The 288,358-nt window shown below is 42.1% G+C and overlaps 4 protein-coding genes and 1 non-coding gene across 21 annotated transcripts in view; 3 read left to right on the top strand and 2 right to left on the bottom strand.

The window, feature by feature from the left end:
* The window catches only part of TNRC6B (trinucleotide repeat containing adaptor 6B), a 115,964-nt gene extending 15,246 nt beyond the window's left edge, over positions 1-100,718 (top strand). The window contains exons 2-25 of one of the 12 annotated variants that reach the window (XM_086611045.1): positions 4,681-4,748; positions 51,507-51,594; positions 55,445-55,466; positions 57,127-57,471; positions 63,627-65,957; positions 67,239-67,397; positions 70,734-70,912; positions 72,159-72,233; positions 73,396-73,441; positions 80,571-80,719; positions 81,888-82,058; positions 84,310-84,435; positions 85,490-85,621; positions 85,979-86,077; positions 86,337-86,511; positions 86,991-87,125; positions 87,325-87,501; positions 89,677-89,760; positions 93,139-93,285; positions 93,545-93,640; positions 96,135-96,359; positions 96,843-96,913; positions 98,782-98,921; positions 99,875-100,718. In XM_086611045.1, the coding sequence (XP_086467171.1) occupies positions 4,681-4,748; positions 51,507-51,594; positions 55,445-55,466; positions 57,127-57,471; positions 63,627-65,957; positions 67,239-67,397; positions 70,734-70,912; positions 72,159-72,233; positions 73,396-73,441; positions 80,571-80,719; positions 81,888-82,058; positions 84,310-84,435; positions 85,490-85,621; positions 85,979-86,077; positions 86,337-86,511; positions 86,991-87,125; positions 87,325-87,501; positions 89,677-89,760; positions 93,139-93,285; positions 93,545-93,640; positions 96,135-96,359; positions 96,843-96,913; positions 98,782-98,921; positions 99,875-100,265 (5,631 nt within the window). In that variant the 3' untranslated portion in view covers positions 100,266-100,718. Of the gene's footprint in view, positions 1-4,680; positions 4,749-20,124; positions 20,330-27,540; positions 27,588-43,344; positions 43,552-47,887; positions 48,538-51,506; positions 51,595-55,444; positions 55,467-57,126; positions 57,472-63,626; positions 65,958-67,238; positions 67,398-70,733; positions 70,913-72,158; positions 72,234-73,395; positions 73,442-80,570; positions 80,720-81,887; positions 82,059-84,309; positions 84,436-85,489; positions 85,622-85,978; positions 86,078-86,336; positions 86,512-86,990; positions 87,126-87,324; positions 87,502-89,676; positions 89,761-93,138; positions 93,286-93,544; positions 93,641-96,134; positions 96,456-96,842; positions 96,914-98,781; positions 98,922-99,874 lie in introns of those variants that run through there. The other 11 variants (XM_086611048.1, XM_086611046.1, XM_086611052.1 and 8 more) reach the window with 11 other exon arrangements.
* Positions 100,719-114,106: 13,388 nt separating this feature from the next.
* ADSL (adenylosuccinate lyase) lies at positions 114,107-131,870 on the top strand. 4 transcript variants are annotated; one of them, XM_086610179.1, is made up of 13 exons: positions 114,107-114,265; positions 118,663-118,866; positions 120,002-120,046; positions 120,833-120,912; positions 123,471-123,642; positions 123,946-123,992; positions 124,401-124,491; positions 125,283-125,352; positions 126,354-126,501; positions 128,438-128,528; positions 129,100-129,189; positions 131,275-131,451; positions 131,747-131,870. In XM_086610179.1, exons 1-13 carry the CDS (start codon positions 114,110-114,112, stop codon positions 131,831-131,833), a joined length of 1,458 nt encoding a protein of 485 aa, XP_086466305.1. In that variant the 5' UTR covers positions 114,107-114,109; the 3' UTR covers positions 131,834-131,870. The 4 variants fall into 4 exon arrangements, with proteins under 4 accessions (XP_086466305.1, XP_086466306.1, XP_086466307.1 ...); XM_086610180.1 differs by lacking the exon at positions 120,002-120,046 and having other exon boundaries at positions 114,146-114,265; XM_086610181.1 differs by lacking the exon at positions 131,275-131,451 and having other exon boundaries at positions 114,146-114,265.
* Positions 131,871-146,953: 15,083 nt separating this feature from the next.
* SGSM3 (small G protein signaling modulator 3) lies at positions 146,954-163,448 on the top strand. Of its 3 annotated transcripts, none has more exons than XM_086610177.1 (19): positions 146,954-146,983; positions 148,418-148,564; positions 148,711-148,818; positions 149,801-149,944; positions 150,334-150,529; positions 150,757-150,902; positions 151,852-152,079; positions 153,012-153,066; positions 156,739-156,866; positions 157,175-157,330; positions 157,880-157,934; positions 158,381-158,430; positions 159,805-159,879; positions 159,979-160,049; positions 160,401-160,449; positions 160,782-160,867; positions 161,238-161,360; positions 162,893-162,953; positions 163,371-163,448. In XM_086610177.1, the coding sequence occupies exons 1-19, from the start codon at positions 146,954-146,956 to the stop codon at positions 163,446-163,448; spliced, it is 1,986 nt and encodes a 661-aa protein (XP_086466303.1). The 3 variants fall into 3 exon arrangements, with proteins under 3 accessions (XP_086466303.1, XP_086466302.1, XP_086466301.1); XM_086610176.1 differs by having other exon boundaries at positions 159,727-159,879; XM_086610175.1 differs by having other exon boundaries at positions 159,727-159,879; positions 161,205-161,360.
* Positions 163,449-168,291: 4,843 nt separating this feature from the next.
* Positions 168,292-256,581, bottom strand: MRTFA (myocardin related transcription factor A). The gene is given in 23 exon segments (XM_086610174.1): positions 168,292-169,279; positions 169,722-169,782; positions 170,204-170,377; positions 173,907-174,315; positions 174,354-174,955; positions 174,957-175,022; positions 175,307-175,335; positions 175,338-175,477; positions 175,832-175,883; positions 175,886-176,034; positions 176,036-176,082; positions 176,585-176,653; positions 176,655-176,741; positions 177,202-177,335; positions 177,338-177,376; positions 178,821-178,982; positions 179,641-179,691; positions 179,694-179,715; positions 181,298-181,314; positions 181,317-181,352; positions 196,418-196,483; positions 245,340-245,601; positions 256,558-256,581. Coding segments are annotated over 21 exon segments (2,853 nt in total). The 5' UTR covers positions 196,425-196,483; positions 245,340-245,601; positions 256,558-256,581; the 3' UTR covers positions 168,292-168,779.
* On the bottom strand, positions 252,974-253,046 carry TRNAK-CUU (transfer RNA lysine (anticodon CUU)). The gene has a single exon. It is a non-coding gene; the product is annotated as a tRNA-Lys (tRNA).
* Positions 256,582-288,358: the final 31,777 nt, after the last annotated feature.

Here is a 288,358-nt window from a genome sequence, read left to right as displayed (position 1 = left end):
ACACTAAATAAACTGTGTTGTATTTTCCAGCAAAAATTCTAAAACCTGCAAATTTCAAAATGAAAAACACAGATCATTGATAATGTAATTGTTTAACATATGCAGGCAAGCAAAAGAAAATTAAAGGCAAGGTTCTGCAAAAAAGAGGAGTGCAAAAATTGCTGCACTGGATCAGGCCTACGTAATGATCTTATATATATAGCTTCCCCTTTCACTTTGTACAAGTTATCTCATTGCCAGAAATGGAAAAGCTTGTATTGCTATTGTTTTGTTTTCCTCTAATACACAAATAAATCTTCATACATACAGATACATAAAACATAAAATCCACAAGGCCTTGTAAAATTCAGTGTTGCAATTCATGTTTGTACAACTACTAATTTTTTGTCTGCTTAATAGTATATTGTCCAAATAATTGTATACCCTCTTACATTGTTTTTTTTTGTGAGTGGGTTAGGTTTTATTTATATTGTGGTAGCAGAGGAGTGATATTTGTTACAACACTGTCAAACTGTGCTTTTTTTTGTGTATGCCTCAGTCATATTTCGTCTTGCATTGAGGGAGATCTGCAGCCCAAACATTCATGTAAAATCTTCCCCTGCCTCAGACCTTTCCTTATTCTGCGCTCTCACGTTTTTAGAGTGTTGTGGGGGGATTTTGAGCCTTCAGTGTCTGTACTCACGGACAGTACTCTAAAAGAGGACATAACCATGGTTCTGCTGCAGTCATTTCAGTATTTCTTTCTGTATTACTGTTTGGCATAGTTTAGGTTTTTTTGGTGGATGTTTTATTTTTGATTATGTAACTTTCAAAGATGTTTTTCTTAGACCTTTTCACACTGAAGTGCATGTTCTTGGTGGGTTGGGAATGTGATAGGGCTTGGTTTTTTTTCTCCTATGTATTACCTCTCAACATTAAATATGTTCTTGTGTTCATAGGATTGCTTGGAAATTCAGGTTGGAAGGGACCTCGCGAGGTCTCTAGGCTGACCTCCTGCTCAAAGCAGGGTCAGCTATGAGGTCAGACCAGGTTATGAGGGATTTTATCTGGCCTTGAAAACCTTGAGGCAAGGAGACTATGGAACTTCCCGAGGCTATGTGTTCCAGTGCTTGACTGTCCTCATGGTGAAAATGAGTCATCTTCTATCCAGTCTGGACTTTTCTATCCAGTCTGGACTTTTCTCGTTTCAACTTACGCTCATTGCTTCTTGTCCTGTCACAGTGCACTGCTGTCATGAGCTTGAGACCTCGCTGATTTCCTTGTAGATACAGGCAGGCTGCTGTTAGGTCTTCCCAAAGCCGCCATCTCTCCAGGCCGAACAAGCCCAGCTCCCTCGCCTCTCCTCACAGGACAAGTGCTCTGGCTCCTTGAGTATCTTGGTGGCCTACTGCATCTGCTTTATGGATTTATTTCTTGTATCAGAGGGCCCAAAGCAAGATGCGTTAGGCTGTATCTGGAACAATAAGTACTGAGTAGAGGTGATAATCAGTTCCCTCATCTACTGGCAATGCTGCTCTTAATAAAGCCTGGGATACTGTTGACCTTTTCTGCCAGGGCACACTGCTGGCACAGGATCAGCTTGCGCTCTGCCAAGACCTTTTCCACAGAACTGCTCCCCAGTCAGTCCCCAGTGTGTATCGTTGCCAGAGCCTCTCAGGTGCAGGGCTTTGTTTGTCCCGTCTGAATTTGTTAAGTTCCTGTAAGGTCCATTGCTCTAGCCTGTCTAGGTCCATCTGAATGGCTGCCCTGCCCTTGGACATACTGACTGAACCTCTTCACCCCAGTTAAGTATGATCTCAAAAATCTGACCAGAGTACACCCTGCTGGCCCTTCAAGTCATTGGTACAGTTGTTTAATGGGCATGTCCTCGGATAGACCCCTGCAGCACCCCACTTCATACCAGCCTCCAGGTAGTATACAGTGCAGTAACTGTTGTCCTCTGAGCCTGGCCAGCTGACTGTTGCCTACCTTTCATCCATTCTAAAAAGAGGTTTGGTTTTTTTCTAGTTCATTAATACCCAATTTCTTAAAGTTCTCATATCCTCTTTTACTGTCTTGATGCGTTTTATTGCTAGCTTTTTTTATCAGTGAAAACCTACTAGTTTTCCTTATTTGTATGTTGAAGTTTCCATGTTTATGAGTTCTTTCTCACTCTGTGACTAATTTTCTTAGTGAGCTTCTTGTGAGAGACTTTGGCATTGCCTTTCTCTAAGTTACAAGAGGCCTAGCTCTCTCTCTTTTTTTTTTTTTTTTCAGTGCTCATATAAATCGTACCATATCGTCTTCAGTTTTTTATAATGGAGATTTTAGTCGTTTCAGATACTTCTGCCTACTGTCTGAAGTAGAGCAAACTGGTTAACATTTTTAAAAGTAGATGGTGTTTCCTTGTTGCTTTAAAACAGGCTGTGCCTGGACCTACAATGTTCTCTCTAGCTCAGGTGATTTGCTGTTCTAAATTATTTGCCCACTTCTCTTTGAAATGGTGATTTTGATAGATGTGCACACTAGATGATAATGTGTCTGGCACAGCTATGTCACTAGCATTCTTCATATAAAATTCATATTAAAGCAACGGTTTTATTGGCAGTGCTTCAGCTACTGCCTTGTCCTGATGGTGGTCGTCTATCAGAGATTCCAGTTCTCATTCAAATTTCTTGCTTATGATCTAATAAAATAATTTCCTGTTCCTTTCTAAGTTTTTGTTGGTTTTAAAATCACTCCCATTTTATACCTCAGTTTTTATGATATCTCCTTTTCTACAGCTTCACTGAATTGAATTTTTATTTTATATGGGAGTCTTGTTAGTTTAGCACTATATGTACTATATGTTGTGCTTCTTTACTCCCAAATGCTGTATTTCATCTTTCTTCCCAGTGCTGGCCACAAACTGTTCCCTTGCTTATCATTCTTATGAATTGTACTTGTCTCATAGCAGCAAGAGGTTACAATACCTCCTGATTTCAGGGTGTGTAAGAGTAATTCTTAAAACGTTTAGCCTCACTGACAGAACTATGCTGGTTTGCTCTGTGGCCATAAGTCTGTGGCTATTCTACCAGTTGTCACTCTGGTCTTTTAACATCCACAGCAACAGAATGAGTGGAATAAGTACCTTTCTCTTCAGCTAGACAGTTTTAAGTCCAGATGTTAGAGCTCTTGAGAATCGGATATGGACTGAGGTACAAATAGATTTCAATGTGTCTGGTATGGTGGGAATACATGGATAAAAGTCCAAGTTATTTACAAAACTGTAATACAAAATTTTCTTGCTTTCAAACTTTGCGTTTAAATAAAAATACTGGTTTGACGGGGTCACATGGGTACCTGTTTACAAATGACAAATTACCTTACATGCATTTAATTGACTCTCTGTCTTCTGGATGTCTTTACCACCTTATAGTTCATCAGTTTCTCACTTCATTTGTGGTTTTGCTTAGGGCTGTGTCTGTGCAGGCAAATAATGTAATTTCTGTTATCCTTGTTAGATGTTAACATGCAGTTAATGGTTTTTTTTGTCAGTATTTTTGACCTGTCAACCAGATCAAGGTACAAACGAGTAAAGTTGACTCTTCTTGGGGGAGGGTAGGGGCACAAGGGAAAGCGTCTGCTGGATTTTGGTTTGGTTTGGTTTTTGGATTTTTTTGCTCCTTCAAAGACTGACTAAACCACGTTATCTTTGCTGACTGCATAGTGCTTCTCTCCTATTTCTGGTTTAATGTAGTTGATCACAGACTTGTGTGTGATTATGATTTAGTTGCTTTGTTGTATGGCTCATTGAGTTCTGTGGTGTGGCCTGTTTGCTGGCTTCACATGAAGTAGAGCATTGTTAACTGTATATCTGGATGTTTATATAAAATACTATGTGCATGTGTTGAAGTTTTGTATAAAGAGAAGAGTATTTTGCTACCTGTGCAAGAAATTCTGGCCGAATGAAGTAATTAAATGAGGAGTTCGTAATTAATCATCACATATAACGTAATTCTTCTTTCTGGCCAAAGAAATTACTGAAGATTTATGCTAAAACTGTATTTGAAAAGCAAACAATTAAACAGAAAACTTCCTTAGTGCCCTTGGAATCTTTTTACCATGTGAGCCAAAGGAAATGCCTACCTTATGTTGTCATTGGAACAGCATCTATTTGAAGTTCCCTTAGGCCTCTTTTTTACTCTGCTAACTAAGCTATGCATGTGCAGTTAAAGTCTCTTTTTCATATAAAAGTTATTTTTCACAAGTACTCCTCTGCTTTCACAGTAGTTTCTGTCTGTGGTTAATAAGTTTCTTTGAAAATTCTGATTATTCTCCAGAGATGTTGATAGATGTAACTACTTTTAATTCCTACTTTATATATAAGGAAGAAGTAGTAGAGGCTGTACTTATTGAGAATGACAAAAGTCCACAATAGAGCAAAACTTAGAACATGGATACCCTGACTAATAGTCTTCTGCCATAGCCATTAAATCATTCTTCTTCCCTTGTAAGATTTTCTGAAAATTGTACTTTAAAACGATACCATAGCAATGGGGTTGGAGATGTACGTATGTTGCTGAGAAACTACACGGTCTGTTCTGGACCAGCCACTGTGATAAAGTGGCTGTCTTAAGTTGTTGCGTATGGAAAAAGGCCACTTTAGGTGATGTGCGTTTTGCTCCACCAATTTCTGACCTGCAATGCTTGCCTTTGCAGATGGAACATGAGGATTTTGTAATGGAGGGGCATGGCAAGACTCCACCTCCTGGTGAAGAAAACAAACAGTGAGTCACACGTTTATTTAAAAAGGGCCTTACCGTAGTAAATGGTGTGAAGCACTCTTGTTTAAATGTGCTGGGAGCATTGGTTGTTCGTTTGGTGCTCGCCCTTTTGGTTCCTCAAATATCCATATATAATAGTGGATGGTGGCTGGGAAAAAAAAAAAAAAAAAAAAAAAAATCAGGATGTTGACTTGCCGTAAATTTAAAAGCATGGAAATATGCATTGCAATTTCAGAAGGTAAAGCAGAAGTGGTTGTAAAAGGGATAATCATTCTGGAAGCTTGGCAGTGAGGTATTGGGTTTGTACATTAAGTTTTTATACAGCTCATCATTGGAATAATATGAAATATGATAGAACCAGGGCCTTCCTTTTGGTGTGCTTATGGTAGATTTGTCCTCATCGAAATACGGGCATTACTTCTTTAGAATGTGTTTCAATAAAGGAACAGAAATTGTAAACAAAATGCTCTTTCAAGGATGAACAATTTAAGATGATGGTGCATAGTGCTTTAGGGAAAGAAGCTTGATCAGAGAAGAAAATGACACATTTCCGTTAGCAAAAGGCACATAGAAAATGGCTTTTTCATAGGACTTCAAACTGAAATCCAGTAATGTTTGAGCTTTTTCCTGGGTTTTTGTTTGAATGGGAAGAACAGAGCCTTATTCTAGAAGCATTGCAGTGATGTTTGTCTTCTGTGTTCTTTTCTTTAGTTAATGCAATGGTAATTCAATTTTGTTATCATAATGATTTTTTTTTTTCCTGAACTGCCTTTTGGAGCAAGCAAGAAGTTGGTCTTGGGGAAATCCATAAATCCATAGCATAGAACTCTTCCCCCTTCCTCACCGCACCCCCCACCCCGTGCTGGATTTAATGTCTCCTCATGAGATGGAGGAAGTTCTCACTGATCAGCAGTACACTTGTTGCAGACAGGCTGGGATTTGACTTGGGATGAAGGTCTTCCGTACCTTTTAGATGAGCTAGCAACTGTAAGTCTACTGCCTTTGCAACAGTGAGAAACCATTTCTGAGGTAGCCAAGACGAGTTTGGGGAAGTTCTAGTGCTGAATGTGCGTATTCTCTCCGTTATGGAAAGGAGCCAAACTTCTCAAAGTAATTGCTGCTATTTCTTTCTATTCCAACTGCCCAACTTACTGTGGTACCAAGAGATACAAAGCTTGTTGAAGTAGAAACTTTCAGAAAGTTCCAGAAGAAAAATCAGTGCAGAAATAAAAAGTAGGAGTTAGATTTTTTTGCTCTTCTGAATTATTTTTTTTTTAGGTATCTAGTAGTATCATGAAACACGTTATTGTAGTGAATAATACGAGAGATGTTATATTGGATGCTCACAGCTTCGTGTTTGCTGTCTTATTTTAGGTGCAAGTGGAAGCTGGAATTGTTTTACAGTTGACCTAATTTCTAATTAGAGCTTTTCAAGTGCTTTACAACATCATCTCACTCTTCTCCAAAACTGTGGTTGTTAGAATATGAGATTAGTGATAGACAGGAGAGATGAAGGTACTTGTTTTGTGCAACTCTAGCATAATGCCAGGAATATTCTATTGTGGGTGTTGCTCTTAAATTTAAATTGATCACTTGAATCTTTTTCTACCCACAGTCTCAAATTTTCAACTACCTAACAAAATCGTCTGCCTTGATAGAATTTACCTCTTGTTGTAAGTGATATTGATCTGGCATCTGAGATGAACTAATGATACTTACACAAAGGATCAGTAATTTGTATTGTTAAGTGGCTCCAAAAAAACTGCATTGATCCTAAATATTTTGCTGTAGATCACCAAAAAAAACCCCAACCACACAACAAAAACCAACCAAAAAACCCCAACAAAATTCTGAAATTGCCTCTTTGTATTATTACTTACTTGCATTAGGGATTAGTTGGACATTTTGGAGTGGATCAAGTGAAGGGCCAGAGAGGGACTGGAGCATCTTACATAGGAGGAGAAGCTGAGAGAGCTGGGACTGTTTAGTTTTGAGATGAGAAGACGTGGGGGATAATCTGTGTATAGATACCTGATGAAGGGACTAAGGAAGACTGAGCCAAACCCTTCACAGTGGTGTCTCGTGAAGAGGCAAGAGGTGATGGGCATAAACTGAAATATGGGAAACTCCACTCAAACATAAGGAAATTTTTTTTTTTTTTTAATCGTGAAATGTGGTCAGACCTTTTGAACAGGTTTCCCAGAAAGGTTGTGTCTTCCTCTCCCTTTAAGATATTCAAAACCCAGCTGGACACAACCCTGAGCAATCTGCTGTAGTTAACCGTACTTTGAGCAAAGGAGTGGGACTGACGATCTCAGAGATCCCTTCCATCCACAATGATTCTGCATACCTGTGTTTACTGTTGTCATCCTAGTTGGTTTGAAATAAAATTGGAGCTTGTTAATGAAAAGTAGATGGTAAGTTTCAATGTAGAATTCACTACAGAAATAGCTGCACTAGCTGAAGATGCTTCCTTCCCTTTCCAGCTGTTCATCAGGCTTCCTGGAGTTTACTACCTCTACAGCTATGCAGATGGAATTTTTATATTTTTTGAATGCTTCTAATTTGCTTTCCTGAAAAGTTTGCCATGTTAATTTAATTGACTTTCATAGGTAGCCTCTTCTGGGTAAGTCTGAACTGAGGTTGTTGAGGAAGTGTTCAGAAGATACGGTTTCAGGAACTGACCTGTGAGGGAGCTAACTTGCACCAGTGTTGGAGCAGTCTGCAAGTGTTAACCTCCTAGGCAAGCCCAGCAATTTCTTAATATTTAACTGCATTCTGAGGGACTCAAATAAAATGAAAAAAAGGGAACAAAAATGTACTTCTGAGAAACTTTCAGTGGAAGCAGTAGTTCTTACCTAGCCTCAGTTTCATGTGAAATTTCCTTTGCTAAAGTACAGCTTCATAAAGGATTACAAGGAGCCAGCATCCATGGGTGACTTTTGGCACTTCATTTCTAAAACACAACAGAATATTTCAACTCAGTTTGACTCAGAGATGAACATTTGGCATTTCAAGAGTACCTTCTAGTATTAAAAAAAACCCAAAACCTGCTTCAATCTCACAAACCTTTCTTTTGCTGTGTTGAACAGTTCTTTTGGGCAAACTTACTGTACTGAAGTTGCAGCATTTTAAGATTTTTGTGATTGAACTGTAGATGATAACTGAGAACTACTGTCTGCTGATATCTGTCAGCTTTGTGGGGAGGAGTTATCCTGTTAGACTATATACAAGGTCTTCAGAAATCTTCAACTGTTCACTTACAACATGAATAAAAATTATTTCAATTGAAGCTAATTATGAATAAGAGAAGTTACCCATTCAAAATCCTTAGTACGAGTGAAATCTGGAATGGGCATACTCATCTCAAGTTCTGTGAAAGATTTGCAGTTCATGCATGGTGCCTGTGTCGTAAGAGTGTGATGGTTGTTGCACCGGTGAGGGCTGCCACTTCCTCTAAAACCTACGCTTCAAAAGAAGTGAATCTGCCTGAACTACTGGATCTGATAATGACCATCTTGGACAGTGCTTCTACTCCAGCAGAGAACAAATGTACTGGTTCAGAAGTTGTTACTTTCTAGTTTTTAAGTACTTCTTAAATTCCTCCCTTCTCTCAGCTCTCTGGTATGTGATACAACTTTGTTACACTTGGCCACATTATTTTGTTATGTGGCTGACATGTTTGGTAAGAAACCCCTTTCCCTCCTTCCCAAAGGAAAAGTTTGGAGAAAGATCAGTATCATTATGTTTAATTCCAGGTGAACATTTTGTTAGAGGTGTTCATTATGAAGAGGTTGACCTGAACTGCCATGCTTAGGGAATAAATATTATCTCCCCCAAAAAGACTTACTTTTTACATGTCAGTAGCTTCCTGCTGCCTGACCAATTGTAATAGGGCTTTTACTTTTTCACTGCTAGAGCAAAGATTAATAGGTGACTTTGATCCAGAAACATCTTTCCAAAACAGTCGAACTTCTGTTGATGAGCAGAGGGCAGTTTCTCTTTGTGCCTTTTTTGGGGTAGGAAAAAAAATTTTACTCAAGTCCTTAAATTGAGGTTGTGCTCCTAGTTCTAGCAGTATTAATTAGCTACTCTGCCTGTGCTAATAAATCATCCCCCACTGTCACCACAAGAAACTTACGCACCTTGATATATTAGTGAAAGGGATTGTGTAATGAAGAACTACTCCTTTTTGTAAGAAAAATGTAAATGTTGTACTGTTTCTGACAGACACAGAGAGAACTCTGTTTGACAGTAGCTATTCAGACAAAAAGTGAGCCAAGTTCATGCTCGTGTTTACTAGCAAGGTAAGCCACGCTAGTGCTGCTGACTGAAGTAACTCAGGTGGCTGTTCCCCCGTTCCCAACTTGCTGTTTAGTAGGGATGGGAGAGAAGAATCTTCCAACTCTCTTGTCAGTTGGTACATCTGGAAGTGATTCACATTGTAAGAAAGATAGCAAAATAACGTCATTTCCATAATTTACAAAGTGTCATTGATTAGACCTACTGGAGGGCCTTTTCCCTGGCTTGGTAGTTTAGCGTATAGATTCCTAGGCAAGAGTCTGCAATGAGACTCTCCAGAATTGCAGTAATGCCAGGAAGAGATTGCAACCAGTGAGGATCACAAAATTATTGTTTTAAATTTGGTAATATTATCTTACATTATTGTTTGACATTTCAGCGGAATTATTCAATGTCTTCCTGGATTTGTGTGACACTACAATTAAAAGAAAGCGGTAGCTAAAATAGTCTAAGCTGAAAACAGGAATCATAGACTAATAAAATAATGTAGGTTGGAAAGGACCTCTGAAAGTTATCTTGTCCAACCTCATGCTCAAAGGAGGGCCAGATTTGAAGGTTAGATCTAATTTCTAAATTGTATCAGGCTTCTCAGGATTTATCTAGGTCCATTCTTGGCAATCTGTTGCAACGTTTGATCACACAGTGAAGAAAACTTCCTAATATTCAATAAGAGTTTTCCTTGTTGTTATTTATGTCCATTGCCTTTCATCTTCTACTGTGCATGTTTGAAAGTCTGTCTCAGTCTTCACTGAAACTTCTATGTTTGCTTACATGGCAGAATTATTCCCTCCCTTCCCCCCTCAGCTTAGTTTTGTTATTTTAAAACTAAGTGAAGCAAGCTCTGTCAGCCTTTCCTTGTACTTCAAATGAAGGAGCCAGTTAATAGGCTGCTCTTTCCTTTGTTTTCAAAAGCCTGCTAGTATGGGTGCACATGTAAATATCACTACCACAGTGGCATAAAACAACCAATCTTACTCTTTTAGTGTTGCTGAAAACTATAAAAAGGCTGCAGCGGTGTATCCTGAAGATGTCTACTTTGATTGGTGAGAGTGCCAGACGTTGTTACAAAGTACTACAGTGTTCTTTTGAGGGGTTTCTTTAATGTTAAAATCCCATGAAGGACCCTAGCCATAGATTCTGTCCTTGTAGCATAAAACACTGTTCTTAGCAAATTTAAACAGTTAGCTAAATGCTTGTGTCACTGGGGTTTCATTTGATGTTTTAAGGGCACTCCATATTACAGAAGGTATTGAGGTTTGTCTTGAGTATCATTGAACCTCTTTAATTTACTAACAGTACCAACCTAAGCAGATCTTTTTTTTTTTTCTAGAAGATTCATGCTGGAATTTTCAAAGTAGCCTCCAAATTCTAATTCAGATTATCAACTCAGATTTGGGGTACTTAAATTTGAGTGTCACCCCAAATTCTGTTGAAATTCATGGCAAGTTATGTCTTTCCTTGAAAACTTCAACAATTACGTCCAAAACTAAGGGCATAGCTGATTTTTCATTGCTAATTTTTCTATGTGTGCGTAGAATAAGTAGCCCATTAGAGAAGCGTCCCCAAACATTGAAGTCCTCTGTCCAGCATCCCAACAAGAGGCATGTGCTATGTCTGCAGTGGCCATACCAGACACTTTTGTCACAGGGTATTGCAGCTCTGTTAGTGTGTCAGAATGCACCTCAGTCCCAGTGATAATTCAGGCTAACTCTGGTATTGGCATCTGAGTAGGAGAGGTGAATTTTTTTTTTCTTTTATGTCCTTAGAGATTTAAAGGGACGTTTGAGGGCACAAGACCATGAGACTAAAAAGAAGAAAGCTGGTCCAACTACGGTTTAAGGAATAATTCCATCACCTTTATATTGTAGAAGTCCTTTTACTGCCTGCAGTGGAGTGAGTGGCAGGACAAGCATGCATTTCAAGGCAGCTCTTACCTGTGTTTATAAGAGAGGCCTGAGGCATCGAGAAAAGAATTGCCCTTTGTTGTGCAATTCAGTGGGTAGAAATGGATGAGACAGCAGTGAATTCTGTATCTGTAGAGGCAGCTGTGTTTTAGCCAGAAGACTGGTAAGTCAATAATGTTGCAAAAGCTGGCTTGCACCCTTTGCAATACGGTACTTCTGAACGATGTAACAAATATGCAGAATTTATACTTAAGCACTTCAAAATGCCTAAAGTTCCATCACTTGTCTTCCACGTTTTACTAGTTTAATGTTGCACTTAAATCTTTTGAAATTTCTGCATTTAAGATTAGAGGTATTACCCACAGGAAAACTCCAGTCTGAGTATTCTAAGCAAAAATAATTTAAAATTAGGCGTTCACTTCTGCAAGTTAGTCTTGAAAATATTTTCAATTGTCATTTCATGGTTTTTAAGATTCTACATTTCACTTCCTCAGTGATTTTTTTTTTTCCTTTCAAACCATAAATTAGGAGGTAGCAAAGCATATAGCACTACATGTTTTGTTTTGTCATGAACAGACACAGGCTTTCCATGTACCTCAGCTAACCTTCACCACTACTGTACTGTTATTTTGCAAGTATTTTATCAATATATGGAAAAACAGAAACCAGATGACTGTTGAGGGGGAAAAAAAAAACTGCTGTGGAAGATCACGCAGAAAAAAGGTCAACTTTGGAAGTTAAGTTCCCACTTATATCTCAACAGGATAAACAGCCTACACTGCTGCTGAATATTGAGAGAGGAAAAGATTTGTGAACAGTGTACATGCTAAGTGTGAACAATTTGGTGCTTCTTTTCCCTAGGATTTTATAGTGCTCTCTTCCAGATGTCTTGTGGTAAGAACAGACTAGTTAGTTTGGGTCTGTTTGCTGCTGCCCCCGCATCTGTATTTTGTCCTGTGTAGGAAGTGCACAAAGCCTGCTTCTGAATTTGCAGTCTCATCTGATCGAGAGACTTCATTACATTTTTTTGTCTCTCCAAGACAAGAAAAAAGTGTGTTTTCCATTCCAGCTTGCTTGATTTATAAACACAATATTGCAAAATACTCAGAGTAAATAGCATCACATACTATCCTTGATACCATTGGTTTCTCTAGTCATTGCAGTTAGTAGTAATTCTGATTTCTAGCAAAAATAAGGGTATTCTGATTTACCACTCTCTTAAAGAGCTTACTGTGCTTTGCGGGGGAGAACATTTGCATACTGACCAAATTACTAAACTCCCAGAGCCTCTTTATTTCAGACACTGCCACCTCTGCAGTCCCCTGTCCTCTAGTCCCTTTCCGGGAAGCAAGCTGTCTACTAAGTGCTCTATTGACATCTCAAGTTCGTTGTCGAATAAGGTGGGTTTTTTAGGTCTGGTTGATTAGTGGCTGTTCCCCTCCCCTCTCCCAGGTTAACACTTCCTCAGGGGCTGCCTGAGGTAACTGCCCTCTGATGAATCATTTATATGGATGGCTGGACATTGCTCTCTTTTCAACATGTCATTGCTATTTAGATGGTAACTGTTGGATTGCAGTCCTAAAACTTACCTTTTTTTCCTTTTGCATCCAATTTAACTTGTTCGGTGCTTTTTTCCATGCCTCATTCTCTCCAAAGAATAATACATTCATCAAGCCTTTGGTATTTTTTGTATGTTTACCTAAGTGAATGGTTGAATCTTCCTTTCAAGGAGATGGAGAGGAAAGGGAAAAAGTCTAATGGTTGTACGTGATATTAGAGTCTGTGCTCTCTTGTTTCCTGTGTCCAGAAAATAGAAATTTTGATGACTGTCCACTATGGCTTAGAGATACCAGGGGTTAAAAGATAAAAAAGGGAAGTGGTCTTAAAGGCCAAGAACTTGGTTCTAAGTTGCAGATTCCATCTAAACCCTTCAGAGAGTGACCATTATTGGTTAAAGAAGGGAAGGGAAGAAAAATAAGCAAGCTCTTTATTCCATGTAGAAGATATGACTTACTTTGTATGACTAAAAATACTGTGCTCTGTGGTCAATGTGGTATGAATTAAAAACTTGTTTACAGAGATATTTTGGAGCTTTTAAGCTGCATTGCTCTTCTGGCATTCTGGCATGCTGTGATCTGGAGAGCTGGTATGATTTATTTATTTATTTTTTCACTTCTACCTAGATAGGTGGAATTTGCTAACTCTTTGCCCTTCATCGAAGTTGATCATATTTGGGGATCATACTATTTTTAGGTCAGTGCGTGCATTCAAATATTTGTGACAGCTACGGCTTGTAGAATTTTCTGCATGGATAGCTAGCTGTTCCTTTCCTGACATTTCAAACTGAAGGACTGCACATGAAGGCAAATTACTTAGGAAGGATGTTCAAGTCACTTGGAAAGATCAGTTTACAGATTTTTGCAGCAATAAATAGTGCTTTTATTAGAAAAATAACTCAAATTAGGGAAACCTTCTCTTACAGTAATCCACTGAATATGCATTCCTTTTCTATTCTGCTTTTACTTTGGGGTTTTGTTTTTGGATTTTTTTTTTTGTTTAACTTAACATATTATGGTTGCTTTAATGAGAACAAAGGAAAATGGGTTGATGCCAGCTCCAACCAAGATGCCAGAAATTCCTTTGCTCAGAGGTTTCCGGGCCAGTGATTGAACTCCCCATACTAAAACTAAAGGCAAGTTAGAACAATCTGTAGAGAGGTACTGATCTATCTTGCCATAAATAAATAAAAAAAATAATTAAAAAACCCCAAACAAACAAAAAAATCTATGTAAGTGCAGTATAGCTCCCTTTTATTTGGGACAGATGGGAGAAAGATTGGACTAGAATAAGACTAACTCTTTCAGTCCAAAAATCTTCCTTGTCTTTTATGAGAAATCTGCCTTGCGTGAGCAGACTAAACCAAAGTGAGTGGAGTTAGAATTCAGAATTACTGAATTTAAATAGAAGCATGTCTAAAGGCTCTATATAAAGAAGGGGTCTGGTGGTCCTAAAGTGTTTATAGACATGAAATATAAGTTTGTCATTAAATATTTCAACCTGGTCAAATGAAAATGCTTGATGCTATTTGTTTTAAAATGTTTAAAACTTCAAGGCTTTAACAGGGGTGAAGGAAAGATTTAATCAATGAGGTTATTGCTCCTTTTGAAATGCATAGTAACAGCTATTGTTGATGAAAGGCCAGTTGAATCAATCATCTAACTGGCATGGTAATTCACATGCTGTAAATAACAATTAGAAAGTAGCTCCTTACTGTATATATGGATGGAGTGATATCCTATACCATATCCCTGAACATCTCTTTATTTGAAAGAAGTATTATCTTTTCACTGGCATAGATAGGAATGCACAGAACAGATAAACTTTTCCTATTTCATTGATGTTTTGGCAGTTTATGGGATTTTAGAAACTGAAGAGGGAGATCTGTTAGGATAGAATTACAGTCTCCGAAATCAAGAAGCTTCTGAGATGACATTAAGGAGCAGGTTAACCAAAATCTAAGAATACTAATTTGCACAAGTTCCCTTGCATATTATGTTACTGGAAAGTACTCACTTAATTTCCCAGGATATGGGTGTAAAAACTTATTCAGCATTTAGAGGGGAACTTGATTGAATGGGAGATGATGTTTGGGGTCTATTCTTTCAGTTCCTAGAGTAAAGTCTCATGCAATTACTTTCCATGTCTGTATCTTTCCTGAGTAAGTTTGGAGCCTCTTGTCTGGTTTTGGTCAAGTGAAGCAGAGGAGTAAGAAATCATAATATATTTATAATTACCAATATGTTAAACTTCAATAACTACCTGGAGGTGAGACAAAAATTAATTTCCCTACTCAAAGAAGGGCTTTGGGATAAAACAAAACATTATCTGTTCTGGTTATGTCTGTTAATAGCTAATCGTCATGTGCGTTTTGGAATTAGCTGCAGCACATGATATTTTTTGCCTAGGTACTGAAAGAGGTGAAAAAAAGTTACAGAATGAGATCTGCACAGGGCTCAATATACTGGTAGAGCCTTGGCATCAAAGGAGAACTCCCTGTGCAGGTCAGGAAGCTGGGATTAGTGCAGTAAAGTAGAGGTTTGGTGATGTGTGATGGAGATTTGTTGGAAATGAGCTTTCAGTTCCGTTGTTCATGGAACAACTTTGTTAAAAGGCAGCTAGAAAGCTTCATCTTTCTCCAGTTTGGAAAGGGCATTTGAGGAGATTGAAGAAGTGGAGGCATAGTGATGGATTCTTTATTTATTTATTTATTTATTATACTCTGAACAGCTAGGGAAAGTATTGCGGCAGATTGAGGAAAAATTAGGTGGAAGAGTGGGTGTTGGCAAAATTTGGTGAATGAAGTTTTCCTTTTGACTCGTTATCTTTCTGTAAGCACTTTAATGTATAGGGTCAGAACTTAGGCTTGGCCTTGAAGTCACATATAGTTCCTAAACTTCATATGCTGTAAAGTTTTTGGGCCTTGTATTCTTTCTTTTGTCCCTGGTAAGATATGAATGAGGTCAGAGTTTTAGTGTGGCTCCAAAGCACTGTTGAAATATAAGTTTTGAATAATGATGGTATGCTCCATTCCTAAAATGTGGTGATAGGTGCCTTTGTGTAAGGGATGCAAAAGCTGTTGTAAACTTTTCAGAAACCAAGCAAGCTTTTCCTTTGTCAGATGCTTTTCATCATGGTATTTTTCTCTGAAGAATAATTTACATTGTATTTTTGGTTACTATAGTTAAAAAACTATAGTTTTCCCAATTCCGCGGCATAAAACGTCTCATTGCTCACTAAATGCGAAGGGGGAGGAACCTCAAAACAAAACTCCAGTTTTCCTTAGGAATGAGTGTTTTGTCCTTGAAGAATCCTTGAACATTTTAAAGTTTTGCACACCTGTAGAGAGGTCGTCTCTTTTGCACAATGACTTACATGCAATTGCAGTGAAGACTTAAAAAAAATTAGTATGTTCGTACAGCCAGATTTAGCTATCATCTTCACTTTTGAGAAGTGTTGGGCATTCAGCATCTCTGTCTGATCAGAGAAAATAATTTAAATGACCTGTTCCTTATTCAGGACTGAGATGCCTGTGTCAAATTCCTGGTTGTTACCATGTCTAGGAAGCAAGGTGCTTTGAACTCCTGATTTTAACCTCAATGTTTTTTAATTGTTCCCTTGAAATAAATCCGGTGACAGTTGTGAGAGCACACATGGAATAGTTAAGACTCTTACTTCTGTTCCCTAATTTAAGGGCTTCTCTGCTGGCTTTTTCATTATTAGATGTTGTGCAACTATGTAACCTAATCCCTCACATAGATGTCCCTACCCTAAGAGTTACGCTTTTAACTTCATTTTGGGAAAGGCAAAGTGACCTTTCTGATCCCTGTTAGCTTGAAGAAGTATGCTTGCTAGGATTGTAATCCAGGTCAGTTGGTCTGCTGGTGACTGGTTGGGGAGCTGGGGATGAATTGGCCTGCAGTTATTATATCTCTTACTACACCCCCCTTCTGGGGTTGGAGGAGGGAGGTCTAGGGAAATCTAAGTGATGAGCTGCAGTACGGTAGAGGGCATGTGGGCTTCAGGTCGCTTTGGCAAAAAAATCTGCCTTTTTTGCCTCTGACGCTTCAGGAAGCAAATTCTTCACCAGTAAGAGAAAAGACAGTTGGTGAGAAGACATTCATGCTATGAGAAACTTGTTAATATTTGAGGTTTCTGCTGAAGAATTGTGTCAGGAGGAGCTGAATTGACTTTTTCACTTTCATAGTTTCAGCTATGAAGAACTTTGCGGGGGGGGGGGGGGGGGGGGGTTGGAGCGGGAAATGTGTCTTACATTTATTGCCACATATGTATGGGCAATGTAGAAAGCCCAGTGGGTGGAGTCCAGTGTTGCAGGATGGTGAGGGCGCAGCCTTCAAAATAAGTAAGATATGGCATCAAACTGTAGGACTTTGAGCTCAAACAAAATGCCAGCTCATAAGACAGGGAGCTTTGCATAAGGACTGGATGAACTCGAATCCTTTTAAAATTGAGTAAAGATCTTCAAATCAGACAGATTAGGTCTCGTTTTTGAGATGACGACTGGAGAGTACAGTTGATACCTCAGTTTGTCTAGCGGACACTGGAGTATGCCTGTGAACGTGTTGTTGAAGCCTAATTTATTGATTCTTATCAGAAAGTCATCAGAAAAGGCTAGAACCACAGTGCAGCTTAATAGGAATTAAAAAAAAAAAAATTCCTCTCCTGTCTCAGTTGAGATACAAGCGCAGAGAATGCCTGAGTGTAAGCATCTCTCTTAATATGCATGTGTGTGCATGCATATGTCTGCTCACACTGGATACTGTCCTCACAGGAGCACTGTGAAGCTTCATTACAGTTTTTAAAGCACTTTATGATCCTCAGGTGTAAGGTGCTTAGAAATGAAGTGTTTGTAATCAGATAAGTTAGTAGCATCTAACAAGGATATAACGTATTAACACTAGCTATTAACAGCGCTGTTAGCATCAGAAAGCTTAATGGTTAGGGTTTTGAAGTGCAATTGCCCTCTGAAAAGGAATGTGCAGATTTTGTGGATTTTTATGCTCTACTCCATTGTTTCCTGAACTACTGTGCTGCTGCTTTTTCCACAATTTTGGTTGGGGAAAAGCCGCATTAAAAAACAAACACACTCCCAAAAAACAACAACAACAAACCGATCAAACAAAAAAATCCAACAAACAAACAAACCAAAGCATAAAACCCCAAAACTTTTTGTGAGCCATCTTAACCAGTATGCCAACAGGAATAGATAAAGAATGAGGTATGTTTTGGTTGTTGGCTTAGTTGAAAAAAAATCAGTTAAAGTATTTATTTCATTTATTTTTATATTTAAATAAGAATTTTGAAGTTGCTTCTAAATAACATTTTAAAGGAGACAAAACATGGGTAATGTTCACGTTGTCAAGTGGAGTCCGTGGTTCTTTATGGGAGGCAAACCCTAGGCCCATAGCCCGTACGTTTTTAGCAGAATGCCAAATAACCCAAGATATTTTATCCATACTACAGTTGTTTAAGAATTGCACATACTGGCCTCTCAATGTTTTTGCTTCACTGATTATGTGCTTGTCCCAAAAAAAGTTTTCTGATCAAAAAGCTTTGTCAATAGAACGTTGACAAGGTGAAATTTTATAGCAGTGATTTACACTTGACGCACAGCAACTCACTCGAGTGCTGTTCACTTAAAAGTCATCACAGTATTATCAACTCCTTGTAGTAAAAGCTTCCAGAACTTCAGGATGGAGAGCTGGCAAGCTCTACTGAAGCTAAAAGGATTTATAAGTCTGAGTAAAGCAATTTGGCTTTTAAGGAGTAAAATTATCTGTAGCTGAGTGCATACTGTCATACTGAGTGTGAACATGTATAGAACATGCAGCTGCAATACTTACAATATAATTTTTCAGAACGGGGACAGCTGTTTCCTGAGTATGGGTATATATTTGCTCTTATGAAACTTTGTGTAAATCAGATGCCTAGCAGTTGGCTTGGTTTTGTCTTTAGATATTCAGAACAATTGTGTTCTTCTCTTCGGGTCTTGCCACAAATAAGAATGTGCTCCCTGAGACTTCACCACTTTTCTTAAATTGCTGTTTGGATTAGCCCTGCCACAAAGCACCGCAAGCTGTTATATCCAGCAGGCCAGTTCTCTCTTCTGGGTTTAGAGAGAGCAACCTGAATAGGTAGCATCTCACTGCTTTTATTTCATTAAGTGCCTGTGAATGCAACACACATTAGCTATTTCCAGAGTTTCAGGAGCCTGCAGAGATAGACGCAGGGGAGGTCAGGGTGCAGGCTGTAGTCCTGTTGAAGAAATACCCTCACTGGGGAGTCCCAATTGGAGAGTTTCTGTTTACTACTACCCTCACGTAAGGGTAGTAGTAGGAGCAAAGCGTGTCAAAACCTGAGCTGTATTAGTCATTCGTGTCCTCCTGATGATTTTTTGGAACATAATGTTTATCCAGTGACTTTTGTAGTATGATAATATGCAGTAATGAGTTTTATTGTTTTATTCTCATTCATAAGATGTGAAGCTTCTGCCGGCCCTCCCCCTCCTCCTCCCCCCGTTCATTCTTATGGCAGGCCCCTCCATGGCTTTTCAAGTTAGTTTCATTCTGTGGTGTTTTTCCATTGCTAGTGTAGTCTTTTTTTACTGTCTACATAGTTATAGTATAAACTGTACAGAATTAAAAACTTGTGTATTTTAAGGGTTCAATTCCAAGGGAGCCGCTGTCAGCAAAAGGGACCCAGGAGCAAGTCTCCTCACAGCAGAATCATGCTTGCATTACTATATGCTTTTTCTGAACTATCTTCTTTACTGTTTCTGCACACATTCAAGGTAACATCTGGAAGCATCTTGCAGATTTTTTTATAGTGCAGTGTACTGGGATTCTCTTTCAACTGTTGGAGTATTTATCTATGGAAATTGTTGGAAGAGACTATTGAGTGTCTGCATAATGATTGAGTTGCAGCCTGAGGCTTGAAACAGTCGAGGCAGTAGGAGAGACCGAGTTTGCTCTGCTGTTCTGTAGGTCTTCATGCCTCTGAACCTGGATCTTCAGCTTTATGTGTGCATGTCATGGAGACAATCCGCTTACAGTCTGGATTCGTTGTGGACTGAATACATGAACCTTTTCGCGCCTTTGAGTCAGGATGGGGTGGTACTTAAGATGTGATTTCCTGTCAAGGTTAGTGCCAGGGCCCTGTGTCCCCCGGTACGCTGCAGAAGAGTACGTGTGGCTGGTGGGACTGACACACTTGGCCATTTGCCGTTTGTCGGTTCTGCGGGCTTAATGTAGAATTAGCGTACCTGGCTGCTTTCTTTTTAGCTAGTTTTAAAGGGACGAGCACCAGCCGAGTTGTGCTCTCCAGATTCTCCCGGCTCACCTGTTTTTTCTGTGTGCTGCCTTTGCCTGGTGAGCGGAGAAGAATGAAGCGGGCGGAGAGAAGAGCGTTCGAGCGGCGTCACTTGGCCGGGAGAAGGTATCCCCCGCTGCAGGCAGGGCGCTGGCCCTTTAAGACTGGAAAGAGGCCGGCCCCGTCTCGTGATTGACAGCCTATCTGGGATCACGTGACCTGCCTCTATTTGAAGGTCACAAAAAAGCTGCTTCCTTTAGAGAGAGCAAGAGGGAGAGAGAGAGGGAGGGAGAGAGAGTGAGGGAGGGAGTGAGTTCAAGCCAAAATGGCCGACAGAGTCTCTGCTGGTTTCTGAACATTTGAAATAATAAAAAAAAACACAAACAAAAAACAAACACAAAAACATTTTTTGGATCTTTTTTCATTTCCATTTCTACCTTGTATGCCTCAACTCGCTGGATTTAAGCACTGCTGCACTTTATGAGGTTAGTGGTACGTTTATATTTTATTATTATTAATGTTTTTACCTATCAGTAGATTTTTAAGAGCCTGAGCTGACCGTTTTCATCTGTGCTTTTGCAGAGGTGTTTTTCATACTTGCTTCAGATGTCGGCTGGTTTTACGTGTAAAGCACTTTTAGTGGATTTTTAGGGCTTTTTAGAAGGTCTCTGTAGAAGTGTGTTCTGGATTTTTGAAGAGATTTGTAATTTAAAACACTCAGTCAAATTACAGAAGATCGTTTGTATTTTCCAAGCTGGAAAGTACAAGATAGTACTGAAAATCTTGTTTTATTTAAGTAGAGGCTTCTTAAACAGTGATTTCTTCCCTACAGAACCCTAAGCTCTTAAATTTGCTGCAAAAATTTGCATATATAAAAATGGGTTTGCATTCTTTCTGCTGCTGGGTCCGACAAGGGACAGATGGGGAAGTGTTCTAACCGTGCCATCCTTCCCAGGGAGAAAGAAAAAAAAGCCCTAAAATCACGCACCCAAACATTTACAATGCCGGGTTTGGGCAGGGAGCGCGGGGAGGCTCGGGGGCTGGAGGATTCCTGCGCTGGCAGAGCCTTCCCGAGCGGAGCGCACGCAGCAGCCGCCGGGCTCCTGCGCGGGCTCGGGCTGCTGCTCCCCTCCCCCTCCCCGGTTTGGGGTCTGTCGTTGGGACCAAACGGTGCCGGCCCCGTAAACACGGCACCGGGAGTTAAAGCGAGCTGGGCGTGATCGGTGGTGCCGGCTTTGAAATGGTCTTGCCGCGTCCAGTTGCCCAGCGGTAAGGGGGGGACCCTTCTCTGCTGAACGAGTCCGGGGACTGACAAAATGCGGGGCAGGTATTTAGGAATGCACGCTTGCAAGTGCAAGGTGCTGGGTACTACTGGTGTTTCGTAGTCTTTTTCGTCTGTGTTCTTTAGAAAACAGGTATGCATCTGTATGTTAGTAAATGTAGGTTAAAAGCGGCGTTTTCTCACTTTTTCAATCTTCTATGTCACAAAAAAATTTAAATCCAAGCTATTTTTGCATCACCCTCCAGAACTAAGAAGAAAATTAAAGGGAAATAGCTGAAGCTTGCTTTCTGAGAACAGGCCCCTCCTCCTGCATTGTAAGAGTGTGATGTAATGCTCCTTTTTGTGAGGTTAAATGAAAAAAAATTCTCTGTGGTGGTACACGTTATTCTTCACTCCTTCCTGAGAGGCCTTGTACTGTCATGTTTCCTGTAGCTGGATACTTAAGCAGCAGATAATTATGCAAATAATCATATTAATGTACTTTCACATTGCAGTGTATATGTGCATTGATTATGGTTAGCAGGTCCACTTTGTAAACCTACAAGATGGGTCATATTTTATATTTCTTTGTGGCCTTATTATGTCCATACAGTTAAATACAACTGGAGGCGACAGATTTGCATACATTCACTGAAAATGTATCTGGCTGTCCTCTTTATAGTCTTGTAGTAATATAAATCAGGACTTTTTTTTTCTCCACTGGCTAGCAAATATTTGAAATAATTCTACAGTATATTAAGTTTCTCTTCAAAATTAAAGGTGGGTTTTTATTTTAAAACTCCACTCAAATTTGATACAGTATATTGTGCTAATAGTTTTGTTATTTCAAAGTTTAGTAGTAATAGATAGCCCAGTTTGTGTATGAAGTTTAGGGTTAATGAACTCATTAGATTCCCCCTTTGTGTTATTGGCATGTATCTGTGTGAGGGGACGTTATAAAAACTTTCTGTGTCTTCAGCCTGATGGCTTTCGTTATTCAAAGACTTCTTGGGCTTAGTGGAGACCCTGATATAGCCCGAATATGTTGAATATACCTGTTGTTTGTCAAACTTAATTAGACATTAGAACTGTTTTCAAATACAATATAAAGTAGTAGTAATCTCCAATTTGGTACTTATTGGACCAAAATATCAAGTACGTAGTTTATGTGGTAATTGCTGTAGCACAGAGTGGCTGGACTGAGGAAGTAATGAAAACCTAAATTTTGTCCTGGGTTGTCAATACTGTAGGACGTACCCTTCTCAGAATCTACACTTGATGAAAGTACTTGCCTTTCCTGCCTGTTTTTCAACTTCATGCGTTACTGTCTATGTTGTACACTTCCAAACTGTGTAAATGTTAGTATAGCTTGATTGTTAGGAAGATGGGATACAGGATATTTTCTAATAACCACAACTGCTCATAGCTATAGAAGCTGTCACGGATCAGAAAAAAAAAAAAGCAATTATTGAGAATATTAGAAGTGATTCCAGTGTGGAGTCTGGCAAACATTAAAGTAGGTTTTTGAGGAGTACACTGTGAATAGGAAGGACCAATTAAAATAATTCCTCATATAAATGTGTCTTTGACCCATCAAATCTTAGTGCAGGGTGCGTAGAGGACTCTGCAGCCTGTGAAATCGTAGGATTTTAAAAGTGTGAGTCTGGGCAATTCTTAATACTGTTTGCATTCACTGTGTTCCTGCAGCACAAACGGAACAAAATACTTAAAATTATTCTGAAAGACTTGGCTTGAGTTGTAGTTTCTAGATCAGTTTGAAGCTTGCAGAAGTGTTGGAGCCTTTTTTGCTTCGTTCAGTTTACAGGGATGGCAGTGGGCTTGGAAGCTTATTTCATGTTTCTCTTTGCATTTGTATGTCAGTTGTTATTGGTACCTGCAGGAATCAGTCCCTTTCCAAAGCAGCCTATTTTAGCAGCTTGAAAACTGCAATGAAGTCTGTAGTCAGCAGAGCCCCTGGAGTTTTTTCACTACATCTAAGAGATTCTTGAGAAATAATTGACAAGAAAAGCCTTATTACCATTAAGCTTCAGTATACAGGAGTCTGCAGTTCTAATGGGGAAAAAAATCCAGGGAAAACAAGTGACTGAAAAATCAGTATGCTTACTTTCAGCAGCTTTTTTTAGCCTCTTTCTCTCCTGCTGGGAAGGAAAAAAAAAGAAACTTCATAAGATCATACAGTCTATGCCGGCTGGTTTCAGCTAAACTTAACCTTTGGAGACTTTTGTTTCTTACTTATTAATAGATGGCTGAATAGCAGACCAAGCATCCAAATCTATAAATGAAGAAAAATCTATAGAATTAACACATCGCTGGAATAGAATTTTTATTCATACCTTTCCTAGCATTCCTGCAGAAACTTGGTGTGCTTGCACCTTGAAGCAGAATTCTTTAACTCTGGTCATTATAAATCTATTTTCCTTTTGGTGACCAGGATGGAAGGTGAAAAGCTTAATTTACAATTTATTTTGAACAATATTTGTTGGAATCTGCACATTTAGTGTTGTCTTCAGCTGACAGTTGTTTTATAACTGAAAAATTTGAGGATTTTGATTGTTTGGGGTTTTTTTTTTTTGCTTTAATTGATTAAGAAGAAACTTAACCTCCTTCTGAAGAGCTGTTTCAGCTTGTCAAGTATCAATTTCCTATTTAAACGGGTCAAGATTTGAGGCAGGAAGAGAAGATGTATAGGATATTTAGCTCTAAAAAGCTATACTTTGCACCCTATCAAGGGGATGAGGTAGGGGTGTCTGGGTTCTAGTTTTTTAACCTTCCTGGAACCCTTGTAAAGGGTAGTGTGTAATGTCAGGGCAAAAGTAAAATGTTTTTCACTTAGAAGAATCCTGTGAGGAAGCTGGTTAAATTTTAAGGGATTAAACTTCAAATATTTAGCTATAATTATTGCTGCAGAATTAATTTGATAAACAGATGTAAAATTCTGTTTAAGTGAATACAGAGATTTATAGCTTCTCAAAGCAAGACAAGTTCACTATTTATTTCTAGAAACAGCAGCTTTAGTTGCTAATGTATCACTGCAATTTAGTTGGTATGATTATGTGCCATATTTTAAATATTGATCAAACAATATATCTAAAGTTGGGTGTCAAGATAACACTTTTTAGCCATTTCAGCATTGAGAGCAAATGTGGAGGCATCATGGAAATGGAAAATACTATATTCTGAAAATACTTCTGTTTTGTTTTAGTCATGGTGCTATAATTGTTTTGAAGGGCACAAGAGAAATAGTGCCTTTCCATATCTGTAGTGAATTCCAGCTGCAGAGCTGTACATTTAGCACTTTTCACTGCTTAAATTCTTGTTCTCCTTTGTACATAGGCTTCCAACCCAAGGAGACAACAGTTTTTTTTTTTTTTTTTTTTTTTTTTTTTGTAGAGACAGAGCATATATTTTGGCGGCAGCATAAATATATCCAAACCCTGGTATTTTTTTATACGTAGTGCCGTCAACACACTTCTGAAAGGAGTTCCTAAGGCTTTATAGATGTTGTCATTTCAAAGAATTTCGTGTCTGTATATGATATGCTGCATTATAGTTCAGGACTGAAGTTTTCTGATGCTGCTACTAGAGTTATATATTTATAATTGTTTCTGAAAAGTCATGTCTTAAGAACTGGTTGATGTGACATTTGGTTATTATAGTGTGGGCAAACTGAAAGACAAACCTCGTTCCTCTTTCAAAATATTGTAGTTCAGACTACTTTTGATTAGCCTGTTTAGTCATGTGGGAAAACATAAAACAAGATAGAGACTCTGGAGTAATTTCAGGTACCCAAGAGAAGATACATTAATAAAACACGAGGTAATCTTTAAAGGCAGAACAAATCAAACCGAGAGTTAGACAGTATGGAAAATGTGTGCTGATAGACCTGGAGAGAAACTACTGAGGGCAGTCCTGTTACAAACCACAGGTAGTAAGCATGAGAGCTGAGTACTGTTCCTTTCAGTGCTACAGTTTGTGTCTGGATTTAATTGAATGGATGCTTGTATATGTAAGGCAGAGAAAATTACCTAAAAGTACTTTAATACCAATAGGTGGAAAAACGCTTTAAATTACAAAGCATATGTATTAATAAAAACTTATGTTAAACTGAGACTTTTAGAAGTGAAATGTAGCCTTGGAATTCACTACTACAACAACAAAACCAAAACAGAGCATCAAGATACAACTGTGCTTTATTTCATGCCAGCAGGGGAGTGCTTATCTTTTTAGGATGGTACTTTTGAGGCCTTAACTTCAGAGAATTTTGAATAGTAGGAGAGGTCAACAAATTTTGAGGTAGCTCAGATAAGAACAGTGAAACATAATCGAGGGAAGTAGTCTAGCAAAAAAAACACTTCAGCTTTTTTGCATTTATTTTTGTAGATACATTCTCCACAAATAAATAAGCAGTTGTTGAATTTGTGTTGGAAAAACATTATTTTGACACTGAGGTCCATCATAGTTGAATGTGCTTTGAACAGGATAGCTACTTCAGCAACTAAGTGGCAGAAAGTCATGAATATTTTTAAATGAAGGTGGCCATTCTTTTAACTTCTTAAAGAGTATAGAAGACTCCACTGTGCATGTTTAAATTATGAAATAAGGGGAGGTGCTCATCTTTCCCAGTGTTCTTATTAGATGCAGAGTTAGGGTTTGCTGAAGTACAGATGCGGGTATAACAGCTGAAGCCAAAAACTGATTTGAACTTGAGCTGAATGTTGTCTCATTTTCTGAATCAGAGAACAAGTATTTTATTTTTTTTTAGAAAAATAAAACAATGGAAAATTACTTCTAGTATTCTTAGTATTTTTTTTCCTTTTTTAAACACAGCATTTGTTAAACAGCACAATCATAAGCTACTGTCCATCTATACTTTCATAGTGGCTGTTGGGCCCAGCCACCATATACATGAGAACATGCAAAACTTCAGCTGCAGTGAGACTGTTGGAATCTACTATTTTTTTTTTTTAAGCATGTACATGCTGTAGCCTTTTTAGATTTTGAACTTTTGGGGCTAGTTGACCTATATGAAAACAGGAAAGGTTAAATAGATGTTTCTGTTAATGCTACTTAACCATTAATTAGAGTTGAGCTCAATTGTTGAGCACATGTGCGCTCGGTGGTAAATTTACACAGATGTGTTGTCATCATGGTTCAGTCTACATTTGTGAAGTTGGTTATACCTGAGCCATCCAGTTCTCTTCTTAGTGTCCTGTGTCACTTAAACCTTCCTTAAAATAAGTCTTCTGTGTTTCTTCCACTTTTTCCCCCCTGCTTTAAATTTTACCATTTGTAGTAGAAGACACTGTAACTTAATGTTAGAGTTGTAATGTAGCAGCATTCGTGTTCTTGTTGCTGCTTCTGTATTAGCATTTATATTTTTAATTGTATATAATTTCAGTTAAGCTATCATACTAGATTCAGAGTCTGATTTAAAACACATGGTTCTAATTCTGTGTTGATACTCTAGTTATACTTGTCTACTAAACAGCTTTCTTTGGCACAAGGGTGACTACTACTGAGAACTTCATCAGCAAAAGTGAGACTGATATATTTTGATACATCACTTTGCCAGCTAAATATACAGCATGTTTATGCTCAGCCTTTTGCTGAACAATTCATAAGGAGGATGATTTGATCACAACATACAAGTGAATTTTGGTATTTTAATACTTGGAAATTCTAATCTGGTAACTCTTGCTGGATTTTTTCCAGGCTATTTTGCCTTTTACTGGAGAGAGTTTGAGGACAATAAAAATGAAAATGGATGCCTTCTATATACAGGGGAGGGTGGAAGGAACCACAGCTTAGCTAACATCCTTTTGTAGCTTATTCGTATGTGCATGAAAACCTGGTTGTCCTGCAAAACAGAAACCAGTAATTAGATAGCTTGATCTCTGTGTGAATTTAAAAAAAAAAAAGTTTTCTTTTATTTCTAGTCAGGACTATATAAATAAACCTTTGATATTCTATTAGGCTTTACTTGGGTACTATTAGTGTTATTACCCCACTGTTTTATTCAAGGAAGCTTCTATGGTAAAGACTTAAAAAAAAAAAAAATCTTTAAAAAAAAAGTAAAAAAATTTAAAGCTGGTTAAAAAAAAGAGTGCATGGAAATAGAGGATATCCTATTTAGGTTATGCATATGTCATTCTATATCTAGCTCTGTTCTTCTTTGTGGCTGTGATTACAAGTTCATGTGCACTGGTTGGAATTTAAATGTTGACTAGGTTCAAATTACCTGTAAAAATACTTGGTTAACCTGAAATAAAACCCCCAAAGCTTTTTCTCTGTAAAAGGCTGCTCCAGCTGATGCTACAGAAGTCAGATATAGCAATATTAATGGAAATTTTAAGCCTTGTGTTACAGAGTCAAATTTTTTTTCCTTTGCAGACAGTGTTCAGATTATCTGCTTGATACATCTCAACCAGACCGCACAATGCTGCAAGAGAAAGTGGACAAGGCATTAGGGTTATTTTTGTTTTATTTTGTCTTTACCTGTGTCTTGTAATCTTATTCAGAGCACATCTAGATTAGCCTGGCAGGAATGCTTGCTAACCAATATACTCGCGTTGCTGTAACATTCATGACTATTTCATCTGATGGAAACACACTGGTGGTAGTTTGATGCAGGAAGCTAGAAACAAAATCTCACTGGGTAAAGATTTAATCTTATTAAGTTGTTTAGATGTACTAGTGATGATACTTCTCTAACTTTCTAGGGTGCAATCAGCAAATATGTTTTGAAAACCACTGAATGACAGTGGTAATTAAGTTTTAGTAAGTGACCTGGGATGGGAGAATCCTTGCATGTAGGTAATTTTTCAGCAGTTTGAACCAGTTTAGTCCTCCTTGTGTGAAAGCTATCTGAATTTGCATTTAACCGCCTCGTGTTTGCATGGTAGCTATTCTGGAACGGCTGTTTCTGATGAAGTCCTTGAGTGACTGTTTTTATCACAAAATAACACAGTATTCTGAATTAATTTACTCTGCTGTGTTGTTAATTTGGAGACAGTTTTGCTTTACATTTACCACTTTCTACAAATAAATTCTATGTCCTGATACAGAAAAACTGTAAGAAGTGTGTTGTTCACAGATTTTAGGTAAAACAAAATGAAAAAGGTAAAAGCAGCTGGAGGCTAAATTTTGAGAGTCTAGGATTTACACCGGCAGCTTAGCGTACTGTAAAGCTACAGTTGCTTAGTTCTTTAAGCTAGCTCTCTGTGGTTAGGCTGCGAATAACGAAACAGGTTAAGTTTTGGAAAGTCAGACTGTCTTGATAAAGTTTTGGGGACAAGGTTTTTCCCTAAGAGTGGATTTAAAAGCAGCATATACTGTTTTAAAGGTGATGAGCTGTATTTGCATGATGGGATCATTGGAGTTCAGGACAAGCTGAGGTTAGCTAGTGTCAGTCTCCATTACATTCTGCTTCAGTCTAGATAATGTGAAGTGAAACTCTTCTACAATAGACTTGCAAGTATATGTTCAGCTTAAGTTTATGTGACTTCCCTTGATCTTTTTCTTAAGAAAAATTTATCTTTTACATGTTTCCGTTAGTGCTAAGTAACTTGGTTTAGCTGAAATCCTTTTTCACCTTGATGTTCCTAGGTCATTTTTCTATTGTTAAAGTAGTATTCTGAAGTATTAGTTTTTGTAATCGTTTGAGCTTGAGCTGAAGGCCACACAGAAAGTCCGTGGCAGAGCCATACTTGAACTCAGAAGTTCCTGGCTTGTGGCCTGGAGCTGAAGCCAGTCATACACAGCTGTATTGAATTGTGAATAGAATGATGCTTTCTTTCTTCTTTATGGGAACAAAGCTGATTTAACAAAAATTATAATGTGGGTAAGAAGATGGAATTGTGTATTTCACCTTTCTCAAAATTTCAAATGCTAAAAGTTCTGTTCTGTGTTACAGCCTGCATTCAGCGGTTGTGGATTTCCACTTACCAAGAGTATGGTTAATGTAGCTGGATCATAAATCGTAACAAATTGTAGTGCAGTGTCTTGAGGTCAGTCTAAGGGCTTTTGCTGAGGGTAGAGGAATTCAGGGTTTAAAAGCTGCTCTGCATACTACCTTGAGAAATATTAACATTATGGAGGGGGAAAAAATCCCTGAAAAGTTACATGATTTTCTTTGATATTTTAAAATAGAAGTGAAAGCCTAGTTCAAAGGCAATCTTCCTGAAGTAACTGTTTATTAAACTGAAATTCACATTCTATATTTAACACTTGTGGGGTTTTAATGAGGCTTTAAACATTGCTACCCTTCAGTGTAGTATGAAAGAAGAGAAAACCTGCTGTAAATTCGCTGACTAGTATTTTCTTCCTTCCTGTAGTAAAATCTCAGCTTTGAGTAGCTTTTATTGAAAGTATGGATAGTTTTGATTATTTTAGGAGTTTCTTATAGGGAGGAGGTTTTGATCTAAAATATTATTATAGAATAAACATCACCATTGCGGGTTATTTTTCTGTACTGTTAAAAATCTTGGCAGGGATTAGTAAATCCGTTTTCACTGTAAAAGAGACTTTCTTTTCCAGGCAAAATGTCATTAGTTCTAAGCCCTAGCAGCAAAGTAGGGTTTGGGTTTTTTCCCTCAGGTATGTTTTCTTTATTTGTGTGCCATTTCTTGCTAACTGAGGCCCTATGCAAGTGTATAGTAAGGATATTTTCCAAAATTACTAACATGGAAGGTAGCTAAAGAAAACACTAAAAAAACACAAACCAACCAAACAAAAAACACCTCAGTGTTTTGCCAGGAAGTAATTTTCATTTTGTCTGTTGAGAAAAACAACAATGTTAAATAGTTCCAAAAATAAATCCAAATATTGAAAGCTTATAAAATATTTCACTTCTGAGGGGTTAAAGCACTTGAGCCCTCCTTTGTCTTCTCCCTCCATCTGCAACAGTTCCACACACCACCCCCCCCCCCCCCCCCCGTATCTCCTGGTGTGTGCAGTGTGACACTATCTCACTATTCAGAAAGAATTGTTACTGAGTGGTGGTGTGCACTTTGAGGCTGCATCTAAAACTTCATTGATAGTTACTGAAAATCAGAAGAATTTTGAGCATTACATTGGTCTACTTTTTAACTCACTCTCCTTTTTTATGAACCCTGCTAACTGAGCCAGACAGAAAATGCTTTCTGCATTTCCCTTTCGGTTTCAGCTGTTTGAGTGTTTATAAGTCCTGGTTCCCTTTAGCTGTGGCCTCAGATGATGTTTAAACCGACCGGATGTCTGTCAGGTTTGTTGCACAAGCTTGCACCACTAGGGAGATTGACATTGTTGTGGCATGTATGGTTTTTTCATATGCTTTTAGAAAGAGCATAAGAAAAAGTTGGTGACTCTTACTTGGTTCACTTCCCCATTTAAGTCATCCACATACAAATTACACTTAACTGAGTACCATAAGTCTGGCTGGCACTTCCAGCGTTAGAGGATGGATTTGATGAAAGCTAAAGGTCTGGTCCTTCACCTGAAATTTTGAATTCTAAATGCTTATGTGATTGAATTCTGTATCACTTTTTGCCATAAGGTCATGCTAATGTTTTCGCTAGGTAGCGTTGACCACTTTTTCAGTGCAGAGGCCTCGTAGAAAGATAGATGCTTTTCACTGGCTGTGCACGGAAGCATCAATAAGCTGACAAATTAGATTTGAGGTTCTAGTGTTTAAAGGGCTTTTCTTTCAGCAGGAAATAGTCTCGCACATCAGCTTATGCATTTTAACCTTCAACTTTTTATAGCAGTGGAGAGGTGACCTGTCTTTGTGCAGAGCTACCTTCCTTAAAGAGGATAGAGAGGTTTAACTGAATAGATTAGAAGTGCAGTTTTTTGTGGAACAGTGAATATCTTGCGTTTCTGGCATATATTATACCCTATTTTTGCATAGTGTCTAAAAAATTAAACTGCTCTGTTCCACACTTTTACAAAATTCATTGGTGGTAAATAGGAAGAGGTAGGTGTTAATTAAAGGTAGGAGGAGTCTTCAGATCCACTGTCAGCAGTGGGAAAAATTATTTTTATCTCTGGAAACATGCAGAACTTAGTGTGAATCTATATGCCGAATGCTTTAAATGGTCTTGATGTGTCTATTTTCTCTGTTAGGACTGGTGTTGAAAAAGTGCATATTTTTGACCACTTAGAAGTAAAAAAAAAAATCTGTTACTCTTATTATAATCTGTCAGGTTTGTGTGGGTTTTTTTGTGTTTTATGACATCATTGCTGAACATGAGAAATGTGTTGTTTTCATTAAAAGTAAGCTATTAATCTTACATAATGCAACAAGGCAAAAATTACCTGAAAGTAGCAAACTTGGGTTGAGAATTTAACACGACAAATCAGCTTAGTCTTAGAACTTTAGAAGGGACATAAATGGCAAATTTCACTTTACATCACTATCGTTTTCACCTCAGTTTTTTCCTTTCTGAGTTTTCATTTTTGTTTTCAGTGTACCATTGTGGTGATGCTGTTTTGTAACCTCTTAGGTGGCAGTTGAGTGGTTTCCTCCTTTTAGATTCTTTTCTGGATTACCTCTTGCTTTACAATTTATTTCACTCTTCCATAGCAGATATGTTGAAGCAACTTTCTGGTGTGAATGTCCATGTTGTGAAGGAATCTAAGCTTTCTGGAATACGTATATTACAGAGCTGACTTAGTTTACCAGAGACAATTCTTCTTTGACAGTAATATATAGTTAATTTAAAAATATTTCTGTCTTTTTGAGTATGAATGGACTCGATCTTGAGTAGATTTTTCAAGTGAGACATGTATCTGATCTTTAGATATTTTATTTACTATTTTTAAAATTTTCTAAGTTTTCTTGAGCCACTCTATTAAAAAGCAAGAAATATTAAGTGAGATTGCAGTTAGAAATTGATCTAGTACTGCATCTGTGAATGACATAAGCAGCAAGTAGAATTCATCACTTAAGCTGTAAATTACCATTCCTGGAAAGAGACAAGGAATGATAACCCTCAATCAAGGTTTCAAAAATCTTGTCTCCTGCACTCAGTACAAATAGGAAAAGCTCTCAGATGAGTGACTGCTGAGATTGGGCAGACATCAATTCCACAGAAATAGCAGCATAGTTGAAAGAAATTCTTTCCTTGGTGGGCGACTATCCTTAGTTTACACAAATGCCTGAGGATACAGCGAACGCTTTTCACTTAAACTTTCTAATGTCTTTGCTGAAGAAATAAGGAAATGATTGTTTACGTAGCAATTAGTAATTTCATGTCTAGACTAGGTGGTTTAATCTATGCTTTGTTTCCAGAAGGCATGAAATAAAGTTACTTTTTTTTTTTTAAATGCAGCTAGGGAATGGTGCACAGTATCAGAATTATAAAAATGGATTAATTAAAATTTGATGGCCGGGCCCGAAGAGTGGTGGTAAATGGGACTAAATCTGACTGGAGGTCAGTCACCAGTGGGGTTTCCCAGGGCTCAGTGCTGGGTCCAGTTCTGTTTAACGTTAATCTTTATCAATGACCTGGATGAGGGGATCGAATGTACCCTCAGTAAATTTGCTGACGACACCAAGCTGGGAGGCTGTGTCGATCCGCTTGAAGGTAGGGAGGCCCTTCAGAGGGATTTGAACAGACTGGATCGTTGGGCTGAGGCCAATGGCATGAGCTTTAATAAGGCCAAGTGCAGAGTCCTTCACTTGGGGTATAAAAACCCCAAGCATCGCTATAGGCTCGGGGAAGAGTGGCTGGAGAGCTGCCTGGCGGAGAAGGACCTGGGGGTGTTGGTTGGCTACCGGCTTGATATGAGCCAGCAGTGTGCCCAGGTGGCCAAAAAGGCCAATGGGATACTGGCGTGTATCAAGAATAGTGTGACCAACAGGAATAGGGAAGTGATCCTGCCCCTGTACTCGGCACTGGTGAGGCTGCACCTGGAATATTGTGTCCAGTTTTGGGTCCCTCGCTTTAAGAGAGATATTGAGCTCCTGGAGCGGGTCCAAAGAAGGGTGACTAAACTGGTCAAGGGGCTGGAAAATAAAACTTGTGGGGAGCGGCTGAGGGAGTTGGGGCTGTTTAGCCTAGAGAAGAGGAGACTGAGGGGAGACCTGATTACAGCCTACAAATACTTGAGAAGGGATGGTGGGGAGGTAGGGGAAGGGCTCTTTACATTAGTGATGGGTGACAGAACAAGAGGAAATGGGTGTAAGCTTAGTCAGGGGAGGTACAGGTTGGATGTTAGGAAGTATTTCTTCTCTGAAAGGGTTGTCAGCCACTGGAATAGGCTGCCCAGGGAGGTGGTTGAGTCCCCATCCCTGAATGTGTTTAAGAAAAGGGTGGATGAACTACTTAGGGATATGGTTTAATGGGGGATTAGGGACGGTTGGACTGGATGATCTCTAAGGTCTTTTCCAACCTAGAAATCTGTGAAATCTATGAAATGAAAAACAGTTTATCAGATTATTAAATGTGAGACGTGGCAATCATCACTGCCTATGAATGGGCTATTTTCTAGAGCTTCTTTTGTTTCTACCTCTTAACTATTGTAACTAGTTAATTTTAAATAGGCTGTTAAACCAATATTGTATGGCCTGCAGAATGCTGTTCTCTATGCCTTTACATTCATTTTGGAAAAAAGAAAAGACGTTTCTACGTTTTTGAAGTTACCACTGTATGGATGTCTCGGGTCATCTGCACAGATTACAGGTAAAATGCACTACTGTGTTTAGTGAAGGCTTGTGTTTTCTCATTTAAATCAGTGTGATTTAGGGTTGATGGTACTTTATTGTAATTCAGTGTCCACTACTAGTGATGGTTTTGTTCCATAGGTTCTAGTAACTTTCTGCTTTGGTTCTTATTTTTATCAAAAACATACAAATAAGCTAGTATTTCTAGTGTTAACCATGCATTAACCTAATTTATCCTCAGTGTGGTCTCATTTTAAATGTGTTTATCGTTAGGCAGTTGCAGTTTTCAGTGACCTTACAAAGCTCTTGACTGAACTTCTAATATTATTCCTGATAATGCTTCCTACGAAGAACTGACAACTGTCTCTACCTTTCCAAACATAGCTTGCCAAAAACGAAGTTAAAAATATTAAAAACCAAATGATACCACCCCATGTCTTAAAAAAAAAAAACACAACCAAAAAAAACCAAACCAAAACCACAACAAGAACCCCACCATACAAACAAAAAGTAGTATTGAGATATTTGCGTAGAAATTCTTGGTTTTCTCTGTCACATCAGTTAATGGAAGGAAGTAATTAAAAACAGGAGGAGAAGCTAGAAATTAGAGTTTGAGATGTCGCAAACTTTCAAATAGTGAGGTGCTTTTACTGTTCTGAATAAGCATTATGTGCCAATACATGACATGAAATGTAGACATGTGCTTGTAGATATGAAAAAAAGAGGGTGAGGTTTTTTCTCTGCTATACGTGGAAACTGATTTTTATTTGCTTTCTGAAGAACGTTGTACATGTTTTCCTAGGAGATTCCTAAAACAGAGGGAATTTTCCTTGACACATATTCAGTCATGTCATAAAGCATAGACCTGTGATATAATATGCTTAGAAATTTAATGTTGGCCTTTGGAATTATTGTTTAAGAATTTGTTCTTCATGAGGGAAGAAGGGTGCATAGCTGACGTCAAATCACGTATTCCGCAATTAATTATTCTTCAAAAACACAGCAGCAATTTTAAGTCTTTGAAATTTAGGGAAGTGTATAGCAATGCATCTTCTACTTACTATTATGTGTTGACTGTCTGTGTTTTCCCGCTGCTGTGTTTGACAGTATCTTGGGCAAATAGCAAACCACTGGGTTCCAGAGAATGCTGGTGTGATACTGTTAATTGAGAACAGTGGTCAGCATTCCATATGAATGAAGAATTCACAATTGCAGGTAGGCAAAAATAATGTTCAAGATAATGTTTGTAGATGCTACATGCCTTGGTGAGAGTATTCGGTTCTTTCTGCCATTTTGAGATCTTAAGTAATAATTTTCTTGGAATGCCAGATCAAAATGATCTTTATGACCTCAAATGATTATATGAGGAGACAAGTTTGGAGAGGCTTTGAATTTTTTGGCTGCTTAAGTAACTTCATGAGAAAGGATTATTAGTTTCTTGTAGTTCAAAACAAGTTATGTCTTGCACTTGTACTGTGGTGGTGTTTTTGTTTTTCCTGTTTTCCGCGCACAGTTTCTTTACAATTCTCTAGTTTTCATTCTGTGTGCCAATGAATAATTTCAGCCTACATCTTAATTAGTCGCATGAGTCATGACATAAGTATTGAATAGTGATGTTTTGAATAATAATTTATCGATCTCACTTTTGAATGGAAAATGACTAATGAAAGAGATGGCCAGGTGGTTGCAGTAAGAAGGGTGAGAAGCACGCGTCTGGCAAATGAACACTTTAGTACCAGGCTCTGCAAAGAATCTGTGTGCTTAACACATGCAAAGGTTCCCTAAGAGTCAAACAGTCGTTTTTCAATGCCTCTAAGATCTTGCTGCTTTAAAAGTAGGTATCTGGTCTAGCACATCTCTTTATTTTGAGCAAAATGCACTAGAATAGAGTTCACTTTTATTGATTGAGAGCATATCTAATTCCATAGTAAAACACATGCCTTTTATTTATTCACTTGTATTTTATGACCGTAAGTGTCATCTTTTGGCCTTCAGAATGTCTGTAGCAATGCAGCAAGGAGAGGACTTAATGCACTTGTGATTTACCTAGTTTCTAGAGGGTCTGTGGTCTCTCATCCTCATTGAGGCTTTAATGAGACTTGATCCCTGCCTGTCAGCCTTAACAGCAGGTGCAAGCCACAGAACAAGAGGGCATGCATGGTTGGTTAACAAAATTGCTCACTTTAGTGTCATGTATACATCTTAACAAGTATCGCCCCATCACATGAATGATGATGTGCATCTGATCCTAAAAGCTGCTTAAAGGGGACAGCTGATTTGATTTAATTTACCAAGGTAACTTTTATCAGTGTTTAAATCTTCATGCAAAAGTAGGAAGGGAGGAAGTTTGTGTTAGTTTGTGTATTGTAAAAGTATATCTTTTATATATAATATAAAACATATATGCCAAACAACATGCCAAAGTTGATGTGTGACAGGACAGTCTGTTTTAATTATACACTTAAAGTGTAAATGTATCAAGCTTTTTTGTTGTGAAACAGCTGGCTTGAAATTTAGCACTGCTGTCTCACCAGCCTTTAGTTTTTCATCACCTGTAATTACCCTGTAAGCAACAAGTATTGAACAGTATCCTTATAAAATAGTATTTACTGTATCTCTGTAATACTGGCACAAGAAGTCCTAACTGTTGCCATCTACAGTGGAATCTTGTCTACAGTGGAATCTTGATTACCTTAAGTACAACCATGATCTGTAACAGTATAGTTTTAATTCCTTTCTTTGTATACCTGTGGTCCTACATGACTTCTGGAGTGTCTCTTCAAAGTGTGAGAATATGCTGCAACACAGTTACATGTTTTGCATGGGATATCCATTTTACATAATACTAGATAAAAGCTAGGGATCAGGAGCTTTGTGTATATGATAAAACTCTATTGAGAACTGGCTAAGTGCACTGAAAAATTTTTTTGACTGATCATTAGAACCAAAGCATAAATTTGAAAATACTGTGTTGTAACAAAAGGGTCACATATCTGTGCTTTTCCAGACTTGGCAAATTACTTGCTTAATGGTTGCATCTGTAGTAGGCCTCTCTGGCTGCAGAGCATACAGTGCTACTGCTGTTCAGATAAAGCTTCTGTGGCTGCAGACTAAAAAGTTGCTTTCTCTTTGGTTCCAAGTACATTTGGATACATCTTGGCAGTATGTGATCTTGAGCTGGGTCAGACTTCTAAGAGGCAATGAGTTGATTAGGATCTTCAAGACCTTTTTGTTGAAGGTTGGGTGACTAGTTTAGCCCGGGAAAACTCAGCAACTTTTGGGCTTTTAAATTTAAAGACTGGGAATGAGGGGTGGAACACCATTTATTGAAGCCTAGCTTTTAAACCTCATTGGTCCTTCATTGAAGACATAATGCCTGAATGATAACATAAACTATGTTAGCTAGCTGTTGTCCCATGTAAGAGGGAAGAAAAATTGCTTCATGTGATGAAAGTCGTATATCAAATATAATACTGAATTGTTCCCTGGTTTTGTGCTGGAAGAGAAATTGAGATAAAATTATAGTGATACACACTTTCATTGCCTAGAGAATAAGTTTGTACTGCCAGATTATGTCCTTTTAAAAGGGTAGGCAAAAAAACCTCACAACACCAGCAACAGCAAGAAACCAACCAACCTAGATCTGAGCATTCATTCCGTAGTCAGAAGAAAAGCATACTTTGTAATTTAAAACACAAAACAAAAACCTGTTTTTTCATTCAACCACCTCTTTCTCAGCCTTCCCTGAATCTTATTATTTTGGTGGGAAGTAAAACTTGTCCTTCAGCTGTTTGTTTTTTTAAAAAACAAACAAACAAAATCCAACCAACAAAAAAAAAAAAAACAAACAACCACCCAAAACTAACAAAACTCCAAGAAGCTGCTGGGCTGAAATATGAGTTATACATTTTTTGATTTAATTTCTTTATCAATGTTGTAGCAACAAAGTCCCCTTTTCTAACACAGCATTCACTGTGAAGTGAATCTGCAGATGTTTTTGGTGCAACTTGATTTGTTTTGTGTTATGTAGAAAACAGTATTCTTTCTCCAAAACAAAAGTGTTTTTAGCAGGCATTAATATCAAATTCTCAAACTGAATTTAAAAGGAAGTTTTTGCAGGAGTTCAGAGCTTGTCACCTATGGGTTCTTTTTGGTTGGTTAACAGGAATTGAAAAAAAATAATCTCACTCCTTAAAGTCTGCGAATGTGACAGCACAAAAGCAAATAAACTTCAATATGTTTTAGCATGGTTGGCATTCACCCTAGCATTATGAGTGTTACAGATTGGTGTCTCATGGTAGTTATGGTCATTGGAAAGAGTAAATAATGGTAAAGGAGTAATGTTTGTAGCGGATCAAGTGTGGACATGTTATGTTGTGAGATGACTGAGGTACTTGATTGTGATGACTACAGTATAGTTTGCTGAAAAGGTTCATTTTGGACTCATAAGGGTTATTTCTTTTGGGAATGGATATTGAGTTCTTAAAAGAAATTGATGTTTTGTTTCCTTAATTACTGGAGTACATGATTGAATGTGAATTAGTAGCTTACTTTTGTTTGTGGTATCTGAATTCATATTTAAATTGTGCCTCAGCTTGGTATTACTTGCTAATTTTGTAAAAGTACCAAAGAATATCGCATCATACCTGTCTTCTCTAAGGAAACTTACCAGATAAGAAAAACAGAATGCTACTAAAAATGTTGTGAGAACTGTTTTCTGTGTTTGGAGGAAGCCAAACTTAGTGACTTCATGAGAATGCTGCCTGTAATGTAGCATGATCTTTGCAGGATTAAGCATGACCGAGACTTTATAGTAATGTGTTGGTGATGAAGGGATATTCACAACATGTTTGGAGTATTAATTAGGTCCTCATTTCTAATGGAGACCTCCTTAATGGCAAGAGCCATTTATTCTTCCTACTGCTGACTTGTCTTATGACTTTGAACATAGGTTATTTATTCTTTGCTTGGGTTTACTCATGTGCAGAATTAAGTTTCATGTACTTCTTAGTGTTGTTGCAATGCTTAATTAATATTTATAAAGACCTTTGACATCCTTTGATGAAAGGAGCTGTGCAAGTGTTCAGTAGTGGTATTATTTTATTAGTGAAAATACAGGAGGAGTCAAGAGGATACCAGTTTTTAATTCAGAGTGAGCAATGGAGTCGTTCTGTAACCTTGAGCAGGTCATGCAGTCTCTTGTTTTGTAACATATCCTGGGAAAGCTCTGTGTTGTGTGGCATGTGTTATTAAATGTCATCCTTCCCTCCCCCAAGTCAATTCTAAATGGAAAAAAAAAAAGTATACAACTTCACTGAGCTGCTAAACATAGCTGGTGTTTCTTAAGGAGGTAGATCATTAAAAGTAGCAGAGTGAGAAGGTAGTGGAGGCAATAGTTGCATTTTAGAGTCAGCATGAGAACTTGAACTTGTTATCTAGTCATAGAGCAGACTGAATTTTGCCTGTTCAGATCTCTTTCTTGTTCAAGTTCAGTGCACACTGTGATTAACTGCACCTTCACTGTGAAGTGAGTGTATATAATCTTCATTGCATTCTAAGAACTCACTAATCCCTGGTGTTTAGCTGGTAAACAAGTTCTTACTTCAGACTGAGTGCTGTCTGTATTTGAGCTTTGTGATTGCCAAGATTGATAACCAGCTCTTACAGCATCTAGTATTTGGCTATTACATAACAATATATTATATATATCACTCTTGTGTGTTCTTTCCCTCATCTGACAGAGGAAGGTTATGATTATACACTATCACTAAAATTACAAGATACCGATGAACTTTTGAAAAGTATACGTATGTTTAAGACTTAGCCAGCTAAACATTTGTCCAATTAGATAAGGTGCAATTGCATTAAATTATTTGCCATGCTGCGTGCATGCGAATACAGGGTTTCAGTTTTTCATTTCATGTAAGATGCTACATCTGCATTTTACTCATTCCACAAAACACGTAAATATGTTTTAAAACAAGGGAGTTGAAAACCGTTATTTAAAATACTTTAGGAAGGAACCAACTTGCCGAGTGAACTGTGAGGAATAAATAGCTGAATGCAAGTGCTGCTTTGTGCATGTGCATTATGGTGAATTCGAACTGAAAGCACCTGGATCTTTGTCCTCTTTATTGCAGTCTGGTTGTACAGCTTGTTCCCGAGGGCTTTTTACTTGCCTTTACTCTTACACAGCTGAGCTGAGAGCTGAAGTAAGGACAAAGTAGAATAGTATTTGTCTCTACTGAGGACTTGTAGTCTTTGAGAACAGCAATTACGACGAAAAAAAAAATTCTTTGTATAACCTTGGGTATAAGCTTTAACTTATGGAGCATTCTTAGTAGAAATGGAGTATCAAGAACTTACCTGCCCAATTCCAGCTGAATATACTGAACATACACAGATAAATTTGTTTGAAGAGACAGTAATTTGGCAAGATTTATACAGCGTTTCCCAGACTTGCAAAATATGTCACTTACTTTTCCTTCTGCCTTTAATTTAGACTTCTTGATATGGATCATGACAGTCCTGAAACTTTGTAGCTGAAGTAGCTGAATGAATTTTCTTACCTGTTAAAAATAAATATTGCCTCAGGCAGTAACTGGAGTAGAAGATAGAAACCTGAAATACCTTTGCCAAGAAAATCTGAGCAAGCTGTAAGAGTTGTTTTTTTAATGTATTAGAAGCTCAAGCAACCTTAACTTGCTGGTTCTTCCAGCTCGGCCTACAGCAGATGGATAATAGCTTTGTATTTAATTTTATCAGTGGGAAGTTAAGAACAAGGTTTTCCACACATTCTTGCTTTAGTATTTTGATTTAGTATAATTAAAATAATGACTTACAGTTTGATAAATGTTATTTTCATTACTCCAGTGCCCTGAAGCACTGTATATGGAAAAATTTACAATATTACAGAGATCTGAAGGTATGTAATGTGCTTGTCAGGCTATTAATTAACTTGCATAAAGTGTTTTGGTTTTTATAGCAAGGGAATTTAGAGTGTTTCTTTGGAAACTGAATAAAAGTAAACAATCAAATCACTTATAAAACGAAGTATAAACTATACCATTCTGATGCTGTGAGAGTATCCTTATAATATCCCCAGGCAGGTAGAATTCCAAGCATCTCATCATTCATTAGAAGCTGCTTTTAAGCAGCATGCTTCTGTCGGGGTTAGGTGTTTTGTTTTTTTCTCAGTACTTTAACTGTCACTAAATAGGAACTGCTTCACTCGTGTATATTTCATTTTTTTTTCTTGATGCCTCCTGAAGTGCCATACCACGGAAGTTGAGAAAGCCTCCAATATTTCGAAGTGTGTTAAACTACAGCAATAACACTGTAATGTGGCATTACCTAATGTTTTCTTTATTTCCACCTTCCCCTAAAATTATGTCCTGTATCTCTAGATAGTTTGGATCTTTACCAGGCTGTTTGTTTTAAATATTACTACTTCTGTTGTCAAAGATTCTGTATGATCTAGTTTCCTACTGTCTGCATGGGCAGTCCTACTGCCACAAATGATGCTCTGACAGAAAATGTTTCATTTAATTAAGCTGTATTATACTTTTCCGGTATTCTTTCTGAAATGTCACATTGTGACATTAAAACAAATGTCATAATTGTTGTGTGTACTGTGGCATAGTTACCATAGCAAATAGATTAGTTTCTTGGGACTTTTTTTTAGTGTTAAAAAATAGTTCTATTCTTGGCATTTAAGACAGAAGCTTGTAATTTAAGAAGATACAGAGCTGCTTTTGTTAAAATTAAGTTTACAGTGTAGTTTGCTTTTTAACTGCAGTCAGAAGATTAACAGTAAACATGTTTGTTATACCACTTCTCATACATACCTACAAGAAAAATGTTGTTAAGGTGGCTGTAACGCTCATCAACTTCACTTGCATCACAATTTGTAACCAGTTCAAAGCCCTAGTGAGGCATTGGTAAAGCTGCCAGTAGAGCCTGACTTACAGAGTTGACCTGAGCTGCAAAATGCAGTGGTGTACTGATACAGACACCTGAAGTGGAGGGTAGCTCATTTAAGGGTTTCTGCTGCAGTTCTTCTGCACAAGACACATCTGTCATTAGTTCCCTGTTCACTGAAGCGCTAAGTACAGAAACTCTTGTTCACTCTACTATAAGGCAGTACATTGTTTTTGAAAAAGGATTCTGGAGCTGTATTGCCAGAGTCAGGGATATAGAGTTGGCTATGGTCAGTGATACAAAGTCCACTGGCAGCTGGGCAGTATTGTGTCCTGTGAGAGTCAATGCTGGGGCTGATAATGTTCAAGATCTGTATTAATGACCTGGATGTACTGTCCCCTCAGCATGTTTGCAGATGATCCTAAACTGGGCTGAGTGGTTGACACCTCTGGAGGGCAAGATTGCTGTTCAGAGGGAACTAACTCAGTAGGCTGGAGAAAATGGTCTGACAGAAATGTCTTGAAATTCAACAAATATAAATAGAAAATACTGCACCTGTAGCAAAATAACCCTGTGCTATAGCTTAGGTTAGGCATCCACTGACTAGAAAGAAGCTCTGCAGAAAAAACACCTGAAGATCCTGTCAAAGAAAAAGTAGAATGTGAGTCAGCATGAGTGTCCTTGCTGTTAAGAAAACAGCCACTTGCTGGGCTGTATTAGCCAGACTATGGCCTGTGGGTCAAGAGAAGCAATTCTTCCCTTTTCAACACTTAAAAGTCCACCTTTGACATATGAGTTTTGGCTCTCATAGAGGAGACACTGAAATATTAAAAGCCACTAAGACGATCAGTGTTCTGGAGCACATCTTGCACAAGGAGCAACTGAGAGCGCTGGATTTTTCAGCTTTAGTGATAGAAGGCTAAAAGGGTAACGTTACTGCTGCCTTCAGCTGCCTAATGACAGGGTATAGAGAGAGCCAGACTCTTCCTGGAGGTGGTACGCAGTGAGAAACCAAGAGGCAGCGAATACAAGTTGCAGAAAAGAAATTCTGATTAGATTTTAAGGGAGGCAAATGCAATGGGTATAGTAAAAAAAAAAAAAATGGAATAAGCACTGCACTGTGGTGGTAGTGTCTCTATCCTTGGAGATAGTCAGAATGTGACTAGGTCCTGAGCAACCTGCTTGATGATGGCTATGCTTTGAATATGGGGTTAGGCCAGACTCCAGGTGACTTCCAGAGAGGTCCCTTCAAACAGAATTATTTGTGATTCTGATGGTTAGACCAGTGAAGAATATCATGTATCTGGCACAAAAAGTGCCACTTAGTTCCAAAAGATGAATTGGTTTCAAAAATCAAAATAATTAAAAACCCAAACTGGAAAGGACTGTTCAAGGAAGAGGTTCAGTGTAACCTTTCTTCTGTTAGTTTTCAAGTGAAAAGATTTTTTTCTCCGGACATGCAAACCATTTGAGATTATAAAACTGGTAGTGTTTACATCTCTTAATCTTTTCATACAAGGCAATACTGGCAAATACTTTTGTGCACTACACTTGCAGACTAATAAGCAATCCTTTAACTGACATCTGGCAATTTTCCAAGATAGCCTGCATTCATTTGAAACCTCGTGTTGTATGGCAGAGGGGAACTCGTGAAGTATTTCTATATGCACACGGAGGGAGGTAGAATGTTCTTTTTGGATGGTGTAGTGAAAAGAAGTGTCACACATGCAAATGAAGGTTCAGCAGCAGCTTCCTCAGAGCGGTCATCTGTCTAGAGCTTTGATATCCTTCCCCACCCATCCACGTCCCCCCAATTGCAGAAATGAAAGGACTCCTCTTGATGGAAGATACAGAGAAATATTTTGCCAGGTAGTCTGTTGTCTTACCTGCTGAAATTACGGTTTTAGCGAGAGTTACAGTTTGAATGAGTAGATATTACCAGGATAGATAATTTGTACTGTAACAGAGATCTCAGTTGTACTTCTTGAGGATTGCTGGCTTTTCCATTGTCAACTGATTTGTTTCTCTCTAAGCCTGTAGCAGAGACAAGTTCTTTGTTGAGATTTTGTGGTAGCTATTATCTATTTACTGTTCCATATTGTTTGTTGTGCATTCATTTCTTTGCTTATTTTTTGTGGCTTTCAGAACCACAAAGATATTTTTCTTGGTAAACAGTTGTACATAACAGAGCTTTCTACATGTGTGAATAGTTTTTAGAGGAAAATAAAGTTATTTGATAATCACAGAAAACCATGAAGTCCTGAATAGAACTATGTCTTGCTGAGTGAATGTTCTGATATGATAAATTACTGGACATCTTAATTACAGGCAGATTTCTAACTGAATGTTTTGCCATTCTTTAGCTATTTTTACCACATTTCACAATTCTCTAAACACACTTTATCTGTGTCCTTGGTATGCATGAGTGTGCATGCTATGAAATAATAATTACTGAATGCGAAAGAGCTCTAAAGCATTGGAAGGCTGAACTAGGGGAGAAAACTTGCTCAGGTTTTTATGTTCTAGAACTTTGGCTATAGCTCTCTATTTTCTTAAAGCTTTCCATTTTTCAGCTGTGGCTAACCTTTGGAAACTTTAGATCGTACCTGGAAGTCATTCTTTTAATGTATGTAAATGATTTCAGTTCATTTTTTTACACAATTGAAGATTTTCTTATTAACAGGTGACTCTTAAAACAGAAATGGAACCCCTCCCCTCAAACCAGTTGTTGAAGTGTTGAGAACAAACCTCCTTGTTTGTGAGCATTTGTTGTTGTATTGTAGGGCTTACACTGTCCAGTTCTTTAAAGTAGACAGCCCTTTATGGTCAGAGTTGTTTTCTTTCTGTTACGTAAATCAGTGTGTGTGTGTGTATATATATATATACAAAAAAAAATACTCCACAAAGAATTAATCTTAGTCTATTAATAAGTCAAATAGCAGTCTATAAGGAGTCTTTCTTTAGAAAAATGTACTTCTAGTGAAGTCAGTATGCAGTTTTAAAGGTGGTTATTTTCGACAGCAGCTTCAAATTACTGATGTTTTGCTGTGATAAAGGCGTATCACTTGTTCCAGATATGCTGTTTAAAGTAAGCAAACTTTTTTGCTGTGACGTTGTTTTGGTTTTCAGCCAAAGAGAAGAAAAAAGCAGCTTACTCTAACTCCTTGATGAGCAATAATCATTTGCCTATTGAAAACACTACTAGAGCACTTCTGAAAACACACTTTCTAAAGTATTTTCATTTAATACATGGCAAAGTATGTATTGTGTGTATAAAATCCACAGCTTGCCCTGGGTAGGGGGATGTGTGACACACTTTTGTTATTGTCTTACATGCAATGTACTAGCCACATATGTTACAAACATGAAATTTCAATTTCATACTCTACTGAAGGGCTGAAATCTGTTATCTTAATTTCACTGTCATTCAACAAATGTGGGACAATTGTCATTCTACTAACTGGTCGATTTTATTCTTCATAGTTTGTTACTTCAGTGTTGCAGTTGTTCAGTGATGCAGGAAATGTAACTTATTTCAAACAAACAAGTAATTTTCTTTTTTTTTCCTCCTTGAAATTTTTATACGCTGACTCTTCAAGGGTGCTATTCTGAAGGATCAAGTTTTTCCTTATAAACATCAGCATTCATTTGGCCTAAAATAATTTCTTATTCCATTTTTGTCAATTCAGCCTGAAGACCGACTTTCTAAATGGCTATCTCCTGTTTAATGAGCTTCGGAATGGCTTATATCTGTCTAGTTTATGCATGTGATCATTGCTTAACAAGAAAGGTGGCTGTGATGTTGTCCATTTTAACGTTTTTTTATAAAATTATTTAATCCCATTTTGAGTCTTTTGATCAGCAAGATCATAACTCTGTACATGGCTTAGTCTAGTAGAAGTAATTTTACCTTTAGGAATTTAGGGTCTGTCAACCCTGGGGTTTATCCCATGCTGTGTTACGTCTGGCTTCTGTTTGATGTTCTGTTTAAATGTACTGGAGCACACTTGTGTGTTTGGACAAGCCATACTCTTCTCATGCTGTTGAAATAATGGAGCAGGTCTGTTAAATGGGGTGTACTGAATGAAAGTAAAACAAAATATTTCTATACTCCAGTAGTAAGGCATTTAATTTTGCTTCATTTTTAGTCTCTGACATCCACTTCCTGGTATGATTTAAAATCTTTCATCCACCTTGAGCATTTGAAGCAGTAAACTGGCAGTATTTTTTTGCAACAAGAAGGGCTTGCACCTCAAGGTGCAAGAACTCATTTGAGAGTTTGTAGTATGCTTTGTCTTTATTGTTCATGACCCTTAGTTATAATCAGCTTATACTTTTTAATGTATTTATATAAAAATACTTTTATGCTAGAGTACCAATATTTATTGTACCAATAAAATCCTTGTTACAGTGTTGCACAGATGCAGGTGACAATGCAAGGGTCACATATGCAGAGTATGGGATAGAGGACTAAATACAGTCCAGAAGAAAAACTCTCTTTAATATATTAGAACAAAGTAGGAGATGATTTCAAAAGGAAATACACTCACTTTCACTAGTTGATCTTTCTGTGATACAATATATAGAGTTTTAACTGGGTGCTGTGTGGAGAGGTGTTGCGATACAATAAGGTGCAGTTTCATTCAAATGCAATCAGTTTAACATGTTACTTTGAAAGGAGAAGTTTCCTTGGTGCTTGTGTGTCCTACTTCTGGTGTTCATCTGATAATACTCTAGGCTAATTCCATTTACAAAATGGGGGGAATAGTCCAGGTGAGTTTTTGTAAGTTGAATTTGCTTGCCATGCAATCAGCTGAGTTCCAGGGAAGGCTCAAGCAAGGGAAGGACAGGGACAGAGCTTGATGAAGAGGAGTAAAGTGGAAGAAAAAGAAACCTATTTCTCCAGTGGCAGCTGCAAAGCTGTTCATGAAATAGCATTGTTGAGAACAGCTTCCTTTTCTTTAAGGGATTTTGTCCCTGCATAGATTGAGGAGCTTTTGCCTTGGAAGCGTACCTGGACTTGAGCTTGTTATAAAGATGTATTACAAGGTGTTTGAGACACCAATATGCGATGCCTTGTTCAGCTGGTATCCAGGCTGTAACTTATCAGAAATTTACGATACTGAGGAAACTTTCAGAAATGCTGAGAAGCTAAATCCTTGTAGTTAGAGTTCACTGGAAATTCTTCTTGCTTCGGATCTTAACCGAAGTTGGATAGCTTGCTGTAGAATAAGTTCCTGGTGTAGTCCCTCAAGTTTTGAGTCTTTTCATCTATTTCTAAACAATTAGTAATATATTTGTGGTCTGATATTTTGAGTCACTAGAGGTCTGTCTGTAAGAAAGAGTTAGTTAATAACTCAGGTGTTGCCTCTTAAGTGATACTGATCTATGCATGCAAATAATCATCTCACATAAGGTGATGGCCATTAACTCTGGCTAGTTATGGCTAAAGCCTTTAGGGAAAATTTAAGTTATGTGACCTTGTAGCTATAAAGATAATAGCTTGTTCTGTTAAAGTGCTGTAGTTTTGGAATCCGCTGTATTCTGGAAGAAAATACAGAAGTTGGCTCACAAGTTGGAAGCATATTTGTAAATCATCCTATTCTTATTACCATGCAGAAAACAGGATGCACCTACAGAATTTCACTGTTACTTCTGTTTTGTGTTGTTAGTGTATAGCTAAACCAAGTTAACTGTACAGAAAGAAAGTAAAGCGTGGGGATCAGGAGGAGGAAGATGACTCACAGTACTGGTATCTGCTCCACATCTTTATACGTATGAGGAACTTCCAGACAGTTACACTGGTGTCCTGTAACACTGTGGAAGGAACTGTGAGTTGCATATACTAAAGTGCCACACCTGAGTTTCTAGGAATTTTCGTTTCTTACATTTTACTCTTTTTTTTTGTGCAATTTTAGTTTGAGGATGACTTTACAGGGTTGTGGGTTTTTTGTGTAGACTCATACTCTGCGTGGCGCTTTATCTCTACTTATCAAAGCGTGTTGCCAGCAGATAATATGTACTATATAGTACGTCATCTTGTTTCACAGTTCAGTTTGTGATAGCAAGAACTCTGAAGACAGCGTCTGTTGTGTACCCGTGCCTCAAGCCCATACGTTGCAAGAATAAGTCTTTATTTAGAGTTTTCTGGGGAAAAAAAAAAAAGGATTTTGCAGGAAATGAACATTTTCCAAAACTGGTAAATTGTTTTGGGGGAGGACACACTTCTTGAATACCTTTTTTTTTTTTTTTTTTTTTTTTTTTTTTTTTAAATGACTGTTTTAATTACTTGGACTTCACAAGTATTCTCTGTTACTTCTCTAGTTAATTAGCTGAAAAACCTTCTTTTCTCTGAAATGACTGCTTTTGTCTTAGCCGAAAGAGGCTGTTATAAGAACTTAGAAACTTAGATAAGATATTAAGTGTACTGCATCATAGCTGCTGGGTTTGCTTGGTTTGGTTTGGTTTTTTTGTAAATAAAATTTTTGTATTACAACCTACAGTTTCTTTTCATTTGTAAGCTGTTAATATTCCTTACTTTAAATACTTGAAATTAAAGTCTGTTTTAGGCTTTTAAAATACTTTTCAATAATGTTGATTCTAAGATTTTGTGGGAAATATTATAAGTGCAATTAGGTTGTATTTTTAAGATCCACACATGCTTTCTTGAAGAAAAGTAGAGTAAAAAGCTGTCTGCTCATTGCTACTTTGCAAACTTCCTCTTTAGGGTTGTGGTGTGTCCATGTTCCCATTACTATACGCTAGTAACAAAAACTGGAACCACACCCCATTGTATTACTCTAAATTCACTCGTTTGGAGTTGATGGATTTTCTCCCCATCTTAATCTTGTCAATGTAAGCAGCTGGTTGCTGGAATGTACATGATGGACACCCCAGTATCCTTGATCAGGCCAAGAAGAATTATCTTTTAGCTAATGAGAGGTTAATAGGCAGTGTTGTCTTCTGAATGAATTAATGAGGTACTTGAAAGCTTTGTTTACATTAAATTTATCAGAAGACTTAATGCAGCAAGCTAAGTTTTGTGTTTAACAAGCTTCTCACATGCAACTGAAAAGGGAAACCATTGATCATAGAACTTCAAATACTAGTGAAATGCATCAGAGAGTGAAAGTGGGAAGGTGGCAGGTGTGATACCCAAATTGGCAATAAGCTATTTCCCCCCCCACCTAATTCAGTGAACTTTCAACATAATGGTACATTGTTAGCATATGTATAGCATCAATTCTTGTTCTGTCATTTGGAGAATATAACTTCATACTTGTTTATGAGGTTTCAGTTGTCCAGCATTTTGTCAGGAACTTTATGGTCCTGTACATGTGATGTGGCCCAAGTGTTCAGATAAATCCTTTTCCACCTCAGCAGAACTTAGGTGTGTGTTTGCATGAATTGAAGCCTAAATTACTCAGTATTGATTATTGCTGTATTGTCGTTGATGATGTGCCAAATGGATATTAAATGCACATCTCTTTTAGTGGAGCAGAAAAAGGGGAGGTTGTCATGCAAAACAAAGGGCATCTCTACAGTCTTAGTACCACATGTACTTGTCCGTGTACGTCTGAAAACAAGGCAGCAGCAGTAGCAATCTCCTTGTCCTGAACTTAGCACAAAGACAGATGACCATAACTAGGTGTTTACTTCCAGGCTATGGATGTTTTCTCCTTGGCTCTTTTTATTGTTAGAGCTACATGTCATTTTAAGCCATAGCTTCAGCTTTGATTGTGAATATGACCTTTTTCTTATTCTTTTCCGTTCCGTGCTCTTCTGCTCACAAAACTAAGGAAGGTGCTTTTAAGTAGGAGGCTGTCTGTGTGCCAGGCAGTTACTGGAAGTCATTTTGTATTTTGATCCTACCCTTTTCAGCAGCTCTTTTAAGACAGCTGTTAAACTTTTGCCTGCTGCAAGGAGATTTTTAGAAATAGTATACTTGTAACTGGCACTACAGCCCAAAAGGCACACATAGTTTGACAGTACGAAAGTAGTAAACATAATTTGAGATTCTAGTAACTTTGAAAGATGAGGGTGTCTCTGGAGAGCTTTTTCATATTGCTTACAATCTGTGGCTTAAGGAAAATGCAAAGATTCTTCTTAGTAGCATGACAGACATGAGAAGTATAGTAACCTCCCCAATGCTTCATGTCTTGTGCTGTTAGTAAAACTGAAAAACCTGTGGGGCTTTTCCTTGCCAGAGTTTAGGGCTGGGAGGTGTGCTTTTGATGTTTTATTGAGAACAGAAAAGAGCAATAACTAACCTGGCTTAAGCCATACCAGACAGTGCATGAAACACTGTTCTGTGTGATGTGGAATGCTTGCCTCAAACTTACTTTTGTGTATGGATTGCATTTGGTAATAGCCTCAGGTTGTTGCTACCAAGGACTCATCTTGCTGTCATCTGTTTTCTCTATCCATGAAGGAGAGCCTACCTCTAGGAAACCAGGAAGACATTTTATTACGGTCCACAGAACCTTTTCTCCTTCAGAGACTTCTTTGAAGTCCTCAGTCAGGAAGCTGTTGGCATATAACATCTGAAAATATTTTTGTAGGGATTGAGTAGTTATGTAGATGTCTCTCTGTACACTGGCTTGGCAGTATATAGTGAAAATGCAAACAAAAACATTACCTGTACCATATAAATGCAATGGAAGGAAAAGTCTGAATGATGTGACAGCAAAGCCACCTCAACTCTCATCTCTTCAAACTGTGGTCAAAAAAAGAGTTTTGATTTATGCATAAATAGAAGTAGTTCAGTACTGTTATAAACTCCAGTTGTGTTTATAAACCTGTTCTTTTTTTTATAAAATCTTGTTCTGTGAAAGATCATGGGTTATACTTTTTAGTTGTTTCCTCTTTGTGAAGAGCACATCTAGTCTCTGATCCTACCACTTATCTGTCAGATCATCTTTAAATTAACTGTCTTTGTCTTCATCTTTCCCTGTAAAACAAAATTACTCCAAGTGAGCTGAAAACTTGGTGTTAAATTTACTTTTAAGGAAGTGAAGAGAATTGGTTAATGAAAATGTGATTCACCATAGAAACAGCTCAGCCAATAGCATATATGCAGTGAATTAACCATTTTTTTGGTACTTTCGTATTTGATATGAAACATAGCAACAAGATGATAGCTTGACAACAACAGCAGCTTCATGTATTTTTCTTCCTTTTTTTGAAAGAATGTTCTTGTGGAGAAAATAGATTCCCTGGAAGGTAATTTATATTACAAGTTTCAACACAAAAATTCTGTGGGTGGATACAATAGGCTAGAAATTAAATTAGTGATTTGTATAATAAATGATGGTTTTGATTTTATATGACACTTCTAGTCTCTTACAAGTGACATAGCTACAGGCAATAGAATAATCTCTTCCCCTTGAGAAGATAAATGTCGTATCAGACTAAACCATCTTATATTAAATTACAACTTCCCTTTTTTACCATATGAAAAGATTCATGATACTGTTCATTAAATAATAGCACAACCCAATTAAAAGGGTACTTTGGCCAAAACGTCTTGAAGATATTTTCTAGTATCAGGCATGTAGTTAATTTATATGGGGTACTACCATAAGAGGCCTGATTTGATAAAGGAATTTTCCTTTATTCAGCAAGTGGCATGATTGTGGCCACGCTGAGCTAGAAGGTGCTTTTCTCATCTCAGTTAGACTGAAACCCTCAAATGCAAATGATGTAATGATAAGAGGAATGTAGTATCTCAATTTCTGTTCTGGGGGAAGAGAGGAATGCAGTATGTGTGACTCTTCTTATACAACTTGATTGTGCTCATACTGTTGTTTTTCATGTTTTGGCAGAGAGAAGGAGCAAGAAAGGGAAGAACAGTTAATGGAAGACAAGAAAAGGAAGAAAGAAGATAAGAAAAAGAAGGAATCTGCTCAGAAGGTAGGTTTTAATATTTGAATACTTTTATCCAGCAGGAACATAAATAGTATTGAAGATGGTAAGATGTCGAATTGTTTCTATTTGAGCTTAAAAACTTGATGTTTTTAGAGTGATGCTTCATTAAAGTCTGGTTTTTGCATTGTTTTTCTGGAACTTAAGTGTTTAAACTTAAACATTTTCTCCTTGGTGTGTCATGTGAAGTAAAAGAAGTGTTTTGATACAGAGTATTAAACTTAAGTTACTGAATATGGGCTTTCTTGGTCTATGCAACTCCTGCTGCTTTGAGGTGTTCGGGGATGGAAATGCTGGTGGGCTTTTGCAATTCTTGCAGTAATATTGACTACATATCTTCTAGAGCAAGAAGATGCCTTTTTTTTTTAAGTCCTTAAGAAAATTTGTATGACATATTTACTACTGAAGGTTCCCTTTGTTACTTGCTAAGTATCACTTAGGTTTTACATTTTCTGTAGCTAATAGCACTTTCGCTGAAGTGTATCAATTCAAGTCTTGAGCGGTGGAGAATTGATAAGTCACTGAAAATTGGTTTTGCTCAGAAAATGTGTTTGAACACTGGATGTATTAGAAGCTCTCTGTGTTGCTGAAAATCTAGTAGATTGTTTTAGGTGTTAACTAGACGTACAAACTTGAGTCTCTTGCAGCTTTTTCTGTGCTTTTTACTGGTAAAATAATTTCTGTCTATTTCTGGTCTTACCAGTACAATACAGAGGTAACCATCATGGAACAGGTCCAGCAAAAGGCCCCTAAGATGATTAAGGGACTGGAGTATCTGACAAATGAGGAGAGGCTGAGCTAGGAGACTGTTCAGCCTGGTGAAGAGAAGGCTCAGAAGGATCTTACCAATGTACATAAATACCTTGTGGGAGGGGGTAAAGATGGAGGCAGGTTCTTCTCAGTGGTGCCCAGTGACACGGCAGAAGGCATTGTGAATAAATTGAAATACAGGAAATTCCACTTAATCATAAAAAGACAGTTTTGTGCAGGTGTGTGACTGAGCAGCCACTGGAACAGATTTCCCTGAGAGGTTGTGCCTCTGTCTTTGAAGATGGTAGAAAACAAGTTGGACGTGGTCCCGTGCAGTCTAGTTTTGATGACTTTGCTTTGAGTTGGGGAGATTCCTGGAGGTGGGTGAGGATTAGGGGTGGGAACTGTGGACTAGATCTCCGGAGGCTGTCTCTTTCAACCTCAATGATTATGCAAAATTGAGAGCAGAAGGCTTTACTTTCTTTCACTAGTCTGTTTTTCAGTTGCTTGAGTAACAACTGGTCCTACAAAAGATCAGACATTACTTTATGTTAGATTCTGTAGGTTTCTGCTGACAACAGCCAGCACTGATTTCAGTTAAATTTTGGCTTATCCATCATCTTCTCAAATCTGGCTTTTTCACCAATTTGAGTCTATCAGTCTATTAGATGCAGATAGACTGGTGTATTTCTGTTGTCTTTATCCAGCCGTTGTATTGATATGTACCCAGTACTGCTGCAGAAGATCAGTAGTTACAGATTAAGTAACTCCTTCAGTGTTTTTGCCTCAGTGTTGCTGCTGTTTAATGTTCGAGTACAAAAAGTATGTGTAGGAACCGGGAGGAGACTCTGGTAAATAAAGGCTAGTGACTTGAGGATTACATGTTGATAGTCAGTGATGCAAGAGAAACTTGGAAAGATTGTCCTGATCATCTTGGTAACAGTGCTGTCTGTGAGTATTTACTGAGGAATTGGTGCTTTGAACACAAAGGAGATTTGCCAGCTTTCATGTGTGGTCTCTCACCTACTAAGTTCAATATGATTGAATGTTACAATATTTTGCCAAAATCTTGGGAGAGGTGAGCACTAAGTAAGTTAACCTCCTAGAGACCAAACTTAATAGTAATACTTGGAGATATCTAGGAATAGCAAAGCAGGCAACCGAACGGACAGAACATAGTATGTGTTTGTTCTTCGTGATTGTGATGATGTTCCCACAAATAAGCAGTAATGATTCGGGGGTACCTTTTTCAGACAGAGTTTATACAACATGAAACAGTTGTTTCTATCTGGATCTTCTGAAACTTAAAAAAGTAAAATAAAAAATCACTTCAACAGAAGTTATGCAAGCAAATTCACAGAGTAGATTCCTGTGGTTGGCATCCCAGGGGCTGTTTGGTAGCTTGTCGGAAGGCTGAGTTTGACTCCACCTGCCCATTCACTATAGCTGCTCCTGCCCTGCTGATGTCTATAGGTTCCCCACAGAGAAAAGACAGCTGTAAATCTGAGACAGTGCTATGTTTTCTCAGCTTTTGTATTCTAGATGTGAAAAAAAAAAAAAAAAAAAATCACAAACCAGATCGTTTTGACTAGGAGAGAGATGCAGTGTTGGCAGAAGTAATTTTTTTTTTTTTTCCCTAAAGCAAACTATTGTTATCATGTAGAATTCTTTAAGGTTTGGTAAAATGGGGTTCTTTTAAGTAGACAAGTTACTAATTTTACTGAACATATTTACTGTTGACTCAGGAAACCTGTCAGTATTACCAGATTGTATTAATGAATGTTTTTTTCCCCCCTCTTCCTTTAGTAGTGCAACATCAGAGTCACTTAAGCGCTTAACAGAATTTTTAACTGTTAGAGAAGAAGACGTAGTTTGATGCATATGGGATTTTTCATAAGTGAAGTAAAAATTGATGTGTGGATTGGTAGAGATGCAGTTTTGGTACAGGTGTATTTTTAGTGTCTTGGAGACTTTTGAATTACATAATTCTGTGAAGTTATGACACTTAAGATTTTGGATTATAGTGAATGTTCCGCTTTGCATATTGCAGAGTTGGTCTTTGCAGAGTAAATGATGCCATAGCAATTCAGTGCCGTTTGTCTTTTTATCCTTTACCATACAAAGGAGTTCTGGTTTGATTGGTTTAAATAATAAACTGCTTTTTACATGTGCTTTCCTTATTCTATACTGTCACTGTGTGCTTTCCAGAATTATGGACTAGTTCAGCAATTTCATTTAAGAATAGGTGTCATAGAGCCTGACACATGATGATCTTTAGGGTTTTTCCATTATTGTGTAGTGGAACTCGATTGACAGGTTCAAAACATGCTACAATACACATGATTCCAGAGAATATGCCAGTGGTATGTTTATCTCTACTGTAGCTTGAAATCTGTGTTGCTGAAAAAATGTGGAGCACAGCAAAACCACATGGAGTACATTGGCCAGCAAGATGGCTTACTTCAGTAATCAACTTCTTATTGCGTTCAAGAGATTTTGAAGTTTCGTGCTTTATATAGGTATCACTGGTACTTTTTGTAATTGTGACAATGAATCCAGTAACGTTTAGGAATTTTTCTCCTTGGAGGAGATGTCTTGGGAAAGGTGAAATGAGAAGATGGCAGAGACACAGACTGCTACTCGCCTGCAGTTACTCCTGTGGGAATTCCATTGCTAGCCCCAGCAGTCTGCTATAAGGATACTCTCACAGAAGGCAGTTTTTGTTGCACTTTAACTGTAATACTTCACCTCCAAAATCTGAAAAAACTGTAGTGCTATAGCACATGTTTATTTGTACTTTGGAAGTCCATGTTTGGGATGAGGAGGGAGGTGAATAATAAAAATCATCATGAGTAGAAGTAATTACTGTTTCTGCCAGGGACTTTTGCATCAGGCAAAGGTATTGGAGGAAGGGTAGTATTTTTGAAAACTTCATCTATATGACTAGGAATACTGTTTAGACTTGTAGTTCATCAGCTGATTATTTTCATGCAACAAATACTGATCTTGTTGCTCATAAAGTAAGGTGGTTCAATGTTTGTTTTGAGGTCCTTAAAACTCTATTTACATTCTTGCTCTTCATTTGCAGGTCACAGATCAAAAAACCAAAGGTAAGAACCTTTGATCCTAAAGAGTACTTTTTATAGACTTGAGCCAGAACTTGGATCTTAATCAAAACTGTTGGAAAGGAAGGGGGATTATGAGTCAAGATGAAATACTGAAGATTTGTATTCAGAAGAAGTAAAAGCTGAGGTGATTAAAATGGAGACCCTAAAACTCCATGTTGTCAGCATCAGAATACTTGAAGAGGGAGTGAGAATTGTGGATAAAATAGGTTAGCTGAAATATTTAGCCTTTGTTTTGCAAAGGTTTTAGACAAGTAAGTAAAAACTGAAGCCACCTGTATAAATGGAATGAAAGACAGTGAAAGTACTGCTTATGGTGAGGTACAAAAATGAGTGAAAATGACTTGTTTATTGAAACTTAAGAGAAGTTCAGGCACCTAAAAGTCCAACAGATAAGGCAAGAGTGATGAGTGAGCGTCTTGAAAGTTAAGTTTATTTAGCTGATCTAAAAATATATTTAATCTTGATTTGTGTGTCTGTTTTCTAAAAATTGTGTAGGGAAAATGCCATTATTGGCAGACAAGAACTAAGATAGTAACTTGATATTACAGTTAACAATACCTTTTTGAGGGTTTGGGACAATGAAGCCTGTATAAAGAAATCAGAAAACCCTTATCAAAATAAAATGTGGGGAATAATGTGTTCATGTTGCCAAAGAGAGACTCACTTGTTTTGATCTCACATTCGTAGGAGGAAGAGTTTTACTGATAATGTTCACTTTGCTGGTGAGGGGTTTCTGGACGTCCCTTTCTTGAATTAATCTTCATCAAAGGCTAGAGTAGATGTATTGAATTTTCCTTGCTTTTAGAGTCTGATGGCTTAGCAATTACATGTTCTAGGTGCCTGGCTGGGAATTTCTTTTACTCTGTTTCATAAAAAGCACATGGAGAATGTAAGTAAGGGGTCACAAGGCTAGGGCCTCTTAAGCAAATTTTGTGGTGGCATTAGTTCCTCAAGGATTTGTTTGTGATTTTCCTCTTCTCCAATGCGTAATAGCCCTCAAAGGCAGTTTGTCCTTGCTTATAGGGGCACTTGGTGACCAGCTGGGGAAACTTTATGCAAGCCTAAACACTGTATGTGGACTGCCTTATTGAAGAGTAGTACAGAGTACTCAAATTTGTTAACTCTGAGTCCAAGAGAGGGGTTGTTTGGGTTTTTTTTCGCCCTTTTTCTTTGATTTAACAGTGGCCATGTAGTTTAGTAAGCAGGTGAAAACTTTGGATCTGATTTCAGATCTCCTATAAGGGTGATGTTTTATGGATCTTCAATCCAAAAAAACAATTGAAGATCAGGGAACAGAGCTGGAGGGAAGACAGTTGTATTTGACTCCTCATGTTTTAAAATGACTCATTGCCAAGGGTGGTATTCTTTGCCAACTTTGTTTTCAATAAGTTTGGAGCTGAGAGTGAAATACTTGCTGAGCTTAGAGTTTCATCCTGGGGTACAAAGTTGCACATGGAAGTAAGAGGTTTGCTACTACTGCTTATTTCTGCTTCTTTAAGTCAATTGTTCTATGATACGGTTAAAGTTGCACAGTATTTCAGAGAAGGATGAAATTATTAAGGAAAGAGTCGCAGTGAGTTCTGGTGACTGACACTGGTTTTAAGTCAAAAAATTTCTGATTTTCATTCTTCCTGTTTTTCAGTGCCCGAAGTGACGAAACCAAGTTTAAGCCAACCAGTGGCTGCCAGCCCAATTGGCAACTCTCCATCGCCACCAGTCAATGGTGGCAACAATGCCAAAAGGGTGGCAGTGCCGAACGGACAACCGCCAAGCGCCGCCCGCTACATGCCTCGGGAGGTGCCGCCGCGATTCCGTTGCCAGCAGGACCACAAAGTGTTACTGAAACGCGGGCAGCCCCCTCCGCCATCCTGTATGCTCCTTGGGGGTGGAGCAGGGCCTCCTCCTCCAACAGCACCAGGAGCAAACCCAAACAACGCACAACCAGTGACAGGAGCACTGCTGCAGAGCGACAGTGGGACTGCAACAGGCAAGTAAATAATATTAAGTGAACGTGTGTGTGTGGCAGAAAGGGATCACTGAAATTGTGCATAAGCATATCATTATAGAATGTAACTCCTCAGATTGCTTTAGGAGAACTTCTACTATTTTAGGGTATAGACTTGACTTTGCTGTTAGAGGCAATGGATGCAATTTTTACTACTAGATGGAACAAGAAGAGGGTTAACTTTTAAAAAATATGTTTTGGGTGATTTAAATCAGATCTGTAATGCTCTCAAGACTGCAGCAAGGTAAAGACAATGCAGGGATAAACAGATGGCATTTTATGGTTTTAATGGAGTAGTTCTTAATAGCTCTTTTGGTGACATGAGTTCCCTATCTTGTCACATTTTTAATATGATCTGGTAAAACAGACATGTAGATATCAGGTCTGAAAATGACAGGTGTCTGTCATATCTCATCCGATGAAATAGCAGGATGATCCTTTCGCTCCTGATTTTTTTAGTAGTAATCTTTTTTTTTCTTCCTTACATAAGCCTTTTTATAAAAAACTAGTGATTGTCTTGGTTTTGCTCTTCTGTTCACTTCGAATATCAGAAAATAAATGGATTTTAAGATTAATTGTTTTATGAGCATGGGGAAATTGACTGCTCCTGGTTTATGTTTAGACCCTTGGGTAATTGTAGTAATTGTAATATTTTCTTCTGAAGTTACGATATAGAACAAACAAAATTCCACTCAAGACATCTGTCTTCTAAAGAAAAACCTAAGTGATCTGAGGAATCAAAGACAACTTCAGTTCTAACCAAAAAAGTGTTTAAAAAAGAAATAATAAATGCTTGAATGTTAGTACAAGGAAATGATACCACTATGTATGAGTTTGCCTTTGAAAACCATGCCAGATTAATGGGATGAGGTTTTTACCACAGTCTTGGAGAGCTGAACTTCATAGTTCTGTATGGTTCAGAAGAAAAAGCTCAGAGGTGATTTGGAACTCCAGAATCAAGTAAGCTAGATGAGATGGCTGTTTTCTTAAAAAAGATTCTATGAAAATGAATAATTTTGGTTATTCTGTGGTTTTAGTACTTGAATTCCTTTGTAGTAAATCTCTGTTTGACAAATCACTTATCTTGTTGTCTTGATGTTCCCTATTTAATAAGGGAGTGAATTTCAAGTTACAATGGCAAGATTTTAGCTAATCAGTTTAAAAACAAATCTCTTGGAGATGGCTGATTTTGATAAAACACCTGAAAGATGAAGAGGGGGGAAAAAAAGCCACCCCAAAGTCTTTTGACTATATAAAATCATAGTATTGTGTCAGCATTGGTATACCTTCACAGTGATTGTAGTAGACTGACAAAGGAGCCTTTATGGTAGTGAACATTCTAAAAGTTTTCAGAATTTCTCGTGAAGAGCATTTTCTTTTGCTGTTAGATGTACTCTGAGGACCGTTTTGAAGTACTTCAGAGGCTTCTGTCGTGGTTTAGCCCAGTGGTTTAGCCCAACCAGCAGCTCCCCCTCAGTGAGGTGGAGAGGATTAAAAGTGTAACAGAAGGCCTGAGGGTTGAGATAAGAACAGGGAGGGAGCACCCACCAACCACAGCCTGGCCCCTGGCCAGGCAAACGGACATTGTTCTCTCCCTACCCCCCACCCCTGGCTTGGGGACAAATCGATTTAATTCATTAGCAGTTCATTCAGAGAGGACTAGGAGAAACAAAGCCAGATCTTAAAAACACCTTCCCTCCACTCCTTCCTCTTCTGGGCTCTACCTCCTTCCCCAGCAGTGCAGGGGGACGACAGGGAATGGGGGAGCTGCCAGTCTAGTTCATCACATGCTATTTTTGCTGCTCCTTCTTAAAGAGGGAGGACTTCTTACACTCTTTCCCCTGCTTCACTGAGTCCCCTCCTTATGCTGAAATAGTCCACAGGCTTCTCCAATGTGAGGTCCTTCCCACAGGATGCAGTCCTTACCTATCAGATTAATCCCTGGCACAGGGTCCTCCACGGACTTCAAATGCATCTCTTCTTTGTCATCAGTCTCCAACAGCATGGTGTCCTTCCCACGGAGACAATCTACGACCTCCCTTAGGCGCAGGCATCTCTGCTCCATCTTGGGGTTCTCTGCAGGCTACAGGTGGATCTCTGCTCCACCATTAATCTCCATGGTCTGCAGAGAGGCAGCCTGTTGTCTCACCATGGGCTGCAGGGGAATCTCAGCTCTGGCACACCTCCTCCTGCTCCATCTTCACTGACGTTGGTGTCTGCGTAGCCGTTTCTCTAAGATCTCAGTCCTCTCTCCGCTACAGCTGTGCTGGGCCCCATGAAACTTGGCAGTCCCGGCAGGACAAACTCCCCACAGCGGGCACCCCGGGAGCTTTGGAGCTCTTCAAGTCACACCAGCACGGCCATGTCCAGTTCAGTGGCACTGGCCCAGCACAGGCAGCCACCTGCCTGGGAGGCTGGGGGCCAGCCCCTTGCCTCCCCCTCTCTTCACAGTAGGTCCAGCCTAGTTCGGGCTTCTTTGTCCCCTTCTTAAATAGGGAATTTGCAGAGGTGCTGATTGTCTCAGCCCTGGCCTGAAGAGAGCAGGGGTCCGACCTGGCCAGAGGCCAGTCAGACTGGTTTTGTAGCCAGGAAACCTTTTCTTGCAGCTTCTTACAGAGGCTATCTCTGCAGCCCCTCCTCTGCTACCAAAACCCCATCGTATGGGTCCTTCAGACCTGCCTCATCCCATCCAAGTTTCTGTACCATAACACAGTTAACTGGGCTGGGGAGCTGACTTGGATTAAAATTAACCCATGCTAATTTCAGTCTGGGTGATTTACCAGTTCAACTCACTGAATATCAGCGGGAACATACGTGCTAGCATGTAGGAGTAGGTGTGCCAGAGGAGTGGGAGAGAGAAAGTGGACGAGAGAAAGGCCAGGGCTGTCACTTTAGGGTGCTCCATCAAAGTGCTTACGGAAGTCTGGTGTTGCTATCAGTCTTGCACATCGTTAATCCTATCTGAGATCCTGTCTGTTTCCAAATTTGATTTCAGATTGGGCCCGATTCTATCAGGCACTTTGCACTGATACTGTGATTAATTTTTCACACATGAAACGAAAGCAGGTTCCTGAAGGGGAAAATCATGTAGCCTACTTACTCCTTTGCATTGTTACATTTGTTACAGACAGTTACAGTTGGTGCTGGTGAGGCTTTATTACAAAAAGTCCATATGTAATCCTTCTTTACATGGATCTTTTTCCACATGAATTTAAATGCTTCTGTAAGACAGCAGAACTCTAGTTGCCTGAAAGATTACCCCGAATTTACTATTGCCTCATAGAATACAGACAGGGGGTTAGGGTGGAGGATGGTGTATATAATTCTTTCACTACCAATGATATTCAGGATGCACAAGGCAATTTTGGAAAACAAGATTACATTTTGTTGGTGAAAGTCTTTCAATAGTTATAATACCCTTCAAGAATCACCACCACCTCTCACAGCAAAACCGCATCTTCATTTTGGGACTCCGTTTCAGTACTTTGACTTATTTCAGTTCCATACTTTCATCCTTAAAAGTGGTCATTTGCTGGTGACTTTTTTTATTTCTGTCAGATCAGAAAATTGTGTTATTATCTTTAGCATGTACGTTATTAAGGAATAACGTTTAATAAGGTTTAAGAATTATTAAATGAACCTTATTTAGTAATAAAAGGTTTAAGAACCAGGAGCTCTTACTCATTATCTTAAGACAAACCCATAAATAGTGAAGATTTTGTTGCCACTGTCAAATATAGCAATGGGAGGCTGGTTTTACAAAGCAGTCTATTAAATTGTGTCCTAGTAGACTACGTTAGGAAGCATCCCAATCTTAATACTTTCAGAATGTCTTCACAGAAATGAAATGTGGTCTGTTAAAATCACCCATGTGAAGATCTCGCTAAGTGCATAGCTGCCTATGCATCCTTCATTTGCTGAATCATTGCTAAGTTCAAAAGACAGCCACCTTGCAGTCTTTTGAACTTGTCATTGGCTGTCCTTCTTAACCTATTCCTGTGATCGGTCTGATCAGAAAGTTTTTAAACTGGGGGGAAAGAAAAAAGATTCCTTAGTGTACTAAAAGGATAGCCAGATATAAATATCGGTAGAGTGTCACGATTCCTTGTTTTTATTAAGTTTGCACTTGAGGTTAAGGCAACAGAAGGAGCAGAATGTGCATGGGAACTGCTTGGTCTTTTGGATCTTGATGGCTAGGGTTTAGTGGATGAAGACGAACTTTGTTCATCAGTATTCAAAGCTTACAAGACAGTTCTAACCTTGCTTTGAAGTCTTGATCTTTACTGGTGGCCTGCAATGAAGGGGAATCTGAAAGGCATTCAGTGGATGTTCCTTGGTTAAGCTAATGAACTGAAAGCCTGAGACAGGCACTGAAAGCTGATCCCTTCATCTTTTATTAAAAGTATTAGCAACCAGAACTTGTGGTCTTCACTTTTGAATGTATAACATAGGTACTTGGAGGGGAGGGGGAATCTTTTTTTTTGGGGGGTCATTATGCCTTATTTTCATGGAAGCTGTCATTGGAGCTGGTGTTGGTAGTAACAATGTATATTCAGGTATTGAGCACAGATGCAGATGTTACTATGAACTTTACGCTCTGCAACATAAGTTAAACTGCTTGAGTGGGATAACTGAATAGGACTAATGTATTAGGGTTCAGTGTATGGTTTTGTAGAAGGGACAGTGTTTAGTCTTCATCGCTGGGAATTTGTGGTGAGGGTACTTTAGGGTCCCTTGGTATTAAGAATACATAGAAAAATGAGTGAAACCATATATGGAGAACAACCCTGAAGTACTAATGGACTTTAAATAATTTAGAGGATCAGAAGTAATTATGTCGACGGCAAGGGAATCTTGGCTGATGTTTTAAAATGATGATGATAACATGTCTGCATATATGTAAACATCATGCTACCAGCGCTGACATAGGCTTCATTCATTGTGGCACTGTGTTAATTTGTCTTCTTTAAAACAATACACAAATATCTTGTCCATGTGAAGTCATACTACATAGGACGTAATAAGTTCACCACAGATAAAAGAAAGGGGCCCTATTCATTGTCATTCATCCTGCTAATTTCCTTATAGTGACTGCAAAGCTCCCTGAGCTTGCAGCTTACCCTGTACGATGTGAGAAGCCAGCAAAAAACTAACCCATCAAAAAGTGGACAGTTTGGTGTTCAGTTAGTGACTATAATTGACTTAAAAGTGCTTAGCTGGCACCAGAACTGTCACAAATGAGAGGTGAAACTTGGGGAACTTGAAGTAGTAGAGCTGGTGAGAGAGAGAGAGAGAAGGAAAAATGATATCTCATACTAGCCTCCATCCAGTGGCAGAGAGTTCAGCTTAGCTGCTCGCAAAACCACAGACTGTGGTTTCTAGGGTCAATATAGCAGTGACACGAATGTGGGGTAATTACATAGTGAACACAGCTTGCACATTACTACATAGATATTGTCATTTATGTAGCTTTGGACTCTTCCTATTTACAGTAACTTTTGGAAATAATTTTGTTTTGTAAAGGATTGAAAGAAATTCCTAGTAGCAAAATCAACTTGAAAAAGCTATTCGAAGCTGAAGGATAGACTTCTTCAGCTTTATATATTCATTAGTTTTTGTCTTCAGTGTTTTGTCTTTTGATCTGTAAGAAATTGTAGTTCCTTTGAGTCAACTGAGTAGCAGGCCAGCAGCTGACTGTGTACACACATATGCATGTGAATGTGTGCACATACGCATTCTTGTTCTATATATAGTGTGATTTTTAAATGTGTATTTGGAAAGTCTACAACTAGTATCAGTAATGACCCTGCAGGTTCATTAACTGGGTTATAATTATTGTGTTGAACATGAGCTGGACTGTTAGCAGAAGTAGTGAGTCAACAGTGAATTCAAATCCCTACAAAATGATTGTGGCCTTTTTGTTGAAAGAAGTTTTTATCATTATTTTTCAACAGTGTTTTTCCAGCCTGATGTTCTTTCAAAGCAACTTTGTTACACATTTGAGGGAAAGGATCTTATTCATGAAAACAGTAATCAGTGGTATCAAAAATGTGATGTTCAGTGCTTGTGAATAATACAGATTATTAATAACCTTTTTGGGTGTGGGGTTTTTTGTTCCTTTTTTTTTTTTATTTTAGATTCAGCAATTGGAGGTGCTGCTGCTTCAAATTATGCAAATTCCACTTGGGGTCCTGGAGCCTCCTCCAACAGCGGCACCAACGCCAACCCAACTCACATCTGGGACAAGGTGATTGTAGACGGGTCTGACATGGAAGAGTGGCCTTGTATTGCCAGCAAAGATGCTGAGTCTTCTTCCGAAAACACCACCGATAACAACAGTGCCTCGAACCCTGGCTTGGAGAAGAACACTCTGCCAGGAAGCACCACTAGTAACAAAGGAAAAGGAAGCCAGTGCCAGTCTGGAAGCACTGGAAACGAATGTAATCTTGGGGCCTGGAAATCTGATCCCAAGGCTAAATCTGTTCAATCTTCCAACCCTGCTGCCGAGAGTAACAATGGACTAGGTAATTGGAGGAACTTGAGTGGACAAGATAGAATCGGTCCCGGTTCTGGCTTCAGCAACTTTAACCCAAATAGCAACCCATCTGCTTGGCCGGCACTGGTTCAAGAGGGTAATTCTAGGAAAGGGACTTTGGAATCTGATAGTGGTAGCTCCAATGCACAGATTAGCACAGTAGGTCAGACCTCTAGGGAACAGCAGTCAAAGATGGAAAATGCGGGTGTTAACTTTGTCTCTGGCAGAGAACAGGCTCAAATTCATAACACTGATGGACCAAAAAATGGAAACACTAACTCCTTGAACTTAAGTTCACCAAACCCTATGGAGAATAAGGGAATGCCCTTTGAAATGGGCTTGGGGAACCCTTCCAGGAGCACTGACACCCCTTCACAAAGCACTGGAGAAAGAAAGACTGGGAGTGTTGGATCTTGGGGTACAGCTAGGGGGTCTTCTGGAACTGACACAGTCTCTGGACAGAGCAATTCTGGAAACCATGGGAACAATGGAAAGGATAGAGAGGACTCCTGGAAAGGAGCTTCTGTTCAAAAACCTAATGGGTCAAGAAGTGATTCTTGGGATAACAATAACCGGTCTACGGGTGGTGGGTCTTGGAACTTTGGCCCTCAGCATGCAAATGAAAGCAAATGGGGTGAAGGGAACAAATTAACATCTGGGGTCTCTCAGGGAGAATGGAAACAGCTGTCTGGGTCTGATGAACTGAAGATTGGAGAATGGAGTGGGCCAAACCAACCAAATTCTAGCACTGGAGCATGGGACAATCAAAAAGGCCACCCTCTTCCTGAAAACCAAGGCAATTCCCAGGCTCCCTGTTGGGGAAGATCTTCCAGCTCTGCGGGAAGTGAAGTTGGAGGTCAAAGCACTGGAAGCAACCATAAGGCAGGAAGTAGTGACAGTCATAATTCTGGACGCCGATCGTATAGGCCTACGCATCCTGATTGCCAGGCAGTCTTGCAGACTTTGCTGAGCAGGACTGATTTGGACCCCCGAGTGCTTTCAAACACTGGCTGGGGCCAAACTCAAATTAAGCAAGATACCGTATGGGATATTGAAGAGATGCCACGGCCCGAGGGGAAGTCTGATAAAGGAACTGAGGGGTGGGAGAGCTCTGCCACACAGACAAAGAACTCAGGGGGCTGGGGCGATGTACCCAGCCAAAGCAATCAAATCAAGTCTGGATGGGGTGAGCTCTCAACCCCAACGGAGTGGAAGGACCCCAAAAATACTGGAGGATGGAATGACTATAAGAACCCCAATTCTTCTAATTGGGGAGGAGGAAGACCAGAAGAGAAATCATCTTCCTCTTGGAATGACAGCTCTAGTAAGGATCAGGGGTGGGGTGGACGGCAGCCTAATCAAGGATGGTCTTCTGGAAAGAACGGTTGGGGAGAGGAAGCTGACCAAACGAAAAACAGCAACTGGGAAAGTGCAGGAAACAAGCCAGTGTCTGGTTGGAGTGAAGGTGGGCAAAATGAGATTGGAACTTGGGGTAATGGTGCAAATACAAGCGCTGCTTCAAAGGGTGGATGGGATGATTGTAAAAGAACTTCAACATGGAATGAGACGGGTCGACAACCCAACTCCTGGAACAAGCAGCAGCAGCAGCAGCACCAGCAGCAACAGCAGGAGGCTTCTGGTTCCTGGGGTCCACCACCCCAAACTCCAAGTAATGGGCGACCTCCAAACCCAAACTGGAACAGTGGACCACAGCCAGCTGCCCCTAAAGAGGAGGAGCCTAGTGGCTGGGAAGAACCTTCTCCGCAGTCAATCAGTCGAAAAATGGATATTGATGATGGCACTTCGGCATGGGGAGATCCTAGCAGTTATAACTACAAGAATGTGAACCTGTGGGACAAGAACTCACAAGGAGGACAGGCCCCACGGGAGCAGAGCCTGCCTACTCCAATGACTAGCAAATCACAAGCATCAGGTACTAGTCCCATTCCTTTCTTCAACAAGCTCGTATATATGAATGTAACCTAAATGCACAAGAGATACTCATGTAGCCTCCGATTTCTAATAGTTTTGTTCCATAAAGAAATCCAATTTCTTATTTGACTATTTGGTTCTGTATTTAAAGTTTGAATCAATCAGTCTTCTGCTTGTTGTGCATCAGTAACTGTGATCTGAATACTGGTCAGCTTGCCGGTAAAATGAAATGTTTGTTAGCTGACAAATCTGCATATTCAATCTGAGTTCTGAAGAAGAGTTTGAATTATAGAATCATAGAATCATGTAGGTTGGGAAAAAAGGTCATTGAGTCCAACTGTAAAGGCAACACTGCCAAGTCCACCACTAAACCATGTCTCTAAGTGCCACATCTCGTGTCTTTTAAATATTTCTAGAGATAGTGACTTAATCACTTCCCTGGGCAGCCTGTTCCAATGCTTGACAACCCTTTCAGTGAAGAATTTTTTCCTAATACCCAATCTAAACCTCCCCTGGCTCAACTTGAGGCCATTTCCTATTACTTCTTACTTGGGAGAAGCGACCAGCACGCACATTGCTACAACGTCCTTTCAGGTGGTTGTTTGTAGAGCGTAATAAGGTCTCCCCTGAGCCTCCTTTTCTCCAGACTAAATCACATTTTTTATGTTTAATTATTAGAGAAACGCGGAGAGATTCTTGCTTATTTTTAGTCAAAAACTTTTTGCTGTGAAACACTCAGTTAACACTTGAAATTGAGCAAATCTATGATTTAGGTTTTTTATCTCAATTTGGCTCTGCTGTATGATAAAGAATACTTAGCAAAATATTTTCTTCTTTGAAATAAAGACAAGAGAAAAAATTACATAGCCTGGAAATATATTAAGATGTTACTGTTATGTAATCTCTTCTCTGGCTCAGAAATACCTTAATGAATACTATTTTGTTTTAATACGTACTTCAAATATGTCCTTATTCTTTCTTCAGTATATGAAAACCCAGAGTTAGTTAGGGTAGGAGGACAGCATTAGATCTGGGGTTCATGTTTAACCTGGCAGAAGAATATTGTTCATCATAGCATTCTCTTCCTTTTCATCCCTGGAGGTCAGTGCCTGCTCCTAAGTTTGATGTGAACAGTTGTCAATTCTTTTGCACCCATGCTATTGAGAACCTAAAGTCTTCAACTGAAAGAAGGAAGCAGTAGATTAATGACGTGGTGCTGCACTGCAGTAGGTAGCTTGTTGTCTAAATGGTCTGTAATGAAAACTCTTTCTCCTTTGTGCAGTCTGGAGCAAAAGCACTCCACCTGCTCCAGATAACGGTACGTCCGCCTGGGGTGAGCCAAATGAAACCAGTCCCGGGTGGGGTGAAGTAGATGATACAGGAGCATCGACAACAGGCTGGGGGAATGCACCTTCCAACGCCCCGAATGCCATGAAATCTAGTGAGTATAGGCCAGATACTGGTTTCTTTGCAGTGGTCCTGAAAATTTTTAGCGTTTCACCATTTCATAAAGATCACCCATGGAGGAATTGTTATCTGAGGCCTAGAAGCAATGTTGAATGTCATGTAAGGTTTTGAGGGATGAGTGATTAAGTGCTTACAAATGACTGCAGCTTTGTCTTTTAAGGTAACGAAAATTTTCTTAACTAAGCAATTAGATGGTCAGCTCCAATTTGTGGAAGGGTTGAAACATTAGAGCATCTAAGTGAGGAAATGTGTCTTTTTCTCAAAAAATTTTCTTCTTCAACTGTCCACTTGTTACTTAGCATATAAACTTATTACATCATAAATCACTTTTTCTGATCAAATCAGAAAAATGAATGCACAGTACAGACAAATTTCACCATGCAGGCCATTACATGGTAATCTATGCTTTGGTGTAATGCAGCTTGCCTTCGAATGCATTTTTTTTTTTTTATTGTATGAGTGTGGAAAATTATAACTCTTAAGAACTGAACTTTCTTTTGTGGTTGAACCTAAATCGATAACTGTTTTCTGGATATTACCTACCTACAGCTGTGTTCCTCATGAATGAGATGTTGTTGAAATCTATTTAAAAATGTACTTTGAAGTTACAATTTTGCTGTATTAAGAGTTTTATTTTTGTGGAAATTATTCCTGCTGATGTAAGCTGTTTGTAGAATTTTCATTACGCTTTTTTTTTTAATGAAAATACAACAAACAAAAGCAATCACCTGCTGATACAGCATAGCGACGTTAAAGCCAAAGTTAATAATGTTTGGATAGGAAGTTTTCAGTAGGAAATACTGATTATACATGACTGTAACTGAACTTGACTGATACCCACTGTAAAACTATTTCTGGTTACAAGTTGCTTTTGCAACATGTAATTGTTTGGAATGAAATGCTCTATACAGATTCTATACTGTTGGGTCATTCTCCTTCCCTTCCTAATTAAATAGTTTGGCCATTTATGAAACAAAACTGGGAAAAAAGCATTGCTTCCTTAATGTTAACATTATAGCAACCTTTCATGGATGGCTGTAGTGCTTTCTGTACCTACCACACAAACTTGACACCTTTCAGGATGCTAGACTTTTTTTTAGATGGATCTCTTCTTTCATCTGTAAAAAGCCACCTAAATATGACCAAACTAAGACCCTCTGACCCATTGCAAATTCTATGGATATGTTAATACTTGAGATAGTCTTCAAAGACCACGCATGGTCACTTGCTTGTCCTAGCTGACCTGCATGTGTGACGTAACCAAATAGCTGCAGCATATGTGTACAACTTTGCATGTAAGCTGTCCGCAGCTCTAGAGAAGCAAAATATAGGGAGTTCCCTGTGACAATTATATCACGTTGGAGTGTAGTAGATCACCAGTGTTTAGAGCTGAGATCTTCATTCTCCTGTGTTCTGTGACTGCTCTCTCAACTCCTTTCTAATGGGCACCCAGAAGGAATGAAGAAGAAAGCTATATAATTCAGTGGAGTAAGGGGAAGTATTTAATGTCTTGGATAAGTTGGAAGAAGAAATTGGGACCAAGACCTTGCAAAGGCATAATTTATGGTTGAAGGTAAGGACAGGAAACAGAGACTAGCAGTGATTGGAAAAGAAAACAAGAGCTTAGACCCTTAGAAAGAAAGGAAACATAGCTCATTGCCTACCTGTTTAAAAAAAAAATTTTTTTTTTTGTAGTTTTACCAGCATTGCATAGGAATTCTCTGGCAGAAGTAGGAATACATTTAGTTTTCTGTAACGTCATTATTTTATCTTCATCTTGAAAGTTCCCTTTGCTTACTGTAGCTATTTGTGCCTTCTTGCTCAACAAATGCAGAAAATGAAGCGGGAATCTTACCAACAATTTGTCTTTACATCACTGTCCAGATTCATGTTCAAGAATCTCAGACCTGAGAGCTGTCAATGCAGAAAAATAATCTGTGGTCATGTAGTTAAAACCAGGATCATAGTTTATCTATATTTAAAACTGTGACCGGAAATAAATTAAAGCTGCAGGAACTACCCCATCTGTTACATATCCAGATTAAGTTTTTGACTCTGCAGTCATAATCCTGAAATGTAGCCTTTTACACGTAAGTAGCATGATTAAAGGGTGAAGAGGTAGATTTTTACACTTGGACCAATACGTTTCCTAAGCAGCCATCAGTTTTGGTACACAAATAAATATGCTTTTCAAAGTTTTGTTTCCTGTGAAGTTGTTCTTTATGGTTAATTTTAAGGTAGTTCTTAAACTGCCATGAAATGCTGCTGTACCTATTTTTGGTATGATCCAGGTAGAGGTCCCCTTGATAGACTAATAACAGTTCCTGACCTTTTATATGCAGATTGTGTGCTGTATGTGTTAATATCCTTATCTCTGATTTCCATACTCAAAACCCAGACAATTGAAGAATTAGTTATGAAAGAGGTGATGATATGGAAATCCTTTTTAAAGGAGATAAGTGCTTGAAGAAGAAATACGCAGAATGAAGAGTTAGAACAGGAAGGAGAGCAGTTGAACAGTGGACAAGATGAAGATTTGGGCTCTTGTTGGCTTGTCAGTAGAGGTTAGAATTCTGAGTTGCCTGACAGCTGGTGCTAGAGTAACAGCAAGAAAAGATGCCAACAGGGAAAAGTCCTTAGTCTGAATTGATATGATGAAATGGTTGTAGCTTTCTGGTGACGGCATCTCTCCTTACACAGTTTCTATTAAGTCTTTTTAGTGACATTGTTAAGAACAGAATTCAAGTAGAGGGTTTTTTCCACATTAAACTACTTTTTTTGTTACACATACCAGAGTACAATGTCAGATCCTCTCCTTCAGGTTCTACTTAGTTGTTATTCCTTAAAGTTCTTTGTTTCTGTAATTTTGTGAAAGAGTATAATGCAAGGGAAGTGTTAAGGTTTTGAAGGAAGAGAGGAAAGAATTGATAAACCACCTGAACCATAGTCCTCAGCACCCTTGGTTTTTAAGTGTTCTTGAAGTCTTTCATTTACATGAGAAAATAATAGGTTGCCTTTTAAAGGAACCCAAATGCAGCTGTATCTGTGTAAGAGAAGAGGTCCTTGTGGCTATTATATCTTTAAGGGTTTGACATTGCTTTAAAATAGTTGCAAAACATGACATGCCTACATGCCACCCAATCTCTTGGGTTTTGGGATTCATGTGCAAGTTTTTACAGCTGTTAGAATGAAGACGCGTTCCCCCTCCCCCTTCCTTTGAGGTTCTGATGATCTCGGCTAATCTTGCAGTATCAAGTCACCAGCTGCATGGTATTGTAGACTGCTTTTGAGCTTTTTTCTTTTTCTAAAGGTTCTAAATCTATGCAAGATGGCTGGGGAGAGAGTGATGGGCCAGTGACAGGAACACGTCATTCCAGCTGGGAAGAGGAGGAGGAGGGAGGAGTCTGGAACACAGCAGGCTCTCAGGGAAGCAGTTCCTCCCACAACTCAACAAGCTGGGGGCAAGGAGGAAAGAAAACACAAATGAAGGTAAAATGCTTGAATGATTCATAACTACTGTGTTGTCTGAAAGCGGTATAACTGATATGTTAGAGCATTATAACAGTTCTTCTTTTAAAAAGATATTACAGAATTCAGCTAGAAAGGTGCCTGATACAACAGTGTAAAAAATGTGAGGTTTCTGGATTTGTTTTAATGTATTACACCTGTTGTGACTAATATATCTGCCAGTAGGTGTCAAATTCTTTGGGTAGGTAGGCTGCAGAGCCATTACTAAATGAAACTGAGCAATAAGTATCTCAAGGCTATTCTCCTCTTGTTGACACTTCTTTCTGCTAGGCTGCTGCTGGTCTTCTTGCATAGCCTGCTGAAGTTTGGATTCCACAGTCCCTTTGGCAGATGCACTTCTTATTCCTACTGACTGTTGGATTTAAGTCTGACTTGTGTTTGTTGTGACTGACCTTTGGCCTTAAACAGGAGCAGGAGCTTGGCTGTAGTCCCGAGTGAATTTCTTTCTAAGGCTTGTTTGTGTTAAAGTTCTCTAGTACAGTAACACTTGGTACTGTATTAATATTAGAAGGACTATGCTTTGTCTACTTCTAATCAAATAGGTAGGGTAGAGTCAAAAGGGAAGTGCAGAGCAGCTTCCTAGAACATGGAAATACTGTTGTGAAATGGTATGGAGTTTTAAGATTCCTATTTTGCAGCAATGATTCTCATGAACTTTTTTCTTGCTTAAAGCTTTTTTAAGCACCAAAGCAGCTGTCAAAAATTTTTTCTTACCAGTATCTCTTCTGTTGAACTATGTTCAGTTTTGCTTTTGATCACCTGTAGATTACAGTAAGGTCAAATTGAGAGCCAGGTCAGCACGGTGCTAGTGTAAGAGCAACCATACTAAAGGGAAGAAAGCCAAGGAAGAAATCCACCTCTGTATGTGGGGGATTAAAGAATGTTTTAAACTGTAACAGAGGAAAGAAAAACAGTAACATTCACAGAGCTTTCCAGATTCCAGGAAACTGGAGGTGTGATAAACATTCGACATGGAAAGTGTTCATCCAGTTTGGTATACCTAATAACGAACAATTTTGAGAGAGGAAAGAAAAAAAGTATCTCATAATTGTTTCCAACCATGTAAAAACTTAAAGTAATTTGTTCAGGAGATTAATTTCTCAGATACCAGGATTTTCATTCAACACTTGTGCACCTCAAAGATAAAACAGGATTTAAGAAATCAAGAAGCTGCTTAAAATTATTTTTGTCTCTTTTTTCTCTTCAGTGCTCATTAAAAGGAGGAAATAGTGATGCGTGGATGAACCCTTTATCCAAACAGTTTTCAAATATGGGCTTGCTAGTAAGTAAATTTTTTAAAATATAAAATCCAACTTTGTAAAAAAAGCAGTAAGCTTCAAACAAGTCAAAAGATCAGCTGTTTCACAGTGCGTAACTACTTATTTATCTGCACTTGCTATGCTGACATGTTGATTATAATACCTGTAACAACTGGGTGTTCAGCACTTCTTTGCTAGTCAGAACAGCTTCTCAGAAAAACTCAAGATGTACTTTGACTCTTCAAACCTACTTTATGACAGCTGTTGTTCTGAGATTGCAGTTTCCTTGCAAGTAATAAGATTTAAGTTTTTTGCTTTTTTTTTTTATGTTCATAACTTACTGTTTAGCACGCTCAAGGTAGAGGCCTCAGCTCCCGGCTGTAGTGTCAGATATTTGTGATTAGTCCAAGACAATTCATTCTGAATCTCAGCCACATAACAGAAAAGGAGATTTACAGTCCTGTGTCTGTCTTGGCTATTTATATTTTAAATACTGTGCAGCAGAGCCTTTTTAATACAAAAAGGGCTTATTATACATCAGTACTTAAAGACTGATTGATAAAGTGAATAAATAAAATAGCACATAATGGAGAGAAAAGACAGATCTGCAGGAAAGTACCTTTCAAAAAAAAAAAAAAAGTTCTGTGAGAAGTCCAGGGCTGCAGAGACTGTCACTGACATGACTAGGATTAGTTTGCAATGTCCATTGGCTCCTAAGCTCAAATTCAGTGTGCTAGACTGTAGATGCTTCTGAAAGCTATGGGAACACCCTGTTCCAGTCTGCCAACTAATGAATAACTTGGCAGCACATTTCAAGATTTGATGTCTTGACAGGTCCTGAGGATGAGCTATCGTTTTGGCCACCATTTTCAGTGTTTCGTCTCTTGACCACTGAAACATGAGGACAGAGGTTCATTTCACAGAGCAACTGTCTATCTGTCTTTCTCCGTCCATTGCGTGCGTTCATGTGTCTGGTTTCATATGGAACACTTGCCACGCACAGCATTAGGGGGTTGAGATGAAGTGTGTCCAGAGTGATACCAGGAATCCCTATATTTGATTTTAGTTTAACATAAAGCTTTTATTGGTACAAGCGTGTCCTTCTTTCATTCCACCTTTACCCATCAAGGGCTGCTTTCTGAAACAGTCAGAACTGATACAGTTTGGTTTTTTTTCCCCCCCCAGAGTCAAACTGAGGACATTCCAGGCAGTAAGATGGACTTGTCTGTAGGTGCGTATAATTTTATTTAAATGCATTTGGAAGATGACATCATGTGCAGTATTTTTATGTGAATGACATGCTGTGCTTCAAAAAGGTGTGATCCTTACTTTTAGCACTGCACGTAATAGGAGGACAGAGTTACAATATCCGGTATCTTGGCTGTAGTCTTTGAATAGTTACATAGCTAAAGCTGATATGCAGTATTGCGATGTACACCCATACAGAACAGAGCTATAACTTGTGGAAGGGACGTCCTATAAGACTGTTTTGATCCTTGTAGTTTATATTCATTGTTACTGTTAAAGAAAGTAAAAGTTGCTTTTCATTTGGTGGAATACTGTTTTAGCTCTTGACAGTAGGACATCCCAATTACCACAGCTCCCTAGAGATGATGTGAAGGAAGAGAATATCTTCTTTTGTTGATTTCTTCAGTTGCTTGCCTCAGGCTATTACAAGTTACTGCTCAGTAGAACTAGATTTTTCACTCTTGATCACCTCACCACAAATATTACACAGCTGAAGTGGGATGGGCTGTGTGGAAAACACTATCCTAAATGAGAGTTGGAATTGACCAGTTGGATTAATCCCATTTAATCATGTTTGAATTTGTCATTACTTTCTTCTTTGGCAAACTAAGTAGTGAACTGGGACAGAATTTTGATCTCAAAATCCGATACAGTTTTGTGTTCTGTTCTTCTCCAAATTGTCTCTGAATATTCATTATCATGGTATTGCAATAGAAATACCACAGGTTTCTGAGATCTGCCATTTGAGATGGTTTCTCTACAAAGTTCCTAAGGTATATGTTAAAAAAGAGATGATCCAAATCTGCTGTTCCGGTTGTTTATTTTATTTGTTATCCAGTCTTTGAGGGCTTAGTAAGGGTAGAAACTTGTACAGGATAGTCTTTGATACTTACAAAGGAGAAGAGTGTTTCATTCCTGTTTTAGAGACTACTTTTGTTCAGTTTTTAATTCTTCAAAATCTACAGAAGCAGAAAGGTCATCTCATGTCTGTGGCTACAAAGACAGATCTTTTAATCCACTTAAAGGACATTGCTGCTACAAACCCAACAGTAATCATAGAATCATAGAATGGCATAGGCTGGAAGGGACCTTAGAGATCATCTAATCCAACCTCCCTGTCATGGGCAGGGATGCCTCTCAACTAGACCAGGCTACTCAAAGGTCCGTCCAACCTGGCCTTGAACACTTCCAGGGAGGGGGCATCTGCAACCTCTCTGGGCAATCGATTCCAAAGTCTCACCACCCTTGTACTGAAGAGTTTCTTCCTTAAATCTAATCTAATCGAAATCTAATCTAATCTTAGAATGAGATGTTCATCCTGTTTCTATAACTGTCAGGAATGTCAGAGGCCTCAGATTCCTCCTAGTTATAATGTGAAAAGCCAGAGTTCTGGAATTCTTGTTCCAAAGAGTGATATATCGAAGTGGTAGTTGTATTCTCTGCTGTCATCTAAAACAGTGAATTTCCTGTGTACGTGAGGTATTCCCTGTTGGCTCCAGAGAAGTATGTGTAGTGCTTCTCTGTCTAGAAGAGGTCCCTGTATCGTGCAAGTCAAGTTTGTTATGATGGTGTTGACGCCATTGATTCTTAATCTCATGTGAGTAGTACTGAGAATCTCAGTACTGCAGTTGAACAATAACTGTTTTACCTGTTTTCGTGTTTAAAAACATCCTGCCACCAAGCTGCTTGTTTCCAGCTACTTCTGCGTAATAGCAGAAGTTCCTACCTCAACTGAAACACGGATGCGCACAGGCACAGCATGCTGCTGAAAGGACACAAAGGGCTTGCGAAGAAGGGAGAGCTGGCAGGAAGAGGTGACTGACTGGAATCAATCCTTATTCTGCTGGTGGTTCTAAATTTCCTGTGGGAGACTTCTGTATTTCCTGTCAGTTGAATTAATTACTGATGATCCTGTGGTGGTATCGCTGAAGAACCACCTGCAAAGTAGTTCTGTGTCAGGTCACAAGTCTGTGGAGACTCTGGATCAATTAAAATGGATGTTTACAAGTCAAGTACAGTTAATTTCAAAATAAGATCTGAAATTCATTGCTGTGAGTTAGAATAGTGTGGGTCTAATAGAAGTTGGCTGTATCCCACATCAAGGATAGAATCTATTTACTTCTGAGATATTACCTGCCAAAGAACTTACGATGTTCCAGTCTATGACTGACTGTGTACTAAGCATCAAGTAATCTCACTTTCCAGCATCATATACATCTACAGTTTGGTGCATTGGATCCTGTCTTTGTGGCAACTTTTGACTGATTTCATTGTCTGATTTTTTTTTTTTTTTCTTGCATCTCAACATCTAATAGTGACAGTAGGGAAGGACGTAGTAGCAAGAGCTTTTTGTTCAACTCTGGGATAAATAGCACCTTCAGTTTTATGTTTTTACAGATGTCAAGACAGTTGACTAGTCTGATGTGTTGCCCCCACCCCAGAAACTAATCCAGTAGTAGATACCGCTGTCCTCTAATGTGTCCTCTGTCCTAGTGATAGAATGGCCATTTGATTGAAACTGAATCTATACTGTGGGGGCTTCTGGTGGCAGTGGAAAACTAGATAGCATGAGTTCAAGCCCTGCAAATGCAAGCAGTGTAAATAATTGTTCTTGATTTGAATAGTAGATTTTAGGGACTACAGGAGGCAGTTCTAGTGAAACTGTCCATTGTGTATGATTGCCGTTTTTGTGCTGTTCTGACTCTGCCATACGTTTTCCATGCCTTTCTAGTATTGTTGACCAAATTATTTCAATATTATGCCTTGCAAGATGTCTGCGCTGATGTTGACCCTCATTGCACCAGTGCTGTCACCAGCTTTAGTACTTCCTCATCTACCACTGTTGTAGCATCACGTGTGATGCTGTAGTTGGAATTTTCTCAACCAAAAAAACTTCTTTTATCAGGAATATCCATCAATCTTTGTTGGTACCAAAGGCAGAGTTATGGTAGTCAAGACTTAATTGCATCTAATACTAACTCCAGATTTGATAGTCTAATGCAAGTCTAAATAGCTGCAGTGTGTCTCAGCTTAGAATTCACTACGTTCTTAAAACATGTATTACACTTTGTAGAGGATTAAGTAGAAATTAATTTTTTTCAAAATTGCTTTCTTCGTCTAAATACTTAGGGATCCCAGTAAGAGATGTTAAAGCATGCATTTGTATAGTACAACGCAGTTTGGGAGAAGGTGATAGAATTTTTTAATCTCTCCACTTTGGCCTCATACAGCCTCTGTAGAATTCAGGCTCTGATTATATCATGCTTCTCTACAGATCGGCTAGTCAGAGATTAGTCCTCTTCTTGGATGTTCAGTTCTCATCTGCCTTCAGATGCTGCTGTTCAAGAACAGATCTAAGAATATACAAACTAAAAGAATGGTAGCTTGGATTATGCTAATTATAGCTCTCTTACTACAAATTAAGCTTTTGGATCCTTTAGAACTTTAGGCCCTTAGGGCTATCAGATCTTCTGAGGAGAGATGGCTGACACTCAGAATAACCTGTGAAAATGGTGCAGAAAGGTTGCACACTTAGTTCTGATATGTTGCACTTCTTTAATTTTAATATGTCCATTAATGGTGGCATCCTTGGTCCTAGGTGGAGGCATTTATTATAGCTTGTGTTCTGTTTCAAAGACTAAGAATGTAGCAGATCTTCCTGAGGCTTTTCTGTTACTTCTCTGCTTAACAGTTTTGCCCTTGTTGCTTATGGCAGTTGCTTGTGGAAAACTATAAGCTGTTTTGCTCAGCCTGTATCTACTTGTAAACCTTAAAAGTTGGACTTACTTATGTGGTAGGCTTGTCCAACTGGTTGTCAGTCAGGACTACAACATACCAGGTTTTACTAACTAGATAATTCCCAGCATGATATTTTTCCAGTTTATGGATAAACGTACATCGATCTCAGAGTTAAATTTGTGCTTGGAGACCACACATACCAAAGAAAACTTTGGCTTTGGTGTGCACAGAGCACCTTGGGTTGGATCATCACCCATCGTAAAACAGGTACAGTTGTCAGCAAGTAATGTTAGTATATTGGTCTCAATCTCCTTGTTGGAAAAATGTGTTCTTTTTTTTGCAAGGTGCTGGAGTGACACTTTTATTTACTGACCAAGAGACAGAAGAGATGGATCAATAGCGTGCCTGAGGCAGATATACTTCCTCTTTTTTTTTTTTTAATTCTATCAAATCCTTTTAATGGATAGCTTGTTTTACTTTGAAAATGATACAACTTTTTTTCTATTAAAATATCTCCTAGTATGTAAGTCCTGAGGCATGAAGTCTGCTACAGTAGCTTGTCAGAACCACGTAATATTTTCTTTTCCTTCCCTTTGGTTGACAACCACCTTTGTCTTTTTATTTTTTAAGGTATTAATTGCAGCCTCTGCAGATCACTGAATTCTCAGATCTCCTGTAAAGACTGGGGAATTAATTTCCGATTTCTATTGATTCAAATGCAATTCGTGCAGCTGTCTATTGTAAATATGTTACAAAGCCATAACCTAATTTAGCATTCCTGTGCAACACCTCAATAACTAAGGGCGTGTGCTTGCTCAGTAGGGTTGAATGATGTAAATTTATGTCAAAGGTATAAAATTAGTATATTTTAAATGTTTTTGGGTTTGTGGTCAAACAGGAAACATGTTTCAAACGATATTTTTCCTGTTTGGGTTACACCTGGATGTGTGTATTTTCACCACATTGAGCCTCTTGTTTGCAAATGTTTTAGGTAGCTACTCAACAGCAGTTTGTCTCCTATCTCCCAGAACAGGATCACATTATATAATTTTATTTGTATGAAATGCTCTCTTTTCCTTTTTTTTTTTCCTCTTGAACTGTGTACATGTGATGGGGGAGATCTACTTAATAGATTTTTTTCTCACTAGAGCATGAATGTCATTTTCCAAGGTCTTGTTTCATTTTGCATTTTTCAGTGTTTCTCACAGCTGTTAATAGTGGGGAAAAATTCAAGTACTGATGGAGTCTCTTATTTTATGAAGATGATTGGACTTTTAACCTGTTCTACATTTCTGCATGTAGAGGATTCAGGGCTTCATATTTATTCATGCACAAGTGTTCTTGCCTACTGAAGAGGGTAAAATCCAAACTTTTCAGATTTTAACAGTTGTCTTGTACTGTGCAAGGTAAAGCTAGTCTTCATCTACCTGCATCATTTTGTAGCTTTTGTTGGCAAGTGCAAAAGATAAACTCACACAACATTTTTCAAGGTTGCACTGGAATTTTCTGTGAACAGGATAAATGAATGCTATCATCTCTCTTAGCAAGGCCTTGTTTATACTGATGTTTAAGCAGCTGCCTCAGCACTAAGTGGCATGCTTATCTATGCTGGAAGCCTTTAAAGGTGCTATTTAATGCTCTACATGTTATTTAACAAGCTATTTTACAAGACATCATTCACTAATGTTTGAAGAGTTGATTGGATCATCAGAATAACTGGAGACAAAAGGGTGTTTCTGTGGCTTAGTCATCATATGTTGGCATTGACCCAGTTTCATTTCAGATAGTGATGCAACTCTGTCTCGCTTTCAGTTTCTTTTCAAGCAACTAATGGACAGGGCTTCCTGTCTAGAATTAAAGCACACAAGCTTTTTTGGTCGCACGTTGCTGGCATTGTGCATAGTGGTTAGATGTATTGACAGGATTGACATGTACCTGACATTTTGTGTGACTGCTTTTGCAGATCCAGTTCTAGCTTTTTAGGATATGTTAGAAAGGAGTGAGCTCCTCCAGGTCAGTACAACTCCAGTTACAAACCAAGATATGTAGGTGGTTTGTCAAGTGTTTTTTTAGTAAATGATATTTAAAGCAGCTGAGAGGATGAAACTAGTTCGATTTTGAAAGCAAGAAAAAACAATGTAATTGTTTGTAGTTGTAGTAGTTGAATTCATAGGTTCTTGGCAATAATATACCTATGAATATTAATAGGTTGTGATTGGACATTAACAAGAGATGCTGACTTTGAGAAGCTTTTTTTGAGGAACAGATAAGTATTTTGAAGATATAAGAGTGATAAGAAATCTACTCTGTTTGATAAAGACTTAAGTGTTTTGTCTGTGGTAGGCTATCTGTCACCAACTTCCTTTGGAAGAGTCATAGATTTGGTTAACTGCAGTGACAGGTTTTTTAAACTGTTCTTGGAAAGGCCATCTGTACTGCTAAATGAAATTATTTAAAACTAAAAATACCAATAAAGCTCATTTCTATCACGTCCATATTTTAAAACGAAGATGTTTTCCATCTACTTCAGCGTAACGATACATGTCTGATACCTTACATGTGCCAAATATGAACAAAAAAAGTTCCTTGGCAGCAGTTCGGTGTGCAAGGTAAAAAAACTTTTCCTTCAGTCAGCACTTGGCTGACGATAAGGTTGTAGAGAAAGATGATGTCTTGTTCACTGTGTATGTTACAGTTTAATCATCTGTTGTTAAGATCTCTTCCTCGTGTTCCACCAAATTACTCGCTAAAAACAATGGCAGGAGACTGTAGGGGATGTTTGAAAAGTATGTTACTGATGGTGTAATGGTTGTGTACAGGCTGAGGGAGATTGGTTGTCTGTCTGGAAGTTACGCTATGCCGGGTGATCTGTGGTGTTCGAAGTTAAGTTCACGTCACTGTAGGAGAGCTGTGATCAAATTAGGTGCGTGGTTTTGCAGTTTGAGAAATTCTTCCTCAATGCCAAACCCAGTAAAGGCTAAGTAGAATATGTGGAGAACTTTAGTGTTGTCTGTAGATACTGAATACCAATAAATAACAATGCGAGTTTTGGTAGACATTGAGAATTATGTATAAACTAATATCATGACTTGAACTAGGCTGCTGTAGAAATGCATATGTTTATATCTGTACAGAAATTGTGAGAAATACTTCACATTAAACTCTGAACAAGATTGGCTTGTTCAGTCTTAAAAATGAAACTTCCTACTTTATTTTTTCAACACCTTTAATAGCAGCTCTAGCTATGCTAAATTGTAGGACAGATGTAATTTATACCCTGATCTTAATTACATTCTTTGTCTGCGAACCTGCTGTCAGGAAATGTGGTAGAGATTATTTGCACTAATTTCGTCTTCTTTCCTCTTTTTTTACAGGTGGTCTCCCAGATAAGAAGTTTGAGGTAGATAAACGAGCCATGAATCTCGGGGATTTTAATGACATGATGAGAAAGGATCGATCTGGGTTCCGTCCACCTAATTCCAAAGACATGGGAACCACAGATAGTGGGCCTTATTTTGAGAAGGTGAGGAAAATATCTTTAGATAAATTAGTATCAACCTCTATGTTTGAGATCCCATTTTTTGCCCTACTCCTCTGGAAGTGCTAAAAATTAAGTAACCTTGGACAAACTCAGTAAAAGGGGAGGGGGGGGAGTTGTGCTGTGTATATAAAACAGAGGTGTCAGATATGCATAGACAAACTAAATTACCTGAGGAGAATGAGGCTTTTTATTCTAGAACAGACTGCTCTTAATATGGACAGAAAGAAATTCCTTTAGTTTTTTTTGTAAGCGTAAACTACTGGTAGCAATGAAATTTATTATAGGCTTCATCACAATGATTCTTTTGGCTACTGACTACAGTCATCTACTGTAACAAATTGGTTTAGTTCTAAGTAAACATAAGTAATCACAGTCTACCAAATTTTTTTCTGCTTTCATGTCTGTCGTTTATTGGAAACACCCTTCCTAAATTCTGCAATCCCTTATGCTGTATGTCCGTGTACTGTAAGCTTCTGTATGACATCTGTTTCTCTGTGACATCTGTTGTATGTTATGATAGCGTTTCTTTCATATTCTTGCCTATTTTAAATAGAAGCTTTCACTGTTATTATCAAGCATTAATTGCTTTACATGATGAATTGGAGAGTGTCCAATAGATTCAGAATGCTTTAGGGTTTTTTTAATACAGTTTTAAGTTTATCACATGTAAAATGGAAAATAAATTTGGCTTAAAAATTCTGAAGGCGTGTTACTGTCAATGGATTTTTTAAACTCCTCCATTTTGGTATAACAAGTCAAAAGAGAGTTTTGTCAGCTCCCTCTGGTGGCCTAATTGATAAATAACACTAGCAGAGCTAATGCGTTCCTAACAAATGATGTTCATAGGTGTGTGCTAGCATTAGGAATTCATTCAAGATTTGTTTGTTGCTATAGCGATAATTGCCGCTGTCAGAAACGAACTTCATGGTAGTTCAAGAAATATTTTTAAAAAGAAAATTTAGGAATTTATTTATTATCTCCTTGGACCAAAATCTTAATTGTCAAGTGATCATTTGAGTCAGAAGTTTTGTCCTTGTAATTGCTATTACAAATTAACTTTGCTTCTTCCTAGTCACTCACCGTCCCTCTTTCTCTCCTCTTGCGTTCTGTTGCTTCACTAACTCCTGCTGTTGGCTAACTGCTGCTTCAGCTGACTTTGCCTTTCTCCAATCAAGATGGGTGCCTTGGGGATGAGGCTCCCTGCTCTCCCTTCTCCCCTTCTCCCAGCTACAAGCTGTCTCCCTCTGGTTCCACTCTATCCAACGTCGGCCTTGGGGCAATCGGCTCAGGGCTCAGTCCCCAAAACTTCGCTGCTAGACAAGTAAGCAGGCCACCTTATAAGATGCATTGTTATAAGGCTGCAACCTGGGCTTAATCCTGGTTAGTTGGTTGCTTGCATTTGTTTTCCTACTAAAATAAAATTAATATTGTTAATGTAAATTTCAGCTATATCAGGCCATTGAGAATCAACCCACTTTGGTTCCTATCATCAAAATATATTCCATCTGGTTTTGTTGGCCTCTTACTTCCTGCATCACAGTGCAGCAGCAGGTAGATGTGCTTTTTCAGAAGTTATGAAGTTAGTGGCAACCTTTATATTTTAATTGCTGTTTTAAAACCCAGTTAGAGGATGTTGATTTGCCCACCACCTCTTGACATGATTTTTCCAGACTCCACCCGATGGCCTTGTGTGTAGAAGTGTGCCTTTAAAAAATTGCAGTCGTTTTGCGTTGTCCCTGTTCCCTTCTCCCTTCCTCACAGCCCAAAGAAAGGATTGATTTAGCAGCCTTTAAAAAGTCTTGAAGTAGCAATTTTTTGTTCTGTATACAGGGGAATGGTGGGGAAGAAATGAAGTGGTTAACTGCAGTTTGGAAGAATTTCTGCCTATTGTGTTTTGCATTATGCTAGAAGAAAACGTTGTGGGAATACTAGGAAATGAAAGAACAGAACCTAAGTATTGCAGCTAGACTAGGTTATGTAGTCACATGCCTAATGTGATGGTGTTTCTTTGTGTTGTCTTTATGTTTCTATGTGACACAATCAGTGTTTGAACATCAAAGAAGTACAGAATTTGCAGGCATGTTCTTGGATGTGGCGTGTAGAACTCTATTGAGCTTTAGGAAGGAGTGAAAGTGTAGCTGCAGCTTCAAGTCTCAAAAATTTTAATGGGTAGTTGACCCCAGTCAGTTCTTTACAGAATAAAAACTCTTTTTTCTCTTGGGGTTTTTTGTTTATCCTCCTACATCCTTAGTATGACATCTTGAGTTGCTTCTGAAAGAGAAGATACATTAAAGAGGTGAAATGTGATGCAGGTGAATGAGGAGGCAATCCCTAGTGTGCCAGTGTAGAAACAGGATGAGACACTTCTGTTTCAGCAAAGGGATAGTGGAGGATGCACAGTATTATGGTAGAAGGGAGTCAAAGTTCATGAAATCCCGGTATATAAGGGAAGGAAGGGTTTTGGAGAAAGCCTGCACAATCTCGGTTTGGAAGATGAATGAGTTTGTGTTGGGTGCAGCAATGCTGGCATGGAGAGGGAGAACAGAGAATGATGGCTGAGGGATGGAAAATGTGGTGTTTAGAACCCCAGGTAGCTGAGGATCATAGACATTCTGATATACAAGAGAAGGTGGGAATTTCTGAGGATCTTGAAAATGAAAGGATAGAATCATAAGGACCTTTTGGAGTATGAGCTTCAGCTTTTAGAAGCAACATGTGACTGTTAGTGTAGGAGGCTGTCCATAACATTTCCTGTGGCTTTTGTTGAAAGATGTTACAAATAAAGACAGTCTGCTCAGAGGCTGAAGTAGTGAAACATAATAAGGAGTTTTCTTTGGTCTTTTTTGTGCAGTAGGGCTTATTATTACAGAAGTTTGCTTATAAAACAGTAAATACTTCTTGTTACAAAAAAAAAAAGAAACAGCAAGTATTCTCACCTTAGAAAACAAATCACTGAGGGGGGAAAAAAAAACCCAAACATTTTTTCTCACTTGAAAATTTTCCTGCTCTCCAATTTAGTGGAAAAAAAGGAAAGAAAAACATCCTAATCCAGAATGTTGAAGTTTTCACATCAGAAGGAATGTTTTTAATAAAATTTTAGAATTCTAATTTCAGTTAGTTAAAGGCCTGCAGAGGAAGTATCTCAACAACCTACTCAGGAAAAGTACCTGACTTTTCTAAAATGATGGCCCAAAATTCTTGTTGACACAATCTTGCCGTACTTTTAAGCCAATAGAATGTGGGGTGGTTTTTTTGAGCATGTTGTTTGTACTCCAGGTTTCCATTTCCCAAAAGTAAAGTGCAAAATAGAAAACATTAGTTTTGTCATGTGCTTTGAGATAAGTGAATAAACATGACTCTTCAACGCAGAGGTGAAAGAGCCTGCATCTTGAAAACGTAGTACAGCAGTTTTAACCCAGGTAGAATATTACTGATTTAGGGCAAACATCTCAGTATTTCTAAGGATACTGTTTAAGTCAGTGCTTGCCTCGTTGTTATTGATATGTAGTTAGTAGCATAGAAATCCATTATCCTGAAAGATTCATCTTCTCACTACTGCTTTAATTTTATAGGGTGGCAATCATGGTTTGTTTGGAAACAGCACAGCACAATCGAGGGGCATGCACACACCAGTGCAGCCACTAAATCCTTCCCCAAATATCCGGGCGCAAGTGCCTCCCCAATTTCTTTCTCCCCAGGTAAGGAATTTCTAGTAACTGGTTACTTGTAAAAAGTGGAGCTACAGACTTCAGAGCACATATTTGAGGTTACTTATACATCTTATCTTAGTCTTGACTTGATATTAAGAAATCAAAAACTTGGATAAGTTAAAAAAATTAAAATTAGTAGTTGAAGGTGCTTAAAACTCAGTGCAGAAGGATTAGCCTTCGTATTCCACGGCAGCTGGTAGTAAATGCACACTACCAGTATTTTTAAACTGCAAAGTTTATTCAGGAATCCTGTGACTTACATAGGCTATTGCAAAGTATTTAAAAAACAGGGAAGGAAAAAAAAAAAAGCAAAAGCTGGAATTTTTTCTGAAGTATGACAGGTTGCTTAATTTTTTTCAAGCAGTCTTGTCCCGTGCTTCCTGCCTCCCTTAAAGAAAGGCCTGATGAAGGGCTACATGTTGCAGTTATGTTGCAGAGCTCTTAACACCTCAGGGTCTCCAAATGCCCAAGTTTACCTTTTGCTTTGGACTTGGTGAAGACTTTTGGAGATTCTCTTGAATTCTACTTGCGTGACCCTCAAATAATGCAGGGAGAAATGGGGGGGATTCTTCTCCACCTACTCCTGTCTTTTACTATAGCTTGTTCAGCATACAAAGAGATTAACTCTTTCTGTGAGGCACTGTTTCTTTGCTCCAGTGACTGCCTGAATGCCTTTCTTTTCCCTTGTCAAGCAGTACATTTTTAATGTGATAATGCAGTACTGTGATTACTGGTTAGCTGCATACATATCAGCATTTTAATTTAGTGCAGTCTCTAGCAACCAGTTGGTGGGGGAGGAACCTTTGTATGTGTGTGTCTGCATCTGCACATGTAATACTGTATATTGTCAATCAAGTGAGGTATTCACTCTGCTCAAGTCATAGATCGTGCATGTTTAAATGTGATGTGTTAATAAATCTGTAATGTCTTTCCCGGAACACCATTTAAGATTAGTGTCATACCTATCCCTTTATAGAAATAATTCATCATCTTTTCTCATAGCAGTGCATTTCTTGAGGATATGTAACTGGTTTCTGTGCAGGTTTCGGCCTCCATGCTCAAACAGTTTCCCAACAGTGGCTTGAATCCTGGTCTTTTCAATATGGGCCCCCAGCTTTCTCCGCAACAGATTGCCATGCTGAGCCAGCTTCCACAGATTCCCCAGTTTCAATTAGTAAGTAGCTAGTAATCTTGTAAGACAGTTTACAAATTGTCTGCTGAAAGAGTTTTCTTTCTATATTTGTTATAGCTTTGGGTTTTTTTTTTATTTTTAATGAAGTTTTCTTCAGACTTGTAGTCGCAGTGATGGTAATAAAGCAGGTACTAGGAATACTGTTGCATGATATTAAATTAGAGACAAGCGAAGGATACAGTATTCTTCTAATGCGTTGTCATTATATTTGAATGTGGGCAATGAGAAACAGTTTGCCTAAGTTCTGAGCAAAGCAGTTGCTAGTGACTAGCTCCTGGCAATTAGATTTCACTTGTTGAGCTCTATATTTTCACTCTTCCCAAACCAATTATATTGTAGGCATGTCAGCTCCTCCTTCAGCAGCAGCAGCAGCAGCAGCAGCTGTTACAGAGCCAGAGGAAGTTATCTCAAGCTGTGCGACAACAGCAGGAGCAACAGGTGTGGCACTGTTTTTGTCAATCATAGAAAGTATAAAGTGCACTGGGAAAATGCAGCCTCCAGCAAAGATGGTGCTGACTTTAGTAATGTCATCTGCTCTCTTTGGTTTGCGCTCTCTTTGGTTTGCACTCTCTTCAGATTGCACTTTTCAGAAAGCAAGGTCCTTTGGATCTCTTTCAAGTCACTGTTTCTTCATGTTTACTGGAGTTCTGTGTTACAGTATAGAGTATGTCATCCCCATTTTTTCTTTCATTTGCAGATTGCTCGTATGGTGAGTGCCCTCCAGCAGCAGCAGCAGAGGCAGCCTGGCATGAAGCATTCACCATCCCACCCTGTTGGTCCTAAGCCACATTTAGACAGCATGGTACCCAATCCTTTGAATGTGGGTCTCTCAGATTTACAGACCAAAGGGCAAATACCTGGATACGGTTCAGGTAAGTGAAAGGTGTCCCTGCCCATGCCAGGGGGATTGGAACTAGATGATCTTTTAGGCCCCTTCCAACCCAAACCATTCTATGACATGATATTCTATGAAGTGCTCTGTGGGAAAAGATTTTATGCATTGCCTCTAGTTGCCACATTATTATGGTAACTGCATTACCATATTAGCCAGTTATGTCTGGGTCCAGAAATGAGCGATTTGTGTATAAGCGCTAGAGCAAAGGTTACGACAAGTGTCAACCCTTGATAAAATTGCAGTTTTTCGTTACATGAGAAGGCAACAAACCTAATAACAAAGCATATCTTGGTGGCATACTGACCTAACAAGCTTATTTGGAAGTTGCCTCTTGAATGTTTCAATTGCTACTGTTGTTTTCTTTTACCTTTCTTGTAATCACAATGACTCCCTGTTTGAAGATGCTTAAACCAACAAGAGCAAATGGCAATGGAGTTCTGTTTGTTTATTCCACAGGCTTTGGCTCAAGTGGCATGGATTATGGCATGGTGGGAGGGAAAGAGGCTGGAACAGAATCCCGCTTTAAGCAGTGGACTATGATGGAAGGGCTGCCCTCTGTGGCTTCACAAGATGCCAATATGCACAAAAATGGTGAGAAGGGGACTAGCTATTTTGGGAATGCACTTGCAGTATCATCTTGCCAGAGGTGAAATAGCTCAGATGAAACTATGCTTCAAGTTACTGTCTTACCTCACCAGTATCCATCTTAAATATTTTTTTGTTTTAGTATACTGTACTGATAAAGATCCCCACCTTTCCTGAGTGTAAATGTACCTTTTTAATGCTTCAGGTGCAATAGTGCCCCCTGGAAAGGCTCGTGGAGGATCGCCCTACAACCAGTTTGACATTATTCAGGGCGACCCACTAGGTGGCCATGCAGGCCCTGCTGGTGATAGCTGGTTACCTGCCAAATCTCCACCAACGAACAAGATCGGAAGCAAATCCAGCAATGCCAGCTGGCCTCCAGGTAATACATAAGGGCAGGGGTTTTATGTGCTGGCTTTAGCATGGATGTGCTGAGACCTTTCCTCATTTTACTTTTGAATGATCCCTACAAGGGAAATACTTGCGTGGCCTATCTTGTTTTTTAATTCCTTCCACGTTAAATTAGAACATAAATGTTGAATTTCCAGTAAAAAATGTGAACTAACTGCTGAATTGCCTAAGTAGTATTTGGTTTTTATTAGGTGAACTTTTATCTTCTGTAGTTTTGTGACTTCATGTACAGAAATTGTCATGAAAACACTTGTCCATAGACTACATGATACCAGCATCCTCCTCCTGTATTGATTCCTTATTTGTGTTGTGTTAGGCTGATGAGGTGTAAAAGTTCTGATTGATAGTGTGGAATCAGAAAGCAAAAGATGTGAAAGCGAGTTTTTGTGATGATAGGAACAGGATTTTCTTGTCTTGACCTTTGTATTTTACGTAGCATGAAATTTTCATCTGGCAATTGTTTACAAATACGAAGCACTGCGGAGCAGAAGGTTTCTTTGCCAGCAGTATTGGTACAATATGTACACAACGTGTGCGCTGCGCTCTTGCGGTTCATCTTTGCCCGCAGGGCGTAAAGGGTAGAGTTTTGCCATGTTTCAGTACTGCTCAGCAGTCTTGCGGCTTGAGTAGAAGTTTCTTGCTTTTTGCATTACACGCAGTAGCACGTTCTTTAAATCTTGCAGAGTTTCACTGGCAGAATTTTGTTTTTCTTCTGGAAAACTTGAATATCTAGGAAGAATACATACTATTTGAACACGCATATAATTTCTGTATAAAACATTCGTTAAACAGAGTGGTGTCCTTGAAGTTGCACAGATTGATCACTATGCACTGTTCAGTGAGTAGTGGATACTGTGATTTTTCTCTGCCTGGAAGACTCTTGCATTCTAGGAAATCATTCCTAACTGCAAATCCTCTGCTGTGTATCCCCTCAAGCACAAAAAAGTAAAGGTGTAGGTACACCTCTTGGATAAGTAGCACAGACCTTGCATCAGAAAGCCTAGGAATCTGAGATAGATACAACTGCAGGAACCCTACAAAAATTAGCCAAACCCCTCAGTGTCCAACCTTGGCAAGAAAATGTTTTCTGATGAGCTAACTGCACGCCCTCAACATTTCGTACCACTGACTGCTCTCTGTATTGGTGTATTTGCATTACGTTTCTGTCAGCCTGGTTGTTAAGTACTAAGCTTCTTGAGCTGGAGTTACTGTTCATAATGCCAGAAACCCTCAAAGTTTGCATTTTTTCAGGACCTCTCTCATAGACTCATTATTGCTGAACTTGTTTCTTTAGTCACCATTCCCTTATATAATACTGAGAAACACAGTACTACTTGGAGTGTTAGGAGAGGGATGTGAGGATCATCCCTGCCGTGTTTCCAGGTTTTGGAGCAGCCGCTGCCTCTGGCAAGATTCGTGGTACCAGAAGGCTGTTTGAGAAGCGAGAAGCTGAATAGCTACTCTTTGCCTCTCATTGATATCATAGAGCTTCTTTAGTGGTACCTGCAGTCCCACGGTCAGTGATAAGTAAAATTTTTGCTGTTGCTGAGTGCCTCATCAGTGTGTGAGGATAGCTGGAGTTCACAAATGCTGAACGTAAAGTCTCACTGGGGTCGTTGGTACCATCCCTAATTTTTTGTGTGAGTAGCCTGTGACTGTGATTGCAGACATTGTGTAATAGGTCATGACTTTTGGCATGTGGCTTTTATGCAATTATTACTGTGTTGCTAGCCCTCCTGTGAGATCCATATACTATTGGGACAAGTGTTACTGTCCCATAACCATCAGCCACTTAAGCTGCCTCATAACCTCTCTAGTTTACTGGCTTCCTCAAGAAGGAAGACTTAGCTGAAATCGTGATCCACCTTATCAACACCCCTAATGAAAAGTAAAGACCCAAAATGATTTTATGCTGTAGGTCTTTTTTCTCTGCAAGCAAACTTGTAGGCGAGGCCCACTGTCATTCCTGGCATGGAGATACAATTTTTCTTCCTGGTGTTGGAAAATAAGTTGTTAATGAAAATGAGTTTACAAGAGAGAACCTCTTGAACTAGGTGCATTTTTCCTTTGAATGAATACGGTGGTCACTCAGCATTCACCTTGACTACACCTTTCGCGTTTTCCTCCTAAATGCCATCTGCTGCAGAAATTCTGCTGTTCAAGAGAGCAGTATTTTTCAGCACAAAGATAAATGAAGTGGTGCCCAATCAAACTGGTATCACAGTTGAAGGTGAGAGCGAGTTTTGCTGCATTGGTGAAAATTATGTCTTTTGCATACGTCAGACTTGCATACCAAGGTAATACTAGACTGTGGTTTTCCCATTCGAGAGCAGTTCTGTCATACACTCCAGGCAAACTGGCCTGAATGTGTCTTTCATGGTTTTCCTGATAGTCTGATGTCTGAACTTTTTGGGAGGACCTTTCAAATACTAGTGGAGAAATGCACTTCATGTTTTCTTTATTGTCTAGAAATAAAAGAGCATGTCTGTAGGGAGAGTTGGTGAATGTGCATGAGAATAACGGTCAGTCCCAAAGGATAGTCTGGAAATTTAACAGTGTGCTGAAGTTTAAGGAAAACTTTTCTCCAGATTGGGATGATATCAACGAGTGAATGTGTTTATATAGAATGCACCTGATCTTCGGAGCTTTGTTTGAATATTCCTTAACTTTTTGCTGAGAACTTACTATGTACTTAATTTTCAGTCTCACCAATTCTCAGAAATATTTACAAAGACAAGGCTTGGACTTACCCGTTTTTGGGGGGTTGTTATTTTTGTTGTTCATGGATTCTTTCTCAGAACAGAGCGGGTCTTTTTGACTAGATCCATGTGAGCTGCATTGCTTGTTCCTTAAGTATAAAGTGGTCTTGTTTGTTAGAGGTTTGCAGTGTTTTGGCAGTGGCTGATCAGATTCCTTTCTTGATGCGGTACTGATTGGTTATACTGTTAGAAATGTTGATACCTGATACCATAGATTGTTTTGTTGAGTTACTAAAGATTGGGAGATGTGACTGAGGTTTACAAAATCACAAAGGCGGTGAACAAGATAAATGCAGAATTGTAATTTTGCAAATCCTGCAACACTAGAACTATGGTGCAGATGCTGAACTTAAGAGGATATAAGTTTTAAATAGATGAGAGCTTTGTTTTGGCTTCTGGAGACATATGGTACTAGCCAGTTGAAACAGTGATTGGATAAACTGATGGAAAACTAGTTTCACAAGCAGGTGCTAGCAGATAGAGGGTATTTCTGACATCCTAGATAGAAGGACTCTGGGAGAGTGTGAGGGCAGTAACCTACGGATAGTGGCCAGGTTTGTATTCTGTCCCTAAATGATGTCTCTCCTACCACTGTAGCTAGATGGACCATGGTTCTGACCCAGTGGGGCCTTTCTTATGTCTTCTCTGAGATCCTCCTGTCAGTCCGTTATCACAATCTAATATTGCCCTTGCTGTGCCAATTGTTTGAACTAGTAGTATCATATTTTCTTCTGTATCCCCCTCTACTCTGCCCTCGTGAGACCTCACCTGGAGTACTGCGTCCAGTTCTGGAGCCCCCAACATAAGAAGGACATGGACCAGTTGGAGAGGGTCCAGAGGAGGGCCACGAAGATGATAAGAGGGCTGGAGCACCTTTCCTATGAGGACAGGCTGAAAGAGTTGGGGCTGTTCAGCCTGGAGAAGAGGAGGCTCCGGGGTGACCTTATAGCGGTCTTCCAGTACCTCAAGAGGGCCTACAAGAAAGATGGGGAGAGGCTGTTCAGGAGGGCCTGTTGTGATAGGACAAGGGATAATGGTTTTAAAATAGAGGGAGGTAGATTCAGGTTGGATATTAGGAAAAAATTTTTTACCATGAGAGTTGTAGAACACTGGAACAGGTTGCCCAGAGAGGTGGTGGATGCTCCATCCCTGGAGACATTCAAGGCCAGGTTGGACGAGGCCCTGAGCAACCTGATCTAGTTGGAGATATCCCTGTTCCTTGCAGGGGGGTTGGACTAGATGACCTTTGAAGGTCCCTTCCAGCCCTAACCATTCTATGATTCTATGATTTGTCTGAAAATCGTAGCCTTGATTATGCTTCTTCCTTACAAAGGTGACTGAAATGAACCCTTCCATGCTAGATTCACCCTACATGGTTTCATTCCAGAGAGCACATCCTGGATCCCACTTTTAATTATGTTTTTTTAATTACATTCAAATATTCTATCATTAATTATTTCAAAACTTTATGTTGAGAAAAAAGGTCTCATTCCATATCCTGGACTTGTATTTGCAGGGTATGAATCTGCCACCTTGACACTTCTTTCATGCTTATCCAAATTGTCACATAGTGTCTGAAGCTTCTTCACTTGTTTTTGTGTTTGGCAGTTTTACTTAATCACTGCTTCCAAAATTGGCCACAGCACTTCATTCATTGAACATCTACTCAGAGAAGGAACCAAGTTACTGATCTTTCTTACAGTAACTGGAGTTTTTGTATGTTCATACTTCATATAACTCATCCTCTTGTCTTAAAAATCTGGCATGCCTGAAGCTATAGTTGAAAGAAAACTAAAGCATGATAAGCATATCCCATCTCATTGTGAAGCATGAAGAACGTCAATGAGTATATACGTTACTTTTACTACAAGGCATCTCACCTTAGCATTACCTCAATATTGATAGGTAATGTGTAAAATGTGTGTGTGCCTACAGTGCAAAGTGTCAAATACTGTGTTTACAAACTCGCACACATACAAAGTATGTGTGTGGAATCTAAACTTACAATACATAATCTAATTTTAGATATCTTAAAAACCATGTATTAAGTAAGGGTAAAACCCTTGAAGTCTCATCTGAATGTAGTAAAACAGGAATAGTCAAAGGAATACCGTGTGCACTTGCACCACTTTTTGGTAGTGTAGACTTGTATTCAGATGCTAGAGATAGTGCTGTGGGAGGAAATCATAGAATCATAGAATGGCATAGGCTGGAAGGGACCTCAGAGATCATCTAATCCAGCCTCCCTGTCATGGGCAGGGACACCTCTCAACTAGACCAGGCTACTCAAGGCTCCATCCAACCTGGCCTTGAACACCTCCAGGGAGGGGGCATCCACAACTTCTCTGGGCAATTTATTCCAAAGTCTTACCGCCCTCGTACTGAAGAATTTCTTCCTAAGATCTAATCTAAATCTGTTCTCCTTCAACTTAAACCCATTTCCCCTTGTCCTATCAGTGGACACTCTTGTAAAAAGCCCCTCCCCAGCCTTCCTGTAAGTTCCCTTCAGGTATTGGAAGGCAGCTATTAGGTCCCCCCGAAGTCTTCTCTTTCCAAGGCTGAACAATCCCAGCTCCTGCAACCTGTCCTCGTAGCAGAGGTGCTCTAGCCCCTGGATCATCTTTGTGGCCCTCCTCTGAACACGCTCCAACAATGTGAAAATAGATTTTTTTATTAAGAAAAGAAATTTAGAATTTAATAGATTTTTAATTAAGAAAAGTCTGATTATTTTTTTTCTGAGGAACAGCATAGAAGACAATAATTTACCCTCCTAAAATATCTTCAACAATTACTTTCAGTAAATGGCATTTCACTGTTTGCATCTAATTCCTTTTTCCCTTCTGTCCCAGAGTTCCAACCAGGAGTGCCATGGAAAGGTATACAAAACATTGACCCTGAATCTGACCCGTATGTGACCCCTGGAAGTGTGCTGGGGGGGACAGCCACATCTCCCATTGTAGATACTGATCACCAACTTCTGCGGGACAACACCACAGGTAAAACAACAAACAACTTTATGTAATTATTTAAGTCATTCTGATAGTCGAGAATATTCTGATGTTCCTGTCGTAACAGGGTGACAGTCTATTGCATTTGACTAAGAAGGAAGCTTGTGGGCCTTTGCACTGTGGCTATGTTATCATGTGAAAGCTTGGCATTGGTACAAATCGTGGCTCTCTTGAGGTTTAACAGTATTACAGAAACTCTGTGAAATTGACCTACCCTTCTCTTTCTCTTTCCTTTTCCCTTCCATAGGGTCTAATTCTTCCCTCAACACCTCGCTGCCTTCACCTGGTGCCTGGCCCTACAGTGCCTCTGACAATTCCTTCACCAACGTTCATAGCACTTCAGGTATGCGGGCTCCAAAACTTACTCGACAAAGCATTTTCCGCTTACTAGTTTCTCATTCTTATTCCGCTTTGAATATTTAGTTTTTCACTGATTTCTGAGGAATTCAAATCTTGAGTGGCTGATGAGATAGTTTTCCTCCTGATGATAAAATACTTTGTTGTAGTTGTTTTCAAAACTAGACTGAGATCCTCTGCCCTTCCTCCCAGCCCTGATACAAAATTCTTAGTTATGCAAGTTAAAGAATAGGGTAGCAGTGAGCAGCAGATGCAAAAGAAAAAAACACACACATGCACAAGCTGTTGATATGTGTAGTGTAAAGGGTTGGGGGACTGTCATAATTTTTTTAAACATACCTGCTCCCACATGTATGAGTTAAGGAATTAGAGTAGTAAGGCAAGTGATCCTATTCATTTTAATTTTAGAATATTGGAGTGCTGTGAAGGGAGCATTTTTGCCTCACCTTTTATAGCACTCGTCATTCCCTGAAACGTAGAGAGAGAGAGAGAGGGCTTGTAGTCCTCTGGCTTTTGTTGATTGGCCTGTAAATAATACTTTAGATATCTACCTTAGATCCCTGGTAAGGAGGTCTCCAAAGCTTTCTTTGTGAAAAAACGGTTTCTGCACATACCTCTGAGTAGGATGCTGGAAATATTTGCTTCAGACAGACCATTTCGATTTTGAACTTCTTACAAATGCCACAGTTTTCTCTTGAGACATCATTGTCTTGACAACTACTTAAAACTGAGGAATTGTAAGTAGTGGAAGTGACAAACACAGCTGAGAGCTGCATCTGGCCCAAACTTTGTTTTTTGCATCTTACTGAATAAAAGCTGTGTTCATATGTTACCTCAGCATCTTCACAAAATGTGTTAAAAATCCTAGTTAGCCCTTGAGCAAAACTGTTCCTGCTGCCAGTTTATGGGGTGACTGTGGTTTGAAGCAATATCTGTGTGTGAAGCATTCCAATGACATAAAAGATTTTGCTTTCATAGCCTGGGGAAAGAAGCGCCATGTATCAGCTTCTTACCTCTGCTTAATTGTTGTCTAGCACATAAGAAACACCGGAGAGATAAAAAAATTATTGAAGTCATAGTTGAATTGAGGAAACTAGACCACTGTTTGGCACACATACCATCTTCCACTCATCTTGTTAAACTACACACCAGTGTTCTACAGCCAGAAAGCAGATCATCTGAATTAGGGATTTAGAATTCGTATATCTGTAAAACAAACAGAGTCTAGTGAAAGCAGGTTTTTTAAGCACTTTCATAGGTTAGTGCTTGAAACCTGCTTGATATTGACAGTTACTCTGTCATGGAAATGTAGTGATCCAACTGTAAGACGAAGCACACTTTTTACTTGCTGCAAGCTTGATGGTCTTGATTCCTGAATGTATTATTTTGTGACACCCTGGCATGTTGTAAACCTGGATTTTTACCCTTTGTTTCAAATAAGTAATGTACTGCCTTTTGTTAGTGAAGAGAGCTTAATGGATATTTGCCTTCACACACACGAGTTCTGATTAAGACAATTCGTGATTAAGGTAATTGATGACACTAGTGCCTTTTCCCCAGATTTCCCTGTTTGTGTTTGCTGGTTCTCATTACAGAACAAGGAAAAAAGAAATTACTCAAGCAATTTTGACTTTTGGTTTGGTTTTTTTTTTTTCCTGGATGACAAGTGTCCCTTGGTGTCAGAAGGTGTGGGAGAATTTTCAGTCCGCCTTCTTAAGGAAAGCTTGTTTGGGAAGTGCTCCCAAATACTCATAACCGAGAGTGATGTTTTTGGGAGTGTGTTAATTTTTCTCTTTTATTGGACTTCATCTAAAAGGGTTCTTGAAATGCTTTAGGGATATCCACTGTTTGTCTTAACTTCTTGTAATAGGCGTTTGGTAATGCTTTCTAGTAAAAAAAAAAAAAATATATGCTATCAAGAGTGTTTAAAAGTCCAGCTGTCGCACAGCTAAATGGCCTTCTTTATGTGTTACTGTTGAGTCAACTCTGTATGAAATTTGCTATTCATTATAAAGCTTTGATCTTATAGGAGGATGTGTTTAGGAGGTAGCGTTAGCTTAGTAGACCAAGATTGGTAAATATTCATTTCAGTTCTTTGTAAGTTTTTGGCCTGAAGAAGGTTCAGTTTCATTAAAGGTGCCCAAACTTATAAGAAATTATCAGGTTCTCAAACGAAATGTAGTGTGGACGTAAAAGTTGCTCTTCATCTTATTAATGGTTGAACATACTGCGACTGGTTACATTATTGTAAATGATCTAGGGATTTTATTATATTTTTTGTTAGCATATATAAAATAAGCAAATATTAACTTACATGTAGCATGACTTTTTTGGTACAGTAAACTAACTGTTGTATGGTGGTGTGCTTTGTGCTTGTCTCCAATATAAATGCGGTCAAAGCGTTTACAGTGATAGTACAGTTAAAGGCTAGTTGAATCTCATAAGTTTCTCTAATATGAACAATTTATTTAATCTTCTAGCAAAATTCAGTGATTACAAATCAACATGGTCCCCAGATCCCATAGGACACAATCCCACTCATCTCTCCAACAAGATGTGGAAAAACCATATTTCCTCAAGGAACACTACAGGGCTGCCCCGCCCACCTCCTGGCCTGACCAACCCCAAACCATCATCTCCATGGAACAGCACAGCATCCCGATCGGTCAGGGGCTGGGGGGCACAGGACTCAAGGCTTTCCTCTGGTGAGAAGAATCAACTGATAGCACCATTGATCAGACCTGAGGAGTGTACGTTTTACGGCACTAATGGTTTGGAGGAAAGAAAGTTGCAGTTGTCTGGTAAAAGGAAAAAAAAAGTTCCTTCTTAAAATGGAAATTTGCTGTCAGTAATGTGGGTGGGGGTGGTGTGTGGAATCCCAGGTCCTACTGCAGGGAGTGAGTGCTGGCAGCTGCCCGGAGGGAATACCTACAGCATGGGGCCTTTCAAGACTAGATGCTTTTTGTGGGTGAGAAACTCCTCAAAGATAAACTCTAGTAAAAAGTGAGTCTTGATGTGAAATGTGAGGAAAGATGTGTTTTTTTTGTTTCAGGACTGAGTATTAGGCTTTCATGTGTTAGCAGGGCTGATAATGCTGAATTTGTCTAAGATGGAAGGACCTGACTGTAAAGAAAAATGGTGTTCTTTGTATCAAATCTGTCTTGATTGCTCTGTCTTCTGATTTGCAGCATCTGCTTGGAGTGATGGTGGCTCAGTTCGTCCTAGCTACTGGCTGGTTCTTCACAATCTCACTCCCCAGGTATTTTTTTGTTGTTGTCTCTGGGAACTTGTTTGCTTTACTGAGATACAGATTTGTGGATTATTCAGTTCTCTTTGAATAAAATCTAACAAAATCAGATTTGTCAGCATACGTAAGATGTGTTTCTACTAAACTGGGCTGCAGTCTGATTGTTTTTTCTATTGTAATCTCTTCAGCTAACTGTAAGATGTTCAGTTTTTGCTACGTCACCGTCATAAATTTTCATTACCTAAAGTTTCAAAAAAAATATTGGAACAGAAAGATTTTTCTTAGAAGTGAGGATAAGTTGCATGACCATAACGTGTAATGGTTTATAGATGTTAAAGAGACTTCTTTGGGATGTTGTCAGTAAGAATGCTGGTGTAACTGCCAGTTTTCACTTTGGTGTTTCCATAGTGAAACCACAGAATGTTACCAGCACTTCTGCCAAAAACAGTCTAGTTAGATTATTCCTGCAAGTGTTCTCAGAGCTTATTTCCATTCAAAACGAATGCTGTGAAGATGCTGGTTTCAGCAGTTCCAATTAGTCTGTATTCAAGGCTTAGGAAAAGCCTTATGTGATTATCAGCAGTGCCCTGAGGTCCAGACAGAGAGTCCCCTGTTCAGCAGAATAATTTACCATGCTTCTACTACAGTCTAAGAAAACATCGATGTAAAGGAAAAACTAAGGTGTCTTTCAGATCACTCAAAATGGCAAACTGTGTTCCTTTCATAGAAAAGACTATTTTCCTTGATCTGATGGAAACAGCAGTGGTGTGATAAAGAGGCACAGTTCTAATTCTCCCTTGTGCAAGGTAGTTTAATACTGCTTTAGGAAACATTTAATGGAAGAATAATATATTTTGGAGGCATTTAAGATAATAGAAAAGAGAAAGAAGCAGACAGTAATTGTGTCTTCGATAACAAATCCTCTATTCATTGTGGGTCAGTATACTAGAAAGAAGGAAGTATAAAGGTTGAGGTGAACTCAGGGACAGTATCTTCATTTCAAGTTCCTCTATTTTAGCTTTGTCCTTATTTGTACTCACACACAACTTCCCTTTCCCTCATTTGAACTTGTGTTATATAATAGAGGGGAAAGGGAGAAGGAAGAAAAAATAGCCCTTCCTTAAATATCTGCACATATGGATCCCATTCGTGTGTGTATGTTCCTGTGGCATACCAGGAATGGAATCTGTCTGTACAGAACACCTTGGAGAACAGCAGTTACTGGAGGTAAGCAGCAAGCTGTTACTGCTGCAGAAGGAATGTAGACAACAACTGCTGTGAAAACGTTAGTTCGCGAGGAATGAACATTGCTGAGTTTGGCAAAAAGGTGACTGACTGTTTCTGTGACTTACTGTTTCGCAAACCACAAAGACAAAAAAGCACTGAAAAAAGTTTTTAAAAAATCCTCATTATAGAGGTGATATTTCCAGTTTTGCAAAGAGCTTGTAAATACTGGTTGATCTGAATTCTACTGAAATCAGAGTGGTGGAGACTAAGACGTTTGGGTTCCTTTTGTATAAATCCTGATGGCTGAAGATGGTGAGAAGTACAAGTTGTATATAATTACTGGAAAACCTGCCAACATATGAATAATGACAATGTAAGAAACTCAATGAGATGGGGAAGACTGGACTCAAGCTAAAAGTGAGTGAGAAAGAAAAGGCAGATTATTCCGTAAAGTCATTGTAGTTGTGATAAGTAAGTCAAGGCAATACCAATTCTGTTTGAAAATTAAATTTTGTCACCTTTGCTTACTTCCCACTGCTTTCACCTCTCTTCCTTTCTGAAAGCAGATTATGTTTTAATTACTGAGAAGAAATTAGGATTGAAGTATGTTTGGAGAAATAGTTACAAGTTTTATCCTGGCTGTTCTTCCTTAGATTGATGGGTCAACCTTGAGGACGATCTGCATGCAGCATGGCCCACTGCTGACATTCCATCTGAACCTGACCCAGGGCACCGCCCTTATCCGATATAACACCAAACAGGAGGCGGCCAAGGCCCAGACTGCACTGCACATGTAAGCAATCCCTGTGTCCATTCTTTGTTACTGCATCAGTCATGATCACAAAATGTCTGTCCAGTGCTGTGCTTCAGAAACTCGTTTCAAGTATCATGACTTGAAACGAATCTTTCATTCATTGACAGAGGAAGAAGAGAAAGATGTCTTCTCTTTGTGTTACTTCAGTTGCTGGCATGAACTGGCACATGCAGAACTAAGAAGATGCCTAAGAAGGTGCAAATAGGATGGAGTTGTGACCAGTATGCACCTTACAGTTCAATCTTGGCCACTTTATGAAAGCTTGTGAACTGTTTCAGATTAAAATCATTCGTATATGCCTAACCCAAATATGTGGGAATCTGCTGTAGTTTTGAGATACATCTGGAACAGCTTACTTGAAAAGCTGTCTTAAGTTTCCTGAAGTTTTTTAGAACTGACTGTGGCTTTGGTATGTTTTAAAAATGTGAGAAGTTTTGAAACAAAAATCTTAGGGTAGAGCAGGGGAGTGGTGGTATAAGTCCTTAAACTCAGTGAAAACTTTGAACTATACTAATCTTATCCTGAATTTCACCGGGTTTTAACCTGTTCTTCCTCTGTTTTGTTTGAAAGGTGGTGTATGTGCGTTTACCATTTTAGCCACGCTCTGTAGGCAATTTTACTGTTCCTGGTGTTAATGTTCAGGACCTTAGTTACAGTTTAGAAAGGTTTTGTTGCAGGCCTAACAACTGAATGCTGGGGGGATGGAGTTGGTTGGTTTGGTGGGGTTTTTTCCCTCCCTCTTATAAAATGGAAGTCCTTGTGCTTTGAGTCAGTTTCACAATGGAGAACAGCTGAAGTTTTCTGTGCTTGCTCCATTGTGTCAAGCTGATACCTCCTTTGGTTTGGGCACCTAATAGTACTGCTTCTATGCCTTCTGAATCCCCTTGCCCTTACATTCTGACTTTTTTTCTTGCACGTATCTTGTCTTCTAGGTGTGTGTTGGGAAACACTACCATCCTGGCTGAGTTTGCCACAGATGAAGAGGTTAGTCGCTTTCTGGCACAAGCTCAGCCCCCTACACCTGCAGCAACGCCAAGTGCACCCACAGCAGGCTGGCAATCCCTGGAGACAGGACAGAACCAGACAGATCCAGTTGGACCTGCTTTGAATCTCTTTGGTGGGTCAACAGGGCTCGGGCAGTGGAGCAGTGGTGGTGGCGGCGGCAGCAGTGGGGGTGATCTCACTGGAGCTTCATTGTGGGGGCCCCCAAGCTATTCTTCAAGCTTGTGGGGGGTTCCAAGCGTAGAGGATCCACACAGAATGGGCAGCCCTGCTCCCTTACTACCTGGAGACCTTCTGGGAGGAGGGTCGGATTCAATCTGAACTTAGAACTTTCAACTCTGACCTCGTGACCTTTTTTGGAACAGCAGCAGCACTAACTTGACCTTTTCGTTTTTTTCAACTTGCAATAAATACATTTATAAAAGGAAAAAAGAAAACGGAGAGAGAAAAAAAGGTGGGTCATTGACAGACTGTCTGAGCACATAGTTGCCTCCCTTATATAACTTCAGTTTTTTCGTTTGGAATATGAATCCAAAAAGAGAACATATCACTCTTGAAATACTTGAATCATGAACGCCAACTTAGAAAGACAATGTGAAGCAAGTACACATACCATTTAAATTTAAACACAAAAAATTAAAAAAATTAGTTTCTAGTTTTTCACTTTTTCATGTTATACGGAAGTTGTTGCTAAGAAACATATATACTGAAAAAATAGCTTTTTAACTTTGTTTGCACTGGGTGTGTTTCCGTCCTTAGGTCTACCATGTTGGGTTGGGGTAGGGGAGGGGTTCAAAAGAAAAAAAGGGGTGGGGGGAGGGGAAGACTTGACGGAGCCTCACTTTAAAAACAAAAAATTAAAAAAAAAAAAAAAGAAAAAAAAGAAAAAAAAAAAAACAAAACAGAAAAAAAAAACACAAAACAAAACAAAAAAAACAACACTTTGTGATTGGCTGGTTGATAAGTACCAGTGTGTTCTGGCACATGTAACTGCCCACGTGTGCTTGTTTCTGTGTGAGTGTGTGTGCACATATTCGTGTGTGTGCATTTTTTTCTCTATATATATAATCTTGAAACGCTGCATTGCTGATGGTCTACAGGCTGGCTGGCCATCTGTATGTCTTGATTCTGAAACCAAGACAGGCATGGTGGAGTCCCTGTGGCTGAAGCAAAATCCAGTTGGGCTGGATTAAAATTTGTCAGTAGGTTTTTTTTAAATTCATTTTAGCAGGGTGCTATCTCAAGTCTGCAGATCGTACGGAGTGGGTAGTTGCTTCCTAGCCCTTGTTCTAACCCTGTGGTAGAGCAGAACACTGCCATATCCAAAGGATTTGGTGAGAGGGAAGCTGGTGTTGTCTTTTGAGTAGCAGTGTATGTATTTATTTATGTCTGCATGTGGGGTTTTTGTACTGAGTGAACCCTAGAATGTTTGTTATATAATGCAAGCCATTTATTTTCTTCCAACAAGGGGAAAAGAGGAGGAAAGAAGACATTGCCATTTTTTGTGAGCGGCTAAGACAAATGTTCTTATTCAGTCTCTCACAAGCTTCAGTACCTTTAAAAAAAAAAAAGAGTCTGTCTTTTCTCCCCTAAACCTAAATAGGCACCCATACTCATTCTTGAAGAATCCATCAAAAGCTTGAAAGTCCAGCCCAACCAAATTAGCCTTTTAATTGATTTACTGCTCGTATTAAAACTGACAAACCGAAATCGTGTCAGCAAATCGCTGGCCAGCCTGCCTCATCTCCTGAAAGCACATGCAGCTAACTCCTTTCTGCGTCCTTCATGGTGAGCGTTACCTGTGCCAGGCCTCGGTGTATTACGGCGCCAGACCATCACTGACAGAAACGTTTACTTACGAATGTTCTTAAACCAGTGTGTACTTCAAACGTTTCCTTTTGTTTCTCTGTGTTGTGTTTTTTCCTGTGTACGTGGTTTTGCTTAGGGAGGTATATAACTAGCAAAGACTTTTTTTTTTGAAGTATTGCACCTTTTTGTTTTTTGTTTTTACTTTTTCTGTACTGTTGCTTTTTAATTTCTGTATTTAAGAAAAAGTTTGGGGTTTTTTTTTAGCATCAGTGTAGTAGTACTCTGGGCAGGATAGGGGTGACCTATAATCCACAGCGATAGCCAGTGTGTGCGTGCATGTGTGCACTGGGAACAAAACTTTTTAAGACCTGTTGTTGTGAAAAGAGTTGTAGCAGACTTGAAGGAACATCCCTTGACACAAAGTGGGAAGTCTTTCCGGGGGGTGGGGCCGAGAGGAGGGGGAAGAGAGATGCCGGTACTTTTTCCATAAGTGCTAGGACTTCCATGTGGTGTTGTCTAGCCGTTATACTGTCTAACAAAGTGCCGACATTCTGTACCAGCACATACCTGTCCATTCCAGCCCTCAGCAGGAGCAGTGCTCAGACTTTATTACCTGGGGAGGAGGATAGGGAAGTCTTTCTTCAGCGTTTTCATTGAAGGATACGATAATATCTGATACCTTTAACTCTAAGCATGGGTTGGATGGGGAGAAGCAAAAGCAGATTCAAATAATGGGGTGGGGGGCGGGGGGCGTGTGTGTGCACGCGTGTGTGTGCGTATGCCTGTGTGCAGAGGGTGGGAGGGAAGGGCCAGGGAGTTATGTGGGTTTTTTTTAATTCGCCCTTTCTATGTAAACCCAATGTCACAAGGAAGACTGACTGAGGGAAATGCTGCATATACACATGCCTGTAGATTTGTATGCAAAGTGTTATGTGACAAAAAGTAAGAGTAGGTTTGTATTTTAGTAAACTGGAGTGTGCAGCATACTCTGGCCCCTTCTGAATATACTTTTCTAGCATGTCTCCTCCTTCATCCATCCCACCATGCACAAAGAAACAAAATGCTCTCTTCCAGCTCCTGCTAGTTAGTGCCCCTCGCATGCACGCATCCATAAAGCTTTGTTTCTGCTAGGCTCTGCTTGAAAACCAGCCATGCTTGGACACACGGAGAGCAGGTTCTTAAAAGTCCTGTGCCAGCAGTACTTCCTAGAGAAGCACCTTTGGCCCAAGTAAGCCAGTGTCCGTTCTGTCACACGATTTGCTATACATGCTGGTTCATTGCTGTGTTCCACCCTCACTTCTCTCTCCCAACCTGCCCTAGGGTCCCGTTTCCTGCACTTTGGGCTAGTTGAGTTCATTGCGATACTATGGTGAAAGCCGGGTGCTAGAGCCCCTCTTGTTTACAAGACATAATGAGGGATTTGAAATATTTAAAAAGAAAAGCTAAATTGTTCTTCCATTGTAAGCTTAAAGGGAAAAAAATTAAAACATACAAAAAAAAAAAAAGACCAAAAAGTGCATATATATATTTTAGATGAAGACTAACTCTGGAAGCATTTAACAGTGTTTTTGTTTTTATTTTAACATTTTGTTTTCCTGCTTTAAATTTGCAAGCATTCTCAGGAATTCTAGGGTAGGAAGCCAGTTTTTTGAAGATGGTTTATTTAACCTTATCCTAGATAGATGGCTATTTCTCGTTGATAAACTTTTACAAGTTCCTGAATCTTCAAAATGTTTGAAAGTTTTTACTTTAAAATAAAAATGCTAAAAAAAATAAAAAAGAAAAAGAAAAAAAGAAAAAATCTCCAAATGTTACTGTCAGGCAGGGGATCAAGAATTTTACAACCTGTATAAATTAAAATACATTAAGAAAACTTCTCAATATCAGCAACAGAAGTTCATCGTAATCTTAAACAAGTTGTGGGAGAAGAAGGGTTATCATTTGTAGTGCTTTGTTACTCATGCAGACATGTGCAGTTGCATGGAGAAGAGAAGTGTGTGAATGGAGATCTATCACTTTGTTCCCTCTTGATTGAAACTATATGAAAATATTCTTCCAAGCACCTTTTTAAAAACAAAGTGAAACTATAAACCTAATTGAAATGCAGTATAGTTTAACTGAGCCCTCAGTTAGGAGGACTAGCAAGAAATACATGATGGTGCTTCTTTAACCCACTTTGAAGTAGCGCTGAAGAAAAGCAGTGCTGGCAGAATACCCAATAATGAAGTAGTTTTATTTATCCTGCCTCTTTCAGTACATAAAAAGGAGAAAATACTGAAAAACTCTAGTAAAACGTACATTAGAAATCAACTTTCCTGTTCTCAGCTAATTGGACAGTTTATTCCCCACTTGGAGACTTGCTGCTTGCTTTTCTTCACCCACCCCACCTCCCAGTCTTTCTGGTTTATTTTATGTGAGGGAAGTATCTGTAAACTCTTCTGTTCACCCTATTGCTGCTGGCTGTCAGGGCTTACAGTCTTGAACTTCAGAGTATGGTGTTGGGATGGCCAACTTCTGTCTCCCAGCTCTAAGGGCCAGGGGCTTACTCCACCTGAAATGGCTAGGCTCAAACCACAAAAACCACGCTAGTGCCTTTTTATGTGCACCCACATTGCCCTACAGTAGGGGAAAGGAGGGAAGACAAGGCAAGGTGAGGCAGTATAGCCACTTCATGGAAATAAATATACCCGTTCTTAAGAAAAAGAAGCGTGCTGCGTAAGCGTGTCGTGCAATGATTTACGTAACAGTAGATGAAAACTTTATTATTAAAAAAAAAATCAGATGCCAAATTCCTGTCCTTCTCATATCAGTTGCCCAGTGTTTTTGTGTTGCGCTGCGTGTACATCTGAATGTATACGTGTGTGTTGAAAATAATGCCTCAATAATAATAACGCACTTGAAAAAAAAAACAACAACCTGTTGTGGGCCAGTAGAAGGAGAGTTTATTTAGGGAGTTTGCGGTTTTATTTTATTTTTTATTCTAAGGAGAAAATTTGAATGCTTTGCCAGAGTCTGTGTTTTATCAAATCAACAATGTCCTAAAAGAAAGGAAACCGTAGTATTTAGTCAAAAAGAGCCCAGGAACTTGACAGTCACTTGGAGGTGGGTTGTGACTGGCTGCTGAAGGATTGGCAGTCTGAAGCTTCAGCAGTCTGCTAGTTCCAAACCCATTGTGGTGAAACAGTCTGCTCCTCCTTTCTCTGAACGTGCATACCTGCAAACGTTTGTGACTTTCTCCTCAGTGATAGTTTTCCTAAATTGTTAAAGTGACATTCATCTTAGTGTTTTCCAACTACACTAGACAGTTCTGTTGTTTTCCAAATTGTACGTAGCTAATCATAACATTGTTAATATGGCTTAGTCATGGCACTCCTAACTGTTGCAAGTGATTTCAGAGCATTGTGCTAACCAGACTCATCTGCTGGGGACAACCATTGCTTAATATTGTAAATATTACGTTACTGTTTGAGCTCATAACAGCAAAAAGTCAGCAGGAACTGATGTTTAGGGCACTTCTGGGCTTTTACAAAACTGTTCCAGGAAGGGAATCAGTAGCAGCTTGTTTAAACATACTGACTAAGAATGTGGTGAAAAAAGGCTGGGGAAAGCACAGTTTGGAATAGACTATGGTCACCTCTTTCCAGATAAAAACAAGCGTAACATCTTTCACTGAAAAACACTTTTAACTTTCTCAAGTGACAAACAGAACTCTTCTTATCATTTTGTTCTTGTTTTTGGTTCTCCCTGGGTTATACAATTTAAACATATACAAACTTTACAGGTGGTTTCAGCATTCCTTTTTGTTTTTCTAGTATTGAATCCTTCAGTGCTTAATTTGTAAAAAAATAAAAAATCTAGCAGTCTTCTAAGCAAGTAGCCATTTGTTACCAGCCACTTTGCTTACTCCACCCTGCAGTATGTATCAAGGTGAGAGTTTTTTAATGGGTTTGTTAATTCTTTGCTCCATTTGAGTGTTTCATTTTGGCAGTGACAACAAAGTCTAACAAGAAAAGAAACCACACATACTACTTCCACCTCCAAAAAAAAAAAAAAAGGTGGGGTACAGCTCAGAAACCGGTGTTGAGACCTCTGACATTTACTTTGGAAAGCAGTTTTAGTACTATGTACTAAAGACTTGTCACCTTTTTCCCAGTGTTTTTATCCTTTTACCTGGACATTTGCCCAGCAGTCTTGAGTGTGGGGTTTTTTTTGTTGTGTTGTTTTTGGGTTTTTTTTCCAATTACAGTGTGTCAGGTTTTTCGTACAAGTTTTTTATTTTGCTTCACATTAAGTGGCTTGTATAATGAGCAAGAATATTAAGCCAAGTGTGTTTTTCCTCCGCAGTATAAACAGGACGTTTTCAGTAAACTGGCTGGGATAACCACCTTAAAGATTAAATGACAATTGAACCTTTATATTGAGTTGGCTTCTTTTTTTTTTTTAAATGAAATTTCTAAACATTTATTCCTAACAGTACTGTAGGGTTTTTTTGTTTGATCATTGGGGTTTTTTTTGCTTCACTCTTTATTACGTTTACCTCTTAGGCTTCTAATTTTGTTCATGCATATTGTTTTCTTGTTGACTTTAAGAGGAGTACTGTTTGTGTATCTGAGATACCCAAATTTGGCCAAGTCTGGTCCAGGAAATCAGGAGTGATCCTCAACGCGAATTAGTCCCACTGACCTTAAATGAGTGAGCACTGCTCGGGTAGAGGCTCTTTGTGTAAGCAAATGTTAGCTGGATCAGGTCCACAGTAGCAGACGAGGACCTGTTGTATTTCCAATGCAGCAAATATCTGTGTTGCGTATATCACATCCACTGTAAATCATGTGACCTTAGTATCCAGGTTTCTCAAGGGGATTGAAATGCTGGTTTTGTGGTGGATGGTTAGCATCTCAGTGTATGAGTCCTGGTTGAGCAAAAGGTAGTTTTTTCTCTAAAGAATTAAGGTTCCCCTAGCAGAAGCAGCTTTCTTAATTGCAAATACACATGCATGTATTTGTGGGCAGGAAAGTAATACCAAGAAAAATAAGTTGAAATAAGTCCTTAAAAAAACCCCACAAATGCTCTTGAAGGACACCTCTGGTCCTGACTCTGAAACAAGATATGCAAAATCTGTCGGTTTGTCTAAATTGGTTTTGCACAAAATACCATTTCAGTTCTCTAGTTTTTCTGCTATTCTGCAATGTTAGGAACTGATACTCTTAGAGCATATCAGTCATTCACGCAGTGATCAAAATACAGATGTCTAAAACCCAGATTCTCTTCCTTTTTCTTCACCTCCAGTACTAGGCTTCCACCTATGGTAGAAGGATGTTAACAGTAATGGGAGAAATATGTAAAGTTTCCTGATATAGACAGAGCCAGTTTTTCCTGTTGTCCTGAATTCATATCCAAACCTAAAACAAAAAGCGAAAGTTATGCTGAAGCAGAGTTGGTGGTTGGGCTAAATGACAGGAGCCCAACTGGAGATTTTTAGCAGCCTTGCTAGTTCATGTCCCTTGCAATGTTTTGCGTTAAGTGTCCCATCACTGTAAATACCAGTGTTGCGGAATTTTACCAAAGTTCCCCTGCAGTAGATAATAGGAAACAGGTCCAGTTTGTAGTGACTCACCAATCAGAGCTTTGTCTACCGTAGAATTCAAGGGTCTGTCTGCATTGCCGGTAAAACTGAGTCAGGGTCCTGTTTAAAATCTAGCTTTCTGTTTTGTGACATTATGTGAGACTTTAAACCTTGTGGTGTAGTAACTATAGCTTCTAATTCTTATATGCAAAGAGATTTAAGGTTTCATCTGTGCTACAAAAAGCGCCACAGCTCCTGATGGTTTGGAGCCTATTTTTAATACTATTATCAGGCCAAGATAGATGCAGCTTCATCTGTGGCACACAGCAGGCGGTGTCCGTTTGCATCCACGGTTTGCATGTGTGTTGCTTTTCAGCAAGCTATGCAGGAAAGTTTTTCTCTAAAAGTCTCCCAGAATCCTGTGCTATATAAGCAAGCTTCTAGCAAATCAAGTGCCCTCTGCAAAGAGCTGTTTGCGTCCTTTATGTATGACAGTTGGGACTGGTGACATTCAGCAGTGTTAAGGCTCCTGTTAACTTTGTAGTGAGAAAGGGAGTTTTTCGACTTGACTCTGACAGACAGCCTTTCTGTAAATGAATACAGAGCACTCCAGGGGAAAACTTAAAAAAAAAAAAAAAAAAGGAAGAATGCATTGTGCCAGCCAGCATTTAAGTATTTTTGCAGCAAACGTTCTTGACTGTGATGGGCAGAGGGGAAGAAAAGAGACTGGAGAAGTTTGCCTGGATGTGCCATACAAGGAGGCAGTGCTTAGCAAGAAACGTTTCTTTGAGCGCTCCTCTTGGGTATTGGCGTATGTTGTTGCATTTGCAGAACTAACTTCCCTTTTTTTTTTTTTAATCTGTTTGGTTTTTTTAACTGAGACAAGGTGGAAGCTTCTCCTGTTTCAGATGAAACACAACCATATAGGTGAACATTTTCTTCATCATTTACTGTTGAGCAGTAAGAGCAGGTTGCACAGCTTGTTAGAATAGCTATTTTAGTGACATGGTTATGATATGTGCTTTCTTTCCCCTCCCTCTCCATGCCAGATATGGTTTACCCTTTCTATATAAGGCGCTGTGTGGGTTTTTTTTGTTTTGTTTTGGGGTCGTGTGGAGAAGAAGCAAAATGAAGTGAAAATGCAAGCCAAGGTAGAACAGCCTTACTTTAGGGGGTAGCCTTACAACAGAGCTTTATAGTGAGTGTGCTGTATTCCAAAATATGTAAGCCAAAAACAAAAAGAGCATTCATTTATGCAAAAAAAAAAAATAAAAAGAGGTGTTGGAAGACTTCTTTAATATGTACCTTCTGAAGGTATAGTAAGGTCTCACCAAGTGATATGTTATTGTGATACTTCTTGCTGGGTCAGTAGGGATGGGTTGGGGTATAAGCGCTTAACGTTTTCCTCCTTCTATGTTTTTACAAGCAGTAAGTTAAATGTGGTATTTATGAATGTGCCTTTGTGAGTATAGTGACTGTCTAATTGAGGAGACCGCTTGGGCTGGAGAGGAGACAATGGTCAATTTATTCTTTCAAGAGGTCAGACATTGAGATTACAGCCGCTGGTCCCTTTTGACAAGCAGCATCTTTGGGCTGGTCTCTACACTGCACAATACGTATTCATATGTGGTAGAGATCGGGGTGGGGGGTGCGAAGGGTTGTGATGTGATGCACAGAAGCTGTTGATAGTTTTAGGCTAGTCTGCCTTTGCAGATTGAGTTTGTGTATGTATTATGTGGCTTCTCCTTACATTTGTGTGCATGAGTGTGAGTGCGCGTGGCTTTATTTTTTGTAAGCACTGGATAATTGAAACACAGTGATGTTTGAGACAAATTTATACATGTAGAGAAGATGTTTTGTAGCTTCTGTTAAATAGTGGGTGCAGGCACACTTTTACCCTCTCTGTCCGTGTCCTGATAAGAGAAACAGGAAAATTTATTTTTTTCAACCCTTCAACTTCCAGCACACTTAATGTTGCCATTTAAATGAACAGGGTATTACACAAGAAGAAAAAAAGAGTTTTTGAAATGGTGAGGTAGAAGTGTTTAAAAGGAAAAAAAATCTGAAGTAATTTTTTGTTTCTTCGAAGCTGTTTGTAGCTAAACATGGGAATCTGCAGTGTCTCCTTCCATTTGTTTTTTTTTTCTAATAATTCACCTCTTCGTCCTACTTAAAACATGAGGTGTACAAGATCAAGAGCTGTTGCTGTAGCCCTTTGTAATTCCCACCCTGAAAAGAAACTCCAGTGGGATCCCTCAGCTCTATTCAGGAAGACAAAGAGAGGAGAGACTCTGCAGTTTTCTTTGCTTCGCTCTCATTCCTCTCTAATGGCCTTGAAATGTATTATTATGCAAATGTGAATTTTGATACTGAACTTAAGAAGAGGTTGTTTGTTCTTTTTTCAAAAAAAAAAAGGTCCCATATGTGGTCAGCATTGCTTCTTTATTTTGTAAGTGAATTGTAAACTATGCATTCTGCAAAGGGGGCTAGGGGACAAAGATAGCTTTGCTAAACTGTTTAGGAGTTTCTGTGTCCATGGTATATCCGTTATAGTTCGGGGAAGTGGGGAGGTGATGACTTAGAAATACAAAGGAGTTGATAAGAACTTCTCTTTTTCAGAAGTTGACCGTTAGGTGACGGGGCAGAGATTTGGGAAACTAACATTGACTGCAAAACAAAATCAGCTCTAAGCCTTGCGCTGGATTGTGACTTCTAGCCGTGCAGTGTTAGCCCAGGGCCAAGAGGGTGAATGAGACACCAGCTCTACCAGGGAAATTATCTACCACCTCCTGTGTTGTGGCCCTTGTCAAGCTCAGGAAACACAGTGCCACAGGCACTGTCTTTTTTGGATTTACTACTCATTTTCCATTACAGCAGTCCTCGCGCTATTCCAGGAGAACTGGAACACAGCTGGTCCTTGATGTCTACGCTTTCCTCTCACGAAAATTTTCGTTGCTGCTGTTTCTGGCAAGCTCATACAGTGGCAGCAGAGCTATAGACAAGATGGTGGAGGTGGTACTTACTTTCTAGTGCTGATCAAAGCACAACTATGAGTACCACGTCTTTTTGACATCAGCAGCTACCAGTACTTTGTTGTCTGTTGTCTGCCGATGATGACTTAGCATTAACGTTGACAGTGTGTGAAATTTCAGAGAATGTAGACTGTCGCATAGACAAGGCCCTCTATTGAAAAGAAATGATCCTTTTTTACTGTGAGGTGGTGTCACAATGGTCATAAAAAAGGATTCACTTCCTTACGTCTCCAAAATGCAGTCATTGTGAATTGTGTATGTTCCTTGAAGTTTACGGAGCTTCCAGGAACAGTCTCCTCAGAAAAATGTAGATCTCACTGCCCTGTTCGTCATCTTAATAGGGACCCTTTGACTTGACTTTTTCCTTCGACCATGGTGTACCGTGGTACCTGCATTGTCCTTGGCATTATCTTAGATGTAATATCATAAACTGAGAGATTAATCTTGCCTGTATTCAGTGTTTTCATGCAGCAATTTTTATTTTTGTTGACGTTCACAGTACTGTAATAAGTAATAGACTTGATGATCACTCTCGCATCTGTGCCTGCCTTGCAGATGTGATCTTATCAGGGTTCCACTCTGTCAGATTGCCTTTTGAAAAAAAAAAAAAAGGAAAGAAAAAAAAAAAAGAAAAATCCGAAGTTTTAACTCACTCACAAAAATACCTCGTGGTTCATTTCCCCTTCTGATGTAACCTTTTAAATCTCACCTTTTCTTCTAAACTTAATGAGCTTTTATTTCCCTCTGTTATCTCCGTTCTAAAAAAATGTTTGAACTAGTGGGTTTGAGCACAGGACCAGCAGAAGCCTGGAACTCCTGAATTTTAACATTGGTTCTTACTCTTCCCTTGCCTTGGGCAAGTCATTTAACTTCTTTGCCTTTGTTTTTTCATCTGTAAAGCGGGGGTGATAATACCTACCTCACAGGGGTTTTGTGAGGATCAACTAGTAAATGTTTGTAAAGTGCTTTAAAGATAAAAAGCATGGTAGGAGTATTACAAGGTTTTTACAGCAAGATTGCTCATTCTTTTTACGTTGTTTCCTTGTGTGGAGGTAGATGTCTTTAATCAGTAAAAAAAAAAGTTATCAGACACTCAGATCCTAAATAACAGAAGTTGATGGAGATTCAGTTACTCATACTCCTCCTCTGTCTTTATGCCAGTTTCTTTCTCCTGCTCTTCCTTATATAGTTAAGCCAGTGTTGCTGCAGGTCACACGTACTTTTAAATAAGCTTCAAACTTGATCAAAGTACTTTGAGCTCGCTGCTTCTTTCACCAGATCACCAAATTGGAATCACTTTGTGTACTTTTTCCCTGCCTTTAAATGAGAGTTTTTGGTAACGTCATCCTTCAAGTGGACACATCTTTTCCTGCCATCAGGAAGAGGAGGTGGTGGTGTGTAGTTCCAGAGAGGGGACTGTAATATGAGGAACGTTGCCACTTTATGCTGCTGCTCCAGGGATGAAGGGCAGAGTAGCTTCCTGTTTCCTTCCCTGAATTTATTTCAGTGTGTTACCAGTGACACTTCAAATGCAGTGTCTCTTTTTGTCCATGATATACAGAAGCCATCACCTGCCAATAAAACGTAGGAACAGAGGGAATAACGATAGTCGATGCTGCTTGTGTATATGCCTTACAGCTCTCCCAGAATGTTTCTGGGAGGGTGGTGGGGGAAGAGGTCTTCATTGGGTAAATCCCACAGCTGTCAGGGAACCTCTGCTACTTTCTCCCCTCTCCAATCACATGTTCGCTGTTTCTTCTTTCTTGGATGTGCGTCTCAGGGATGTGCGTATGAGCCCATGCCTTTTGGAATTTGGCCTTTGAAATAGCAAGAATACGATTTCTGTACCTGAAACCTTCCTATCTGACACTCCCTGCTCTTCTGTGTCCTGCATTGCTCCCCGTGGCCTTAGGAACACCTCTCCACCGTTGCCATATGCCACCCTGTCCAGCTCTGCCAGTACTCAAGGTGAAACGTACAGTGATTCTGCAGAGAAAGAAGCTGAAATGATGTATGTGCACCTGTAGGATGTACACGCATACGTATCTTGGATATCTGCTGTACCCTGTCTAAAACATGCAGAATATCTGATGCACAATGCTTTTTCTTTCTCATCTAGAAAGCAGAACAAACAGCAGTCTGACTCTGCCGATGGTAATTCTGTATTGTTTACTTTGGATTAAATGCTAAGTGTTTTCCCCAAAGAACCAAAAAAAACCACCTTCTAACAAAAGTAACCAAATGCAATCTTTCTGGGGGCGGGGGAAAGAAAAGCAGTGACGGGGGAGTGTTCTGATCTATTTTAATCTCTGCCGCTTGGATGGAGATACGAAATGCTGCTTTGAATTCCACAAACATAAGGGATTATGTTTACAAAGGTAAATGCCTTCTACCTGTTCAGGAAACTGGCTAATGGTGGGCATCGGATGTTTGGTGAGTTTCTCTTCATTGCGAACAAGTAATGGGAGAAGGGTGTACCTGGAAGAGGAATGGAGAAATAGATTCATTTAATCTAGTCTTCTTGGTAAAATAATGCCACCTTCCTCTCTCCTTACAAAATGGAGGGAGGAGGTTGCAGAACAGAAGATCAGCGATGTCCAAAATGGCTGGATTAGAAAAGGCAGCTTTTCTACTTTGCACATAAATAGGTAACAGGAAGGTACAGCTCAAGTCCTCTTGCCTGAAACACTGTCCCCCCAGAAGCAGATGTTGTAATAATAAATAAAAATAGTGGCTGTGTGTATATTGATGCTATTTGCAAGTTACCTATAAGTGTTTATTTTTTCTTATACTTGAAATGGCTTCATTTACTACACTCTTACCGTAGCTCTGGTTTCTCCCCTCCTCCTCTAGTGTACAGTATAGAAAATTACAGGACAAACGGGGAGAACATAGAGGAGGTGACACAATGTCTTGCATATCCAGGTTTCATCTTAATTTCCATCCCATACACTCTCAGATGTTTGAACTTACTAAGGGTTTTCCATGGACACAGAAACTCAGCACTTTAAAAGGTGCTTTTGTACGGCTGGCTGCCCCCCTTTCTCCTCCTTTTCTATATTTTTATTTTACTTTTAGTATAGTGGTACTTAAAATCACTGGTTCACTTAAAAAGAAAAAAAAAACAATGAAATGTTTAAACTCTACTAATGTACAAATAAGCTGAAAATGTTGCATTTTATGTGTATTTTTGCCATAGCAGGTACTGTATTTCTCATGCTGGATTTAGAAGAAAAAAAAAAAAAGAAAAAAAAAGCAAACGAAAGGGTGATGTTTTATTGGAGTGTGACAAGTTAAGAGTAATAAGGAATTAAGTCGTCGTCATTTCATTGAAACTGAGAGATGGTGTAATACTTACATAAGTTTTCTGAAGGTTTTTTTTTTGGCTTTTAAACAGCTTTTTTGTTTTTATTTTATTTTTATTTTTTGAAAGATATGATTGTATTATGTGCAACTCAGTTGCTTACATTATAACTACAAAATATTTTTGGGTTCCTGGAAAAAAAAAAAAAAGAAAAAAAAAGAAAAAGACTAATAAATGTGTTTGGCTGCTAAGCATTTAACACTCGTGGTTTTTGCACGTTTCTTCCGCCAGGCGCGTACGCGGCTGCTGCGGCGGCGCCGCCCCCGCCCCTCCCTCCGCCCCCTCCGCGGGGCGGGGCCTCCGCCGCGCCGTATTCCGCGCCGGGGGCGGGGCAGCCCCTCGCGACAGCCTCTGCCCGCGCCCCGGCCGGCGGGCGCGCTGCCGTCTCGCCGCTGCCATGGCGACCCCCGGCGCCGAGGAGGACGCGCTGGCGCGCTACCGCTCTCCGCTGGTGTCGCGATACGCCAGCGCCGAGATGGGCTTCAACTTCAGCGAGAGGAAGAAATTCGGCACCTGGCGTCGGCTCTGGCTCTACCTCGCGCAGGCTGAAAAGGTAACGGCGGGATGGGGCCTCCTCCGCGCCCTGGCGAGGGGGGCTGCTGCGGCCGATCGTCCTCACGTCCCCGGCCCGCTCCCTTCAGTAACCCTTTGGGGCCCTGGCGGCGGAGGGCCCGTTACCGGCGGCTGCGAGGAGCCGCTGTCGGAGCCTCTCGCGCGTCGCTGGTTGGGTGTGCGCGGCGCGGGAACCGGCGGGAACCGCCCATCGTGCCGTCCCGGAGCGCTGCCCTTGGGAAACGGAAGACCGAGCGGCGGCCTAGGTCTGCCCGGGGTGAGCGGGAGAAAACTGACCCGAGCCCCCTCCTTCAGGCCCCGCTCCGGGAGGGGAGGGGGAGCATGCGAGCCCGGTGTTACACAGCCCTTGGTCCGCAGTCCTCCGCGTACCGGCCGCCTCCTGGCAAATCATCTCCGCTCGTCTCGTGCCCTCCCCCTTGCACTTTTGCCTTCTTTGTGAAATTAGATTTGCAAAACCTTTGCCTAAGCAGTTCTGGCGGGGGGAGCGGTTGTCATCTGAGCAAACATCGGCGTCCTTCCCTAGTGCTCGGCTGTTTACTGTTCGGGAGGTGCGACCGATGGGACCTGTCCTCACGTTCAATCAGATTTCCCTCAGCCGGTGCCAACCGGACCGCCCCACGCATCTGCAGCCAGTTGTTCTAAGATAGCCCTTGTTTCTGAGATAAGTTCGCTTTTGGCTGAAGTGCTCAGAACATCTACCCTCGCTTATGACGTCTCTGACAGTCCGATCACCGCAAAAAAAACTGATAGCACAAAAGATTGGTATCAGTTTAGCTGTTAGGAAGCAGAGACAGAGTTTGTCCGTGTGACTGTTAGTGGAGTGGGAGTGCGTGTGGAGTTAGCGTTTTTAAAACGTAGTTTACGCTAAACCTTCTTGTTTTGAGTTTGGTCCCAGTAAGGGGTATGTGTAAAGCTAATTATTGCTACTTAGTTGAGACACAGTCACTTTTTATGGTGGGCTAACTTGATTCCTTGTGACTGAGAGGAAGACTCTCTCATCAGGTTTTTGACAGTGAAAGCGTTGTAATACGTTGCTGAAAAAACAAACAAAAAACTGACACAAAACCACTCTACCTTTTGACAGGATAGCTGTGACCTTCAGACTGGGTAGTTGCCCATTTGTTTTGTGTAGAGTTCTTCAGTTTCCATTTTTGAAGTACTGGGGTTGTTAGGAAGCAGTTGTCTGGCTGGTTTTATTAGTGTGAGAGCAGAGAAGCACCATGCTGGAGAATGAACAAGTGGTACGCAGTGTCATTAACGAGTTCCTTCTCCATCCAAGGATCATACCACTATAGTGGCCTCATCAATACTACGCTGCACCAAACGTGATGTTTTCAGAAGCTGAAGATGTCATTGTAGAGCTGTGTTAAGTAGGGGTCATCTTCTGAAATACCACGTGCGAGGTATTGTCGCAGTTGAGATGCGGGAGTGAGCAGACTGCAGATCTCATCTAGTACAAGAAGTGTCGATACCAAGAATGCATGCTTGAGGAGCTTTGCATGTTCAGAGCATGATAATTTAAACACTGTCACATTAATTCCAGCAGATAATCATCACCTTTTCTGCTGTTCCCATGACATGCCCAATAGGAGAAAGCAAGCTCCTGAGAGAACCAATGTGAGACTTCGTGGGATTCCCCTGCTTGGGGTTCCCCTGTCTCTTGACCCTTGCTTTCCCACCCGTTGCCACCTGAGTTTTGTTCCCAGAAAGCAGGAACAGATCTTGCAGTTTCTTGAGCAACCTTTTCATAGTGGGAAGAGAGAGACTACTATTTTTATCTGTCTCCTCATTCCAGAGGAGTTGGTCTTCTGATGTCAGCTCTGTTCTAAAGGAGCAAGAGTCAGCTACTTTCAGCACCTGTTAGCTCTGTCAGTGGTCAGCTGGTGATAAGTGTAAGCAGTTTCCCCAGGTTCCTTGTTGAAGATACGTAATATTTCTTTTGGGGTATCTTAAAAAGAACTGTGGGCAATATTTAGTCTAGTAGTACTCACTGCCCTCACTATCTTTCAAGCCTCTCCAGTCATCCTAGATGCCTATTTTGCAGTAAATCAGAATATTAGGAAGATATAACCATGAGTTTTCTGGAAGTTGCAGGGAGATAGTAAAAGAGAGTGACATGCAGCTTAGCGATAAATCTTAGGTGAAGTACAGGGCCAGGTAAACGGTTTCAATATTGACCCTGCTTGTGGGAGAAATTTTCAAGTAGTCCACTTGAAATATGTGAAATAAGAAGTGAAAAATTATTTCACTGGAAACTGAATTAGACAGAAAATCCTTAGAGTTTGTATTTCATTCCTTGCAGTAGGTAATACCGGGAGATTGGAAGAGGAGACTCAGCAAAATGTGTGATTAGTAAGAGCGAGCTCCTTCAGCTAATCTTTTCCCAACTGATAGTTGTTAAAGTTTGGGTTAAGAGCTGAAGTGTGTGAGTTCATACCCATCCCAAAACTCTACTTTATCTTTTTGAACAGAAACCCATTTGTATTACGATACCGCTTGCTTTTCTTTGAATCTTGAGCTCTTGACCTGAACAGTATGTTATTTGAAAGACAAGTACAAATTTAATGGAGCCTTTCCTTCTAGCAGAAGTAGTTTTGACATCCTGCAGCATTAAACTGACCAATGAAATGTTTTGCACATGTGGACTCTGAATGTTTTCTCTCTTATAAGAGCCTATAGTAACCGTCGATCTTTTTTTTTTTTTTTAATCCAATCTAAGTTTCATTATTTTTCTGTCCTATGTTCTTTATTAGATCAGGAGCCCAGTGTTCTCATTCTGTTTGCAGGAGATGTTCCACGTCATCTGCCTGCTCTGCTCTGTCCTTTAGGAATAGGGATGAGCGAACAGTCACACATGTTGTTGCAGTGGCATATCAAAGTATTGGAACAGCCTTGGAAGAAAGACATCTTAAAAGCACAACCCGGAGAGCGCATCACTGACCTGTAGTGGTTTGGAGAAAACCCCGTGTTCTCCCTTGGGTAGTTTTCCTACTTAGTTTTCTTAGATAGACAGGTTTGAAGGATGCTTGATTGCTTTCCTCCTGAGGTACTGTCGATATTAGCAAAAGCTCATAGGTAAGAGGCCTCACGTGATGTTCTTGATGCGCGAGAACAGCACTTTCTTTGTCACTACCCTCCCCTGCATGTATTCTCGTGACAGGTGGTCTCGTTTCTCGGGGGTTCGTTCTTTCCTCTCTGTATGGCTGTCAGTGACTGCATGCTGCGGTCAGCTTTTCCCAGCAGATCATGGATGTGTGAACAAGGCGTGAGATTTTCATCTTGGCACAAGACTGTGTTGCCAGCTGAGTTGCCTGTGCAGGCAGTTATTGTCTGCATCAGTACACCTCAAAGACAGCAGTCTGGGGCCAGGTACTTTTCCTCATTCACATGGACATTCATGGTTGTGTGATTACACTTGCAGCATCATATTTTAAGTTGTGTGGGTACTAATTATCTGGTGAGGACCTTGAAGACGTACCTGCTTCACTTACCGTCCTCTCTAGTTCCAGATTCCAGATCTGCAAAACATTTTTTCGGTCAGTTTGAGATATTTTGTATCCTTGAAGCTTCCTCGCTAGTGACTTGTAATTACTAATGTGCAAGAAAACAGCGTTTTAATTCGGAAAAGGCAGTGATGCCAAATTCATTACGAGACTTTTAAACTTAGTATCAGGAACAGATGTTTTTCTCAGCTTAGTTATCTTGTGCAAGTATAGAGCTGTGCAAGAGTTACACCAATGTATAATTCTGTGGTTTGATATCTTGCTCTGTTTTTAAGTCAGCTTGCTGAAAAAGTTTGGCAAATGTTTTTGGACATGAACTAGGAGCATTTATCTCCTGCTTCCAGACCAAGTAACTGATTTCCTAAGCTTCCAGATTCAGACTGACATTAAGTACTTTAGGACTTTTGGAGAAGTACAACCATATGTACCTCTCCTTATGTTCTAAGCCCGCTGTTTATAGTTGCATAGGTCTAGTTGTGATCCAAAGAGTTTTACCTGACGCAAGCTATCTTGTCACATAGTAGCTGGATTATTCTTTACCCAAAGGGTAAATTTCATTAAAAGAAGTTAAAGCTATACTATTTTTATACCACTTTTCTCCACGTCTCCATTTTTGTGGTTGTCACAGAGATGTTACATGATTGAGGGAAGTACGAAGCCTAAGAGGAACAGCTAAGCATGAACACTGTCCTGTCCTATTGGAAAAGGTTGGAGAACCCTAGAATGAAAGCATTCGCTGTTACAGCTTTTGGTTTTGCCATATTGTCATGCTTCCGTGAGATGTCATATGGGAGTGAATTATCTAAAGAGCGTCTGTCTCAATTTGGGTTGTCTTAAAGACAAAAAGAAATAGGAAGTTCTTTTCCCCTTGCAGTCACTTGGGCTTCCTATCACAGATGAGCAGATACAGGAGATGGAAGCAAATCTGGACAACATTGACTTCAAGATGGCAGCGGAGGAAGAGAAGAAGCTGCGTCACGATGTGATGGCCCACGTTCACACCTTTGCCCACTGCTGTCCAAAAGCTGCAGCCATCATTCACCTTGGAGCAACTTCCTGTTACGTGGGGGATAATACGGTAATATAATATTTTTGGTTTCCTGCCTGCAGAGCTGGCAAAACAAAGCTACAGTTGCTTACTTGATAGCTCTTTATAAATTTGTCTTTGTAAAATAATATTAAATAGATTTTTCAGACATTTTTATTAGCTTTACTGTTGAAGTTAATTCCCCTTCATCCTAGCTACCCTAGGAAGGCAAGCTCCCCTTGCCTTCTTTCTTTTGATATGAAGCAAGATCTGTCTAGAAACTAACTGATCCCTAAGCTCTGCTTGCATGTTAAATATTCAAGGAGGTAAGAGATCTTGAATTGCCAACGCTTGCAGGAATGTGTGAACTGTCAGTTACGCCAACAGGACAGGAATCGACTGACTTACAAAACAAGGCCACTTTTGATACACGCAGCCCATGAGCTTTCAGCTGCTGCTTGGAACCCCTGTGTTAATTCAGAGTAAACAAAACTTTTCAGTGGCCAAGAGAATGGATTACTGTTACGTGAAAAAGGAAGTACTGCTGTTCTACAGAACTGTATAATGTTTGTGGAAGGCCTGTCTAAAACGGAGTGGAAACTAAAACCTAGTTTCTCAGTAGATGTTGCTGTTCCCCTGTGTCCGAGTCATTGCACCTTCACGTTGGTTTTGTTGTACAAGAAGCTGCTGCGTGATTGTTTTTACCCTACTACTTTGCAAAGCTGTTTGGCTTTTGGGTAATAACCACCTTCCTTGTGACACTTGTCACCTACCTGTACCTCAGTCTCAAAAGGAGGCGTGAAGATGACTGCTGCCCGATCAGTCCACTTACTTTCTTTAGTTTACAGTGCCTGCATTTTCTGCTTAGGATGAACGATTTAGTCTGTCATTCCACGGCCATCAGGAGTATCTCAAAATGATCATTGATGCCCAGTCAACGGAAATGGGTCTTCAACTGCCCAGTATGTCTTTCTGTGGATAGCATAGAAGGAGCAATGATGGATCCAGCATTTTTATCATAGCAAGTTCTCTGCAAGTTCTGACACAAGAAGAAAAGCAGAGCTTTCTTTATAAGAGACTTACGAGCAGACAAAGCGTATTTTAATGATCTGTTTCCGCTCTGAGAGAAGTCGTTATGTCTAGTCCTTTAGACATGGCCCAACCTTCCTTTCTTTGCTTCTTTCAGGATCTGATTGTCCTCCGTGATGGGTTTAACCTGCTGCTACCCAAGGTGAGAAAGCAGTTGTGCACAATGTTTCTGAAGCAGGCAGCACTGATGTCCTATGAATAGTCTGTGTTTAATCGGGATTTTCCTAGGCCTTGCTAGGAAGCTAGGAGGAGTTGTTTGAGTTATTCTCAAGAAAGTGAACCATTATCTTCCATTCCTTTCTCAAGCCTTTCCCCAAAGCTTCTTTGCTCACCGTGGGAATTATAAGTGTCTCCTTGTTTATCTGTGCCACGGGTACTAGTTTCAGAAAACAACTGTATTGCTTTCAGAGTCAGCTTAGGCATCCCCTTAACTACGTTCCTAGGAATGTGTCAGCGTTCAAGAAGCTGTATAATACATTTTTCTGAGGTCAAATATAGTGGGAGTGTAGTGCACTGTTGTGTATCTGACCTGAGTGTCTTGGCACCCAGTTTGCCCTGGACTGTACCTGTGTCAGTTATATCCCAAGCAGCTTTATTTCTGACCAATCCCAGGAATAAAAAAAATACCCAGGGATAAACCAGCTGCAGGGTTGGGTTGGGCACGAGGACTAGACTCGTTTGAGCTAAGTCCAGCCATTTGTATGATCTCTTGCTTGAGTTTTGTAGCAAGCAAAAATAATGTGCGTGCCCCGAAAAAATGAAACATATCATATTCTGCAATTAGAGAGGAGTATTCAAGGATTGCATGGTTATTTCCCTGCCCTTTTGCTCACAATGTTGTTGTGCTTAAGCATGCTACCTTTTGCTGTGGTGTTTGGTTTTTTTTTTCCTCATTCCACTGCTTTTCTATCATTCCTGCATCCACCAGCTCGCAAGGGTGATCAGCCGGCTGGCCGACTTTGCTGAAAAGTATGCTGACCTGCCTACTTTGGGCTTCACTCACTACCAGTAAGTAGCCGTCGGCCCTTGCTTTGATTTTGTCAGCTGTGCTTTGGTTAAATTGACCTGCTACAGTTTGCTTTCATCCTTCTTTTTCCTGCTTCTCACCAGTGGCAGTTGGTACTGCTGAACATCATTAAGATGGTGGTGGTGGTGGTTCAGAAAAGGAGTATGTGCCTAACTCCAGCCTTGTCTCAGGAAGTTGAACTGTTGCTTTGACTAGCTGTCAGCAGTTGTTTTAGCACGCTTCGTAAGGAATGACTTCCTGGCACACATGCCTGTGTAAATTCTGGGCTGTTTCAAAAAACTCGACTGGGAATTGCAGTAAGCATCTCTTCCAGTCACATTTTCTTTATGTTTGTTTTTCTGTCAGTTAAGTTAGTGTCAACTGCAGCTTAGAAAGGTTTGTTACTGGCTACTCAGTACTACAGCTACTCTGTCACTATAGCTGAAGCTTTCTTCTAAAATGATGATTCAGGATCCATCAGTTTTCATACATCTCTCTATGAATCCCTGGGAGGAATCAGGAAGAATTTATTCTGTTTAACAGGACAGCACTGTTTTCTTGAGAAACTTACACTTCTTGTGCACCACTTCTGACATTGACTGCTTTTAGGATACAATAGGATATTTTTAGGCAGACTACTGAGTCAAAGGACAGTGAGATCTGGATAGGTCTGTTGTTAGGGTAGATTAATCTGCTGCTTCATGAAGACAGTTTGCTTTCAGAGGCGTTAAACTGTACACCTTGAGGTAAGCCTGGATCTTCTACTAATACAGAACACCAGAGGCAGGGAGGTTAAGCACAGGTTGTGAAAAACTCAATGTCTGGCACTTTGGAATTTCTCCTGAAGGAGAGGGGGAAGCATCAGGTCAGGTCTCTGATTAAGTGTCTTGCTGTATATGCCACGTCAGTTCAATCAGCTCTAGTCCTAGGTCCCTCTTCATCCACAGCTTTTTGGAGGAGTATTCTCTGGATTCAGTTTTATCTTGGCCTTTGGAAAGAGTACAAAGGAGTGTTGCAGAAGTGTGTGCAAGGTGAAGTTGTAAAAACTAAGATGAAGAAGGCATTGATACCTCTGCCTTTTCTCTGTCCTTTCTCTGCAGCGCTCCTGCCCCATTTACAAACAGGTCCATGTTTTCCCTAGCCTTCCCTTTTGATGCTTACGTGCTTGCAGAGGCCCTTCTTGTCGCCTTTCACATCCCACACCAGATTAAACTGCAGGTGGGCTTTGACTTTCCTAATCCCATCTCTGCAGTGTTGGACAGTTTCTCTGTATTCCAAACCTGCTTCCATATCTTGCGTGCTTTCTTTTTATATCTGAGCTTAATCAGGAGCACCTTGTTCACGTGCATATGCTTTATTGAAATATATAGAGGTTGTCTTTGGAGTTCATGTGGATCATTTGAAATATTTCAACTTCTAGGCTCTGCTAACACCCCCATTTTCTCCTCAGAGTGTTTGCAGGAGGACAGTGTGGTTGAACCTTGCGGATTTCAAGGTGGAGGCCCTACAAAAAATGCTGGCTAACAAACAGTATTGCTGATTGTTGCATGTTTGCCCAGAGGCTGAGGAGTGCGTTACGATGAGTGAAAAGGAGCAGCAGTCCCTTAGAGACATCATGTAAAATCACAGCGTGTCCACAGAATTTCTCTGCACTGAGAAATTCGCACCAGTGAGCTATACGTTAGCCGGGATGGCCCCTGCGCCCTGGGCGAGCAGAATTAGGGCGGGGGATAGACGCGCCCCCTGTTTCTGCCACCAGCCCCCCGGCTCCTCGCCGCTGCGGGCGGAGCCCCGGGCCGGCAGGGGGCGCCCGCCGCCGGCGGAGCGGCTGCCGGAGCGGGAGGCGGGGCCCGGGCAGCGGGAGCGGGGCCGGGCCCGTGGGGGGCCCTTGCTTGCACCGGCGGAGGGTTTTCCGTTTGACAGAGTTCTGGAAAAACGCCGTGAAACCCGTTTTCCGTATTCTGCCTAGCGGGGCTCCGGTGGCTTTTCTTTAAGAAACTCTGAAAGGCTGTAGTAGTGGAACACTGTCAGATACTCATTCGCACTTATTTCTCAATCCCCTAACGCGCAGAAACCACTATTACTGTTTTCTCTTGATGTAATTACATCTAACTCCTGAAAAGAGTGATTATATCTTCAGTACCATTTACTGGTGATACATATGCCGTGTTACATCTTCTTGCATAGAGCCATAGAATGGTTTGGGTCGGAAGGGACCTCAAAGATCATCTAGTTCCAACCCCCCTGCCATGGGCAGGGACACCTTCCACTACACCAGGTTGCCCAAAGCCTCATCCAACCTGGCTTTGAACACCTCCAGGGATGGGGTGTCTACAAGTCCTTTGGGCACCCTGTTCCAGTGTTTCACCACCCTTGTTGTAAAAAATTTCTTCCTTAGATCAGGCACAAGACAGATCTTTTTAATTTCTGCTCAGAGGAGTCAGAGAGACCAACCTGCAAGGAGGTCTTCACAGTAGTAGACTCAGCAGCAAAGTATGGACCTTGTGGAGTTTTTGTGCAAATTGTCAATGAGTCGCGCTCTGTTCTTGTTTGTTTTCAGACCTGCACAGCTCACCACTGTGGGGAAGCGCTGCTGCTTATGGATTCAGGACTTGTGCATGGACCTGCGCAACTTAGAGCGGGCTCGGGATGACCTACGCTTTCGAGGTGTAAAAGGCACCACGGGCACTCAAGCCAGCTTCTTGCAGCTCTTTGAGGGAGACCATAGTAAAGTAAGTCAGACAGCCCAGGGTGTAGACTTGCATTCTTCACAGTTCTCCCCTCTGGAATGCTGTTCTCTTTGGGGGAACATGCCAATTCTGGCATCAGATTCACAAGAGCACTGCAGTCCCTCTGAGGCCCACTGACAAGGCCCTGTGTGAAAGTGAGCAGAATTTGAGGAGGGGGTGCTTCTCAGCAAGTGAGACATTTGTTGACAGTAAACAGAAAAGCAAAGGATCCTTTTTGCTGTTGCTGACCTTCCTGAGTTGTTGCATTCTGAGATCTGTTTGTTTTGTTTTTTTCTTCACCCTGAGGTTGAAGAGCTGGACAGATTAGTGACCGCAAAGGCAGGATTTAAGCGGTATGTAACAAGCACGCTTAGTCACCTAAATTTGGTGTTAACAAAGTGTAACTCCTGCTGTCCATGTTGGCCTAGATTCCACTAGCTGCCAAACTGACACCTGTGCTGCTGTTGACTAATCTCCCCCTGCCATGTTCCATTCCAAGTTGCAGCTTCCTGCAGGAAACTTCGCCTCATAAACAGGCCACTTCTACTTGTTTCTCTGTCAAAGCATGGCTGTCCATTTTCCCTCTGCTTCTCTCCTTCCCATCTGCATGCTGCCACAAGCAATTGACAGCCTGAATCAAAGTTTTTCTTATCAGGGCAGAATGACAGCCCTTCACATTAAAAGCCGTGTCACTCCTTGCTCACAGTCTTGCAGTACAGTTGTATGTGCCTGGAGCACTCGACTTCTGTGCTTATTTCTAGGGCTTACATGGTCACAGGACAGACCTATAGTCGCAAGGTAGATATTGAAGTCCTGTCTGCGCTGGCCAGTATGGGGGCGTCCATACACAAGGTGAGTGCCCTATTTGTATATGTGGGAAGAGAGAGGAGTGGTTTAGATCTTGAGAAGGTGCTCATGGTGGAGAATGCTCTTCTCAAGAAATATTGGTTGGTATGCCTTGTTCAGCTGTTCTGTTTGTGATCATGTAAATTCACTGCTGGGTATGTGCCTAGTAGTCAAACCTCAAAGATCTTAAGACCAGTGGCCAATAAAATCCCACTCCAGATACTAGTCTGATCTATGCTAAATCCAATTAGAGTAAATGTCTTTTCTGGTGGTGGAGTTTGTAAATTTCACTGTTTGTTCCTAGTTAATTGCTCCTCTGATAATGGTGTTATTCTCTCTGTCCTTGTGGGTTCTTTTCATTGATTTATCTCTGTTCCCTCCCTCCTCCTCCCCTTGGGCTGAAGTGATCTGTGGTATTTTCTTCTGGTGTAGTTTTATAGGCTGACTGGTTCAGTGGGCACGTGTTATCTGTGTTTGCAAATAGCTGTGTAATTTTATTATGCATTTTCACTGTGCCTTCCTGGTATCTCTTCCATTCCGTGCAAACGTTTGCCCTTCTTGGAGTCCTGTTTTATTCTAATACAGGGGGCACCTTTTTTTCCTTATGCTCGCTTGACTGGGATTTTTAGGCCGGGAAGAATGACTGCAGTGTCAATTTTTTTTGTCAAATTTTTCACTGTCCCCCCAGTTTACCTCTCGGACACAGGTGCAAACACTTCTCCAAGAACACTAACAGGAGTATATATTGGTGTGTGTTAGTTTGGTTCTGTTTTTTAATTTCTTGGGCTTTTTTCTAGATTTGTACTGACATTCGTCTTTTGGCTAACCTGAAGGAGATAGAGGAGCCTTTTGAGAAAGAACAGATTGGTAAGGAATGGGAGACATTTCTTGGACCGGTGTATGTATCTTTGCATTTATATTGGTGCAGCCTTTTAAGCAAACTTAGAAATGTCACTGACAGAAGTTGCTTTAAATTAACTGAGGTTTGACATTGTTAGTATTTCAGGTCCTTTTTAAAGGAAAAAAAAAAAGCATTTTATCCAAAGTTTTCTGGATATTAAGTAACTAAAATTAAAATTGTGTTTCTGCACTTCCTAGGTTTGGGGGGAGAGCAGAAGCAGTCATGTGTTCTCCACAGATGAAGACTTGGGTCTGAGGAGTACTTAGTATTTTCCATTCCTCATGAAGCTAATTGGAGCTGTAGGTTTTTAGCTTGACTCAGCATTTTGGTCTTTATAAACCGACAAATTTGGAACAATGAAACTAGGCTGGACCCTTGCCAGAACAATATCAGTGATGTGATTCTGACATTGGTAGAGGGGGAGAAGGAAACGTAGAGTTGTGGCTCTTGTCTGGAAGAAAGTTCAAGCAGGCACCCTAAATAGTTGCATAGGATTGAATCAGCAAATTAAGCCTTAGTCGTATTTGTTGTTTGAACCATTTTACGTTCTATGGTTGATTTCGATAGCCATTCACCAGAGCGACAGGCAGCGGTGTAAGTATCTGACTTTGAAGGACAATGTTACTGAGCAGATGAGGTCTTGAACACTGTTGAGGTTGACATGGGTAGCCTGGAGAGATGGTGCTAAATACTGCATGAAAAATTAAGTCCATTTATTCTTTTTACATGGTAGTCAAAGTGTCTCGTCACTTTTTTTCTCCCCACATTTGGATGTTTCTAATCTGAAGGGGAAGCATGGTGGTGTCATTTTCTTTATTCTGTTTTGTCCTTAGAAAATGATCATGTTTTGAGGCTTTAGTCAAAACATGATTCCTGACACATTTTTCTTATCTGGGGGAGGATCTTCATCTCTTCTTGAATGCAGTACTTCTGTGTCCTGTTTTCATCACTCTTTCTCCTTTCACAGGTTCAAGCGCTATGCCTTACAAGAGGAATCCGATGCGTTCAGAACGCTGCTGCAGCCTGGCTCGACACCTGATGACTCTGGTGCTGGATCCCCTCCAGACAGCCTCTGTGCAGTGGTTTGAGCGAACATTGGATGACAGTGCCAACAGGTTTGTTTAGATCGTGCAGTGCAGCGATTTCAGAAGGTCTTGTGCAGAAAGGTCCTTTGATGTATTTAGCAAATTCTATTTTTAAACTAAAACCACAAGTTACCACCTTGATGAAAAGCAGCCTCAATAGAATCTGGAGACTACAAACTGGTTTCCTCTCTAAGATTAGATGAAAACTGTTAGTTTTTTTTAATGTCAAGATCTTCTGCAAAGTAAACCAGCAGACAGAGGGAAGGATGCAGAAGCCGTGGTATTAAATTGCTCTCCTAGTCTTCCTGTTTCAACAGCATAGTATAACAGTACTCACGTTTCTCAAATTTTCCCCCTTGTCTGTTTAGAATGTGGTTTTTGACCCTGCTTTTCTTCGCTTCTTAAAGAGTAATTCAACATTTTATCTGTAATCCCTTTACCCTCCACATAATCTAAGGAAGTTTAGTTTCATCTCTTCTTTACAAGTAGTAGTTCAGATCCTAAAGAAGGAGCACAAACATTATTTTTTTTAAGTAATGTTTCATGAAAACCTGTGCGAGTCTTTTAGGTATTGCTCGGCAAATCTTGCTTTGTTTTCTGATTCTTCATTGTGACTATTTTGAGATGAGCAAAAGTTATCTATAATTATTATCAAGTAAATTATAGCAATTAAATTCAATGCTTCCATCTTCCAGTTAGTACTAAATTTGCATAAAGCTCATATTTACCTTTGAAACGTTTTAGTTTCAAAGTAGTCTTCTGTTGCAGAATTTGATCTCCTAGAATCTTAGAAATCTTTAGATCTTTAGATTGCTAAGATATGGAGCTTTTGAAACAATGATCAACAGCAGTTTTGGCTGTGGTCTAGTGTTAAGGTTGTTGATGAGAACGTTACATTAAAAATGTTTCCATAAACATAACGTCTGCAAAAATTTCATGAAAGCATGGAATATCTATCCCCAAAAGGACTTTACTCCACAGCTGCTAGTCTTGTTAAGAAGAGAGCTGCATAGACAGCAGTAAGCAACGTAAAACTAAGAAATTGGATGCTGGTTGATATGGCGTCTTTATTTCCCAGTAGCTACCAAGTGTTGAGAGATGTACTGGAAAGTTTCAAATTTTAGTTTCACCTCATCCAGTAGAAAGGGCCATTTATCCACTTCATAATCCAATTAAAAAATTCTGTGCCTTGGATTTTCCTTGTTAAAGCTGAAGTGTTTTGAAAGGAGAGCAACCAGCAAAGTCCTTTTGAAAACAGTGTGATGGAATTGAGGGCCTTAAATGTAGCACAAGATTCAGGTACTAGTATATTCTAGAAGATCACAGTTTAGAATGGGCCGGGCACCGCTGTCACAGATGGATGATGCTGTAATTGCTGCACTGTGACACAGAGCCTTTTGTCTGATACAGCTCAGTCCCCACTGCTCCTCTCCTTTCCCTCCTTTCCTTTAAGTCAGGAGCCTCCTTTGTGACCAGGAGCTGGTCTCTTTGAGGAAGCCCCCACCAAATGCATGGATCACTTTGAAAATTCCCCACTGAGCACAGCATGACAGTGCAGCATGTCTGACTCCTGGACAATAGGGTCAGACAGGGCAGCACAGAACACAGGAAAAGATAGTCTCATGTGTTTGCTGGCTCTGTAAATTGCTGCCCTCTTTCCTGGCATTGATTTATCATTGAATTATCTTGGAGAAAAAATTAAAAAAAAAAATAAAAAAAAAAAAAAGGAAAAAATCCCACCAAAAAAACCCCTTCCGTCTCCCCAGCTTGCGAGTTGTAAGATGTTCCTTAGCTTTCCTGGTTGTGACATTTAAGCAACAAGAAGCACCCATAAGGAGAACAGTTCCAGGGCCGTGGTAATGCTATTTGCAGAATTATTTATAGAAGCTAAAGAGCTGGATCTGAGGTAGACTGGAACATGGCTTTTATTGCTAACTGGGGCCCTGGGTGTGTGTGTGTTTCATAGGCGCGTGTGTCTTGCTGAGGCTTTCCTCACAGCTGACATCATTCTGAGTACACTGCAGAATATCTCCGAGGGACTTGTGGTATATCCAAAGGTAAAGCAGGAGATATCATGTGCAGTGTTGCATCCTTGATAATGCTGCAACTATGCCAAAGTATATAAAAATCCTCCCACTCAAAGGATTACATTTTTGTCTGTTAGTTCAAACGGTTTCCGAATTTTGCTCTCCATTCTCACTATATTCTGTTTGCACAACAGACATGAGAGGGTATTTGTTGAAGCCAAAAGATCGTAAATTAAAAATGTCTTAAAAAGGATATTTTGCCCTGAATCACATGATGGTTCGTAGAACTTACCACCAAAAGATACTGTCAAGGCAGATCTCATACGGTTCTGTAGCTTACCTACAGGTTAAAAAAAAAAAATTGTTGTAGATCTTTTGCACAGAAATGCACCTTACAAGATACAACTTCTAAGTATTATCAGCTTCAATACTTGGATTTCCAGAGCTAAGTTCAAAAAGAGAAATTATCTTTGCATCATTGTCCAGTCCTGGAGATTCAAAGGGAGAGGAAAGCTTCACTGGGAGTTGGAGTTGTCTACATGATTGCTATAATGCTGTTTCCTTTTTCTTTCTTTTTTTTTTGTGTTTGGTTTTGCTTAAGGTGATTGAGAGGAGGATCCAGCAGGAGCTGCCATTTATGGCCACAGAGAATATAATCATGGCAATGGTGAAAGCAGGAGGCAATCGTCAGGTACAAATGCAGTCAAAAATACCTTGCTTCACTGCCCAGCATTTCACTCCTGAGATGCACAAGTACCTGGGCTCTCATCCTGACCACGTCACCTTTCTTTGTCCTCCACCTGCTCTCACAGAATTATTAGTATTACACTGGTGCTGCAAAGCCAGACGCTGCTCTCTGAGAAGAGCGCCGTTGTGGAGATCCCTATTTTCTGTTAGGAACACTATGTGTTTGAGCTAATCTGGCCGTCTGTGCTGGAGAAGAGGGAGACCTATTTTTATATTAGATACTAGTAGGTGTTTTCCTTTTGTGAATATTTGAAGGAACTTGGAACACAGGCCAGGCTTCTTTAAATGGAACATGTTGGCAGTTGGTTACCTTATAAATTAAAAGAATGAATCAGTGCTGTTAACGAAAAAGCAAGTAAGACCATTCTGAACCATTCATTCGTGTGTCACTCTTCCCCAATTCAGTATAGTGCTTTTTATTATTAACTTTGTTTATGGTCCTTCATTCAGTTTTTTGTGTCCAAGCAAATTGAAATTAAATGTTTTCCTCAGTAAATAAATCCAGACACAATTAGATTTGATTTCCTTGTCATTTAATTTCACAATTCAGTTTAAAGCTGATAACCAAATTTACATCTTAATAAAGCAGCTTATTTTTCACTTACCTTTAGATAGTAATTTTTCCTTCTATGATTATTTTCACATCAGGGACAGAAGTTAAACTTGCAATATAGTAACAGTGCAAGGGTTTGCTAGAAGCTTTGAGTAGCATATGTGGGTCTAGTTCTTTGAAACAATTCTGGAAGCTCACTCATGCTGCTAGTCAGGAAACATCCTTTTTCCTTCCCTGCCCCCCGACCCCGTGTCTCTGACACTTGTCCCTGGGCCAGTCAGTAAACTTCCGAACTTAAACGTACTAAGGGTCATGTCATGTGGGTAAGTTTTGTTATCTTTTCAGCTGGTTCTCTTTCTAAAGTATCCTGTACTTACCTAAACACTCCTATTTCGATTAAATTGAGTAGTGAATTTAATTTGTTTGTTATTGTTCTACCTTCTTTCTGGTGCTGTTTAATTACAAATCTAGAGAGTTTAGTACACCTATAAAATCTGTTCTTATTCACATTAGCATGTTCTGTTTTCCTGTGCTGGGAACTCTGGAATGGCACATCTTCTATGCTTTCCCACCTCATAGCATAGAAGCTCACTTCCTTTTCCTACTACTGAACAACTCTCTCCTGTAAACATCCAGAACACAGATCTGTTCACCTGAGGTAGATCAGTGCTGGAGCAAGATGGCTTCTGGATGGAGGGAAAAAGGAGCAAGAGATCATTTTCCTCCTAATTGAAGATAGATCAAGGATAATACTTTTGAGGAGAAGATTCTTACATGGCTGCAAATGCAACCATATGACTGTATTGTAAGGCCAGCATGGCAGCATCTAATTTTGCAGGTGGTCCCTGATTACAGATGAGTTCCCTTGTTTTTACAGATTGATTCCACAGGAAGTCAAGGCATTAGGAAGTCTTTCAGAAGAATTGTTATAAGGGTTTTGCCAGTCTTAGTGCTGTGTGAGGGTTCTTTGGGAGAGAATATTTTAAGGCCCTCAGGTTTGTAAGGTGTGGGTTTTTTTCCCTTCAGTCTGTCCTTATGTAAGCCATGGTTTACATAGTCTCACTTGCTTGTTGAGTTGGACAGGCTCTCTTCTTTTCTGTTTTCCAAATCTGTAGATGTTTTACATTGTTTACAACTGAAAAAAAAACCTGTAGTGACTCGTAAGAGTATTTGGGGAATTCGACGAAGTGGAAAGGAGTCCAGTGTCATAAGTTTGTGGTATAATTGAACAGGGAACGTATGTGTCATTCAGACTGTTTTAACTGCAAAGGGCAGATGTGGAAGGATGAAGAAAATCTTATTTTAATGTAGTGGTATATGAGACACTGCAGTCCAAGCCGTGTCTCATTTGTATGCTTCCAGTGCCTTTGCTTTGATGTTTCTCCCTCCTGCACAAGTTAGCAGGATGAACATGTTTCGTGAGTAGCAATGGAATGACTTGTTTCTTTTCCTTTCCTCTTCCCCATGCTCCCACAGGATTGCCATGAGAAGATTCGTGTTCTCTCCCAGCAAGCAGCTGCTGTTGTGAAACAGGAAGGAGGTGATAATGACTTAATTGCCCGTGTCCGAGCTGATGCTTACTTCAGCCCTATCCATAAACAACTTGAAAGCCTGTTGGATCCCTCCTCCTTCACTGGACGTGCTCCTCAGCAGGTAAAGCAGCTATGGGTGTTACAGGTTGTAATGCAATTCGTCGTTAAATCCTCTTGTGTGCCAGATAGTGTACATACTGTGTACCTCTGCCCGTACTACTAAGGCAGACACATTTCTCTCTTTCGTTTTCCTTGGCTTCATTGTCTTTCCTTGTGGGCTTCAGATTTTTGACCCAGGACTTACCAGGCTGTTAGGAGTCTGTGAAACAGAAACCCCAGTGAGACAAGCAGGTCTGAATGGGGAGAAGGGAACCTTTTATTTTGCTATTTTTTTCTTTCCTGTGTTTCTTGAACAGGTGGCAAAGTTCCTGAAGGAGGAGGTTCGACCAGTGCTGATTCCATACCAAAGCAAGATGGGTGGGAAAATTGAGCTGGCGCTTTAGGTATATTCTGCAAAGGTGTTTGGGTACGGGAAGATAATAAAAGCCTTATTGAACCAGGTCTGTTTACTGTGTCATGTTATTTTGGTTCTCCACAGTACATTTAACACCCAGAGCTTACAGCCACCTTGATTCCAGATGGGCTTTTCATTCATTGTCTGCTGTTTAATCACGCCTCCATCTATAGTGTGCTGAGTTACTGAGAAACGCATGATTGTGACAAGGTAACTTTATCACAGTCCCCTTCACTGGCCCCTCAGAGAGAGCACTGACAGCTGTTTAAAGAGCAATGCCAGGTGCTGCCTGACGTTCATATATGACTGACTTGTTGAAGAGCAGAGGTGAGGGGAACTGAGCCCGCTCCCATTTCCATCTTATTCATCTGCTCTTAAACTTTCTGCACAGGTGTGTGAAAAGATGGTAAAAGGTTGTCCTGGTCTTCAGAGTACTGTGATTTGGAGAGCAAACAGGCCGAAAAATTAGCAATAATGGAAGGGAGAGGCCATAGAACTTCACTCATCAAAGTGGTGGACCTTCAGTGCTTCCTTGCTGATTTAGTACTCTACCTGTGGCTCTGCAGCTTCTGAAAATCATGTTTACAGGTGTGAGTTAGGAACCAGCCATCGTGATTTACTTTTCCAGGTCCTTGGCTTTAGGTGCTTGATACTGAGTGGCAGGTGGGCTTTGGCACATGAAAGTCATTCTGTACTGCAAGTAAGTTTTGTCTGATAAGGAAAGAAAAAAGATGTTGGAATTTATTGGATGCCAGAGAAATTCAAGAGCTTTGGTCTTATTTCTGACCCTGAATGTTCTGGTTTGTAATGTCTGTGCTTTACTGGACATTCAGTACTGGACCAAACTCTTTTCCCTTTGACTCACACTGGAATTGATTCTCTTACCTCTTCTTCCATTATTGTTACATTACAGCCCATTTATTTTGCTTCAGTGCAAAAAAAAAAAGAGAAAGCTCCCTCTTACTTATTCAGACTCTCAGAGATAACAATGATCAGAATTATTTGATTCTTTTTGAGGTGTGATTGCTGGAAAGAATTACAAAAAAAACCTAATCGAAAGCAGCTACCTGCTCGAGGCCATCATTGTTTAAAGAGGATTTCAAAATACAGTATGTTTTAATGAGGCTTGTCTATATTAAGTAGTCAGAGAAGTGGGAAGCTTTAGGCCATGATCTCCCCTCATCTAGATTGCTCTGCTTTTTCTTCGACTGTGGCATTCAAAATGTCTCAAACGTTTGTGAGTTTTATGGTGTTTAAAACATTTTGCCTGCTCATGCTATTAACATTTAATTAGCCATCTGTTTGAAAAGGTTAACTGTAATTGAACACTGGTAATTTTCAAACTATTACTCAAATGGATAGCCAAAAAAGCCAACAGATAGACCCAGAAGTGCTCCTTTTTTTGGTCTACTTTCCTCTTTCTCTGTGGGATTAAAAAAACCCAACACTGCACAGTGAAAAAGAACAGCTAAAGGATCTTTTCTTGTCTGGAAATAAATCTTTGTGCCAGGTGGAGGCTACCAGCTGTGAGGCCATTGGACTTCTTTTCCTGGAAAGTTCAAAAAGAGTAACCGTAATGACACAGGGAAAATGTCACTCTCCTAGAAAACTGTGGCATGATACACAAACCCTTTTGGAGGCTTTTGCTCCTCTTTGTAAGAGCTTGCTTTGGGACCTCACTTTGTTTTTACCAGTGGAGTTGGTGGAGGCACCAGCCAGAGATGTAGTTCCCTCCTGGGTTGTTGGAGTAGGTCGCCAAGAATTGCTTCAGAAGCAGCTCTCTGCTAATTTGCGAGGCCAGGTCGCTCTTCCAGTTTATTCTGGTGCGTATCCCTGGAGCCCATACCCCTGATAGATGCCACCAGGACAGCGGCAGTGGGTCTGCGCCCTCCTTGGAGGAGAAGTTAATGTAGACCTGAACGGTGAAAAAGAACCACGTGGCTTCTCAGCATCTTGCCGAGCGTGAACAGGTTTGTGTCCCAGTCGCTGATGGCTTCACCCGCCGTGGCTGTGCGCGTGGCGGCCGGGCTGCCGCTGCCCTCCCCAGCGCTTACTCCCGCACCCCCGCCGCGCCTCTCACAGCTCCGTGCCACCTCCTCTGAGCCGGGGGGCGCGACGCGTGTCGCCGCCGCCGCGCGCGCCCTCCTCGCGGCCGCCGAGGTCTCGGGCCCGTGTGGCCGCCGCGGCCTACAGCCCCCGCCGCGCCCCGCGCCGCCGCCCGGATGCCGCGCATGCGCGCCGCGCCGTCCTCCGGAGCGGCGTGCGGGGCCGCCGGGTCGGGGTCGGGCGCCCGCCCTGTGGAGGCAGCGCGGCGGGCGGGCGGTGGCGGTGACGCCGCGGACGGCAGCGGGTGAGTGCCGGCGGGGCTGCTGCGGCCGGACCGAGGGCGGCGGGCGGCGCCGGGCGGGGGGTCCTGCCCGCGGGCGGGAGGGCTCGGCGGGCCGCCCCGCGCCCTTCCGGGCTGCCAGCCCCGCTCCTGCCTCCGCGGCGGTCGGGCGCCCCGGTGATGGTCGCGACACCTGTGGGGCGCCCCGCGCAGACCTCACCCCGCCGAGGTGCTGCTCCCCTCCCCGCCCCCTGCGCTGCCCCTCGGACAGGGGTGGGTGGGGGACTGGAGCCGCTGAGGCGGCCCCGCTCCCGGGGCGCTGCGTGGGGCGGAGGGTGTGCGGCCGCCACTCCGCTCCCCGGGCGGGGGCGGGGGGAAGGGAGAGCCCCCCCGGCCCATCCCCGGGCAGGCTGCCGCTCACCCGCTGTGCTGACGCAGGGTCCGGGCTTCGGCGGTGACTCACGTCGTGCGGAGCTCCACCGCCGGGCTCCGCGGGGCTGGCGGGGGCACGTTCTCCCCGAGGGCGTCCGCTCCCCGCTTCCCCGCGCTCTCCTCTCTCTCCCCTACCCGCCCCGGCTCCCTCCGGCTCCCCGGGATATGCCTCTCCCGTAACCTGCCTTTTCTCCTCTCCGTGGCTGTGCCTCCCAGGTGGTCTTGTCGGTCCGGCGCTGCCATCCTCGTTTGTCCTCCACGCCCGCGCCTTTTCGGAGGTTCCCCAGAGGAGAGGCAGTCTGTCTCCTGTCTGGCTGAGAGGAAGGAACAGTCACGAAACAGGGATGGAAATATGGCAGTATCCTCTAGGCAGCGGGCGTAAATAGACACGCGGCAGGCTCTGCGATCATCCGCTGTAATTCGCGTTGGGAGGAAGTCGGGAGACAAACGTTAATTCCTCGTACCTGGTGATGTGAATTCAAGGGAGTGAAGAGCCGCCGTGGCACGGATTTAAGTCTCTCTGCAGGCCGTGGCTGTGGGCTCCGGGACAGCTGGTGTCTCTTCACAGAGCTGGTAAGGGTGGGACAGGAGAAATTTCTTCTTAATGTCTGCTTTGCTTCCTTCCTATTTTTTTGAGGGATAGCTGAATTTAGGTAGGTGCTTTCCTTCTGAACGAGTGTATTTCAGTGTCAGTGTGTGGGTTTTTAATGTGGTGTCATAGCTTCCTACTTCATGATGTCTCAGTCTTAATCTGCATGGCTTGCTGTGATGTTTGGCAGGGGGGTGGTGGGAATAAAGTAGTAAAAGTGCTTTAAGAAAACGGAGGACCCTTTAGTGCTAATAGATGGGAGAGGGAAGCAGTCTTGCTGGAATTAAGAACAGCAGGTGTTCAGTAGTGAGAGGCTGGATCTTAAAAATCACTGTAGAAGGAACTACTAGCCTAGCAGCAGTCGGGCACTGCTGTGCTTTTGCCGAGATGTTGATCAGAATACAGTTGCTTGCTGGATAATCTGATTTCTAGAGTAGTTTTTCAGCTGCCACAGAGTCTGGAGTGGTGTGCTGGAAAGCAACAGTCCCTGGAACGGAGAGCTACTTCATTATGTATTTCCGGATGCACATGCTATGCATGTGGCTTTTCTGATGCGGAAATAAAGGTTGGCTTCCTACCCTGGAAAATTCACGAAGTAAAAAGGAAGCAAGGGTGTGAGAAGAAGCATGATGTGTAATTAAAGAGGTCAGGGTGGGGACAGGTTGTGTCATGTTAATATAAAGTTATGTTAATTCTGTATTTAACAGATTAAAACGGTAGGTGCCACCTTTCTCAATTACTGTCTAAACAGGAAAAATGTTTTGATAATGTGTCTTGGTAATCTCAGGGAGATGTCATTCATAGTGACACTTCCTCCAAAGAAGGACGGAGGAATCAGTGAGGGGCAGCAGAGAGGAGGCGCATATTTCTGGAGGAACTGCACTGGTCAGGGGATGATAAGAGTTAACATCAGCTAATGAGGTGAGGGAAGTACTGCGCACCTGCTGAGGACTGAAAAGATTCTCCGATTTTGGGTCTCTGCTAATGTCATTTATGTTTCTCTTCTTTGCCGTGCTTCTGACCTGTTGCCTGTTTTCCTGCAAGGTGGTATCTTTTGCAAACGTCAGTGTTTTAAAGGACCTTGACGATCTTAAAAGATAGGCAATAATCAAAACATTTAGCTTTTAAAAATCAACATCTCTTACCCAAGGTGGCATGGTAACAGTAGAGATTATTGGTTAAGGGATCTGCCAGTCTCAGTTCCGTTCTTAGTGAATTGATTTGCGTCTTGCAAAATTGCTTACCGTGTTTGGTATTCGGGATGCTTTAACAAAGAAATCGGGGAGTTCACACACACACACACCCCCCCTCCACAAGTGGTACTGTATTTGAGGTTGTAAATGTTTTGGAAATGACTGGCATGATGCCTGCCTTCCTAGCTGTTAATTGGAAGCTTCTTACCAAAACATGAGAGGAAAGAAAACTTAAAAAAAAAAAAATCCTAAGGAGTAGTGTAACTTTATCGATAAAGGTGAGACACCTTATATTTTAGTGTATGTGCTCCCACAGCTCTTCTAGCTAAATCAGTGGTGAACCTAGTTGATCTGGATCACACTGGTGATCCTAGATCCTATCCTAGGTCAAACAGATAGGATATAGAGATTCTGCAACGGTCAAGTAGGATGAGGTAGACAAATAGCTTCATTGTATGTAGTGAGTGCAGCGTCCCAAATGTCCCTTGAGAGATGTTGCCACTTCAGGGTTATATCCTCAGCAACACAAAGAGTTGTTCAAACTTCTTTCTGTGCCCCCTTTCATCACACAGTCAAGATTTTAGGTACACAAGGCTTACACAGGGTAGGTATCTGGTAGTGTTGGGGAAAATATCACTTGTCAGCTGCGTAACTGTTGACACCAGGTAGGGAAGAGGTGGAGGATGTCCTGCCACGTTTGTTTTGTCTCTGAGGAAATCTCACCTTTTTTTAAAGCGGACTGCAACAAGTTATATTGGTAACAGAGCAATTGTGATTCTGGCTTAAGGGAAAAAAAAAAACAAAACCAAAATCCTAGGAGAAATGAAAACACACTTGTTCTATGAGACAGGAGGAAAGAAGATAGCCTATTGGTTTTAGCATGACTATGAGAACCGTTGTCACTGCCCAGTCAGTGCAGTGTTTCTCGGCCGAGAAGTACCTGATGATTCAGAGATGAGAGAAAATGCCCGTAACCCGACAGCCCTTTTGTTCTGGAGAAGAAATCTTCCTGATCCTCAGAAAGATCCTCAGAAACAGGAAATATTCGGGGGAGGTTGTCTTGTTTTGTTACAAGTGTTAATGATCATGGTATATTTTATTTTCTCTTTCTCTTGAGTTATGTGTGCCTGTGTATTTCTGCAGGAACAAGATCTAAGTAGTCTTGACATGCTAAATAAGAGCTTTGCAAACAGTCCTGAGAGGTGTTTTGAGTGTTACTAGCCTTTTCAGAAAGTTGAGTTCTGGAAAGACAGAGCCCTGAAGCAGAAAAATCTTGACTGTTGTGGCATATACTTTCCTTAAAAAGCCATTTTCAAATGAAGTGAGACCTGCTTAGATTCCTACTAGGTGAATCTGACAGGTTTTGCTAATACCAAAGCAAATAATAATAGTACAACAGAGCTACAGGAGAGCGACTGGTATCTGGCCTTTCTTGTGCCTCAAAGAGAATGGCAAACCCTGACAGCTAAAACTGCAAATCCATTGGAGGCTGGGAACCATATCAAGGAAGAGCCATTCTTCAGGCAGTTGTTTCTTTGTTGCTGGGAACAGTAGGATGAGACCAGCTTGAGAATCAAGCTTTCACCTGGTGTGAGCCTGCAGGGCTGATGCTGGACATGGCGGAGAGAGCCTTGGATGGCACCACTTGTCACTGCCTAGGGTAGGAGTGTCATAATATCTGTCTTTCAGTAACTATCAGCAGTGTCTTTCAGGCTTGCTGAGGTACAACTCTGCATCCCTAACAGAAATGTTTTCTTTCAAACTTCTGTATAGCAAATGAAACAGAACAGTTGCCATTACCTTCCACAGACATAAATAGTGTACAGACTTGCAGAAGTTCATAGACCAGAAGGTAAAAACCACTTCTGGAGAGTTTTGGGGAAAATGAGTTTCTGCAGAGTTCTGCAGAAGTGCCTTGGTCCTGCACCATGCTCATTTGGGTGAAGGTTTCTGTTTACTGTGCAGAAATTGACTCTTATGGAAGAGATGTTTGGGGCGCTCTTAGAGATTAATTAGAAACCTTTGGATTATATTTGCATAGCAGTGTTTAATGTGGAATCACCTTTAGCCTAAACCTTGAAGACTAGGGTGATTGCAGACCTGCCTTTTGGCACAAGTGGATCTTCTTCCTTCTGTGTTGGAAGCAAGGAGAATTTTGCTGTGCAGTGAGAGTGGACACCTTGCTAGTTTGTATCCTGGCCTTTTCCTCCATCTTCAGTCAATGCAAATTAAAAAAAAAAACAACCAATGTTCCAGTGCTCCGTCTGTTGTAACCTCCTGTGTGAGATGGGAGGAGCACCTTCTGTTCCCATCACATATCCTCTCACCACTTAAATAATGGGAGCACTGGGAAAGGGGAAACTCCTCCTTCTCTGATCCCAAGGGTCTTGGCAAAGAAGAGGTTCTCCACTGCAGTGCAGTTCATGCTTCGCAGGCACCAAGAGTCAGCTGCGTAAGGGTGGACGCTCTCTGCTTTCCAGGGCTAAAAGTTTGGTAGCTTGTGTTAGCAACACAGGTGCTCAGCAGAGCCATAAGTAAGTTTGGTTCTGGTTTGCTTTTTTTTGCCCCCCATGAGCTGCGTGGGGGAAGGCTTTGTTATCACCAGATTTTAGAAGTAAGAGCTTCAGCCTTTTCAGGCTGTGTCCTGCATAAAGGATCTGCTGTCTGCTTTGGAGCCAGATAAGTAAAAGGTAGTTCTGCTCTGAAAAGAAAATGTGTGTTGATACGTAGGATATCTGTGTCTCACATAAGCATTTGTTGTGTAGGGGTTTTTTGAGAGGCAAGCTCGACACATTGAACTGTGATCAGGAAGTCCATCTGTGGTCAGTCTGTCCAATGCATAAGTGGTAGGAATGAGGATTCTGCTTTCTCACATCCTTATTTTCAAAATGGAGATGAAATGGATACGCAACTGGAAGTTACTTGTTCTGTTCCTTTTGTATAAACTAGAAATGGCTCAACACCTTCAGCCCCAGTGGGGCTAACTCTGTCATTACAGCAGGCAGACTTGCTGGACACCCATCAGTGCAGGGAGCCGATCAGTGACATGGAATTACCTTTTAATTACGCTTCTGCACAGAACTACAATGCACCAGGAGCCTACGAGATGCTTTATGGTAGGAGACACAGATTTCCAGTTTACTTTTTGTTGTCACTGTTATGTGTTGCTCTAAGCCTTTTATTTTATCTCTGGTGTACCTTCTCTGCTACAAGAAAGTGGGCTGAGGGCAGTTAAAGTCCCTCAACTTTTCCTTTCAAGTCCTGTGGTACAAAGCAAGCATGAAGGCTACCTCAGCACCTTCCTCCTGCGTTTGTAGCATGTTGCTCAACACTCAAAGCAGTGTGAGGCTGGTCATGGTTTGTGAGCCTTAACCAGATAGTTCCTGGAACGACCCAGGTTCACCAACACCGTATAGGCTCCTTAACCAGGAGTTGGTGTGTGTCAGTGTCTGCGTGGGATTCTGCATCACTTAAAGATCCAAGGTGTCAGGGTGCGAGGGGCAGAAATTTTCTGCATCTTGTCTGCCCCTCGGTCAGGTGTGTGACTGTGCTTTGTTCACTTACCTTCTTGTTTGTGAAGCTGGAGCTTTCTTCTGACTGCATACATGCAAAGCAAATATTGACTCGTGGGACTAATGGCATTTGCAGCTCCGGGATATGCCTTTGCCTGACCTGAAGGAGAAAGTGCTGGGGGAAGGGAAGGCAAAGGGCTTCCTGCTGAGAGCTCCCCTCCTGCATTCCATTGGGGAAGTCAGGATTTTAATTAGGAAAACTAAGATTTCTAGCTGTGAGAGGCCAGAAATGAACTGCCTGATTCAGAGCAGGATCTGATTTTTGTCTAATTTCTGAGAGAGGAAGAGTTGATCTAAATGTTTAATTGGATGCAATCTATGTGAGATTTTAAAAGCTGAGCTGGAAGAGGCTTCTAGAACTACACCAAAGTGGCCTCCGGATGAGTACTGTGGCTTTGCAGTCACTTTTCTCTCTTCCAAAACATTTTTTTTTTAATAAAGGAAGAGAATAGAGAGCAGTAGAAACCAGCTGACAGTCCAGAGGTGGCAGTGGGGTTGACTGCATGCATGTTGCTTCATGTTCAAATTAAGCATAATGGAAAACAGAGTTTTTCCCCATACTAGCTTACTGTCACAGGAAGTGTTGTATACGCTGTTCCTATGAAAGTGGATGAAAATCATTCTAGAAAGAATTGGTTTGCTTGTTCTGGTCTTTCTGATGACATTCACTGATGGCTCCTGCATAGTTACTAGTTGTAATGCTTTCAGCGTACAAAAACATTGCTTTGTAAAATGTTTGTCTTCTGCAGAGTCTGTCTGCTAGAGGTGTCTCGCTTTTTGGTGGATTCTTCTATTTTCTGTTGCTAAAATCAGCATGGGAAGAACACTCCTGGGAAGGAGTTTCTGTCCCAAAATGAAGATCCTACTGAAAGGCTCCTGACAATGTCATTTCATGCCTAGCACATCCAGGTGCTACCACAGCAGGCTTAAGCGGAGATCACATGGCAAAAGAGGCCAAGCAAGTAAAACACAGGCAGCAGGAGATTGTTATCTGGTGTTTGCAAGAAGCCAGGTAATTGAAATCTCTTCTGTCACAGCTGTGTGGAAGAGCAAGTGTGTCCAGAGGAGGCTTGGTATTGCCAAGTGGAAGTAAATTTGCAGGTCTCCTTTGCAAACATCAATTCCCAGAAGACACCTACACTGGAAAAGAAACTCATTGAATATAATCCTGTGCAGTGTGTGTTTGTGACTCTGACAAAGGTGATGCAGCTGGAGCGCTTTCGATAGCCGTACCTGATGCTGACTGCGTGCTTCCCTTGCAGCTGCCTTTTTCAGGTACACACACTGTCATTTTAGCTGTCTTCTAGCAGGCTGGAGTCAGTGGTGGTGTGATTCGTTTTAGAGTCTGAACTCAAAAAGTAAAACTGCAAATAACAGGTGCTTTTTGCATTTTAACAAAAAATACGTTTCTTTCAAAGCATGAAGTCTACCTGTTGTGTGACCAAAATTACTTTGTATAGAAAACTTAAATTGCCTTTAAACATGGGAGATGCTTCTTAATGCATGGGTGAAAACTGGTTTCAGTTTTAGACTTCTGAGGGTTTTAGAGTTGCCATTAATATTCGTTGGCTCAAATGTGTTTTTTTCCTTTGTATCCCTTACTGTTACTTGTTTTCAGAAGCTTGTACTGTGTGACTATGACGGCTAAGTTAGCTGTAGCAATTCCATGCATGCAATTTCACAGGCTTCATGGGAGCCCCTTTTGTTACTTGCTGTCTCCTGGCTAGGAGGGTTTGAGAGTTGAGTTCCCTCAGTCAAAGGAAAGAGCTTGCCATGTCAATCCCATATGCCAGGTATCCTCCTCCTCCTGGCTTGCACTAGGTGGTGCCTGTCTGTGCCAGGGAACTGTCCTCTCAGTTCCTGTGATGCTTTACTGGAGATAGAGTGAGAGTGGGGAGAAAGCAAGGTGATGAAGGGCTACAGGGCTGGCATAGTGGCCTCAGCACCTTCTCTTGGAGACACTTGGCTCGATGGACAATCCTCGGCACAAACCATCTCCTGGTGCCGCAGCAGGAGCCTTCTCCCAGTGTGATTCAAACCCCCCACCCTGCCCTTCCACACACCCTGGAGCCAGCAGCAAGGTGAGCCTCTCTAGATCTCTCTGGGCCCGGTCCCAGACGGGTGCTTGCAGGAAGGTTTCTATAGGAACCAGGGACAGGAAAAACCTGCCCACCAAGTTCAGCACTCTAATGTCAGGGACTGGAGGGCAGGTAGCAGGCAGGGAGTAATCTCCAGCAAGGCAGAGGCCAACAACGTGTGATGACGTGGACAAGGGAAGGTGTTCCCCTCTGCTACACCTGTCCTGGGACGAGGAGGGATTTTTCGGCCCCAGCGCTCTCCTGCTCTGCTTCCTGAGCACCGTGGTTAATTCCCTTGTTATGAGGAGTTTTCTCATCTACGTGTCTGACACACTGGCCCAGCTCCTCTGTAACAGGTTGGTTCCGCTGTGATTGTGCGTGCGATGAAGGTTAATAGAGACCGAGAGGGTTCCCTGTTCACGCGCTTGAGGCACTGGGCGTGGATTCAGAGCACAGGTAGCAAAAGCATGGCAGAAGTACCATGTGGCTGAAACAGTGACTGCATTCCTAAAAAAAAGTCATTGGAAACAGGGTTAACTGGGCTGAAAGAGGGCAGGGGAGAAGGACATATTGCAGGCTCCGGAACAGAGCAGCTGTGGTCGCAGGGCAGTGATAGTCCTGAAAAAAAGCACCAAAATACATTCACAGTGATGTTGGAAGGGCAATAAGTATCATCAACAGATTTACCAGCTTGGTGTGCGTGCTGTGTGCTTTCCCATGTAAAATGTGTGTGCAGGTGCTCATTTTATAATCCTCGTTATGTCTTCAGCTACTGAGGGAAAAGTTGATGCTGAGAGAACAAGTGGGACTAGAGTGATGGGCAGCATAAAAGAGCGTTTACAGAACTCCTGGGTAAGTGACTGGCCATTGTGTGAACAACATTACTTCTGAGAAATAAAAGCTGAAATTTTCCTTGGTGTTTTGTTCTATTTTTTTTTTATCTTTTTGCCCTGAGAGTTGGTGTCAGAAGATCAGAGTGTTTGTTCATCTATGCCAGCCTTTCTCATGCAGAGAACTGTTTAAATTTGAGAGGAAGAAACCTTATCATTTGTATTCTCAGACACAGATGCTTTCTGTGCTCTTGCAGCGTTTTACAGCTGCTTATCTTGGAGTGCTGTAGGAAGCTGCTTCCAGGCTGCGAGTGGTTGCTGGAAAGCTCACGGAGATGCAAAGGCAGGAGTGGCAACATAGCCTTGTACTACTGAGCACTATAGGCAACTCAGACAGGACCTGCTGCATGAATGCTTGGAGTTCCTTCTTTTAGTGGTTTGCAGTCATAAGTAGCTTTACTGGAAAGGGGAAGCTGGAAAACCCATCCCAGACGTGCAAATGTTAGTTTCTCCCAGGTTCTTTCCCAAGTAAGTGTGAATGACTGATATATCCCAGCACTGGCTTTATCTGCTTCGTAGAGGTAGCTCTTGCTGTCTCCCACAGGCAGTTACAAGGTTGATCTTGGAGTCCAAAATCTCTCTCTGATTACTGAACTATTACATTGTTGTCCTGGAAAACCCCTATAAAAAATCTGCTGTGAACTGGTACCAGGAAAGTAAGGAGAGGAGCTGTGTGGGCTGTTTCACCAGATTTAGTTTAGAGGAGCCTGGCTCCTGGCTCATTGCAGAAGTACTTGATAGCATGTTATTCACATCCTAGCTCAGTTTGTCACAGAAAATCCTTGTCAGTAGTTTTCCCTGCTCCCTTCAGGGAGCTGTGTTCCACAACCTAATACATATTGCTCCCATGGTTTGTGATGCTACTCCTAAAATTTCTTTCAGGGTTTTACATTTGATGATACCCCCTTAAACCCTTTTCACTGTTCCAGTCCCTTCTCCATTGGTAGTCTATTCAGCAAATGATGCTGTATGGTGTGGGTTTTTTTAGTATTCATAATTAAATACAGGACTCACAATATGTGATGGAAAAGATGATGAAAGTTGACCTGGTTTTTGACATTCTTTCAATCAGCAGTGCTGTTACTGTCACAAGGAATTTGGTAAATGACAGTGTGCTCTAACTGATTTATAGGTGTGGAACCAAGAGGAAATTCCAGTCTCTGGAATTTAATGTTCCTGTGGGGGAACTTAAATACTAAGGGATTTAATTTTCCTGTGAGGAAGCTGTGTGTGAGAGGTCTGTCTGTCCCCCACCATGTTCTTAGGTGCTAATTAAATTCTCTCATCAGCAATTTTTTTTTTTTTCCTTTTTATAACAGGATAGTGACTTCTCATCTCTGAGAACAGTGTTTCTGGACCTGCTGACAGCTTCTGCTCTTCAGCTTTACTTAGTGCAATGTCAGGTGAGCAGACAAAAGTGGACACAGTATTTTCTTGTTTGATTGTTTGTTCTTTCTTTAGCTGCAATTTATTAAAAGAAAGTTACTGTTCCAAGAGCCATTCTTTACATTCACATACTGTCTAGTCAAATGGGGGAGAGGAAACGACCCCACTCTTTGTGACCCAGCTGCCTTTTCACTCAGGGTGAACTCACTTCATTCTACCCTGTGCTGAAGCCTGCAGAAGCTTCTTCAGCCATTGAACACACAGGAGGAAGATGGTTGAAATGTAGTCTGCCTTCCCCATTTTTCATAAGATTTGCCCCAAAGTGAGTGGCTCACTTTATGACCTGAGAGATTTTTACTGTACAATGGTAGCTCTAGGGCAGGCAGAAGGCTGAAGAATTACTGGAGTTTAACTGTGGACTGCTGAGATACAACCTTTACTAAAACTAGGTCTCCTCCTTCTTACAGTGGCCAACTTTCCAACCCCATACTTTTGGCTAAACATTGCTTCCTGGTCCAGCTGGTTATTTCAGGGCATATAACCCTGAGGGAGACTATACTTCAAAGCCAAGTAAACCTTTTTCTTGGTAATGTGCACGGTGGAAAACCTGGGACATGCTTATCTCCTTCAATTGCAAAACCTGATGTCTGCATTTATTCTAAGGGAAGCTAGCTGTTCAGTGTGCCACTACCTGAGACTGGAAAGGTGCTTATTTTGAACACAAAAGACCAAGATGATAGGCATACTTCCATTGCTGCAACTCTCTATACATGGTCTGGCAATATCCTAGCTCTTCTGGAGCACAGGAGGCAGTTGAGCATCTTGTTGAGGGCACTGATTTCCCATTTTGGTGCCTGGGTGACAGTTTCAGGGAACTCTTGAGTGCTGCTGGTGCTGGGGTCAGCGCCTCTGTAGGAGGCATTTACTTCTCCATAATAATTTTTTTGATAATGGTTCCCCTGGCTTGGCACTGACCACACAGCTTTTCCAAGCAGAGGGAAGATCACATGATGCTATGGAACTATTTATCTTCCCTAAAAGTTTCTTTCTTAGAGGGAACTCTGTTTTGCGTTTCTGCTTCTTTTGCTTGATGATAAGAGGGGAAAAAACCATCTGAAATTAATTGCTTCGTTGGTGAAGTGGAAGCTGTCTCAATGTCTAGAGGGGTAGTAGTGACAGACTGCCGAGAGAGTCCTTCACTTGCTGAAACAGTCTGTGTCAAGTGTGCATCTTCCAAGGGAGTCCTTCCAGGTTTTCACTGCTGTATGTTGATCTCTTTCTGTTTAGGCCGTCACACTCCCTCTGCTGGGGGTCCCTTCTCAGCACTCACTCCCAGCATTTGGCCTCAGGAGATCCTGGCAAAATACACACAGGTACAATGTGGGGCAAGGAGGGGTTGTTCTCAGGCTCTGCACAGAAGTAAAGAGACCCTGGGGGCTTCTGGTGGTCTCTGAAAGCCCCAGGGAAAAGGAAGGAGGTGCACTTTTCCTCCAGTGGTTCGGTTGTGGACACTTGTTTGTGATTTAAACTTAATGTGTTTTGCGGCTGCATCCTGGCTCTTGCAAGAGGATCTTGCAAAGCACAAAGAAACTTATGTGAATTATTGCCCCGCTCTTTTGCAACTATTGCTCCACTGTAAAAATGTTGACACCCTAAGGGAGTCTGTGTCACCGTCAAGCTACTCTGGATGGCTTCTGCATGGCAGGAAATGCTAGCCTCAAGACTTGTCACCTGGTGGGCAGAGCAGGAAGGAAGGAAACAGCCATGGAATTTTGCAACTCACAGTGTTTGCTGAAGGCAATTGAGCTCAGTGAAGCAGATTGAAGCTTGTTGTGGAGCTATGCTAGAAGCACGCTTCTTGGGTGCTGCCTGGGTGCAGTGCTTGGAAGAGACCCCACAGGAGGGGCAGGTGGGCTTGCAAGAAAGAGGAGATATCTGTGGGTTTTATTTCTTTAAAAAAGCCTGGTTGTAACCTCCAGTGTGTATCCCCTGATGCCAACCATGAGCACAAAAGAGGAAAATTGAGATTTGGGTCATGGACCTTAATTTCCTTTGGCCTATAGTTTGGGCTTGCTTCACAGGTGCAAAGCCCAGTTGTACTGCTGTCTTTCAGAGAAAATCTGAAAGCAACAGGCAGGAGATGGAGCGATAGAGAGAGCTGGATTTGCAGTGTGTGTGCGCTAGGTAACAGTACTGCTGTGTATTAGAGATGCAGGCAGTAGAGACCACTTTAGCTAGTGTGTGTGGGTTCCTCGGTCCATGAGGAGGGCTGCATGCCCCTCCAGGTGGGGAAGTTCTGATCTTGATATGATGCTGTGCTCAAGCAGAGGTACCAAGCCTTGCTTGGAAAAGGGATTGCTGGGAAAATCTGTACAGGTGGGAAAGCAGGGCTTCACAGCTTCCGTGGATAAGTTAAGATGGGAGTGGCATGCAACACCTTCCCAGCTGGGAACGGTGGTGAGAGGCATCAAAAATAAAAGGGCAAGGAGTCTCATTGCTCAGAGGGCACAGTGCGGGCAGTGGTGGGATGGGGCAATATCCACCTGCCTCTGTTCAGTTATTTAAGATTGGTGATAGTATCTGTTCTCCTTTCTCACTTTCCCCAGAAAGAAGAATCCATCAAGCAGCCAGAGTTCCGTTATGATGAATTTGGTTTCCGAGTTGATAAGGAAGGTAAAGTCAGTCCCATCCCTAACCTTTTCATTGTGTCTGGGTCCAGCCCTTCTCACGCTTTCAGGTGATTTTGCAGCTCTTCTGTGCTAGGTCTCATCTACCCACCCGTAATCATCTTTCTGTATCCTACCATTGCAATCAAGGGCTGTGCATTAGATGTGCTGGCCTTATGGGAGTCTGAAGCATAGAATGTGCAGCAGAGCCATTGCCATCCCCCTGTGCTTGTGCCGTGGGTAAATGAGAGAGGAAAATTAAGGGGAAGTTCTTATTTCCACTAGCAGCTGCATGCTGGGGAAGGACAACTTTCCCAGTTGGCAGTGGGGTTTCTGTCCTGGTTACTGTAAGCACCGGTAGCAGGCACAGTGACACGTGCTGTCTGTTGAAAAACTCGTGGCCAAGATGAGTGGCAGCAGTGTGTGTTCTGCCCAGCCTAGCAGCTTGGCAAACTGTTGGGGCAGAACCCACATCTTTCTTTTTCTGCAAGATATAGAAGCAGGAGACCAGATAGAAGGAGACATGGAGAGCTATTGCAGCTGTGCATTGAACTGCAACATCTGCCTGCCTTTGCAAAGAGGAAGAGAAAGGAGTAGGGAATGTAGGAATTGCTTTATATGCTCTGAGAGGACATTTACAGGGCTCAGGCCATATGATGCAAGGGCAGAAGTTGTTTGCATGTGTGCCCTGAGGCACCTTGAGTCGTAGAGTATCTTCTTTGAAGCAATGACCTGGCGATTTTCTTCAGCCAGAATATTTGATAGATTTGTGCATTATAAAATCAGCAGAAGGATTTGGGCTGCTTTGTTGGGATGTGTTATGTGATGAAGGACAGAGTGCCTTACATCAAACCTGTACTTGTGCTTAAGTATCTATTTCAGAAACCCGGCCTCAGGTTAAGGTGCTCTCTCATTGTGAATTTGGAAGTGTCCTTGCTAAAGCTTTTTTAGTGATTAAACATTCCCAATGTTAACATTTTGCACCTTGTTACTTGCATGAACATGCATGGTTGCCACCTCTGAGGCTTGCTGTGCCTTTGTCAGCCTGATTTACAGATCCTTACAAAACCCAGCAGGATGACCGCTGCCGGGGTCTTGTTTAATTCCAGCCACACTCTGCTCTATATCATGAGTAAGTAAAGACTAGAAGCCTGCCAACGGCTTCTTAAGTCTCAAGGCCCCAGTGCCTTTTGCTTATGACCGTAAAATTTGCTGCATGGAGAAGACAGTTAGAAACTATGCTTTGCCTTTCCGTGTTCTAGGTGGATGACGTGAATGTTTTTAATGTGCTTTCTTCATATGGCCTTCCTGCTCCCTGCCCTATCCTTGTTCCCTCTCTCACTTGTCTCCATTTCATTCTCGTCTCTTTGCTGAGGCAGATGGTGCTGAGCCAAACTCCAGCAAGCTCCTGGGAGTCCCACTGACGGAGGAGCCACAGCAGAGGCTCAAGTGGCAGGCTCATCTGGAATTCACACACAACCATGATGTGGGCGACCTCACCTGGGACAAAATTGAGGTCACCCTACCGCATTCAGACAAGCTGCGCTCCCTGGTGCTAGCTGGCATCCCGCACAGCATGAGGCCACAGGTGAGAGTGCTGCCTCTTCAGAGCAGACTCGCCTGCCTGGAGTAAGAGACAGTCGAGTGAGACTCTTGGTTGAGAGGGTGCCAGATTATGGCTCTCTGTGGCTGTCTTTGTGACTTTTCCTATCTCTGTTCACTCTGTCCCCCCAGCTGTGGATGCGCCTGTCAGGGGCCTTGCAGAAGAAGAGGAATTCAGAGATGTCATATCGGGATATCGTGAAAAACAGCTCTAATGATGAAACCATTGCTGCCAAACAGGTAGGAGGTACTGCCTAGTGCTGACTGGGCAGGAGGGAGTGGGGAGAAGGGTAAGATTTGCATGAGGATGAAGGGTTGTCTGCCTAATACCTGCAGCAGAGACAGTTGAGAGGACATGTGTGGTTGAATCCTGCTAAAGCTTAATCCTGTCGGGCATATTTCTTCTTTGTTTTGTTGGAATAACAACTGTGCAGCTCCCCTCCTTCCTAGGACAACAGGGAAGGGACTGGACCCATGCTACCTGCAGGCTAAAAGACTGATGCAGTGGCATCTCAGCAAACATCCTGATATTCATTGAGGGAAGTGAAGGGTGAAAGGCTGACAGATACACCTCTGTTGAGGTAGTGGCAGCTGCCTCCAAGGACTGTGTTTCTTCTCTCAAATACAAAGTCTCTAAACACCAACAAGACTGCTACCGAGTGTTTTCCCTCTTCCTCTGACCTCTCCTTTTGTGGGAGGAGGCAAAGGCCATGGCAAAAGAAATTGAGCTCTGCACGTGTTCACCTCTCACTAAGAAGCTAGGTTCAAAATGGTTGGAAAGAAGAACAACAGTGCCCAAGGGCACAACAGCCCTGTTGTGGGCTGTTCACCTCCAAGCCCTCTGTCACAGATGTGACCAAGTGGTTGGTTTCTTACTCGGATAGGTTTGTTGGAAAGCCTTGCTTGACATCCAAGCAGTTGAAATTCCCAACTAGTATGCCTGGTGTTCTCAATGGTGGAACCAGGGGCTCAGTTTAGGCAAGTACTTCTTGAGAGACATCAATTTACTGTCTGCACTGGCATTTTCCCAGATGTCAGTGAAGGCTGTTAAAAACTGACCTCAGATGCTTGGACACAACCATCTTCCATGCCTAAGGACTTACGCATGAGTGTGGGGAAGCAAGTTCTTTGAGGCGGGGGGCCATGGGGAAGTGCAGAGAGGAGAAGGCAATTGTTCAGGTGCTGCTAGCTGACCCTGTCCTTGCTTATGACTGTCTCTCAGATTGAAAAGGACTTGCTCCGCACGATGCCCAGCAATGCCTGCTTCTCCAACATGAACAGTATCGGGGTGCCACGGCTACGCAGGATACTACGGGGACTTGCCTGGCTCTACCCAGAGATTGGATATTGCCAAGGCACTGGCATGGTAACCTGCTTTCAGAGTGTCTTTATGATGGGGATTGTTTTGTCTGTGGTGGCTACACCGGGGCAAGTGATTTGAGGCAGTGCTGCCAGACACTATGGCCTTCAGACGAGCTGAAGGGAAATCCCTTCCACATGGAACGTTTTCCCTAGGGAAGGAAGAGCAGAGTAGCACTGTGCATCCAAAGATGCGGAAGAATTAGGTCTATCTGTTGGAGAGGGGCAGGCATTACACTGAGGAGAAATCACTTAAGTGGGAGACTGCAGGAGAGCTGCTGTGGAGGAAGGAAGATGTTGGTCACCTAGTTTCTGGTCCAGCTCTCCATGTGAAGAAGCGGAGAAAGAGTTCTGCTCCTCTTAGGACATGCAGTTCTTCTTTCTTCAAAATTCTAGGTGGCTGCCTCTTTGCTGCTCTTCTTGGAGGAGGAAGATGCCTTCTGGATGATGTGCGCTATCATTGAGGAACTGGTTCCTGCCTCCTACTTCAGCACCACCCTGATGGGCGTGCAGACTGACCAGCGTGTCCTGCGACAGCTCATCGTGCAGTACTTGCCCCGCCTGGACAAGCTGCTCCAGGAGCATGACATTGGTAAGTGTGCCCTAGGAGCCATAGCTTTTCTTGCCAGGGTGATGTGCAGGCAAAAATTTTTGTTCTTGTTTCACAAAGGGAGAGCAGCAGGGCTAGGAGCAAACCTCCTGGCTCTGGAGGCAGTGCGTGATCATCTTTGAGCTGGGAGGAGAGCACTTAGGAGAGTCCATCTTCACCGGCTGGCTGACTTCCCTTGTCATGTTTCTTTTCTGTGTCTTTATTCGCAGAGCTCTCCTTGATCACCTTGCACTGGTTCCTCACCTCTTTCGCTAGTGTTGTCCACATCAAGCTGCTGCTACGTATTTGGGACCTCTTCTTCTACCAGGGCTCTCTGGTGCTGTTTCAGCTCACTTTGGGCATGCTCAGTATGAAGGTAATTCCTGCCTCCTCTTCCTCCTTTATAGTACTTCGGTGTTTAATTCTGAGTTTTAAAAGCAAGAAGGTTTTGTATCCACTTCTTGTGTGTGGTTTGGGAGTGTGCTTGGGAAGATGACTTCCTGCCCTCCTCAGAACTAGGGCCTGTGAAGAACTTCCAAGACACTTCATAGGGTTCAGGGATCGCTGTTTCCCCTCCCTACTTTGTTTGTTCCCTCATAATTAAACCCCATCAGCTTTCCCCCCTCTATTCAGCCTGGATCCCAACCTGAGGGTCCATCTTACCTAAACCAAGATACTTCTTGATTTTGCACCATCTCTGAGCAGAGATGTAAAGCCGAGGTCGTGGTCTTCTGAGAGGCTTTTGATGGCACTGTTGAATGCTCCAAGAGTTTAATGTTGTCCTGACTACATTTGGTTTGGCTGACTTACATTTAACTGCCTAATCTTTTCCTTTTTATGCGAAAAATAATTCTGTGGTTCAGCTTACTGGGTGAAGGGCAAGGGTGAGCCTGGTGGAAGTAAGGGCAAGGTGGAGGACCATTTGACATGGTAGGTGCTGTATAGTTTGTGAGACCGGGCAGCTTCCATTCCCTTGTCCCCAGCAAGATCCCTGCTGTGCCCAGTCCTGGCGGTGGGTGCAGAATAGCTTCTGGTTTGTCTCCTTGCTGATTTGACTTCATTTCAATGATGGATGCTGTGATTCAAAAACATGCCAGCTAGAATTTTGGGGGCAGATCCCAGTGCAGTAGAGTAGTAAAAGATTCTGTTCCCCTCCCGTAGGTAGCTTGGACTCTTCCTACTGAAGTTTTTATGGAATTACCTAGTTGCACCTGCATTGTTTCTGGCCCAGGCTGTATACTAAATGTAAAATTGCATCTAGCAGCCCCAAGAGCATCGCTGTTATGCTCACTGTTCTGTGTGGCAAAATGACTGCATTGTTGCAGGAGGATGAGCTAATCCAGTCCGAGAACTCTGCCTCAATCTTCAACACGCTCTCAGACATCCCAAGTCAGATTAAAGACGCAGATGTGCTGCTGCGGGAAGCCATGCGTGTGGCGGGCTCGCTGACAGATGTGGCGGTGGAGACCCAGCGTCGCAAACACCTGGCCTACCTCATTGCTGACCAGGGGCAGCTGCTCAACTCCAGCACCACTGTCAACAATTTATCCAAAGTGAGTGCACAGAGTCCCATCTGCCTCTGCTGCTTTGTTTTAACCCTTCCGTTATGTGTTCCCTCCTGATTGCCCTTTGTGAGCAAGGGGTCCTCCTATCTGAGAGGGTTTTGGCTCCTGGACGACTGCGTCATCCAGTGGAAAAAAGGTATCGGGAAGTGCGGGGGAGGTCTGTACTAATGAAATGCTGCCAGATCTATCCTGGTTGATAAATCCCCAGGTGAAAGGGATATTGACATTGATTGTAATTCATTAATGAGAGTTATGATGGAAAGTGATGCATTTTGTTAATGGAAACTAAAAGAAACAACGTATGCTTTTGGCAGAATTTCCTTGGAGCATGCAGAGTAGGAACTGGAGTTAATCCATTAGTTAGAAACCGATACACTAAAATAACTCTGGAAGGTAGAGTCAGAAAACAGCAGCAGCCTTCGAGAAGCTGAATAAAAAATGCACCTGTGTTTCATCTTGGACTACAGTCTGCAGTTGTGGATGTAGTACCTCCTGTTTGTCAAGCCTGCGTGGAAGATTCTTGTCTGTGTGCTAATCACAAGACACTCTTGCAATTCTAAAATGTAACAGGCATCCACTTAGAAATTCGTATATAATTACGTGTAGAACTGCTTTTGGCAACAAGTAGAATTAGATCTAAAATTATTCACTCGAATCATGGTTGATTCTTGATCTTCAATTATGCTTTCATAATAATTGAGCTATAAATAACCCATTGCACGTGGAGCAGATCAAGCAGCAGAGCTGATTCATTGCATTAGAACTAGAATGCCTCCTGTTTAAAATTACCAGTTCACTTGCCTGCCCCTTCCAGTGGTAGCTGTCAGGACCCCTTGCCCAGAGCTGACTGGTGTGGAGGGTTGCTTTATTTTATTTTTGAAATCTCTGCTAATGTGCGTACTTTATTCTCTCTCCCTCAGATTGTGCGGCGCAGGACTCAGCGCAGGAAATCTGGCATCACCTCTCTGCTTTTTGGTAAGGACAATCCTGTGCCTTTCATGTGGCGTTGATGGATGTAGCAGCCTAGGAGGGAGGGGAGTGAGCAAAGCAGGGAAACACTGGGACAGAGAAAGAGGAGAGAAGGGAGCCAGAACTGAAGGATAAGAGGGAAAAAGGACAATTTTCTACTTGCTTGCTTTGGTCTGAGCTCAGAAAGTGAACTTTAGGTTAGATGGTTAGTCCTTGAATGGTGACTAACAGCAGGCTGCAGCACAGCCCAGCTGTTGGTCAGTGCAAGAAGGATATTACAAGTCAAACACATTTTCTGGCAGGCCATATGCAGTCCGTAGGCTGGATATTGTAGTCTCCTGATCTTACTCTGCTCAGTTCAGGAACATCTCTGAAGATATGAGACAGGGCAGGATGGTCCAGTGTATTCCCCATCAAAATTTATGAATGCAAACATCACTGATGTTCCCCCTTACTTACTCTGAGAGTTCGATGTTGTGAACACTTTTGAGTCTTAATTTTCTTTGCTTATGAGCTAAGCCAGCGTGTGTCCAGAAAGCACAGGGCCAGAATAGGTTTTGCATGGATTTAACAGTAACTTGCTTGTGTGACTCCCTTTCTGTTGAAAGCCTCACTGTCCTCACCTTCCTTGCAACTGGTTAGCTTTCTTGAAATTGCCACATCTCACCACAGCAGTTGTTTTTCTGGAGGAAGACAACATACTGAATTTACAGGGTTCAAGTAGTATTCCTGTTGTGGTTGAAATGGCCTGAATAAATCTAAAGTTGGGTTTTACTGATCTTTTCAGACGAGAGTTTTTCTGATGTTCTTCAGGAAGCTGTTATATTGTCACAGGCTTGCTTCAAGCACATACAGCATTACATATAAAAGTTCTGGTAGAAGGCAAATGAAGCTGTAAAGTCAAGCATGCAGAAGTGAAGAAATGCAGGAAAGTTGCTTGTGCAACCTGAACTCAGACCTCTTGTGTGCAATGTTATCATACAGTCAGTACAGACTGAACCAGTGGGGAACTTAGCTGACAAACGCGTCTTCCTTGTGTCTCTGATAGCCTCCTTGACCAAGTTTGAGTAGCTTTGTGAAAGTGATAGCAAGTTACACCCCACGCGCAAAGGTAGATTTTAAGTTCAAGCTTCAAAACGTCTCAATGGTAGAACTGAGATGATTGATAGTGTTTTCTCATTTTAGTGGGGTTTCGGTACAGTCGCTGTCACGGCTTTACTAATATTAATATTCTATTATCTACTAATCACTAATATTCCTAGTAATTAAAACATTGGTTAAAACAGAGAAGCTATCATCCTGCAGCAGATGACCAGAATGGAAAACTTAGCCCAAGTGAGGGGAAAGAAAGCTTGGATGTGATGAATTCACCTTATACTGGAAACTGTCAAACAACCTCAACTGTAAAGTCTGCTGCCTGTGATAGTTACTGGGTAGAACTGGTACATTGCCCTTGCCTGGGTGGGAGTAAGAACTTACCCAGAATTTAATTTCTCTTCCTTAGAGTGAATGGAGATTTACTAGTGACTTGGACAGGAGTCTTAGAATCACAGGAGCACTGTTTGGAAGGGACCTCTAGATGTCTGCAGTCCAACCTCTCCTGCTCAAAGCCAGACTCTTGCTCATGCTACATCAGGTCGGTCCAGGCTTTGTCTAGCTGAGGTTCGAGGAGTTGGATGAGTTTCTAATGAAGGAACAGAAAGAAGAAACAGCAAAATGTAGTTTGGCAGAGAACAAGATGTGCGTGTTGCCCTTTTCCTGAGGTTGCTCCTGATGAGCGTTGCAACAAGGAAATGCAGGAGAGCTAGTTGTCCTCTGCACAACTGTGCAGCTAGTCAGTCTTTGCAGGCTCAAAATAGAGGCTCCTCACACGTGGCCGATCCTGCACTGGTTTCCTGTTTTAGCAACATACGTGCAGGCATGGCAGGTGCAGTGGGGTGAAATCTGGTGGAAACCTCAGCTGCTTTCCTCTATATCATGTATATTCTAAGGTGGGAGGATGTGGAACTTGCTTCCCACATCTTCTGCTCGTGTTTGAGCGGGATGGATCTGAGTGTAAAGGGAGGAGCATGGTATTTCGTCCAGAAGGAACTAAATGATGACAGAAAAAAAAAAATCATTGATCTATGTAAATGAGGGCAGCCCACGGACCTAGTGTGGCTGTGGTTGGGTAGTTTCTTCTTTAGTCACATTCTGGTTTAGCAATGTGAATTTTCTGGGAATCCCCACCGTCTGCGTGATCATGTATCTATTTACAATCTTTGTATCTCTGAATCTGTAGTGAGGCTTCTTACATGCTCTATTTCCTACCCCTGGTCACTGAGGAGGAGGTTTTGTTAATTTTCGTTGCTTGGACTGGGAGTAAGTATGCCCTACAATTTTTCTAGTCCAGAAGCAAAGTTCAGTCTTCTCTTAAGCTCTGTGTGTCTGATTCTCTAATACTTAATTTAGCAAACAGAAAACAATTATAAAAATAATTTTAAATCTAATTTTGTGCTTCTATTTATGTTATTAAAATTTTAGTCTTTTTAATTAGGATCACTTGTGAGTAAAAGATACTTCTAATCACTTTTCGATAAGCAGAAGCTTCATGCGTACGTAGCTGTTGCAGCAGCTGCGTAGCTCGGGACACACTTTATTCATATTGGTTTCCGTAATGCTGTTGGAAGATGAGCAGAGTACTAATTAGCTAGGCAGTGATTTACTGGGGTCTTGCATAAAGGCTGTCTTTGTATAAAAATTGGAGTTCAGTGAAAAATATGTTGTTTTAAATGTTGATTTTGTTAATCGAGCTACCACATCTTCAGTTTATTAGAGAGAGAGCAAAAACAGATGTGTATGTATGCACTTTGAATGTAAAACAAACTGATTTTTTTTTAAGAAAAGAAGCAAATGGTTCATTGTTCCCAGACATCATGTTCTTAATTTTTAAGGCAATCAGATGCATTAACTGCCTAAAGAATCCATCCTATTAGGTATCTTTCTGCATAAATTAATAGAGATGGGTTGTCAAAACTGCTGGGGGAGTTAGTGACAGTTGAAAGATGCTTTGGTAACTTTTACTTTGTACTTAATGGCCATTTCTGAACACCCAAAACCTTTGAAATCTGGTGCTTAGGGAGGTTGAGGTCTTAAGTAGATGGGAGCTTTTCTCTCATGGCTCTGACTTCTAGACTGACGCAGGAAAGTGGGCTGTCTTGGTTTTTCAAATCTTTTTCAAGACTCAGTGGCAAATACGCTCTTCGCCTGTGAGGTACGAAAAATCAGAAGTAGTTCAACCAAAAACTGTTTCAGTTTCAGGAGAATTTCTGCTGAACAGAATTTTTGAAAGTTCCCTAGTTTTGTGTCCTACCATTCAGCTTTCTATATGCTGCGTAGATACTTCTCTAAAGTAATATCCAAGTACCTTGTTATACTGAGTTGTCCAGAAAGATCAAAAATGACATCTTCCAGTTCCATATGTGGTTTGAAATACCAGTTCCTTAAAATTTGAGACAGTCGAATTGGTATTGATTGCTTACATTATTGAATAGATTGGCAGTAAGTACCTGCCTTAGTGTAGGCACTTCTAATGTCAGGCTATTTTGATTTCTATAGAATCAGTGATTTCAAATGTTAACAAAAAAATAAATACCTCATACTTGTTTGCCTTCCCTTGTGCTGTGTGGGCTCTCCCAGGGGATGAAGATCTGGAGGCACTGAAAGCCAAGAACATCAAGCAGACAGAGCTGGTGGCTGACCTGCGTGAGGCCATTCTTCAGGTGGCACGGCACTTCCAGTGTGTGGATCCCAAGAACTGCAGCATTGTGAGTGGGAACAGCTGGATCTGCTCTGCTGTGTGCTCCAGGCATGAGTTTAGAGTGTCCATCACAGGACAGGGCTGTTCAAATGCTTCTGAAGTGTGTGGGCTTGAGGAAGAACACGCCAGGTAGAACGGGTGGAGGGTGAGGGTTGCTCATCCCATCTCTGGTGGAGGAGGGCTGCGCTGAGAGGTTGTCTGCCTGCTAGGAGAAGGAAAAGGTTTGGGAACAGAGGCATGCAAGCTTTGGCAGATCAGCTGGGAGTCATCTCTTGGTTTTCATTCACCTTTGCTCTTCATCCACATGCATGCTAGGATCTGACTCCAGACTACAGCATGGAGAGCCACCAGCGGGACCATGAGAACTATGTAGCCTGTTCCCGCAACCGACGACGACGAGCCAAGGCACTGCTGGACTTTGAGCGCCACGATGACGATGAGCTGGGCTTCCGCAAGAATGACATCATTACGGTGCGTCAGCCTGTGACACGGGGACCAGGACAAGACCATGCAGACCCAACTTGTTTGGGACACTGCACTGCCTCTTCTGCAGGGAAAGACAGGAGGAGATCAGCTCAGAGCCCAGTTAGGAGTCCAAGGGAAGCAGTTGGTGTTTCTGGGGGCTACCTGGGGATGAGGCAGTATGTTCCTGTGAATGTTACCTTGTGGGTCAATGCAGCCACAAAGTCCCTTTTCCTGGCTGCCACACAGCTCAGCAAAAGATTGATTTCGTCCAACCTGGGTCCTGGTTTAGCACTGCGCACTAAGCTGCAGTAAGACTGTAAAAGCATCCATTTGTGTTTTAGCTGTGGGTGTCCCATCTGAAATTGGGGAAAATAGGGATAGCATTGTGTTTGCAGTAGCTTTTTGTCCTTGAAGCCCTGGGTGACGTGAGAAGAGAACATTGGCAGAACAGTTGAGAAGAAAGCAGTTCCTCTTTGTGCATGCACAGATAGGCAGCTGTAGCCCTCTTGGCACTGCACTCTCTTCAACCAGTGTTCTCCACTCCCTGTTTTTCAGATCATTTCCCAGAAGGATGAGCACTGTTGGGTGGGAGAGCTGAATGGACTGAGAGGTGAGCGCAGGATGGGTTGCACTGGGGAGAGTGGGGCCAGATATGGAGCATCCATTCATCCACAGCAACTACTCTGGCATGTTTGCAGCAAAGGTTCTGCTGGTTACCCGGAGCATCTGCCAGGGACAAGGGAAATGTTAAAGCAGGGTATGAGAGCAGTGGTGCAGCTACCTGGTCACATCTTGCAAACAGCAAGTTTAGCCTCCATCCTCCTGGCACAGGGCGGCTGGGTGCATGTCATCTTTGCTGCTTGTGGGCAGTGTGCTGCAATTGGCTTCCTCTTGCAGTTACCTTAATTCTTGTGATACTGAGGCTGCTTCTTCCTTCTTCGGGGTTGGGCCGTAGGAACTTGTATTTATTCTCAGCTTCCACTGGGCTCTGGTCTTGTCTGTGTTGGGGTTTCTCAGTGTCTCTGTGAGGCTCACCTCTCTGTCCACTCTTTGTAGGTTGGTTTCCTGCAAAATTTGTGGAGATCTTGGATGAGCGGAGCAAAGAGGTAATTAAACAAAAAAAACACACAACAAAAAAAAACAACCTCGCATAAAAAGAGAGTCATGTCATAGCTGAAAAAAATAGTCCAAAAGGGCCATGTATTTCCCTCCTTGAGCCTCTTCACTCTCTGGCTGTTGAGCACTTAGTGATGTGATCAGGCAGCTTATCTTCCCAAACCTGTTTGCTCAGCTTCCTCATGCTGACTGAGTGGAGAGTGAGGGCCCAGAGGGCTGCAGGGGGTGGCTGAGCGTGATGCCTGGCCTTGCAAGGCCCCTAGAGACGAGCTCCAGGAAAGCTGAGAAAGCAGCAGGATCCTGTGGGCAGTGTCTCTGCCTGCTCCCACCTGCCTCTGCTCTCTTCCTCCTTTGAGGCTGTGCTTGTGGATCCTGCACTTGCTTTCCCATGACCACAGTGGATTCTCCCAGAGCAGCTGTGCCCGAGGGGGCACTCTATCTCAGTTTCTCTCACAACCAGCCGTGGTGAGATGCCACCTATTTAGAGCAGATACCTCAATATGGCCCCAAGACTGGGGTCATGGATAGAAGACAAATGTCATCCACTGTTGGCCTAGGCAATTTGCAGGGGAAGTGCAGAATCTTCCTCTCCTCCTCTGCATTTGGAGAGTGAGGAAGGGCTCAGAGCCTGACCTGAGACCCCAAGAGAAGCCCCTAGAGAGATGTCACTATTGACATCTCACTTGCTTTCTCACTCCCTTCTGAGGGCTGGTTCCTGAGGTGCAGATCACCTCTCTGTGTATAAACACACTCTGTACTCCTGAGCAGTTCTCCTCCCAACTGTGGATATAGAGAGGATCCCGCACATCCTGATTTTGGAATACCCTTCATGCTAACGGCATGTTAGGGTGCTACCTCAGAGTGGTGTACCAGCTGACCTGGCATTTCCCATCTACCCCCATTTGCTTTGACTTTTAGCAGCTTACAGAATCCCAGAGACCCTCAGAGCAAGTCCTTCTTCTTGCCTTAGCTCAGCTGGCATCACTCCAAACCGCAGCAGTTCCTACATGCTGAACGCTGCCAGGATGGTGCTGGGGTCACCTCTGTGGTCTCCTGAGGAGCACCTAGGCACAAAGGTCATGGTGTCCCAGCAAATCCCAGGGGAGAAGCACTGAACATGGTGCCTTATGCAAGAGCCAGGAAGAGCATAAGGGGTTAAGGGTGGGGCGACTGGTGGGCATCTGGGAGGGGAAGAGGTGTCAGCAGAGAAGCTGTAGGTGAGCAGACCACCTCTGCGCTCTGCCCCTTCACCAGTATGCTGAGAGCTGGCTCTTCGTGTTCCTCAGTACTCCATCGCTGGAGATGACTCAGTCACAGAAGGGGTGACGGACTTGGTGCGAGGGACCCTGTGTCCAGCCTTGAAGTCTATATTTGAGCATGGATTGAAGAAGCCATCTCTGCTAGGGGGGCCCTGCCATCCCTGGCTGTTCATTGAAGAGGTGGGATGTCTCAGTTCCCTTCATGGGGTGGTGTTGCCAGAGGGCTGGGGTGAGGGGGCCGTAGGGCAGAATATACTGATCATCCTTCTGCCCTACTAGGCTGCAAGCCGGGAAGTGGAACGGGACTTTGACTCTGTGTATTCTCGTCTTGTGCTCTGCAAGACTTACAGGTAAGGTGGCCTTATTCATACGAAGCAGCTGGCTCTGTGCCCTGCTCCTGCGTGCTCATCAAACTGCTGCTGCTCTCTGCCTTGGGAAGGGTCATGGTCTGCCCTATCTTCCTGTCAGTGTGGTGTCAGCAGGCTGCTATGCCTGTGCTGACTTTGGGCTGGCAGTGGCTCTTGCCCCCTTCCTTGCGCTTGTGTGTTTGCTTCTGGAGCTGTATCTTGCTCTCTCATGGCTGCAGGATCACCTGTGGACTCAGCAGTAGCAAGAGAGCTGTTGGGGTATGGAGGGGGAAAGGTCTGCTGGTGTGTGGTGTGGCTCCGGAGCTATCTAGCTCTCTGCCATGATCTTTGCAGGCTTGATGAAGACGGCAAAGTCCTCACTCCAGAGGAGCTGCTTTACCGGGTGAGTGCTGCCCCAGCCCAGCCAGAGCCCAGCTCCTAATGTGGGGAAGTTTCCCATGAAGGCTGCCGGAGGGTGATGTCCCTCCCTAGGTAGATGCTCGAGAGTCTCCCAGACCTTCCCTGATGGGAAGGAGTAGAAACACCAGGTGCCTGGGGAAAGGCAGAAGGTGAAGCCATCGGGAAGGCTCGGCCCCTGTGATGCTAGCACATGGCACTGGGTGAGGGTGAGGAGCTCTGGGTGGGGCAGTATTTGGCTGTGTTTCTGAAGTGGCTGCCCAGCTCAGCCTTAAGGCTAAGCTGAGAAGGTTGTAACCATATCTTCCCATCCTGCAGGCAGTTCAGGGAGTGAACATGACACACGATGCTGCACATGCACAGATGGACGTGAAGCTTCGTTCCCTCATCTGCGTTGGACTCAAGTGAGTCATCCAGTCCTGATACCCTAGGCATTGTGGGTTCGAGGAGCTTGAGAGGGGGCAGGGCAGGCTCAAGGGCAGCAGTTGTTTCCGTCTACCTTAGGCCACAGGGTCTTTTTCCCCTCTCACTGCAGCCACTGTGAGTGGGACCTGTTCCTTTCTTATTCACCATGCTGACCTGCCTCCTGGCTGGAAGAAGCAGCTCTCATTGCATGAAGTGGCTCATAGGAGTTTACTGGGATATCTTGTTCCCACTGGGCACAGGATGGCAGGCTGGGATCAGGGCTTGAGCTGAAAATAGACTACCCCAAATAGATGGGGCTTCTTTCCCCAACTTCAGCAAAGTAACATTGTCTCCACTGCATCGCTGTAGTGAGCAGGTGCTGCATTTGTGGCTGGAGGTGCTGTGCTCAAGCCTGCAGACCGTGGAGAAGTGGTTCCATCCCTGGTCATTCCTGCGCAGTCCCGGCTGGGTGCAGATCAAATGTGAGCTGAGGTGAGTCTGTCCCCCTGGGCCTTGCCAAGGTCTGGAATGGATTTCCTCCTCCCCTGCAGGAGGTGACCCTCACTATGGCTGGCCTTGGACCCTCTCCAGCGAGTAGCAGCGTGCTCAGACATCCCCACTGCAGAGATTTCCTTCTGTGTGCTGAGGCAGCAGCAACTGTCTAGACAGTTTAATGTGATGCACTGTGCCTGCCTGATCAAGAGCAGAGCCTGGCTCCTGGGGAGCTGTTGTGACAAGCAGGCAGCCTCTGCCTGCCAGCAGCCTCCTGTTGTGCCCTGCACCTACTCTCTGGTGGTGCATTTTCCAACCCCTGCTCTCCAGGTCCCCTGCCAGCCACCCTCGAGTCCAAGCAGAGAAAAGGGAATGTGCTAGGGAGGCAGTCTGGCTGTCGCTGGCCAGGAAGGAGTCACTCACCGACTGACCCCTGGTTAGGGGAGGGAGCGGTGTCGGGCTGAAGGCTGCTGAGCTGGCACAAAGCACACCGCTCGGAGCCCAGGGCAGACAACACCCACACTGGGTGCTCCTGGCCCTCCTGCGCTCTGCAAACCCACATCCACTCCCAGGGAGCTGCAGAACAAACCCCCCACACACACCACCACCACTCCAGCCCTGTTGCTGGTGCTGTCCTGCAGGAATTGGCTTTCATCCGTGCTACCCACTTGCCTCTGGCCCCAGTGGAAGCGTCTGTAGCCAGGAGCAGGCCTGTGTGTACACACCTTGGGGTGCCCTGCTCTCCTTGTGCTGCTGCTGAATGGGAGGAAGGGATCCCCCTCCACCTCTGTGCTGCAGTGTCATGCAGCTGCTTTGTCACAGCACAGCCAAATGACCAAGTGGTACTGGTTCATGGCTGAGCCCGGGTTTGCGGGGAGCAGGAGCGGAGGCTTATGCCATATTTCTCCCAGCCAGCTTCCTGCGGAGGGCCTCAGCTCCCTCACTGCTGCGGGACTTTTCCCTGAGCCTGAAAGACTGACGAGCTTGTTGCCAGGAGGTCTGAGCTCTGCATCCCTGAGCTGGTCCAGCGAGGGAGCCCCATGTGCCATCTCCATGTGGCACTTGTGTGGAGGGTCAGACACTTCTCTTACTCTGGGGAAAGAGAGAGAAGGGGATGTGGAAACTCTGAGGTGCTACTGGCAGGAGTCTGCTTTCTGGAGAGGAACCTGCAACCCCTCCATTGCCAGCTCTGTGCAGTCCTCAGCCACGAGTCTCTGCTGTCCAGCAGAGCCGGGGGCTGCCCGTGCCTCCCTGCGCTGCTGTGTCGGGCTCTGTAGGGGTTGCACTTCAGTCACATCTTCAGGCTTCTCTTCCCAGCCTGGACCTGGTGGGATGTGAGGCCCAAAAAGGAGGGGGGAAACAGAACATGAGTGACCAGTGCTGCCCTTTCAACACCAACAAACGAGGATTTCCATCCTTGAAAGCTTAGCGGTGTGCTGGGGCGAGCTGAGGAGCCAGCGCAGTCATGTGCCTGGGGGCAGCAGCTGTGGGCACAGGCTGGGGTGTGTTACCATTGCTGTCTTCTATTGCAGAGTCCTCTGCAAATTTGCCTTCAGCCTCTCTCAGGACTGGGAGCTGCCAATAAAGAGGGAGGTGAGTAGGTGGCATCTTTCATTCTCTCCCTCAGCTTCGCTTACTGCCTCCCTCTTCCGGCTTTGTGCTCCAGCCCATCCTCTGCCTCATCTTGAGCTGGCACCAGCGGCTGTGGATGGGGCTGCTTTCCCCGCCAGGGCAGGTTGTGGGTGGGAGCTGCGTGGCAGTTCTGGCAGCAGGTGCTGCCTGCCCCTGCCCGGCTGGGGCAGAGGGAAGTGGCAGGCTGTTCCTTCCCCGGTGCTCTCCAAACCACAGGGCCTCTCCCTGTTTCAGCTGCGCAGAGGTGGAAAGTGCAGAAGGCTGCTCTGTCTGGCTGCCCGAAACCTCAGTGCGCTTGGGCTCTGCCCGCAGACACAACCTGCCCTTTTCTGGGTGTGGTGTGCTGACCTGGGTCTCTGTGTCATCCCACAGGAGAAGGAGAAGAAGCCGCTGAAGGAAGGGGTGCAGGACATGCTTGTGAAACACCATCTCTTCAGCTGGGACATAGATGGGTGACCTCCACTCCACCCCATCCTGGGGAACCTTCTCAATGGCGCACACTCTTCTTCCCTACTCCCATCATGTCTCACCCCCTGCCCTCCCCCACCCCACCCACTTTTATCTGTGACAAAATCCCCCTCGGGGAAGCTGCCGGGCCAGCTGGGACAGATGGCGGCAGGGCCGAGAGGCTGAGCTGCAGACTCAAGGGAGATGATGGTCAAGGGTGATGCTGCAAAGGGACAAGTGTGCTCAGGCCACAGAAACAAGTGCCCCCTCCCAGCCTTCCCCATCTCTACCACCCCCATCTTCTGCTTGCCTCAGCCCTGCCTCCCTCTACCCCCGGTGCCCGGGGGAGAGCCTGACCTGCAGCCCCCCGTGCGCTGCCCCAGGGGACGGCGGCTGCGCAGGTGTGCGAGCGTGTCTGCTGCCGTAGCTGTGGGGAGGAGGCAGCGCTCGTGGGGCGGCTTTGGTCCGTGAAGGCTGGTGCTGGTGGCAGGTGGCACTGCGGGTGCAAGTGGAATGGGCTGGTGAGAGACTCATTGCTGTACGGAGCAGGGATGGCACATCCCCCCATGCCAGCCAGAGGCGTGCCTCTGGCGGGGAGAGGGGTGGCAAAACCTGAAGCACTCGGACAAGTTCCTCTGACCTGGAGCCGGGGCTGAGAAGGGGGAACTGGCATCAGCCTCATCCCACCTCCCTGGCACTGGTGTGTGGGGCGTTGACAAGAGGTGCCCGACTGCACCAGCTTGTTACCACTGTAACAGCCGTAGGGGGTGGGCCTTGTCTCCTCTGAGAGCAGACAAAAACCACCTCTTGCCTAAACAAGTGTTTCATGGTGTCATTTTAGCCTCTAGATTATTTTTACTGTTAACCAAAAAGCTGTAAATTAACTCTAGGAAGGTGTATATTTTGGCACTGTCGTAGCTCAGGACGGGGTTCAGGTTGGAGCTGGCTCAGGGAGACTAACTGGTCCTGCTGGCCCCGCGGTGGCCGCGGGTCAGGAGTGGAGAATTGCTGCTTTGTGGTGGTGGCTCTGGATTTGGAGTCTGTGACTTTCTACTGAAAGCGCTTGTCTGTGAGCACAAACTACTCATGAAATGACACTAGATTCTTACTTTATTTGGCGGGTTTGTAAATAAACTGCATCTGGGGAGACTGCTGGGCTTTGGCTTTGGTTTTTGACAGGGCCAGGATTAGATTTAATTCTGCCTTTCCGCCACCTGAGAATTACGACCCCATTCCTAGCGCCAGGCTGGGATCTGTGCTCAGCCTGTGCTGGCACCGCGTGGGCGACTCCCCGGCCGTGTGCCAGCCGGGGCAGGAGCAGGTGTGCTGCCAGCAGTGGCAGCCCTGCATCACCTCTCTGCTGCCAGCCCTCCCGGAACCCCAGCTCCGCAGTGGAGGCCCCGAAAAACAAGACACACTCAAAGTGAAGGGATGTAGGGACATGGCAAGGGGAGGGCCCTCAGCAGCGGGAGAGGGGATGGCAGAAAGCAGGGCTGGGTGGTGGTGGACAGCAGTGTGGTCCACACCTTAACGAGCTTCTCCAGAAAAAAGCAGGTGGAGTCCCTTCTGCAAAGTGGCACAGTGACAGGGCATAGGCCCTGGGAGAACCATGTCCAGAAGCCCAGGCTCATGGGAGGGTGGAAGTTGCAGCGTATTTACTGATGTGAAAATTAGTCAAAGAAAATTCAGTCAAAGTAATTCCAGCTTGGCATCTGGCTGAGGAAAGCTGCAGTGTCATCTCACCACCGAAACAGCGGAGGTCCAGACCAGCCTATGAGGCTGGGGGAGGCTGCAAAAGCTGCCTGTGCTTCTCCTGCTGTTAGGCCTACTTCTGGTTGCAGGGTAGGTAATTTCCTTACACAAAGGGACTTTCCCTGCAGCCAAGAAGGGATGAGGCACCACCACTCAAGCTTCCTTTTTTCAGGTTTGAGACAGACCCAGAGGGATCACCCACCCTGAGCTGGAAAAGGCAGAGTGGCCCCAAGCCCTCCCACCAGCAGAGCCAGAGAAATTTTTGAGCACGTGGCTGTTTGGATTTTTTTTAATAAAATGGATTTTTTTTTTTCAAATATTTGTAACTGAAAAAATAATTCAATTTAAAGATCCGTTCTCCCCCCTGTTAACTTGTCACTTTTATCCTTTTCCAGTTGAATACTTGCTCTGGATCAGATGCCCCAACACCATCCGTCTCAGATGGTGCCAATCGCCCCTCGCCGTTTGCTGCATAGTGGAAGGGAGAGCGCGTGCTAGTCAAATACACATTACAAACAAGTAGTGGTTACAGCAGAAAGATTCAGGAGTACATTCAAGGTAGAGGCAGAACATTAGACTTCGTTTTTTTCCCCAATGGGTGCAAAAATGTATGTCCAGGAGAATACCTCTTCTGACAAAGAACTATTGAACTATTATTCAAACAAATAATAGTAAGAAAGCAGAGAACTGTGCTAGCCTGCACTGGGCACTGCTTGGGGAAAAGACTTTCTAAAATATCCTGGGATGAGGCACCATCTTCCCCTCTGCCCCTGCGCATAGGCTCGCTCTCCTGGCACAAGCCCCTTGTGCAGAGGGGCTCTGGCAGGTTAGCTGGTTCCTCAGGAGGTGAGGCTTATGGTTGTGTACCATCCGGGGAAGGGCTAAACCAGTAGCAGGCATTGGCATCTCTCTGCCGCAAACGGGGGTGCCTGGCCCAGCACAAGGCACTGTGACTGGGTCAGGCCAGGACTGCAAGTGGAGTGTTCCCACCTTCCTCTAGGAGCTCACTGCACTTAGATAATTTCATTCTTTTTTTTACTGGTTGCAGCTCGGTAATTATTTGTACAAAAGAAATCACACAGCTGGTTTTGGTGGGGGGGGCTATGGGTCACTGTGGGCTAAAAGAAGCTGATTCTGCTTGTCAAACAGGCAGCCTCACTTTTTCCCTTTAGCATTTGCAAGATCCTCCCATCCTCCAACTACTTGCAGCCAAAGCCACCACTTGCCTCCGTGCCCACCTGGTCCCATGGCTGGGCAGCCGCCCTGGGGGCAGCTCTGTAAGGCAATAACTAATGCACTTGCTGCTTCCAGTACACTCGGCATAACCACCAAAATGGAGAGGGGCTGCACTGGGAGGGTTTGGGGCGTGTCCACCAGTCCCAGTAATTCTGATTTTTAGGACATGACACTGTAACTTGGGCAACAGAAAGCAGATGGGGTGGTGGGGAAGGGAGTAGCCTCTCACTCCATCCAACCCGGACACTGAGGGAGGCAGGTAAGAGGCTCTGACTTCCTTACAACTGGAAAGAGGGAAGGGGCAGAAAGGAAGGAAGCTGCCAGCAGGCTCCCCCTGCAAATGACTAAGAAAGTGGCTCCCCATGCAGTCAACAAGCAAATAGGGCTCAGGAAAGCAGGAGTTTCTCCCAGCTGCAAAACAGGTGTGACCTCCCCAGCTGGTTGTCATGTTAGTGGCTGATGGCGAGCACATTGTGCAGGGCTGGCATTCACCTGCCCTGCCATGGAGCCGAGGTACCCGCACCCCTGCGGCAAGGCTGCTGCCTGAGAAGAGCAAAAGGGAAGGGGAGGGGCGCAGTGTGTGCCCACCCACACCTACCCACCCCCCCCCCAGCAGGCAGCACTGCAGCCCTGCGCAGGGGAAAGGTGGGGACAACGCCCTCAAGGAGGTATTAACAGGATGGCAGTTTATCCTTCTGTTGCCTCAGCAGGGTCAGCACCTTAGTGGGTATGTTTTAAAAAGCCACTGCCTCCCGCAGCCCGAGCAGCCTGGAGCCAGCTCAGGGCCAAAGCAGGGATGACTGTGCAGAAAGGCGGCCGCCTGGGGCACAGCTCGGCCGAGTCTCACCTGGTAAATACACAGTGGTGTGTTGCTGCTAACAAACACAGGAATTTAAAAGTGACGGGAGTAACAGCACAGGAGGAAGCCACAGGCCTGCGTTTCCAATGCACAACCCTGCACAAGGAACAGCATCGTCCTGGCTCTGGCGGCATGGGCGCTCAGCTACCGCCTTGCCAGTCAGCACCCACCCCAAAGCAACAGCCTGGGGCCCTGCCGGCACAGGCTGTCTGGACACAGGACAGCAGTTGACAGCAGCCATTTGCTTCTGCCTTTTATCCCATAGGCCTGGAGAGCAGGAAGAGCAGAGCTCAGCTGCCCGTTACTTGCTTTCAGGCTCCCACGTCGCCCCAGGAAGGCACCCTCAGTCACACTACTGCACCAAGACCTGTGTTGTGCAGTTTGCAGTGTCACTTCCCCCTCCTTGCCTGCTGGGTCTGCCATCCCCAGCTTCTCCTTTCCCCTGCGGCACCAGCTCGAGGGAGGCAACAGCACTGCTGAAGGCAGGAAACAGATTGCACGTGGCCCCTAATGATATGTTTGCTCATTGCTGCCTGTGCCCCAGGACACACGGACACCTCCTTGTCCCCAGCACGGGCTGACAGCCTTGCTCACCTGGGGATGTCCTGAGTGCTGTGGAAGCCGGGGACAAGAGGGGTGTGCCTGAAGGCTACAGACTCCAGGCACAGCCAGAGGTCTGCGTCAGCGAAGGACAGATTTAACATGTAAGGACCTGGATTTTAGCACCTTAAAAATCTGTTTTGCAGCCCAAAGCGAGCGAAGCAAGCAGGCAGGCCTCTGCCAAGCTCAGCATTATTTGGGAAACCAGCTCAGATGTTACCAGGTTGATGGGGAACCCTGGTTCCCTTTGGCTACGGTTGGAAAAGGTGCCTGTTCTGCCCGGCTTCTCCCAGCCCTGTAGCAGATCAGATCCTCCCTAACAGACAGCAGGTGGGTCGCAGGGCAGGCCTTCAGGCTCCTGGGCAGCACTCCCACCTTTGTGTCCTGCTCTGGAGATAGAAGGGGCTTTTGCAACCGTTTAAACCAACCGCCAGGGGAGTGCAGCCCCCTTTATTTGCCAATCCCAGCAAGGCACAGCATGCTGCTTCTGGAAAGGGTTAACACCCAGTCGTGCTCTGTCCTGCTGCGAGGCATGAGGGAACTCATGCCTGGCAGCACTGCGCTGCCATCGCTGCTCCTGCCTGGAGGAAGAGGGGCTGCTGGCTCCCTTCTCACCCGAGCTGGGTCAGGCTGCACTGAGGTGGCAGGAGGCCACCAACCTTGGAGCTCCTGCAGCCTCTTCTTTCCTCCCCCAGCAGCAGTGACTCAAGCAGCGGGTCTGACTTTGCCACCACTGCCAGCTTCCTGCACGAGAGACACTGTTGGGGGAGGAGTACACATACTAGGAGCTCGTTTCCTTTTTTTTTTTTTTTTTTTTTTTTTAGGTGACTGGCCTCTTCCCCCTGCATGCCTGTGCCCTCCCACTCCCATTCCCTCAGTCTCTGCTCACAGAGTTACAAGCAAGAATCCCAGTGCAGCTGCAGATCGTGTCCATCAAGGAAGTCTGTGGAAAAGAGGCTGGGAGCTGCCGTGCTAAGGGGAGCCAGGCTCATGACGGGCCACCCCGGCAGCTCCAGCCAGTCCATGCTGTCCAAGGTAGACTCAGCCAGATCCAGGGCTCTGCCCCCTGATGGCTCGTGAGCAAAGTGCAATTCCGAGGTGTCCATAGGTGAAGGTGGGTGGTCCAGGATGGCCGAGCTGCTCAGCATCTCACTGTGGAGGTCATCAATCAGGGACAGGGGCTCCGGCCCATCCTGGCCTGCTGTCAGCAGTGGGAGGCCAGTGCTGCTCTCCAGGAAGTCCTCCAGCCGGCCCACGAGCACCGGCTGCCACAAGGACACTGGCACCACCAGCTCTGAGGATTGCTGGCTGCTGGGCGGTGAGGGGCAGGCTGGGGCTACAGGTGGTTCTTTCCCAGCTGGGGACGACTGATCCTTGAAGTCAGCAGAAATTTCTGTACAGGGAACAACCGGGCAGGCCAGGGTGAGGAAAAGCTTGGCTGAACACTGGAAGGACCCCTCCCACCCACCAGGGCAACAGGGACTCCTCCAAACTGAGCCATCACTGACCACCAGCTGGGATAAGGAAACTCATCCTGTACCCACTTGGCTGGCTATGGGGAGTTTTCAACCCACCTCTGGGGAACTCAAGCTCTGACTGTATCTCAGAAGACATGTGGCCAGATCTGATGCAGCAGAGCTACCAAGAAGCTTTGTATTGTACTAATGCCTGACTGACATCTCCCTCAGTGCCTTAAATGACTACTGCCAATGCTAAAAGCACTAGCAGGGATGCAGGAGCAAAGACCTGGGCCACAAGAGACTCTCCTCTCAGCACTCCATAATCCCCAGGCTCAAACCCAAAGACTATGGGAAATGCTGGCTTTGTCTGCTTACCTCCACTTTCAATGAGAATGTCAAACAGGTCGTCCATCTGCTGGCTGGAACAGCCGTTCTCCTGGGGAGAGGAGTGCAGGATTAGCTTCCTATTCACCAGGGGAGCTTCTACTTCCATCAACACCCTTGGCTGCTGGCTCTGCTCCCTCACCCCAGGGATGGGGCTGCTATCTGGTGAGAATGAGCACACAGAGGCATGGCACCAGAACCCTCTGTAACTCCAAGCTGTTACTGGGCGGGAAGGTACAGTCAGCAACTGTTGTACTAACACTCAGCAAGCAGTGAGTGGCTTGGGATCTTTACCTGTGGTTTAGGATCTGCCTCAAACACCTCAGAGGGAATTCAGCTAGGAAGGCACAGTTAGAAGGGGATGTTGTGTCTCCATGCTCTTACTACTGGCCCAGCTCAGGAATCTACGCAGATTTACAATGGCAACTTTTCACCTGCTCTCCAAGGAAACCAGGGAGAAGAACTGCTCTCACCTGGGCCTTTGGCTGTTGCTTCATGGCCTCTTCATAGCCTGGTGGCTCTTTCATTGGGACCGACGGAACAGGGAGAGGAGGTGGAGGAGTTCCAAAAAGCGACGTGTGCTGTGGCTGCTCCAGGTCCATCTGGGGTGGGGAAGGGGCAGCAGGAGAGCCAGGCTGCGATGAGAGCTGTTTAGAACAAAGGCAGAAAGAGTGATCGGGGGAAGCCCGTATCAACTCCTGTCTCGTGGCTGCTTTGAGAGACCATCACCCCCTCTCTTGGTGGGCGCTGCACAGAGGTCTGCACTGCTCTGCTCCCAGCAGCCTGGCTTCTTCCATGTACTCTGTGCACTATGCCCTGCCTGCAGGGGAGGAAGACAGATTTCCCCTCCAACTCACAGCTGGAAATCTTTTGCTGATTTTTCTAAAGCTTAAGTAACCACACCACAAACCACCACCAGACTGCTCCTGGATGGGGAGAGCCTCATCTGTCCAAGCGGGGGATTCCTCTGGGACTTTGGAGAGAGAGGGCACTTACCTTCTGTTCAGCCTACTCTGTGCAATGTATCCAGGACCCATCTTTACTCATTTCTCTCTGCAGTGCCTGCTTTGGAGACACAATCGAGTTTCACTAGCAGCAAGTTTCACAGCCTATTGGCGGGCGGAGAGCACCAGAGCACTCAGCAGCACCAGAGACCTCCAAAGGAAACCCCAAGGGTTGCAGGAAGTGGTGCTGGTGACTCAGCTTTACCAGATGAGTCAGCACACAGTTGGCCGTAAGAAAAATTAAAACGGGGTCTGCAGCAGTTACGCGTGCTCATGCTGAAGCTCGCTCCCCTGGAGCAGTAGCTGAATGCCAGTTCCAACACTTGTATGTGTTGATGCTCTTCCCCATCCTGTTTTCCCCAGAAAGCTGTTTGTCTGTTCTGTGTCCTGGAGGTAGAGGAGTGACCCCAGGACCCAGCCAGCAGAGCTGCTCTGGGGTCCACTCTCTTCTGGAGAGGGGCTGGAAGCTGGCATTGTGGCGGCACAGGCCACTGGGATGTGCTGGGAGAGTGCCTTTTTCAACACACTGGGTGGGCCAGCTTTGCCAGGAGCACCAGTTTTCAGGGACTGTTTGTGGAAACAGTTGGGAAAGAAGGGCTGCAGGTTTGGAGATGCTGAGAAAAACAACATGGTGTAGGGCAGCTGCCCCATGACCACCTGCAGGCCTGGCTTCTGACCCTACAGCAAGGAAAAAGGATTAGAGGAGTCACTACAGATGCCTCCACAGCACACAAGCTACAGGAGTCTGAGGGAAAAGGTGCCTTTGTTTTACCTTCTGCATTTCCTCAAAGGTCTCAAAGCAAACCAGGGCACTGACCCTTTGCAAAGTGGATATCCCACTCTGACCCCATTAGAAATTACTCCTGTCTTCGTATCCTTTCCAGGATCTGACTCAGAAGTGATCCTCCAAGCTCTAAAAACTCTTCATAATCTTTCTGTATCTTATCTTAATTACATGTTAGAGAGAGCTTAGTCATCCCTGATGTGGGCTAGAAAGGGAGGAGATGCACAGCAGAACCTCTTTACAGCCATCACCTGGAGAACGGGTAAAGCCAGAGGTGCTCTCTTTCCTGAATCTGCATTGCACTTCACACAGAAATAACCAACAGATAGGCTCAAAGCACGAGAATGGAAATCACAGCACGTTGATCAGTACCAGAGAGCAAAAGGTGACATTCTTTTGTCCCTCTCAGAGCTCATACACCACTTTCGGTAGCAGACATACTGCCCACACCACCCTCTCCCCAAGCAGTGACCACCTTTAAAGTTTAGCAGCCCTCCTTGAGTTGGGGACACCACTGTGAACCAAGGCTGCCCACTCTGGCCTCCCATTGTTTTTAACTGATAGACAATGCTTCTTTAAAACACCAGTTGATATTCTGCCCACCAGAATATCTGGTGGGACCAAAGGGCAGAAGCTAGTAAATTGTAAGGATTTAGTCCAGAGCTCCTTGCTGTAAAGCCTCCACGTCACTTCTAAGTGTGCCCATAGGGGAAGACCTCACAGATACTTAGTGCTCCTGAAACCTCATGCCTGATGGACTCTCCATCACAGCTAGCTCAGCAGGAGGCAGGGGAATGGAGAGGCTGTGCCAGGTACCCCTTTCTGCTGCCACATTCAAGCTGAAAACCAAACTCTGCCGCAGCTGCAAGCTGTGGCAGAAGCTGCTGTGACATCTCAGTTGCTGTGATTGATAGTCTCTGACCAGGAGCGTGTGTGTATGAACCCTTCCCACCGCTGCTACAAAGCCCTGCAGCAGGTAAATAAAAACAAGGAGGAAAAGTGAGCAGGCAGCGAGCTACCTTTCTGACAGATTGATTTAGTCCTCTGGGCGGCTGCTGCTGCTGCTGCTGCTGCTGCTGCTGCTGCTGCTGCTGCGTGGGGCTGCGGCTGCTCCTGCGTGGGCTCCTGAGGGGTGCTGGCAGGTTGCTGACACGGCGGTTGGCTGGAAGTTTTAGCGGGCAATGATTGTACTCTCTGGAAAGAAAAGAGCATCTGTGAGAAGTTATTCCCCAAACACAACATGGAGCAAGGCTTGTGTTTCTTAAAGGACTTTTTATGAAGTTTGTTTTTCCTCACTCTTTATTCTTTAGGAAATTCAGTCAATGATTCTGTTTCACCAAGTAGAGAAATCAAATTGGAGTGGGATTCAGAGTCCTAAAAGAGGAGGTAGTGCTATTCTAAATCCTTGGGCTATCCGTGACATCCTTCAAGGGCTGGCAGACCTGACAGGACCTGTGTCCTTCTGGAGCGGCGGCTGGAGCTCAGGTGAGATAGCATCCAGTGTCACCCTTGATACCCCAGGGTGAGACTGGATGCTGACATTTAGGCAGCTGACTGGCATCTCACCTGCTACACAGCAAATGCAGCCTGATCCGTGCCTGCCCCTGATGGCAGACACTGCCACTTGCTCTGCAGAAGGTGCAAGAAACGTGGCAGCAGAGAATGAAAATCTTCTCTGATGCCATGGAAGATGCTGGGGTTTGACTTATGCCATAAAACTTGGATATATTTATCCCTTCCTGGAAGAAACACTCAGAACACTTCTGTTAAGTGCTGAGCTCATACCAACAGGGGAATAGCAGATCACCTCTGATGAAAGACTCTGTTAACACTGAAATACTGACATGCATTAAAACAAAGAGCATTCAAAAGCAAACAGTCTGCTCCCAGGGTCTGACTTCAGCTCTCAGCAGACAAGGTGACCTATCTATCATTCCAACTACAATCTCTCTAATGAAAGGACAAGAGGTGAAATATACACTCTGCTCTTTTTTAATACCACAGGCATAGTTGTTCTTTCAAAAACTAGTGAAATGTGGCAGAAAACCCTTCTCCTCCAAGCCCGAGATCCTGCCGGACAAAAGGCAGAACCGTGTGTTTGGAAGAATGCTGAACAGCCTGTGATGCACACAGTCAATCGTGCGTTGCTGTACACAGTTCATCATTGTCGAATTCCAGTCTTTTTGCTGAAGATCTGCTTACACCGCTCTGTTTTACAAAGCCACGAACTACCATCCATCGTAGCAAGCAACTCAGCCATTTTAGTATTTACTGCATTGAATTTTCACCACGTTAAGTCATCCTATGGTAACCTGAACCATAGGAGCAGGAAGAGGGAGAGAGGAACCCAACTGACTGCAGCAGGGACGTGATCTAACTCTTGCCTACCTGCAAGGTCGGGCAGCTACTCCCTGCCTTCCCGTGGGGTGAGAGGCCCTGCCTCTCAGCGCTCTGCTTGGTCACGGTGAGGACGATGTGGGTCCCTGTGGAGTCAGTGATGAGGGTGGGGGGAGGGGTGCCCTTGATGAGGTCGCTCAGGGTGCTCCCTTGCTGACCAAGGACAAGCCGCGGGCTGTGGGACTGGCACGGTGGCTCTGCTTCCGCAGCTGGCACCTCCTGCTTCACCATCATGGCTTTCTTTGGCACTGGGCTTGGATTCGAAGTGTCCATTTGGCTAGCGGTTGGTGCAGGGCTGAATTGGTCTGTTTGGCCACTGGATTGCTTTGCAAACTGGCAACTCACGAAACCGTTTCACTCTTGACCTGGGTGCCAAATGCTGCTGGGTTGGAGGCAAGGGCTGTTCCTTCTCCTGCAGCCGCTGAGGCTGGTAGTGACTGCTGAGAGCGCTTCTCCTGCTCTAGCTGTAGTCTAAGCATCTCGACCAGCTGCTGCTTCTGCTTCAGCATGCGGGTGAGCTCCTCGATCTGCTTGTCCTTCTCCTGCAGCATCTGGTCTTTGTCCCTAACTTCTGCATCTCTGCTGTTACCAGTACTGCACTGCTCTGACCTGGGTGCTGCATTTATGCTGCAGGAGGCAGACTTGGAGCTTTCTTCCTTCACCAGGAACTGCACTGGAGATGCCTGCAAAGTGAGCTGGGTCAGGGGTGAAGTCACCATCTCTCCAAAGGTGTCTCCAGTGGCCGAGTTCTCATCTCCTGTGCTCATTTGTGAGCGCTCAGAAGGAGTTGGAGAAACAGGAGGAGTTGAGCCTGTGCTGCCAAACTTCATCACGCCACCACCGGTGACTGTGGCCACAACTACTTCTGCTGGTACAATGCCAGTGGTGACCAGGGCTGGCCCTGTGCTCAGCCTGGCAGCTGGGAAGGCTACCACCACTTCAGCAGCTTTTGGGAGGATGGCTGCTGTGCTGGGCTTGGGAGCGGGAGTTGTTTGGCTGGCTGCACCGTTCTGCTCTTGGTAAGCTCTGAGACGCTCAAGTCAGGTCCGTCTTTGTGCCCGAGACAGGCAAGGCCCTCAACTTCAACTCCTGCTTCAGCTCTGCTACCTGACGGGGGAAAAAAAAGAGGTCAACATTAGGAGAACATACACTTTGAAGAGAATAACTACTAAGAGCTACCAGAGCCATAGGGCAAAGGATTAAACTGACCCTCCAACCTGCAACAAACCTGCACCTCAGGTACAGACTGCAGGGTAGCAATGCCAGCTGCTTTCACTCATTCTCATTGGTCCACTTCAGCCCTGCTCTGGCGCAGCAACATTGTTCAGTGCTGCCCTCTCATCCCCCAACAATGGAAAAAAAAAGGCTGTGCAGCTTCACAGGACATTTACCTTCATCTCATCTAGGTTGGCAGGGAGAGGCCAGGCTTGCCCACTGCAGCATTACTGTTTTGTCGCATCAGCCCACTGGAACCAGAGGATATTGAAGATGCGCTGCTGACTGTGGCAGAGAGATTGCGTACAGCAGGGGCACTGGCACTACTCTGCTGCTCTCCTGGAGGCCTGCAGGGAAAGAAGAAACACAGGCATCAAAACCAAGGTGGGAAGGCACCAGAGGCCCTCAGTGTTAACAATCATATACGTTCAGAAACATCTGGGTCACTAGTGCCAACCTAGACATAAACCATACCAGTGCCTTTGACCATGTCCATGCCCCTTACTTGGCCAACCAACTCACTTCGGCTACTTCTCCCTGATTCAGCTGACACCAGCCCTCTTTTGCAGCCCACTGTAACTTAACGAGACTGAGTGCGTGACACCCAACCGCCACACCTCACACCCCAGAACACAATGTCTGATAACAGCATGGGGGAAGCAAGTGCTTCCTAAGAGAGAGCTGCCATTTCGGACCCATACTTTGGTGGAGCTGGCAGGATGGTCTGATAGTTGTAGTGCTGCTGCTGCTGCTGTTGAGGATCTGAAGCTGGAGAAAGAGCTGCTGCTGCTGCAGTATTTTGGCATAGGACGAATCCATGGGAGGGGCTCCCTTGTCCTGCTTTGGTCCGGGGGAATATACTGATGATATTTTAAGCTTCTTGACTTTCGGCTTCAACTCTTGGCTTTTTACTGCGCTGCGATTTCTCACTAGCAGACTTGGGCTGGCTTTGCTATTTAGAAGAAAAGGAGGAAGCAAATAAGAATGGAAACACTGAAATAACATAACACCCCACATAAACCAGAACACACACTGTGATTTTCATTTCGAAATTCTACACATTTGACCTCAGGGTCTTTCCATGCTTCTCTAATGCAGGCAACAGTATAGTCACAGCATCATAACACAGATCACAGAAAGGCAGCCATTCATCTTTCCCAGCACACCAGATCACTTGCTTATCCAGTGCAGACTCACTGACTCTAATTATGGATAACGCTGATTGTTTCAAAACGTTTTGCATTCAGGATCCATTTACAGAAGATGAATACATCATGGAACAGAAAAATTTATTAAATATGTTACAACTAGTGTCAGAGGAAGACACTAGTGAGAAATAAGCTCTTCTTCCTTTGCATCTGTTAACACAATACTTCCAACTGCAAATCCTTCTTCAGAGTAACCATCTTATCTTTCTTCAGACTACAACAATGAAGAATCAGCCAAAACAGTACCTTAATGAGCGTTGGTGGGGGCTTGGCAGCAGTAAGAGCTGCTCCATTCGTAAGACTAGGAGGCAGAAGGAGGTGGAGGTGGCAGAGGCGGAGGTGGCTGTTCAGGTAGGAAAAGTGTTTCACTGGAATCTGCGCTGATCTGCAATTGGGACGTACCCTGCAGGGACAGAAAAAGGCATAATGAGGAGGGAAACAGTTTAAGAAAGTGCAGGAAGTGTCCATTTACAGGGAAGCAGCACAGGTTTCAAGTCATTAATTAGACTCCTTTAAACCCACTGCTTCAGTTGTCCCTGAGAAGCAGCACAACTGCTTAGGGCAGAAAAGGAATCAAAATCCCACACCTCTATCTCCCAGCTTTGCCCGCCAGAACCAGTTGCACTCCAAAGCAGGCTGAATCACCAAGTAGTGATTGCCCCTCTTCCCCACATGGCACCACTGCAGGGGCTTCTGAATAACCAGAGGACTCCACCAATACCACATAGAGTGAGACCCCTTGTGAAATCTCACTGACTATATCTTTTATGGATCCTTCGGTCTCAGGTTTTTAGGATCCTCTGTCACAAATCAGCCGTAGCTGTGAAGCTCCAGGGCACTGCAGGAGGCCACCGCATTCTCACCTGAGCTAGTGATGTGCCAGTGGTGCTAGGGAGAGGCTCACAAATCCGGGAGTCCATCGGCGATGGGACAGACCCTTGGGACTCATGGCTGGCTGGCTGTTCTGGGGAGAGGGCGTCACTGCTGTCCTCATCAAGGAGGAATTGTCTGCAACCTTTGGGTAGTTCACCTGTCCAACTAGAAACACAAACATCAACTATGGTCTTTGAAGTGGAATAAGAAATTACTTCACTTGACACTACATGTTTCACAAAGATAATGAAGGCACCGAGAGAGAGTTGTGTCTGAGTTGTGCTTAAAGCACCGACTAAAAATGAAAGAACAGAACCCAAACTGGATCAGTTTTAAGTGTTTACACTCATCTCTGCTATCAGTAGAATAAAACAATGCAGTCTGAGGTGAACCATGTCCCTTGCTTGTTAGCCAGACAAGATCAGGAAGTATAACAAGAGCCACTTAACTCTGCCCAAACCCAGATCTGTGGCACGGCTTATTTGATTATCATTTGGCACCAAAGAAGGAGGTTAGACAGTGTAAGGTTGAGTCATGGTTTCTTTGGCGTTCATCCTGTGTAGTGGAAGGTAGAATCCCTCTTCAAGACAGAATCCCAAATTGTCTTCTAGTCTTATAAGCAACAAGGGCTACAGATTAAGTGGTGGCCCTGACTGCTATTAGTATTTTTGTCTATCTACATGTTCAGTAGATAAATTCCCTTGAGCGGGCATTTGTGATGCACTAATGTTTTTTAGATCACATTATCTCAAATAAATCCTGGTAGGCAGGAAAACACTATTATTTGCACCTAACATAAAAGCAACAGAAATCCAGGGAGATGTCAAAGTCAGAAGGAAGCCATGTCTCTAATGCTCCAGTTCACAAGTTCACTTTTTCTCTTCCTCAACCACTTCTTGTGCAATAGTAGAGACAGGTCAGGTTCTCCCACAACACTGTCCTTTTCCTTTTTCACGAAAAGTATTCTGTCTTGCTCACAGTTGTGTCCCATTTGTCTTTAAAAGTAGCTGTGCATGTTTGAGGGATGTATAACCACAGACAGACTGCTCGGTGTGGGGACACGGGAAAGAGCACTGCTGAGACAGTGGGAAGGCTATTCCTCAGCATTCCTTTCAGCCCTTGGAATGGCACTGGCATGATTTACATCTGTTCTGGTTTATTTTTAAAGGGGTTGAATCCTCTGAAGTTTTTAAGTTCACAGACAGCTTTTGTTTCATCACACCTGTTTATATTCTGTCTCCTCTCCCTGATCCGAGTAATTCAGTGGGTTCTCCCTGACCAAGGTTGCTGACTGTTATATCGAGAGAGGGATTTTTAAGGAGAGAATCTAGGGAATGCAATCTTCAACAGTCTTTCAAGACTTCAGGGTGGCAATTGATTTCACGTTATTCTGGGATGTCCCTACTCCTATAATTTATGTCTTGTAGCACTATCTGGGCCAGAGGGAGTTCTGCTTTTCAGAATCTTTGGGGTTGAAAGGCTGTGATTCTGAGACAGGAAAGCAAGACCAACCATGGGACTGCACTCCCTTAGATGGCAGCTGAATTGATAGGAAATCCCCAGCCACCTATCGGACATGCCCTCAACACAGATCCTCCTCTGGCCTTACCTATAATGGCTTCCTTCAGGCTTGATTCCACAGGCAAGATGTTCTTCTCCACCAGTTCCATGGGACCTGGCCTCTGCGCTATCTTCTCATTGAGGTCATCTGCCAGTCTGGCTCTCTTTAGCTTCAGCTGCTTAGCCTGCAAGGAGGGTTCAGCTGAGGTCTCTGTTCAGGGGAAAGTAAATAAAATGGCATCAATCCAGCAATGGTCCACCTATGCACTTCAGCAGTATTTTACTTCTACTCAGAAAGGTAACTGTAGATAACTGTGCAGAAAAATAACTGCAGATAACAATAGATAACTACGCATTATAAAGATATTATAGATATTATGTACATTTAAGTTATAAAGAGAACTTCAGTAGCCCTTGTGACTCCAGAATAGGACAAATTCACTGTTCTCAAACTGATGTCACCCAATTCTCCTTCACCTTTTCCCTTTCAGTTCTGCCCAAAGATGTAGTACTCAGCAGCAGCAGCATAGTACTCCCTCTCTGAAACTGAGGTGCTTACTGATTAGATTGAATCTGCCTCACTCCCTCTTGGATATTTTACAGTGGTTTCCCTTAGTAGAAGAGCAATCCACGGTCATTCCGTTTCATTGTTGCTCAGCTACAAAAAACTGCACAATTTTGAGTTCACTAACAGATTCTTCTGAGAATCTCCCTGCAAGCAGAGTTGAATCTCTCCCAAGAAATCATGCAACAGGCATGATCCCAACTGAAAGAAAGACTTTGGGGTCAGAGGCAAAATAGCATGCTGTTAAATAAATAATTACGATAAAGTTTATTGTTGATGTTTTCCTGTTTAGAACGTGCCATACCTTCCAGAATGTGCATCCTAACCAGCTCTGATCTCTCTGGCCGGGACCGGATTTCCGTTTCAGATAGTCCTCTGTCTGCAGCAAAAATAGACAAGCAAGACCAATTTTAGTTGATCAGACACAAGAGTGAGGTAATCTTGAACAGCACAAACAAGAGAATCAACCATCTTTAGTTGTTACTGAGATCTAAATAAACACAGAACAGAGAAGGGGCATATCTTCTGTCTCAGAATGAGCTTATTCTAAAGATGACCTCCTCATACTGTACATCACCTCAATATAAGAGTGCACTGCTGCCTCACAGAAGAGAAACTGGAAAGGACTTCCTCAAGAGCTGAAGTCCTCTTTTCCCCCTTTTATGCAACACCACTAACTTGTGTCAGGGTGAAATTCGAGGCATTTCTTTTTACATTAAAGATAGATGCACTAGTTCCATTGTTTGCAGCAAATACTTTCATATACTGCTGGCATTAGGGGCTGACTTGTGGTTTGGGCATACTCTTTTATTTGTTTAAAGATATGTTATTTGTTAAGCTAACGACCCCATGCGCTCCCTTGGCAGGCAGAATGCGAATGCTATGACAAGACCCATTTAATTTCCAGAACTGCTTTTAGCTCTGTCTTTGGAGAATGCACTACAGAAAAATGTACAGAGATGACCCTGTCTGGACTGAGCACGTCACCCTTTACACAGCCAGACGGGAATCTGGGAGCAGTGGGTAATAGACAGGTAGGTATCAGCCATCAGAATGGGCCTTCAGAGAAAATAATATTGAAATCAATCAGAAAACTGCACCATGCTTGCTCAATTGCCCACACTAAAACGTTAACTTAATAAGAAAGTTTTAAGAAAAAAGGGGAGGAAGAAGCAAAAGCCTTTGGGACACTGGTCTTAATGCAAAGTCCACTGTTCCAATCCTTCCACAGAGTTTAAAGTGCTAACACTCCGTTACAGGTTTTAATCATAGGGTTTTTTTTTTTACTTAAGTTGCTTTCACTTTTAAAACAAAAGTTAGCCCAGCAGTCATAACAGGTTTTATTCCCTTGTAAGCTAATCAGAAAAAAAAAACTATCCCCAGAGGCCTTTGGAGGAACAGAAATCAAGAAACCTCCCAGTTAGCAAAGGTGCTGCATGAAGTGTGACACTTCCTCTTTCTATAGAGCCAGAAGTCTGTGTGATTTCAGCGTTAAAAGATTTTTAGGGGGATCCTCTCTACTAAATTTTCAATTTCTAATATCCTAGATAAACAAGGTGCACGTGCAGGTAACAGAGAAACCATACACCTTTCTCAAAGGTGGAACTGAGCTCCACATGATAGAAGCATTTAAGAGCAAAACAGACACCACAAAATAAAAATATAAAGTATATGAACAGTGGGGAAGAAGATCAGTGACTTCCAGAAAGAAGACTCCAGGGGAAATCCAGGCACCATATCCAATGGGTTTTAGGCACGAATAGTTCACTGAGGGTTAACCACCACCACATGCAAGCTGAAGAACAGCCCATCCAAGACATCTCTGGCTGCATAGCACTGTGGTTACATCCAGATATGAATATTTTCCTTCTGCATCTCATTAACAGCTACAGGATGCCCAAAACATAAGAACATACTACTCCTGACTTCCTCAAAACATCAAAGAGCATATCACTTCTTACCCTGGCCCGCTCCAAACCCTTCTTTGTTCATGAAATGCAGCTGGACTTTTCAGAGCTGTTGAGAGAAAAACATTTAGAGAATGAATTAGAATGATGGAAGTTCTCTTACTGTACGTCCCTTCGGGCCAACTAAGTTAACAAATACACCACAGCAACTGCCTCCTGCATCTTCAAACACACTGAACCAGATCTCCAGCTGGTTATAAAGCAATGTGAGTTGACATACTCCATTTGACAGCACAGGAGCTACGGGAGCTGACCTGGACTTTTTGTAGGCTACTGAAGAAAGTTATATGCGTTACAATTCTGGCCAAACTAACCACTGTTCACAAAAGTGGGTTCAAGAGCATGAGTCAAAAACAGCCCCCCCAACAAATGCCTTTTACAAGCTTCAACATGGAGTAAAATATCCATGACCCTTAGTAAGGGAATGGCAATGAAACATCGAAGATACATGAAATGGTTGGAAGGATGGAGGAGGACTCTAATGAACTGTAAATCCTCTTTACTTACCTTTTAATGTCAAAGGAAGCTGCAAGTCTTTCCTTAATCTGCACCTGTGTTTTGTGTACATGCAAAAGCTGGTTATAATTCTGCAGGTCCACAGGACATTTACATTGCTCCATGTAAGAGAAACTATTGTGAAAACAGGAACACTTGGACAGGAAAGTACATCTGTCTGTTGACAGAAAACCAAGACTTGAGGAATTAACAGTAGCTCTCCATATAACAGACCTCCTCAGGCCCACTATAAAACCAGAGCCAAAATGGATCACGTATTAAGAAACTGATCCTCTGCTGTCCAGGACCGTACTAACCCTGGAGGAATCTCTCACTCTGCTTGGCTCCGCTAGAGCACACAAAGCTCACGTCCACGGTAAAACCGGAGAAAGAGGGTGACATTAGTTCTAACTTAGCAAGGGTAAGTGTCACTAGCTCTTCATGGTTTTCCCGACTCTGCAAGTAGCTGTTTTTTCAATCACATTGCAGCTTGTATTCAGAACTAGCTGAAGGAAACATTAATTTATTTTCATATTTCTGAAATACTCCTCATATTTAAAACTGTCTTTTGAAGACAGAAATCTAAACTTCTGCAGTTTTAACTCCTAAGTATTGCATCTAGGTCCTATGAAATAGAGTCTACTCATATTATTTTTTGCTTAAGCCAATGATTAATATTCTCCACATGTAACTTCATAATGAAATCTCAAAAGGCTATTAAAAAATAAAAGGCCCTTGCATAAATCCAATGTAAGAAACTACTTCTAATGCATGTGTAGACTTCTAAACTCTTTCCTACATTATAAAATGGAATAGCCAAAGACAAATGTTAAGACAGACACAGGTTCTGTGAAATATAGACAGAGTCCCTCTAGGTTCAAATCAATGGGGTAAAAAGTAGAATTTAGTCTATATGCCAGGAATTCTGAAAACACTAGGGCATCATGGATGGGATTCAGACTACAGAAGTGAACGAAGAATAATTAGTCCAATAAATTGACAATATTGAAAACTAACCATAGTGAGTAAGTACCCTACAATGAGTAGGGGAACACATAGTGAGTGCCCCTACAATGAAAGGGCAAATAGTTTCTGTTCTGATTAAAGCTAGTTTTGTACAAGCTGGTTATGGAGAGAAACCACCAGAGAAAGTTATGCAAGCTGTGAAAGGGAGTGCACTGACTGCACTTTGGGATAAACCAAAGTAAGGGTAGAGATTCGGTTTTGCAATAACTGCAAAAATAAGACAAAAAAACTTTACTGGCTAGCTGAGACATCAACTTCTGGGCAGTCTGACCATCACACTTCAATGAAAACCAAGCAACAAATAACACTGGGAAATACTCTTTTCACATGAACTGCTTGTGAATATGCATGTGCTTGAACTTCAACATGCATTTCTTTCATTGTATGCGTATCACAGAAAAGTGAAATAAAAGTTCAGGTACACTTGGGCAAAGATACCATGCAATATACAAATGGGTATAAAAATCTACCCTGGAGACAGGCAAAGCAGGACTCATCTTGAGTCTTCAAAAGCTCTCTACCACTGGAATGTGCAGGCATGGCAGTAATTCTTTACTCTCCTCTTCCTGCCTACCTCTGCCGTCAGTGAGAGGCAGCACATGAACTTTAAGTGACATTTCCCTGACCATAGCAAATGGTCAGGAAAGTCAACTGCAGGAGTTCAGCTGCTTTCACAGGTAATCCAAGAAAACTTGCAAACAGAAGAACAAAGCAAGAAGAAAAAGAATCCCCAAGAGAAAGAAAAGAAAAACCCTCCCTCAAATCACATACACATTAAATAGTAAGTAATGCAAAACTGCTACAGGAAGAATCTTGTAAGGAACAACTTCAGTCTCTCATGACTAGTCCTCTGGAAACAAGCACTGGGTTGTAGCTCTCTGGGCTGGCAACATGACAGAGGACTTGATATTCAACCTCTGAAAATGTCAAGAGGCCACCAATCCTTCCCTGCTTCCCTCAGCAATCTAGGATGGGGCTGGCACGTCAGAAGAGGGTGTCTATTGTAAAATCATACTCCATTTGAAGTTAACTAAGCCTTACACATTTTTCTGGCTTTGAAATGACTGCATAGCCTAGGGCTGTGGGGCAACTCTGTTAACTTTACTATAGCAAATGGAAAAAAAGAAAAATCCTATGAAGAACTCTGAAGCAGTAAGGCTCTGGGTAAGCTCTACAGGAGATCTACAACGCAGACAGGCCCTTTTTCCAGCTCCTACCACTGCCCTTCCCAGCTGCTTGGTACTGATGCCTGCAAAACTATTCCTGACCCCTGTATCCTTCTGGCTTGCTCACCTGAGTGCTGCTTTATCCACTGCACTCAAAATTACCCATACTGACAAAGCTCTACTATTCCTGGCCGTATCAGCTATTCTGGCTCATTCTGACAGGGCATGCAAGTGAGTGGCTCAGCTGCTGGAGCAGAAGCAGCGGTAATCAGGTAGGCATGGGCAGCACTGCTATCACTGACACAGGATTCATGTCCGTGGCCCTTTGCACTTGAAGCAGCAGATAAACCCACAGAAAATAGGAACGAATAAACTCAATCCCCTAATGCCTTCTGACTGCTCAGGCTGGATAAAATATACTAAACTATTCTTTACAGTAGTTTGTCTAACCTGTTCTTGAAGACCTGTGAAAAAATGCAATATTATTGCAGAGAAATTATCCCTGTGAATTGATGTCCTTACTATAAAAAAACTTTCTAAATGTCTGTTTCCTTTCCTACAATTTATACTATTATTCCCTGCTTTGCCTGCAATCCTTACAGAGAACAATCCATCCTCTTCCTCTTTGCATCTATCTATATATATTAGAAAAGCTTGGCTTTCCTACTGTCTTCTGTTATACAAAATGACCAAAGCCAGTTGTTTCAACCTTCCCTTATAGATAACATTTCCCAGATGTTTGCTTGTTTACTCTCTTTTGGACTCCTTCCATTTGAAGGAATTTTTCTTGAAGTATAGTGTCTAAAACTGGGTACATATTCCAGCCTAGGCTTTATCAACTTTTATAGAGCTAAATGATTATTAAATAACACTTCCCAGTTATATGTCCCAGCCAGTGTGCCTTTTTTTGTGTACATAAAATGCATAACGTGTTCACTTGTGCTTGGCTAACAACCCATGAAAGGTCTCCAATCCTCTTCTGCAGAGCTGCTATCTAGCCAGCCACTCTCCATCCTCAATTCATGCCACTGACTAGACATGTCAAAACGTAGAAACTCTGCTTTTTCCTTTGGTTTTGTCCCACACTTTTCAGCTTCTCCAAACATTTTGAGTCCCAATCCTGTCCTCCCAGTCTACTAACCTGGAAGTTTAATAAATATGCACATGCTGTTCCCTTGTTTACATCAAATTACTGAAAATACCAAATAGTATCAGACACTGATCTTCTCCCTCCCCACCCAAAAGCCTTGCTCAACACATCCTCCCAGTCTGACACCAAGCCTTTACTCCAATACTGTTCTCTGACCAGTTGCACAAGCAGCTTCAAGTTGTCCCAGCTTGTGTACAAAAACGTCAGGCAAGCCCGTGTCAAGCACCTTACTAAACACAAGAAGTGCAAAAAGACATTTAACACCCTGACTTCCTGAGGAGGTAGTTCAACAAATATTTCGTCTGGTAGTTGGTTCAGCTTAATGACCTCTTCCTCCTCCTCCCCCATGTCCCACGTTTCTACCTCGCTATCGATGCTCCAATTGTACTTGTACTGCACAGGGAGCTGTAATAGGGAACTGTCACCATAAAGTAACTCCAGCACCTCCCCATGGCACTTGTCCCTCCCCAAAAAGAGGTACTAGTTAACTTGGTTCGAATCCTTGATCTATCTTAACTGTGTGGCCAGCTTCACTAGCTTTGCCAGAAAAAATTTGGGTGAGCCCCTGATGAGAATAGGGTGCTGCCAGAGGAAAAAAAATTGCCAAACTACAACCACCGTATTAGCTGTTGAGAGTTTTTGTTTCCCACTGTATGCAGAAAAAAATTCCTTTATATGTCTCTGCTACTGAGGTATCTGAGAATGCAGAAATAACTTCTGCAATGCCCAATTTCAGCTAGATACACCTTTTGCTTGTATTTCTGATTTTGTTTCTACATGATGTGTGTGTGGTATTTTCATCCTAAATAAATCGCAGTGACACTTTCTGCCCTCGTTCTTGTACCTAGGCCTGGGACAAAGCACATCAGCCCTCAGTTATGCTGACAAAACGGTTTGTGGACTCAGATCACAGTTGTTTCGAAAGAGTTATTTTAACCTGGACTGGTATGCTGGTTTACAGCACGGCTCCACAAATAACAGTGTCAGCAAAACCGAGCAAAAACTGCCCTGCCAGATAAAGTCAGGAACGAGCGCTGCAGCGGGAGCCCCCCACGCTGCTGAACCACAGCCTCCATGTCTGCAGACTGCCCTATCCATCTTTGGAAAACAGCCTGATGTTACAAATGACCAAACAAGCACTAAAAATGGTTTAGTGAAAGAATAGAAGGGACAATAGCATCACCAACAGGGTTTGGGACAGCACAGTCCAGCAGGTGCCCCTCACTGAGTTGTAAATACTTTTGTCTCACTCAGGCAACCACCTTGCAATTTGCAACATCTACTGTTCCACGGATGAGCTTGATACCCTTCACCTTTAGATGACCAACAGAAGGACATGCTTTTCCTACCACAGATGGGCTGGCCAGCAAGGATCTCATTAAATTCCTACCACATAGATCTTAGCTTTTTAGTCTCTTTGGTACTTATTGTGGACAATTTTGATGTTTCATCACCAAAATTCCTGTAGCATTAGTATCTTTGTGGTCACACCCTTAGCTACCATGAGAAATCGCCCTGGAGATGAAAGATACAATTATTTAGTGCCTCCACCCTGCTTCAAAAATGTTTGCAGCTATACATTGCGACTACTCTCCTCCCATCTGACACTCAGAGTCCACACAAAGCATAGAGGTGGAGTTGCTAACCTTCGCTTCAAAGCAATGTATTAACTCCTACAAAACAGGGTCCAAAACTGCAATGCATGAATTCAGTGTTCCCTCAGTCCAAGACACATTTTGAAGATGGCAATGCATGAATGAAGGGAGATACTGCTGCAAAGCACAAAACTGGTGCTGCTATAAACAGACTGAATCAAGCCCCAGGAATCAAACCTGAATCTCCGATATAAGAGCAGAGACAAAAAGCCAGGCAAAACACTTCAAACATTTCTGTTCAGGGTTTACTCCACAGCGTACAAAAGCAAATTTTAGCCTTACAAAGCTTTCAAAGATAGTCATATGTAGATCTTCAAGTTCCTGTTACCTAGTATGAGAAATAAGTGGAATCAGAACCAAATTCAGTCACTCTAAGAATGAAACACAGCAGGGGAAGGGGACTGACCCAACTGCTGAGAAAAAGAGGTCAAAATATCTGTACACTCTGCATTTGCTTACGCAGCCGACAGAAGACTCCATCCCTGGAGACGTTCAAGGCCAGGTTGGACAAGGCCCTGAGCAACCTGATCTAGTTGGAGATATCCCTGTTCCTTGCAGAGGGGTTGGACTAGATGACCTTTGAAGGTCCCTTCCAGCCCTAACCATTCTATGATTCTATGATTCTATGAAGACACCGAGATTTGCAAGGAACCAAATAACCGGAAGAAAGAAAGGTAAAAGAGTCTTCACAGGCCCTCACAGCTCAAGTATCTAGAGGGGAGGACAGGCTGCAAAATCTTCTGCAATTGGTAGGATCACTATTGGAGGCTACCAGACATATAGGCTGAGAGGGCAGAGCAGCACATGAGCTTTCCTTGGTCATAGTACCTAGCTCATCATGGACAACAAAGTCATATTTGAACTGCAAATCAGTTGGTTAGACAACATGCAATGTTTGTAGAAAGGCCACAACTAAATTCACAATATAGAGTCAAGTATTCTGCTCTTCAGTTAGATCAGTTCCTGAGGGAAAGGCAAAATCTTCCTTTGCTGTGACAAAGAAGTTCGTGTCATGTCCAAACCCAACCTCAGACATACTGGCTTAATTCAGAACGGCAGAAGACATTCTGCTGCAGCTATTCGTCCTTGCTCTCAACGAAATTCTAGTTTCTCTCTCTTGTTTACTATGCTTTCGTAAAAAGATGAGATAAAGCGCTGCAAATAGGCTCGATGACTTCCTCTGTCGGTTCAGGGTGGGGCTCCCACCCCGTGGCATTTCGTGTGTAGCATTTGGTAAAGGACACAAAAGTTGAACCACAGAGTGAAGCAGTTGGCACTTTCTTCCTCCCTTCATCTTCACATCATTTCCAAAAAGCATTTCTCATAGTGTGGAAGAAAAAAGTATTCAAAAACTGAGAAGGAGCTGTCATCTTGCTAGTGGGGCAGTACCAGAGAGCAGTATGGCTGCAGAAACATGAAACAGGGGTGGGGAATACACAGGTGATAGAAAAGAGATCTCCATCACCATCTTTTTCTCCTTATGTAGCTCCAGGGAGTTTTACATCCAGTACACAGACCTGATGATACCTGAGAATTTTTGCTGATTTCATATCCCTGGCATCAGTAAGAGCCCTTGCATTAAGGCTAAAATCTGAGTATCAAGTTAAGGATAAGAAAAGAAGCCACAACGGGTAGGTTGTGATTATTCAAACCCTAAAATATATAAACTCAGAAAATTTAAAATTAAGATTGACCTAAAAAAAAAAAAAAAATCCAAATATTTTTGTGAAGGTGAGAAACATATCTTTAGCACCCAAACAAATGCAGCTTTACCCTTCAATGACACCTTTCAATAACGTCATTGTCAGTAAAGAATTAAGAGTGTTTCTAGTCTCAAACAGAGGAAAGCCTGGAGAAAGGTTCCTCCCCAAGTTTTTACTGTTGCCAGCTCTGCCAAAGCATGGCATTACAGTTATAGTGCCATAGCTTTATCGAGCCTTCCCTATTACTGAGCTACTCCAATCGACAGAAATATGGCACAGAAGATGGCAGCCAAATAAAGGCCACATTATCTAGATTGTTTGTTGAGGCTCAGGCTGTTGTGGAAGCCAGAGCTGAAGAAGTCCTGCTTCTCTGACACCCTGCCTCATAGAGCCACCTCTTCTTCTGTATCAACACTCATGAGCCTGCACAGCTGTTGCTCCCAAAAAAGGCCACTCTCCAGCTCCTTGGTTGCATGGGCATCCATACAGGTGGTACTGTGGCACCCTGCCTCAGCTCAGCTCATCATAGAGCCATGCACCAGCTGAGCTGCTTCCAACATATAAACCAAGCACCTCTCCAGAGCCTATGTCCACAAAATTGTCAGTAACTGTATTACAGTGGTATCTCCTTTATGATAAAGCTGGAGTGTATGATTTTCATTAGTTTTAACTGTGTGAAAAGCCTGAACTGTAAGTTTGTCACAGCAAACATGAAATTATTGACAGAAAGGGCTAAGATTTTTCAAGGCCCAACACCGAGTTAATTTAAACTCTAACAGATACGTGTAATTTCTCAGAAAGTTCACCCTCTTTAGGAGCAAATGGAAATTGTCGCCCATGGTAACAGTTATCAGATATATGGGTGACTATGGCTACTGCTTTGCATCAAAGAACGTTTACAGCAAATACAGATAATGAATAACCTGCTCTGTCCATTGCCATTAACTGTTGGCATTCAAAAGATACTGCCAAAGTCCTGAAATGAAAAATTAAAAAGATAAAGCTTCATTACAATTAGGATTACACCAGCTCCAAACTGAAGAGGAAAAGGGAGATGAGGAACTTCTGCTGAGAACCCTTTGATCCATGCATTCCTAGACCAGACTTCATGCCTGCTTCTTGGATGGATAACTGCCCTTTGCAAACTCTTCTGACAACTCCACAGAGTGCCCAGGCTGGGGGAGGTGTGGGGCCATGAGAAAAAAAAGGAGAGAACATTCCCAGCCAGCGAGTAAGAGAATGAACCCAAGACGACTGTGGGAACACGAAGGGGGAAAAAAGCTGTACTACTTTTACTCCCCTGAATTATTATGTTTCTCTTGCAACTGGCAGAGTTAAATCTTTTATCATTCCAGGGATCAAGGACTAAATGCAGCCTATCAAATCCCTGAGCATGATCTTTTCTTTCTACAACTTCAGAAAGGGCAAACAGCACATTTCCTTCACTAATGAAATTAACTTTCCTACTCCAACCATGTCTCATTAATCACAGATTACATGAACACATGGAAAACAAACACAGACAGCTATCTAAAAATATAAACAAACCAGGTGCAGTTATTCGGCCCCTGACAATGAAGCACTCAGTTTAAATGCACGGACTCCTTCTCCCTACAAAGTCTCAAGGCTTTGAAATTGTGCTTGAGGAGAAGAGATCAAAGTCAAAGAACCAGCAAATAATTCCTGGGAGACAAGTTACAGGTAGATGATCAGATTAGAATAAAACCAGTTACAGATTCCTGTTCTACATGCCACAAACAGAAATACAGCTGCAAGTGTCCTCTACAGCTTTTGTTTGTTTTACGATACCTGCTTAGTGTTCCAGCCTTACTCTCAGAGGATGACATAGGGTATTTCAAAAGTCTCGCTGCAGCCTCTATTTTTGAGGTCCCATTCTGTACACAACGAACCAGGAAACAGCAAGGTTTCAGAGGTTAAATGGAGTATTAAAAAGAGCTGTTACTGGTTTTAGATCTTAAAGACTTGACAGGTTTGGACATTTTATTAAACAAGTCTGGGAGTAATAAATTTAACTCCTTATCCTAAACGAAAGTATAGTTTCAGCTTGTTTTGTGGAAAAAAGGTATGAAAGTGAAGAAGTCACCAATGGGCAGAATAGCAGACACTAGATGGCAGGGAAGTAAAAACTTGTATTTTTGTTTTGTTACTATAAATCTATTCCAAAAACTATACGGAACGTCACTACAAAGATCTGATACGTAAAGCAGTGAGAGAATGACGGGAACACGTTATGCAGCAGAGACAGGTAAAGCAGGAAAAGCTCTTTCGGGGTGTTAAAGCCATTGGTTTATCTGCAGCTCAAATTTAACACACGACAATCTCAAAATGTCGACTGCGTAGCCACACTGCAACACTTCCAAATCAGCAAAACTCCACATAGGCATAGCAGTTCATCTTCTACCCTAGCCTTCACATAGACGATAAAATATTGTTGAGACATTAAGAATCGCACCTGAAGCCACCAGCATGGTTGCAGAACAGTTCCTGTATGAAAAATACCGCACATGCAGATAACAGTGATGTTCCAAGCATTTACTGCCTCTTCTTTCTTTGACATACATCAAAAGATGCTCCTATTTCACAATTAACAGTTAAACAATTTAAAAAGCTAGGTGTTTTGTTTTCTTTTGTTTCTGACAACATATAATATATTCTGCTGTAGCTATTGTTTGTAACAGGAATCAGAAGTTGACTATATCCTCAAAGGACTGGTCTCCTTCAACTACCATCCCATATATTGTATTGACAAGTTTCAGGTTTAAAACTGGCAGCTTAATAAGAAAATATGAACATGAATAAAATATTAAATATAGAGGTATGCACTAAAGTTGGAAGTGCATAATTTTCATCAATCAAATTCCTTTTTTAAACTGAGAAGTGGTTAGATTATCAGGTAAAGGCTAAAGCAGCAATATCATTTTTAGCGACGCTACACAAACACAAGCGTGGATATATGGCCAAATCTGAGGGTTGAGGCATTAAAGTCTAGAGACCTGGTTTAACTTAAGATAAACTCACAGGTGGCAAGCACTTCGCTTCCTGAAATCAAAACCTCAAAGATCCTTGTTTTCTTGTGAATGGCAGCTGTGCTGGATGCAGAAGACCACTGACAAGCTTTGCCTAGAGGATGATCAACACTGATATGCCAAAGCATAACCTGTATCCTCAAATCACTAAGTGTCTCCTGCAAATGGCGATTCCTTTAGAATTAATTCTAAGCAATGTCTCACATCCCCCCAAAAAAGCAAATACTGTATTATAGTTTTATAACAAATATTAAATTTTCTCCATTAACCTTACGGCTACCAAAAAAAAAAAAAAAATGCAGCTAGTGATATGAGAGGCCTAATGAGATTATAATCATTAGATCAGCTGCTGTATTACAATCATTCCTAATTGTGTGACATGTTGCAGTTGAACTATGGCATGCTCCCCTCATGTAGTCCAGAGATAAAATACTTTCTCTTCAGTAGAGTCTGAAATCCAGCAGCACAAGATTCACAAATCTTGTATTTCAAAATATGCTCAAGCAACTAAGAGGCTGTATGTCCAAGCAGAAAACTGCATTGGAGTGCTAGTAATACAGACCTACAGGATGGAACACCTCAGTGCCTGTAAAAACAGTCACATTGGAAAAACAGCACATACCCCATCCTGTCTGGATTCTACATACATTCATGCATTCGGCATATATCACATTCTGAAACCCAAACATACAGTCAGAGTAGTTGGATTTGGGCACAAAAACTGCCAAACATTCAATATACTGAAGTGAAAAAGAAGCTCTTGAAAATTCTCTGCCTGTACTGCAGCCACCCTCCTTCTAGTTTTCAATCCAGACGATGCCCTTTTCAAATGCTGCCTGTGTCATCTTTCAGATAACTCACAAAGCAGAGCAACACAAGGCACGTTGCCAGAAACGATCTTCTGCTTCACCTGCTTAGGTGAATCTGATGGTCCCAACAACAGCTTTCCTGCAGGATTGTGCCACATGACAACGTTGCACACTTGCCTATATTTCATGTTTGCAGCCAGAAGCCAAAGATCTTGATGGATAAAGCAACGGGCATGCAAAGCTTTAAATATTGCAAAACAGAAGCAGTGCAACATATTTTTCATAGCAGAGTATCACTACACTTGCCAAATGTCTTTCTCCTAAAAATTTTACTGTTTTAATTGAAGATACTTTCCCTGTGTCCTTCTACTCAGATGCATGTTAGCTACTATTTTAAACATTTTTTTTCCAAGGGTGGAAAACTGGGTGTTTAATACTCCCCCCAAAAAACTTACAATAGCTGTAACATTTAAATTCGACACTGTAAAAACTGACAGCATCTGACTGATCTTCTACAGCATGACAGAGTTCAAAGAGTTGAGCACAGACAACAGATTTTGTATAGCTTGCATTTTATGAGGACGAGAAGATGAAAATCACCTCTGCATAGCTACAAAAAAAATGCAAATAGCAAAAACTTTGTCTACTTGCACTATCAGAAAATAGGCCAAAACCTGAATAAATATGAAAAATCAGCTCTCCTTGTTTCTAGCTACGGTCCTTCTAGCTCAAATCACGGGTATGTCAGATGCAGATGAAGACTTGCTTCCCACCTCATTTCTACGGGCAATTGAGAATTTTAATCTTCAACTAATGAATCCTGCTACTAGGAAAAGGTTACACAAAGGGATAACAGAAAAGCAAGGAGAATTAATGAATCATAAACCCCAATTATTTTGAATCCTGTGCCACCGCTTATAAATGCTTTATTTCTTACTACAACACACTAATCTTTAATGAAGCATAGCCTTACTGTAGGTGGCTGGTCGGTTGGAAAGGTTATTCAAGTGAGATTAAGTGTACTTGGTAAAAAAATGTTGAAACATTTGCCTTTCCCCTCTACCATATAAACAAAATTCCACATGGGAACAAAGTAAGCAATTCCAAGCTCTGTTCTGAACAAGCAAAGCAGGAGTGGTGTGACTCTCACTCTCACTTTAATGTGACACAAACGTGTCTCCTCCCACTCCTCAGGTTTACCATGTCAAAAACCTTGTGTTGATAGAAGCTTGAAATACAATTTCTTGTTTAGGGCACCAAGCTGAATCTAAACACCCTGTAAGACTTACACTGCAGTCAGGAGAACCAAAGGTACCAAAGTGAGTTTGCACACTAGATAGCTTTTATTGCAAAACCAAAACTTTTACTTCTCCCATACTTGTTTCACAGATTTTTGCACATCTGTTTGTCTATAAGATCCGGGAACAGAGCTGTATTAAAGGCTAATCTAAATAAACATGTAGGATAGCATAGCAAGACTAAATCTGCACAGAATAACAGTCGATGCTGAGGAACTGACATCCATACTCTATACATGAAGGTGAAATGGGAGGTGGTTGGCCAGACAAGCTGTAGTCTGGTCTCATGGACTGAAAGCATATTAGCTGTAGGCAGAATATTTTCCAGTTTACTTTCCTGGAATTTAATCTAACTCTCAAACTTCATTTCATAGTGCAAAGCAAGGTACAGTAGGCAGGTGCAATCAGGAGTTTCACTTAAAAAGCACCTTCCTGACGCAAGCTATAACACCAAAGTAGATACAACTGCAACTACCACGATTCTTTCAAAAATGTTAAGGTTCTCCAGATGGAAAATAAAGGCTAGAAGCCAACCAGCATTTCACATGCAAGGCGCACTCCAGCTCAATTAATTTGGCACCAAACCATCCTCTGGATTCCAACTTTCGTATTTTTGTTAAATCATCATAAAGGGCTGCATGGGGCTTGGTTCCTGACTAACGAACTCCAGAGGGAGACATGGGGCCCAGTATAGCCATGTTTCGTCCAGATGACAGAGGAACAAGATTAAGTACCTAAATGTTTTACAGGCAAGGATACAGGGCAGAGAATACTGGATACCTGCACATTCCCAGTAGCAAGTAAAAATATCTATTCTGAACTGCTGAAAGCAGAACCAAAGCTGTCATGGCTCTGAAATGCCGTCAGGAGGAACGTGGCCCTTAGTCATCCTCTGTACTTCTCAGGTTAAAAATGGGCTTTTTGCTTTTAAGTATCACATTTTATCTCACACCTGATCTTGTCATTAAAATAGCCCCGACAAATAACATTTTCAACATTTCCCCATGAGTGGTTGTTTCCAGTTGGCAGGTATGGGTAAACGATACCATGGCTTGAAGGGAACTGATTTCAAATCGTGTTCAGGACAGATCTGCTAAAGCAGGTTTTTCTCCATTGCAGAAAGGACCTTTTCATGTGTCACCAATATTTTCACAATGATATTTCACTGAGCATTCTTCTGTGGTCTGTCATAAAACTCACTTGTAGGAGAAGTAAATGAAGCAATGAAGGGCACGAGTCTGCAAAGCCTAGTTATTTAGGCTATATTTTAAGCAAACTTAAGACTAATTTCTATGGGTGCCTTACTTGAATTACTTGCCAGGGCCTCATTTTCCAAGGGCCGGTAAACCAGACCCCTCTCAGGAATCACAAGTTCAGCCAGTCACATTTTGAAGAAAGCCAGTACTGAACATAACTTAATGCAGTATTTGCATACACACCCACTTAAAGCAGGAGACCACAAAGAAATCAGGAATATTTTCTTCTGGGAAGCATTAGTAAAAGGGCACAGTCACTGGGACACTAGTCTTTCATCCAAAAGCAAGTAAGTGTATTCTGTAGAAGCACATATAAAAGTTCCCCAGGTAAAAATACGAAGATAGGCATGATGTACTATATCCAGATAGGACAATCTTTCCTTTTTGATTTGGTAATAGAATTTTAAGTAGAGGTCTCAGAAAAATCTTGAGCATGTTACTACCTTCCGGAGAGCCACTTCAGCTGAAAGAGTGCTGCTGACAGGTTCTCTTCATTCAGAGAGCGAGCTGACAGCCTAACCTTACGCCTTTAGCAAATTCTAAGTCATATCACCGAGTCATATTACAGTGTGCACCCCAGAATAGAAGGAATGAGAAACTCCTCATTACTACACTGTCTTCAAGTAAGGCTTGTGGAAAGTATTTGAAATAAGAAAACATATACCTGATCCATTGCCTTTTACTAAAGCTGTTAAGTGAAACTGAGAGGACCTCAAACACTCGCTCTTTGGTCTTGCTTCAAGTTGTTACCATCTAGTTTGGAGGCACCAAAGCACGACAAAACTATTTGTCAGCTATCTTCTTCCATCTTAGAGGGGAAAGAGGGGAACAGAACAAAACAAAATCTTCTCCAAAACTAACCTGACAGTTAATTTTTTAAAGTTTGCCATTAGGGTATATCCTATGTGTCCATCCAGACAAGCAGAAGTTCTCTGGCTCTGCAGATTTTGCCTTCCCCTCCAGGAGGGGGACTGGCTGACGCCCATAGGGCTCTTTCTAGCTTTGTTTTCCAGCTAGAAACATAGCACATGGCCCCGTGTTGGTTAACATCTTGTACACAATGCCTGTTTTCAGTTGGTTTATGGAAGATGTACATACAAAGTTACAACTGCCTCAGAGGTCTGGGGAGCTGACAAACAAGAACAGAAACTGCAGAGGCAGGAAGCCTGTTAAAAGAGTGATTACCAGCATGTGTCAAGTATATAAGGCACTTCTAACATAGCATGTTCTCCAGAAGACTCTTATCAACTGTGATCACATACAAACATTGTTTTGGAGTACAATTACACTTGGAACTGTTACTCTCTTCCTCAGTATCAGAGGTGGCCTCGAACCTAAGGTGCCAACACTTCAGAAGGACCAAGCTGGATAGAACAGGGTGGGGCTCTTATATATGATGTTTTTCATCCAGAAACAGAGAATCTGATCTCTCAAATCATATGTGAAACCATTCTCCACTCAAAAACATGCATAAAAACACCAAGACAAAGAGTTTAAGTGGTACTTACCGCGGCATGATCCCTTGGCTCACCAGCTCCTCCCGTGTGCGTCGCTGCTGGAGCTTCAACTGCAGCACTGCACGACACCAGGGAGAGAGAAGAGAAAGAAACCCATCAGTGCAAGAAACAACTGAAGAGACATTTTCAAACGCATCTTGTTTTCTTCTGTGGGTGTCAAGGCACTAGCAAGCAGCAGAACAAAAAGACCTCCCTCCCACCCTGCTCCCCAGCACCACTGCAATTGCAGAAGTGGCCTTCAGCAGTCAGGTTTCCGTATTCTGCTGTGGGCAAGAGGCAGAGGAAGTTGCGCAGGGTCTTGGCAGGGTGATAAAAATCCGCAAAACCAGGCTTGTTTCTCAATTCTTTCTAGAGCATCAACTTCTTTCCAAACCATTAATATTAAAAAAACAAACAAAGAGAAACACCGGTTGACAGTCCTCCAATAAACACAGAGTGACACCCCAGCTGCTAATGACTCCTGAAAACTCTAATTATCATGTGTAGATTAAATTGATATGACACAATTATTGGTCATTACTCTAAATTACAAAGCTGATTTCCTTCCTCAACTCAGAAATTCACCTTTAGAAACATCTCATGAAAGTGAAATATCATGGATATATCTAGAAGTGTCTTTGTTCCACAGCAAAAGGAATCCATTATCACTAGAATTTTTCCTACTTATTTCAGAGTAATAGAACATATGCATTGCCTGTATGAAATGCAATTAGATTTTTTTCTAATGCAAATCTGTGGAATAGTCATAATTTCAACGTTTAGATTATAACAGCAGTCTCCCTTTAAACTACACAATCAAAGCAATATTCTAGAGATTGTTCTTACAAATGAAGACAGCTTCCATATGAAAGGGACCTTACAAAACCAAAGAAACAAAAATCACATGCACATGTGCACACACATGTACACGTGCACACACATGTACACGTGCACACACATACATCAATTTAGGACAACCTGAGTGAACATCAATAGATACTGACTCCTGTTTGCAATCAAGCCCAAGCTCCTACCTATACTCAGCATAAAATAATATAGAATGAATGGCATGTCATCTTCCCTATTTTCATTTCAATTTCTCTGTCAAGCTTATGTTTGTTTGTATAGTCCACATAAGAGAATTCCACACAAAGGTAGTGGAACCACCAGACAGCAAAACTACTCTGCAGTCCAACTATACAATCTTATTATAACCCTTATGCTTCCTTTCTCAAGGACTTTTCTTGTCCTACACATTCATTTCATACATTGTATCTGAATTTCTACTGTACACTCCCTAAAGTAGGGATTGAAAAATTTAAGGAGAAGAAACCCCTTCATCTACTTACACATATTATCACATTTACCTGTTTCCTTCAACCTCCTATTTGCAGTTTGCATTTGACTAAGATACATCTTCCAGTAAGGGTTCTGGTCTTCATATGAAGTTAAAGAGAGATCCATCTCTTCCTTGTTTGTTTGCACAGTGGCTAATCACCCTCACTTAAATGCACAGTTGAATTTTGCTTGGATTTGTCTAGCTTCCACTTCCCTTGGCTCTTGATGTACTTTTCTTTGAAAGGTTTATGACAATGAGAATATATTTTCTACCTGTGGAGGTACACAGTGTGCAACTAAGTTACCTCTCTTTCTTAAGCCAAACCAGGATTTCTTAATATATGCACCCTGGGCAGGAAACGACTTCCTTTAGTAAGGGGAAGGGAGAGAGGGAGGGAGGGTGTACAGAGCACCATGCTAATTTTGTGTGGGATCAGCCAAGAGCCAGAGTGAGGAGGAGGGAACACAGAAGGAAGGAACAGGACCTTCGTTTGGCCATGAAACTGCAAACAGAAGTGGTAGTCCAGACTCTTCCTCCCACCCAGCATGCGATCGCACTCCTACTTCTGCGCTAGCATAAGGACTAACACAGACTCACGGCTGGTCTATTCACAGAGCTCTTCATTTGCTGGATTCATTTTGAGGTGATCAAAACCTGAATCAGGTGATGACACATCTACCTGAGCACTTGAGCTAACAGCTTGCTGCGACAGAGTCAAACCTCTCGCTCCCCACATCGTCTCTTATGCTCCTCTGACTGGTGCTGGACTCACTGACACAAGAGAGACCACAGCCCAGCCAAAACAGAGAAGAGTTTTCTGTCATTAGTGAGTCAAAGAGGACAACTGTATAGCCAGGTATTTGTTAACACTAACGTAAGGTGGGAGTGAGACTTCATCCTTCCAGCAGCAGTATGCCACTAAGTGATTTCAGCCCTATTAGGTAACGGCACATTAAATCTCTCACTGTGTGGCATTATTTCCACTAGTGAGCCGTTTCAGGGACTCGTTTCCATACCCTAAATTAGCACATCTCTCTAAATGTATACAGACAAGGCACAGACCTACAGCATAATATCCATCTCTCCAGCTTTAAATGCAGATAATCTCATTACTGCTCACGTCTTCCCACTTAAGACATCTAGCAATGTATGTTAGCCCTTTTTGCCACTTCGCTATTTACTTGCTAGTACTATCTACTTTCCATCCCATTTCCAGCTACACATACTATTTACCTTTCACCTCCCACAGTCAGGGATTTTAAGCAAAAAACTCCCCCACACAGCTGTGGCTGGCATTTTTTTGCTCCTTGGTGCCCTCACCTGTATTTATGCACATTTTGCCCAACTGTCAGTTTGCCTAAATGATCTAAACCATTTTTTAAATGTCATTATTTATGCCTCCACTAATCTTTGTTCCGTCCACACCGTTACCATCTTGTGTTTGTTTCTAGACTGCACCCGCTGATGCCAACTAGAAACGCTTTTCTGCTCTCTTTAATTATAGTCAGTTTTTAATCCACTTCAGCAGTACTTCATTAATTCAAAGATACTTTTATAAAACCAAAATCTATCACACCACTAAGTTAAAGATCTTATAAAAGTCTATTACACCAGATAAACCCCCTAGAAACCAAATTTCACATATCCAAAGAACAAATCGCATTTGAGCAGACCCATTTTCACAATTTGAAAAGCCGAATAGCGTGATTATACTGCTATTCTTATACCATCTAAATTCTTCATCAAATTTTCCATAGTTTTTTTCCTGGAACTGATACCAGATAGCCACTCTTTACTCACTCACCCTTTTTCAATAGTGATGCAAATGTTACTGGTCTTTCGCTCTTCTGAAGTCTCCCTGCTGTTCCCAGATTTATTAGAAATAAGTCTCAGCCAGACAGCTAGAGACTTCATCAAATGACTTTAAATTCCCTTCCTGACTTCAGCTTCCCTTATGAATTTTCTAAATATAACTTATTTCTATATCAGTGACCATCTACTACCCTTTTTCTCTACCGTTATATGCACCTTTATTTTAAACACTATGTCCCTTCACAGCAAGAAACTACCAACTGTCAAGGAGGTTAAAGTGGAGAACAGGAAAAAAGTCATTTTCAAGATGCTTTTAATAGGCACTAAGTAATTCCTGGGATTCGTGAATGTATATACATAACATATTAAGCACAAGTTATAATCAGCACGTAATGCACTTTTTTCCAATATAGCTTATTTTTGTGGCAAGGAGGAGGGCAAAAAGGATTACTTCAGTTCACTCCTGAATTCGTTTTGGCTTAAATAAGTACTTGGAGTTCCCAACACCATTTCATATATTTAGGAGATCACCTGTTTACGTGTGCAAGTGTGTGAATCCTATATATAGATTAACAGATGTCCCAAGAACCAATCCAAGGCTGTTGTACGTGGAGCTCAGCCAAAGTTCTAGAATGACCAGAGAAATTCAAAGTTAACTCAAAGACAGACTGGAGTTAAGTCTTTCAGTCATAAACCAACAACCTTCTCGTTTCTTTATCCCTCTACGTAACCTTTAAATGAATTTTCAAATTAGGAATAAAGCAGGTCATATAAAGGAGAGTATATATCTGCTGGCTAGAAAATAAGTTCCATACTGACACTCTTTGCCCACCTCTTTCATTCAACTTGTGTCACAGTCTATGCAACATTTTGTGGGCTTTGTATGCTTGTCTGATTTTCCCTCTCAGAGCATAATTTATTTCACAAGTATGAAAAACTCTGAAATAAAGTTTGAACAAGGTTTTTATATCTCTAATGAACTGTTCCAAGTTCCAAGGGTTAGTAAAACATTCCAGAGAAATCTAGGAGCTTGTATGGAGGACTGCTGCCAGCAGTTTAAGAGGAGGAGTACAGAAAAATCGGGGGAGTGGGGGGTGGGTTTGTGTACTAAGAGACAAATAACATTGCAATACAGCTACTATCAATAGAGTTACACCGTGAGTGAAATACAGCAAGTCACGATTATTTTTCATTCGCGTTACCAAAGAACTGCCTTAACAGAGAACCCACAGGCATATTCCAAGACCAGAGCTACTTCTGCCTACTCAGGGCTGGCGGCAGCTTAGAGCAGTATATGCTTAATATACAGAGGCTGCACCCATATGGACACTTTCAGGACACTTAAAACACATAGTACAGGGATTCATTAGTAGTAAGCAGTAGCAAGGACAAATATTTATGATGAGCTAAGTTCTTTTTTGCAGCTCGTCATCTAAATGTGCAACAGCGTGCCTGCCCTTACGCATACACACCTGGAAGCCCTTCTATTTCTAAACCACGCTCCATGGTTAATACTGTGACTAGAACTACTACAGAAACTAGACTGCAGCCTCTACATATCAGCATCTCAAGAGAAAAAAAAAAAATCTCAGAGACTATGCGACATACCAGGAGAAGTTTACAGCAACAAATTAAAAATACTCTGCATTTCCTGTTTTTTGAGAACTAGCGAAGAGAAGCACCCAGCTCTGAACTGCAGCTTGTGGTGAGGCCCTGCACGTTACGTTGAATACAGGCTTGCTGCCAAAGGGAGTCTGTGTTCACATTTCTACAAAACCTTTTCTTCTAAGGAATCCCAAGTGATACTCAAGGTCGCCCAACCAAGGTACTGATTAAGCACAGCCATATGGTGGATTACAACAGACAGCATGAGCAGTAGCACAGAACAGGAAGAGAGGAAGGCTGCTATATCCAAATGAAACCCTATAGAGGGGCTGAGGGAGGCAGAGCTCCCTGGAATTTGGGCTAGGATACCCGTGCAAAAAGGCAGAGTGCAAGACATAAACCACATATTAACTAGATAAGCTGTATGGTCACAGACATGATTTATCGATTTTGTAAATTCAGTGAAAGCAGTTCGCCTGACAGAAAAATTCATCCTCACAACCCAATCAATGAGCCACGTGATTAGAAAGAGAAACTATCAAAGAACAAGTGAAATTAGCCTAACTTCATTATCTAAGCTGAGGAAAGTGCAAGCGTAAGTAAAAGCAGCAAAAAGCAAACTGTGCACTTTACTGCTCATAAGGGTTCACGGTCATGTTATTTGTAATGCTGTCAGCACCCTGCACACCCCATTTGAAAGCCCCGTGCTACAGCACTCCACTTACTTGCAAGAAAGCATAATACAGCATGAGCTGAGATGGAAACCTGACCAGTTAGTTCATCAACGCCCCCACCATTCAGCAGTGACGAAGATTTTTTAGGAGAATTTTTACTGGTCTAGCACTGAGTAGGTCTGCCTGGGTTTACTTGATGAGGGTCAGAGATCATAGCCTAAGGCAACGTGGCACTAGGACACCCTTGCAGCCCACACAGGTATTTTTCAATTTTTCAGTACAATCTGTGTAACGCCGTTAGACATAAACCAACAACAGCCTATACACAACCAACTGAATTATACTATGCAACCATAAAAGAAGACTTTGACAACTTGAGATATTTGCTGAACAAAATCATCACAGACGTTTGTGCAGCACTGGGGCCTCTAACTAAATATCACAGATACTAAGTGGCCTTTCCACTTACTGCTCCGCCGCAACAGCCGTTCTAATACATTGGGAAGAGATTTTCTTCCTAGTTTCTGATTAAATAGCCACATTGACCAGCAAGCCAATGCCAAATTCAGCTTGGAATATGCAGCACATCGCCGTTGTTTTCAGTGGAGGTTATATCCTATGCCTATGACTGAATTCAGTCCCTTGGAGATGCGGTGAGAAAAACCTCACACTGAAATGGGTCTCTGAGCATTTATCAGCTGTGCCTGCTTACAAAACAATGTTGATTTGCATCAGCCCATTCATGCCTCAACGGGATGCCAGATTAGACTTTGGTTCATACAGCAGCAAGAGCAGCATCTGCTAAACTCTGGTTGCAACACCTTTCTGTGCAGAAGCAGCAAAGGGTGGTTAGTATTACCAAATTTTTTGTAGTGTCCACAAGAAGCTATAAGAAAAATTCAGTCTTTGTTTAGTTTATGATCAATGAGTGAGTATACAATGGTCAAAATGAACTTCAAAATAACTCAAACTGCTAAGGTGGATGACTAATTTCTTTTTTTCAGAGCTGAGTTTTTTTGGCACTGGTGACACCCCCAGCCCCCTCATCACACAGAATTGCTAGAATGGGGTTACCAACAAAGAAAAAGCCAACTTTTCGGCCTTTTTTAAAGGCAATTTTCTGAGCCTAACAGCATTTTAATCCACTAACTGCTGATGGGGAATACATGCTGGCTTTGCATTTAAGCAGACTGTGCCAGGTTACAGAGACGCATTTAATTGAAGCAGACTGTAAATGACACCCAACATGCATGGGATTCTATGAACCGTTTGCTCTACCCTGTGGGAAGAGAGATGCCAAAATTTGCACGTCCTCAGTGGGCAACTCGTGAAGGAGCAAGCCAGCAGGTCCACACCTATTGATCTTCACAATTTGCAAGCATCCATGTTGTTGGAATAGCAGCCATACGATTCTATTAATCTCAATGCCCATTTTAAAGAATCGCTTGTAGCAAGTCTAGGCAAGTCTAAGCAGAAGTTTCTTTCTTTACTATTTGAGACTATCTCACATTCCACTACCTTCTTTTCCCTCTCCTGCAGCAACGACTGCTGCTATTAAAATGCGGCAGTTTCCTCATCTCGTCCTTAGCAACCATACGACGACAAAAATGGAGTTTGGGAGGGTAAAGAATAGAAAGACAATTTGTTTTGGTCTCTTAAGCTTTTACAAGAATCTTTCACACTAGAGGCAAGAACCACTTATTTCTATCGTGCTGTGGTCTTCTCTTTGTGAGAAGTAGGATGAGGATCACTCTACCTATATCCCAAAGAGGAGATCTGTGAAGCAGATCTCGAACGCAACACAAAACCCAGGAGCAGGAGCAGTTCCCTACTGCAGGTCGCAGGAATGATGAAAGTAGATTTCTTAGCAACACTGAAGAAATCAGCAATGTTCTGCTGCAATACACTTAGATGGACAGGTGTCTCTTATCCGTTTGGGGAACACTGATAAACTCCTTAACCATCTGTGCTTGTCCAACGATTGACAACTGTAGGCACAAAGCCAAACAGGAGGTTTAATCAGAAAGCCATACAGCTGCATCAAAGGCAGGTCTAGTATAGAGGACTTAAAACTTGTTCACAACCCCCATTTCTTTCTTATCCTCTTAGTAAGCTTCAAGAGCATTAAAAATTTGGCAGGTGAGAACAGGAGTACAATCTGCCGATGTAGACTTAGAACCTCCATCAAGAGATTTTTAAAAAACAGATCTTTCACCTCAAAGCAACAACTTCAAAAATATTTCACAGCAGATGTGCTAGTAATAATCCAAGGATGTAATGTGGGTCACATAACAGTAGGGCGTTTTTTTTTTTCCATCCAGCACTTCCAAAGCCTTCAGACTCTGAAATGCCCAGAACCTTTTAAAAAGCAGCTGAAAGTACAGAAAAAAGGAGCAACTGTCATTTAAGAACAGAAAAAAAAAAGAGGAAGAGAGAAAATTAACGGACTCTAATTCCCAGGACAGGACGGGCTTGTTTCTTGATTCCCCTCTTCAAATGTTCTTGGGCCATGTAAATCATTGACATGACCATGCAGCTTACACATGCCTGATGATATATTAGATGCATTGTCTAAATGACTGTGTTCCAGAAGACTAGTTTTGGCTACTAGAAATTGAAAAAACAGGTACAGGGCAATAGTCCCTTTTTGTTGGGAAATCCTGTTGGAAGAGAAATGTGAAATAGGAATAATTTTTTTAAATTATTTCAAAAGGATGATGAAACATTTGCATGTACGATCTTTTAATGAGTCAATGTTATGAGGCATTAAATAGCTCTCTTAGTGGAGACAGACAAATACGGATTCTTGATATGGTTAATTTAGCAGAATCAAAGATCCTACCCTGTGGAAGAAACTAGTCCTCAAAGAATATGGACTCAGAAGCAAATACACAATCAAAGCAAAAGGATCTATTTCCCATCCTCACATATTACCACGAGGTAGCTGGCTCACACTGTGAGCACAGAACAACAAGCTACCTCAATGGGTCATTTTGAGGCTTCGTATCAAATTTGATACAATGTGAAAATCAATGCAATGTTGCTTTAAACTGTATTTAGAAGATGAAGCCACTGTTTGCAGCAATTTTAGTTTTGTTAGGACACAGCACTACAAAACAAACAAAAGCAGTAGCACGGTCCAGTATCACACGACGTATTATGATCTAACCTCCGGAAGGACAGAATAGTTACTCCTGTCAGTGGCTCTCAAAGGCTCAAGTCAGCATTGGCATTCTGGGGTAGTAAAATGTGCAGATACAAAAGGAAGAACCAGTTCATAGTCCTAGAAGTTTACAGTCTCAGTCCTCAATATTGCACACAATTGAACATGTTTATTTCGTGGGTGCTACTCATGTGTATGACACTAAATATGCAACTGGATATTACTACAGAAATTTTGCTGAATTTGTGGGGTTCTTTTTATGTTTATTTAAAATAAAGACTAGCAGTTGCTATGCATTTTACAGCATTTGCCTTTACATTCTTCCTTCATGATTTAACCATTTTCCATTAAACATGTAAATTTAGGGGGGTTTAATGTTCATTTTAATCATTGCTACTTTTTAAACGCAATGCCAGCTTTGTCTTCTTTAATATTAAATTTTAAAATCAGATAAATGTACTACTATTAGTACACAAGTCTTTCTATCGAATGCATAGAAGCCCATTCTTATCATAAAATCTTGGTACACCTAACAGTCACAACTCCAGCACTCACTGAAACTGTTAAAATAGAAAAGGACTTTAAGAAATTAGCCTGAAATACATGTAACATGGTATATTTGGTAAGATAGGCAACATGTAAAAATGTGCAACAAGCTTGTCAACAGGAAAGTTGGTTTGCTTTCTGTACAGGCTAGAGAGTCTTATAAAATCATTTTGTTCCAGTAACACTGGTTAGGTGAAAACTAAGCATGTGAATAACTAGGCACATACCCCTATCTATGGAATCTGGCTACCATGCATGATCAACAAGATGACCTGTAACAAAATACCTAGGTGGAAAGGTCTACCTAAAATTGATACACCAGTATCATAAGACAGTAAATATTATCTGTAATCAGCACTTGTTGATGCCATCTATACTATCCATTGTTACTATATATAGCTGGCAGAGAAGCCTCGAGGGGGGAAAAACAGAGAGAATTTCCCAACTCCCTGTGTAAACTTGAGTCATAGTCTATACTGATCCATATGTTTCCATGAAACAATCAACTAGGAGGAACTAACATTGCCCTTAACCACCTTGCAAAGAACACTCTAGAAAGAAATTCTCCCAGATAATTTAATATGACATGGCAGATGAGGACAAATGAAGGAAAAAGAAGGCATGGGTAGATACATCCTGACAATCAGATCTACAGCTGTCTACTAACAAGACAGTACAAAAGGTAAGCTACACAAGGAAAAAACAAGTTCAAACCCTTTTATTTTTTCTCTTGTAAAGATAGGAGATATCTGCCTATAAGAAGAAAGAGCTCCAACCTTTTATTTTCCTTAAAGACGAGACATGAGAGATGTCTATATTTTTTCTGAAAAGTTATATAGAAGAAAAAAAGAAAAAAAACCAGCATACATCAGAATCTGAACCATTTTTCATTTATTTAAAATTCTGGTTTCAAGGGATAATATCTTGTGTTTTATTAAGCACAAAAATCAAGTTTGAGACAGCACCAAGACACATCCATAAAACACAATTGATTAGACATGTTTATAATACTAGAATTGATGAGGAAATCCTTCCATGTCTCTTTCAGCAATAACAGACATGGTCTAATATTTTTCCTTCATAGCTCACCTCCCATACTGCAATTTCTGCTATAGCACAGTGCACCAATGTACTAACAGCCTCTCAGATCAGGGCCAAAACTTCCTCAGACATTTCTCAGAGACTGTGGTGTTGGCCCAATGATTCAGCCTTCCTTCTGCCACAGGGCACCCTCTACAGATAGAAGTTAAAAGCACCCTTCACAGAAACCATCTATGGTCAAGATACCACAGAACTTCTGTGGCAACGGCTGAGACACCTCGACATATGAGCTGTGCTTTTGGGTTTTCCACTTAAATGTGGAATAATTTTGTATTTCCAAGACCGTTTCACATTCTTAACCACCTGAAGAAGTTTAGTTTACTGAACCCAAATGCAAATGAGAGCCAATGTGTTTTTCCACAAGTGGTAGAAAAAAAGGACTTAGAAGTATGCAAATTTAAATACAAAACCAGCTGTCTTTAGAAGAAGTAATTAACTGGTTATATAGGGAACTTGGAAAGCTGGCCCTTATGATTTAAATTAGGTAGCTTAAGCATCTCCCAGCTTCAGTGGTTGATGTGCTGACAGCTATTTCATGGGACAAAAGTGGGTTTGCCAAACATGCAAAACAAAGACTCAGAGCATTCCCTATCTGGTTAGCATTCCTGCCACCAGCTTTTGTCCAAGCCCCAGCCTCCTCTCTTAGCAAGAATTTCAAAGGGATGCTACAAGGAATTCCTGTATTTCTTTTGTTCATAGTAGCGAGAAACATCTTTGCTGGTTTCTCAGACACGAAGAACACATGCCACAGTCACGGCATCTGAGGTTCAAATAAAGATCCTGGCCTTTGAACTGCAACGGTCTGACACCTTCTTACAGCTAAGTACAATTCTATTACAATTCTGTTTCTACTTGTAAAAAATTACAAGATTCATCTCTGGCCCTCATATCCCTCTGCATTAGAAATCAGTTCCTTCGTAGCAGCTCAGTATGGAAGCTGATCTTCAGCATTTGCATTACACATAAAAAGCACATCAAATCCCCTCAAACTCTTACACTGTGATCATACAATATCTATCTACTACTTTTTACTTCCTTTCTCTTTGGATATGTACTTTCTTTCAAAACTCTGGACTACAGATCTCCAGAACCAACTTTCTTGGGTTTTTCCGAGGGAGATCCACAGCATTGAAAACAAATCTGGGTATAGAGTTAATTGGTTCTTAAGTGCAATCATAGCTATAAATATCTAAATAATATAATTCTGTGTAACAAGTCAATCAGCAAACTAAAAAAACCAGCAGCCCAGAATGGCCTGAATGACCACTGACTTCAGACTGGTGGACAAATTCTGCAGATGTTTAATATGTTACTGCTGGCTGAATCCTCTACTGAAGGGCACAAGAGGAGACTGCCGGCAGCAGCAGGTACTCCCACACTCATTACACGCAGTGGAAGATTCTGTCCAACTGCTAAGAGAGGTGGGCTTTCGCTAATATACTGAACAAAAAAAAGCAAGTGAAGGGCAGACGCACTTCCTTTCTCTTGCTCCCTCCAGCAAAGAGGCAGGGGAGACAGCTACACGGTGACAGTGTTTGCAGCCACTGTAGTTAGATTCCGGTCACATGTCAGTCCTGAACACGCAATCCTCGTTCTAAACTGCCTGCAGTCAATGTGACAGCTATTATTAGCAGCAGTAAGAGTGTCTCTCAGAGAGGCACAAAGGTACTACTAGTTTACCACCTACTTCTAAAATGTTGTCTTCCACTTCTGAAAAGGGAGAATTTGACATTGGAGCATGGAAAAGGGTGTGATCTGCAAGCAGGCTTAGGAGGACTTTCATACATAAGTATAATGCAGAAAGAGGCATGAAAGCTTAGGAAGTGAAAGTGACCGAAAAGGAGCATCGAAAAGAGCATCACAAAGAGCATTCACCAAAATAAGAAAGAAAACTCCACAACTATTTGCAGGGGCAGGTTACACGCTGCTTGTAACACTGACCAAATTACGCAAAGGGAGCTTGCACATCTGGCTTCCAGTGCTCCCTGTGAAATTTGCAGAGATGAGTAACCAAAGAACACAGCTAATGCCACATTCAATTCCTACAAAAAACACAGCTATAGTCTCCATGCATTTAATACTAGAGAACAAGTAGCAGCATGAAGCTAAGGAAACTTCACAGAGAGAAAGACAAAAGTAGATCTCTTCGGTCACCCAGAGGGCATCACCCAGTTCCCCCCCAACAATCCAGCTGGACAGAACAATGTTTGTGCCTTGACACGTGTTTCAGTGAGGATGGTTACCAAAAAGATGTTAAATGTGTCAGCTGGTAGGGTGCAGCAGCAATATTCAGGAAACACCCTCAGAACGGTGACAGGTCCTCAAGACTCCACTCTGTGCTTCAGCTCCATGAGCTGCCTCTGGGGATGAAGACCACAGAATGAGGTCTTTATAAGCACAGCTGCAACAGATCATCCCTGTCCCTATCACAGAGAAAAATCCATTATGGGCACTTCTGTTGAAAACTTTCAATAGCTATTTTTTTTTTTACAAAGGATTTTCTTTACAGCTGCTTACTTCTGAAAGGCTGTATTAAAATCAGATTGTTCAGAAAGCCTGGATTTCAACAATTTTCACTGTCAATTTTGGAAAGAATCCATGTCCCAGTATATCCTCTTCCTTATTATTGATCTTCTTTCACATTCTTGCTAGTTTCATTAGGTTTAGTCTAACTTTAGGTGGCAGGAATTGCAGACTGGAAAGCTCAAATCTTTGTTCTCCTGGAAGAATGCTTACTGTATTATATACACAGTAAAATTAGAAGTAGGTCACCCACACAGTTCTTCTACTCATCTCATTGAACACCAGGAAAAATCCTGAATACACTGATGAGCAAAAACCATTTTGTAGTTCTCATTAGTCATCACCATATTGCAATGTACTTCAGCTACTGCAGGTCTGCTCTAAGTTTGGAGAGATACCAATTAGTAAATTTTACATACCGTCAGGTAAAAACATTCTATCTACTTCCACTAGCTCAAGTAAGAGAAAGAAAACCATAATTGTGCTCCATGTTAATGCCAATCAGCAGATTATGCATCCACTTACAGGCCTCTTGCAAGAAAAAGGAACACAATTTGCCCCATAGGCTCACTGCACATTTTCATTTGATAAACCTAAGCTATGTCAGGGGTCATATCCAGTTTTCTACCATAGGCTGCAGAAGTTCTTGCCAAGAAATGTGCTGCTTTAACATTTTGGATTGAAATTTATTGATGCAGCAGGTGACAAGGTCAGTAATTCAATGCTTAGAAAAGACTGGATAGATGGGAGTTGAGGCATGAAAGCAAAGATCTAAGCAGGCACTTATTTTTGGGTAAAGATATTCGTTAAGTTGTTGATCAATGACTTGCAGGTGTGACTGCATGCTGAAAAATCTGAGGTGACTAGTGACAGATCTTATAGATTATAAAGTACCGAGATAAGATTTACACAAGCAGCCTGAGGTGCATCCAAAAACATAAGCAGAAGCCGCAACTGTCACTGACCGTTATCTTCTTTGGGTAGGAGAGTCACAGTGATACCTGTCTGACAAGGCCTCTGAACAAGTATGTTAACTGCAGAAGTTGTTTCTGGATGCAAAACAGGCAATCTGATCTTCAGTATCATAGTTCTGTTTTCAAAAAAAACATCTGCTTTTCAACAGCTCCTGGCAAGTCCAAGCATCAGTCATTTGCTGTTTAAAAGTATGAATACAGATATTTTCTTTAAAAAATAAATAACAGATAATTATCAAATCATGAATAATTCCAGAGCCACACAATTTTTTCAAGCTTTATTAACATCTTTCCCAGTTGCTGAGATTATCAATACCCCAGCACCACTGCCATTGAACACAAAGTTCAGTTTAACTGTGAAAGAAAATTCAGTTGATAGGGCAGGAAAGTACTTACTGCAAATTTTACTTGGTATCATTACTAGTTCAAAGCATTGTCTGCATAAATGCTACTGACAGCTGCACTCACTGCACCACACCCAGTTTCTATGCTTTTTGTTTTCTGCATGTGCTGAGTCCTTACATCTCCTTGCTTTTGCAGGTCCAAGTTTACAACTTTTTTCTTTTTAGTATTACTTTATGCTAAGAAACTATTATAGTAGCCATTTTCTGACAAACGAAGTAGATCGCAGCATGGTAAACAAGCTAGCCTCTGTTCCTCTCCTCCTCCTCGTCTCATTCCCAGCATGAAAATAGCTAGGGCTAAAGCAACAGCTGGGGATCATTACACTGACAGGAATAGTTCAGTAAACTCCAAGAAGAGAAAACATGTCAGATCCAAAAAAATCAAAAACACATTAGGGCAGCAGGACCAAAAAAATACGTTAATTCAACTCCAGGGTAATGCTACTCCTGATAACAACTCTCCTTCCACTGATAACAACTGACTTATAAAAACCCTGGTCATTCAGTGTTACCCTTTCCCTAAGCTTCCCACTCGTATTATAAAGTTAACAAATACCCTGAAGACCTCTAAGTCTTCACAGTCAAATGAGGCACACTGGGAATTAAGCAAAAATAAATATAAATTGTCATCTTACTGCCAGCTTTGAGCCACCTCACATTAATATATCATTATTTCACTTTCAGTGAATCTCTTACCTTTTAAGCATAATCACAGTCACTGTGCTACACATTTCCAAAGAGTGGCTGCAGCACCAGGCTACAGGGAGCCCAGCTACACACGTTGGTGTGCCTCCAGATTTGCCGCAAGAAATGCCAGCAGGTTAGCTCGCCATACATTCAACAGGTTTTCTGTTTTTCTGTGTCAGAGAACTATTTGTATAAGTAATTCTGAATTATGAGACGTATCTGGCCATAATTCAGCGATGCATCCGTTACATTTTGTGACTGGTTTCTGGTGTTCCTTACCCATGCATTTACATGAGGCATCGCTTTGACATCTCCCACAGCATCTTCAGGTCCACTCTGAACTAGGAAGGCACAGATCAGCCTTTACAGAAAAACATCACCCTGCATTCCTGTGAGATACCTCAGACGAAGGGGTTGCCCTGTTGCTGGGGATCTCCTTGGTGTGGAGAGCTTCCAAGCCTACACATGCAAGTTCCTCTGCCCTCTACTGGGTGAGGTTCGGCCACCAACCAGCTTTACCTTCAGGTGCCTGGAGGCATTATGACAATAAGGTCTAGATCACTGAAGAAAGCTCTTGCATGACTCCTGATCTCTTCAAAGTACTGAACAGATATTAATAGTTTAATCAAAGGCTAAGCTAACTCAAATTACCTCACATTTGCTGTGGACCAAGAATGTGTACGCAGTTACTGCAGATCAGATGGCATGCAGGAACTTGTTCGTGTGTCTGGGCCCTGAGACACAAATCTTGGAAAAAGACAGGTGAATTTCACTGTCAGCCCCCAAGTCACACTGAACATTTTTGAAGGGAGGACTTGCCAAAAAAAGTGCTTAGTTTAAGAGCAATGAAAGAAAGATGTTGTAGAGAGGTGGAAAAGTTGGAGTTTACTTTTGGGAGTACCTAATTCTCAGCTAGACTCACACGAACGCTAATCAGGTTTTGAGTAGCTTTATTAAATTTTCTAAAGCTTGCAACTCCCTCTTCACATGTTTCATGAGGGGCTACCATACTGTTGTGTTAACCAGTCTGCTGGAACTGGAACTGCAAACTGGGCTCTGATATTTGAAAACTAAATCATTCCAAGGCATTCTTGAATAGAAAACATGTTTATGAATTCCTGAATTCTAGGAATTTTACAAATAACTGCCCCAACGCATATTTTGAAAAATACAAGTGTATGTCCTTTGACTTCCCCATATCAAACCCATTTCTGCATGGAAAGGATCAGCAGTTCCTAAACTTAAATGTCAAGTCTCAATTCAAAAAAATAAATAGATCAGATTTAAGAAACCATCTTTTTTCCAGAGGCAAGGATACAAGATGAAGTCTATTCAGACAGTCTCTTTTCATGAGATTCAATAAGAGACTAGGTACAAGCACTGTCAGCATAATATAGATACCTCTTATTTGCCTGGCTTTAGAAAGTGGCACACATTCACCTGTGCGTGGTACAGAGTGAGGATGAGAAGTGCATGAATTTTCTGTTCTGGGCAATAACAGAACTAAGCTGTCCCATTTTTAGGGGGACCAAAACTAAGGTACAACAGTCATTATAGTTTCAGCTCCATGCTAATTCTGGACTTCCAGAGCTTCCAGAAGGGTTTACACGTGAGCTTATCTGCTTCTCCACTGCCTGTAAGATTTGGCTCTGCAAAACACAGTGCATGCTACAGCATAAATACAACAGGCATCCCGAGACTGCAGGACACTTGAACGGAGCAACAAAGGTAAAGTGTTATTCTTTTCTGACATGAAAGAAGCTGGCAGCATCTACTTCTCTTCCCTATCCTTCCTGTTTGGTAGCTGGTAGAAAGCAGCTTTCCTCATCAAATACGATTAAGAATATCATGAATTAGACATAGAGTAGGCTGATGATATTGCTAGACTTTGCAGAGTCCACACAGCTTTTTCAATAATCAGAATTATACAAGAATTCAGTGACCTTAATTCACTTCAACTTGAGACAGCAGCAAACATTTTTAGATTGCTTAAAGTACTACAGAATTGCATTTTCTTCTTTCTGCATGTTAACCCACTGTAGAGCTTGTGATATTTCATGACTGGATGAAAGACATGTACTGGCACATCCAAATGCAGAGCGCTCACCTTCTGTGAAAATCAATGCCTTGCAAGTGCAAGACAGCTGCAAGTTCTTGCATTTTTTATTTTGGTTTGTTTTTTTTTTTTTCCCTCTGAAGATTGATGTGCTGCAGTTCTTTGCCTCCAGAGCAAAGTAATCTGGGAATACTGCCTATACCAATGGATTTATGACTCCCAAACTTGAATTTGAGGACTGTGACTTCAGTTTTCTTTTCCTTTTCCATATTTGTTCAACAAAGAGTATTCCAATGAAAACAAGCAACAAAAATAGTAATATTTTAAATATCTAACAACAAGCTAACTCTTGATATCTGCTAAAGAGGCTTGGCAAGGGGAGTGACAATAGGGGGTAGAAACTTAACAGTGTTGTTTGGCAGACTCAGCAGGCCCAGAGCTGCACAAGAGAAAAATCCTCTAAATGCAACTGCTAAAATCATCTTCCACATACTGGCCATCCTTCTGCAACAAACCTGGCCTTATTCTATCTGGCTTTTTGTCCTCAACTCCTACCACCCTTTACTTTACTTTTCTGTCCAAAAATGTCACGACGTCATTCTCTACTCCTCTCGGATCACATTACTCACTCTTAAAATCAATCATCACCTTATTTCTGAGGCCACTGTGCTCAAGATCTTCATTCGCTCCTTCAAGTTCCTATTAAAATTTCACCTGTAGCTAGACAGATCCAGTACTTCTGATAAAACATAAATCTTTTTATGTTTGCCATTAGTATTTTGTTATGTTCTGACATTCTTCCCTGTAATCTTTTCCTGGTTCCTGTTTGCTGCTATTTATTATGCTGTGCACTATGAATGGATCACTGTCTGTTTTCATCTTCTCAATCTTTTCTCAATCCTTCCAGATCTTCTTTCCTTGTAGATATGACTCCCTGAAATTTGACCTCTGTCTACATAATCTTTCAGAATTTTCAAACCTCTGTAAAAATATCAGATATATTTGCAGAATACTATTATCTGAAACAGAATCCCATTTAGATATACAGACCCCACTCCTTCCACACTCTCCAAACAGCAACATACTGAAATTCAAAACATGACACTCTATCTCCTTCAAAGCAGAGCTGCTGCTCCAGAATAAGCCTTTACACCTTTCATAAAACAGCCTTAAAACATTGCTCACAAGAGCCTTATAGACATAGAGTAGAGCAGTAAATTTAAACTCTGAAATTAAAACTTCCAAACACAAATGACATCGTCCCAAGGTCCAAGCACTGCAAGTCACTACATACAGAGCTCCAGTCTCACCCTGAGACATGCTTATGAGCGCCCTCAGGGACAATAGGTCACACGAGTCAGTGGGAAACCCAAAATCTGGACTACTGCCCAGAAAAGAAAAAGCAGGCAGATTCAATATGCAAAAGAAAAAAAAAAAAAAAATCAACAAAAAACACCCAAACAGAAAAAAACCAAACCAACTCACAAACCAATTACACAGTGCCTACAACTACCACAAAGAAAGCAGAGCCTGCTAACCTTCTCGTAAGCTGTGGTATGAATCCTGATACGTGCTTGAACAGCTCTTCCCTTGCTTTGACACAGTCTCTGCAAGCGGCACAATCCCGACATAGGCAGGCTGGAGTGTCTTGGCTTTATCCAACATATTAGAGGAAATCCCTGGACCTGAAGGCAGATTCTGTAACACAGGAGGCGTCCCAGGCTAGTGGAAGGGGTGCTTAATCCTCACAAGAGACCCAACCGCAATCCCTCTCTACCAGGTTTCGGTCACTGCACCAAGCGGGAGAGTGGAAAAAAAAAATTAGTTTACTGCTAGATTCCAAGGCAGTGCTTGCATAGGAACAGAGAGGTACTCGAGGCACAGGCAAATCCTAACAGCCAACATCTAAAGATTAAAATCAGCAAGGCTCTTGGCAAAACTTTTCTTCCTACTTTCTCAAAGCTCAGACAGAAACTTCACTGTTTCAGCAAGCGGCTATAAGCATTGAGGATCCCACTATGCAGAGCGGTGCTTATCAACAGATGCGTGGACTTCTTCATGGGGCCACTTGCAGTAGCAGCCAACCTCATTCACCCAAAATAGTGAACAGTTGGTTTCTCTACTCACACCACAGACACCTGCCAGACAGGCAGTATCATGTGATTGAGCACTACCCTCTCTCCACTGTAAGCATGCCGTGCAGACAGCTAGGAGAACACCACCGCTCTGAGTGCAGAAACAACACTGCCTCTTGTCCCTCCTGTGTAAACTATTAGAAGTGGCATTTTAGTTGTGAAGAAAGCTAAACTGATAATTCAGGAAAGAAAGTTCTTATATGCGTTTGCCCTGAGACCATATAAAAGAAACACATGGCTACTTCAGTATAAGCATATGTTCTTGTCTCTTCTTCCCTTAAATCCTTTCTCCCAACCTAGTAGAAACACCTACCTGAAGATAGCCAGCAGCCCCCAATCAATAACCCTCTATTGCAAGCACTAAAACTTCAAAAGCTGTGCTTGCATAGAGGTAGTCGTCTCACCTGGAGCTTATTTAATGTGCATCATGAATAGATGCCACATGGTTGACAAACTTTGTTTATACGTACTACCCAGCATGCTACTGGAATTGGAAGTGGCCAGAGAAAAGCACGCTCCGTTTGAGCAACAGCCAGGAGGTATTCTCATCAGTACAGCTAGTGGCTTTGTTGGTTTTTAATTTTGCCAAGCATGCATCGTAAAAGGTGCAATGAAGTCTGAGGGGGGAAAAAAAAAAGAAAAAGAAAAAGAAGGAGGAAAGAAAAAAAAAAGAAAGAGTTGTCCAATGAATACACATACCTGAAAAAAGTATTCAGGTATCTTCCTAGAAATAAAAAGATTAATAGTAATTGTCATCCTACACGCCTGAAGCAAAGATAGCCCCATGGATATTATAAAAATAAGAAGGTGAATACTCTAAACACTATTGGAACAGTCTCCATTTCATATTCTGCACCCCTCTCACTCCCAATCAAGACAGAAATGTCTCATCTCCAAATAGTTTGAGAGGCATCCAAGCCATTTTATAAAGCAAGGCTGGAATAACAAACACCGGGGGAAAAAAAAGTCTCTAATAATGAAGCTAATATCTAAGAAAAGTGGTGTTCAACCAAATTTAAAAAGCATGACTAACTCTGCCATAAGCTATGCTAGAGGAACAAAACAATGTAACATATTTTAGGTTACAAACTAAGAACTAATATACAGAATTTTACATGTTTACTAAACAATGATGCTGGCTGGCATCAGTGATATTTCTGAGTACCTTTAACAGTACTCTTCTTTCTTTGAAATGTTCAACCTTCATTCAGAAAAGAATCCAAACTCTGAAGTTCCTGTGAGTAAAAAAATACCTTTGGTGATAATATAAAGCTCTGTAATCGCATTATTCCTAAATTACCAACGTATACTCAACACAAACTCTCATCTTAAATTTAGGATTTGTAAAAGTCAGGTAAAGGTTCAGTTTCACAATGAACTTTGGCCAAAAAGGTCAAATTACTGCATAAATAGATGAGCCTGCTTTTGTATGAGTGTCAGCAGTTGTGATGCTGCAGAGAGCTGCCTCGAGAAGCTGACCTGGCAGACCACCAGAGTGCTAAAGCCATGACGAAAGAGGGGAGAAAGAAACACACTACCCAGATCTCCCCTTTCAGCAGCAACACACAACTGCACATTGAATCAGGCCTGACAGGCTATGCAGCCAGGTCCCATAATTACTGTAATAACTAAAGAACAACTATCCTGTGCCAGACCGAGTCCTACTTCTTCTGGCAAGCAATACACCATCTGGATGGTGGAAACGACAAGATTCAGCTACAGAGGTCAAAGACTGCTATTACTTTGCCAACCAGGACCTCTGAGCTAGCGGCTCACTACATACAGTACACGAGGCCTGGGAAACATGAGCCAGTTGTTCTACCCAGCTGACTGACCAATACCCAGGTATTGCCAAAACAGCCCTAAGATGTTGCCTGAGTTTCTGATGGAGAAAACTTTAAGAACTGAAAGAAGAGAGGCATCAAAGAGCTAATAATATATGAAATATATTGCCAGTTTTGGCAACTTGATGATATAACACATCCTCTGCTGCTATAATTGACAACTCCAACTTGATGAAGATTTTGCAGAGCTGCAGACATGTATGCAGATATACTACTATATATGTAGAAAACAGCTTGGAAAGAAAAACACCTGACTGGCTCAATGGCAGGTAAATAAATCTTTTATTCGCTGAGCAAAATATTCTAAAATTTTGTCCTGCAGCATCAAATTGGTCCTACCGAGTTTTTTAGTGTTCTGAAAGAAGAAGCAATTATCCAAAACAGAAAAAGATGGGCCAGAACACTCCAAAACAGACTTGGATAATGCCCTACATGCTGTAGGAAAACAAAGTCCGAGGGTCTCAGGTTGGAGGATTTCTTCAACACACAAGCAAGCACTTGCGGGGCACCTCCTTGCAAAATATGGATTCTGATATATGAGTAAAGATCAAGAGCAACTTGTTTTGTATGATGGTACTGCCAGATGTAGATGAGCATCAAAAAGTTAAACAAAAGTTTAATTTGTATCTGAAAGTCTGATCAATGATCACATGGACAGAAATGTCAATGCACTGTAAGAACAAGTAAGGCCTGATGAGTAACTTCGACAGCTACTTTGGAAATCAGCACGATAGAGGGAAGGACTGTTTCATGGTAGAGACAGGATTTCCCATAACAGTTTCAGTTGCCAAACCACTCCAGAAAGTGAGATCAACCCACACCAATGCACGTCCAAAACTCAGTGTTTTGCACAATCTTCACCCTGAAATTAGCAGTGCTGTTGGCAGAAAGATCACCCTTACGAACAGGACCTAGGTATTTGCCACGGATTTCTGGTTTGGAAAACATCAGACCCAATTTTCATAATCTGTCCCTGAGACATCTATTGAGCCTTGCATCCTCTGACTTTCAAGTGTGAAATGAGATACAGACTGTGGAAATGTATTCTTCCTCAAAATCCTGCATTGCTATTATACCCTCACACAGAAATCAAAAGTAACATCAGGTGTACACACGGCTTGCACAGATAGATACCGCTGCTAGTTCTGAGGCCTGGTGGGCACAGAATAAATACTTATATTTGAATGCCAGTTATTGTTACTTACTCACTATTTTGAACAAATTCATTAACTTTCCCTTCTATTTTTCTGTCCTCAAAAGCCAAGACTGCATATTATCAGCAGCTTTTTCAAATGCCCATTCTGTTCAAGAAGAGAAATATGGAAGACTGAAGCATTCTCAAGTTAAATTCTAACCCTGCTGTAGATATTTGACCTTAAATTCCAGAAGCACACAAAATTTCGCCTGTGCAAAGTTAGCATCAGACCTGCAAGATGCTACAGCTTAGAGCTTGCTGCCACCAAAAGAATCTCTCCCAGTTCACCTTCTCCGGTCCTCCCAATATAAAATCAGTTCTGACATTCATCTGGTATCTTAATGACCCGATTCAACCTATTAAACACCATTACCAACATGTGGGATGAGCACCAGAGCTCATGGCTCATGAATACAGCTGGTAAGAGAGAAAGACTACACCAATCTTGACACAGGCTAAACTTTGGATCAGATAAACTGTAACACAAAACTGCACTATTAGTTTTATCCCCAAAAATGAATGTATTCTTTAAATTCAAATTAATGACCAGAGAGACAATTTGCTGACAACCCACTCACACAAGTTAAAATGTGTTTTTTTCCCCTCTTTTCACCTCCAGTCCTCACCTACTTCAGCAGGTTCTCCATCTTCCTTCCCCCATTAATAATATTCTCAGATGACACAATGCCTGCAAGGATCTTCATGCTCACAATTTAGTGATGAAATCCAAACAAGGTATTGCTAAAAGCTGGCAAACACCTGCAATATATGCACACACAAGCAACATGAGAAAGACCTCAGTCAAGGTCTAAACCAGATGAACTCTTAGACAGAAGTATGTGCCCACTATATTTGAAGATTTATTTCTGGTATTTCTAGCAAGCAGACAAAAGCTGGAAAAATAATAGAATGCTGCACCTACATCACTGTAAAGCTTTGCTGTCTTATAACTGTATTCATTTTATACTTCAAAATAAATACAGACTTCACACTGGCACTTGTGTCTCAGTTTTTCTCAGCTAAGGATCACATTTATGTAATGTGAGTTTGCTTTGGATATTCCCAGGATCCTGCCTCCCACCGACAGTGACCTTCAGGAAGAAGTAGAAACATCAAGCTGAGAGCACTGTACATTCTTGCTTCTCCAGTTCTCAGGAAGAGCCTGAGGTTTACATACTCTGATCTTTTCAACTAGCTGGTGACAGCTAGTGCTGCCAGTCAGCATTCAGAAAACTCCTAGACACGACAGGTAGCCAAAGGTAAAACACTGTGCAGATGTAAAAAATGCAACAGCAGCAAGCATGCCTGGGAACCTGGACCTTTGCCGACGCTTTTGAGCAGCTCTTCAGTCCCCCAACCCACTCTGGGATATACCACCACCCCCACTTTTGGCAAGCTGGCTGTCATTGAGCTGTAAATACTGTGAGTTGAAAGCATAAAAATAGCTGCTGCACAGGCTGGAAAACCTATCAGATGATGTCAAGGCGCATTTTAAGCCCTCCCCTCCCCCCCACCACTTCCTTTCCTATGTCACTTTCTCATTACCTCACTGTCTCTAATTCTGAAAGTGCTTCTCTCTGCATCTTTCAGCTGCCCAAGTGAACTTTACACAGCAGCTAGAGCCAAATCAAACCCCAGCACATATATAAACTCTGCCACCCACCCCATTCCTTGGGATTCAGCCAAGACGTCAGTTTGCCTTTCCCTGAAAACACACACATGAAATCCGCGATCCCTATCTGCAAAATACAGGAGCAAGAAGAATCAGTTCAGCCCAAGGAATGCAACGCTGAGCTGCATTTGATTAACTCTGTAGATAAGCAGTATCCAACCAGCAAGGCACGTCAACATTGGCAGTGAGGTGTGGAGAGACAGCAGCAGCAACACCCCATCCCCCTCTCTCCCTAACACCCAGTCGCTCAGCCCTGCCTCTCTCCCAGGCTCTGCAGACCTGAGGAGGAAGGAGAGGCAGAAGAAGGAAGTCGAAACCTTTGCTTTTCCCACCTCTCCCCTCCCCAAACCAAGAACTCACTTGATCAGTGTTGCTGACCAAAGGTCACCTGCAAAAAGACTGCCACAATATTGCTACAAGGGCAGAAAAGAGGGGAAGGAGAGAGAGGAAGGGAAGCAGAGATGTTGGTTCACTTATGGTCCATGCTCTCCTTCTTCCCTCCCTCCAGGACCTGTTGTACTGAGGATGCCAGGGGGTGATGAAGAGAAGGAAACAGTTCAGAAGTCTACACTACTCTAGACCATAACAAAACAAAAGCATTAGGCAGTACATGCTCCTAATATTACTAAATGAAAGTGTTACACCTGCTCAGAATGTGTCATCCATGCAGTCAAAGAACGCAGTGCAATTTCTAAAGACAAGTCAGTTAAATCACCTTTTGGTTTTATTTTCTTTTGAAAAACCGCTGGCAACAGTTCTGGCAACGCTGTCCTCCAAAAAGCTGCACATACACTCCTTGACTACAAAACGGTGTTGCCTATGTACAGATTTCTATCCAAGAGAAGAAATGCAACTAGTAGGTGGATTTCTCTGGCTGACGTAGTGGAAGGACTCTGTCCACAACAGAAGACTTCAAAATAGGAGGGAAGGAGGAAAGCAGAGGAATTAAGAGGAAGAAGTTTTATAGCTAGTTCCCAAACAACTGCAGTCCACTGTGCATATGAGCCTAACAAAAGCAAGCAAATAAATTAAAAGCACATATCTAAGCATATTTTATTTGTTGTTTTTACCATTTTTGTTGATAAATTTTGGTTAGATGCAAACACTGTCGCATGCCTCTTTATAGTTCAAAGTTACTAGCCCTTCTTCAAGTTACCACCCCCTGCTGAGCCCCCAGAACTGGCTGTATGAATGCTCTCACTCTGTTCCAGTGCAAAACTGAAAGATTGGCTCAAATTACCTTTGCTAAGCCAACGAGCTTCACAGTGAGAGTTCAGATATCAGGTACAGCATCTAAAACGTGGGGCAGGTATCTCCAGTGGAGAGGCTTGACTGAGAGCTACTTCAGCTGGAATTGCAACAGAATTCCCAGATATTCCTTTAGTTCAGCTATTACTCATCTTGCTCTAAAATAATTACTTAAGACCAAAGGAAGTAAGAGTAATAGTTCCCTGCTCTTACCTAAGAGCAATAGTTTACCTGTTATAAAAGAGTTAAAGGTTTCAAGCCAGAGACAGTCACTCAAGATTCAAAAAAGTTAAAATTGTTCTTATCAGCCTTCCCACGAACAGTCAGGTCTGCTAATTCACCCACATGCATGCCAAATAACTTTAACCTCTCCAGAGGTTATGCAGATGCGCTCACACACATGCAGACTGGAACAGGTTGCCCAGATTAGTTGTGGATGCCCCATCTCTGGAAGTGTTCAAGGCCAGGTTGGATGAGGCTTTGAGCAACCTGGTGTAGTGGAAGGTGTCCCTGTCTGTGGAAGGGGCAGTTGGAACTAGTCGATCTTTAAGATCCCTTCCAACCCAAACTATTCTATGATTCTATGATTTACCCACTACCACCACGGCACACAGTAACAAACAACCAGAGGTTGCAGGAAGACTGACATGTGAGTAGGTATATACTATGCCCAGTGAAGAGCACTGAGCACAAGAGACCAAACTTTTCAAATCATTTCCTCTTGCAGATATTCCAGGCTTTAATTTAAACCACTATGAACAAGTGAATGCAGAAAAACCCGAAACATTTGATTTTGCTCTTGAGACCAGAAAAAAAAATGAAGTTCTGGCTGCCAGATCAAGAGGATAGTAAGCAGGACAGAGTGGAAAAGGAGGTAATTTGAATTTGTCTTAAAACAGCGTTGTTTTTTTTTTTAGTAGGGAGTAACTGGGAAAGCGCAGGAGAAAGATACCCTTCCCCTCATGTTAAGGCATGTCTAAGAGTTTGGGAAGTTATGTCACTAATTCTTGTGGTTGTTGAGCAGAAGATATCCCACACTTCTCCCTCCCACATCCTTTCAGCTTCTGGCAATAAAAGGTTTCTTCTCTATCAAACTCTCCTGCTGCACAAAGGGGCTACCTGCAAACACTTGGAAAATGCAGTCTATTTTTAAACTACCTAAGCAAGAGAGTAAACAGCCAGGCTGCACTCGATCTTCATGCACTACTTGTGAAAGGATCAGGAAAGCCTTCATTTGCTTTGAAGTGTATACTAGCAGAATAGTTACTAGGTAAACTGTCACTACAGGATTGTGATTTTTGCCCAGAAAGCTGCTGTTCCTTCTCCAAACACATCGGTTACATTAGAAATCACATTGTTGAGGCTCAATATGACAATTATTTGTTCTTAATCTGACACAGAATTGTTCCAGAATTTAGACGACTCCTTCCCAACTCGAAACAACTATGCACTAATGGAGGCATAATTCTAAAAAGATGATAAACCATCCCATTCATTTAATATGTTAGGAGTCAATGTTAATTTTAGACATGGGACTTTTTTGACTGTTAACTTTTTCTCCAAAAATGGTTCAAGTGCTTTGTCACAGACAAGTAGTAGTGAAGGCTTGGATGAGGCAAAGGAGAGGAAGTTTTATGATACAGCGCTAAGCCAATTCAGTTGTTAGCTGCCACTGAAAGTGGTGGTCTCCTTTTCCATTGTCATGGATGCTCATCTCACCCCATAGTAAAAAACAGCATTTGACAGGATTTTTTGAGACAGGAAATAATTTCATCCTTAGAATGTAAAATTCAGTTCTTGTGTTGCCAAAGATCTGTAAATCACCTCCAATGTCAAATGCTCAAACTCCTCCTTTAGTGCCAAAACTCTCAGCTATCCCCTGGGTAGATGCCAGTCTCAAGCTTTCATGGAGGCTTCGACAACAGAATATGTTTCCAATATAAAAATGCATAGCACATCTGAGTTTTAATCTTTAGCTACAACATAAAATTAGGTTGAGGTAATATCAGGGTGCACAAGCATTTAATTTCATGGAATGGACCGCACTGATACAGGAGGAAAGGGCTTCCAAGAGTTAGTATGGACTTATCTCTTCCCATGTGCAGACATTTCAGACTTTAACTGCAACATAAAGCATAAATCTCAAGAGGGAGACAGAGTGAGACTGGATTTGGGATAGTTTTTACCTGCATGCCACTAAATTATTCAGCTTTTGATTAGCAGGAAAAACATCCTGGTTGTGCTATAGTGGAAGGAGTCCTTTAACGCCTTCATGGCATTTATTTGCTGATCACTTCAGGAAGATGCGGTTTTGATAGTACTACCATCCCTTCTGCATAGACTACATTGTTAAGTAAATTGTATTCTGCATTACCAAATCAAAGGTTTATTGTCCTTGAAGCGTACAAGGCTACAACAGAAGATAGACTCTTGGTATGAAATGTACAGCTTCTCCCAGTTCATACATCATTCTTACCTCTCCCCAATGATTTGGTCACAATACTCACAGGTACCAGACCAAAACACAGTATTTTCTCCAAACAATCTGAATTGACCTAAAATATTCATGCAGTTCACGATATATCCCATTTTCCAATATGAAAAGAGCCATTTCTGGATGAAAAAAAAAAAACCTAACGAAAAAACAGGCTCAAGCAAGAACCAATGATTTCCCACACAGAGCCATAAAGACAGGAGCTCCCTTCAGTGAACAGCAGCGTGAGTGACCTTGCTTTTACTGCTTGGTACCTCTGTAAGTTCACATGTACAGGGAATTGCCACAAAACGTAACACTGTAGCTTTACATCCCAAAATTAGCCTCACATATCCAAACCTCTGCCCCAAAAACCTTGCACATACACGAGACTGCAGTTTTTTAAGTGTCCATGACACTACCATCCCTGGCAAAAGTTTAAGGCAGAAAAGATTTTAGAGAGGTAGGGAAAGTACCATAAAACACTGCACATGGTCTGATCTGACCTATGCGGTTACCGAGAAGAAAGCAAGGGGGAGGAGGGTAAAGGAGGTCTGACGGGAGGTAAAGACAGGAGGTAAAGACACAGGTCTGCTTTGCAAGGAGCATGATTACTTTTACAACAAATTTTATCTCATATCCAAGAGTTCTGGTAATCCTGGCTGTGAAAGCAAAGAGAAAAGGCAAGTAACGGGGAGGGCATATCCTATTCTGTTGCCCCAGCAAAATCCATCAAATCTTAAGAGTTTTAATCCCCAACTGGCTTAAAAGCATTGAAAGGCACGTAGCCTAAGTGCTTACAACTGTAAAGATAACTGTGCTTGGAATATTACGTTCTGATTCGGGCCTCAGCTTTCTGTCCTGCTTCTCTCCTCCTAAATCTGTGAGCTCACCTGAAGCAATATGCAGAGAAGCCTCTTTGGTCACTACCTTTCATCAGCTGTCTGGCATCCCTTTAAGATCTTCTTTTGTCACTTTGGTATGAGTTACCAGAACTCATCAGTCAGAACCTCGCATTCACAGATTCTAAACAATTCAATTCTATTAAAAACCCTTTGGCTTCATAAACTGGGTTAAAACAAGTAGAGAGATTTACATGTAACACACAGTCTGTGTGTCAGAACTGGAATCAGAAATCCTAGCATGCTTCCTTGGCTACCAAATTTATTTTATGACACAGGAGAGGGACAATTAAAGTGAGACTGCATAAAAGCAAACAGGTTGATGACCTAATTGACTAGACAAACATGCAACTGAAAAAGATACAGTATTTATATGCCTGCCAGTTCTTCCGATCTGACAGGACTTGGCTGCTTGGTCTCAGTACATCTAACAGCTGGTTTAACAGAAGTCACTTACAAACAAACTCTTTAAAGCAAAAACAATTTTAACAGTATAGACACTGCCATATGCTTACTTTTGGCAACTATGCTATAGTAAGTTCAGAATTTACTATAAACTCACCGTTCTCCCCTATCAGAAAATATTTTTGCATGAGCAAGACAGTTGTTGGGCAAAACCGTCTTTAGGTTTGAGCTACAACGCGGAGAGACAGATGTGGCAGAAGAGGGGAGAGCAGTGGATATTGTCTACCCTGACTTAGTGAGGCTTTTGACACTATCTCCTGTAAGATCCTCATAGAGAAGCTGACAGAAGTATGGGCTGGATGCAGAGACAGTGAGATGGACTGAAAATTGGCTGAATAGCTGGGCCCAGAGGGTGTACCAGCACATGCTGGGGGCCAAGTAGCTGGAAAGTGGCTTCACAGAAAAGGACCTGGGGATCCTGGTGTGCACCAATTTTAACATAAGCCAGTGATGTGCCCTTGGGACAAAGAAGGCTAATGGTATCCCTGGCTGCATTAGGAGGGATGTTCCCAGCAGACCATGGGAGGTGATGCTTTACCTTTACTCAGCACTGGTGAGGCCACACATTTGACCTCAAATGTGTATAAATACCTGAAGGGAGGGTACAAAGAAGACAGAGCCAGGCCTTTCTCAGTGGTGCCCAAGGACAGGACCAGAGGCAATAGGCACAAACTGAAACACAGGAGGTTCCCTCTGAATATCAGGAAACACTTTTCTACTATGAGGGTGACTGAGTGCTGGCACAGTTTGTCCAGGGAGGTTGTGGAGTCTCCATCCTTGGAGATATTCAAAAGACAACTGGACATGGTCCTAAGCAACTTGCTCTAGGTGGCCCTAATTGAGAAGGGGTGTTGGACAAGACGACCTCCAGAGGTCCTTTCCAACCTCAACCATTCTATGACAGACGTGTAACCGCTCTTTTTCCAGCAGCTTGCTTGTCCGTTCATAGAAATGCAACAACCTCAGAGTAAAAACAAAACAAAAAAATTTCTAACATGATAAACCTCATACTGGGGAAACGCACATTCTTAATATTCTCCAGAGTGATATGCACTCTGGACCTTAAAAAATTACCCTCTTCTGATTTCATACCTTTCTTAATTATTTGAGTCTATCACGCACCGTATATTCCTCCGTGCTGCCTGATCTTTTCTCTCTCCTAGACTTACTGCCCACCCACTGCCACTCTTTACTGGTTCCATTATCTAGTGTTCGGCAGTTTCCTCACCCTACTGATGACTGCAGAGTTGAAATTGGTTCTCTCATACCTTATTCAGTTTCACTATTCAGTACAGACAGTTTGAGCGATATTACCCAAGCCAGATGAAATAATCTAGCATCTTGCTCCACTTCTCATCATTCCTTTTTTTTGATGACTCTAGGTTTCCTAAGAAGGTTCAGTGAGTTAATTCAGCTCACTGATCCCGTAGAAAATTTTCTTCCTACGGCTTTGTTTTAAAAAGTGAATTAGACTGACCACAGAAGAGTCCACTCATCCAATTTACATCCAAGCTAGCTAGGGCTAAGCAGCAGATGCACTGAGCTGCTAATAATGAAAAACAGAGGAGTGAAGAAAAGTACATCCTTTCCCCTTCCTTTCATTGGTCATGAAAATTCATTGGGTCAGTTCAAACAATTTCCTGTTATTTCACCCTTGAGCCAAGTTTCTTCGTTTTAGTTTCAATTTCTTTACCATAAAGAGATTGAATCCCGAGAGACAGAGCTGCCATATTTCTGTTCAGAATGTTCTGAAGATACATACAAGCCAGAGCATGCACAATAAATCCAACACTCTGTGGACACACCAGGATTACTCTTTGTACTACAAGCACACTATATACTTCGTTTGCAAAAGCACAACACTTTCAAGATATGTCAGATTTATGATTATGCTGCAGAAACGTCTGGGATTTCTGAATGTCTTCTGCCCTCTCAGTTTCTGGGGTGTAGTTCCAGCAGGGCAGCCAGACATCTGGAAATTCTGCACAGCTCTTGGAAGAAGCCTCATGGTCCAGATGGGAGGCGGAGGAGAAGAAGAGGGTAAAAAAAGTGGACAGTCTGGGAAAATCAGACATATAGTAGTCATACCAAAGTTTACAGGGAAAGGCAGTATCTATTGTTAGCTCAAACTTCTGGAAACAAGAGCTCCCACCACAGTTTAGGCCCCTAGCTCTCCACAAGCAACTCATGCTTCAAGGTGAAGTCTGAAAACTCCTGTTCCACAATGCTTTTTCAGGTTGTGCCTCTGCTATCAGCATCTTCAAACCATCGTCTAATATGAATAAAATTATGCACAGCCAGCCTCCTTACACAAATTAGAGAGAACTACTTAAGCATTTGACAATGCCAGAATTACGATCCTAGGACAGTCTTCCCCCACGCAGTCCTCCCACACTTTTCCATCTTCTGTCTCAACTCTTCTCTTCTCCTCCTCTAAATCAGTTACTCACCATTCTTCACTAAAGAACTAATTTTTCCTCCTTACTCTCTCTCCAAATTATTAACTATTCAAAAGTCTAAATCAATCTCTGCAATCTCCTGTCCTGATCAAATCAAAGGAAAGAGTAGTTCGCATAAATAACATTTTTGAGATCTAGTTTTAGCTTCTGGATTTTGCAACAAAGTTTCCAGTCCCCCTTCAGGGCCACAAGGTTAAACATTTCTCAATGACGAAGGCTCCCTTAGCGAGATAGTGACAAGGAAGTTGTCCAAAAAACCTCATTCTTCCCAGGCACTAAATCAACAACCACAGCAAACATGGTTCCCTCTCTCTAAGGAAAACTGGGAGGAGTGGAGCAGCCTCTTATAAGCAGCCACTTAGTCTGCCACCATAATCCAAAAGCCCAGTAAGAAGAGAAGAAAAAAGCATAACAAAAGAAAAGAAGAAAAAAAAAAAAACCCACCAGGAATAAGGTTGTGTGTAGTACATATAAAGTTATGCAAAAATCAAAACAAAATTTAAAAAAAAACCACCAACTTAAACTTCTGTAGAATGCTGCATTTCTGTTTAAAATTGCTATTCTTTTCTGGTCCATTTAGGTTGCCAGTAACTTTCTAGCTTAAACTCAAAGATGCTTTGACCTTTAACCGGGCTGAAATTTTCCTGCCCGAGAGACCACTTTTCATATGCTACACTGTTCCAGAGACTTACATGTTAGTCTCTGGATTTTCAAGGTAAGATTAGCAATAGAGGTTTCTCCATAAAGAGCCTACTAATCTGGAGCTTGTTCTTGCTTAGTTTGAGGTAACATGGGGTCAGCAAAGGCATACTGCAAAGTTTTTCTGTTTATTTCAGCTTCTAGTGAAAGAATGTTGAAGGCTCTAAGCCTTGGGAGTGTCCGCCAGTAAGTCAAGCTCAAGGTACTTTCTGAAGAGCTTAACAAAAGTTTTGCGAGTTGTAATTTTTAACTGTTGGTACCTCAGTGTCAGATAGTAACTTTAATAAATCAAAACTACTCACTTTATTTGTAAAAAGCATATATTTAATTTTGGTTCACACCAGTGAACGCAAAATCCGAATCTCAAATATTGAAAGACACAGACAAGGAAAACCAGCTTCTACCAGAGTATTTCCAGCAGAAAAAAAAAAAAAAAAGAAAAAAAAATCTCAAGGTCACTTAGCACAGGCTGATCAAGGGAACTTGCACTTCACTGAAAGCTGCAACTTCTTTATTTGGGATACACTCGCTTCAGAGAGAAAACAATCAGGGCAAAGAAAATAGAATAGACTACAAAGACCCATAAATACATTTCTCAACCTAATTCTCACACTGGATAATTAAACAGGTTCATAGCCTGTTTGGGATTCCAACGCTGTGCATAATGTCTAGGAAGTATCATTAACATTACTTAGAGGATCTGATTTAAAATCGGCATCATAATAGAAAGATACAAAAACATATTCAGCAGGTCACATTAGCAGATACTACTGTAGCATTTCTCTACTTAAGGATATTGTAAGTGGATGCAGTTTATTCTAGTGAAAATATTTTGCCTACATTAAGGTTTGCATCGGTTTAACTACAAAAAGCTATTTGGACTAAAAGACACTGACATTTATGCTCCTTTAATACTGAAAACTGGAAGATTTTTAACCAAAGAGAGAGATTCTAAGACAGCTTTCTAGCATGACTTGCTGGCAAGTGAGAAAGCACTTTTTAAAATGGTGCTCGATAAAATTATGAAGGGGACTATATGACCTGATTACTTGCAACAGCAGGGGAGTGGGCTATGTGACCCTGAAAGGTAATTCCCATTCTGTTTCTTTATGGCTCCTTACCTACTTAAACGATTGCTAAATTATACAACATTCTCAAACCACACTAAGATTAATCACAAAAGGGAGCTGTGCCAATGTAATTAAACTACTTGCCTATATTGATTCCATTAGTAAAATTCTCTTGACAATTTCTCAAAGAAATTGAGGGGAGAGGGGAGCAATATTTCTTCCATTAACATAAAGATTCTAGTTTCACTTCCATAAAGCAGGGCTCGTGTCTCCTTAGTCACAAGTGAAAAAAAAGTTCAGACCGCCCCAAGATAACCAGCCGAGGTTTCTCCATTTGAAAAGATCGTTTTAAACAAGTGTCAGTCTCTTCTTGGAAGAACCCTAAGGTCAGAACAGCAGAGGGTGCTGTAAGTCTGAAGTGAGGTGCATCAGCTCAGCACCAAGTAGCATCCAGATGCCACACGAAGTTCTACATTACCTCAGGTTTGGGGGTTTGTTTGGGGTTTTTTTTGTGGAGTTTTTGTTCGGGTTTTGTTTGGTTTGGGGCGGGGGGGGGGGGCATTTTGTGTTGCAGGAGTCATTTGAGATTCGTAAAAGCAGATGGCAAACAGTTAAATACTAAAATTTAACTATGTCAATTTCCACATAACATCAAAGAACAACATCAGAGACATTCTCAAAACATCGGCAGTTACCTATAATCCCCACCACTGATCTACACAGTTCTTGGCATATATTAAAGATTGATTTGTATTGAAGCTTAAATATAAAAAAAAAAAAATCGTATTTTACTGCCTATAATCAAAATTTAGACTGGACATGAATCCCATTATTACGAAAAAAAAAAAAAAAACTGAATCTAAACCCTAATGTAAATTTCTGCTATCACACAGGAATAGAAACTTGAGCTCTTTGTTAAACATTAGTCATCTCTTAAATCTGGCAAACACTGGATAGCAAGGGGTAACCAGGTAACTGGAAGACAGAACGGATATGTGTCTGCACTGTATCCCTTCAGGCAAAGCATGCGTGGTGTAATCATCATACCAGTTTAGAGAGACTCAGCGTAACACACGTTCAGATATTAAGCCAGAACTTAAATTAGTGGCAGGCCACAAAGATGACTATGACCAGTCTGAGCCACAAAGATAACAATGATCAGTCTGAGCCTATTTAAATAATCATTAAATCATTTTTATACAGTCATGCCTAACGACCCCAAATAAGAAGCTGATTTAAATAATTCTTTATTTCATTTTGCTCATGCACTTGAACTATGTTCCTAAAGAAAGGCTGATTCATATTCATCATGTAAATGAATGGGTAACTTACAGAATATGATGACAGCAATTAAATAGGGTCCATTATACATAACGCATTCATTTCACAGCAAGGAAGACTCTGCTTTGACTGGAGTTATAGCATATAAAGCCTGACATGAGTTTACATGCATTTTAAATTTTCATTTAGTTTTTAATAGCAATTGGTGAGTGATACCAAAAAATGCAGTATAATGATGACAATCTTAGTATGTAGATTGGAAACCGGTTAAAATGTACGCGCACACACACACATCTCCTTAAAGTTATTTCTCAATAGTTACATTTTAAAGTAAGCTGGATCCACAAGAAAGGTTAGGAAATAATGCAGTCAGTGAATAATTGTTTGTTTTAGAACAAATGCAGTCTGTGTGCGCCCTTGCAAGTTCATCTTAGCTCACAGAATGGATAAAGACAAAAAGCTGCCTAGGTGGTTTTTTCCTACTCCCTCTTTCTCAACCTGTAGTGTAACACTCGCTGCATAAAATGAATGAACAGAGTATTTTCAAAGCAGATGAAGAAAAAAATTACTATTTTTAAAATATAATTTAACACTTCAACATACACTTATTCCAGATTTTAATAGATTTCCGCAGTTTCTTATTCAAATTTAAAGTTGTGAGTAGAAATAGGTACTGCTCAACTAAGTGACTCTAATGAGTAGTCTTTATTGTAGGCTGTCATTCCTGACACACCAAAAAAAAAAGGAAAAAAAAGCATCCTTTATATATTTAGTTTCAGTACAATCCTTTAACTCTAGTTTGGCTAACACAATTACACAGTGATTTGATTACTCAATAGTTAATCACAGGGATAAAAGGCAGCAAAAGGTTGTGTTCAAATCTTTCATGAATGGAATAACTCTGTAATGTGCAGCTTATGGTTGTGCACTCTTCACTCCATGTCTTATAACAGCCAAGTCAGAACTTCATGCTGTTAGTAGCTCTGGCATAAAGATTTCCATATTTAAAGCTGACTTCAGGAACGTCCCATTTGCTGCTTCGGAAAGAATTCCCACTGCATGATGACGATGGAGCTCACATAACTTTGTTCAGTCTTTGGATCACATGCAAGACTCTAGTTAAAAGCCAGTGAAGAGTCGTTTTATCACTACTCAGAATATACACATCTCAGGGAACCATACCAGCAACCAGGGAACTCTTTACACTCCCCAGGAATTTGCTACCTAGATACAAAAGATTACATTTCCAAATGCCATAGATTCCAAACTGAAATCAAAAGTTCTGTTTTTAAAGTGGTGATGATGCAAACTATAAATCTAGGAATGTTTTCCCCTCACCTCCACCCTCCGTCCCAAACCAAAATCTTGATTGTTTTGATTTAAGAAGACATTGCAATCTAGAAATGCCAACTTGGAGAAGGGGGCAGAAGAAAAAGGAAAAAATAAGAATAAAAAAAATAATCGGTATTTTAAGTTCTACTATTCAAACAAAATGAAATGCCAAAAACTAGAGGAAAAAACTCACAACTAGAAAAAACACTTAACAGTAAGGACAAAATCCTACTAAGAGGTGCTTGAAAGACAAGATGAAGTTAGAAGGCATTTTAGTGCATGAATGAGAGACTATTCTTACAAGTACCAAAAGCCAGCATTGAATTTGAATTTTATTTAAAACAGGAAAAAGAGGAAAAACAACTACAAAAGCTGCAGCTTTGACATTTGTCACTCCTGAAAGAGGTGAAGAGGGGGACATCTACCTTCTATGAATACACAGACATGCTGTCCCCTTTCTTCCCATTAAAAGTAGTTTAGCAGCTGACATCCCTAAAGCACTTCAACTTAAGTCCTTTAAAGAGGGAAGAGAAAGAGCCTGGGAGCTGTGTTTTGAAAGAAAGAATGAATGGGATCAGCATCCCTTTGTCCTAAATTGAGTTTACTATATCCCTAATCTGCTAAAGTAGCTCAAAAATGCAACTTTTATTCTGAAAAAGAGTGAAGTTTTGTATTTGATTCCAGATGACACTAATTTTCAGCTGAGACGATTGTTCCTTTTTCAGAACCAGTTGGGTACAAAGCAAATTAGATCATAGAAGTCAAGTTTTATCTGCTACAGAGAACTGAATTATTTATATGCTCATTTACAGTGCCGACTTCAAAACAGTTCACTTCTTTTCTTCTCTAAATACGTGCGGAAAACTCCTCTTATTCATCTAAACCGAACTTCTAACAGTTTAGAACAACCTGCTTCTGGTTTGCATACCTGGCTTGATCTCTAACAGATTCTAAGATTTTTTTTCAGCAGGTCAATGGAAAAACATATCAAAACTCACAGATGCTATCCAACAGATGACTCTATGCTGAGCAGATCTTCCATTTTTTTCAGTATACTCACAGAAAGAAATTAAGATTACACAGACAATTATTAACGTGCAATATATACCAAGACAGTGTAAACCACAGCATAGTGCGCAGAAACAAACCAATGCTACCTCGAACAGTAAACAAAGAAGGTTTTAAGAGCAAAATTTACGGGAAATGGAATTCATTAACTGAAGTCGCCATTTGGCCAAGTGCTAACATCCATTAATTCTGGCGACACACTGTTAGACTCCAAGTGATCCTAAGTGGCCATAACTCTTATCCATCCACGCAAAATGTCTGCAAATATGACCTGAAATTTATGGTTTATCTATCTGGCTGATTGCACCTCTGTATGTGTACTGCACACACATTTCTGTCCAGCCACTTGCTAGAAGTCATAAAAAGAAATTTGTGAACAATTATAAATAAAGTTTTTAAAAAGTGAAATTATCTTTGAAAGCTTGTATTTGCCATTTAAGCACAGAGTTTGTATATAGAGGCCAGCAGCACACCCAAGACTCCTCAGATTTCCCCAAGTTGCATGAGTCCCTCATATGGCTGTTCAAAAACAGTTTTAAGTGTTACTGGATTGAAAAAAAAAAAGTATTCTTCTAGGGTCTTCTCTCTTCATAAGGGAAAAAAAAAAAAAAATATTCATGACTCATTCTTTCAGTGGGCCAAACAGTCTGTTACAGAACAGGTCATATCAACAAACTATTCAGTTCATTTCTTGACCGAAGAGTGACCAACAGCAAAAGAATTTGTAAATCTCCATATGGGATAATGAGGTAGTGACATGAATAACAAAGGCTTCAGGGGAACAAAAAAAGAGGCTACATGGGAGATTAGATTGAAGTAGATAATGGGAAGGAAACTGCAAGCTTTTGGAATCATCAAATAAATATAAAGAAAAGAAATGAGTCAGATGCTAAGAGAGTCAAGGCAGCAAAAAGGACCAAGTGACTCTTGGAGAAAAACACTAAATGAGGGAGCTCCCACTGTTAAAAGCTTGGTATAGATAGGTCTGCACATCAGTTTCATTTTCAACAGAATGAAAACATGCAAACTGGCATAGGGCTGTTTCCAAAACTGTATTCTTGAATATGAACATAGAATTTTGCCTCATTGTTTATGACCACTTTTTGAATTACTGGGTCAGTAATATCATAGTTCTTCAAAAAAGTTCAGTAGTCCAATGAGATGTCAAATACAGCAGTGAAGTTTCTGCTCTAATTTTCACAATTTTTTCTGGGTCTGCTGCCTTTTTAAAACGTCTTTTCAGCTTGATTTTCAGTTTTACTTTTTCTTCCTCGGCTGTCATCACTTGTATTCATTTTTTACTCTTCCTTTTTTCAGTTTGACAAGTGTGTTTCTTTTTTTCTGCTTAATACAATGTGCACGTCACTAGTCATATTTTTTCTTGTTTCACTTATGTTTTGTTCTGAACAATTAGTCTCTCCCTGCTTAAGCTATTCTGCTCCCAGAATAAAGTTGTATTCTCCCCTTCAGTTCTTTCTCTAAAATATTAAGAATGTTTTCTCATCCTTAGTATCAAAGGTGTTGCTTTTTATATGCCCACCAACATGGAATACAAACATTACTCCCTATGCCAACTACAGCTTCAGATACTGTTACTTCTTAAATGGGCTCCTATTAGTATCCAAGCATTAAATAAGCAGTGTCTTATGGCCTGCATGCTTGAAGAACGTTTGGTCTACGGAGTGCAAGCTGTGTAAGGTCTATCAGGATAATTTATTTACTCAGCTTAGGCCATGATCCTCCTACTTCTTCAATGGCTGTTCAGAAACCTTGATAAGTTGACTGAGACAACTGTTTCCAGCTTCCATTTTTCCAGTAGGGCTTCTGGAGATGAACATCAGGACCAAAAAGCCTTGAGAAGTTAAGTCTCTCCTCATGAGATGATTCTAGCTCTCAACAGACAGGAGATCCAATTTCAGTCTCTAAAATGTCTCAAGTAGTTTGCTCAACAGACAACTTAATTACCTCACTAAGCCAAATAACAGCACCAACCAATGGCAGCTGAAGTAATTAAATATTATTTTTTTAGAAAAAAAACCATTGACCAATTTAGTTTCAGCATCAAGTAGCCATTTTCCTTATCTAGAAGTTTGTAATACACTTCCATTATTCCAGGCTGATCTTTAAAATTTACTATGCACATGGTTCCATCCTGTTGCCATACTTAATTTCCCCACCAATCTTGTGAATCCATTACGTAAACATTTGCCTGCTTCTTGCTTGATGTTTTTCCAGCAGTGGTTGATCCAGGGGAAAAGAGCTGTCACTGATGGAAGAGGTGCAATAAATCTGTATCCCTCATTAGGTAAACTAGACTTGCCAGGAAATTGCCTCAACATTGCAGAATGCCACTGCATAATCTAGGACTAGGGTTAGCTGACTTCAGTGAAAGTCAAGTACTTTTCAGTGGGAGAAACTCTCACCCTAAGAGTTAAACGCAAACCTCAGGAGTTATCATAATTTGGAATAAATGAGAAATGCAGCCACAAATAAAGCTTTGAGAAAAGTAATACTAATATGAAGGCTGTTTCCCTAATTTTAACAAGTCTTAATTTATTCTGTGACTTTCCCCAGAATATCAAACACAAATTCAGTTACAAGAACCCTGAAGTGTAAATTCCATGGCTCTTCCTTATCTGCAAAAGAAATTAACATAATTAGAAAACTTATTAGAAACAAAGCACATTGAGGTAAATATCTTTTTCAGGCCTTTACATAATAACTGTCATATCAAGAAAAAAATAATTTCTTTACAACAAAGACGGATTAGATACTGTCTTGCTGTACGCATCCTATTCAATACCAAACACTTGGTTAATGCCCTAACCCTACCTCCAAAATTCACAGACTGCAAGACTATGACTAGAGGAATGATGTATTGTCTGAATCAGGACAAAAACTATGGATTCCATATAAGATGGAGCCCTGCCACAACACCTCTCTTGCCTTTCCCATCTACAACAGGAGTTGGAAAAAACATACTTTGGTTCTCTAAAGAACAAAGAGTACAACCATATATCTGAACTATAAAATAAAGATCATACAGGATCTTTATAGACATATACAACCTTCACAGATATTTTACAAAACATAAGACTCTAAGTTAAGGAAATCAGTGCCACAAACTCAGAAAATACCCAGTAATTTCTGAAAAAAAAACCTCTATATTAAACGATGAGGTTATTGTTTTGCTTGTCTCTTTCCAAGTCACTACTTGAGGAAAAGAAAAAGCATTTAACTTTCAGAAACAAGTCTGTCTTGATGCTTTTGGCATTACGTTATGTGCTGCTTTTCAGGCAATGCTCTACAAGAGATTAAGAGTACCCAAACACAAACCCAAACTCTTAGGCTACTACTAGTTTGCCGTCAGATCTTACCAAGGTTACAGTCAACCTCTGTTCCCATCCAGAGAAGAAAGGACATTCGTATCGATACATATTTGTTAAGTTTCATGACTACAGAATGTTCTAAAGCCTCAGATAAAAATGCTTCACAGAAGTACACCATACCGTCATTACCAGATAATTCTCACTCTAGCATGTCTTACACGTCAGAAATGCAACTCTGTACACATCTAAAAGGTAAGCTCGGTATCACAAAAAACATACAGTATTTAGGACAAGATCACAGAAACACAATACCATTTCCATTCTCAAGGAAATTGTCTTTCAAGATATAAAACGGGTATTGGGAAGTTTTAAAGCAGAAGTGTTTTTCACCAAAATACACAATAAAATCTCTCCAAAGTATCAAGAACATGTTTAATTGAAAAATAACTGAAAATAAATCTGCGTAAGTCAGCCAAAAGCTAAACAGAGGAAATTTATTTAGAACAAGTCCTAGATTTTACTGGGATTTTCTAATCTTCATGAGGCGCTTAAATCTGGGGACCAACAAATGAAGAACAGAAAGATAATTTTAATCTCTGATGAAGCTCTAAAGTGATCAGTATTTAACATCTAACTAGTATCCATCTGCAACCTGCACATGAAGTTACCACAGCGCTCTAATTTGTCTTTACTCAAAGTCACATAGCCTCCTGGCACTCCTTATATAGTTTAGTGACCATGATTCACTAGCAAAATTTATCCATGGTATGTGTTTGGGATGATACCTGATTGGAGTGTTGTCATCTGCATTCCTGGTTCCAGCAATGTCATGTTGATCCTTTTCTCAATAGTTACAATCCTTTAAAGACCTCTCTTTATATATAGATAGATCTAAATATGTTTTAAAAAATAAAAATCCAACAGGACCCCTCAACTCTGATCTTATTCAAAACTTGAAAAAAATTCTCATCCCTATATGATGAAAATTGCGCCTACTGAGAGAACTCAGTCTTTCAACATGCAGTCCTCTGCTTATTCATTACAGGCAAGTTGGAACAGCCCAGAATCAAATTACTGCTAGGAGAAAAATGAATACTCAAAGGGGAATGCAAGATGTGTAGTTAGCAGAAGTAAGGTCCGCCTCTTGATGCTCTGTAAGTAAAAGGGAAGGGGGAGGAAGGGGTCAGAGACACTAGAACTGGCAGTTTTTTCCCCTTTTAAGAGGATGACGTCTTGGGTAGACTTTCAATCCCCTAAGGGGCTCTGCTGATGAGGCAATTTCATTCCAAGGACAAGGAGACTCAGTGTTAACATAAACACGCAGACATCCTCAGCTTTGAAACAACATGGATAAAAAACATGTACATCCTGCTGATAGATCAGTCACTTTTCTTCAATCTTTACCAGTCCTTTTTCTTAATAATTGCACTATTCCCCTATCCCTATCAACTCCCCTTGCTGATGACTGAACCTGAGCTACTGTAACAAAAAGGACTGGAATGCCATCCAAATAGATGGTAGTGTGTGATTCTTAAAAACAAACAAACAAAACCACACTTTCTCCTTCAGACTTTTCCCATTGTGGATCACACCCTCCAACTAACCTGTCTAGAGGCTAAAATAAAAATTAAAGTCATGTTTCCCACATCCAAATTATTAGTTTCAAATTATTTGGGATAGTGGACAAAACTTTTATAGTGAAATATTTCTCAAGTAAAAGATAAAAATAGCATTAAGTCTTTCCTCACTAGATGATTCTAGCTCCCAACAGAGAGGAAATTCAATTTCGGTCTTTAAAGAGTCTCAAGCAATTGGCCCAACAGATAATTTAATTATCTTAACAAACTAATTCCAATGCTTCTGTCCCCAGAGCAGCTTTCCCTGATTCTCCATCATTCCCCAAGGCTCATCATCACTTCTCATTAGGTCATCTAAGTAAGTAACCTCATGTATTTGCACCAAGCCCAAAAATATATGGAGCTCTGCATCAAAGACACAGCCCAATTTTTAGATTTAATATCCCTTTGCAACAAGTCAGAGTCCCTCTCCTGCCACAACAGTATTCAAGAAGAACTAGGTGTGCGAAACTGCTTTTGCGTTTCTTTCCGACTCTTCTAATTTTAAATAACGTCAGGGCTTCCCTAGCACTCAGATGCAAGAACTCCCGAACAGCTGCTTGACAGCTGAGAGAAGAGCATGGCAGGTTTTAGCAACCTACCTTTCTTCTCCCACACAGACACATCTGGGGCTTCAAAGGAGACAGCAGAAATTCATTTGGCAGCTTTAAACAATACAGGAAAATCTCTTACAGTGACAACATTGTAGTATTTATCAGATTTCCATACTCCTTACATCAGTAGTGTGTTGTAAAAGGACAAGAATCAGCTCATTTGGCTTCTCGTATTCAAACACCACCTATGCAGTTCTAGATTCAGAGCCAGACTAGGCAAAAATTGCAGGCCTAAATGTTCATTCTTGCTGTGCAATCTTTATGGAAAGGATCCGCAGTGGTGCACTGTATCCTGAGAATTTAGAGACAATAGTGACACAAATAAGTCACTTTAACACCTACCCTGAATATCCATGTTTATGATAAATACAGGAAACTATCAATTTTCGGCAGCAAGTATGCTTATTTTTGTGGTATAAGGGGAAGCAGTATAAGAAAAGTGGTAATCCTTCCTACAGTGTCCACGGACTTCACCTAACTCCCTGAAGTACATACATGTGCGCTGTTGGTGACCATGAACAGACAGATGAAATTTAAAGCATTAACCAGAACGTTGCTTATTTGACCAGCAAGGAAGACAATGACTGCACCACTGAATGTCTTCCTACAGGGATTCCTTCATTATACTTTATGGCAACGTATTGATTGTGGCAGAGGGAGAGTTACAGCCTGAAGAAGCGGCTCACAGTATCCCGACATAACTGAATTAGAGAAAACTTTTCATGAGGAAAGCTACACATTACAGAAGCAGGATTCCTAGCCCAAAGCTAGGATTCAGTTTGCTAAGTACTAGCAGCAATTGACTGTTGTGAAACGCTGCAACCTTTCTTGCATGAAGCAGCTGTTTAAGTAGAACAGACTGAGAATCCTGCTGAATGGCATTCTCTCTTTAAAGAACCAGACTTCCTTTCCCCATTACTACCTTAATATTTAAAACAGCAAAATGAGCAACAGAAGTCCTTACCCACATAGACAAAAAACAGCTGCCTAGACCTGGGCCTGACTTGTTCAGCAAGCAGTTTAAATTCATGAAAAAGGAATGTTTTTTAAAGAGCTATCAAATTATATGTTTAATGTTCATCCATCAGTCCTGAACCTCGAAACCTCAAAGGCAAACTGAAATAAGAGAGAAACTGGAAAGGAGAAATAGAAGGGAGCGGAATATTAGAAACCAGTGATTGAAGAAGGGCATTATCATCTTGTTAACTTGATCATGAACAAAAGAAAACTGTGTTGAAAGCTAACTTGAACTTGTTAAAGCCACCACATTAAAGCTGCCTTTGGCATTATTCCTTCTAACTCAACTATTCCCTCATCACTATTTATTTGGGTTTTTTTATATTTCAAGAGATTACCACTTCTCAGCTGTTTAGTAGCTCCCATCAGTAACAGGCCAGTCATTTCTATCATGCTCTGAATCTCATAGCTCTATCAGAAACTTTCAGACAGCATGCTAAATTTACAGTCTCCTGGGACATAAAGTCTCTTAACACAAATCTATCCAAGAGAGACTGGTTGTTTTTATTCTAACAACCATTCCCCTTACTCACACATGAGAAAACAGCAAGCCTCATTGGAATGTGAAGGACAGATCAGAGAAAGCTATATATTTCCTGTCTTGATCCTTTTGTTACAATACTGACTTAATCTTCTTCACATGTAAGTTCTGGATGAGGCAGTAACTACCACTCGGTAATCAAAAGTAACTTTGAGTCACACTATTCCAGAAGTCAGCTATACACTAGAACAACAACAACAAAAAAACAAACCACCAAACAAACAAACAAAAAAATCCACCACAAAAAAATGAGAAAATAATTTCAGAATAATCCTGTCTTCCTATCTCTTTAAAATCCTTTCTTGAGAATAAGATACCACCCTTGTTGATAAGCAAACACACCTAACTTCTTAAATGAGTTCACAAGTCACAATATTAACTTTTTAAAAGGCCAGTTTATTACATGATTTTAGGAAAACATTATCAATGTTTTAAAGCAAGAAGACAGTTATAAAATCTGCAAAATCACCATAATAAGTTATATTTTAAATAAATCCTGAATCTGACTGCATTCAATATAATGACAATCCAGGATGGGAAAGGGAAAGAAGAGTAGAGAGATGGGAACATATAACTTAATAAAAGAATTATAGGAGCAATCACCTACACAATTCTTTAAAATAAAACCAGGTGCCCTAACATTTCAAAATATTACTCCTCTCTTTTAACAGTAAATGGGTGCAGGCATATAGGCACTAAATTAGCTCCTTAGAACCATTTAAAGAGTTCAACTCTGTAATTTTTAAGTGAGTAATCAGCAACAGTTTATGTGGCAACAATTAATCCTACGATTTTTACAGCGCTTGGTCTTTACAGTAATAGGAGTACCTTCTGATACCTAAAGCACACGCCTATTATATGACTTCAAGTCATACTGAAATTCCACACATTCCAACTAGTCTCTTTTCCCCCAGCACATATGGTACTTTGTAGAAGGCAAGCATTCCACATCAAGTAAACCCCAAAAATTGACAAGCTGGTACAAGTTTTGCCCAAGCCTGTAATCATTAAATGCAACAGTTCCTTCGAAGGAATGTTACCTCATCTTAAACAAGCCTACAGTGAAAAGAAACCAGGACTGTCATAGGCTTCTAACACAATGTTTTTCATGACCTCTGGACAAACACAACTATGAATTCATCTGGGGAAAATGGGTCAAGAGAGGGTCAATAAGCTAGTGGAGCAATTATACTTTCAAACTAAAGTTAAATAGAAGGATAATTTGGATCAGAAATTATCAAACTGCCTAAGATTTGTATATTCATCACCTGTTTTTTCTCTTTTTTGTAACCACATTCATCGGGGCCTTGCTGTAACCCTGCCCTAAGGGTTGTGAAAAGTTATCTTGGCATCTTAGTACAGGTGATGGAGAAAAATCAAGACACACATGAGATCTTCAGATGATTCTGTAACGATCTTTTTCTGGCTTGTGTGGCAACAACTTGCCAGTCACAGGTAATCTGCCATAGTTAAAGAAAGTTGAGGCCTTGATGAGCATGGGTAAAAAAGGAGAAGGAATGTGAATTTTGGGTAGAAAAATTTACTGTGAAGCACAAAGATAATAAATAACTACGTCTTAAATGTCCCATTAAGCTTGATGTCTGAACAGAACCTAATAATTGTGTCAAAATATGTTACTAACACCTTACCACATAAGGTTTCCTTCCACTGAACTAACAAGAAATTGTTTCCTATCTATCTGTTACGTTCCAAGACTTTACACATATCCTTAATGGCTTTTATTGCTTTTTAATTTAGTGTAACTTAGTAACAACTATTCAGTCAAGATGTTTAAGATTTTTACACCCATCTATCTAGGTGTACCTTAGCGTTGTAGGTACACACACCTACAAGGATAATGTGTAGCTGTGATATGGGAGAAGAATATGAAGCGGTGTCTGGGTCTGAAATAAAACAAAACCAACAAGAAAACTCCCAGAAACTGTCTCTTGCTGCTCTTCAGTTCTCTAAGAGCAGAAAAAAAAAAAAAATCCGCTGTCCTAGGACATATGGCAGCATGTGCATACAGGACTGCACTCCCAGTTCTCCCATGGGATACATAATTCCATGATGCTTCACATGCCAAAGAAATTTCTATTTTAGCTCAGCTAATAGTTCATGTTCCAGAAGCACGGCCTGAAGTAACAAATTCAGTACAAATCCGTCTTAATGTTTTTCTACAGACCTCTACAGACAAAGTCTTCTGTAGGCAAAAGTGACACAAAGGGTTAACCTGTTAGAAGCACTCAGCATAAGCAGTTAGTTCGGCTGTGAGTCAGCAATGCCTGTCTAGAACTGCGAACAGGAGACCCTTTGACACAGATAGGCAGCTTCTAGCAAGTCTCTTATTTACCATCTCCTCCCCTCCCACTGCCACTCAGCTTGAATCTTCCTCCTATCTTGAATCTAGCAAGTTGTCACAGAAGCAGTTTCACTGCACAAGATAGGCTTCCACAACAACTTCGGATTGCTCAAATGTTTAAGCAGATTGCCATCTCAACTGACAGATCATCTCTAAAGGTTTTTCAACATGTTTGAAGCCAAAGGCACAACGACAAAGATACACCACACTACAAAAAAAGGAGCTTTAACAAGCTCAACAGCTTTCAACAGCTGTGCAACCTCTACTCCGAGATAACTGAAAAGTTCCCATTTCAGGGAACAAGTTTATTAATTCAAAATGCATCAGCTATGTTTCCAACGGCTCACTAAACGAAGTCTCCTTTTATGCTGTGACAGTTCGCAGATAACCGTATTTCAACAGCATTTTTCTGTCCCACAATACTTCAAACGAACGCACGCACAAACAACATATAACAACACACTGCAGTACAGGAGGAAAGAGCATTGTGTAGCTCTGAAGATAAGGAATATTCAGGTAGTCTAGATCAGGGACTTTGGACTTCATGCTTTGTCTGAAAAGCTGCACCTCCAGCAATAAAATTCCCACTATTGTGCTGAGCCCTGATAAAGAATCAGCTCTGAAGAGACCCACCTAATGAGTCATTTCCGGGAATATCCCTTCATCAAAAGGCATGGGCAGAGGTGTTCTTTTTCAAATACTTTTTAAACTCAACTCTATTTCACCTGTTCCAGTCAAGCAGATTTGCAGCCCACAGTGATACAGCTTCAAGGTTGATTCCATCAAAATAAGATTTTCCTGACAGAAAACCATCTATTTCTGTAAAACATTCCAAAATACCAATTTTTAAACCTATCCAAACAACTGAATCATATAGAGACTCTTTCATTTCTGTAACAGAACAGCCATTCCTCTCACCATAACAAATGCTGTCGTGTCCTGCTTATATCCATTCAAAGTGCAGCTACAAGTTCCATTTTCTTAACAAGGTACTCTTATCTATTCCCAACACTAGTATCCCTTTCCTGTGGCATCAAGGATAAACAATTCAGGACCCTTGATCATGTCTTATTCAGTGAGAGAATAACCCTGCCTCCAGTAAATTCACGTCACCCTCAGGTGGCCAGTTATCAGGTTTTGGATACAAAGGCTTATATGATTTTCCCGTGCTGCCTTCAAGCCCCTCTACCACCTTCAAAACTACCTCAGTTAAACTTCTTTTGAAATCTTTCCTTGCCTTCGTAACTATAAAATGCCCAAGGCAGCCACTAGTTGAGATGACAGTTTACCATGCTGACTAATATTCCAATTTCTTCTCTTTTATTTACCACCACCATCCCCTTTATCTCATACTTAAGAGGACTGCAAACTTTTAAGGATTAGAAGCTTTTTGTTCTGTTTTTGCAGTTCCTAGCTTCTCCATTTTTAAGGTCCATAAACATGACTGTAATCATATAATTATGGTATAATGTATATGAATGAGGAAACTCTTTTTATCCTCTTAAAAAAAAATATTTTGGTTGAAGTTAATTAATTCTTCCAACTAACAAAACACTGATACACTGTTCAGAGAAGGGCATGCTCAGTTACTAGAGGTAAAGAACCAGGCACCTCAAGTGAGGTATCCCTCCAATCCAAATTACTATCCTACAGTTCACATATTCTAAATCTCTTTACCACAAGCGTTACATTCTGGCTATAAAGCCACTCCAAAGCTCCCCAGCATTTCCAATATGCTGTGCCATGCAACTCTATGTAATTCATATAATGCAACATATAATGCCCAACACTATAAGGCATGCAGAACTCAACCATGCTCAAATGCATTGTACCTTGCAGGTAAAGTTGATAGCAAGAACTCAGACCCTAGCAAGTCTTTCATATTGCCAAGAGCCACCAACATATACCCCAGAGGGTGCAGTAAAGAGAGATCACCAAGAAGAATTCACAAACAGAAGCCACCAGTTACTAAATGGTTTAATCAGTCAGCCACAGGATGGGGCTGAATATGCAGAGGCTTTCACGGCAGCCTGGTGATCCTAAATTCAGGCAGTTCACATTCTTCCAAAACCACAAATTCTGGTCACTAAGTAAGCCTACATTCTGCCACTCTGCTGTCACTGACCAAATGGTCAGAGGGATTCATACCATAGTTGTCCATAAGCTACCCATAGCTCAAGAAACATAGGCAGGTCATTTTCACTCTAGCATTAGAAGGCCTACTGGGATATTTCATTTTTAACTCCAGGTCTTGTTCCTCCTTCTAATAAGTCTGACAGATCTTCTCAGACATTTGCAGTGAGAAAGTTACTCACTCTTGATAAGTGCAGACCAAGGTGGCAAAGAAAAATCTATAGATGGCTATAGTGTGAAGATGAGCTAACACTTCCTTTGACTAACTGTCTCAGCTTTGTGCAACTTTTAGTTACCACAAAGCACATGGTATTCACCTAAATACCATGTCGTTTCTGGTATTCACCTAAACCAACAATGTAAAGCATCTATCACTGGAGCTCTCTGAAACTTCCACTGCCAGTAATATCAATCCTTTCCATCAAACAATGTAGTTCAGCTTTGTAAACTCTAGATTATTAATTCTTCATACAAATAAAACATTTTAAGAAGTAATAAGAAGCAGCCCTGTCACCTGAACACAAACCATGACGACACCACAGTACTTCCCTGGTGAGCACATAGTACATGAGACATGAGTGCACTGTACCACTTACCATTCTTCCTTTCACTGAGTGGAGGAAGGTTGGGGTTTCTGCCATGATGGATGTTGAGGGTCAGCTCGGGCTGCAAGGAGAGCTCCTGCAGCTCATTGGTAACAGCTTCGCTCTGAGGGCTGGGGGCTGCCGAAAGCGACACCAGCACCGGCTCATCATCATTTTCGCCAGCCCCTCCTCCGTCCAGCCCATTTCCAGCAATGACGGAAGGGGGCAGGCACACCACACCGGAGAAATCCACTTTGGCTTTCGTGATGGCAACCTGCAAAACAAACAAACAAACAAAAAAATATATATAATTAAATCTCACATGAGAGTCTTAACCCATATGAGCAGTTCATCATGGCGTCTCCGTATTCTAGAGAAACGTGTTCTTTAGCACAATGTCTGTGTTATCATCATCAATTCAAATTCAACCAGTGATTGAAATTTGCCAAACGCAGCAGTTTACAAACTTGCATAAACCTCCAACAGCATCACTGCAGAAACTACTGATTGTTATCATTTCTGAAAAAGTATGAGAACATTCTCAACTTTTGGTACTTTAGGAACCCGACCGTGAAAAGACACAGATTGAGTTGTTCCAGTCAAGTCAGCCTATGTAGAACCTTGAGGAACTCTTGATTACACTCCTTTTATACCAACAATGGTGTTTTAACAGGACAACTGTCAATTTGAAATCCAGTCAGGTAAACTAATCCTTCATAATAAACCTGTAAGGACAGCTGAGTACAAGAAGTTAGGATTTTCAAGTAAAATCATTTGCATTTCAAAAAATAATTCTCTTGTTCAAATCTCTCTTCCCCATTCCCTATCAGTGAAAATGAATGCAAGAAAAATATTCCACATAAAGTAAACAAAAAAGCTTTCCTGTCTAAAACCTCAGTTACATTAACTGAAATGTGCAATATATAAAGGGCTTTAATGAAATAAACAATTTTAAAATGTTTCCCGATATTTCTGTAATTCTTTAAATAAGTATTTAAAAGCCACCACTATGTTAAAATTAAAATTCTTTTACATTCAGCAATTTAAACAGAAGCAAACCAGCTGGAATGGTTACCGCATTAACATTTAAACAATAATGGACATTATACAAGGGTAATCATATTTGGGTTTGATTAATGAAGATGGAAGTCTCCTGCTTCTTAGTATTCTGCTGTTTCAACCAGTCTAAACTCAGAAGACTACCGCTACATAACCCTGCTGCACTGTAGTCATTTATCAAGCAAAAGGTACTTCCAGAGGCTAACCTTCAGCTTCAAAAAGATGCGGGTAAAGCAAGCTGCGAAGAAGCCAAGTAAAAACCATCCAGATAATACTCTGGAAATAAATCAGAAAGCATAAACTTGAAGCAATGTTTTAACAATACAGTTTTTCATTAGGTATTCCCCACTTAACACTCATAATTAACCTGAAGGAGTGTGACAACATTCAACATATTAATAGCTGATAAAGTATCTCAAATAGTCACTCTCCTCACTTCCATGTCAGTTTCATACTTCGGTTGATTAGTAGTGTTTGCTCTGCAATACCCAGAACAAAGTTATAAGCGGTAGTACATTTGGTACAAAAATTTGTTCAGTATATATTCAAGGAGACAATAAGAATTACTGGTAATTAATACATGTTATTTCATCCATGTTGTCATACACTCATTCCCAGAACCGTATGCCATGATCTGAAGAGAAGCAAGGAAAAGAAGGGTGGAGGAAAAAAAGAAAACAACAAAAACCACCAACCGAAGCTGGTGCTTGTTATAACAAAACAAATGAGACTGAGCCAAACCTTACTGTCATATGAAGTATTTGCTTTTACTTCAGTTACAATTTGGCTAGAAAGTGCCTAACTCCATCCTTGATATATTTCCTGTCCAAAGCAAACATCACTCACATCCATTTGAGAGCAAATTGTAATGGTAATCTGCAGAGAGAAAAAATTGGGATTGTGCCCTTCTCTTTACAATGCGTACAGAAAGCCTGGAAACACATACCCTTAAACCACAGACTTCTAACGCTATAGGGATCCTTGCAAAGGCTGGAAGGAGTTAAATCATGACCAATGCAATTGGCCTCAGGCCCTGTTCCTGTTTCATGAGAGGCCTTTGATGGGAGGCTCCTGGAAAGTAGCTAAAAGGAAGAGTAATTGCTCAGTTAGGAGGCTGGCTGGTAAGGACTGCTGTCATGGCCTTAGTGGAGCCAAAGCCAAATTGCTTTATCGAAGGAGACGTACTGGAAACACTACACTTTGCCTAGTACCACATGATGGTTAGATCAGACCATGTGGCAGGACAAGCACAGCCAGGCCTCAATCCACAAACAGGTGACAGACACCCACCTAGCATGAATTTGGAATGGCAGAAGACTCAACCTTCCCCCCTCAACCCATCCTAGAAAAGGAGATGCTTCCACTTCCCACAAGGGGAAAAAAAGACATGTCTCAAAAAGTCAGATCTGCTTTAACTAGGAAAACAGCAAAAGGACTTTGGAACTTCTGACATGATGGATTTTCTTTTAAACAGGAGTTCATAACCTGAAATCACATTTCAAACAACATTTTGACCACAGTGTTGTAAAACAGAATCTCTTTTCCTAATCTAGGTACATTCACATTAGCCAGTCCACTGAAACCATATCATTTCTGTAAAAGCACAGTACCAAGCTACAGTAAAGGCAGCCTAGCCTAGCCAGCCACAACGTGGAGCGGAGCAGGAGATCAGTGCTCCCACACCAGTTTGCTGTGTAACGCTGTGCAATACCATACATCAAGTGGTGTTAATTGCTACTGGGATCAGAATCCAGAGTTTCTCCGGTAAATCGTCCAATGGAACTTCAGCACAGGGGCTGGATTATCACTTAAAGAGTTGTACCTGGATCTGCAGGTTTCCTAACTCATGCAGAAGACGACACAGATGGAAGGCATCTTCTTCTTAATCCTAGTTGGCATTTCATTCAATGTTTGTCCCACATCAAAGGTAACACAGCTTAAGCAAAACTTGCCTTGACATTCATTCTTGCCCTGACACTAGGAAATGCATTGTGCCAGCAGTGCTGCTTGTAGAGCCACACTGCAAACCGTATCAGAAAGCTGATTCAGTTGAAATGCAATTTTTCCTAGGTTATTTTCAGCTGGATCAATTCCTCCATAGAGGCCAGTTGAACCAGCATAGTACAGGGGAACACCGCCACAAAATGCAAAAAATCACAGTCTGAGTCTGTGCATCTCAAACAGCTTGAACAACAAATTTATTACTCCAAGTAGGCTTGCAGCTCAAATGAAACTAAACTGGGATGAACCACTAAATTAATTAGGAAATTCTGTCTTCTCCTTCCTCCACATTCCCACCCATTTCACGCCAGCAAAAGAATCTGCAGTGACACCTGATAAACCAATGTGAAAGTTGACCCAGGTGTAAAACCTAGTCTTCGGGTTCACACTCCAGCGAAATCAGGACCCTGGTGCAGTTTGCCATGCAGACACACCAACACATGTGCCAGCACAGCACAGAGGAGAGAACCTGCTTACACCACTAGTACATTCAAACATCTAGCCACTACCTAAGGGAAAGAGAACTTTTTTCAGAGCAATGCCAAGCCTCAGTATGCAACATATCTCCATTTGGGAAAAAAAAAAAAAAAAAAGCATCCAGTCCACAAGACTACAGTAAAAGCTATAATTGGGTGAGTTTGATTTTAATGTTTTCAATTAAAAGTCTGATGAGGACATAGAGGGATTTGGAAGATGCTTTGAGGATTTATAATCATCCATGCTGCACTATTTGGAAGTCTTGTGAAAGGCATGGAATCCTTTTCTGTAACCAGCAGTAAGGCTGTTTTTAGACTTCCCAGACAGTTACGCCACTCTATAACTGTCATTGTAGAATGATCAATCAGTTAGTTACATGCATTAATATTTAGAACCCAATTAAAATTTTAAAGTGTTTGTTTTCCTTTCATTTCCGAACAGACTAGAAACTTTCCCATAAAGAAATGTGCCATAGCATGATCTTTAAGTGAGTCATCCAGAAGCTGATGGACAGTCTTAAGAGCAAATATTTCTTGCCCTCGACAAGGATTTCAGGGTGAGTGCCCTCAAGGATTTGTATCTGTTGCCTAACCAGACAAAAAGCTTTCCATCACGGCATTTTTCTGGTTTTGGGCCAGCTGCTTCCGGGACAAGAGTGGCTGTGATCCCACAGATGTTCTACAGCAGCAACACCAGCTTAAGCAACCCTCAAGCCCTCCATTGTCCAGCGGCTCACTTCTGTCCCTGCACTGCTCCTTCTTCAACTGGGGAATCAATTCAGCTGAAAACCAGCCATTTTTTCTGTGTATTCAGCAATACCAGTTCCCCAATCTAGCCTATCACCAATGACACACAAAGCTGTGTCCCCATAATGCAGGGGCAGTGAGCTCTCGGGAGCCAGGAGTGCTCAAATTACATTGCAGTAAAGCACAAAACCACTGCCTCAACAATACAAGCATGGACCACAACACTAGGGAGAAGATGGAGCTGCTCAAAAGAAACATCACATACCACTCCTAAATATATAAATAATCTTCATCCCTTTCTGACTTCTGGAGGCATCTAACAAACTTCAATTTCAGTTGCACAAAATCGGCTCTGCCATGTTTGTCTAAGTGATAGATTAAGAACCATAGCCAGGAAGAATTTCCAGAAAAAGATGATCTTTATCAAACCTGCCAACTACAAGGACTAAATTGCTCTGCAACTCCTATATGGTAGCTTTTTAGCTGCATTCTCTTGCCATCCCAACACCATATCACAGTAAACGCACAGTAAACCTGATTAGCTTACTCCTTGGTGAAAAAACATATTCTACTTTGCATTTACCATATGACAAAATTACTTCTAGAAACTTCCTGTAAAGCTGCTCATCCAGAATCACTGAAGGATAGCTCAAAGCCCGAGAGGTGGAAGGGAAACAAAACAGACAGACACATGTGGTACTGAAACCTGTCTGACCCACAGTAAGCCCGTTCATGGAGCCAAATGAAAAGAAAACTGGGAGGGGGGAGAAGGGATTAGGATTTGTTTCCTGCCATTTTAGCTCAATTAATCATCTCATCATAAGGCCAGACAAGCACCAATGCTGGCACAAGGAAGCAGCAAAGGCATGCATCCAAGACCGGCCCTTTTGGCAAGAGCTAGCTTAGATCAACTTAGCTGTATCATAAGACCACATCCTCTGGTTAGACACCAAACGGGCGTTGCCAACAAAAGGAACAGTCCAGCCTGCTCATTCCTCACCTCCTGTGGGCCAGCACAGGCTGAACCAGACCAAGGAACCGACCTGTGTTAAATCTGACCTGGCCACACACACACAAACTACTAGTTTTAATCTGCATCAGTTCCTGATCTGGCTTGCCACCCAGCCACACAAAAACTTGAGCTAGCATGAGGCAGAACAAGGCACAAGGATATAAAAAATAAATGAGGATGGCTACTTTGGCAGCAGTGTCACCTTAAGGTGTTGTTACACGGTTTAATCAATCCAACATTCATACTGGACATGGACACATGCACTAGGTCTTCATGCATTAGACCTCTCTTCATTTTGGCAATATTCACATACTCATGGCACAATCAAGATCTCGACAGTCACTGTTTAAATGAACCAACGAACAGTACCACCTTCCCTAACATGAAACCTCAATAATCAGAATAAAACATATGAAACAAAAGAAATTTAAAAATAAGTAAGTAAAAATCAGAGAAGTACAGGGAAAAAAAAGGAGCACAATTCCCAAATCAAGCAAGAACACCTCTATAAACAGCTTTTCCTTGTTTGCATTTTGGGGCTGAGTTGCCAGGGTAATAGCAATTTCCTACCAATTTAAGAATTGCTAAGCAACCTCCAGCACCTAACAGCAACAGCATGTGTGTGCAGCAGGGCTATTTTGAGAAGACAGGTTTTTTTATTTTAAACTTAAGAACAGCCTTCTGTTAAATGATTATGCCAGCTGAGATCATCCAGTCAACAGAAGAGGCAATCTTGGGGCAAAGTGGCTTTAAGTGGATAGATCTTTGAAATGAGCGAGAAGAGAGGAAGAAACTGTCATGACATGGCCAAAGGCAACTATACCCCTTCAGGTCATCACGAATCAAAAGAATAACCCAGGAGAAGTAAAGTTCGCAGCAGATGGAAGCCAAAGCATCACATTAGCTTGAGAAGCTGTAATGATCAGAGTGAGAGATATTCCTTTTATCTTTAGATATCAAAGAAAAGTCACCAACAGGAAGACCTCCAAGGCTGTATTAAAAAAAAAAATATTCCAAAGAGCTTAACCCATGCACACAACTGTTGGTACAATTACGTCCTCAGTTAACTGAGAGTTAAACTGATGATACTGTCCACAAAGTATATACAATACAGTAAGCAACAAGGCAAGCATCATGAAGACTGTACCCTGACAATGTAATAGCTTGTTCTTGAAGAACCACCTTAAGTTAAGAAACCAAACTATGCAGACCACTAAAGAGAGACCGCCTTAGATTACGGAATTTTATTTTAAAACACATATTCCGCATGCATTTGTCTTCTGCAAAATGAACCAGTCCTCAACTGCCTTCACTTTCACAGTAATCGGCGGGGGGGAGGCGGTGCGGGGAAAAGGCAAAAGTAGTCAAAAAGTAATCAGGTTTGTTCTGGATTAGAACCAGTGACTTGAAGGTGTAACTGTCCATCTTACCGTGATCACAAGCCACTATCCTACAAAGCCCTTATTAAAAATGCAAAGATTGCAACATACATGAGCGAGGATGCTGGTAAAACATGGATAAGCACCACTTTCTACCTGAGATAAAGAATCTCAGTCTGTACGTATACTGTGCCAGTAACACTACAGTAAGAGAGGACATCTTGAATCATCACCAGAAGTCTCTCCACTACCGCCTCCAGCAAATCTATCAGTACAAGAGTCAAAAAACATGCGTGGGTGTCCCAGTTTTAGCTGGGACAGAGTTTTTTTTTAACAGCCAGAAGAGCTCCCTGTTTTGGTTTCACTCAGAGGCTCACTCTGAGAAGAATGTTGATAGCAAGCTGATGTTTGTGGTTGGAAGTGAAACTCCAAGGACTTTTCAGTGTGCGGAGTACAGAAACACGGCAGGATAAGGGGGGAGCATAGCTGGGACAAGGGGGACACGATTCCCCTTGTCATTTGTGTGGAACTTAAGACTGAGGGCCAAACTGGCCAATTAGTATTCCATATCATGCAGCGTCATGCCCAGTATAAAAGCGAGGGTCAGCCGGGAAGAAGGGCTTTTGCGCTTTTGCTCTTTTTGCACTTTTGCTCTTTTGCGCTTGCTGCGCTGCTGCTCTGCTGTTTTTTTTTCTTTCTCTCTCTCTCTCTTTCTCTCCCTCTCTGCCCCTCTCTATTTCGGGGCCTCGCGTTCGTCCGGGATTTGCAGTTTTCGGGACGAGACGGGCTTCGCATACGAGGGGTGGTGAGCACCTACATTGTATTAAATCATCTGTATTAAATCACTCTTATCTCAACCCACGGGTTTCACGTTTATCCTTTAATTCTCTCCCTCATTCCTGGGGGTGGGGGAGGGGGAGTGACCGGCTGTGTGTGGGGCGGTTCAACATAACCCACGACAGTCCTAATTGGCGCCCAACGTGGGGCTCGAACCCACGACCCTGAGATTAAGAGTCTCATGCTCTACCGACTGAGCTAGCCGGGCCAGCAAGAAAATGGCAAAAAATGTTATCAGACAAAAGGCACAGACAGTTGTATAGAGATGTTAGGACTTGAGGGAGAAAAGATGCAAAGAACATATCTAGTGAAAAGCAATCAATGGCGTAATTTCTGCTGTAGACAAACACAGCCTCACACGTGATTTTAACAACCACTCATCGAGAATCATATTTCTCAAGCCCTAAGTATTTCCTTCATAAGACACTATCATTTGTTTCACTCAGTCCAGCAGTGATAGAAAGTCTTCAAGAGATTTTGAAAATCATCATCAAACATCCATTTATTAAAACCACAAATAGCAGGCTAAGAAATGTAGTTTGGCATTCCAGATGTTTTTTAAGAAATACTTTTCATGATTCAATACGTATTTGGAGGAATTTTGTGGCTTTCAAGCTCATGGAACTCTGGGTACAGTACACAGAAGAGCTGATAATACCGAAGCTAGTTTTGAGAATCATAATGATATTTATAATAAACAATCCTTGCTCAAAAAGAATGAACTCCTCACCAATTTCTGAAGTTCTTCTTTAAGCTCAAAGCACAAATGAGGAAGATGTTCTTCTAATTTCAGAGGAATTTGAGTCTGCATGAAGCAGTCTATCTATAGACACATAATTCTGTCATACCTCTCAGTGTGTTGAATTAATCATCTAGTTTGTGAGAATAAAGATGATAGCTACTGAAGAAATAACAATTTCTACTAAAGTTCAAAGAACAAAAGACAGCTAGAGATGCAATGTTCAGCTCTCATGTGTCAATCGGTACACTTGTATATTTTAGGCCCTGGTCATGTTACAGCTCAACATCATAATTAAAAGAGGAATCCAGCCTTCTGCTACCAAGCTATTGGTTCCTGCTGCTTCCCTTTTGTCTGATCTAATGAGTGTGCACCCATGGGGTGACTCAGGTCAGCTGAACCAGCAGACGATTAACTCTGCAAAAGATTAGAAAACATTTTCTACAAGAGCAGTCAGCTAGCTGGACGTGCCCTGTAACTGCACAATCACTAGATCTGATGCAAAGGAAGAAGCAGGAGCGCACAGCTGCGCAGAGGTTTGATCAGCCCTCGCAACAGCAGCTCACTCGAAGATCAACTTAACTGTAATGTCAAAGAGCACACTTAAACATCTAGCAGCGGTGCCAACTAAAGCAGTCTGCTACACATTCCCACTCTCATACCTTCCTCATTGTGAAACTAGCATAAATCTTTCAGAGACAACATGTACTGGACCAGATGAAAAATAATCTAGAAAAAAACACTTCTTTCCAGGAGGATCTGTTCCCCAGTGCGGCTCACCATGGCCACAAAAACAGCTATGCCAGCAAAACAGAGGGAGCCATGAAAGGGAGCAAGCTGTTTAAGCCTGCACTGGTGCCAAAGAAATGCATGATGATCTACAGCGTGTTTAGAACAGGATTGCCTGTTTTCCACCACCTCCTGACTGACTTCCTTGCAATTGCTGTCTGATGCATTTTTTAAAATTTCCTTCATGTCGGAGGCAAAGCATTCCTCCCGCCCCAGAGGGGCAAGCAGATGAAGCAATGGATTCAGCCGGCAGCAAAGGCATGTGGCAACGGATGCCAACAACCAATGGAAGCAGGGAGGCTGCAGCAAACTAGAAAAGGGAATGCTGACAATTTGCAGCCAGATGTGAGCTTTGACTTGGAAATTCATGGCAGCAAAACTGAGGCACTAAGAAAGAATGAAGGAACTCATGTTGAATGTGGATTTAGGGCACATTGGGACGAGAAAGCCATCGGACAAGAGAAAAGTGGAAATAAGACCTCACAAGAAAAAATATGCTTTCAAATACAGAAGATTTGAACTTTGGGACAAGAACTGGACAACTTTGGGCAAGGAAGGAAAGATAGCTCAAGGAACCAGTCTAAACTAAAATAAAAGAAAATAAACTTTAAAGAGGAAAAAAAGGAAATAAACCAAAGGTAAAGTAGCTAGATTTCAGTCCGTTCAGTTCCCACCACAAGCATTCATGCCAGCGCAAAGCAGCAGGCAAAACTGCAGAACTTAAGAATCTTAAGGAGTTTATGACAAGGTTTTTTGGCAACTTACTTTTGGGCGGCTGAGGAAGTAGTTTTACATTTTATCTAATTCAGTCTGATCGTGAGCTGTGACTGACAGTGTAGGTCTATACTGTATCACCTCATCTCAGTTAGAAATTCTCACCTTCTCTCCTTCTCTACAACCACAGAGCAAGTCAATTCAGCTTGCTGTTCCCATGGAAAGCTACACCTTGAAATATGCTTGTTTTCCCATTGTGCTAGCAATCTGAACCCTGCAACCACCAGTTCATTAAATGTCATAAAAAAAAAAACAAACCCACAAACAAAAAACAGAGGAGCAGAGTCGACTGGAAAGTGACAGCTTTCAGTTACTTCCTATTAGGTATAGTGTGCAAGCAAAGCCTGAAACAGAGTCTGCAAGAAGTTTTCTGATCCCAGTCACATTCTTTAGTCATGACAGCATGAAACTGTCTACAGAAATTAAACCAATCTGAATTGACTTTGCCTCTCCTCCTGATCAATAGACACTGAGTGTGGAATCCAAATTTCTTTGAATTTATTGGCATCTCCTAATGCAGCTACCCAGCACAACATTCATTTAAGCAGAAAGTCCAGAAATTGAGACTGAGTTACCAGATCTTCTTTTCCCTTTTTCGCCTACAAGAGCTAACTTTCCATTCTTGGATTTCCCCACTACTGAAAAATAGGTAAGAATTTTCTTCAGTGATTCTCAGAGAACCATATATCAATATTTGTCTTGTCTAAGCTAAGCAGTTATTGAAAAGAAGTACTAAGTACTCCAGAGGTGCTCCCTAACATGAAAATCTAATGAATGTGGGTAAAGCAGATGGTGGAGGGATGGGGGAATCAGTACTGCTGCTGTTCTTTGCCCATTCAAAGGACACTGAATTCAGCCTTCACTACTACTTTCTTTGAAGCAACAATACTAAGAACCAACACATGAAGGACATCTAAACCAAGACTTTTGTTCTGGTGCTAGAACAGATTAAAACATTTTCTATCCAGGACTCAGCCTGACACCACAGATAACGTCCGAATGTATCATCCTGTCTTCTCAGTGCTACTGTTATCATGATAAATTCATTTACAGTTTTGCAGACAGTACAATTTTATTGTAAAGATACAATAGTCTATCTTTATATACTTGAATAAATCAGTCTAGAGAGTCGAGTATCAGTAACACTGAAAAAAGTTTGCAACACAGTGCCAGCTAAGTTGCGACAAGTCTGACTAATTGCTAGGCAGCAGTGAAAAGGGCACAAGAGTGCCATTTATACTCTTACACTATCAAGTCCTTGCTGGACAGCTGTCACACCTGATGCTAGTATAAATTCAAAATATTCCATCTCTAACACACTACTATCTCTCACATTTAGTGACCACAAGCAACTTTCAATTCAGCACATAAGAACAAAAGGTGCAAACTAAAGACAGCAAGATAACACAATACATACCTTACTCACAGTTCCCACGGACAAACCCAGCTCACTTCCATGCCAACAGCTCTCTTCCCAGTCACTGCAAGGAAAAACAAGACATAAATATTCAGAGATCTTAAAAAAAAAAAAAACACAAACACATTCCATTTTCTCCTTAAAGAGTAAGGAGTGAAGTACTTCATCTAGGATTCTTTTTTCATATAATCTTTAATACATTTGGCATACACAACAGAATTTGGACTGAAACACCATAAAGACTGCCACACTTGTATACACATACCCATGCTACTTGCAGAGCAGAGCTTCTACTTTAGGACTCCCAGTTTGTCAGTTCTGAAGAATGCATTGTTTGAGATTTACTAAGCCAGAATATTCACCAAATGATACACTCAATCTTCCCATCCTTGTACTGAAATCATTCTTAAACATTGGATAGTAGAAGTTGGAAAATGTTATGACTAGTTTAGTACACCATGTTATCCACCCAAAAGAAAACAAGGAAAGGGAAAAAAGTACATTTCAGAGATTTGTCAAGACTGCAATGGGAATCCCATCTGGGAGGAGGGAACCATCCTGCACACCTTAAAAACTCACAAACATTCTGAAGCAATGCACCACTTTTCTCTGGCAACACAATTTTAACAGGGATGCACAGCAGTACTTGACTAGTAAATAATTACGCTGGAAGCTCTGGAAGACTACTGTCTCAAACGGTAATAAAAAGGGATGGAAGTTGATTTGTAGTTGTCATACTTTCACTTCTACTTCCTTAGTCACCTTAAAAAAAAACCACGCAAATCATCACACAAAGGTTTTAACACAAAGTTTCCATCCCATTTCCGACTGTGAGCTTTTCAGATTTTAGGGCTTCCTAGACACCAGAAGCACAGAACTGCAGTTGTGATGCCATGGTATTTTGTCAATAACAGAAAATAAAAGAAATCCAAGCACCTCCCCGAATACAAACTTCAGACCAGTTGGACTTGGGACACAAATATTAACATAGCTGGAGTGGGGAAAAAAAAATAAATAAAAATAGAATGAGCTGTCTGCTATGTTAACATCAGAAGGAATAAGACCAATTAGACCGATTAGTCTCTTCTGAAGAAAGAATGACCACAGCTACACGTTTGCATAAACCGCGTATCGCAAAATTTGAAAGAGTTCCCTGATTCCCAACAAATAAATGAGGGAAGCTACAGGTAATGAATTGATATCTACTTGGTCAACTCTCCTCCAATTAACAATTTGCAGGAGAAGGGATTTACAATACTGATACAACTAACAAAAAGTAAAGACACTACTACTTTAGAAGCTTCCATTGCAATCCCTTTCAGAGAACGTTTCAACTTTCCTTTGAATAAAATGTGCCTGCACACGTTAATCACGGCTGTACCACAGAATCAAGAAGTCATTCTGCCAACTCTTATGGTATTTCTCATCAAGTAAATATTTAGAATTACTTACAACCATTTAAAAATTAATTTGATATGAGAACCCATAAAAAGCAATTATTTTTTCCTTTAACAAAGCAATCTGATACAACTGTAATTAAAATATGATAATGACACAAGGCTACAAAACCAAGTATATACTTCAATGCACTTTTTACAGAACTGCGGATCCTAGATTTCCTAAAAGGCAAGGCAAAAGGCCTCAAAAAGTCAGGGAAAGTCTTCCACAAAGACAGTAAACAATTAACAACTATTAAGAGTTCGATATTCAAATCTGATGAACACAAGTGCCTTATTACATAATCTGATAAAATAACCTTGTTGGAGCATTCTTCTGATAGCATTAAGCACGTAACATCAAAATTTAGGTATGGAATGCTTGTCTGTGATGGTGTTAGCTTTTTAAGTCACAAATTATAAGTGAGTGAAATTTATCCATCCATTACATCTTTACTCCAGTGCAAGTTTTTGGCATCGTTTGGTTTTGAGTGGGATTTTTTTTATTTTGGTGTCTGTTGGTTTGGGTTTTTTTGAGACACAGGTACCCCTAAAACCACTTTTCACACATGAGAGTGTGAAGGAGTTAGAGACGCATTAGATCTGAAGATTTCTGCTGGCCAATCCCTGATTTCCAGTAACCTTGGTTCATTGGATATTCTCTTCCAATGTAAGATTGCAACAGCACTGATAAAGCTGAACAATCAACATGCTGTTGCGTTTCATCTCCAACACTTAAGATCCGTGTTCTCCTGAATCTCATTTGAGTTAAGACAGCTCCAACACTGAGCCTCTTCTTGGTCTGCCTATCCTACCACCTGGTACAAGGCATCTGCTAGCCTTTTACAGAAGTGGGAGCCGATAACCAGCCAAAAAAAAAAAATCTTTGTTATTTTCTTCAGCATGTTTTTCTCTGGAAAACTTAAACTGCTGAATATTCCAGGTCTGAAGAATACACCAGGCTATCCCTACTCAGCTGTCAGAGTGAGGCAGCAGGGGGAAGAACCTCTCTGTACATCCCCAGTTCTATATCCCTTCCAAGGCACTCATTACCAGCAGCTGGCCAAGACAAGACCGCCAGGCCTGCTAGACATCTGACCTAGCACACTACACAAGACCTTTAAGTCTTACCTCTTAAGATATGCAAGAAGATTAAAAAAATATATATAAACACATGCACATACTCAGTGATTTTTGGCATCTTTGCAGAAACTTAGCACTATCCTTCAGAAAAGAGCATGCATGTGTGTGCATGTGTACATGCAAACACACAGTCAGAAAACAGGAAAAATTATTTCAGTGACTTTCTTGCCTGAGTTTATTTACCTCTTCTGAGTTTCTAGCACTTCCATTAGCCTTCTCAGGTCTCCAGAGATCCTTGTTCTCCCACACATAACTCATCCTCCAGGAGAGCATATATTTATCTTTCTTTCTCTACTGAGAACTAAAGTTTTGTTCCAGATACTCTGGCCAATAAAAGATCAACTCTATAACTTTCATTCCTATTTGTCAAGGAAGTTCCTGCTCAATCTTAGGAGGTTAAAGCATTGCATCCTGTGATTTTCTGCTTAGTCATCTGAACCCCAAGTAGGAGATAAACTGGCTTGCAATGACCATGGACAGTCATGGACTTTTTTTTTTTTCTAATATGTTTGTTATTAACATAAGAGATGCTGCAGGTATAATGTATTTCTATCACTATCTTTATTCAGTCACCCCATGGAATTTCAATGCAGCTTAAAGACGGAAAAACAGAAAAACCAGACACACCCTGCCTTCAAAATAACAAGTCAGACTTCACAAAAATTTAGCAGAACAGCCTTACAATTGTAATGAAAGACAAGCTCTTTAGTGCTCCTTCTATATTACAGCAAATGAGCAAAGATTCATCTGATAACCCAAACATTTTCTGGCAAAATTCCACAGTTAAACTGCATTTGTTATTCTTTGCTTATAGCACAATCAAAACATTCCTCCAACACTCCTTTTTCCTCTCACTATACTGTCAATGCAGCCAAAACTCTACTGTCCTAGATTTTCTGAAGAAAAAATAGTGTCATCTCTAAGAAATGCAGAAGTCTCATCTTGCTGATAAACTTCTCCATCCAATGGAAATGTTTATATGTCAGTGTTTACACGTTCAAGCCAAATGGCTGCTATTCCAGTGATTACAATGGCTTATTGCCTTCACTGGTGACTTGGAGCTTGAGCGTGTCTGAACAACACAGAAACTCACTGACAGGATTTGCAAGTCTGATCTGAACATGGCAACGCGGAATTCATATCCCACCTTTCTAACAGCCATACCACCTCTCAGATGGAGGCTTTGAAAAGATTCAGACTCCAGGCGATCTGTTCCTGTAAAGCATGCCTGACAGGATGTATGAGAGAGAATTTAGAGACACAATTCTATTAGGCCTAACGTTAACTTGGCTCTACCAATCACTTGGAGAAACCTCTTACCCAGGTTTGGGTCCAGCTTACACAATAGAAGTTAAGTTACAATGCAGATTGTAATCACATTCCATTAGGAAACTTCCTATATTGCTATAAAAATCAGAAGAGAGGGCAAAAATAATAATTAAAAAAAAATCATTCAAGTAGAGTCTTTCAATGCTTTTCCAAAAGTTTTTTCCTGAAGGAGAAGTTTCCTTCCCTACAATTGCCAGAAAGTGAATCTTGTCTCATCTTTGCTCAGAGCTGTACCTTCACACATATAAACAGTTGCAGAAAGAATGAGTTCATCATAACATGGGTATGACTGTGTGTAAAGGATGATCTCATTTGAGTAAGCCTAAATAGGGTGTCGACCGTATGGATCAATTTTGCAGTGAAGACATTATCCTCAGTGTCTCTGTTAAACCACAGAAAGGGCAGAACTCAAGGAACCACAGTATATACACTTCCCCTCCCTACTGTGGCTGGAACTAGCCGTAATTGCTGCGTATTACAGGAAGCATTCATTTGAGGCTGAAATAATCTGTGATGTAGACTCCTGTCCCAAAACAAAAAATTAATTTCACAAAACTAGACATATCATTTCAGTCTCCTGTTCCCCTATCACGAAGGTACTCTAAAGATGATGCGTAGTCAGCGCACTTATTTGCCTCACTGGAAGATGGCAAAACAGAATTTCCTGCATTGCTTTATGTCAGATGCTCCTGCATTGTGGCACATACACACTTCAATATGCATCCATGGCAAACTGAGACAACAGCAGCAGCAGCTCCTGACCATGTCCAGGGAAAATTTTTATTTTGGTGAATTAGGAACTTCCACAGAAGCAGCCCCCAATAATCAGCTGTTAACAAATAACATGCTGGTGCATGCAGCAGCAGCTACCACGCTTCTTCTGCTGTGCTCCACAAAAACCCTGCTTTTCTGGATCAGCAGGGCCAAAACAAGCTGAAATAGGGAGCACAAGTTAATTAAGAAGGATAAGTAGAAGCAGTCGACACACTAGTTTGTAGTAGGAAAGCAAAAGTAGAAGGATGACATGAGGTTAAAGTGCAAAAGAAAATCCCCAACTAAAAGCTCAGCCTTTAGCTTTCAAGATTTAAAAAGACTTGTGACTGTGTGTTAAATTTCACCTTCTTACAGAGATGATATCTGTATGGCTGTGTGCCTAAATCCAAAATATTTCTTCACACAAAAAATAAAAATGCTGAACACACACAAGAAAACAGAGGAAGGGGAAAAAAGAACGCTGCACAAACTAACTTAACTTCTTCAATTTCTGAAATATAAATCAATTTAAATTAAACAATTACAGTACCTTGCTCAATGACACACTCTAAAATTCATCTGTGTGGAAAATAAGTCTCTCGCATCCAAAATAGAAAAGGGTCAAAGAACAGGAGCTGCTGTTACCAGCATTGTCTCTTAACATCTGAAAACACAGGATCAGACTGATGGCCGACTCCTGTAGAAGCTGCACGCACCATTTGCCGTCCACAAGGACAACTTGCACTTAAAAAATCTCAAGGCATTGACTGACCACTACGGCATACCTAAGCCTGGTAAGGTAAACTGTCCTCACCCTGATGCCATTCATTTCCCTTGAAGAAGCCACTCAACAGTGTTTGCACTCCGTAAAGCACTCAAAGGAGGGAAGGTAAAATATACACATTAACCACACAGTTATGTCCCTGAAGGACTGAACAGAGTATTTGACAAAGGAATGAGTTTCTGAATTCACACAAACTCATCCATTTCATCTATTGGATGCATACACATAAAAGAAGAATCATAGGAATAGTTTTAAACTATGGTTCCAAAAACGTTCTCTTTAGCTGTGGCTCTTACTAATCCACTTCTGTGCTCCCTCCTCTCCACTCTAGCTATGGATTCCTTCAGCCCTCCCCCAGTTTTTATTTTAGGGGCAGAGAGGAAGAGTGTGAAGAGGACTAGAACATGCACAGATTAAAAATCAGGTCTCTAACCTGGCTCAGCACGCAGCCCCACAGACATACCATGGCTACGGAGGTGACAGCACACAGGGATGCAAGATGGGAATCTGAGCTGTTTAAGACAGCCCCACCACTAAAAGAAACGTCTGTGTAACCACATCCTCTGTTTTCAGTCTCAGTTCAGCAATGTGTCCAGCAGGAAAAAATTAGATTTGGCTTTCCCATAGTAGGTGTTTGACGGTTTCAGACTGCTGAACAGTTGCTTTTTCTGCTTCCTCTTCAACAGTTTCTCAGGAAAAGACATTGACCCTCAGGACATAGTTGATTTAAAAAAAAAAAAAAAAATCTTTAAAGGAAGAGCATTGTGCAATTATAATAAGATTTACTAATCGTTACCTCTTTTTACACAGAGGAAATCAACCATACTCTTCAAAAGGGAACTTAATCATAATACTGAGTTATCAGTAAGTAAACAGACATTGAGACAGTCTGATTATACCATCTACAATACAGGAAGGACAACTGAGAGTACAGACAGAACACTCTTGGAATTACTGTAAATTACGCTTTTGAGGTAAAAAGCATATATGAAGACACCTCACACATTCCAAATGAGCCTAACAAGCTCGTGGTAACATTTTGACACATCTGAAGAATTTATCTGCTTTCTGCTCTAGCATCCAAACCTTTTTTGCTCCAGTCCTCCTCAATATCTAGTACAGCTGCCCTTTCCCCCCACCAAATACCACGCAGTAATGCAATCATGGCTCAATAGTGAAGGAAATCCAGTAGGGCTTTTTATTATTAAATTAAGGGATATTTTGATTGCCTGAATGTACATTTCACCTGGAGGTTCAAGGATGAAAGAGTCTGTGGAAAATGCTGCTGCTTTTACCATGTCAGCAGAAGCTAGAGTAAGAAAAAACAGTCATAAGCAAGCACTTCTCCCCAAAACCAAGAGTTTCCTACTATCTCATATTCAAGGGGAGGAAAATTTAAAGACTGCTTTTGGACAACCCCCATATTCTCTTGGCATTATGTCAAAACGTCTTCTGTACTCCCTTTCTTTGCATTTTATTTCATGATCTGCTTGTTGCCTAAAGATTTGAGGATTTTCTCCTACATGACGTTAGAGTGGATGGCCTTAATTAAACAGAAAAGAAAGTCACTTCTGCAACTGTTGGACCTAGCAAACACAACACTACTTACATTTTGTACAGAAGAATATGATGGCCAAGAAGCTGTAACTAGCAATATTTCACTCTTTTACTGAAATCACATTTAGTATCTAAATTATACCTGAGGAAGGACTGAAATGGACTCAGTAAGTTAATATGGGGTAATTAAGGAGGGCGAATTCACCTACTTCTGAAAAGCATGTGTCATTTGCTTTCAGCCCTCAGCCTCTTTCCCCTCTCGGCAGAAAGCACGAATCTCAAGAACAGAAAAGGAGTTCACAGTCAGCTTCAGATCATATACTTCTTTTAAAAATCTATTATTAGATTCTATTTAATCATAACTAGTAGATCACTCATTTAATCACTGCAGCAAACGGGAACAAATGAGCGTCCCTCTCATTTCATATTCAGAAACGATTGAAGTATTTTTGGCAATACTTATGAAGACCTAAAGGCATTACACTTTTCTACAGTACGGATTTTTAACAGTGTCTTTACAAAAGCCTACTGATGGATTTTGTGCAAGCAGCAAAATACAATTTGAAATCAGTGCTCAAAGTCTGTTTGTATATCTACCCGACAGTAAAACCAACATACAATTAGAAAGTACACTTTCAATAAGACAGCTATGCCGTGGCTAACTAGCCCTGATGTCAAATGCAAACTTAAAGACAGAACTGCATAGTGAATTGTCTCTGTGCCTGTGCTGGAAATGTTGAGATACACATATTCAGTCCAAAATAGCTACATTTTATATTTTCCAAATATTCAGAGCTGTGTCTTCAAATTCTACCAAGAAATAAAAAGCACAGTTTGGTTTCCACAATCCAGCAAAGAAGCTATAAACAGAAACGTTTTTAATGCTTTCAAAACGTATTTTCTATTGATGGTAGATGAAGATGCAGTTTCATGGCAGAGGCCCTGATACTGTCTGGACAAGCATGATACAAGCAAGGAAGTGCTGTAAAGCAGCAGCAAACCTGAAACCCCTCATTCAGCCCACTCAAGGTTCATCTTGTAAAAAAGCAGCTCACTGAACCATATTAACACAAAGTTTGCATGATGCAGTATAAGGGCACACAGATGCAAATCAAAAAGGTCTCAGGAGGGTGTTTCCACTTACACACAAGGCAAATGGCCAGAGTTGTCATCCTTGATTCGAAAAATATGCGAAATTATGGTCCTCTTTGATGCAAGATTTTACAGCTACAGAAAGGGAGATCTAGTCCCCAACGGACAGACAGCTGGGACACATGGATTTTGCCTTAAATATGTACCTGGCCCTAGCACGGACAAGCATCTTTTCAGCAGGGAAAATTAACCTCGTTTAATACAGCCTGGTGCGTGCAGGGGGCGGTGGAGGAGGAGACCGCTGCTGCACAAACCCTTGTAAACTACTGTCACCGCTACCAGGCCTCTAAAATTGGAAAGAGAACACTGAAAAAAAAAACAACCAACCAAACAAACAAACAAAAAAAACCCCAAAACCTGCCGCCGACCTACTAAACGCGAAGCGCTCGGGACAAGAGAGGGGAAACGGTGCGCCGAGTCCCTCCCAGCGGGAAAAGGTGGGGAGAGGCCGGCGGAGGGCAAAAGCGAGCCAGGGGCCGAGGGGACACAGGCGCGGGGGCTTCGGAGGGGGCGAAGCCGGCCCCCCGCCGGAGGGAGCGGCCCTGCCCCGGCGAGGGGAGGCCCCCCGGGGCGCGGCGGGGCGGGCCGGGGCCCCGCGGAGCGGAGCTGTCCAGCCGCGCCGGGCACCCGCCTCCCCCTGCGACGGTCGGAAGGGGCAACGGGGCAGGGAGGCGGCGCGGGGGGCGCTGCCCTCAGCTCCTCCCCGCACCGACGGCCGCCGCCGAGGAGAGGTGCGGGCGGCGGCGAGACACCCGCGCTGGGGCGGGTCCCCGCCGGCGGGCCCGCGCCCACCCCGCTCTTTCTTTGCCCCTGGCGGCAGAGGTCGCCTGGCGGCTCCCGGCCGAACTGGAGCTCGGCGCTCACCTGGTCACGGCTCCATCTCGCTCCGACCCCGCCCGTCCCTGGCGGAGCCGCCGCCGCCGCTGCCCGCCGAGGACGCGCTTCCCTCGAGCCGACAACCCGTCCTCGCCGCCGCCGACCGGCTCCTCGCCACCGCGGAAGCGCCCACCCCGCACCTCCCTGCCTCGGCGACACGAGCCGGGCTCGGCCAATCAGGGCAGAAAGGTGCGGGTGAGCGCCACCAGGGCCCGCCAATGGGCTGCGAGCACCTGGGGAAGCTAACGGGCCCGAGGCAAGGCGAGGGGGCGGGGGTGGGACGGGCGCCGCGTGCCTGACGGGGCGGGCGGCCAATCGAAAGGCAGGGATGATGTCATCGCTGGCGGGGCGGGGAGGGGCGGGGCCTCGCCCTTAAAGGGGTAGTGATGCCCTTGTAACCTTCGCGTGCGCTGGGGGTGGGCGTGTTTGCAGGCAGGCCGGCGTTTAACTTTTGTTGCGTTTGTGGCTTGATTATTTCATAAGGAGACGTTTTCCGAAGGGCGCTGTGGGAACGGCACGGCCGAGGCCTCGACTGGTGCTTGTGGGCGAAAGGGGCGCCCCAGGCCCTGAGATGGCACCGTGGGGCCAGGCGAGGCCCGCCAGGGTGGCCCTGAGGGAAGGGCAGCCCTCTTCTCCCCGCCTCCCCCAGCCCCAGGACCTGCCTTCCCAACACCACCCACCCAGGGTGCTGCTCTAGGCTATTGCGAGGATGGGCCTGGGCGGGTGCTCCCCCACAGGGGACGGGGAGGGCCCCTCCAGGGGTGGTGGGAGGAGGCTGGGCTCCATGTTGCTATCGCTGCCTGACCTGTGACTGTGTTGGAGGTTTCGGCTGATCTGGAGATTTCAGCTGGATCCTCCCAGTATCTGGCCGGGTGGTCCGCTTCTGCTGGAGAAGCGCGTTGTTTCTTGATTCAGTATGAAGCTGAGAAGAGAAATTGCAAAAGAGTGAAATGCCCATGATGAAGACTCCGGTTAACTGGAGTGGGATTGTTGAGAAAATAGGGGCAATGATGCCATGCCCAAAGAGCAAGACAGAGGACTGCAGTTAGACTCTTACAATACTGTTATAAATAGTCAATGCACTTTAACCTGCGATGTTATTCTCACTCCTGGTTATTGTATCTCAAATGGACATTACAAACATGAATCGTGACAGAGACTGTAACAATGCTCAGTGAAGGACTGTCTCATGCTGTGAAGCTGAAAAAAATTAGGATTGCCTTTCAAAACAAAGGAAAGGGGGCATGAGGAAGGCATACAATAATAAACGGTATAACGAAGGCATGATTGGCCTTATTCTCTCATGTAGTCAATAGATCTAAAGGACATGATGTAACTGCAAAGCAATGTATATGAAGTAAGTAGGAAAAAATGTTTGTGCCATGTATAATGAACCTATGAAATTCATTATAAGAAGCTTGATGATACAAGAATGTTAAGGAGAATCAAATACTTGGCCAGTTACTGCCAGTCACCCACTATCTCGCCCTAGTTTCCTATCCTGACATTTACAGCTCTTTGCTTTTCATTCCCAGGGATCCAGTTCAGCTTTGGTTATGCACATAAATCTTGATGTAACGTAATTCTTCTCCATGCTCTTTGACAAGGTTATCCCTCCAGAGGTAGTTTAGTGAAAAAGTCAAGTCAGAAACATGAAACGTTCCCATGGATGATGGTAATTCTGGGAGTTTTAAGTTTAATGACAAGTCAGGAATGTTTACCCTCCTTTTCTCCTATGTTTTCCAAGAATAGCTCTTTAGGGATCTGAAATAAATGCTCCAAGTGGATGAGAAAGCATGGCCATCTCTCTGTTTTACGTTGCCGATTTTAGGAACAATGGTACATGGCTTGTTCTTGAAATCATTTGCTTAGAAGGCTTGTTAATAGATCTGTTTACAGAGCAGGGGGAACAGATGATGTGTCCGAGGGCATACCACAAACTGATGGCAAAGCGTACAGCCGTGCCCGTATTTCCACTTCACAAGTCAGAGTCCTACTCACCAGGCTGTATCTTCCTTCAAACAGAAGAGCGTTTAAGAGATGGAAGCCTTTCCCTTCATTTCTGTGCGTAGGCTTCATTGGTTTGCTAACATCTCTGCTGATTTACAAACTACATATTACTGATTGCTTTCAGTATCTTCTACTAAGTTTTTCTAAGGTTCCAAAGGTATTTACAGGCCTTGATTAATATACAGTAGGGAAAACAGAAAGAAAGAAATCTGCTTGCCCATAAAAGCTTTCTGTCCTCACCAGGAATACTGAAAAGTGAAGAACTTGTATTACATGCAAGCCGTATTTTTTGTTTTAGTTTTGAAGGCCTCTGGTATTTTCAGTAGCTTTCAGTTTCCTTAAGACTTAAAACGAATGAACTAAATTCACATTTTATTAACAGATGCATGAGAACAGTCTGCAGTCTTGGTAAAGGCAGTAGATCAAGTATATTAAATTACTTCCATTTGATTTAATGTTAGATGAAGGTTTGCTCTGAACAAAGAAAACACCAGTGTGGCATAATAGAATTCAGCAGAATTCAATCTAGTTACAGTGGGACAAATTCTAAGTGCAGTTCTGAACTCAATTGCATAATTACAGAATCAAGTTACTTTTGGGTGCCTACTGTGAGCAACTAAGCTTGGAATCTTGCACAGAAATATTTGATTTTCCTAACTCGATGTCTTAGTTATCACTGACTTAGCATTACATTTAGTTTTGCATTTGGATTTCCTTTCTCTTTAAAGAAAAGCAGGAAGAATGGGGAAAAAAAAAAAAAAAAACAACACCAAAAGAGAACAAAGCTAAAAGATGTCCTTAGGAGTGTTTCTAAAGATAAAGTTCTTAAAATGGCTCAATGCTAAGCTTAACTTTAAAAGCTGGACAGCCTTCAGCCATCTAAAGATGACTGTGCTCAAAACCATAAGCTATTGAAGAAACCTTAATGACCCAACAACTCAGAACATGCTTCATAGTGTATATTGTCTTGGCATTAGGCTGATGGACAAATCATCTCCTGATGGAGAAAGAACCTGGTTGACACAGCTAACTATTCCAGCTTAATTTCTTTGAAAGTAATGAATTCTGCTAACTGGGCTTCTGACCGGTTATACGCATCTTAGCAGCTCAGCAAGATCCCAGGTTTTCCGGTGGTTTGCACAGGCCACAACAGCAGATGCTCGTGTGTGTGCACGCACAACCGAGAGTGTGCAGGGGCTTTCCAGGGCCCTGAGGAAACTCCTTTCAGAGGCACTTGGCCAAACAGGAGTAATTGCCAGCCCTGGGCTCAGGCAGGGCCTGTGTGCCAGCTGCCATGGCCAGGCTCCTGCAAGACGCTGACCTGAGCCACAAGGGAAGCCACCTCTGTGGTGCCTCTCCTCCAGCATCTCTGGTGAGCACTTGCACGTAGGTGGTTTCTGTTGGGCCATAATTGCCTGTATCGAGGCTGGATGAGCTCTTCCACCAGACCAAGCACTATCAGTCACTTGATCAGCTCAGCTTCTGTGCATGGCCTCAAGCCAGAGCCTACCTGTCCCTCTCAGGCTGCAGGGCAGAGGTTGAGGAGGGTGTGCCTGACAGGGATGGACAGGGAAAGGAACAGGAGGGTGCAGAAGCGGGTACTGGAGTTGAGGCATGTGTATTTGGGTACGCAGGAGGAGTAGTGGGCTGTAGACGCTGAAGATTGGGCTCCTAATGGAGAGCTGAGGGATGCAAAAACACCCTTCTGTGCATGGTCCAGCTCTGCATGGTCTAGCTGCTGCAACCACCCGGTGTGGTACCGCAGTCCTGCTATGTTAGGAGCCTCTGTGGGATATTTAAAGGCAGCGGTTGAGTTTGGGATTGTGTTGTAAAACTAGGAGGAGATGGTATGTTCTTAGCCTTGTTTAATCAAGTCCTGACAAGCAAGAATAAGAGATGACTGGAGGAGGTGCCTAACATGATTCCCTGCCTTCAGAGAGGCCAGTCGCTTGCACTTTTTTAATTGAAACGTGTTCTTTACATGGTTTTGTTCTTATTTTCCGTGTCCTGCACATCAGTGGCTGGTTGCTGTCCTATACTCCCCACTGTACAAATGCCTCTTGAGAAAGGAGCTGGGAGAGAACACGAACATCTTACAGAGATAGTTCAATGGCTGTGTTCAAAGCATTAGAGATAATCTATTTTCCTATCTTACTAAGGATTTTCTGTTTTGAAATGGGTCAACAGTTTCAGTTTGGTAAACACCAACATATTTCCATTGATGTAAGCTTTGCTAGGCAAGAAATCTGCCCTCCTATCTGTCCTTTTCAAGAAAACAGGATTTTGCATACTCACCTACTCAAAGAAGGAGTAAGATAGGAAAAGGGGAGCAAAAGCAACTGAAATCTTTTAAAAAAAGTATGTCCTTGTGGCAAACAACAAGCACAAGAATTTCCGATAAAGAAATTGTTTGAGGAAGTGGTAAATGCCAATAAAAAGTGCGTGGGCTGGTATCAGAGTTCAGGCTCTGTGAATTACAGTGTCTCCTATCAAAGAATACGGAAATTATTAACTTCAGGCTGTGGCTTCCAAGTTGTGACCCACATGGGTAGAAAAGCATTTACCATAGTATGCAACACAGTTTACAAACTCATTGGTTCAAAAGTACAATGATAAAGGTATGCTGTGCTTTATGAGAAAAGTTGAAGGTTGGCCATAATCTTTTGGTCTGAAAGGACTAGGACGGACACCAACTCGTTTCTGGGGTTATTGCAGTATTTTAATGCTTCCCATAGATGGAGCCAAGCTCACATCGTCCAGCTGCATGTGCCTCACCAGCCATGAATGCACCTTCCCCAAAATCACAGAGGAGAACTATGTAGTAGGAGAGTTTGTCCTGTGTCCCGAGCCCCATTTTCCTGCCCATTCCCCTAGGCTGACTCTCTAATACTGTTCCACTGTCTCCCAGGTCTGTTCCCACAGTGCAGCGGCAACAGGCAATGACACATGAAAGCGCTAATCCGACCCTGACCTTCCCAGACAGCTTGAGGGGAAATGTTTCTCAGATGTTACAAATATTACTTTTCTAACTACACATTATGTCACAGCTTTGGCTCCTGCTCTATTCTTCTGCGTGTTGAATGGGTAAGGCATTAGAAAGTGTCTTAGGAAACGTATTTTGGAGGCTTCTTTCTTCCACTGCAGCACTGTGATATTGGGCAAAATTCTGATCTACCAGGTCTTGCGACTCTGGCCTTCCACTGCAAAATGTTTGGGATCTATGGATGCAATGCAATGATTTGTAATAGCAAGTAGGAACTTCGGAGAACAGAGGAGGACTCTACAGCCTCTGCCACCTGTGAAGTGATAGCTAAATTACAGCAATTTGATCAAAAAGCTGCGTAAAGAAGACAGACCCAACTATCTGCCAAACAAGGATAAGAGCATTACAGGGTAAGGAGTGAGCGTTTCCAGCCTTTGGGAGTAAGAAACCCCAGCTACCTTCCTGACAGCAACTCACAGTTCTTTGCTCACTTCAAGAGCTAAGGCAGGCGTCTTCACATCTGTGTTCAGAGCAATGCAAAGCTGCTCATGTCCCAGAAAGGGGGCAGGAGTAAGTATTTCCACACTGATTTTACTTACCTGGCAACAGGTTTTGTTACACTGGACTGGAAAGTGTTTTGGAAACATCCGAGGCAACATACTGTATAGACAGAGTGCCCTTTTGCTTGCCTTTTATTTTCAAGCAAGACCGCAAGGCAGATAATTTTGTGAAAAGACCATTACATTGAAAGGGCCAGTCTTGTTATCCTGCTATTGGGTGTTCAGACTTAATCACGAAAGATGAATTGAAACACGGAGACTATGTCTCAGTAATATCCCAGTGATACAAACGTGCAACTAACTGTAGAAGAGGTCCAGTTTTGTATCCCTGTGGTTCTATGCCTGTGGTTGTGTTTGCAGCAGTCACTATACTTTATCCTTTTCACAGAGGCACGTGGAGTGCAGCAAGAGCTTTTGACCATCAAGCAGTTGAGGAAGCTGGGAAGGGTTTTCTGGTGCCAGGTCAATCTTTTGGATGGAGTCTTATCTTCCAGCGTCTTGCTGTGAAGAAGGAAAAGGTGCTGCAGCCCACTCTGGTTTCCACATCCTCATCTGAACTGTATTATTTCTCAGCTGCCGTTCTGACTCCAAAATCTGCTCTTGAAGGAGTTACGTTCTCCAGCTTTCTTTCATTACTACAGAAAGTGCAGCTGGAGGGTTTGGAAAGAGGAGATTTGATCCCCACATGACCCCGGGCTCCCCAGAGAAGTGAGTAATCAGCATGGGGAGAGGAAGTGTGTGACACACATCTTTACTTTGTTTAAATGTTTCCTGTGGAGCAAGCGAGTACAAGAGGATCTTTGGATTTCTCTTTGCAAAGCCCGGGTCTGATTTCAGCTGCGATGTCATCCTGAAAGAGCTGACTCATACAGCAGGGCTGCAGCTCCAAGAACACATGCAGGGGCTGGGAAAGTTCAGAGCTATTTTCAGAGCTTGGGGGAGTTGCACCGTGGGGTTCCGCTCTCTGGAAAAGGTGCTAGACAGAGAGTGTGCCGTCCAACAGGCTCAGTAAAAACTGGATGCTGCCGTGACCCCACAGCCTTCAAAGCAAACAGACCACGAAGGCAGAAATTTGTAGAGAAAAATAATCACCATCCATTAGGAAAGTGTTTCTTTGGCGTTTCGGTTTTGCCAATCACCTTCATCTAGCTTAGCTGCATTAAATAGTCCCTGGGGCAGGAATTTGACAGTGCCCGGATGAAGATGGCCTGCAGGGAAAACGTGTGGCACAGTGGTGGACCATGCTGAGTATTCACTAACCTGACTGCAGGATCCTCTTCTGCCTCAGTTTACCTTTATCTGTTTGCCTCAAAGCAGCTACCATGCCTGGTATTTCCAAAACTCTCCCTAGTCTGAGTAGGGCTTGTTAATGTAACGTTTAGCCTTCCAGCCTTAATAATAGGATTTACAATTGTGATAATAAACACTTTAGAATGTGTTTTAAAATATACATTAAAAACAGTGGAGGGGAAAGCTCTGGAGGGAAATTAGAATATTCTGATTTATGTCTGAGAAAAGAGGACTCAAACAGAAGGAAAAAAAGAAAGAGTGCTTATCCAGGCTGTTGAACACAGCAGCAGCCTCTCTCAGACAGGGCTGATGCTCATAAAAATAACCAATCCAGGAACAAGCATCCTAGGAAAAAAAAAAGAGGCACGAACAAAGGAAGTAGGAATGAAATTCACCTCTAAAGGGAATACAGACCAGCCCTTTATCTCTGGTGTACCGGAGGAGCTGCTTTCCACTTTCCCCTGCTGCAGCACAATGTTGAAACTGAGCAGACGAATTTGCTCCCAAAGAAAGACATCCTTGTGTTGCCCGACGGACGCTAAAGACTCTTCCAGCTGCTGGCAACGTAGCAAGAGTGACGGGCTCCTGGCCAGGGCTCTCCTGCTGGAGCCTATGTAAATCAGAGAAGTGCCTGTGGGCAGTTGGTTAGCACTGGGGACTGCTCAGCATCTTGGATGCCGACTCTCTGCAACTCCTTCTGCTCGCAGGGAGCCATTTGTCAGAGTCAGAGTTAAATGTCTGGTTAAAGGGCCCGATGATAAAGTGCTCTTTGCAGAGCTGATTTCTCCAGAAATGTGCATGGTGCTGGTATGTAATGTCAGGAGGCAGCTTTGCCTGAAATATCCAGGGGATCTCCTTTCAAAAAAATGGATACTGGAAACAGGGGGTAGGCTGGGAATTGAATGACAGATGTGATTAAAGGAACAGAGAGACTGCTGTGCTGAACCCTGCTGTGATTATTTAGTTTACAGGGAGACATTCAGAAAATGAAGCATTTCTACAGAAAAGTAGAAAATAGTGAAGACTATAAAGGCGCTTGATTGGGTGCTATGAACTCCTATGCCAGATGAGGACTCAGTGAACCTGAAAGGTGACGCGTTTTAAAATGGGTACCAGGAGATGTGTTTGCAGCGGAATAATGTTACGTGTGTATAGGAAATGTATTTACTACAGAATAATGTTATTTGTGAGAGTTTTACAAATGATCATGGAGATCAAGGATCAGCTTACATCTTAAACAGGATTAGAGGGGGGAAAAAAAGAGGATAATTAGAGGCTGTTACTTTTATTCTCTCTTTCATGTTTGACGAATAAGATCTCACTAGCTTCAGGGCATAGAGGAACCTCAGAAAGCCCATGACTAGAAATAACTTCTTGTGTGCGAAAATTCTCCTATTCTTCTCTTGAACTTTTCTGGGAGTAATCTTCTGCTGGTTTCTGTCATAGACAGGATAATAGCCTGCAGGGGTATTTATTTTGGTATGTTTGTTACTGCTGGGGTGTGTTAGTAAAGGTACGAGCTGGAATTTCAGAGTGCTTCCAGGCCACTTTCATTGGCAGAAAAACACAGTGTGACAGACATAGACAGAGGTATACTAACTGACATGGTTTTTTCACCACTCAATTCTATCCCGAACATACGAAAAAAAAAATTTAAATCTGTATTTTGCAACTGTTTCTTTTTTCACAGCAACCTGGTCTTCAGGGCATCTCTTAGGTTAATATTGCTCAACCTTGTATCTTGGGCATCATCTGTCTCCTGGACATAGTCTGCATCTCTATTGCCATTTCTGCTGTAGTGAAGAAATCCAGCTTCCTCTGGTGCCACCATGTCCCAGATGTCTTCAGTCTTTCCATAGCTGTTCGTCTTTGGGATCTGTCAGCAGTGAGGTCTGGCATGTTGGGAGACCCTGTGTATGCTCCCCCTGCTATGGATGTCAGCAGTTCCTCAGCACCCCTCTTCTCACTGTTGTGTCCATAGACTGATGCTTAGCCACTGTTCACTGATCTTCTCCCTAAGCCGGTGGGAGTCCCCTCCTGCTGACTTGTTCATTTGCCTCCTGTGGGCACATCCTCATCAGCGTTACCCTGGTTTGGTTCCATGCAGGTTTATCCCGGCCCAGAGGTTGTGGCATTCACTGTCCCTACTCTGTCTGTGTCCTGTAGTGACCTTCACTCCTCACGTGGAGCTGCCTGCAAGCAGATACTCCAAAAGATTAAGTCTCTGCTGCCCCAGCTGTCCAGCGAAGAGCCCAGCTGAGGGTGAAGTGAGCCACACAAATTGCGATTGCTTTGTGTCTGGTCTACTCTATCTGCTGGGCATGGTACCACTTGCTGCCGTGGACAGATACACCCTCTGATCCTCATCTGCTCCTGCACCTGAAACGTGTGCATCATCCCAGGTTGTGCACCAAGCTGGCCTGTCCCCCTGTGTACTCGGTGGTTTGCGAGAGCTGCCCCTGGATCTCTGTGTCAGGTCAGTGGCCCAGGACTGGTGGGGGCTGATCGCACTTTTGCCAGGAGGCGGATGGCAAGCCAAAGATTGAAAGTATTCGATCTAAAGGGAGAATTGGTTATTGCGGACATGTGCCTCAAGTCCAGAAAGACTTCAAAAGGGTGTTTAATTTTCCCTGGTGAATCCATGCTTTAAAATGTTTAAACAAATCAGATGTATAATTTGGTCGAATGACAACTATATATAGAAGAGAACGGTGATGATAATTCACAAAACTTTGGAGGATATAAATGTCAAGGAAGGAGGAGTGGTTGTCGTGGTACTAGTGTGATAGCCAGGAGGACTCAAGTGAATTTGAGAAAAGGAAAATTTTGGCTCAGTACAAGGAACAAAAATATAAACTAAATAAAGCGACCTAAAATAAGTAACGGTACAAAGCCTAAGAAACCAAACAAAACCTTTTCTCCAAGTAGCTATTTTGAAAGAGGAAAAGTACCAGATACTACATTGAGTTCTGTGCGAGCTTCACTCTTGTTATGGGTTTTTATATGGGAGCCACTCAAAAAATTATGGTGATGGTGGCTGCCTAAAATGGAAAGAGCCAACAATAATCTCTGCTTGATTTGAATAATCCCTGAAAGGGAGAAGCTGAAAACTCTGAGAAGCAGTAAATTAAAATTGAACAGAAACCTGGCATGTATAGTAAATGACGCGTATAGTGAATGGCACGATCTTCTGTTGGGCATTGCACATAGAGGACAGCCACATCATGATTTTCCGTTTCTAAAATAAAAAGTCTATAAAAAGTACTTCTTCCAGTTATGGAGACAAACAAATTTGACAGGAGTGATTTGTCTTCTTATTACAGAATTGATCTTCTTTTTCTTTTTTTTTTGTTTCCTCCTTTCCCCAGTGAGCTTTAAGTGCAGAGAAAAAAAGGTGTCTGATCTGGATAAGAGTCTGGCACAGATGAGGGGTCTGTGAGAAAACGTTGCTGCTTTTCACATTGACAGTGCTCTCTCTTCACTGGAGCATCCCTAGAGTTTAGAGGATGTGATAAAGTATGTTCAGTCCAAGTGGAGGAAATCTTAAAACTTCAGACAAGAACAGAAATAGTCTTTAAATTTAGACACTGTAGTAGAAAATTGTAGCAGTAGCGAAACCAAATGTTTAAAGACATGGAAATTTAAAGTCAGGTTAATGGTCAAAAACAGAGATCAAAGTTGAGCTTCCCAGGTAGACTTTTTCTATTTCTCGATTAAGGTGTTTTTAAAATGAAGGCTAGAAATATCTGTATACTGATGGCTGTGCTTTGGTGGGTGAGTGTGTAAAGCAAGGCAGGTCACTGGCTCAGCGAGGCAGATGCTGCAAAGGAGAGCATCCTCTTCAGCTTTATGAACCATTGACTCCTGCACGAGCGGGGAGGCAAAGAGCCGCTGCGCCATGCTCGCAGTACATTAACTACTGGTATTTTCAGTACATGCCAAACCCCAGATCAAATAACTCCGCTGTTAGATCACACTAAAGTGCTCTACTGCTTATTTCTCCCTGACACATACAAGTTACCGGGCTGCAGAGGCACTGGCAAAAGTGGTACATGGAAGTTTTAATCTACATAAACTTTGAGTCTTAAAACAAACATACGTGCAATCAATGAGCACTCGTTGCTCTGTGTTTATGCTTTGACGAAGGCGGTCTGGGGTTCCTGCTTGAAAGTGGAATGACAATTTTAAAAGGGCACAGCACAGCACTGGGCGGCAAGTCCCCACACCGCCCCGCTCTGCCTGGCCCCAGCAGGGCTGAGCTGTGCTGAGCCATCGCTTTGCTCCTTCCCACTTGCTTGGTTTCTTCACCGAAGGTATCTGGCTTCACGTTCACCCCTCTGCAAGGCTTCAGGACGCAGCCAGCCAGCGGTTGCGGGCGGGGAGGAGGCAGGTGATAGGGACACGCCACCATCGCAGGACTCCGCCCTCCCTTCTGTTTGTGTTCTGGAGCTTTCAGGCATTTTGTTTCAAAGGCAGTGCTCTCAGGATGTTTTCATTCACACGTATACAGATACAGATCTAACTGTCCGCCAAGCGATGCGCCTTTTTTTCTTTTTTTTTCCTGGGAAAATCCTTGGCGTGTTTCATGAGATGGATGTGTGAGGCCCAGCATCTACCAGCACAACAACAACATCTGCAATCTTTCTTTGGATGAAGCCCGTGGGCCAGGTGCTTGCCATCTCATCCAAGATAGCAGAAATCGGTGCTCCAAGCGGCGCCTGGGCGTTGTTTGCAGGAGAGGCTTCCCGGCTGGCCCCAGGCCAGAGCCCGCAGCCCCATCCCAGCCCTTGGCAGCGGGGGAGACGTGCCGTGCCGGCAGTGCTCTGCTCTTTCTCTGCTCCACATGGCAGCCCCGAGGTGACAGCGGTGCCGATACACCAGAGAAGGCTCTGGACTGCTTCAGCCGACACAGAGTGGGGAGATGAACTGCAGTGCCCCATCAATTGGCAACGCACACAGAGACAGGTTTAAATCCTCTCTCTTATTTTGCCACCGAGTCCTGTACCGTCCTCCCCCTCCCAAGCCCCATCCTTCCCTCTCTTCAGATCCTGTTTATTATCCTCTGCTCCCCAAATTTCTTCCACTGATTTTTTTCCCCACGCTGTCTGATTTTTGTTTTAACCCATCTATCCCCCTGCCAAAGTACACCCAGAGCACCTACACTTGAACACAAATACCAGGAGCCCTGAATGCACCAGGGACAGTCTCTCTCTCAACATTATAATTGTGATTAATGTAAGACCATCTCATAATTACAATAATATATAATACAGGTAAAATAATACCAATAACATAACTATATTCTACTCCTGGGAGGAACAATTCCTGGGAAAGCACTGCTCAGTTTGAAGATGGCACATGCTGTAGGAACACCACCTCTCCATGCCAGGAGAGGCTTAGGAGCCAAGAAGGAGGTGCTCTGTGTTTTTATTTAAAGGTTTATAATCTCAACAGGTGTGAGGCAATGGGTGGTAGACAGACTAGCCTCACTTCTGAAGTCCCTGCTTCAGGGCGCAGCTGTGTTTGTTAGAAAATCTTAATGAAAGGGGATGTGGTTTCTTTTTTACACTAACAAAGCTTGTTTCCCTTAGTCAGGTTTGGAGAAATAGCTGAGTTGTTTTAGCTGAAATTTTCCTGAGAAAACGCAGGCCACAGGCAGACACCCAACATAGAAACTTTCTGCCCATACCACTTGTCAATGTTATCAGCAACTTTAAACAAGACTTGATAAGGGGAAGGGTCAGGTAACCTCAGCTATTAGTATTTCTCTCTCTGCTGCTCATGACGAGATCTAGCCTTGTTCATCTTGCCCAGTCAGCATTTATATAGCTAGGTGAGACACTGGAGGAGCCACACGTATCTTCAGAAAGCTGTAATATTGAGCCGTCCTTTTTGTTTTGTGGCAGAGGCAGCAATGTAAAAGGACAACAGATATCGAGCAGGGTGGCTTGTGGTGTGGAGGAAGAACGCCTATGTCCTCTCTGAGCACCCACCTCTCCTACTGCTGCTACTAATGGGTCTGTAACACTGGTGAATGAATGATGGGAATTGTGCTTGCCACTGCAAATGTGACCATGGCAGTAGCTGGACAAAGCCTAGGTCAGAATCAGCAGGAACAAACATGGCTGCATGTCTTTTCTTACTGTTTGGATGTCCATATCCTGAGAAAATAGGCAAAGTGTTCTTATATTTGACAGCTCAAGAGCTGTTTCATTAGTGATATCAAGAGGGAAAACACAAATATCAGCAAGGTCAGGCTGTCTTGGTCCATGCTTAATTGTGGTTTAGATTTTCAATGAGCAGAGCTCTGTGACCCAGTGACTTGAGCTCCAGCACCTTGCTCTGCAGGAGAATGTCCCCAACAGCACAGCTGCCCGAGGGGGTGTTAGGGAAGAGCTTGACAACAGAGGTCCTCAGGAAAAAAAGATCCAGCTCTGTGACTTTATTTCTATAGCCTGTGCAGTTCATTTCCGGACAGAAGTCTGACGCCATAATCTCCTGATTCAAGGTCCTCACTAGCAATACTGATGCTCACGAAGTCATTGCTTCCCCCTTACATCTCCAACCGTTCCTTCCTTCAGCTGCATCTCAGCACACCACCACCTCTGCAGCGCCAACACAATGGGTTATGGAGTCAAGTGTTGAACCCCATCAGGGAACTGATCCAGACTGAAAACCAATATGGTAAGAGGAGAAGAGGGCTAGGTCTCTTTAAACAGGTGTTACCACAAAAATCCCTTCAGGAAAATACAGCCTTTGGGGTTCAGATGGCCAACCATGAGCTTTACCAGTCCTGGCTGGATGTGTGAGTATGGGGCTCCCCTGGTCCTGCCTGCCTTTCCCCAGCAGAGCAGGCGGGGACCGGGCAGTCTGTGTCTGTACCAGTGTTTCCAGACATCCTGAAGCCCGCTCGGGGCTGGAAACCCCAGACAGATGCTCACAGGCTGTCCAGATAACCGTTTGAGATGGGAAAACAAATGTGCCAAAGTAAACCTGCCTGCATGGTTGCCACACTTTGTTCTACTGACCAAGTCTGTTCCCATGTTCAGAGATAATCTTCACATGGAAAAAAAAGAAGAGGTTTGTTTCTCTGCCCCAACTTTTTTTAGCTACTTAATGATAAACAAAAGCGGTTAGGAAAGTGCCCTTTCTCACCTTCACCACCTTGTGAGCCACCAGCTGCAGCAACACTCAGGGGAAATCTGAGGGTGGGGAAACTAGTTCATCAAGACCACCTGGAGCTCTGTGTGCCACTGAGGGGACTAATGAGCAACAGGCAGAAAGAAGCGGTGAAAGACCAGGTTTCCAAGAGCAATAGGGAAACAATCATTGCACAGAATTTCATCGGTAAATTCAGTTTGCGAAAACAAAAACTCCCAGAAGTGGATGACACCATCAGTGTTGCACCCTGATAAAACCTCTCCCTCAAATCACAGCCATGGGCCCCATTTCTACTTGCAGTTCAGCTTCCTTTTACGTGGCTTTTGGGCTTCCTATTGCCACAGTAGCTGATGGCTACCCCGGCTTCAGAGCCTCTTGCAACTTGAGCTCTGCTTATTCAGTCGGTGAAATAGGTTGTTGCGTGTGGTTGTTCTTTTGAAGTTCACCGCCCTCTTCAACTACAGCCCTGAAAGAGCTGCCCACGTGCGGACATGGGCTGAACCCCAGGCAGATGGTGCTGCTAAATAGTCAGTGATAGAGCTCCTCACGCTGCAGTTAAAAAGCAGGGAGCATAGTAAAAGCATGAGTGTGAGCTTTCATGGTGAAAAGGAGCAGTAAATTGAGCCTTAAGCACAACATATCTCTCTTACACTCAATTTAACACTCGTTCTGACAGCTCCTGGTGATGCAGACCTTTCATCTGCGGCTGCAGCCTCTCCCACAGGCGTGACTCAGCCAGCCCTTGCGTTGTTTGCACAGGAACCTCTCCAAGAGGTCCTAATGAAGTTCATCCCCATGGCTCCAGCCGTTTTTGTCTTCTCTAGGGACGATTGCATCAAGCAAAGGCCAGTGAGAGCTGGTCTCAGTCACTCGTTTCGGAAGGGGAGAAGCACTACTTCAGGCCTGTCATAGTCTGTCCTCCTCATCCAGTGTCCTTCCAGCCTGGCCTTGCATTTGAGTACCTGCATGTTTTATTACATTAGCACCACTCAGGGAATTGCATTTTCTAGTATGTTTCTGTTGGACGAGGGGCAGAGGAAAATGAAGCTGTGAAGGTTTGACGGCACTGCCGTCCATCGGTCTGCAGGTAGAAAGCTTGGTTGGCAGATGAAAATATTAGCATTTCCTTCGTAAACTGGCTTTCCACCCGGCATTATGGTCCCCCGGCCTCTCCCTCCTAGCAGGAGAGCTCTGCCCCTGAGAGAAGCCACCCCGCTATCCACTCTTGTGCCACCCATGGCAACGCTGTCGTCTGATCCTATGGGTGACAATTCTGAGTAGGTAGAATTTAGAAGAATATAAAGTAAAATTAAGTAGAACTTTAAAGAAAAAACAGAAAAGCTTTTTTTGTCGGATCTGCTCCCTGCACTGACCCATTAAAGGCTTCGGTGAGGATTATACCAGGGTGATGGTGGCCCCACTTGCTCCTGTCCTTGCATCGCCCCTGTCCTGGCCCTGCCTGGCTGCTGGCCAGGTGACACAAAATGTGCAAGCAGGGGATGCCAGATGCAAAATAAACCAGGTGAAATCTAGGAAGCAGGATGTCGTGAGCTGTTTGACCACACGAATGCTTGGGACAACTTGAAGGGGGGGCTGAACAACTGGGGAAAGGGATTGATGCTGAGCTCAGCTCCCCAAAACCTGCCAAAGACATTCCCAGGGATGTTTGGGGCATTTCTCATGTGCTGCAGGAGAAACATTGCTGCCTGCAGCCCCAAGGTTAGAGATCTGAGAGCTTGTTTGCCCTTTTTTCCTGAAGCACTGCGAGTTAGTGTTATAAAAGATATAATTTCTCTCCAGCCTCTTGCCTGCGTCTCTCTGTGGGCTGAAGCTTTTCATCTCAGGCTGAAGTTTTTCCAGGGTGGGAAACAAATACGATTGCACTGGCTTGGCTGCCGTGCCCTGCCTCTTCCAGCCACCAATGTCTCCTCTTACAGCTAAAAGCTTGCCAGCAAGGAGAGCTCCCACAGATGATGCAGCTCCTCGTGGCATCGCCCGCACCAGCACTCACTGTGCGCTGTGATGCACACGGCCAGGACGTGTAAGAGTTGGTGGGTCTAAGACCCCACTGAAGGCAGCGGACTGCAGTTTGATTGCCTGCAAAGCCAGCAAACATCCCCACTGGCCCAGGGTCTGGCCACTGTAGCTGTCGCCTTTCCCTGAGCCAGCAAGAGGCTGGAGGATCTCTGAGGTGCCAGCCCTGCACCACGCTGGGGACTGGACAAAGCTCATGGTCCGTTGGGGAGACAAGGAAGCTTTACTGGAAAAATTGAGATGCACAAGGGCTCGGAGGCAGAAAGGGACTCTGGAGGGCTGATTGGAAGTGATGTTCACAGGGATGACCAGCTGCTGGCGGTGGCTGCCATTACGCAGAGCATTCAAGGTTTAAGAGGTCAAAGGAAAACTGCTAAAGATGAGGAGCATAGGAGGAGGGATGGCCACTGACTGTGGAAAGTCCTGTCTGAAGCACATAAGAAGGTGAATTTAGGAGTGATGGGAACTGAGGTGATGGTCTGCAGCCACCCTGCACCACGCACTCCCCACTTTCACCCCGAGAAGGCACAGGAGGCATTTTTGTTCCTGACTCAGCCACTTTGCTCCAAGCAGGAAACTAAGAAATGTGTTTATTTCTTCCTCAAGAGGAAAATAAAACAAAAACAGCAAAAGCCTCTACTCAGGATTACAGGAATGAAAGATGGACAATGGGAAACACTATTTTCAGTGCTGGGAAATGCAGTTGTCATGTCAACCAGCTGCCGTTGACGGTCCCGCAGAGCGTGATAAATGGGATCGTGTTTGGCGGGGAAGGCGACTGGCCTGAGCCAGCCAAATCCTTATGGGAAGAGAAGAGAGCTTGAGGATGAGTTCACCCGCACTCAAACATGGGTGGATTCAGAGTGCACCAGCAACCAGCATCCCCAGCAGTACCTGGTGACACCAGCCCTGGCAGAGCACTGTAGCTAGCAGCGTGCTGCAGGACAGATGCCACCGTCACCCGAAACCCACCCACACAGTTTGCCCTTGAGGGCAGCAAGAGATTTCAAGGGAAAAGCCTTCATGGTGACCTTCTCCTTTCACACACCGCAAAGCCGACATCCTGTTGATCTCAGTCTGAGATACAATGAAGGAGCAAAAAAAGGAAGCAAACGAGCTGAAATAGGTGAGTGTCTCGAAAGCCCTGGGTGTGCACTTGTACCCGCCGGGAGTTTCCCTTTGCCTGATGCAGATGAAGAAAAGCCACCGAGAAACTATGCAGGGCGCTTCAACAGCATCCGCGCCAGCTACATGCCTGGTGGAGCCACTACCTCACTGACCATCTCTCCCGACTGAGGGCTGAAAACCCCAGTGAGAAGATTTGCTCAAAAATAAACATCGTAAATACGTTGGCTGTGACATCTTTGTAGCCCAGAGAATACACAGATGGGGACTCCCTGGCTACACTGCCAGCAGCTCTGCAGGATAACATGCTGATTTCTGTATCCCAGAGAAGCTATGGTGCTGATTTGAAGAAGCCAAAATTGCAGTTTCCGTTGCAAAAGTAACCTTAAGTAGTACCACTCTTGCAGCAGCCTCCCATGCTGTCCTAGCGAAGACCTTACATGCTCGTTTTGGCAAAGCGGTGTTTTCAGACAGGTTAAAAACCACCTTTCTCTTCAGCTTTAAGTAGATTTCTTTAATAAAATAATGAGTTTGTCTCTATTTGGGGGGGCTAGTCAGATTGTTGGATTGCTTATGCATCAGACGTGAAGGACTCTTTGGTGCATTGATAGCAAATACGTCAAGCAAAGCGGCTTGAGAGCGGAAATAGCAAATGAGCCCCTTTCTAATGGCTGATGACAGTATCTAATGCCATCATTAAAATACTTTTTAATCCTTTTAAAATACAGGGAACAATTATGATGTCCTTTTGCCCATATAAAACACAGAGGATTGTTGCGCCCTTCCACCCACACCTGTGTTTGTGAGCCTCACGATCCAGCCCTTCCCAGGAGGCAGGGGAAGGGCAAAGCCCACAGCAGTTGATTTACTTGGCTTCACTGGCATGTATTTTTATCCTCTCTGCTGTGCAGCTTGCATTTTGTTTTCATACTGCTCTAAGAATCGATGCAAATTAATTATGTTTAAAAGGGACAGCAATATTGCTCTCAGAGGTACTAGGTCTTGGACCTCCCCACAAACTGTAATTTCCACAGATTAAGTTGTTCAGACAATTCTGCATGTAATTAACAACAGTCAAAGGGCCTTTTGAGCAAGAGTATTTAAGCAAAGAACAAAAGGGAAATTCTGTGGGAAACAAGCTTCACTTTTATTGTTAAAAAAATGATTTAGACTGAAGTATTCAACTTCATCGGTGATGTCACGGCTAGAATTACCAATAAATAAAACAAAAAAGCCTGACAAAGTTGCTCTGCTATTGTCTAGCTTCTCCAAGGAGCTTTTGCTGTCCTGTGGCTGCTGTCCCAGTACAGAAAAAGAGAAACTACTTTTGGTCCACAGCTCCCCTCTGGTGACCCAGCCTGTAGCTGCTGCCAGAGGAGCAGGGACCTGGCTGAGAGGGCAGGCAGGGATGCTGAGGAGCAGCAGCTGGGCTCCTGGAGCACCTCGGCCACCCCAGCCCTGCATCCCAGCAGGCAAGATTTTGTCCCTGCACCTCCAGGTTTCACACTGGCCACCTCTGTAATGGTGGCACCAGTGGCTCCTGAGCTGTTTGGGTCAGCCCCCCTTTTCTGTGGTCTCAGGAATGGAGGTGCAACACCTCATCCCACTCAGGCGGACGCACTCACAAGTCTCCTATCCCCTACCAGTGCCTGAGGAATGACAAATGGGGCGATGGGCACAGCTCTCTCCTGAACTGCGACAGCAACTTTTTTTTTTTTTTTCCTGCTTTTGAGCAACCTGATGTAGTGGAAAGTGTCCCTGCCCATGGCAGGAGGGTTGGAACTAGATGATCTTTGAGGTCACTTTGAATCCAAACCATTCTATGATTCTATGACAGGAGGGAGAAGGGAGGGAGCTGTGGGGTGTGGCTTCAGCAGCCACCGTGGTGTCCCCAGGATACACCTGGTACAAGATCACTGGAAAGAAAGAAACCCAGGGGTTTTTGGCAACTCTCAACCACTCACAGAGGAATCAAGGTGACAGTGCTCTCTTCCCGTAGGGTCTCCCAAAGCTGGAGGCATGGGGGCAGGCACTACCAGTGCTGCAAGGCACAGGGCAAGGAAAGGAGTCCCTTCAGCTGCAGCAAAACCCCTGAATCCAAGCCACGGCTTGGTCCCGACCTCCACGTCGACACCAGTCTGGAGCTGAGACCATGACCAGACCCCACATGTAGCTCCCTGTTCCCAAATCAGCCAGCACTGCTGAAGGCCTCTCCTGAACTTCTCTCACTGATTGAATTTGCCTTTGCTGAAGGATCGACAGGTCCCAACAGCCATTGTGGGGCCAGGAGACAACAGGAGCTGTGAGTTGTTGCCGAAAAGATGGATTTTCTGTTGCCAACAATACCCACTTGTTGGGCAAGTGGATCCGAGAAGAGGGAAAAGGGGAAAACCATCAGGACAAAAGACCAGCGTGTTTCCCTGCCAGCACTAGCAAGTCCTGCTAAAACTGCAGCCCTGAGCTCCTGTCAAGAACTGAGTCAACATTTTGGAAGAGAAAATGAGAGAGGGAGTGGGAAAACAGCATGTCCGACACCTACTAAAAAGGAGCCAGCCTTTTCTCCAAGTGCATCCCTCTTGCAGTTTGCAGGGCTGCTGCCAACCTGAGGGGATAAAGCTGCTGGTCGCCCAAGACAGTAATATTTCGGCACAAAGCAGAATTAGTGGGACTGTGGGTTGGGACGGCAGCAAGAGGAAGCAAAGCTGTATGGGCATGAAATACCAGGAGCACCGAATGATGGTTAGGATGGGTGAAGAAGGGATTTTATTATTAAGAATAGCTAAAAGGGAGGAGGCACCTGTCCCTTAACTTCAGAGCACATAAGAAGGAGCCCATCCATTTGCACTTGTAACCCATCTGCGCTTGCCAAGGCCACTCACTGGTGGACATGCGTGTCCTCGGTGTCAGATTCCATCATTGAAAATAACTGGTGGTGACAATACTGACGGCATGTCGCTCAGGCCAGCTGTCACCTCCAGAAGGGCCAGAGTTTTCAGACATTTGTGGCTGTAGCCCACCTTCAGAAGTAAGGCTTGCCTGACAGCGGTGGAAGGAAACAGTAGAGGTGATGGTCCCCCACCCTTCAGTATAGGGAATCGCTCAACTCCCATCTGCAGGCAAACGACTCTGCTCTATGACAGAGTCCCCAGGCTGCCTGTCCTGGCTTGAGTAGCAAGCCTGGGAGGAAGGGAAAATGGATTCAGTAAGTCAGACATGAAACATCAGCAGTGAGTTTAGAGAGGGGGCAGATGAAAACTGTTCATCAGCGGCTCGTGAGAGTGCTCAGAAGCCAGCCTGAGCTCGCTTGCTGCCTGCATGCAGCTGGGTCTTTTGTTTCCTATCCTGGACCATGTGCTCTCACCCTGGGCAAAGCAGCAGAGGATACTCCCCTGATGGGCGCTCCTGGCCAAAGTCACCCTTTGACGCATCCCATTTGGCTTATGAACGATCCATCTGCAACACTGCAACTCCCTTGAGTGCTGTGATAGTCCAGATAAGGACGACCACAAGAAAAATGTGCAAGTCTTCTTAGTTCCTATCGTGTTTTTTTTTGTGGGTTCCACTATGAAAGATGATGAGGGGAAAGATTACTCATTCTCTGGAAAATTACTAGTTCTCTCCTGAGGCGAATTAATTCAGCCAGTTGACTCCTCCTAACCTCAACTTCTCATCCTAAGACTGAAAAGCAGAGAGAAAAATTATCCCCGTTTTGCACAAATGACCCCAGCCATTGAGAAGGAAACTATTTTCCCACTATGTGTGTCATCTCCTTTTCTGCCTAGTACCAATCCTAGCAAAGTGACCCACGGGAAAGCAAACCAAGAGCTTCACGTTTGCTTTCCATTGGAAAGTATTTAAAGCTTGAAGTTTTCACCTAATATCATGACAAAAGGGGGGTTGTACAGTGAGGGTAGAAAGAGGAAGTTGGCCTTCTTTTCCTTTTCTGTTCACATATTTTAAAATGAATAACACTAGAGAGCAGAACTATAAAATAATGGCTCAATAGAGACTGTCCTCATTCCTGCCAGATTTTTTGCTCAACAGAAGAGCTAGTAAGAAGATCTTTGATGTCTTTTACATAACCAGTAAGCCAAAGTCGCCTTTCCAGGTGAGCTCAAACTGTACTTGCTTTTCTTGCATTTTTTACCTATATTCCATAGTAGTGACCACTGCAACAATGGGTGGAAAATACAAACTCACCATAAGAGGCAGCTCACACAAGGGACAATCAGTAGGAGACCAGGAGGAAGGCAGCTTTTGCAGTCCCTGTAATTTTTAGCTTCTCGTACCAGACTCCTTGCAAGAGAGGACAGGAATAAATCATTACCAGTTTTAACAGTGCAAGTACAGTGTAGACTCCTGTCCAGAAGGAGCTGATTGCAGTCAACAACTCAACTGACTACAACTCAGCCTGGTTTATCAAAGCAGCCATCACAGAGGGAATTCCTGGGATTACAACATCTCTGGGCAGAGTTGTTGAGGCTTGGGAGGTGTCCTAAAGGTCTCCCACCAGCTCAGAGGGTTCAGCACACTCCCCCAGCCACGAGTTGCATCGTGCCCAAGAGAAGAAAGATGCTAAACTGCCATCCCAGGTTATTCAAAGCCTCCCCTGGTGATAATGCTGAGCTTTTCTAAGCACCTCCACCTGCGGTTAGGAAAAACAGGAGATATGTTGGGTTCACATCTCTCACTACATGCTCAGTGGACAAGGTGACTCTCTGCAGCAGCATCTAGATCGTAGCAAAGCATCGTAAGTGAGCAGCAAGCTGTAATTCCTGCTCTGTCTTACCAATAGTATCACCAGGGTAGATAGGGTTAGGAGAGTGTACCTGCTTTGTAAGCTGTCAGAGACGGACTTCATTTGCTGTAACCTGCCACAAACTTGATTTGGCCACGTCTCTGCAAGCTGGTGGTATTCTGTCAGCAGGGATTGCTCTAAAAGACTACATTGAACCACAATTTCCTACAGAGTATACAATACTAGATAACTGCCCTGTGGCAGCTAACCTAAATCTTTCTGGCTTCTGGAAAGCAACTGGGCTGAACTGGAGAGGTGGCTGCCTGGGACAATTCTTGTTGCAAAGAGTCAGTGTTCTTAACACTTCCAAGTGTTCATTTGTTGCCTCAAATGAAGGAAGTCCATGACTACAACTACCCTACCACTACAACCACTCCACAAACCACATAGGCTTTTACAACTGAAAAACTGTGTTTTCAGGGCTATGAGGCCACATTCTTTCATTCGCCTCTAACTTTCTAATGCAACTACAAAGCAAACTCCTCAGAAAAAACGGAGTATATTTAGGCAAGATGAGAGCTGTGGTGAAGTTGTAGATGGGCAGAGGAAGGATGGCTCAGGCTCAGTTCGTCAGAAGGGGCTTAATTGTACAAACCAGAAAGCAGAGACTGAAATCATGACTGTTGGTGGCACTGTGAACTTATTTGGTGATATCTTTAGACAAGTGCTATTAAGAAACCTGTTCATAATGCAAACAATCACATGTAGCAACAGCATCTACTTTTGCCAGGTCAAGTAATTCACTCTGCCTCACAAAATCATGCCAAATCTGTGAAATAAAGATTACACTGAAATGGCCTAGCAGGTTTT

The sequence above is a fragment of the Tauraco erythrolophus genome, chromosome 4, assembly GCF_009769465.1.
Source record: "Tauraco erythrolophus isolate bTauEry1 chromosome 4, bTauEry1.pri, whole genome shotgun sequence".
Classification (NCBI taxonomy): Eukaryota; Metazoa; Chordata; class Aves; order Musophagiformes; family Musophagidae; genus Tauraco; species Tauraco erythrolophus.
This window is presented reverse-complemented; position numbering and strand designations above follow the sequence as displayed.

Bases quoted from the DNA above. Each gene is read 5' to 3' on its own strand.
- ADSL (XM_086610179.1), top strand. From the start codon at position 114,110: ATGGCGACCCCCGGCGCCGAGGAGGACGCGCTGGCGCGCTACCGCTCT. The intron at 129,190-131,274 runs GTACAAATGCAG...ATGCTCCCACAG, and splicing joins AAGCAGGAGGCAATCGTCAG to GATTGCCATGAGAAGATTCG. The intron at 131,452-131,746 runs GTAAAGCAGCTA...TTTCTTGAACAG, and splicing joins CTGGACGTGCTCCTCAGCAG to GTGGCAAAGTTCCTGAAGGA.
- SGSM3 (XM_086610175.1), top strand. From the start codon at position 146,954: ATGAATTTGGTTTCCGAGTTGATAAGGAAG. The intron at 157,331-157,879 runs GTGCGTCAGCCT...CCTGTTTTTCAG, and splicing joins GCAAGAATGACATCATTACG to ATCATTTCCCAGAAGGATGA. The intron at 160,050-160,400 runs GTAAGGTGGCCT...TGATCTTTGCAG, and splicing joins GTGCTCTGCAAGACTTACAG to GCTTGATGAAGACGGCAAAG.